This window comes from Hemitrygon akajei, unplaced genomic scaffold (genome assembly GCF_048418815.1).
Source record: "Hemitrygon akajei unplaced genomic scaffold, sHemAka1.3 Scf000076, whole genome shotgun sequence".
In the NCBI taxonomy this organism is placed as follows: Eukaryota; Metazoa; Chordata; class Chondrichthyes; order Myliobatiformes; family Dasyatidae; genus Hemitrygon; species Hemitrygon akajei.
The window spans coordinates 2,867,396-3,155,753 of record NW_027331962.1 but is presented as its reverse complement, the minus strand read 5'-3'; the positions used below and the strand labels follow the sequence as shown (position 1 = coordinate 3,155,753).

Sequence of the window (288,358 nt, the reverse complement as noted above, 5' to 3'; positions counted from 1 at the left end):
GTGTTACCCCTAAACTTTTGCCCTCTAACTCTCAACTCATGTCCTCTTGTTTGAATCTCCCCTACTCTCAATCGAAAAAGCCTATCCCACGTCAACTCTATCTATCCCCCTCATAATTTTAAATACCTCTATCAAGTCCCCCCGCAACCTTCTACGCTCCAGCGAATAAAGACCTAACTTGTTCAACCTTTCCATATAACTTAGAACGTGCGAGTGAGGCAAGGAAAAGAAGGATTATACAGATTAATACGTGGTTGAGAGGGTGGTGCAGGAGGGAGAGTTTCAGGTTTTTAGATAATGGGCTTTGTTCCAGGGAAGGTGGGATCTGTTCCGACGGGACGGTTTACACCTGAACTGGAGCGGTACTAACATTCTTGCAGGAAAGTTTGCTAGTGCTGCTGGGGGGGCGGGGGGGGGGGCGTGTTTAAACTAAATTTGCAGGTGGCAAGGATCCAGAATGTGAGAGAGGATAGCGAGATGAAGAATAAAGGACAGGTCGGGACTACACGGTTCCGAAATATTAAGTGTGTCGCAGAGAAAGGTGAGGTGGAACAAGTGATAAGGAGGACACATGTACAGAGGGTTGGTCTGACGGAACGTGGAGTTAAATGTGCAGAAACAATAAGCAAATTTAGGAAGGACCACAAAATTTAAGGGGCGTATAGCCCGATGGGAGTTCGGGGAGCTGGGTTAAGCACAATAGGCAGCGATTTAAACAGAGAGAGGAGAAATGGGCTAAAAATTCTATATCTGAATGCACGAAGTGTCAGAAATAAGGCGGATGAGCTTGAAGCTCAGGTGCGGATGGGTAACTATGATGTTGTTGGAATAACGGAGACATGGCTGCAGGGAGATCAGAACTGGGAAATTAATGTACAAAGGTATTCGTGCTATCATAGGGACAGAAATGTGGGCAGAGGGGGAGGGGTGGCCCTGTTGGTGAGGAATGAGATTCAGTCCTTTGCAAGGGGGGACATTGGATCAGGAGAAGTAGAGTCTGTGTGGATAGATCTAAGGAACAATAAGGGCAAAAAGACCCTAATGGGTGTTGTCTACAGGGCCCCAAACAGAAGCATTGATATTGGGTGCAAGTTGAATAGGGAGTTAACATTGGCATGTGGCAAAGGTAATGTCGCAGTAGTTATGGGGGATTTCAACATGCAGGTGAACTGGGAGAATCAGGTTGGTGCTGGACCCCAGGATAGGGAGTTTGTAGAGTGCCTACGGGATGCATTCTTGGAACAGCTTGTACGAGAGCCGACCAGGGACAAGGCTATTCTGGATTTAGTGTTGTGTAACGAACAGGATTTGATAAGTGATCTTGAAGTAAAGTAGCCATTAGGAAGTAGTTACCATAATATAATTAGTTTTTATCTGCAATTTGAGAAGGATAAAGGCAGATCGGAGGTGTCAGTGTTGCAGTTGAACAAAGGAGACTATGGAGCCATGGGGGAGGAGCTGGCCAAAGTTAAATGGACGGATATCCTAGCAGAAAAAACAGTGGAACAACAATGGCAGGTATTCTTGGGAATAATGCACAAGGTGCAACATCAGTTCATCCCCCGGAGAAGGAAGGATTCAAAGGGGGGGAAAGGGGCCACAGTGGTTAAGAAAGGAAGTCAGAGATTGCATGGCATTAAAAAAAGAAGTATGACAGAGCTAAGGTGAGTGGGAAGACAGATGATTGGGAAATTTTTAAGAAATAACAGAACTTAACTAAAAAGGCCATACGGGGAGGAAAAATGAGGTACGAACGCAAGCTAGCCAGGAATATAAAGGAGGATAGCAAAAGCATTTTTAGGTATGTGAAGAGAAAGAAGATAGTTAAGGGCAACGTTGGACCCTTGAAGAATGAATTGGGTGAAATTGTTATGGGAATCAGAGAAATGGCAGAAGAGGTTATATCTGTCTTCACTAGGGAAGACACAAGCAATCTCCCAGATGTACGGATGGGCCAATGGCATAGGGTAACAGAGGAAATGAAACAGATTGACATTAGGAAGGAAACGGTGATGAGTAGACTGATGGGACTGAAGGCTAACAAATCCCCAGGTCCAGATGGTCTGCATCCTAGTGTACTAAAGGAGGTGGCTCAGGATTTACCAAGGACAAATCATGCTTGACTAATCTATTGGAGTTCTTTGAGGATGTAACCAGGAAGTAGACAAGGGAGATCCAGTGGATGTAGTGTACCTCGATTTTCAGAAGGCATTTGATAAGGTCACACATAGGTGATTGGTGGGTAAAATCAGAGCTCATGGCATTGGGGGGAAGACATTGACATGGATAGAAAACTGGTTGGCAGATAGAAAGCAAAGGGTAGCGGTGAATGTGTGTTTCTCGGAATGGCAGGTGGTGACTAGTGGGGGTGCCACAGGGCTCGGTATTGGGACCACAGCTGTTTACCATTTACGTTAACGATTTGGATGAAGGCATAGAAAATAACATCAGCAAATTTGCTGATGATACTAAGCTGTGGTGGCAGTGTGACATGTGATGAGGATGTCAGGAGAATTCAGGGTGACTTGGATAGGCTGGTGAGTGGGCAGATACTTGGCAGGTGACGTTTAATGTGAATAAGTGTGAAGTTATCCACTTTGGGTGCAAGAACAGGAAGGCAGATTATTATCTGAACGGTGTAGAAAGGGAGAAATACAAAGAGATATAGGAGTCATTGTTCATCAGTCACTGAAGGTGAATGAGCAAGTGCAGCAGGCAGTGAAGAAGGCTAATGGAATGTTGGCCTTTATTACAAAGGGAATTGAGTACAAGAGCAAGGAAATCCTTTTGCATTTGTACAGGGCCCTGATGAGACCACACCTGGAGTATTGTGTACAGTTTTGGTCTCCAGGGTTATGGAAGGACATCCTGGCTGTAGAGGAAGTGCAGCGTAGATTCACGAGGTTAATTCCTGGGATGTCCGGACTGTCTTACGCAGAGAGGTTAGAGAGACTGGGCTTGTACACGCTGGAATTAAGGAGATTGAGAGGGGATCTGATTGCAACATATAAGATTATTAAGGGATTGGACAAGATAGAGGAAAGAAATATGTTCCAGATGCTGGGAGAGTCCAGTAACAGAGGGCATGGTTTAAGAATAAGGGGTAGGTCATTTAGGACAGCGTTAAGGAAAAACTTCTTCTCCCGGAGAGTTGTGGGGGTTTGGAATGCACTGCCTCAGAAGGCAGTGGAGGCCAATTCTCTGGATGCTTCCAAGAAGGAGCTAGATAGGTATCTTATGGATAGGGGAATCAAGGGATATGGGGACAAGGCAGGAACCGGGTATTGAAAGGAGATGATCAGCCATGATCTCAGAATGGCGGTGCAGGCTTGAACGGCCGAATGGTCTACTTTGCAGCTATTGTCTATTGTCTATTAGGTGCTGAAACCCAGGTAACATTCTAGTAAATCTCCTCTGTACTCTCTCTATTTTGTTGACAACTTTCCTATAATTCGGTGACCAGAACTGTGTACAATACTCCAAATTTGGCCCTCACCAATGCCTTGTACAATTTTAACATTACATCCCAGCTCCTATACTCAATGCTCTGATTTATAAACGCCAGCATACCAAAAGCTTTCATCACCACCTTATCCACATGAGATTCCACCTTCAGGGAGCTATGTACCATTATTCCTAGTTCACTATGGTCTACTGCATTCCTCAATGCCCTACCATTTACCATGTATGTCCTATTTTGATTAGCCCTGCCAAAATGTAGCACCTCACACTTATCAGCATTAAACTCCACCTGCTATCTTTCAGCCCACTCTTCTAACTGGCCTAAATCTCTCTGCAAGTTTTGAAAACCTACTTCATTATCCACAACGCCACCTACCTTAGTATCATCTGCGTACTTAATAATCCAATTCCATCATCCAGATCATTAATGTATATGATAAACAACATTGGACCCAGTACAGATCCCTGAGGCACGCCACTAGTCACCGGCCTCCAACCTGACCAATAGTTATCCACCACTACTCTCTGGCATCTCCTATCCAACCACTGTTGAATCCATTTGACTACTTCAATATTGATACCTAACAATTCAGCCTTCCTAACTAACCTTCTGTGTGGAACTTTGTCAAAGGCCTTACTGAAGTCCATATAGACAACATCTACAGCTGTACCTTCGTCAAATGTGCTAGTAACCTTTTCAAAAAATTCAATAAGATTTGTCAAACATGACCTTCCACGCACAAATCCATGTTGACTGTTCCCAATCAGACACTGTCTATCTAGATAATGATATAATTTACCCACCACTGACGTCAAACTTACAGGCCGATAATTGCTAGGTTTTCTTTTAGAACCCTTTTAAAGGAATGGAACCACATGAGCAATACGCCAATCCTCCGGCACCATCCCTGTTTCTAATGGCGTTTGAGATATTTATGTCAGAGCCCCTGCTATTTCTGTATTAACTTCTCATAATGTCCTTGGGAATATCCTGTCAGGAATCGGAGATTTATCCAATCTTACATTCTTTAAAAGCGCCAGTACTTCTTCTTCTTTAATCATCATAGTTTCCATAAATACCCTACTTGTTTCCCTTACCTTACACGATGCCATATCCTTCTCCTTAGTGAATACCGAAGAAAAGAAATTGTTCAAAATCTCCCCCATCTCTTTTGGCTCCACACATAGCTGTCCACTCTGATTCTCTAAGGGACTAATTTTATCCCTCACTACCCTTTTGCTATTAACATAACGGTCGAAACCCTTTGGACTTATTTTCACCTTACTTGCGAAAGCAACCTCATATCTTCTTTTAGCTTTTCTAATTTCTTTCTTAAGATTCTTTTTACATTCTCTATATTCCTCGAGCACCTCATTTACTCCATGCTGCCTTTTTTATTGTAGATATCTCTCTTTTTCCGATCCAATTCTCCATTATCCCTTGAAATCCATGGCTCTCTCAAACTTTTAAACTTTCCTTTCAACCTAACAGGAACATTAAGATTCTATTCCCTCCAAATTTCACCTTTAAATGACCTCCATTTCTCTATAACATTCTTCCCATAAAACAAATTGTCCCAATTCACTCCTTCTAAATCCTTTCGCATCTCCTCAACGTTACGCTATTTACAATCAAAAATCTCAACCCCAGTTCCAGACCTATCTCCCTCAGAACACCAATAACTACTCTGTGCATTGGAACTTTCTAACATACCATCGTAAGACTGTAACTATTACCACCTGAGCTTGCAGTTGTTTGGGGAACTTTATCTATACACTGTAGGGATGTACTACATACAGAGCTAGAAACAATGACACCTAGTCGGTAATCGTTCCAAGACTAGTTTATTCAAATTTCGCGGCGCTGGCTTTTAATCCCATGTTCCCGCCCTCTCCGTGCGGAAATGACGTCAGAGGTGCATTACCAAAGTCTCTCCCCGCGTACGGGCTATTTGTGAGCCGGTTCGCCTGCGCAGAAAGTGGGTCGCCACATAACCACCCCCCCCCAGAACCGGCGATACACCCCGCCCCAATGTCCACAGTCTGGATCAGCCTCTATCTGCGCCGCGGTGCCTGAACCTTGATCGGCTGCGCCAAGTCCACATGGGCTGATTTGAATCGGTCCACTGTGAAAACCTCCTCTTTCCCCCCAATGTCCAGAACGTACGTGGACCCGTTGTTGTTGATCACCTTGAACGGGCCCTCGTACGGCGGCTGTAGCGGTGCCCGGTGTCCGCCCTTCGTACAAACACAAACTTACAGTTCTGCAGGTCTTTGGGTATGTAGATAGGCATCTGTCCGTGCTGTGAAGTCGGTACGGGGGCCAGGCTGCCAAGGCTTTCGCGTAGTCTGTCCAGGACTGTTGCGGGTTCTTCCTCTTGCCCCCTTGGGGCTGGTATGAAGAGTCCTGGGACGGCCAGGGGTGCGCCGTACACCAACTCGGCCGACGAGGCGTGCAGATCCTCTTTGGGTGCTGTGCGAATTCCAAGCAGGACCCAGGGAAGCTCGTCCACTCAGTTAGGTCCTCTCAGGCGGGCCATGTGACGGTGGAAACGCTCCACTAGTCCGTTCGACTGTGGGTGGTAGGCAGTAGTGTGGTGTAGCTGCGTTCCCAACAGGCTGGCCACAGCCGACCACAGGCTGGAGGTGAACTGGGGGCCTCTGTCGGAGGTATTGTGGGCCGGTACCCCGAAGCGTGCTACCCAGGTTGCAATCAGTGCTCGCCCGCAGGAATCGGCAGAAATGTCGGTGAGCGGGACCGACTCTGGCCACCTCGTGAACCGGTCTACCATCGTTAGGAGGTACCGCGCTCCTCGGGACACTGGTAGGGGGCCCACGATATCCACATGAATGTGGTCGAACCTCCGGCGGGTGGGTTCGAACTGCTGCGGCGGGGCTTTAGTGTACCACTGCACCTTGGCTGTTTGGCACTGCGCGCACGTTCTGGCCCATTCGCTGACCTGCTTGCGAAGTCCGTGCCACGCGAACTTGCTGGAGACCAGCCGGACGGTTGTCCCGATAGATGGGTGCGCCAAACCGTTAATGGAATCGAAAGCCCGCCGCCTCCAGGCTGCCGGGACGATGGGGCGAGGTTGGCCGGTAGCCACGTCGCACAGGAGGGTCCTATCACCTGGGCCTACGTGAAAGTCCTGCAGCTGCAAACCCGAGACTGCGGTCCTGTAGCTGGGCATCTCGTCGGCTGCCTGCTGCGCCTCCGCCAGTGCTGCATAGTCCACCCCCAGGGACAGGGCCTGGACAGCTGGTCTGGAGAGTGCGTCCGCCACGACGTTGTCCTTTCCCGAGACATGCTGGATGTCCGTCGTGTACTCGCAGATGTAGGACAGATGTCGCTGCTGGCGAGCCGACCAGTGATCGGACACCTTCGTGAACGCGAAGGTCAACGGTTTGTGGTCCGTGAATGCGGTGAACGGCCTGCCTTCTAAGAAGTACCTGAAATGCCGGATCGCCAGGTATAGCGACAACAGTTCCCGGTCGAAAGCACTGTACTTGAGTTCGGGTGGTCGTAGGTGCTTGCTGAAAAACGCCACGGGTTGCCAGCGCCCCTCGATGAGCTGCTCCAGCACCCCACCGACTGCTGTGTCGGATGTGTCCACCGTGAGGGCGGTCGGAACGTCCGTTCTGGGGTGCACCAGCATCGCAGCATCTGCCAAGGCTTCCTTGGCTTTAACGAAAGCGGCCACGGCCTCATCGTCCCAAGTAACGTCCTTGCCTTTACCCGACATCAGGGTGTACAAAGGGCGCATGATACGGGCTGCTGAGGGGAGGAAACGGTGGTAGAAGTTCACCATACCAACGAACTCCTGCAGGCCTTTGACTGTGTCGGGCCGGGCAAAGTGGCGGATCGCGTCCACCTTGGCGGGCAGAGGTGTTGCCCCGTCTTTGGTAATCCTGTGGCCCAGGAAGTCGATGGTGTAGAGCCCGAACTGGCATTTGGCCGGGTTGATCGTGAGGCCGAAATCACTCAGGCGGGAGTAGAGCTGGCGGAGTTGGGACAGATGCTCCTGGCGACTACTGCTGGCTATAAGGATGTCGTCCAAACAGATGAACGCAAAGTCCAGGTCGCGTCCCACCGCATCCATTAGCCGCTGGAACGTCTGTGCGGCGCTCTTCAGGCCGAAAGGCATTTGGAGGAATTCGAACAGGCCGAACGGGGTGATGAGTGCTGTTTTGGGGATGTCTTCAGGGTATACCGGGATTTGATGGCATCCCCGGACGAGCTCTACTTTGGTAAAGATTCTTGCCCCGTGCAGGTTTGCTGCGAAGTCCTGTATGTGCAGCACGGGGTAGCGGTCTGGAGTTGTAGCCTCGTTCAGTCTGCGGTAGTCGCCGCATGTGCTTCAACCCCCGGCTGCTTTGGGCACCATGTGCAGGGCGGAGGCCCATGGGCTGTCGATCCTCCGTACGATCCCCAATTCCTCCATCCTCTTGAACTCCTCCTTCGCCAGGCAGAGCTTTTCCGGGGGGAGCCTTCGTGTGCGGGCGTGGAGGAGTGGACCCTGGGTCGGGATATGGTGCTGTACCCCGTGTCTGGTCATGGCTGTCGTGAACTGCGGTGCCAGAATCGATGGAAAGTCCGCCAGGATTCTGGTGAATTCATTGTCCGACAGCCTGATGGAGCCAGGTGTGGGGCCGGCAACTTGGCTTCACTCAGGGAGAATGTCTGGAAAGTCTCGGCATGTACCAGTCTTTTCCATTGCAAGTCGACCAGCAGGCTGTGAGCTCGCAAGATGTCCGCCCCCAGGAGTGGTTGGGCCACGGCCAGTAGCAGCAGCTGGCCCTGGCCCTTGCAGGGTGGGCGACAAAGGCGGGCTTCTGTGCCCCACCGCTGGTGGTAGAAACACCACTGTACACTGTCCTCCTCACTCCCTCCTCTGTGTTGTGTGCATTACCAAAGTCTCTCCCCGCGCGCGGGCTATTTGTTAGCCGGTTCGCCTGCGCAGAAAGTGGGTCGCCACAACACCTGTATATGCATAATACTGTTAACTTTGTATTAAATGGTTAAGTTACTATACTTGGTAGTTACTAATATAATACTGATTGTTAACTGCAAAATCAGATTCCAGGTGTGACCTTTCCTGCAGCAAACACCGACCCTCGTCCAACTGACACCATCCACACCTCGCAGTGATTCCTTTCCACACGCCTCCTCGAACCGCGCCCCCTACCCTTGTCTCCGTCACCGCCTCCCTCCGATTGGATCTCCGTGAGACTGTAGTTCACCGGCCCGCAAACATCCGGAATTATACACACCCCCTCCCACATCCGCACTAGCTGCCCCGCAGCGTTGCCTCCGCCCCCAGCATCCGAAAGAGGGGATGGTTAAAAACAACCAGACGAGCAATCGGATCAAATCGTTTTATTGGTGAAAAGCTTCTGCGTCGAACAGCTGACGGTTCAGGTGGCCTCAGCGAGCTGGAGAGGTGGGTCTGCTGGTATTCCGGGAGCGCGGGACGTGTCGGTGAGTTGGCGTGGGGGGGGGGGGGTGGGGAGGTGGGAGTGTGTCTGGGATCTGTGGACAGGAAGAACCAAACCCAGCATTAAGCAGTGGGTAGCTGAAGGGTGTCCCAACTACCCCGTGTAACGAGCTTTGTAGGGAGTGAGGGAAATATTCCCGAGCGGTGGGCCGCAAGCACAGCGAGGGGTTGGCATCGGTCAGGAAACTCTCATTTCTCAGACCAAGGGTTCCAGCGGATGGCAATTCCTCTAGTTTTCCTGGATCGCCAGCAGAACTGCCGGCTTGTCAATGGGAACGAACACCTCCATGTGGACGAAGTTGGAGGGGACTCCGATATCCATCTGTGGGGAGGGTCACTCGGTTAGTCATGGGAGTCCCGTCCGCTAACCCCTCCTTCCCATTGCCACCTCATTGATCTGCGCTCTCGCCAGCCTTCCCTCCACATCCCCGCCACTTCATCGCTCACTGTTCCCCACCCCGTCTCCTACACCCTTCCTTCCCTAAAACCCTCTCCGACTCCGTCACACGCTCCCTCCCCTACACTCCTCTCTGTCTCCGTCAGCCCCGATCCACTACCCCTTCCCCATCTCCGTCAGCCCTCCCTACCCTACATCCCCCGTCCCTATCACTCCTCCCCACTCTAGACCATTTCCCCGTCTTAATCGCCCCTCCCTCCCCCACACTCCTCCCCGTCTTTGTTAATCCTAACCTCCCTTACCCTCTCCCCGTCTCCGTCAGCTCTTCCCTCCCTTAAACCCCTCCCCGACTCCTTCACACGCTCCCTCCCCTACACTGCTCCCCGTCTCTGACGCACCCCGTCCACATCATTGTCATCCCCTCCCACCTCACTACCCTTCCCGTCTCTGTTAATCATAACTTCACCTACTCTTGTCCCCTCCCACCCCCTCCCGGTCTCCATTCCCCTCCAACCCCCTCCCGTCTCCATTCCCCTCCCAACACCCTCCCTGTCTCCAATCCCCTCCCAACCCCTCCCGGTCTCCATTCCCCTCCCAACCCTGCACCCTTTCCGTCTCTTAATCCTAACCTCACCTACACCGCTCCCCTCCCACTCCTTCCCGGTCTCCATTCCCCTCCCACCCTCTCCCGTCTCCATTCCCCTCCCATCCTCTCCCGTCTCCATTCCCCTCCCACCCGCTCCCGGTTTTCATTCCCCTCCCACCCGCTCCCGGTCTCCATTCCCCTCCCACCCCTTCCCGGTCTCCAATCCCCTCCCACCCACTCCCGTCTCCATTCCCCTCCCACACCTTCCCGGTCACCATTCCCCTCCTACCCCGTCCCGGTCTCCAATCCCCTCCCACCCTCTCCCGTCTCCATGCCCCTCCCACCCTCTCCCGTCTCCATTCCCCTCCCACACCTTCCTGGTCTCCATTCCCCTCCTACCCCGTCCCGGTCTCCAATCCCCTCCCACCCTCTCCCGTCTCCATTCCCCTCCCACACCTTCCCGGTCTCCATTCCCCTCCTACCCCGTCCCGGTCTCCAATCCCCTCCCACCTCCTCCCGTCTCCATTCCCCTCCCACACCTTCCCGGTCTCCATTCCCCTCCCACCCCTTCCCGGTCTCCATTCCCCTCCCACACCTTCCCGGTCTCCAATCCCCTCCCACCCGCTCCCGGTCTCCATTCCCCTCCCACCCGCTCCCGATCTCCATTCCCAATCCACCCTCTCCCGGTCTCCATTCTCCTCCCACCCGCTCCCGGTCCCCATTCTCCTCCCACCCGCTCCCGGTCTCCATTCCCTTCCCACCCCCTCCCGGTCTCCAATCCCCTCCCACCCGCTCCCGGTCTCCATTCCCCTCCCACCCGCTCCCGATCTCCATTCCCAATCCACCCTCTCCCGGTCTCCATTCCCCTCCCACCCGCTCCCGGTCTCCATTCCCCTCCCACCCCCTCCCGGTCCCCATTCACTTCCCACACCCTCCCGGTCTCCATTCCCCTCCCACCCTCTCCCGGTCTCCAATCCCCTCCCATCCCCTCCAGGTCTCCATTCCCCTCCCAACCCTGCACCCTTTCCGTCTCTTAATCCTAACCTCACCTACACCGCTCCCCTCCCACTCCTTCCCGGTCTCCATTCCCCTCCCACCCTCTCCCGTCTCCATTCCCTCCCACCCCGTCCCGGTCTCCAATCCTCTCCCACCCTCTCCCGTCTCCATTCCCCTCCCACACCTTCCCGGTCTCCAATCCCCTCCAACCCTTTCCCGTCTCCATTCCCCTCCCACCCGCTCCCGGTCTCCATTCCCCTCCCACCCCTTCCCGGTCTCCATTCCTCTCCCACCCTCTCCCGTCTCCATTCCCCTCCCACCCCTTCCCGGTCTCCAATCCCCTCCCACCCTCTTGTCTCCATTCCCCTCCCACACCTTCCCGGTCTCCATTCCCCTCCCACCCGCTCCCGGACTCCATTCCCCTCCCACACCTTCCCGGTCTCCATTCCCCTCCCACCCTCTCCCGTCTACATTCCCCTCCCACCCCTTCCCGGTCTCCAATCCCCTCCCACCCCTGCACCCTTCTGGCTTCTGTGTGGAACTCGACCTTGATCAGCAGAAGTGTTCCCAGCATGAACGGTTGGACCTGTTCACGGTAGGTTTCCGCGACGAATATCTGGTCCAAGGCTCGGATGCGACTCTTCGCGTCGGGTTTCAACTGGACAAGGAACAACACAAACTTCTGAATCTCCCGGAGAGGACAGAGCGGGACGAGGAAGGGTGTCCGGAAGCGAGTGGCGGTACCATTTCTTTCTCTCCATCTCTCCGCTTTTCCTCGTTTCGTCTCTCGCCTTTCTCCAACTCGTACCCTTACTCCCCACTCTTCCTCGTCTCTCTCTGACCTCCCACACTCCGTCTCCCTCTTTCCCCTCTCTCCGATTCCCATGCTCTCTCACCCCCTCACCGTCTCCTTCTTCCCCCTCTCTCCGCCTCCCTGCACTTTCAACCCCACTCACTGTCTGCCCCTTCCCGCACTCTCCGCCTTCCCTGCTTTTTCCCCCTTCTTTCTGTGTGCCTCTATTCTCTTGACCCTGGCAGGGCTCTCCCTCTTTCCCCTCTCTCCGATTCCGCTGCTCTCGCAACCCCTCACCGTCTCCTTCTTCCCCCTCTCTCCGCCTCCCTGCTCTCTCAACCCCACTCACTGTCTGCCTCTTCTCGCTTTCTCTTCCTCCCCTGCTTTTTCACCCTTCTTTCTGCGTGCCGCTATTCTCTTGACCCTGGCAGGGCTCTTCCTCTTTCCCGTCGCTCCGTCACTGATCTTTATCGACTTCCCCTGTCCTGTCCTTCGTCTCACTCTCTGTTCCCTCATTCCACATTCCCTGCTTTCTCCCGCTCCCCGTCTCTATCCATCTACCTTCTCTACAATTCCCTTGCTGGTATTTTCACCTTTCATCCTTCTCTCTCTCTCTCTCTCTCTCTCTCTCTCTCTCTCTCTCTCTCTCCTCTCTCTCTCTCTCTCTCTCTCTCTCTCTCTCTCTCTCTCTCTCTCTCTCTCTCTCTCTCTCTCTCTCTCTCTCTCTCAATCTCTCTCTCTCTCTCTCTCTCTCTCTCTCTCTCTCTCTCTCTCTCTCTCTCTCTCTCTCTCTCTCTCTCTCTCTCTCTCGCTGTCTCGCCACTTGTCAGGGCTGCTTTTAAAGATCTGGCCCCGCCCCGACATGTCTCTCCCCCAGCTCAGCTATTCCCCTCCCCGTTCTGCCCTCTCTTGGGCTCTTCCCCTCCTCCTGGGGCATGGAACCTGACTCAGGCAGTGTTCGAAGGTGACCGAGCTACAGGAAAGGTGTACAGAGCATAAAGAACATTCACAAAGATGTTCCTGGGTCTGTATAGAAACATCTAAACATGGAAACATAGAAAACCTACAGCACAATACAGGCCATTCGGCACAAAAAGGTGTGCCCAACATATCAACGCCTTAGAAATTAACAGGCTTATCTATAGCCCTCTGTTTTACTAAGCTCCATGTACCTATCTAGAAGCCTCTTAAAAGACCCTATCGTATCCGCCTCCACCACCGTTGCCGGCAGCCCATTCCACGCACTCACCACTCTCTGAGTAAAAAACTTACCCCTGACATCTCCTCTGTACCTACTCCCCAACACCTTAAACCTGTGTCCTCTCGTCTCATCACCCAGAGAGTGGTGGATCTGTGGAATGCTCTGCCCCAGAAGGCAGTGGAGGCCAATTCTCTGGATGCTTTCAAGAAAGACTTAGATAGAGCTCTTAAAGATGGCAGAGTCAAGGGATATGGGGAGAAGGCAGGAACGGGGTACTGATTGTGGATGATCAGCCATGATCACATTCAATGGCGGTGCCAGCTCGAAGGGCCGAATGGCCTACTCCTACACCTATTGTCTATTGTCTATTGACTGAATGAAGCTGCAAGAGTGGAAAATTTAGTCGGCTCTGTCTTGGGTACTAGCCTACGAAGTACTCAGGACATCTTCAAGGAGTGGTGTCTCAGAAAGGTGGCGTCTATGATTAAGGTACCCAGCACCCAGGACATCCCGCTTTCCTCACTGTTACCGTCAGGTATGAGGTAGGGAGGCCAGAAGGCGATCACTCAGAAATTCAGGAACAGCTTCTTCCATTCTGCCATCCGATTCCGAAATGGACATTGAACCCTTGGGTACTACCTCGCTTTTTAATATATATCATTTCTGTTTCTTAGCACGATTTTTAATCTAATCAATATACGTTAACTGATTATTATTATTATTATTATTATTATTATTATTATTATTATTATTATTATTATTATTATTATTATTATTATTATTATTATTATTATTATTATATTATTATTATTATTATTATATTATTATTATTCTTATTAGTAGTAGTAGTATATTTTTCCTCTTCTTCTAATTCTGTATTATGTATTGCATTGAACTGCTGCTGCTAAGTTAACAAATTTCACCACACGTGATAATAAACCTGATTCTGATTCTGAATCCACTGTGGAATGAGGTTGAAAATCTCACCGCGGACAAATATTGTCCCTGCACTGGAGTTCCCTCCTTTGGCCTCTCAATGTCAATATCATTTCACCCTCTCCTCGGAACAGAAGCCACGATAAAATAGAGAGTGGGCAAAGAACGTTGAACCAAGTGTAACTTACTGCAGTAAACACAGATTCTGTTTACAAACGGAGCAGCCACTTGGAGCGGGGTGGCGACCAGACCTAAAAGGGGGACCGTTAAGTGTCACTGGAGGCTGGGACCTGTGGCTCTGTCTTGTTAAGTCGATATCGTTTCTCTTTCGCAACGAACAAACAGTAAAGGTGAAATTGTATTCGTTCACCACAGGAATAAAATGCAAGTAAACTTCCGGGAATGCGTGACTGAATACGGCGAAATCTCACTTACCGAGGACTTGCAGAGTGACGAACGCTGAGGTGAAGGAGCCGCTAGTTGGAACCATTATCACACGGTATTCCCCACTGTCCGCGCTGTTCACCGACTTCAGCAGAAGCGACCCGTTGGAGGCGAATAACTCAGCCCGAGAAGTGAATTCTTCAGTCACATTCTGATTGTTCCAGAAGGCGATTATTTCATTCTTAACAAACCAGATCCCACTGCTGACCCCGGCCGACGGCCGCACGGAAAAGAACGCATCACCCCCCTCGGGGACATTTAACCGGCTGTGCTCCACGTGGATGGTAAAGTTCTGAGACTGACCTGAGGAAGGGAAAACCGTATCAGGGAAAAGCGACAGAGGTGGATAGACTCGGGACTACACAGATACTCTCACAGAACAATAAGTACCGATATTTAAGCTGTAACTTCTCTCGCAAACTATTTTCTACAGCAACCACCCGCCGCTCTGTCGGTTCTCTGAACACTACCGGTCTGTGAGAGAGAGACCCTCACCCGCAGGAATGAAGAGACAACGAACAAACGCCGAGAAGGACAGCCCCGCCATCGCGAGAGATAGATAGATAGATAGATAGATAGATAGATAGATAGATAGATAGATAGATAGATAGATAGATAGATAGATAGATAGATACTTTATTCATCCCCATGGGGAAATTCAACTTTTTTTCCAATGTCCCATACACTTGTTGTAGCAAAACTAATTACATACAATACTTAACTCAGTAAAAAATATGATATGCATCTAAATCACTATCTCAAAAAGCATTAATAATAGCTTTTAAAAAGTTCTTAAGTCCTGGCGGTTGAATTGTAAAGCCTAATGGCATTGGGGAGTATTGACCTCTTCATCCTGTCTGAGGAGCAACTGACCTATAGAACATCTTCAGCATCTCACTACAGACATTGAATGACGCCAACCTTCTAAGGAAGTACAGTCGACTCTGTGCCTTCCTGCACAGGGCATTTGTGTTGGCAGTCCAGTCTAGCTTCTCGTCTAACTGTACTCCCAGATACTTGTAGGTCTTAACCTGCTCCACACATTCTCCATTAATGATCACTGGCTCCATATGAGCAGCGCTTGTCTCTGGCACACTCGGAGACTGAGCCGCACTTCCTGGTCCCCGGGCCGGATCACTGCAGACCGTCATCGGAAAAGGCGGAGCTGAATGGATCGCCGAGCGAGAACGTGTCGGGGAGAATGAACGAGCCTGAAACACGGAAGATGTAGAAGGCCCTTCAGTCCTCGCTCCTCTTCTTTCCTCCTCCACCAGCTCACGTGACATTTACCTGAAAACTACTTTCCAACCAGATGGGTAGACTGGCTGAGGGGCGCCGCCACGACAATTTTGCACACAAAGACAACACGACGAAGGAGTTGATTGTCGACTTCACGAAAGAGAAATCGGGAGAGCATACACACGTCCACATTGAAGTGGTGCAAATGGCGAGCAGCTTTAAGATCTTTGGCGCGGAACTTGGTGGAAGATCTCCGCTTGGCCTGACATACTGATACATTCACAAAGAAAGGCACATCAGCGGCTGCAGCTTATTAAGAGTGTGAAGAGACTCGGCATGTCAGAAATGACACGGGGTGGTGTACAGCATTAGATTTATATCTAATCATAAATGCTTACTGTAACTCATTCTAATAATAATAATAATACTTCTTTTTCTTCTTATTATTATTATATTATTATTATTATTATTATTAGTAGTAGTAGTAGTAGTATATTTTTCGTCTTCTAATTCTGTATTACGTGTTGCATTGAACCGCTGCTGCTAAGTTAACAATTTCACCACAGGTGCCGGTGATAATAAACCAGATTCTGATTCTGAATCCACTGTGGAATGAGGTTGAAAATCTCACCGCGGACAAATATTCTCTCTGCACTGGAGTTTCGTCCTTTGGCCTCTCAATGTCAATATCATTTCACCGGCTCCTCGGAACAGAAGCCACGATAAAACAGAGAGTGGACAAAGAACGTTGAACCAAGTGAAACTTACTGCAGTAAACACAGATTCTGCTTCAAAATGGAGCAGCACTTGGAGCGGGGTTGCGACCAGACCTAAAAGGGGGACCGTTAAGTGTCACTGGAGGCTGGAACCTGTGGCTCTGTCTTGTTAAGTCGATATCGTTTCTCTTTCGCAACGAACAAACAGTAAAGGTGAAATTGTATTCTTTCACCACAGGAATAAAATGCAAGTAATCTACCGGGAATACGTGACTGAATACGGCGAAATCTCACTTACCGAGGACTTGCAGAGTGACGAACGCTGAGGTCACGGAGCCGCTGGTTGGAACCATTATCACACGGTATTCCCCACTGTCCGCGCTGTTCACCGACTTCAGCAGAAGCGACCCGTTGGAGGCGAATAACTCAGCCCGAGAAGTGAATTCTTCAGTCACGTTCTGATTGTTCCAGAAGGCGATTATTTCATTCTTAACAAACCAGATCCCACTGCTGACCCCGGCCGACGGCCGCACGGAAAAGAACGCATCACCCCCCTCGGGGACATTTAACCGGCTGTGCTCCACGTGAATGGTAAAGTTCTGAGACTGACCTGAGGAAGAGAAAACCGTATCAGGGAAAAGCGACAGAGGCGGATAGACTCGGGACTAGACATATACTTACACAGAACATAAGTACCGATATTTAAGCTGTAACTTCTCTCGTAATCTATTTTCTACAGCAACCACCCGCCGCTCTGTCGGTTCTCTGATCACTACCGGTCTGTGAGAGAGAGACCCTCACCCGCAGGAATGAAGAGACAAAGAACAAACGCCGAGAAAGACAGTCCCGCCATCCTGAAAGAGCAGCGTCTGTCTCAACGGACTCAACCTCTAAATTAACCTTTAGACAATCTTACACAAGGACAGCCAAGTCCCTTTGCACATCATTCTCTTATTGTTGCTTTTTCTCCATTTAAAATATAATCAGTGTTGGACACATGGGCTAATACAGTGATACTGGCGGTAACGTTCAGTCGATGTCCTGCTCACGGTAATCCTAACGTCAGACCTTACTGTCCTGCTTTTCATTAACCACGAACCAGGAAGCATGTTCCCCTCTTGCCGTGCCACTCCGAACTAACTGTGTCATTGTGTTCTACTGAGTCAGCGTCATTCGATGTGATGTTGGGCCTGGATACGGCTTCTGTAAAAATACCACAGATCATGTATCACGTGTAACGTACTGTGCTGAAATGATGGCTCCAAGCAGATATATTCTGCTTAAAAACAAAATACTACAGATGCACAGATCAGAGATAAAACTACACATGATGTCAATATTCTGGTCGCCTCGCTACAGGAAGGATGTGGAAGCCATAGAAAGGGTGCAGAGGAGATTTACAATGTTGTTGCTGGATGAGCGAGCATGCCCTAATGAAAACAGGTTGAGTGAACTCGGCCTTTTCTCCTTGGAGGGACGGAGCATGAGAGGTGACCTGATAGAGCTGTACAAGATGATGAGAGGCACTGATCGTGTGGATAGTCAGAGGCTTTTTCCCAGGGCTGAAATGTTTGCCACAAGAGGAAACAGGTTAGGTGCTGGGGAGTACGTACAGAGGAAATGTCAGGGTAAGTTTTTTACTCAGAGAGTGGTGAGTGCGTGGAATGTGCTGCCGGCAACGGTGGTGGAGGCGGGTACGATAGGGGCTTTAAAGAGACTTTTCGATAGGTACGTGGAGCTTAGGAAAAATGGAGGTTATATGTAAGCCTGGCAATTTCTAAGGCAGTGCCATGTTCGGTACAACCTTGTGGGCCGAAGGGCCTGTATTGTGCTGTAGGTTTTCTATGTTTCTATGTTTCTATACTGTCTTAGACATGTGGGCGGCACTGGGGAGGGGAACATCGTTAAACTTTGAGGTAGATGATTTAGAACTAATCATTTCCAGCTGACTGGAGAAACAGTCCGTTTTCAAAAATAGAGTAAAATACAGCAAAAATGATTACTTGATGGCCTTGAAGACGGAACTGACATCCGGCACGGACAAGTGCGAGCAGCCTGCAAACAGAAACGGCGCTACACAGCCACGCACAACAGTGAGAACTGAACAGTCCGCGAGCAGGTCTGGCAGAGTTCACAGGAGTCCAGGTTCTGCCACCACCGTAAAGGTTGTATTGTATTCTTTCACCACAGGAATAAAATGAAAGTTATAGTCCGAGATCGCATGACTCTGTCTCACTTACCAGTGACACGTAGAGTGACGGTCGCTGAGGTTTGGGAGCCGCTGTTCGGAACCATAGTCAGCTGGTATTCCCCACTGTCCGCGTTGTTCACCGACTTCAGCAGAAGCGACCCGTTGGAGGTGAATAACTCTGCCCGCGATCTGTACCCAGTATCTACAACTTCGTACTGACCGATCCACTGGGCGACTGCAACTCCTTTAAAAATCCAGCTTCCACTGCTGACATTGCCCGACGGCCGGACTGAAAGAAGCGCATCAGCCCCAGCGGTGACATTTATCTGGCTGTGCTCACGATAATAGTAAACTGCTGGGGACTCCACCTGAGAAAGAGAAAATCATATGAGGGAAAAGCGACAGACGCGGATAGACTTGGGAACTGCTCTTAACTCAATCTGTACCGATACCAGGGTTCTGTTCTCATCTCGGTAAAGTCGACAATCATAATCTCATCTTCATTTAGCAAACTACCCGTCGTTCTGTTAATTATATTATCACCAGTGGTTCCAGAGAGTGACCCTCACCCCGCCGTTATGTGGAGACAAAGAACGAGAGCTGCGAAGGCCAGTCCCGACATCCCGAGAGAGCAGCGCCGATCTCTGTTACACTCGGAGACTGAGCCGCGCTTCCATGGTTTGCGGGTCAGATATCTGGATTCTGACGTCACAAGCGGCAGCGCTGATTGGATCCGAGAGTCTGTACTTTGCTCAAATCTACATCAAATCCTGTGTGCTGTTCTACAACGATCTGCTGCTGTGTGGAATCCGATAATGGTCTCAAAGAGAGTTTCTCTCACCCACCGACATGAAGAGAGAGAGAGAGAGTAAAGTGAACGTCATCCACGCGATCCCGAGAGAGCGGCGCCTGTCTCTGTTACATTCGGAGAGTGAGCCTCATTTCCTGGTCTCCATGAGAGATCCCGAGAGCCCGTTATCTGAAGAGCCGGAGCTGACTGGAGCGCAGAGCGAGAAGGCGGAGAATGAACAAACCTAAAACGCTGGAGAAGCAGAAGGCTATTCGGCCCTCGATACTCTAGTTGTCGCCCTCCACCAGATCACGTGGCACTTTCCTCAAAACTACTTCCCTCCGGGATAGGTAGACAGGCTGAGTGCTGTCGCAGCAATAATCTTGCACACAAGGACAGCAAGACCAAGGATGTGACTGTGAACTCCGCGAAGGAGAAGTCGGGAGATCACACACCAGTCCTCATTGAAGGGTCGGCGGTGGTGAGGGTGAGCAGGTTTAAGCTCCTTCTGAGAGAATCTCTGCTTGGCCTCACATAGTTATACATTCACAATGAAAGGCACGTCAGCGGCTGTATTCCATTTAGGTGACAGAAACATAGAAACAGAGAAAGCCTGCAGCACAATAAAGTCCCCTTCGGCCACAAAGCTTGAAGAGATTTGGTATTGGTATGTCACCAAAAACTGAGAAATGTTCGCACATGCAAGGCGGAGAGTATTCACCGTCTGGTGTGCAGGCTGCAATGCACAGCATCAACACAGATTGCAGAGGCTTGTGTACAACAATCACATTCATCACAGGGCAAGCCTCTTCATAATCGAGAAAATCTTCAGAAGTTGGTTCCTTAGAATACCAGGTCCATAATTAAGGGCGATCACCGTCAGGTATATGGTCTTGTCTCATTACCACTATCCGGGATATGCTCTCTTTCTCATGGCAACCATCCGGGATATGCTCTCTTCTCATTACCACCATCCGGATATGCTCTCTTCTGATGACTACCATCCTGGATATATTCTCGTGTCCTTACCACCATCCGGAAGTAGGTACATGAGCCGAAGACTCACGCTCAAAGAGATACCAGTATCTCTGCAATCAGATTTTTTGAGCGATTCATGGACCAATGAAACCGAGCTCATAATTCTTTTATTTATTTGATAGTTCGTTTACTTTATTCATTATTTAATTTACTTACTCGTTTATTCGCTTGTTTACTTACCGAAATACGTTGTAGATTTTATGCATATATTATTAAATAACGTACTGAGGTCGCGTTGCGCCACCTGGTGATTGAGGATCCTCAATTAGAGGATCGGAACGCATATTCAGTGGACATGGAAGAGACACCCAGTTGCGCTCCGAATCCATGGTTTATCATGAAGGAGTCGCCGCTGCTCTGTTCTTATCTGATGCAGCCTATCGGTCTGCCTGGTGGACTGAGAACCTTTGGGCTGGAGAGCGACATTCAGAGTGTGGCAGGTGAGCCGTCTCAGTGAAAGAGAGGACTCAGAAATCCTTTGTGCCCCTTCGAAACAGCAATCTTGCCCTTTGGCCCTGCGCTCTGCTTCCTAATGAATGTACATTGGCCAGGAAGATGCGATGGAACAGTGGTTGTGTTCCCGTAGCTTCATTCTGGCCTGATGCCCCCCTCACCCAGTCCTCCCCTGGTCGACTTCGCTTCGCTGACGAATCCGCTCACTTCCAGGTGCAGTACTTGCATTGCTGGGAGTCATGTGCGATGAGCCGTTAAAGTTTATGTGGAGTTCGCATAACCTCACATTTATCCACATTAAATTGCATCTGCCATGAATTTGCTCCACTCATCTAACCTATCCATGTCACCCTGCATCCTCTTAGCATCCTCCTCACAGCTAACACCGCCGCCCAGCTTCGTGTCATCCGCAAACTTGGAGATGCTGCATTTAATTCCCTCGTCTAAATCATTAGTATATATTGTAAACTAACTGGGGTCCCAGCACTGAGCCTTGAGGTACCCCACTAGTCACTGCCTGCCATTCTGAAAAGGTCCCGTTTACTCCCACTCTTTTCTTCCTGTCTGCCAACTATTCTCTATCCACATCAATGTCATACCCCCAATACCGTGTGCTTTAAGTTTGCACACTATCTCTCCTGTGTATAGGAGTGTATAGGTGTACCTATATCGTTCGTAGTCACTTTGCTCGTGACTCTCCCTCGGGTGAAAACAATTTAATATCACATATAGAGCAGGACAGTGCAGGAGCAGAGACGTCGGTCATCGAAAAAAAGTTGAAGTCACTTGTGACGAACAAGAGAATTCTTCAAAGACGAACATGGACAAATGATAACAAACCCATTCAGGATATTGAAAGGAGGTCTCAGTATTCAGAAAATTCTAATCTGAGCATAACCCTTGTTCACAGAAATGACATAATGTACTATATAACAATTGATTTCAGTAGTGACAGCGCTGCATGTTAACTGTAAGTTTGCAGAGGGTTCATTACATCAAATTGCCTTCAGTATTACTGATTACAGAAACAGCATACCATATCGATTTCCTTTGAAGATGGACCAGACAACTTCATGATTCAGCTTCAGGGTCCACCTGTTACAGATGTCGTTACAAGCCTGAAATTATCTTGTTCTGCCCAGTCAGTTTCCACTGCTGACAATAGATGGCGCAATGGGATTCACCTATGTGCAAACAGGCCAGGACAACCCCACCGAGTCGGTAAAACAACGTTGACTGTAGAAATTATACTTGTCAGATTGAGATCAAAGTAACCATGAAACACAGCGGCTTTTCTGTAAAGATTACAGTACAGGGCAAGTGGAAGTTTCTGTCAATATTCAACTTCCAACCACCGCTTCAACTTCTGAGCATTTTTAATTTTGCAGCTCTATTCTATCTACTTTATTCGTCATATTAAAGAAAAAACTGTTTATCAGGGATAGTGAAGGTGCAGCAGAGTAACAGATATACTAGAGGTCCTTCAGGCTTTTTAATTGTAAGTCAAGTTCCGGGATTTATTTATGTCAAATTTCCGCAGATGTTCATTTAAGTCTACAGCGAATAAAGTCCCATGCTTGCCAAAACATTTTAACTCTTCATTTAAAATAATGGAGAACCGTGCCGGTTTATCTGCCTCTGTCACAGAGGGACATTCTGAGCCCATGCTTGTAAGCAGGATTGCCCATCGCTTCTCTTCACACCGGCAGCTTCATTTGGAATCACCACTGACTGTGAAATGAAGCTCTTGACAGTTTCTGAGAAGCAGATCTCTTTCTCAGAGTTCAGAACTTCGTGCAAGCGCCGACGTGACTTCATGACGTTAAGGAATCGATCCCTTTGTGAATGAATTCAGCCACTGCACAAAATGAACGAACCAATCTTATGCAAACTAAATTAAGTCGGCAGTGAAAAAAAAGAGGCGGACAAAATGAAACGTATCCTCTCCATGATTTCCGTAGAATTATATCCGGGACTCCTTTTTATAAACTCCAACTCGTTTGCCATTCAGGCTAATATGTTGGACAGGATACAAATTGGGTCCACCGAGCCCAGCTGGTGTGATTGGACTGCAGTAGAAAGGAGTGATTCCATTCCTCTTTCAGTTCTATTGGCAGAGCCCGTGTCTCGTGTCAATGTAAACATCAACTCGTACAGTCTCAGAAAAACAACGATACAGTTGTATACACCTGTGACGTTAAGGGCGCAATTCAGATAATTAATGTCTCTGTTTTCAGAAAAAAAAACCTAGTCTGAACATAACCCGTCTTACAGAAATGGCACAGGAAATTATAGACGTGCTGTCAATATTCATTGCAACAGCGACAGTGTGCAGAGATCTACCTGCAAGTTAATTGTAGGTACGCAGGTTGCTCATTACATTAGTTTACATTCAATATTACCGATCACAGAAACAGCATACAATCTCTATTTCTGTTGTAGATGGGCCAGACAACATCAGGATTCAGCTGCAGGGTTCTGTTTTCAAAATACTGTCTCAAGTCTGAAATTAACTTGTTCTGTCCAGTCAGTTCCCAATACTGACTATAGATGGCGCAAGGAGCAAATGACCAGCAGACAGTACAGGATTACACCATCGAGTCCATTTATCAACGTTGCTAAATAAGTGGAAATTATACTTGAAACACAGCAGCCTTTCTGTAAAGATCACTTAAACGTAAACATCCAGTAATTTTATTTTGCAATTTTGTAATTTTCACACTGTGCTCTTCTGTAGACTTCGGTCACGAGAAGTATAAAAAAAAGATATTGTGAATATCAGCAGAGTTGTAGATATCATGGAAGGTCTGGAGTGATTTATTTAGAAGTCAATTTGCCGGAAATTTAATATCTTCATATTAAGCCTACGGCGATGAGTATTTCATGTTTCCCAGAGCATGGAGAACTAAAGAGGCAGGTGGAACTATTAGGTTCAAATTACCGAGAGCCATGTCGACGTATCTGCTTCGGTACCCGAGGGACACCCAACTGTGCCCAGGCCTGTCAGCAGATCGCTCAAAGCCGTTCTTCACAGTAGCTGCTTTCAGTTGACGTCACGACGTAGGTGTCGAGTGAAACTCCTGACGTTTTGAGAAGTAGATGCGTTTCTCAGAATACAGATCCCCGAGCAGTGCAAACCTGATTTCACGAAATTAAGGAAACAACCCCCTTTGTGAATAAAATACAGCCGCTGTACATACTGAACAAACTAATCTTGGAGCCAGTTACCCAGGGTATAAGTCACATAACATTAAGGGGCAGAAAACAGAATCTGATGGAGACAGTGAGCAGTCGGGACAGCATCTGTGAAGGGAAAAACAGAAGTCGATATTGCAATGCAGGACTGGGAGGTGGGGAAACAATAAATTTATTAAATGAACCTCACCGGAGAGAGAGGGAAATGGCGCCGATGGGATTCGTGCAGCAGTTCTGGACAGAGCATCTTCGGCTTGAAATCTTAACTGTTCCTTTTCCACGAGGCTGCTCGACAGCCTGAGTGTACTCCGGGATTTCCTTTTTCTTTTTGATACTTCCAACATCTCCAGCGCTTGCGTTGTTGTCTCCATGTGTGCATCCGACATCAGATGTTCTGGACACTGCAGGTTCAAAACAAGTCTCTGATCTGACAAAACAGGATGAAGCACGTCAAAGGTTGACTGTCGTGAAATGTTTTTTCCATTGTTTTTGGTACAATTGAGTGTTCGTTGAATTGAACTCGGGAAGTGTTGGTCACACAATGCCAGTTTGCTCAGAACCGGCTTTATTTACAACAAAGGATGGAGCCGGTTGCTGCTCGCAGAAAATCAGGCCACAGCAACCTTATTAACCCTTGTAAACGCCCAGAGAGAGATAGAGAGGGCGGAGAGCGGGATTGAACACGGGACTCTGTAGCTGCGCCACAGCAAAAAACGTTTGTCTCTGACCTCTCCGTCAGTGTTTTGTGTCCCCAGTGTCATTTCTCCTCGAATAGGCACAAATTACTGTAAGGACACGCTGTTCAGGCAGCAGCTGTGGAGAGAGAGGCAGTCTGCGTTTCGGGTTTGAGATCCCGAATGAAGGTACCAGGACCCAAACCATCAGCTGGTTCTCCCACACCCAGACGGTAGGCAGTGTTCCACGTGTACTTTAACACACCCAAACTGGTCATTACCTTTCCCCAGCCGCTTTCTGGAACATCTGCAATGTCTCTGATGCTCTTCTGGCTGCTGGGGCCAGTATTTGGGCCCAAGATCTTAAGGCACAAACTAACGGAGATGGGAGTAGACTCTCACATGGTGGATTGGATAGTGGACTACTTGACAGATAGACCTCAGTATGTGCGGTTGGGAGACTGTAGGTCTGACACGGTGGTCAGCAGCACTGGAGCGCCTCAGAAGACTGTGCTCTCTCCAGTCCTGTTCACCCTGTACAACATCAGACTTCCAATATAACTCGGAGTCCTGCCATGTGCAGAAGTTCGCTGATGACACAGCCATAGTAGGGTGTGTCAGGAAAGGACAGGAGGAGAGTATAGGAAACTGATACAGGACCTTGTGATATGGTGCAACTCAAACTACCTGCGTCCTCAATATCACCAAGACCAAGGAGATGGTGGTGGACTTTAGGAGATCTAGGCCTCATATGGAGCCAGTGATCATTAATGGAGAATGTGTGGAGCAGGTTAAGACCTACAAGTATCTGGGAGTACAGTTGGACGAGAAGCTAGACTGGACTGCCCACACAGATGCCTTGTGCAGGAAGGCACAGAGACGACTGTACTTCCTTAGAAGGTTGGCGTCATTCAATGTCTGCAGTGAGATGCTGAAGATGTTCTATAGGTCAGTTGTTGAGAGCGCCCTCTTCTTTGTGGTGGCGTGTTGGGGAGGAGCATTAAGAAGAGGGACGGCCTCACGTCTGAATAAGCTGGTAAGGAAGGCGGGCTCTGTCGTGGGCAAAGTACTGGAGAGTTTAACATCGGTAGCTGAGCGAAGGGCGCTGAGTAGGCTACGGTCAATTATGGAAAACGCTGAACATCCTCTACATAGCACCATCCAGAGACAGAGAAGCAGTTCAGCGACAGGTTACTATCGATGCAATGCTCCTCAGACAGGATGAAGAGGTCAATACTCCCCAATGCCATTAGGCTTTACAATTCAACTGCCAGGACTTAAGAACTTTTTTTTTTAAGCTATTATTAATGCTGTATGAGTTAGTGATTTAGATGCATATCATATTGTTACTGAGTTAAGTATTGTATGTAATTAGTTTTTGCTACAACAAGTGTATGGGACATTGGAAAAAAGTTTGAATTTCCCCCATGGGGATGAATAAAGTATCTATCTATCTATCTATCTATCTATCTATCTATCTATCTATCTATCTATCTATCTATCTATCTATTGATCTGCGGAGGAGAAACTAGATTTGTAAACTGCACGTCAGCTGGATTTGAACAAGAGTCTAGTTACTGCTGAAGACGCGATCACTGGCCTTTCAGTTTGACCCGCTTTCCCTCCCCCAACATTCCTGTGCTGGTTTCTTGTCATTTCTTTTCCAGTCTTGGTGAAGGGCTTTGGACTGCAACACTATCCTTCCATGTATTCTGCAAGACTTGTTGAGTCCCTCGAGCATTGTGTGTGTGTAACTGCTGGGCGTGTGAAAACAACTCTCAGATTATTTTCAGAAACGTGTTCGACAATTTACAAGGAATTCTGAGGAGTCTGAACCCGCATCAGCCAATTGTTGCCACCACACCCGGGTCCCTGACAGTATTCAATCCTTCAGAAGCGACAACATGTTGGAGTCTGTCGCTTCTGCAACATCGGTCACAGTGCACCCATGGGTGGGGCCGATGCCGGACAGCTCCCGAGTACCTCCCGAGATGTGTGTGTGTGTGTGTGTGTGTGTGTGTGTGTGGTGTGTGTGTGTGTGTGTGGGTGTGGGTGTGTGTGTGTGTAGAACTTTCAGCCAATCATTGGTGAAATACCAATACTTCTTAACCTCCCAGTGAAGTAGATCAATCTCTTTGTTCTCATTCTATCAATATGCCCGTCACGGGATGGATCCTCTGAGATGCTGACACCCAAAACCATGAAACTGGTCACCATTCCATTTCTGATCCATCGTTGAGGACTGGTGTGTGTTCCCCCGAAATCCTCTCCCTGAGGCACACACTTAATTCCTTGAATGTATTGACATTCAGTGCTCTGTTGCAAGACGACTCAACCAACCCAACTACATCACAACATTGTGGCTCCTGTTAAGGTTCTGAGATTTGCGCAACATTGTGTCAGGTGATGAACATATAGATGGTGTTTGAGAATACGTACACAACGCTGTAAGAACTCAGCAGGTCAGGCAGCATCCGTGAGAAAAGAGTAGACAGCGTTTCGGGCCGAGACCTCTTTTCTCACGGATGCTGCCTGACCTGCTGAGTTCTTCCAGCGTTGCGTACGTATTCTTTGATCCACAGCATCTGCAGTTGTATATTTGTGTAGATCGTGTTTGATCTGTCTAGCTACAAAAATCTTGATTGTAGAGGAGATTGGAGCAGTCGGCTAAGCCAGCATCCTTTGCTGTACTTGCACTGATGATCAGTGAAGTGGGGATGGTATTTCCAATCCTGACTGACTGTGGCCCGCTGCTGAGGGAATCAAGGACCGAGGTGCCGAGCGCCGCCTAGAGGCTGGAATTGGGATCATGTTGCTGAGTACTGAGGTAATGATGGTGTTCAATTCTGATCTGGTAGCAATCAATAGCTGTGCGTGCTGGGCAGCAGGCTGAGGGTAGCAGACACCAACAGAATCAACAAACTCATTCGTAAGGCCAGTGATGTTGTGGGGGTGGAACTGGACTCTCTGACGGTGGTGTCTGAAAAGAGGATGCTGTCCAAGTTGCATGCCATCTTGGACAACGACTCCCATCCACTCCATAATGTACTGGTTAGGCACAGGATTACATTCAGTCAGAGACTCATTCCCACGAGATGTAACACTGAGCGTCATAGGAACTCATTCCTACCTGTGGCATTCAAACTTACAAATCCTCCCTCGGAGTATCAGACACCCTGAGCCAGTAGGCAGGTCCTGGACTTATTTCCACTTACCATGATTAACTTATTATTTAATTATTATGGTTTTATATTGCTGTATTTCTACACTATTCTTGGTTGGTGCGGCTGTAACGAAACCAATTTCCCTCGGGACCAATAAAGTATCTCTGTCTGTCTGTCTGTCTGTCTCTCTGTCTGTCTGTCCTGTCTGTCTCTCTGTCTGTCTGCCTGTCTGTCTGTCTGTCTGATGTAGGTTGTTGTGCTGTTCATCGAAGACCAGGTGGAGAGCCAGTTACAAATGCAATACCGTTGAACTATTGTGGTGGTCGGTAACTTGCAGCGGGATTCAGATCTTTGCAGAGCCACGAGTTGACTCAGGCGATGACCAGCCTCTTAAAACCCTTTATCTCAGAGTATGTGAGTGCCAATGGGCCACAAAACTCTGTGCAAAGAAACTTCCCCATGCACCTCCTTCAAATCTCACCCTTCCCCCTCTAATATATAACCGCCAATATTTGACAATTCTGCCAATGAGTGAATTATTCTGATTGTCTCCCTTAACTGTACATCCCATAATATTATGAGCCTCAGTCGCAGTGATTCCTGAGTTTCTGTTTTACTGCATAGATTTCTGTCAATAACCGAGGCGCCCATGGACCCTCGGTTGGAAACCCGTGAGCGATATCCGGGCGGCTTCCAACACCCCGGAGAGGATGGCACAGGATTAACCGAACTCTCTTCAACGCACACGGTCCTCTGATCGAGGCAGCATCCTGGTGAACTTTCTCGTCGCCCTCTCCAATGCTCCAGAACGCTCCGGTTCCATACAGTTTTCAAACTCCACCCCCACATCTCGTCATCAATCTGCGTCTGTCCAGTCTGAACTCCGTTTGGGCAACTGCAACTGCAGTTCCAATTGAACCAGAAATTCGGTCAAAACAATCCAGTTCTTCCTCCGTCGATCACTCCCCCCGACCCCCCAGATAATGGTGAAGAAAATACAGACAGTTGTACACATATATGTAAATAATAGCCTACTGCAGAATAGTCCTGGTGAGTCACTGTGTTGCATTCTATAGTCTGTGCACACATCGGCCATTAAATGCCAGTTGGGGAAGAAGTGAACTTGCATGTTGCAATTGCATTCGTTTGCTCTGTAGCAGGGTCTAACACTACAAAGTCGACTAACAATTGATAAGAGAGAAATAGGAAACTGTAATTACTTCCTCATAGTTATTCAGCGTTCAAATGTAACCACACATAATGTCAAAACAACCCAGTTTCGCCTTCATCGATCACTTCCCCCCCCACCCCCCCCAGACCATGGTGAACAAAATACAGACAGTTTACACATATATGTAAACAATAGCTTGTTTTTCCATCATGTCTGGAGCTTGTACTAAGTATAATACTCACACAGCACACAAGACCCTCTCAACCAACTCTCAAGCATTGAATCAGTTCCATGGGAAATTATTAAATATTAAAGCATAGGCCACACACCCATCACCCCAACAGGTTTCCTGCAACTTGGTCTTTTTCCCGATGTACGTATGTATATTACACACACACACACACACACACACACACACACACACACCCACACACACACACTCACACACACACACACACACACACACACACACACACACACACTCACTCACACACTCACACACACCACACACACACACACACACCACACACACACACACACACACACACACACACACACACACCGCGATTGAACCCTGTACTGGGGAGCTGCACAGCAGGGGCCGCACCCACTGTGACCATTCTTGCAGAGGACAGGAGGACTGTAGCCCTGCAATGTCTCGTTCATCTTTCCTGAAGGAATGGGCAGCGAGAAAGAATATTGTCTCTCCGTGGAGTCCAAAAGATTGTCTTGTTGGCAAAAAGTGACGTTTAATCGCTTTGCTCCCTCATTTTCCTTGCTGCCCTTCGCCCTCTGGATGAGGACGGTTGTTAGGTTGGGGGTGAGGTGTTTGGTAGTGGTGTGAATGGTGGGTCCGAATGTTCTCGCAAGAATAGCCCTGGCGAGTAACCGTGCTGCATTCTATAGACAGAGCACACATCGGCCCATTACCTGCTGGTGCTGGAGCAAGGGAAGGTGCATGTTGCAATTGGCATTCGTTTGCTCTGTAGCAGAGTTTAACACCTCACAGTCTGCTAATAATAGGTAAGTCAGAAATACGAAACTGTGGTAATTACCTCCTCATAGGTTCTACAGCAGTTCAATTGAACCAGGAATTCTCTCAAAACAACCCAGTTCCTCCTCCATCGATCACTTCCCCACCAACCCACAGGCTAGTTCATGGTGAAATACATGCTGACTATTTTACAGGTCCATGTTAGTAATAGCTTGTTTATCCATCAGGACTGTCGGTTGTAATACACAGCGTATTGACACCTCACTGGAGCCATTCTCAACAGGCTCTCAAGCATTGAATCATTTTCACAGGGCTGTAGTAATTATTAAAACATAGGACACACACCCATCACCCAGCAAGTTTCCTGCAACTCGGCTTGTTCCCCATGTTTCCAGCAATATATCGAGGTACCGACTAGAGAAGATGCAATATTAGATCTCCCATTGGGAAACGAGTTAGGACAGGTGACGGAAGTGTGTGTAGGGGAACACTTTGGTTCCAGGGATCATAACACCAACAGTTCCAACTTGATCGTGGATAACGATAGATCTGGTCCTCGAGTTGAGGTTGTAAACTGGGATAAGGTCAATTTTGAAGAAATGAGGAAGGATATAAAAAGCGTGGATTTGATAGATAGATAGATACTTTATTCATCCCCATGGGGAAATTCAACATTTTTTCCAATGTCCCATACACTTATTGTAGCAAAACTAATTACATACAATACATAACTCAGTAAAAATATGATATGCATCTAAAATCACCCTCTCAAAACGCATTAATAATAGCTTTTAAAAAGTTCTTAAGTAGTTTACTTAAATACATTGAGTCCTAACCCCGGCACTTTAACCTATGTGCCTTCCTGCACAAGGCATCTGTGTTGGCAGTCCAGTCTAGCTTCTCGTCTAACTGTACTCCCAGATACTTGTAGGTCTTAACCTGCTCCACACATATTAATGATCACTGGCTCCATATGAGGCCTAGATCTCCTAAAGTCCACCACCATCTCCTTGGTCTTGGTGATATTGAAACGCCGGTAGTTTGAGTTGCACCATATCACAAAGTCCTGTATCAGTTTCCTATACTCCTCCTCCTGTCCATTCCTGACACACCCCACTATACAGGTTGTTCTTTGCCAAGGATGTCATTGGTAAGTAAAAGGCCTTGAAAGGAGAAATTTTGAGAGTACAGAGTCTGTATGTTCTTGTCAGGATTAAAAGCAAAGTGAATAAAGATAAGGAACCTTGGTTCTCACGGGATATTGGAACTCTGATAAAGAAGAAGAGAGAGATGTATAACAGGTGTAGGAAACAGGGAGCAAATAAGGTATTGAGGGGCATAAAATGTGCAAAAATAAGAAAGAAATAAGGAGGGTAAAAGAAGTCATGAGGTAGCTTTGGCAGTCAAGGTGAAGGATAATCCAAAGTGCTTTTAACAGATATATTCATAGCAAAAGGATAATAAGGGATAAAACTGGTCTTCTTGAAGAATAGTGTGGTCGGCTATGCATAGAACCAAAATAAACAAAATAATCTTGAATGGTTTTTTTTGCGTCTGTATTTACTAAGGAAACTGGCATGGAGTCAATGGAAATAAGGCAAACAAGTATTGAGGTCATGGAACTTTGGATTCTCTTTGACCTTGACTTCCAAAGCTACCTCATGTCTTACATAGAACATAGAACATAGAACAGTACAGCACATTACAGTCCCTTCGGCCCACAATGTTGTGCCGATCCTTAAACGGTGCCTCCCATATAACCCCCCACCTTAAATTCCACCATATACCTGTCTAGTAGTCTCTTAAACTTCACTAGTGTGTCTGCCTCCACCGCTGACTCAGGCAGTGCATTCCACGTACTAACCACTCTTTGAGTGAATAACCTTTCTCTAATATCCCCAATGAACTTCCCTCCCCTTACCCTAAAGCCATGTCCTCTTGTACTGAGCAGTGGTGCCCTGGGGAAGAGGCGCTGGCTGCCCACTCTATCTATTCCTCTTAATATTTAGCTTACCTCCATCATGTCTCCTCTCATCCGCCATCTCTCCAAATAGTAAAGCCCTTAATCTCTGACCAAAATTCACACTCTTTAAACCAGGCAGCATCCTGGTAAATCTACCCTGTTCACTTTCCAATGCTTCTACATCCTTCCTATAGTGAGGCGACCAGAACTGGACACAGTACTCCAAGTGTGGCTTTACCAGAGATTTTAGAGCTGCGTTTTTTTTTCGCGACTCTTAAACTCTGTCCCTCGACTTATGAAAGCTAACACCCCATAAGCTTTCTTAACTACCCTATCTACCTGTGAGGCAACTTTCAGGGATCTGTGGACATGTACCCCCAGATCCCTTTGCTACTCCACACTACCATTTGTCATGCCATTTACTTTGTACTCTGCCTTGGAGTTTGTCCTTCCAAAGTGTAACAACTCACACTTCTCCGGGTTGAACTCCATCTGCCACTTCTCAGCTCACTTCTGCATCCTATCAATGTCTCTCTGAAACCTTCGACAATCCTCTACACTATCCACAACACCACCAACCAGTCTGTCCTCTGCAAACTTGCCAACCCACCCCTTTACCCTCACATCCAGATCCTTAATAAAAATCACGAGAAGTAGAGTCCCACAACCGATCCTTGTGGGACACCACTAGTCACAACCCTCCAATCCGAATGTACTCCCTCCACCAGGACCCTCTGCCTTCTGCAGTCAAGCCAATTCTGAATCCACATGGCCAAACTTCTCTGGATCCCATGCCTTCTGACTTTCTGAGTAAGCCTACCGTGTGGAACCTTGTCAGATGCCTTACTAAAATCCTTGTAGATCACATCCACTGCACTACCTTCATCTATATGCCTGGTCACCTCCTCAAAGAACACTATCAGGCTTGTTAGGCACGATCTGCCCTTCACAAATCCATGATGACTGCCCCTGATCGGACCATGATTCTCTAAATGTCCATCGATCCTATCTCTAAGAGTCTTTTTCAACAGTATTCCCACCACAGACGTAAGGCTCACAAGTATATAATTACGCGGACAAACCCTACTACCTTTTTGAACAAGGGGACAACAGTCGCCTTTCTCCAAACCTCTGGTACCATTCCCGTGGACAAAGAGGACATAAAAATCCTAGCCAGAGGATCTGCAATCTATTCCCTCGCCTCGTGAAGCAGCCTGGGGATTATTCCGTCAGGCCCCGTGGACTTTTCGTCCTAATGTATTTTAACAACTCCAACACCTCTTCTCCCTTAATATCAACATGCTCCAGATCATCAACCTCACTCATATTGTCCTCATCGTCACCTAGTTCCCTCTCATTGGTGAATACCGAAGGGAAGTATTCATTGAGGACCTCGCTCACTTCCAAAGCCTCCAGGCACATTTTTTCCACTTTTATCTCTGATCGGTCATCCCTTCATTCCTATCATCGTTTTGTTCTTCACATAAATGAAGAATGCCTTGGGTTTTCCTTTACCCTTCACACCAAAGCCTTCCCATGCCCCCTTCTTGCTCTCCTCAGCCCCTTCTTGAGCTATTTTCTTGCTACCCTATATTCCTCAATAGACCCTTCTGATCCTTGCTTCCTAAACCTCATGTATGCTGCCTTCTTTCACTTGACTAGATTTTCCGCCTCACTCTCACCCATGGGTCCTACATCCAACCATTCTTTATCTTTCTCACTGGGACAAATTTATTCCTTATATCCTGCAAGAGATCCCTAAACATGGGTTGAGAGTGTGTTGAGAATAGATTGGGTGAGGTGTCAATAGGCTGTGTACTACGGCCGACAGTCCTAATGGAGAAACAAGCTGTTACTTACATGGATCTGTAAAACTGCCTGTATGTTTTTCACCATGAACTGGCCTGTGGGGGTGGGGAAGTAATGGACGGAGGAGGAACTGTTTTGTTTTTAGAGTATTCCTGTTTCAATGGAACTGCTGAAGAACTGTGACGAAGTAATTACCACAGTTTCCTATTTTCTCTTATCTATTATCAGCAGACTATGCAGTGTCAGACACTGCTAAAGAGCAAACAAATGCTTGTGCAAGTTCCCTTCCTCCACGTAATGGCCGATGTGTGCACAGTGTACAGAATGCAGGTGTGTGTGTGTGTGTGTGTGTGTGTGTGTGTGTGTGTGTGTGTGTGTGTGTGTGTGTGTGTGTGTGTGTGTGTGTGTGTGTGTGTGTGTGTGTGTGTGTGTGTGTGTGTGTGTGTGTGTGTGTGTGTTTATGTCTTTGGCGTAAACGCTCATGGGAAACTTGCTGGGGGATGGGTTGAGTGGACTATAGTTTAATATTTACTCCATTCCCATGGAACTGGTTTAATGCTTGAGAGTGGGTTGAGAGGGTCTTGGATGCGGTGTGAGTATTCTACTTAGTACAAGCTCTAGCGATGATGGAAAAAGAAGCTATTATTTACATCGATGTGTAAAACTGTCTGTATTTTGTTCACCATGATCTGGGGGGTGGGGGAGTGATCGATGGAGGAGGAACTGTATTGTTTTGACTGAATTTCTGGTTCAATTAGAACTGCTGAAGAACTGTGACGAAGTAATTACCACAGTTTCCTATTTTCTCTTATCTATTATCAGCAGACTATGCAGTGTCAGACACTGCTAAAGAGCAAACAAATGCTTGTGCAAGTTCCCTTCCTCCACGTAATGGCCCATGTGTGCACAGTCTATAGAATGGAGGTGTGTGTGTGTGTGTGTGTGTGTGTGTGTGTGTGTGTGTGTGTGTGTGTGTGTGTGTGTGTGTGTGGTGGGGGAATATACATCCGTACATGGGAAACAAGCCGAGTTGCAGGAAACCTGCTGGGTGATGAGTGTGTGGCCTATGTTTTAACATTTAGTACAGCCCTGTGGAACTGATTCAATACTTGAGAGTGTGTTGAGAATGACTTTGGTGAGTTGTCAATTCTCTATGTACTACAGCCGACAGTCCTGATGGAGTAACAAGCTATTACTTACATGGATCTGTAAACCTGTCTGTATGTTCTTCGCCATGAACTGGCCTGTGGGGGCGGGGGGGAGGGGGGGGGGAGTGGTAGAATGCTCGATGGAGGGAGAACTGGGTTGTTTTGACAGTATGTGTGGTTCAATTGAACTGCTGATGAACTATGAGGAAGTAATTACCACAGTTTCCTATTTCTCTCTTGTCTGTTGTTATCAGACTGTGTAGTGTTAGACCCTGCTGCAGAGCAAACGAATGCAATTGCAACGTGCAAGTTCCCTTCCTCCACCACCTGCACGTCATGGCCGATGTGTGCAGAGTCTGCAAAATGCAGCACAGTTACTCGTCAGGACAATTCCATGGGAAACTCCGGAACACCACTCCCACCACTACCAACTACCCCACCCCCCACCCTAACAACCGTCCTCACCCTGAGGGCGAAGGTCAGCAAGGTAAAAGAGGAACAAGACGATTAAAGACTACTTTTGTCCCCAAGATTCCCCGCCACTCGGAAATCAGTCTGAGTTGCCTGCGTCGCGGTGCGGGTCCGATTCTCGGAATGTCCTGCCTGAGACAACTTTGGTACAGCTTTCCCAGACAGCGTATGACAGTTTAAGGAGAGAGCCCAACATAAACCGCTCAGTGAGGGGTTTGTTGAGGGAGGGGTGATAAATTCCTGCCTTGCCAACAACACCCAGACCCATCCCTTAAAATACAAACAATCCGCACCACACTTTGATGTAAACATTCCTCTGGGAATTGTTTTCCTGTGACCATTTCTCGCTGAGATATGTCTCAGAGCAGAGAATAAGCTCGCTGTGTAATCTATCAACACACAATGATATTAGAAAACTCAGCCCACCTCCCTTACCCCCAGAGCCCGAGAAACTCACACCGTGCTGCTAACCATCTCTGCCCCCCACTCAGCCATCTAAATGATAACAACTGGAGCTAGGTGCCTGGATCAAATTTAAAATCAGCACCAAATCCATCAGCACTGACATATGGCCTTCAATCTGTTGTTTTGTGGCGCAGATACAGATGATTGTTTGATGATGAATTTCAAAAAATTACAAAAATAGTGCTCCTCATTTTCACCTGTTGGGAGATGGGTCTGTTCAATCCTGCAAATACTTGGCCTCCACATCCGCCTGTGACAAAAGATTACCCGGTTTTATCAATCTCTGTTTAAAGAAATTCCTCATCTTCCTTTTAAAAGTACGCCCCTCAACCCTGAGGCTGTGTTCTCTGGTCTCAGAGTCTCCCACCACAGGAAACATCCTCTCAACACCCACTCTATCAATTCCTTTCACCGTTCGATCGGTTTCATTGAGGCCACCCCTCAGGCCCAGAGCCATTGAAAGCTCTTCATGTGACATGCCATTCAATTCTGGAATAATTTCTGTGAACCTCCTTGAGCCCTTCTTCAGTTTCAGCACATTGTTGGTCAGTTCAGGGGTTTAAACCTGCTTACAATGCTGCAAGTGAGGCCTCACCCGTGCGTTATAAAGTTACCGAATCACATCCTTGCTTTTACATTCTAGTTCTCATGAAATGAATGCTAACACCTTCCTCATCAAACACTAAACCTGCAAGTCAACCTTTAATGAGTCTTCCCCGAGGACTCCCAAGTCCCTTTGCAACCCTGTTTTTATTGTATTTTCTGTCCATCTGAATCTGGTGAACACTTTCATTTCATCTCCCAAATAGCATGTGGATATAATTCCCAAAACTGCATCACATCTGCCATTTTTGTCCTTTCTCCCAATCTAAGTCCTTCCTTAGCCACTCTGCTTCATTTCCCTCCACCTGTCTTCAAATTGTCTGCAGCTCTACAACAAAGCCATCAATACCATCACCCCGATCATTGACAATACGGTGAAAATGATAGCTCCCGAGAGAGACCCCTGTGGAACACCGCTTGTCACCGGCAGCCACATGATGGTCTAATCTCACATGACGGTCTGCGTGGGCTACGTGCCTGTTCCTATTCACGACTATTTCGTTTTTCTTCCAGCCACGTTGAGCTGTGCGAAACAAAGAGGGTCGAGCGAGCAAGTTTGAACCCAAGTTCAACAACGAAAATTATTTCACTGGGTTACAGTGAAACATCGACACGAGGGAGACTGATGGGAGAACCACATGAAGCGATCAAACTATGGGATCAATCAGCATTCAGCAAATAAGAAGCGACGTCACATTTCGGCGTATAGGAACATTGGAAAAGGGGGCTGAATCAGTGTCTCGGATGGATAAACATTCACTGTGCCAATTCACGCAGCAATCAGCAGACAACTCAAGGTTTCAGCACCGTTCTCTATTTTATTGCATTTATTATTCAGCCATGGAGCGCGGAGTCGTCACTTCGGGCCTTTCAGCGACCGATGACAAACCCGATTAACAGAAGAGATTTACAAGGATGTTGCCTGGATTGGGGAAAATGCCTTATGGGAATAGGTTCCGTGAAATTTGCTTTTTATCCTTGGAGCGACGGAGAGTGAGGGTTGACCTGACAGAGGTGTGTAAGATAATGAGAGGCATTGATCGTGCAAAAGCAAGAGTCTTTTCCCCAGGTCTGAAATGGCGAACACGATGGGCACAGGTTTATTGTGTTAGGAAGTAGGTACAAGGAGATGCCAGGAGTACGTTTCTCACACAGAAAGTGATGGGTGCGTGGCGAGCGAAGGTCGATACAAAGGGACTTTCAAGAGACTCTGAGATTGGTACGTAGAGCTCAGAACCATAGAGGGCTAAGCGGTAGGGTAATTATTGGCACTTTCTGCAGTAGGTGACGTGTTGGGCAGAACGTTGCGGGCTGAAGGACCTGTAATGTTCTGTAGATTTCTATGTGCTATGTTCTGACGCTTACCTCATCACAGGACAACTTACAATGACCAATTAACCTTCCCGGACTTTGGATCATCAGATCTACAGATTTATTACAGATGACGCCGGACCTGATCTCCGAGCTCTGCTATGCTAACGCACCTGAGTTGAATAGGTTTAAGATATTTTGCTATATAGATCACACATTGCAGCACCTACACAACTGACCACGTGGTGAGAATAGAGTACGGACGGGATAGGGATTCGACCAGCGGTCACTTTATGGAAATGCCCAGTCTGGGTTGGCGCGAGAGAACTAAGCTGCTGTGATGGAAACGAGACAAAATCCTCTCTGATGTCTTTGTCGTGAGGCTGGGAAACGCGGAAGAGGTTTAATAGAGACCTGGAGAACGATTATAAAGAAAAAAAAAAAGCCATATTGAACTGGATTTATCCTCGATGATTGTCCTTTCTCTGTTGCAAATCACGTTCCAACCATCGGTTTCCGTTCACCAGTGACGTCAGCTGCGGAAACAATTCACAATTTATGTTGACTACGTCAGCAACCCGAAAGTGCGTCTGCTGGTGAGGGCAAATACGAGTGATGATTTCAGAATCTGTGTCTGACATTGTGACAATGCAACCGCAATTAATATTTCCCTATATCGCTATCGATCCAGGAAAATTGTCCCTTTCAATATCAATATATCGCTGTGCGACGCCGCCTGACTCCAGTCTTGCACCGTTACTTGTCTCTAAACTTCTAATCTCAGGGTGACTATGACATGCGCACAACCATGACCCTGCACGGCCCATTGGCTTGAAATTAGTGAATACCTTTCCTTTACAAGTGACACTATGTGTCGGCAGCCCCAGATTCGGTTCACATACCTGTTCAGATCACTGTAAACAGATTGATACTCCAGGATAAGTCCCTGTTAACGCGAGGAGATCAGCAGGATTAGCAAAAAATATGATCAAAAACATTTTTGTAACAGAGGAGAATTAGCAGAACATTCAAAAGATCCTGCGCATTCTTAGCAATTCGCGTCTGAAAGAAACACGGAGCAGCAAGGCCATGATGAAAGGAGGATCAGAGGCAGAGTTATAGGTCTTCCCATGGTTCATCTTTCAATGAGGTCACCCTGTCATTCTACAAAACTGCAGTCCGCAGAGGACTCAGTCATTAAATTATCCTCAAGCTAACAGGCGTATTAGCTCCTGTCATTTGCTTCCCTTTCTTCAAGAAGAGCGGAGTGATGTTTACAAATTTCCATTCCTCCGAAACAATCCTATAATGGTATGAGTACTAATTCCTCTACTACCACTTCAGCTGCCTATTTCAGACCCCTGACGTGCAGTTACTCTCATCCATTCACCCCAGGTTATTTATCCACCTTCCAGATTGCCTAGCATTTTCTGTTTATTATAGTGGCTGCAACCACTTCCCTGTCCTGGCACTGTCATACTGATGGTGGCCTCAACAGTGAAGGCGAACACGTGATACTTAATGAGTTCCTCCGCCATTTCTGCCTCCCCCCGTTACTGAAACTTCGACATTCTCGCTGTCCAGAGTCTCACTTCAGGTTCTGAAGTGGAAACAATTACTTCCAAAAGGGATTGACGCAAATGATTCCCTTACCGTGTAAGTGGAGTTTTCATCCTGTGCATTGTTCCTTGCACCCTGGAAAGAGAAGATTACGTGTTATTTTTGAGACGTTTATTCAAGTTCACAGCAATTGTATTCTGACTCTCCGCCTATAAACCCCGGGAGTATCAATGTATCACATTAGTTAGTGCTTGGGGCAATATTGCCTCGTTCACCGTTCGATGCACCGCGTGTTTCTGATTCGGTGTGAGTGCAATATATATTGTCTCTGACATCAGGAATGTTTCTGAATGTCATGAAACCATTCGGCAACATTCAGTCACACAGGAGCATGATGAATATTACCTGAGGAGTGATTCGCTTTCAGACCCATTCCTCTTGAGACATAAGTCTGAATCAGAACGTGTAGGTGGCGGACTCGCGGCCTCAGGATGTTTACCGTAAGCTGTTGTTTCTCTTCAACGCTCACAGAGACCGCTCTTGACCACAGACAGAAATGTGCAAACCTGACCATGGATTGTGTGTGTGTGTGTGTGTGTGTGTGTGTGTGTGTGTGTGTGTGTGTGTGTGTGTGTGTGTGTGTGTGTGTGAGAGTGTGTGTGTGTGTGTGTGTGTGTGTGTGTGTGTGTGTGTGTGTGTGTGAGAGTGTGTGTGTGTGTGTGTGTGTGTGTGTGTGTGTGTGTGTGTGTCTGTGTGTGTGTGTGTGTGTGTGTGTGTGTGTGTGTGTGTGTGTGTGTGTGTGTGTGTGTGTGTGTGTGTGAGAGTGTGTGTGTGTGTGTGTGTGTGTGTGTGTGTGTGTGTGTGTGTGTGTGTGTGTCTGTGTGTGTGTGTGTGTGTGTGGAGTTACTCACATTGATCGGACATTTTAAAAGACTCTTTCATGAAATAAATTACAGCAAGGGTAAGATATGATTTTGCATCACTCAGGAGTTATGGATTCTGGGAAATTCTGGGGAAATTCTGCAGGTACTGGAAGCTCACACACAAAATGCCGAAGGGACTCAGAGTGTCCGGCAGCATTAATGGAATTCATTAATCCGTTCACGTTTTGTGCAGAGACACTTGTACTGGGCTGGGAAGAAGGCAGGAAGACGCCTGGACAAAATGGTGGCCAGGGGAATGAGGACTGGCTGGGAGGTGAGGCCTGATGAGTGGGAAAGGGAGAAAGGCTGAAGGAAAAGTAAAACGTAGAAACATAGAAAACTTACAGCACAATACAGGCCCTTCCTCCAACAAAGTTGTGCTGAACATAACCCTACTTTAGAAATTACTAGGCTTAACTATATCCCTCTATTTTACTCAGCTCCATGTACCTATCCAACAGCCTCTTAAAAGACCCTATCGTATCCGCCTCCACCTCCGTTGCCGGCAGCCCATTCCACGCACTCACCACTCTTTGAGTAAAAAGACTTACCCCTGACATCTCCTCTGTACCTACTCCCCAGCACCTTAAACCTGTTTCCCCTCGTGCTTGCCCTGTGAAAAAGCCTCTGACCATCCACACGATCAATGCCTGTCAACATCTTGTACGCCTCTATCAGCTCTCCTTTCATCCTCCTGCTCTCCAAGGAGAAAAGGCCGAGTTCACTCGAACCATTCCCATAAGGCATGCTCCCCAATCCAGGCAACATCCTTGTAAATTTCCTCTGCACACCTTCTATGGCTTCCACGTCCTTCCTGTAGTGAGGTGACCAGAACTGAGCACAGTACTCCAAGTGTCCTTACCAGGGTCCTAAAGAGCTGCAACATTACCTCTCGGCTCCTAAACTGAATCCCACGATCGATGAAGGTCAATGTACCATACGCATTCTTAACCACAGTGATCCAATTGCAGAATCGAGTGTACCACGGGGGAAGGGGAAGAAGGAGGGTCACCGGAGGGAGTTGATGGACAGGTGAGGAGAAGAGGTAAGAGGCCGGAGTGGAAAATAGAAGAAGAGAGAAGTGAACAGAAATACTGGTGGGATCAGGTCGATGTTCATGCCATCAGGTTTGGGTCTACTTTGCGGAATATAATGTGTTGTTTCTCCATTAACGGAAAATAAGATCCGGGATCGATCATCCAGGATCGTGTTAAATGCCCAATCTGTGCCGCAGGGCCCGATGGACGCTACCCATCACATTACTGATGTTCTTATCTTCTCTTTGCAGAGAAATGACTGAGATCACGGACATAATGCAAACATCCAACCTGTTCATCCATTTGGACATTTTCATAATATTCCGATGAGTTTACAGTCTTTGTATCGAAGTTGCCTGAGGAAACAAAACAGATATGGCACAAGGGTGCAGAGCTTCAGGAGGCTTTGTTGAACACAGCAGACGTCAAACCGGCCCAGAAGAAAAAGCCATTGATAGCATGAGCTCCCTTCCCACCAACCGCCGGAACCAGTAATTGAGGGCCGATATTGATCAATATGAAGAGAATTTAAGTTGCATGAACTACCATCCCATTACTTCGCTGATATTGTAATCTTCAGCAGAAGTTTTCAACTAAAATAATTGGAAACCCAACGGCAAATGTCGCATCATCCGTGACCATTCACTCGGATGAAACCTCCAGCTTCAGTGGACTATGAGCTCCCAAATTAAAATCAAATGTTAAGATTCCCCTGGACTCAGTATTAGAACAGTTGAAACGGAGTTCACTCACTTTTCCTTCCGGGATTCCTGCTCTTGCCATATTTAGATTTCGGTGGATATTTGATGCTGAATAAACTGAAACAAAGGACAAGAAAATAATTCGTCAGGAACTTATTTTCCTGCGCTGATGCACCGAATGAGAATGGCCCCTATAATTCCATTCGATTCTCTCCAGATATCCCTTAATAACGTTTTGTTTATCGGATGCCCTGTACCAGTCCAGCTCGATAGCATCGACAGATGGGTTAAGTAGACAAAAATGCTTTGGCCTTTTTGACAGATAATGCTGTTCACACACATATTGCTGAACGCAAACCTCTTTCAGACAAATTTCGGACAGACAACTTCGCCGTGAAGGCGGAATGCTGATTCTGTCCACAGATGGACCCTGATCTCAGCTAAGGTCGTTTCTGCCGAAATTCACATTCAATCATTAAAGGTAGGAACGGAATTCGTAGAGATATGCGTTTACCCGCTAGCTTTTCTTGCGAACAGCCATCCACTGAATCCTCCAACCAGGCCCATGATCAGTAAACCAAATATAATGCCCACGATCGCGCCAGCCCGGAAGGTACAGTTTTCATCTGTTTTTGGTGATGACACAGAAAACAAGCATATATTTTACATGGCGAAAACTCAACTTTATTAAGAAATGATCATTGATCCAGGCTCCGGAAACTTCTGGTCGCTGGTCTCGATATTGAATAAATTTAAATCAATTATTATTTTGTTCTGGTAGGCCATTTAGAAGGAGGAGTGAAGGTAGGGCGTGAGGAGAGCGTGAGAAGGAAATGGTTTGGATCTTTGATCATCGGGTTTACATGAACGAATGAGAGACACATTCACTCACCTTGTGCGCTAACTACACCTTGTAAGATAACTGGTCCTGTTGATTACGCCGTTATTAACCGGACATGTATAACTCCCAACGTCAACCGAGCTCACTGACACAAGGGTGAGTTCCTGCCCTGTCTGCAGGAGATTGTTCCCGTTGTACCATGCATATATACCCCAGGGGACTGACAGAGCAAAGCAAGCTAATGTCAGGTTTGACACAATATTGGACACAACTGGACGCTCCGGTTCAATTCTGAACTTCTCTGATCCATTTATAAAATTAAAAAAAAGTGTTGATTAGAGTAAAATCCTGGTGGATCCGGGATATTATGACCTTCTGTCTTCATTGAAAAGATGAGAGCAAATGTTGTTAAGTGTAATATCTGATACAAATGAACGCGGTTGACTAACTGTGTACTTACAGTAAACTTGCACGTTGGTCTCTCCAGCGCCACTGCTGAATGAGTTGCTGGCGATGCACTTGTACGTCCCTGCGTCGTTTCTGTTAGCTCTGATTATAGTCAGTTTCGCCTTGTCGGGAGATGTGAATATTCTGCCGTTTTCCTGAATGGGTTGGCTATCCTTGAACCATGTCCGTGTCTGAACAGTGCCCGACGCGTGACAGCTGAGTGCGATGGTATCGGGGTCTTCCAGGGGGGTGGGATCACTGGACACCACAGTAACCCCAGTCACTGTCTCTGTAAATACAATTTAAATGCAAATAGATTTACGCGGGGTTTTATCTACATCACGAACATAACATTTGGATGCTGCCAACTCAATATCGCCGGCATTCCCAGTTCTTATCCCTATGTGGTTCGATATCTCGTCGGTATCCAGCTTGAACTAAACGCCGGCACTGAGTTTAAAGTTTTACTGCTGTTACACAAGGGGACGGTGAGCAACCTATTCCCGTTTCAGATGGTCCTCAATGCTTGGACTTTCCCGCAGTGAGAATATACATTATCCATCAAAGCAGACTAAAACAGAACTGCACTTGGCTACAGTTTAATTGTCCCGTGGACCATGTGAAATAAAAAAAAACCCGTGCCCCCTGCTGTTGAAACCAAAAGTAGAGTGACTTTTTATTTAATATGTGGCTAAGGAGTTGGCGGAGGAGGGAGGGCATAGGAATTATGATCATGGGTTCCTCCCGGGAAGTTGCGACCTGCAGAGAAGGGACGGGTTGCTCCTGAACTCGGGAGGGATAAACATTCCTGTGGGAAGGCTTCTTGTTGCTGCTCGATTGGTTCCTAAGTGGAGTTGCATTTGGAAGGGAACCAGATGGACAGAAGGATCCGTGGAGATCTGGCGGAGCCAGATTTCGGCAAGACGTCGGCTCCTCCGGATTGGCTGTTGTGCAACGAGCCGAAATTGATCAGAGAACTTATGGGAAAAAGAATGTTGGGGTCAGTGATCATAATATGATCGACTTCATCCTGAAATGTGAGAAGGAGAAGCTGAAGAGTCAGTGTTACAGTGGGTTAAAAGGAGTTAGAGAAGCACTGGAGAGGGGTTGGCCAGATTTAATTGAAAAATAACACTGGCGGGGGATGACGGCAGAGGAGGAAGAAATATTCTAAAGGAGAGCTGACATAACCGTGGCGAAGAAGAGAAGTCAAAGCCAACATGAAGGTCAAAAAAAGGGTATATAATGGAACAATCATTAATGGGAAGACAGATGATTGGGAGGTTGAATAAAATAACAAATGGCAACTAAAAAGTCGTTTAGAAGGTAGAGGTGAATGCGAACGCACTCCAGCCAATAATATTAATGAAGATCGGCAAAGTATCTCAACGTACATCAAGTGTGAATCGAGAAGCAAGAGTGGATATCGGGCCGTTCAAAAACGATAGTGGATAGGTAGTACTGGGGAACAAGGAACTGGCGGACAAACTGCAACAGCCCTCACCGTGGGACACACTGATGATATGTTGGATGTTTCAGGTATCAGTGGTTATGCAATGTCAGCATTCATTGCAAGGGTACTAGAATATAAAAGGAAGGATGTAATGCTGAAACTTGATAAAGCACCGGTGAGGCCTCACTTGGAGTATTGTGATGCACTTTAGGACCCTTGTCGTTGAGAGAGAATGTGATTAAACTGAAGGGGTTTCCAAGGAAGTTCGCCAAAATGATCCCAGGATTGAACGGCTTTACGGGAGAAGAGGGTTTGATGGCTCTGGGCCTCTACCCACTGGGGTTCAGAAGAATGTGGGGAGACCTCATGGAAACCTATCGAACTGTAAAAGGCCTTGTTGGAGTGGATATGGAAAAGATGATTCTCATGGCGGCAAAGTCTAATCCCTGAAGGCACAACCTGTGCATAGAGTGGTATCCTTTCAGAAACCAAGGCGAAAGTGAATCTATTTCGACAGAGCGTGATGAATCTGCGAATTATGTTCCACAGGCAGCTGTAGAGGGCGTATCGTTATGTACGTTTAAAGCCGAGGATGATAGATTTTCGATTGGTCAGGCCGTGAGGAATATGCGGAAACGGCTGTGATTGGGACTGAGAGGAATATTGGATCAGCCATGATGAAATGGCGGAGCGGACTCCATTGGCCAAATGGTCTAAATCTCCTTCCAATGCTTACGTCCTTCTGGTCTTAACTGCAGCAAGTAAACATTTGTAATTTAATCAAAACAATTACAATTTTCATCTTCATCAATACTCTTATTCATCAATATGCAACGTTGTGGATTGATATTATTAGTATTTGTTCAGGCATTTAGTTGGATTACACGGGCCAGTCTGCACCAACACCATTAATTATAGGACCTTAACAAAGGGAGGAACGGACTACCTACCGAACACAATGATTTGCGTGGTTGAGGCATTGATCCTTTTTGTAACCCTGTTATAGGCCTCACAAGTATACTTTCCCGTGTCTCTCACAGAGATGCTGTCGAGGATGACCTCCTGCCCACTGTGTAGGTGGGCACCATTCAGTTGCCAATTCAATTCAGCATCTGGGCGGGACTCTGTGAAACATGTTAACCTTATGGTGCTTCCGGCAATGTAAAAAGACGAGTGCGGTTGAATGATGATGGATGGACGATCCGGTCCGTCTAAAAGAAACGGACAAAAGGGGTTGCAACAAATCACACAGGAGCTACAACAGAGTTCCTCAGCTGAAGAGGAAGAACAGCCCACCAGCAGAGAAATCGATCCTACACACCGGAGAATGCATTCGTCTGGAAGCCACGCGCGGGAAAGAGGAGAGTCGGGACACAGTGTCAGATTATCCACGTTTTACGAAACTATGAATTGCACAGTTACCTCATATCCCAAAACCCGTCTCTTTCTCCAATCTGGATACAATGCGCGCCAGTCATAAGCGTATCGTTCCGTAAAACTTCCCCAGGTGTGTGTTTTGTGGAAGAGAGTTCAGAAACACGTTCCAGACAAAACACAAAGCGTCGCTCTGCGGGGATAGGTAAGGCAACTTGGAGTGTAGATGCAATAACTCATGTAATCAGGGTTCGGGCCGTATGTCATGTGGGCCCACACTATACTGTCAAGTCACTGACCACGTGTGCAATTATAGGGACACTCCAGTTTACAGCGTGTTATGGTAGGACCCGTTTTCAGTTCCAATATTCTAGGTTTAGTCTCTATCTGTGATGACCGCTGGTTGTGACACCACTGCACATTGTGATTTTCATCCAGATCTAACAGCTGTAACTTCCGTCTTCCACATGTGCACTGAAGCAATGCATCCCCACCTCGTCGTAGCTACGGACATTTGCCAGAAGGGTTGTGGGGCTGATAAGGGCTGTGGGCCTTTTACACTCTGAACTTCCCCTGTCCCTTCCGGTGAACGGAATTATTATCAAACTCCCTAAACGGCCTTACACTGCGCCAGAGATTCAATGATCCATTTGTCTAAAAAGTAATATCTTTGCCCTCACCGTACCAAGTTTGGATCAGCTTCCGTGGTGTTGTGGAAAAAAAAACAGAAACTAGAATTAGAATTTTAAAGAGATAATTTCAATATGAATGAATAGAACTATTGCGCATCCCAGTTTGGCAAAAGAATAAACCAGGGAAGGCAGTGCACCCGTGGCTGACAAGGAAAATTAGGGATAGTATCAAGTCCAAAGAAGAAACATATAAATTAGCAAAAAAAAGGCGGCACCCTGAGTACCGGGAGAAATTCAGAGACCAGCAGAGGCGGACACAGGGCTTAATTAGGAAAGGGAAAAAAGATTATGAGAGAAGGCTGGAAGGGAACATAAAAACTGACTGTAAAAGCTTTTATAGATACGTGAAAAGAAAAAGATTGGTCCGGACAAATGTAGGTCCCTTACAGTCAGAAACAGGTGAATTGATCATAGGGAACAAAGACATGGCAGACCAATTGAATAACTACTTTGGTTCTGTCTTCACAAAGAGGACATAAATCATCTTCCGGAAATAGTAAGGGACCGAGGGTCAAGTGAGATGGAGGAACTGAGGGAAATACATGTTTGTAGGGAAGTGGTGTTAGGCAAATTGAAGGGATTAAAGGCAGATAAATCCCCAGGGCCAGATGGTCTGCATCCCAGAGTGCTTAAGGAAGTAGCCCAAGATAAAGTGGAAGCATTATTGATAATTTTTCAAAACTCCTGAGATTCTGGATTAGTTCCTGAGGATTGGAGGGTGGCTAATATAACCCCACTTTTTAAAAAAGGAAGGAGAGAGAAACCGGGGAATTATAGACATGTTAGTCTGACATCGGTGGTGGGGAAAATGCTAGAGTCGGTTATCAAAGATGTGATAACAGTACATTTGGAAAGAGGTGAAATCATCGGACCAAGTCAGCATGGATTTGTGAAAGGAAAATCATGTCTGACGAATCTTATAGATTTTTTTGAAGGTGTAACTAGTAGAGTGGATAGGGGTGAGCCAGTGGATGTGGTATATTTAGATTTTCGAAAGGCTTTTGACAAGGTCCCACACAGGAGATTACTTAAAGCACACGGTATTGTGGGTATGGTATTTATGTGGATAGAGAATTCGTTGGCAGACAGGAAGCAAAGAGTGGGAGTAAACGGGACCTTTTCAGAATGGCAGGCAGTGACTAGTGGGGTACCGCAAGGCTCAGTGTTGGGACCCCAGTTGTTTACAATGTATATTAATGATTCAGACGAGGGAATTAAATGCAGCATCTCTAAGTTTGCAGATGACACGAAGCGAGGCAGCGGTGTTAGCTGTGACGGGGGTGCTAAGAGGATGCAGGGTGAACTGGATAGGTTAGGTGATTGGCAAATTCACCGCAGATGCAATTTAATGTGGATAACTGTGAGGTTATCCACTTTGGTTGCAAGAACAGGAAAACAGATTATTATCTGAACGGTGGCCGATTAGGAAAAGGGGAGGTGCAACGAGACCTGGGTGTCATTGTACACCAGTCATTGAAGGTGGGCAATCAGGTACAGCAGGCGGTGAAAAAGGCAAATGGTTTGTCGGAATTCATAGCAAAAGGATTTGAGTACAGGAGCAGGGAAGTTCTACTGCAGTTTTACAAGGCCTTGGTGAGACCGCACCTAGAATATTGTGTGCAGTTTTGGTCCCCTCATCTGAGGAAAGACATTCTTGCCATAGAGGGAGTACAGAGAAGGTTCACCAGTTTGATTCCTGGGATGGCAGGACTTTCATATGAAGAAAGACTGGATCGACTAGGCTTATACTCACTGGAATTTAGAAGATTGAGGGGGGATCTTATTGAAACGTATAAAATTCTAAAGGGATCGGACAGGCTAGATGCAGGAAGATTGTTTCCGATGTTGGGGAAGTCCAGAACTAGGGGTCATAGTTTAAGGATAAAGGGGAAGTAGCTGAAGTACTGATTTGAACCGACATACTAGTAGTTTAACAGCCGCCGTAATGTGACTCGGTTTTGAACTTCAAAATTTTAATTTTAATTCCCCAGCGTCCGAGATAGACCTGGATCTGTCTCCTAATTAACTGTTCAGTTGTCCCAGTGTTAGTCGATAGTGTTTAATACCTCAGGAAACGATCACTAATGTATTCACACACTCCCGAACCCCGTATCTTGCAGGAACTGTGATATTATATGTAACTACCGGAGACTCGGGACACTTACAGTTGACACGAAGAGAAAACGGAGAGCTTGTGATTTCGTTAATCACGTTGCTTGCTCTACAGGTGAATCTTCCGTCTGTCCGTAGCACTCCAGAAATAGTGAGTGTGCTGTTATCTTCATTCAGAACAATCCTGCCCCGAGGAATTATCTTGTTATTCTTCTCAAGCCACAGGTAAGAGACATCCGTGCCTGTTGCGGAGCAAGTTAGTCTGACGGTGTCGCTGTACTCAATCAGTCTGGTGGCATTAGATGTAACAATGACATTGGAAACAGGTTCTGTTAAAACAGAGGGGATTGATTAGTGCACGGCACAAGAATAGAATCTGCAGGTTTATGAATTCCGTTACGAATCACAAAATGAAATCAAACATTTATTATTCCATGATAAGTAAACATTAAGAAGTTATTCAACTTGATGGACATGAGGTTTTGAGATGGACGTTACAGGGTTCGGGGAAAATTGCGAAGGTTGGAGGTTGGCTAACTGTGTTCCATTCATCGCGACCAGTGGGAAGTACAAGCCGACACGGTACAGGAACCGTGGTGTACAAAGGCCGTTGTAAACAGAGTCAAGAAGAAAAAAAAGAGGTCAGAAAAGGTTCAAAAACAGGGCAATGATAGAGATCTAGAAACTGTAAGGTAAGCAGGAAAGAGCTTAAGAATAAATTAGGAGCGCCAGAAGTGACCATGAGAAGGCCTTGCCAGACAGGATTAAGGAAAACCCCAAGGCATTCTACAAGTATGTGAAGAGCAAGAGGATAAGACGTGGGAGAATGGGACCAATCAAGTGAGACAGTGCAAAAGGGTGTATGGGACCGGAAGAGGTACTTAATGAAAACTTTGCTCCCGTATTCACTACGGTTAAAGATCTTGGCGATTGTAAGGATGACCTGCAGCGGACTGAAAACCCTTTGCCGATAGATATTAGGCAATAGGACGTATTGGAGGTTTTAGAAATCATTAAGTTGGATAAGTCACCTGGACCGGAAGGGATGCATCCCAGGAAACGGTGGGAGGCGAGGAGGAGATTGCTGAACCTCTAGCGGTGATGTTTGCATCATCAATGAGGACGGGAGAGGTTCCGGAGGATTGGGGAGTTGCTGATGTTGCTCTCGTATTCAAGAAAGGGAGTAGGGATAGCCCAAGGAAATTATAGACCAGTGAGTCTTATCAGCTTGATTGAATTTTTTGAGAATGTGACGAAACACATTGATGAAGGTAGAGCCGTAGATGTAGAATGTATGGATTTTTGAGCAGGGTATTTGATAAGGTAGCCCATGTAAAACTTATATAGAAAGTAAGAAGGCATGGGATCCAAGGTGACATAGCTTTGTGGATACAGAACTGGCTACCCACAGAAGGCAAAAAGTGTTGGTAGGCGGGTCATATTGTGCATAGAGGCCGGTGACCAGTGGCGTGCCCTAGGGATCTGTTCTCGGACCCGTACTCTTCGCGATTTTTATAAATGAACTGGATGAGGAATTAGATGGTTGGGATTGTAAATTTGTTGATGACAGAAAGATTGCGATGTTGTGGATACTATGGAAGACTGTCAAAGTTTACACCAGGACATTGATTGGATGCAAAGCTGGGCTGAGATGTGGCAGATGGAGTTCAACCCAGATAAGTGTGTGGTGTTCAACTTCGGCACTGCCTTGTGGGCCGAATGGCCTTTATTGTGCTGTAGGTTTTCAATGTTTCAATATCTGATAAATCCTTTGGATAGTTCTTTCCCGTAGGCAACGGGGGGAGAGATGTTGGTTGGACAGTGGAGTTTCTCTACAGGGACTTCAGTAAGGCCTTTAACAAGTTTTCATATACAAACAACTGCATCCAGATTTAGGGGGAAGCCACACATATTTAGAGGGAGAGATTTAAAATTGATAAATACCTGTAATGAGCTGGCTGAGGAAGTGGTCGAGGAGGACACAGTTGCTACATTTAGGACAGACATGGATAAACAATAAGACTGAGTAGTTTCGGGTGTTATTGGCGGAGAGGAGTAGCTGAGACCAGCATGGAGTTGCATTGGTGGACATGTACCCGAGCTGGGCTGAAGACATTGGTTCCTTGCTGTTTTAATATATGAGGCAATGCTACTTCAAAAGCTCACATTTGAAAAAAAAATAAAGCCGAGATAATTTAAAAATAAATGGATCCGGTGAAGAAGGAATTAGGAATTAATTCACTTCAGGCAAGGGTCACCTGACAATGTGAAAGGTGATGGGAAATCACTGGTAAGCTCAGAGGAGAATTACTGACAACAGTATGTTATGAATGATGAACAGACCTGATGGACAATGGGGGTACAGAGTTAACCATTCCCCCCCCCCCCCGAGAAACCCGAACTATTACTGTTGCTATGCTGACCATGAGAAAGAGACGAAAAACAGGCAAGGACATTCGCTACAGATAAGACAGGGGCTAGAGACTGTTGACTGCTACTGTATTATGACTTCTGCAAGGGTTATTTATCTTCTACTATTTTGACCATAAAAATTCTTCAGTGGACTGAAGGAGTGGCCTAATTTGATGGACACAGTCATTCAGGAGTGATGGATAGCTGAGTCCCCGTTAGTTGGGATATAAAGACAGATCTGGAGAGACACCCTCCAGACACGCCAGTGGACACTGATTGATTGTTGGGAACCCACAGAAAGGTGGGGGCTTCGGAGATCGAACCAGGAGATCGGTCAGTAAAGCTCACAGGGTAAAAGCAGGCCAGTGGGGACTTGTGTGTGTGTCCACTCATGTCAGAGTGATGAGTTCACCACAGAAGAACGGTCTGGCTGACGACCAGAGTGGTTATAACTGAATGACCACAAAGATACGACGGATTAAGGAAGCAAAAGAAGTTTTGCCTGACTGCAGCTGTTACATCTCGCTCGCTCGCTGTCTCTCTCTCTCGCTCTCCAACGATTACAATACAACAACCATAACTACATCAACACTCATGAACTGAACTGAAATTTATACTTTTCTATGACAATTTATTTACCCCTCGACATCGATAGAGCTTGTTTATTATTGATTATTATTATTCCTACACTATTAGGTTTATTACTGCTAACTTGTTTTATATGTACATTTGCATTATTGATACGGTTTTGCTTATTTTTATTAATAAACACCTTTAACTATAGTAACACCAGACTCCAACGGATTCTTCTTTCTCTGCTGGTTAGACACCCAGTTACGGGGTACGTGACAAATTGGGGGCTCGTCCGGGATTTTATACCTTATAAAGGGGCCAGTGAATCGGGATAAAAGTCCCTTATCTGATCTGGTTGTGAGATTAACCAGACGGGAACCCAGCAGAGATGGACATTGTCAAATTTTTAAAAGACCCGACTGCGGGGGCATTAGATGTTGCCAGGAAGGCTGAATTGGTGAATGTTGCGAAACGATTAGATCACCCAGAGGTGAAATCGTCGATGACAAAGGTGGATATACAGAGAGAAATAGTAATGCATTATGTATCCAAGGGTGTGTTCACACCAGATGTATTGGACCTGTTCCCTGAGAGGAAATCAGCCGAGGGGGAGGTTCAGTTAGAGATCGGAAAAATTAAGGTTGGCTGAGGAAAAGGAGAAGAGGCAGCATGAACTTCGGATAAGGCAGATGGAAGCAGAGAGAGAAGCTGCACGGCGAAGAGAGGAAGAAAGGAGCAGAGAGGAGGAAGAAAAGAAAGAAGAAAGGAGGAGAGAGCTGGAAGAAAGGAAAGCTGAAAGGAGGAGAGAGGAGGAAGAAAGGAGGAGAGACGAGGAAGAAAGGAAAGCTGAAAGGAGGAAAGTGGAAGCTGAAAGGCAGATGGAGGAAAGGGAGAAAGACAGGCAGCATGCGCTGGAAATAGAGAGGTTAAAGGTACAGCAGGGAAGAGACCGGGCGGCAGACCCAGATGAGGGGTTCAAGATTGGTCGGGAGATCCAGTTGGTACCTCCATTCGAGGAGATGGATTCCGATAAGCTCTTCCTCCATTTTGAGAAAGTGGCTGTGAATCAGAACTGGCCTGGGAGAGAATGGGCTGTTCTGGGACAGAGCGTACTTAGGGGGAAGGCTCAGCAAGGGTATTCGGCATTGTCCATGGATGAGTCTAGGAATTATGAGGAAGTAAAAAGGGCTGTACTGAAGAGTTACGAGTTGGTGCCAGAGGCATACCGGCTGAAGTTCCGGAACTTGAGAAAGCCGTGGAACCACACGTATTTAGAGTTTGCCCGTGAGATGCAAATATATTGTGAGCGTTGGTGCGCTCAGAAGGGGTTGTTGGAGATTATGATAAACTGTTACAGTTAGTACTGGTGGATCAATTTAAAAGTTTTATCCCTGAGAGTATGAAGACGTACTTGGATGAGAAGGAGACAGAGAGTTTGTCTGCGACTGCCAAGTTAGCAAACAAGTATACTTTAACCCACAAGTCAAAGATGTCTTCAAATGAGAGTTACCAGACATGCAGTAGGGACGGTAGAGAAAGCCCACCGGCTAAGGCAGAGAATAAGCCGGGAGCTGGTGGAAAAGGTAAGGAGGAGGAAAAGCAGGCTGGCAGAAAGGTTCCTAGATTTACGGGTTATAATTGTGGGAAAGCTGGTCATATCGCATCTAAGTGCTTTGCTCCGGAGGAGGAGACAGGGAAAGGGAAAGCAGCGATCCCGACTGGTTGCATTGATTCGGTCAGCAGATCGATGAGGAAAGCAAAGGTAGATAGAGCACAAGAGGGGCGTGAGAAGTTTATCTCGGAAGGGCCGGTGTCTGTGAAGGAAGGAGAAACCCCAGTTCCCGTGCGGATCTGGAGAGATTCTGGGGATGTGTATTCAGCAGTGAAATTAACAAGTAAGCCAGTGAGTGCTGAGGACCCGCCCATAGATTCCAAGATTTATCCCGCATGCGCAATAACTCGCAGCATGTCTAGAAAGGCGGCTGAGACAGGAGCCAGTTGAAATGAGTCCAGTTTTGATTTGGCGGAGGCGTTTTTACCGACCCTGTACCAAGAGGGGTTAGAGGGTGGTAAAACGGAGGATAGTGGATCTAAGGAGAGTAAAGGAGAGGAGTTAGATTTACCCTTAGTCAGGAGGGAATTTATAGAGGCACAGAGTAAAGATGAGAAACAGATATGGCAGTTAGAAGGTCCAGGGTTGGAAAAGGATGATCTGTCTGGCTTGACAGAGCAGTTTGCAGTTGAAGAATTTAAATGTGTTCCCGATAATGATGAAAGGGCTGACCTAGATGAAAAGGATGCCGCTACCTTGAGGGAGTCTGCTGGGTTAGCAGACCAGGTTGTTTTAACCCGCAAGGTGGAGTTTACTCCGAAGGGCAGTTCCCCAGAGAGTAACTGGGAAGATCAGGGGAACTTAGAATTTGAAAAAGGGACTGGTATTGAAAGCCTGGAAGAGGTAGATGTCCCGTTTGCGTGTGTCCATGGTGTGAAGAGTGTGGATGCACAGGGTACTGAACCTAGTATTGAAACTCAGGAAAAGTATGAGGTATCTGATTTAGTTGAAAAGGAATGCAGTCCTTTTGGGTCAGATGGACTTGGTTCAGTGAAGAAAGGGTTAACCTTGGTACCAGTGGAAAGTGAGAATTCTCAGTTGTTTGTGTTGGAAGGTGTGTTAAAAGTTAATGATGAGATGAAAGCTGGTGATGTGAATATTATTGAAGGAGAAGGGAAAGGTGTTGTTCCTAAATTGAATAAAGAAAATTTAAAGTCTGAATTGGTTTTAGAAGGATTGACAAAAGGGAAGGGACCGTTAACTGAACAATGGCTTGTTAACAATGTGCCTGTGAATCAATTACGGTTTGTTTGGAAATTTAAGGGTAAACAACTTGATGTTATTCAAGTATGTGATTTGGAGAGGCAGAACGTGAACTGTTGTATTGACCAAGAGGGATCATCTGCAGCTGTTAAACAGAAAACAAATAGAATGAAAGACCCTGAAGATAAAATTAATGACTTGCTTAAAATTAACGTATTGTGTGGAAGTTCAGCAAATGGGCTTTGTTTGGTAAACATTTGTGATAAGATAGCTCCTGTGAAAGGAGTCTGTGAAGGCCTATTCCACACTGGTGAGCGAGCTAACCACGTGAGAGTTAAGTGGAAAAGGGACAAAGGTTGACCAAATGCTACTTTGAATAACAGGATCTGGTTTTGAGGGAATTTGACAAAGCATGTGAAAGATAAAAAATACACCATGAAAGATTGACTGTTTGAATGTTAAGTTTAACAGTAAAATAGAGATTAGTATTTGCACAAACTTTTATAATGCACCACAGTATAATCACACATGTATTGGTTCACATTTTGTAATATACACCTAAGCTAAGAACACAACCCCTTTAGTATTTTTTTTGGCTAACATGAAAAATAAAAATAGGAGATTACTAAGTTGGAGTCTGTTGTTACAGGAATTTTATATTAAAATACAACATGTGAAGGGGAGTGATAATGTTATTGTTGTTGTTTATCGAGATGTTAATTTGAACGTGTATCTGTATTGTTCTTGTAGTTAAGACAACTTCTGTATTTTTGTTAAACTCTGTAATTCAGTCATGTGCTTTATTAGTTAATTTTCCCCTGGCGAAAATTCCCAGAAGGATGGGGGTGTTATGAGTGATGAACAGACCTGATGGCCAATGGGGTACAGAGTTGACCACCCCCCCCCGAGAAACACGAACTATTACTGTTGCTATGCTGACCATGAGAAAGAGACGAAAAACAGGCAAGAACATTTGCTACAGATAAGAGAGGGGAGAGAGACTGTTGATTTACTGTATTATGACTTCTGCAAGGGTTTTTTATCTTCTACTATTTTGCCCATAAAAAATCCTCAGTGGATTGAAGGAGTGGCCTTATTTGATGGACAGAGTCATTCAGGAGTGATGGATAGCTGAGTCCCCGTTAGTCGGGATAAAAGACAGATCTGGAGAGACACCCTCCAGACACGCCAGTGGACACTGATTGAGTGTTGGAACCCACAAGAAAGGTGGGGGCTTCGGAGACCGAATCAGGAGATCGGTCAGAAAAGCTCACAGGGTAAAAGCAGGCCGGTGGGGTCTTGTGTGTGTGTCCACTCATGCCAGAGTGACGAGTCCACCACAGAAGAACGGTCTAGCAGAAGGACGGAGAGTTCATAACTGAATGACCACACCGATACGACGGAATAAGAAAGCAAAGGAAGGTTTGCCTGATTGTAGCTGTTACATATCTCTCTCTCTCTCTCTCTCTCTCTCTCTCTCTCTCTCTCTCTCTCTCTCTCTCTCTCTCTCTCTCTCTCTCTCTCTCTCTCTCTCTCTCTCTCTCTCCAAAGATTAAAATACAGCCACCATAACTACATCAGCACTCATGAACTGAACTGAACTTTATAATTTTCTATGACAATTTATTTACCCCTAGACATCGACAGAGCTTGTTTATTATTGATTATTATTATTCCTACACTTTTAGGTTTATTACTGCTAACTTGTTTTATATCTATATCTGCATTATTGATATGGTTTTGCTTATGTTTATTAATAAACACCTTTAGTTTGGTACCACCAGACTCCAATGGATTCTTCTTTCTCTGCTGGTTAGACACCCAGTTACGGGGTACGTGACAAGTTTGTAATATCATCCAGATAAGCTATCGTTACGGAAATGATGCAAAGTTCAGTGTCAGTGTCAATGTAATGGAGCCAATGAAAATTGTTATCTCACACAGCCGAAAAAGTGCAAACTGGGGAACATCATAAAAGCATGAATTGCAAACCAAACAATGGATAATAAAACGGATCTGAATTCCGTAATCAGCACCGGACTCGACATTACCAGATAGAAACACAGAAACATAGAAAACCTGCAGCACAATACAGACACTTCGGTCCACAAAGCTGTGCCGAACATGGCCTGACGTCAGAAATTACCTCGGGTTACCCATAGCCCTCTATTTTACTAAGCTCCATGTACCTGTCCAGGAGTCTCTTAAAAGCCGTATCGTATCGGCCCCGACCATCGGCGCCGGCAGCTCATTCCACGAACTCACCACTCTCCGGGTAAAAAAAGCATACCCCTGACATCTCCTCTGTATCTACTTCCAAGCACCTTAAAACTATGCCCTTTCGTGCTAGACATTTCAGCCCCGGGAAAAAGCCTCTGACTATCCACACGATCAATGCCTCTCATCATCTTGTACAACTCTGTCAGGTCACCTCTCATTCTCCGTCGCTCCGAGGAGAAAAGGCCGAGTTCACTCTACCCATTCTCATAAGGCACGCTCCCCAATCCAGGCAACATCCTAGTAAATCTCCTCTGCACCGTCCCTGTGGTTTCTACATACTTCCTTCAGTGAGCCGACCGGTATTGAGCACAGTACTACAAGTGGGATCTGTCCGAGTTCCTATATGGCTACAACATTACCTCTCGGGTTTTAAACTCAATCCTTATGGTGTCTTAAGCACAGAGGCAACCTGTGCAGCAGCTTTGTGTGTGTTACAGTAATATACTCGAACCCAAGATCCTTCAGAGTCTTACCATTGATGCTATATTCTGCCTTGACATCTGACCTAACGAAATGAACCACCTGACACTTATCTGTGTTGAACTCCATCTGTCACTGCTCAGCTCAGTTTTGCATCCTGTCAACGTCCCGCTGTAACCTGTGACAGCGCTCCACAGTATCCACAAAACCTCCAACCTTCGTGTCGTCAGAAAACTTACCAAACCATCCCTCCACTTCCTCATCCAGATCATTTATAAACATCACGAAGAGTAAGGGTCCCAGAACAGATCCCTGAGGCACTCCACCTGTCACCGACCACCGATGGAGAATAAGACCCGTCTACAACCACTATTTGCCTTCAGTGTGCAAGACAGTTCTGGATCCACAAAGCAATGTCCCCTTGGAGAAGGGGGCAAGGGTTCAGGTTTCTAGATCATTGGGAACTCTTCTGGGGCAGCTGTCAACTGTACAAACAGGACGGGTTGCACTTAAATCCTGGCAGGAAGGTAGGCAAAGGCTATTGGGAGGTGATTTTTATAAATGAGCTGGATGAGAAAGTGGAGGCATGGGTTGGTAAGTTTGCTGTAGACACAATGGTTAGTGTGGAGGTCGGTCTGAGGTTACAGCGGGACATTGATAGGATGCAAAACTAGCCTGAGAAGTGGCAGATGGAGTTCAATCCTTATAAGTGCGAAGTCGTCCATTTTGGTAGGTCAAGTATAATGGCAGAATCTAGTATTAATGGTAAGACTCTTGTCAGTATGGAGGACCATGGGGATCTTGGGGTCCCAGTCCATAGTACGCTCAAAGCAGCTGCGCAGGTTCACTCTGTGGTTAAGAAGGCGGAGGGTGTATTGGCCTTCATCAACCATGGAATTGAATTTTGGAGCCGAGGTAAGGTTGCAGCTACATAGGACCCTGGTCAGACCCCACTTGGAGTGCTGAGCTCAGTTCTGGTTGCCTCACTACAGGAAGGATGTGGAAGCCACAGAAAGGGTGCAGAGGAGATTTACCTGGATTGGGGAGCATCCCTTATAAGAATAGGTTCTAATAGGTTTCAGGCATTCAGTTGAATTGCACGGGCCTGGCCGCACCAACACCGTTAAATATACGACTTCAACAAAGGGAGGTACGGACTACCTACCGAACACATTGATTTGCGTGGTTGAGGCATTGTTCCTTTTTGTCACGCTGTTAGAGGCCTCACAAGTATACTTCCCCGCGTTGCTCACAGAGATGCTGTCGAGGATGACCACCTGCCCACTGTGTAGGTTGGCACCATTCAGTTTCCAATTCAATTCAGCATCTGGGCGGGACTCTGTGAAACATGTTAACCTGAGAGAGCTTCCGGCAACGTGAAAAGAAGAGTCCGGTTGAGTGATGATATATGGACGATCCGGTCCGTCTAAAAGAAACGGACAAAAGGGATTGCAACAAATTACACAGGAAATGCAACAGAGTTCCTCGGCTGAAGAGGAAGAACAGCCCACCACCAGAGAAAGCGCTCCTACACACCGGCGAATTAATTCGTCTGGAAGCCACGCGCGGGAAAGAGGAGAGTCGGAACACTGTGTCAGATTATCCACGGCTTATGAAACTATGAATTGCACAGTTACCTCATATCCCAAAACCCGTCTCCTCCTCCAACCTGAATACAATGCACGCCAGTCATAAGTGTATCGATTTGTACAACTTCCCTATGTGTGTGTTTTGTGGGAAAGAGTTCAGGAAAACTTTCCAAACGAAATACCCAGCGTCTCTCTGCGGGGATAGGTAAGGCAACTCGGAGTGCAGATTGAATAACTCATGTAATCAGGGTTCGGGCCTAATGTCATGTGGGCCCACACTATACTGTCAAGTCACTGACCACGTGTGCAATTATAGGGACACTCCAGTTTACAACGTGTTATGGTGCGACCCGTTTTCAGTTCCAATATTCTAGGTTTAGTCTCTATCAGTGAGGACCGGTGGCTGTAACACCACTGCACATTGTGATTTTCATCCAGATCTAACAGCTGTAACTTCCCGCTTCCACATGTGCACTGAAGGAATGCATTCCCACCTCGTCGTAGCTATGGACATTTGCCAGAAGGGTTGTGGGGCTGATAAGGGCTGTCAGCGTTTTACACTCTGAACTTCCCCTGTCCCTTCCGGTGAACGGAATTATTATCAAAGTCCCTAAACGGCCTGACACAGCGATGTTAGATTCAATGGTCCATTTGTCTAAAAAATAATATCTTTGCCCTCACTGTGCCAAGTCCGGATCAGCTTCCGTTGTGTTGAGAAAAAAAAACACAAACCAGAATAAGAGCTTTGAAGAGATAATTTGGATATGAATGAATAGAACTGAAGTGATACTCACAGCTCAGCAGAGTCAAATCCAAATTTAATGAACATCACAATTGCCTTTGAACTGTGGGCATTGGAATTGTTCAAAATGGATTGTTTCGTGTGAAGACACACGCAGGACAGACCAGGCTATCCTGCACCTTTCTTTCACCTGAAGTACAGAAATAAACCAACATAGTGGTAGTTTAACCGTCGCCGAAAAATGACACGGATTTGAAATCTAAAATTTTAATTTTTATTCCCCAGCTTCTGAGATAGACCCCGGATTCGTCTCCCTGTTCAGTTTTTCCAGTGTTAGTCGATAGTCGTTAACTCAGGTAACGATCACTAATGTATTCATACATACCCGGATCCCCGTATCTCGCAGGAACTGTGATATTATATGTAACTACTGGAGACTCGGGACACTTACAGTTGACATTAAGAGAAAACGGAGAGCTTGTGATTTCGTTAATCATGTTGCTTGCTCTACAGGTGAATCTTCCGTCTGCCCGTAGCACTCCAGAAACAGTGAGTGTGCTGTTATCTTCATTCAGAACAATCCTGCCCCGAGGAATTATCTTGCTATTCTCCTCAAGCCACAGGTAAGAGACGTCCGTGCCTGTTGCGGAGCAGGTTAGTCTGACGGTGTCGCTGTACTCAATCAGTCTGGTGGCATTAGATGTAACAATGACATTGGAAACAGGTTCTGTTAAAACATAAGGGATTGGTTAGTGCACGACACAAGAATAGAATCTGCAGGTTTATGAATTCCGTTACGAATCTGAAAATGAAATCAATCATTTATTATTCCATCATAAGTAAACATTTATAAGTTATTCAATTTGATGGACATGATGTTTTGAGATAAAAGTTACGGGGTTCAGTCAAAAATTTCTAAGGTTGGATGTTGGCTAACTGTGTTCCATTCATCGCGACCAGTGGGAAGTATAAGCATACACGGTACAGGAACCGTGGTGTACAAAGGCCGTTGTAAATAGAGTCAAGAAGAAAAGAGGAGCTTACGAAAGGTTCAAAAAACAGGGCAATGATAGAGATCTAGAAGCCTGTAAGGTAAGCAGGAAGGAGCTTAAGAATGAAATTAGGAGAGCCAGAAGGGGCCATGAGAAGACCTTGCCAGACAGTATTAAGGAAAACACCAAGGCATTCTACAAGTACGTGAAGAGCAAAGGGGTAAGATGTAAGAGAATGTGACCAAACAAGTGAGGCAGTACAAAAGTGTGTATGGGACCGGTAGGGGTGGTAGAAATACTTAATGAAAACTTTGCTTCCATATTCACTACGGTTAAAGATCTTGGCGATTGTAAGGATGATTTGCAGCATGATCGAAAAACGAGCATATAAATATTAGGGAATAGGATGTGCTGGAGATTTTAGAAATCATTAGGTTGGATAAGTCACCTGGACCGGACGGGATGTTTCCCAGGCCACCGTGGAAGGCGAGGGAGGAGATTGCTGAGCCTCTAGCGGTGATGTTGGCATCATTAATGAGGACGGGAGAGGTTCCGGAGGATTGTTGGTGTGCGGATGTTGCTCTTGTATTCAGGAAAAGGAGTAGGGATAGCCCAGGAAATTATAGACCAGTGAGTCTTACTTCAGTGGTTGGTAACTTGATGGAGAAGATCCTGAGAGGCAAGATTTATGAACATTTCGAGAGGCTTAATCTGATTCACAACAGTCAGTATGCCTTTAGAAAAGGCTGCTCATACCTTAGGAGCTTGATTGAAGTCAAAAAAGTATTGGCATACGGGACATATTCTGCAAAGAGTCCGTTAACCAGTGGTGTGTCGTACGGGTCTGTTCCAGGAAACCTACTTTTTGTGATTTTTATAAATGATCTGGATGACAAAGTGGAGGGATGGTTTCCTAAATTTGTTGATGACAGAAAGACTGGGTTGTTGTGGATAGTGTGGAGGGCTGTCAGAGGTTACAGCAGGACATTGATTGGATGCAAAACGAGGCTGAGATGTGAGAGTTCAACCCAGATAAGTGTGTGGTCGTTCATTTAGGTGGGCAGAATATAGATATTAATGGCAAGGATCTTGGTAGTAAGGATGATCAGAGGGACCTTGGGGTCCGAATCCAAAGAACAGTCAAAGCCGCTACGCAGGTTGACTCTGTGGTTGAGAAGGCGTACGGTGCATTGGTCTTCATCAACCGTGGGATTCAGTTTTACAGCTGAATGTACTGTTGCACCTAGAAAGGAACCTAGTGAGACCCCACTCGGAGTATGGCGCTCATTTCTGGTCTCCTCACTACAGGAAGAACGTGGACACCATAGACAGGGTGCAGAGCAGATTTACGAGGATGTTGCCTGGATTGGGGAGCATGACTTAAGAGGATAGTTTGAGTGTACTCGGCCTTTTCTCCTTGGAGCGACGGGGGATGGGTGGTGACCTGATAGAGGTGTACAAGATAATGAGAGGCATTGATCGTGTGGATCGTCAGAGGCCTTTTCCCAGGGATGAAATGGCGAGCACGAAAGGGCACAATCAATCAACATCCTTTGCACTTTTCTTTTCTCAGCAGTGGATCTAGAACGGCTGCAGTCTTACTCGCTCTGCATTGGGACTCGTATCGTCTGAACAATATTGACACTCATCACAGGCTGCATCTCTCCATTCAACACAAACCGCTGCTTTTTACCATGTATGTCAAAGGTTTGGACTGTAGGATTAATGGATTTGTGGCTAAATTTGCCGATGATACAAAGATAGGTGGAGGAGAAATAGCGTTGAGGAAACAGAGTCTTCAGAGAGACTTAGATAGTTTAGTGGAATTGGCAAAGAAGTAGCAAATGAAATACTATGTTGGAAATTGTCTGGTCATGCACTTTGATGAACAAATAAACGGGCAGACCATTATTTAAATGGATGAGAATTCAAAATGCAGAGCTGCAAAGTGGGTGGCGGGCCTTGAGCTGGATACACAAAAGGATAACCTCCAGGTTCAAGTCAAGTCAGGTCAAGTCACTTTTTATTGTCATTTCGACCATAACTGCTGGTACGGTGCACAGTAAAAACGAGACCACATCACCTCTATTTATCCCCCTCATAATTTTAAATACCTCAACCTTCTACTCTCCAAAGAATAAAGACCTAACTTGTTCAATCTTTCCCGGTAACTTAGGTGCTGAAACTCAGGTAACATTCTAGTAAATCTTCTCTGTACTCTCTCTATTTTGTTGACATCTTTCCTATAATTCAGTGACCAGAACTGTACAAAATACTCCAAATTCGGCCTTACCAATGCCTTGTACAATTTTAACATTACATCCCAATTCCTATACTCAGTGTTCTGATTTATAGAGGCCAACATACCAAAAGCTTTCTTCACCACCTTATCCACACGAGATTCCACATTCAGGGAACTATGCACCATTATTCCTTGATCACTCTGTTCTACTGCATTCTTCATGCCCTACCATTTACCATGTTTGTCCTATTTGGATTATTCCTAACAAAATGTAGCACCTCACACTTATCAGCATTAAACTCCATCTGCCATCATTCAGCCCACTGCTCTAACTGGCCTAAATCTCTCTGAAAGCTTTGAAAACCCACTTCATTATCCACAACGCCACCTACCTTAATATCATTTGCATACTTACAAATCCAATTTACCACCCCATCATCCAGATCATTAATTTATATGACAAACAACATTGGACCCAATACAGATCCCTTAGGCCCACCACTAGTCACCGACCTCCAACCTGACAAACAGTTATCCACCACTACTCTCTGCAATCTCCCATCCAGCCACTGTTGAATCCATTTTACTACTTCAATATTAATACCTAATGATCGAACCTTCCTAACTAATCTTCCATGCGGAACCTTGTCAAAGGCCTTACTGAAGTCCATATAGACAACATCCGCTGCTTTACCCTCGTCAACGTTCCCCGTAACCTCTTCAAAAAATTCAATAAGTTGTGTCAAACATGACCTTCCACGGACAAGTCCATGTCGATTGTTCCTAATCAGACCCTGTCTATCCAGATAATTATATATTCCATCTCTAAGAATACTTTCCATTAATTAACCCACCACTGACGTCAAACTGACAGGTCTAGAATTGCTAGGTTAACACTTAGAACCCTTTTTAAGCAATGGAACCACATGAGCAATATGCCAATCCTCCGGCACCATCCCCATTTCTAATGACATTTGAAATATTTCTGTCAGAGCCTCTGCTATTTCTACACTAACTTCCCTCAAGGTCCTAGGGAATATCCTTTCAGGACCCAGAGATTTATCCACTTTTATATTCCTTAAAAGCGCCAGTACTTCCTCCTCTTTAATCGTCATAGTTTCTATAACTTCCCTACATGTTTCCCTTACCTTACACAATTCAGTATCCTTCTCCATAGCGAATACTGAAGAAAATAAATTGTCAAAATCTCCCCCAACTCTTTCGGCTCCACCCATAGCTGTCCACTCTGATTCTCTAAGGGACCAATTTTATCCCTCACTATCCTTTCGTTATTAATATAACTGTAGAAACCCTTCGGATTTATTTTCACCTTACTTGCATAGCAACCTCGTACCTTCTTTCAACTTTTCTAATTTCTTTCTTAAGATTCTTCTTACATTCTTTATATTTCTCGAGCACCTCATTTACTCCATGCTGCCTATATTTATTGTAGATATCTCTCTTTTTCCTAACCGCATTTCCAATATCCCTTAAAAACCATGGCTCTCTCAAACTTTCACCCGTTCCTTTCAACCTATCAGGAACATAAAGATTCTGCACCCTCAAAATTTCACCTTTAATTGACGGCCATTTCTCTATTACATCCGTCACATAAAACAAATTGTCCCAATCCACTGCTTCTAAATCCTTTCACATGTCCTCAAAGTTAACCTTTCTCCAATCAAAAATCTGAACCCTGGGTCCAGTCCTACCCTTCTCCATAATTGTATTGAAACTAATGGCATTGTGATCACTGGACCCGAAGTGCTCCCCAAAACATACCTCCGCCAAGTGACCCATTTCATCCCCTAACAAAAGATCCAAACCTGCCCCTTCTCTAGTTGGTACCTCTATGTATTGCTGGAAAAAAAACTATCAAACACGGTTTGTCAGGAGCTGCAGCTGGATGCACCTTTTGCAGGTGTAGTCATCAGGGACAACAGTGCTCGCCCTGACTTCCAACATATTGCAAACGGAGCACTCAACAGTCCTAACTGCTGCCTCCATTACCTACTCTAAATCTAATTAGATTAATTAAAGGAGTTTACCCGTCCTTACCTCACCTGGAGTGAAGCTCGTACTCAGCCTCTGCTCGCTACTTAAATTATCCCGCTGCCTCACGGGCCGACTTTCACGCGCTTGCGCAGTTGTGCCCCGTTCAGACCTCGCCTCTGCCAGTTCTCGCCGAAGCCTGATTGAGGCAAAGCCGACCCACTCTGCCTCAGTCCACTCCGACGATGGCCAAGCCCACTCTGACTTTATCTCGTCGTTTCATGTTCTCATTATTTATATACTATTTATTTATATTTGTATTTGCACAGACTGTTGTCTGGTCCACTGTCGTGGATTTTTCATTGATCCTTTTATAGTTACTGATTTACTGAGTACGAGTGAGAGTCGATCAGTCCGAATAGTGGGACTGGTCGGGTTCACTACAGGCCAGGTTCTACGTCCACAATCATCGGTCATCGCCGATGCCTGTCCGAGAGGAACTTGAAACTAAATCTAAAGCGGAACTGAGTTGTTCACTCGGTTTAGTTTTTCATTGGGAAAGAATCTGTCATCGAGCAACGAACGGTAAAGGTTATATTGTAGTCTATCAACACAGGAATAAACTGAAAGTTATATTTGGAGATCTCACTTACCAAAGACACGCAGAGTGACGGTCGCTAAGGTTTGGGAGCCATTAGCTGACACCATATTCACACGGTATTCCCCACTGTCCGGCATGTTCACCGACTTCAGCAGAAGCGACCCGTTGGTCGTGAATATCTCAGCTCGGTATGTGTAGCCATCGCCAACAAATACATTCTGGCCGATCCACTGGGCGATTGTTCCCCCATTAAAAGTCCAGTTTCCACTGCTGACATTGCCCCACGGCCGGACTGAAAAGAGCGCATCTCCCCCGACGGTGGCGTTTATCTCGCTGTGCTCAACGAAAATGGTAAACTGCTGAGACTCACCTGAGGACGAGAAAATCGTATGAGGGAGTAGTGACAGACACGGATAGAATCGAGAATCGCACTTAACTCAATCTGTACAGATACCAGGGGTCTCCACACAGCTCAGCAAGTTCGACCCTTATGACCGGATCTTCATGTCTTCAACTACTTGCCATTCTGATGATTATCCGACCATGGCGTTTGGAGAGAGTGACACTCACCCGCCGTTATGTGGAGACAAAGAACGAGAGCTGCGAAGGGCAGTCCCGACATCCCGAGAGAGCAGCGCCGATCTCCGTTACACTCGGAGACTGAGCCGCACTTCCTGGTTTGCGGGTCAGATATCTGGATTCTGACGTCACAAGCGGCAGCGCTGATTGGATCAGAGAGTCTGTACTTTGCTCAAATCTACATCAAATCCTGTGTGCTGTTCTACAACTATCTGCTGCTGTGTTGAATCCGATAATGGTCTCAAAGAGAGTTTCTCTCACCCACCGATTATTATTATTATTATTAATAGTTGTAGTGGTGGTGGTAGTAGTAATAATTTAGACCTGGGATTCTCAAAGCCTGTGTTGTTGGTCACACAAGAAAAAAAATGCACTCTTATAACAAAATAAGTCCAAAAATAACCTTTTAATTATGACTCTAGATATCACAGCTGTCAGATATCACATTGCGAACTCAACTGGGGCTTAATACACACACACACACACACACACATACACACACACATACACACACACACACACACACACACACACACACACACACACACACACACACACACACACACACACACACACACACACACACACACACACACACACACACACACACTAAACTTGGAAATCTTCACCACCTCTCTTCCACACAAGAATTTTAGTCGTATTGCCTTTCCCACTGTTTCTGTTCTCTCATTTAAACTATATGTTCTTTGTAATTAAGCGATGTAGCATTTGAAGTATAAGTTGTCGCTGTAAATGAAGTTATCAGCATTACTGTTGTTGTAATATTATACCACAATAAGATTGACAAATGGACAAAATTAAATTGATGCACTCACCAATTAGCGAGAGAAGTGACAGCGATGGGATGAGGCAATCCTTCTGATGTTGGGCCGGTATTCTGTTGTGGCAATCCTGAGGCTCTGACCGAGATGTGCATTGGAGAGTCTGTTTCTCTCCTGATTCTCGATAGAGTTCATGGAAGAAAACGATGACTCACATATGTACGTGGATGGGAACAGTGTGAGTCGGAGCATTGCAATAGCTGTCGTGTTTTTGAACTGAGCTTGGGGACCCACGTTGATCCAAATGTCACTCAGTCCAAAGTCCTTGTGTTGTGCTTTGAACAAATCAGAAGTTCCCATTTCCAAGAACTCCATCTGAAGAGTTGCCTCATCTATGGAAGGCACCAGCCTTTTGGTCTCTGTAGTCCACCGGCCGTCAGCCGAAACGGAGCACGGCTGTCTCAGGGAGAGGAGGATGTCACCTTAGAGTTTGGGGGAGCTTTCAAATCGTTCCTTGAAGTTTTCTGACAGGCTTGTCACGAAATACCTCATCACTGGGTCCTCCCTCATTTCGTTCCTCTCGCAGAGGTGGAAAGTGCAACTTTCTCCCGTGAGGACCGTAGAGAGCGCGCAGTAGGTCGCGCGCTCCACGGAGGTAGGTCAGGTGTACGGTGTGGGATGAGGTTAAAATAACTTAGAGCAGCGCGCGCCCTATTTACATGTTATGACAGGTGTGTTCACGGAAGTGCCAATGGGCCGGCGCGGTCCAGACATTTGGTTCTCGCGGTATGGACATGGCCCGCGTTCCGCCTATTGGGGTTGTCTGGATTAGGTGATCGAAGGGATTTGGCATTGGTATGTCATCAAAAACGTGGAAGTGTCTGGAACTGCAAGGTGGAGAGTATTCTGACTGTTTCCATCACCGTCTGGTGTGCAGGCTCCAATGACCGGGATCGACAAAGATTGCAGACAGTTGTGTACACAATCACATTCATCACGGTACAAGCCTGGCCATAATCCAGGATATCTTGAAAACGTTGTGCCTCCAGGAGTCCTGGTCCATAATTCAGGACCATCGCCATCGCATTCGGAATATCCAAGCTTCCCATGAGAACCATTCGGAATATGCTCTCTTCCCATTAGTTAGAACCGCCCTATGCTCCCTTCTCATTATTACAATCTGGGATATGCTCCCCTCTCATTACCACCGTCCCAGGTATGCTCTTGACTCATTACCATCATTTGAGATATGCTCTCGTCTGTTTACTACCATCCGCGATATGCTGCTGTCTGATTACGACTATCCGGGATATGCTCTTCTCTCATTGCTACCAACCGGAATGTGCTCTCGTGTCATTGCTACCGTCCGGAATGTGCTCTCGTGTCATTGCTACCATCCGGAAGAAGGTTCATGACACTGAAAACACACGCTCAACGATTTACCTGCAGCCTGTGCAATCGGACCCATGAATGCGCCCTCACAATTCAGCTTTTAATTGTTTGTTTATTTGCTTTTTTCTTATTTTCTTTATATACCCGTTCATTCGGTTGTTTGCGTATTTAAATAATTTGTACATTGATTTTGTACGCCTGGCGTTTATGACAACAGTGATAGCAATTCTCTGAATTGGCCACCCCGATGGAGAAGGACTCTCCATTGTTGGAACGGCCATGGCTGGAGTGGGGAATTGTTAGAGTGGGCCGCCGTTAGTTAAACAGGCGCCGCGAACACGCTTGGACAAACGCAGGCACATGCTCGAAGTAAGCAATGACGTTTCTAGTAAGCAGATTTATTTTCACGGTTATTACATAGCTGGTGCTTTCTTCGGCAGTTTGAACGGGGTATGACTGCGCAAGCGCGTGAAAGTCGGCCTGTGAGGCAGCGGGAGAGTTTAAAAAGCGAGCGTATTAACGGAGCGGGCGACGTAGTGGAGGGCGGCGGAGTAGTGGGAGATAGAATAGGAAGGTTTTGGCTGGACAGGCTACGGCAAGCAGAGGCTGAGGACGAACTTGATCGGTGAGGTAAGGCCGGGTAAGCTCCTTTAATAACTCTAATTAACTTAGGAGTAGTTAATGGAGGCAGCAGTTAGGGCAGCCGAGTGCTCCGTTTGCAGTATGTGGGAAGTCAGGGCGAGCACAATTGTCCCTGATGACTACACCTGTAAAAGGTGCATCCAGCTGCAGCTCCTGACAAACCGTGTTAGGGAACTGGAGCTGGGGTTGGATGAACTTTTGATCATTCGTGAGGCAGAGGCAGAAATAAACAGTAGTTACCGGGAGATAATCACCCCTATAATTCAGGAGGCAGGTAGCTGGGTGACTGTCAGGAGACGGAAGGAAAATAGACTGAATGAGCAGAGCACCCATGCGGCCGTTCCCATCAATAATAAGGATACCGTTTTGGATACTGTTGTTGTTATTAGGGTCAAGTTGCAGTAGTTGCGTCTCTGGTAGCGAGACTGGACCCTCAGCTCGGAAGGCAAGGATGGAAAAGAGGAGAGCAGTAGTGATAGGGGATTCGATAGTTTGGGGGACAGATAAGAGGTTCTGTGGAAGAGATCGAGAATCCAGGATGGTCTGTTGTCTGTCCGGTGCCAGGGTCAGCGATATCTCGGATCGAGTTCTCAGTATTCTCATGAGATAGGGTGAGCAGCCAGATGTCGTGGCTAAGGAGAGCAAGAAGTGGGCATGAGAAGGCCATGGCGAGTAGGGTAAAGGAAAACCCCAAGGCATTTTTCAATTATGTGAAGAACAAAATGTTGACAGGAGTGACGATCGAGCCGATTAGAGATAAAGGTCCTCAATGAATATTTCTCTTCGGTATTCACCAATGAGAGGGAACTTGATGATGGTAAGGACAATATGAGTGAGGTTGATATTCTGGTGTCCCACAAGGATCGATTCTGGGACCTCTACTTTTCGCGATTATTATTAAAGACTTGGATGTGGTGGTAGAAGGGCGGGTTGGCAAGTTTTCAGACGACACAAAGGTTGCTGGTGTTGTAGATAGTGTTGAGGATTGTCGCAGATTGCAGAGAGACATTGATAGGATGCAGAAGTGGGTTGAGAACTGGCAGATACAGTTCAACCCGGAGAAGTGTGAGGTGGTACACTTTGGAAGGACAAACTCCAAGGCAGAGTACATAGTAAACGGCAGAAGACTTGGAAGTGTGGAGGAGCGGAGGGATCAGGGGGTACATGTCCACAGATCCCTGAAAGTTGCCTCACAGGTAGATAGGGTAGGATGTTTAGGAGCATGTTGATATTAAGGGAGAAGAGCTGCTAAAATACATCAGGACAGAAAGTTCTGGGGCCAGACAGAATATTCCCCTGGCTGCTCTGCGAGGCGAGGGAAGCGATTGCTGAGCCTCTGGCTAGGATCTTTATGTCCTTGTTGTCCACAGGAATGGTACCGGAGGATTGGAGGAAGGCGAATGTTGTCCCCTTGTTCAAAAAAGTTAGTAGGGATAGTCCAGGTAATTATCGACCAGTGAGCCTTACATCTGTGGTGGGAAAGCTGTTGGAAAAGATTCTTAGAGATAGGATCTATAGGCATTTAGAGAATCATGGTCTGATCAGGGACAGTCAGCATGGCTTTGTGAAGGGCAGATCGTGCCTTAACAAGCTTGATAGAGTTCTTTGAGGAGGTTACCAGGCATATAGATGTGGGTCGTGTAGTGGATGTGACCGACATGGATTTTAGTAAGGCATTTGACAAGGTTCCACACGGTAGGCTTATTCAGAAAGTCAGAAGGCATGGGATCCAGGGAAGTTTGGCCAGGTGGATTCAGAATTTGCTTGCCTGCAGAAGGCAGAGGGTGGTGGTGGAGGGAGTACATTCGGATTGGAGGGTTTTGACTAGTGGCGTCCCACAAGGATCGGTTGTGGGACCTCTACTTTCCGTGATTTTTATTAAGGTCCTGGATGTAGGGGAGGTAGGGTGGGTTGGCAAGTTTGCAGACGACACAATGATTGGTGGAGTCGTGGATAGTGTAGAGGATTGTCAGAGATTGCAGAGAGACATTGATAGGATGCAGAAGAGGGCTGAGAAGTGACAGATGGAGTTCAGCACGTAGAGGGGTGAGGTGGTACACTTTGGAAGGACAAACTCCAAGGCAGAGTACAAAGTAAATAGCAGGACACTTGGTAGTGTGGAGAAGCGAGGGATATGAGGGTACATGTCCACAGATCCCTGAAAGTGAACCTCACATATAGATAGGGTAGTTAAGAAAACTTATGGGTGTTAGCTTTCATAAGTCGAGGGATAGAGTTTAAGAGTCGCGGGGTAATGATGCAGCTCTGTAAAACTCTAGTTAGGCCACCCTTGGAGTATTGTATCCAGTTCTGGTCGCCTCACTATAGGTTGGATGTGGAAGCATTGGAAAGGGTACAGAGAAGATTCACCAGCGTGCTGCCTGGTTTAGAGAGTATGGATTATGATCAGAGATTTATGGTGCTAGTTATTTGCTCTTTGGAGTGAAGGACGATGAGAGGTGACATGACAGAGTGTTTAAGGAAAAGTTGGGAAATTCAAGGGGGATATTAGAGGAATGTTTTTCACTCAGAGAGAGGTTAGTGCGTGGAACGCAATGCCTGATTCAGTGGTGGAGGCAGATACACTGGTGAAGTTTAAGAGACTGTTAAACAGGTATCTTGAGGAATTTAAGATGCGGGGGTGTTTATATGGGGGGCAAGGTTTAAGGGTCGGCACAACATTGTGGGTCGAAGGGCCTGTAATGTGCTGTAATATTCTATGTTCTATGGTCTATGTTCTATAGAGAAGATACTGAGTTGCTTTGACAGTTGAATTTGAATTGCTGTCAAAAAAGGAGGAAGTGAATTCCACAACTTCCCATTCTGTTTTCTATTATTAGCAGACAGTGTAGTTTTAGACACTGTTACAGAGCAAACGAATGCAATTGCAACATGCACCTTCCCTTGCTCCAGTACCAGCAGGGAATGGCCGATGAGTGCACTGTCTATAGAATGCAGCACAGTTACTCGCCAGGACTATTCTGCGAAAACATTCGGACCACCATTCACACCTCTACCAACTACCCCATCTCGAACTTAACAACCGTGCTCGCCCAGAGGGCGAAGGTCAGCAAGGACAAAAAGGAACAAGGCGATTAAACGTCACGTTTTCCAGCAAGACAACCTTTTGGACTCCACGGAGAGACAATATTCTTTCTCGCTGCCCATTCCCTTCAGGAAAGATGAACGAGGCATGGCAGGGTCATTCTGCAAGAATGGTCACAGTGGTTGCGGCCTCTACTGTGCAGCTCCCCAGTACAGGGTTCAATCGCAGCATTCAGGTGTGTGTGTGTGTGTGTGTGTGTGTGTGTGTGTGTGTGTGTGTGTGTGTGTGTGTGTGTGTGTGTGTGTGTGTGTGTGTGTGTGTGTGTGTGTGTGTGTGTGTGTGTGTGTGTGTGTGTGTGTGTGTGTGTGTGTGTGATATACGTACGCACTCTCGAACATACACTTCACAGAACGTTGCAGCACAGAAACAGGCCTTTTGGCTTTTCCTGGCTGTGCCGTACCGTTTTTCTGCCATGTCCCACAGATCTGCACCCGGCCCATATCCCTCCATACACCTCTCATCCATGTAGCGGTTCCAATTTTTCTTAAATATTAAAAGTGAGCCTGCATTTACCACTTCATCTGGCAGCTCATTCCACACTTCCACCGCTCTCTGTATGATGAAGCTCCACCATCCAATGTTCCCTTTAAACTTTTTCCCTTCACCCTTAACCCACGTCCTCTTGTTTTTGTTTTGTTTTTCTCCCCTAGCCTCAGCGGGGAAAGCCTGATTGCATTCCTTCTATCTATACCCATCATACATTTATATAACTCTATCAAGTCTCCCCTCATTCGTCTACGCTCCAGGGAATAATATCCTAACCTATTCAAGTTTTCTCTGTAACTCAGTTGCTGAAGTCCCGGCAACATTCTTGTAAACCATCTCGGCACTCTGTCAACCTTATTAACATCCTTCCTCCAATCTGGTGACCAACACTGCTCACAGTAGTCCAAACTCGGCCTCATCAATGCCTTATCCAACTTCACAACAACATTCCAACTCTTATACTCAATACTTTGATTAATAAAGGACAATGTACCAAAAGCTTTCTATGCTACTCTATCTACCTGTGACGCCACTTTTAGGGAACTTTGTTTCTGTGTTCCTAGATCCCTCTGTTCTACTGCACTGCTCAGTGCCTTCCCATTTACCTTGGATCTTATACCTTGGGGTTTCCTTCCAAAGTGCAATACCTCTCATCGGCCTGCATTAAACTCAATCTGCCATTTCTCATCCCATTTTTGCAGCTGGTTCAGATCCCTCTGCAAGCGTTCAAAACCTTCCTCACTCTCCACTACACCTCGAGTCTTTGTACCATCAGCAAATCTGCGGATCCAATTTACCACATTATCATGCAGATCATTGATTTGGATAACAAATAACAATGGACCCAGCACTGATATCTGTGGCAGACCACTAGTCACAGGCCTCCACTCAGAGAAGCAGTCCTCCACTACCACTCTCTGGCTTCTCCCATTGAGCCAATGGCTAATGCAATTTACACCCTCACCTTGTGTCCCCAGCGTCTGTGTCTTCCGAACTAACTTCCCATGCGGGACCTTGTCAAAGGCCTTACTGAATTCCACGTAGACAACATCCACTGCCATCCACTTTCCTTCTAACCACCACGAAAAGCTAATAGATTTGTTAAACATGACTTACTACTCACAAGCCGTGTTGACTCTCTGTAATAAGTCGCTGTCTATATGAATACTAATAGATCCTATCTCTTAGTACTCCTTCCAATAGTTTATCCACAACTGACTACAAACCCACCGGCCTAAGATTATCCTTCACCTTGACTGGCTGAGTTACCTCATGTCTTCTTTCAGCCCTCCTGAGTTCTTTCTTAAGTATTTTTGGACTTTTTAAAAAACTCCTCAAATACCTTATTTGCTCCCTGTTTTCTATACATGTTATACATTTCCCTCCTCTTCTCTAACAGAGTTCCAATATTCCTTGAGAACCAAGTTTCCTTATCCTGATTCACTTTGATTTTAATCCTGACAGGAACATACAAACTCTGTACTCTCACAATTTCTCCTTTCAAGGCCTCCTACCTACCAACGACATCCTTGCCAAATAACAACCTGTCCAAATCCACGCTTTTTATATCCTTCCTCATTTCTTCAAAATTGGCCTTTTTCGAGATTACAACCTCAAACCGAGGACCAGGTCTATCGTTATTCATGATCAACTTGAAACTAATGGTGTTATGATCCCTGGAACCGACGTGTTCCTCTACACACACTTGCCTCACCAGTCCTAACTCGTTTCCTAATGGGAGATGTAATATTGCATCCTCTCTAGTCGGTATCTCTATATATTTTTAAAAATTTTTTCCCCTCTTTATTGTTTCAGAATAATTCCTAATTGCCATATCCATTATTATTTTATGATCAGTCAACACATTTTGGATAGCTGAACTTTGACCCATCTGTGATAGTTATGTTTTTGGCCATTACAAGGCATTCCTTTCTGTTTATTTCTCACAAGATTCTAGTTTCACAGCCCAAAATTATTTGGGCTGGAACTGATAACATATCTCCACATATATTTCTCTTTTTTTTATATAGGGAAGTTAGGGGGGAGGTGTTAAGGGGAGGGGGGATGGGATACACACAATTTTTTTCCACTCTTGTAATTACTTAAAAATGCAATTAAATAAAATTTATATTAAAAAAAGCATGAACGTCATGAACTTTGTTGTACTAGACTTTTGGAAAGTTTTAAACAAGTTTTGAGGTTTGCTAAAGTTTGCACAGAGGTATTTCAGCAATAGTTAAATTATTGTGGGTATCTCTATATATTGATGGAAACATGGGAAACAAGCCGAGTTGCAGGAAACTTGCTGGGTGGTTGGTGTGTGCCCTATGTTTTAGTAATTACTACATCCCTGTGAAACTGATTCAATGCTTGAGGGTCTGTTGAGAATGCCCCCCGTGAGGTGTCAATACGCTGTGCAGTACAACCGTCAGTCCTGATGGATAAACAAACCATTACTAACATGGACCTGTAAAACAGTCAGCATGTATTTCACCATGAACTGGCCTGTGGGTGGGCGGGGGTGTGGGGGAGTGATCGATGGAGAAGGAACTGCGTTATTTTGAGAGTATTCATGGTACAATTGAACTTCTGAAGAACCTATGAGGAAGTAATGACCACAGTTTCGTCTTTCTGACTTATCTAATATTAGCAGACTGTGAGGTGTTAAACTCTGCTACAGAACAAACGAATTCAATTGCAACATGCACCTTCCCTTGCTCCAGCACCAGCAGGTAATGGCCGATGTGTGCACTGTCTGTAGAATGCAGCACGGTTACTCGCCAGGGCTATTCTGCGAGAACATTCGGACCACCATTCACACCACTACCAAGTACCCCACCCCCAACTAACAACCCTTCTCGCACAGAGGGCGAAGGTCAGCAAGAAAAATGAGGAACAAGGCGATTAAACGTCACTTTTGCCAGCAAGACAGTCTTTTGGACTGCACGGAGAGACAAGATTCTTTCTCGCTGCCCATTCCCTTCAGGAAAGATGAACGAGACATTGCAGGGTCACTGTCCTCCTGTCCCTCTGCAAGAATGGTCACAGTGGGTGCGGCCTCTGCTGTGCAGCTCCCCAGTACAGGGTTCAATCGCTGTGTGTGTGTGTGTGTGTGTGTGTGTGTGTGTGTGTGTGTGTGTGTGTGTGTGTGTGTGTGTGTGTGTGTGTGTGTGTATGTGTGTGTGTGTGTGTGTGTGTGTGTGTGTGTGTGTGTGTGTGTGTGTGTGTATGTGTGTGTGTGTGTGTGTGTGAGTCTGTGTGTGTAATATAGATACGCACTATACAACATATACATCACAGAACGTTGCTGCATAGAAAAAGGCCTTTTGGCCTTCCTTGGCTCTGCCGTACCATTTCTCTGCCATGTCCCTCTGACCTGCACCCGGCCCATATCCCTCCAAACACCTCTCATCCGTGCAGCTGTTCAAGTTCTTCTTAAATGTTAAATGTGAGCCTACATTTACCACTTCATCTGGCAGCTCATTCCACACTTTCACCACTCTCTGTATGATGAAGCCCCCCCCCCATGTTCATTTCAATCTTTTCCCCCTTCACCCTTAACCCATGTACTCCTGTTTTTTTTCTCCTCTAGCCTCAGTGGAGAAAGCCTGATTGCATTAATTCTATCTATTGCTAAAATTATTTCATATACCTCTATCAAGTCTCCCAAAAATCTTCTCCTCTCCAGGGACTAAAGTCCTAACCGATTCAACCTTTCTTTCTGTTCTGTCGACTATCTTCCTAACTAACCCCTCATACGGGACCCTGTCAAAGGCCTTACTGAAGTCCACGCAGACAACATCTACTGATTTCCTGCATTTGCTTTCCTTCTAACCTCCTGGAAAATTAATAGATTTGTTAAACATGACCAACTATGCACAAAGTCGTGTCGACACGCCCTAATAAGTCCCTGACTATCTGAATACTTATAGATCCTATCTCCTAGTACTCCTTCCAATAATTTATCGACTACTGACTACAAACCTAGCGGTCTATAATTTCCCTTACTAACTTTGGAGCATTTTTAAGCAGCGGTACAAAATGAGCTATCCTCCAATCCTCTGGCAGGTCACCCATAGCTGCCACCATTTTAAATAAATCTGCCAGGACCCCTGCAATTTCAACACTAGGTTCCTTCAAGGTCGGAGGGAAAACCCAATCAGGTCCTGGGAATTTATCTACTCTGATTTGCCGCAAGATAGCAAGCACCTCCTCCTCTTCAATAAGTATAGGTTCCATGACCTCACTACCTGTTTGCCTTATTTTCATTGACTCCATGCCAGTTTCCTTAGTAAATATAGACGCAACAAACCCATTAAAGGTCTCCCCCATTTCTTTTGGTTCCATGCATAGCCGACCACTCTGATCTTCAAGAGCACCAGCCTTATCCCTTACTATCCTTTTCCTCTTAATATATCTGTAGAAGCACTTTGGATTATCATTCACCTTGACTGCCAAAGCTACCTCATGTCTTCTTTTAGCCCTCCTGATTTCTTTCCTAGGTATTATTGCACATTTTATACACATCAAGTACCTTATTTGCTCCGTTTCCCTTTTATGTTATACATCTCTCTCTTCTTCTTTACCAGAGTTTCACTATAGCGAGAGAACCAATGTTCCTTAACCTTAATCATTTTGCTTTTAATCCTGACTGGAACATACAAACTCTGTACTGTCAAAATTTCCCCTTTCAAGGCCTCCTACTTACCAACGACATCCTTGGCAAAGAACAACCTGTCCAAATCCACGTTTTTTATATCCTTCCTCATTTCTTCAAAATTCGCCTTTTTTTTCCAGTTTAGAAGCTCAACCCAAGCATCATGTCTATCGTCACTCATGATCAAGTTGAAACTAATACTGTTATGATCCCTGGAACCAAAGTGTTCCCCTGCAAACATTTCTGTCACCTGACCTAACTTGTTTCCTATTAGGAGATTTAATATTGCATCCTCTCTAGTCGGTACATCTATATATAGATGGAAACATGGGAAACAAGCCGAGTTGCAGGAAACTTGCTGGGTGATGGGTGTGTGTCCTATGTTTTAATAATTACTGCAGCCCCGTGAAAATGATTCAATGCTTGAGAGTCTGTTGAGAATGGCTCCCATGTGGTGTCAATACGCTGTGTATTACAACCAACAGTGCTGATGGATAAACAAGCTATTACAGACTTAGATCTGTGAAACAGTCAGTATGTTTTTCAACATGATCTGGCCTGTGGGGTAGGGGGTGAGTGATCGATGGAGGAGGAACTGGGTTGTTTTGAGAGTATTCCTGGTTCAATTGAACTGCTGAGGAACCTATGAGGAAGTAATGACCACAGTTTCGTCTTTCTGACTTACCTATTATTAGCAGACTGTGAGGTGTTAATCTCTGCTACAGAGCAAACGAATGCAATTGCAACATGCACCTTCCCTTGCTCCAGTACCAGCAGGGAATGGCCGATGTGTGCACTGTCTGTAGAATGCAGCACAGTTGCTCGCCAGGACTATTCTGCGAGAACATTCGGACCACCATTCAGACCACTACCAAATACCTCACCCCCAACTAACAACCGTGTTCGCCCAGAGGGCGAAGGTCAGCAAGGAAAATGAGGAACAAGCCGGTTAAACGTCACTTTTGCCTGCAAGACAATCTTTTGGACTCCACGGAGAGACAATATTCTTTCTCGCTGCCCATTCCCTTCATGAAAGATGAAGGAGACATTGCAGGGTCACAGTCCTCCAGTCCCTCTGCAAGAATGGTCACAGTGGGTGCGGCCTCTGCTGTGCAGCTCCCCAGTACAGGGTTCAATCTCAGTGTGTGTGTGTGTGTGTGTGTGTGTGTGTGTGTGTGTGTGTGTGTGTGTGTGTGTGTGTGTGTGTGTGTGTGTGTGTGTGTGTGTGTGTGTGTGTGTGTGTGTGTGTGTGTGTGTGTGTGTGTGTGTGTAATATACATATCTACCGTAGAACCACACAACATTACAGCACAGAAACAGGCCTTTTGGCCCTTCCTGGCTCTGCCCTACCATTTCTCTGCCATGTCCCACTGACCTGCAACCGGCCCATATTCCTCCAGACACCTCTCACCTCTGTAGCTGTTCAAGTTTTTTCTTAAATGTTAAAAGTGAGACTGCATTTCCCACTTCATCTGGCAGCTCATTCCACACTTCCACCAATCTCTGTATGATGAAGCTCCACCATCCAATGTTCCCTTTAAACTTCTCCCCCGTCACCGTTAACCCATGTCCTCCTGTTTTTGTTTCTCCCCTAGCTTCAGTGGAGAAAGCCTGATTGCATTTCTTCTATCTAACCCCAACATAATCTTATGCCCCTCTATCAAATCACCCCTCATTCTTCTACATTCCAGTGAATATAGACCTATCCTGTTCAACCTTTCACTGTAACTCAGTTTCTCATGTCCCGGCAACATCATTGTAAACCTTCTCTGCACACTTCCAAACTTATTAACATCCTTCAACTAATTTGGAGACCAAAACTGCACACAATACTCCAAATTCGGCCTCACCAATACCGCGTACAACCTCGACATAACATTCCAACTCTTATAATCAATACTCTGATTTATAAAGGCCAATGTAGCAATAGTTCTCTTTTCTAACCTATCTACCTGTTATGCCACCTTTAGGGAATTCTGTATCTGTATTCTTAGATCCCTCTGTTCCACTGCACTCCTCAGTGCCTACCATTTACCTTGTATGTTTCTCCTTGCTTTTTCCTTCCAAAGTGCAATACCTCACACTTGTCTGTATGAATCTCCATCTGCCAGTTTTCAGCCCATTTTTGCAGCTAGTCCAGATCCCTCTGAAAGCATTGAAAACCTTCTACACTGTCCACTTCAACTGCAATTTTTGTATAATCAGAAAATTTGCAGATCCAATTTACCACATTATCATCCAGATCATTGATTTGGATAACATATAACAATGGACCCAGCACTGATCCCTGTGGCACACCACTAGTCACAGGCCTCCACTCAGAGAAGAAGTCCTCCACTACCACTCTCTGGCTTCTCCCATTGAGCCAATGGCTAATGCAATTTACACCCTCACCTTGTGTCCCCAGCGTCTGTGTCTTCCGAACTAACTTCCCATGCGGGACCTTGTCAAAGGCCTTACTGAATTCCACGTAGGCAACATCCACTGCCATCCACTTTCCTTCTAACCACCACGAAAAGCTAATAGATTTGTTAAACATGACTTACTACTCACAAGCCGTGTTGACTCTCTGTAATAAGTCGCTGTCTATATGAATACTAATAGATCCTATCTCTTAGTACTCCTTCCAATAGTTTATCCACAACTGACTACAAACCTACCGGCCTAAGATTATCCTTCACCTTGACTGCCTGAGCTACCTCATGTCTTCTTTCAGCCCTCCTGAGTTCTTTCTTAAGTATTTTTGGACATTTTTTATACTCCTCAAATACCTTATTTGCTCCCTGCTTTCTATAGATGTTATACATTTCCCTCCTCTTCTCTATCAGAGTTCCAATATTCCTTGAGAACCAAGGTTCTTTATCCTGATTCACTTTGATTTTAATCCTGACAGGAACATACAAACTCTGTACTCTCACAATTTCTCCTTTCAAGGCCTCCTACTTACCAACGGCATCCTTGCCAAAGAACAACCTGTCCAAATCCACGCTTTTTATATCCTTCCTCATTTCTTCAAATTTGGCCTTTTTCTAGATTACAACCTCAAACCGAGGACCAGGTCTATCGTTATTCATGATCAAGTTGAAACTAATGGTGTTATGATCCCTGGAACCGTAGTGTTCCACTACACACACTTGCCTCACCTGTCCTAACTCGTTTTCTAATGGGAGATGTAATATTGCAAACTCTCTAGTCGGTATCTCTATATATTGATGGAAACATGGGAAACAAGCCGAGTTGCAGGAAACTTGCTGGGTGATTGGTGTGTGTCCTATGTTTTAGTAATTACTACAGCCCTGTGAAACTGATTCAATGCTTGAGGGTCTGTTGAGAATGCCCCCCGTGAGGTGTCAATACGCTGTGCATTACAACCGACAGTCCTGATGGATAAACAAACCATTACTAACATGGACCTGTAAAACAGTCAGCATGTATTTCACCATGAACTGGCCTGTGGCGTGGTGGGGGAGTGATCGATGGAGAAGGAACTGCGTTATTTTTAGAGTATTCATGGTACAATTGAACTTCTGAAGAACCTATGAGGATGTAATGACCACAGTTTCGTCTTTCTGACTTATCTATTATTAGCAGACTGTGAGGTGTTAAACTCTGCTACAGAGCAAACGAATTCAATTGCAACATGCACCGTCCCTTGCTCCAGTACCAGCAGGTAATGGCCGATGTGTGCACTGTCTGTAGAATGCAGCACGGTTACTCGCCAGGACTATTCTGCGAGAACATTCGGACCACCATTCACACCACTACCAACTACCCCACCCTCCAATTAACAAACCTGCTCGCACAGAGGGCGAAGGTCAGCAAGAAAAATGAGGAACAAGGCGATTAAACGTCACTTTTGCCAGCAAGACAATCTTTTGGACTGCACGGAGAGACAATATTCTTTCTCGCTGCCCATTCCCTTCAGGAAAGATGAACGAGACATTGCAGGGTCACAGTCCTCCTGTCCCTCGGCAAGAATGGTCACGGTGGGTGCGGCCTCTGCTGTGCAGCTCCCCAGTACAGGGTTCAATCGCAGTGTGTGTGTGTGTGTGTGTGTGTGTGTGTGTGTGTGTGTGTGTGTGTGTGTGTGTGTGTGTGTGTGTGTGTGTGTGTGTGTGTGTGTGTGTGTAATATACATACGCACTATACAACATATACATCACAGTACGTTGCTGCATCGAAATAGGCCTTTTGGCCTTTCTTGGCTCTGCCGTACATTTTCTGCCATGTCCCACTGACCTGCACCCGGCCCATATCCCTCCAAACACCTCTCATCCGTGTAGCTGTTCAGGTTCTTCTTAGATGTTAAAAGTGAGCCTGCATTTAACACTTCATCGGGCAGCTCTTTCCACACTTTCACCACACTCTGTATGATGAAGCCCCCCCCCCCATGTCCATTTCAATCTCTTCCCCCTTCACCCTTAACCCATGTCCTCCTGTTTTTTTCTCCTCCAGCCTCAGTGGAGAAAGCTTGATTGCATTAATTCTATCTGTTGCCAAAATTATTTTATATACCTTTATCAAGTCTCCTCACATTCTTCTCCGCTCCAGGGAATAAAGTCCTAACCTATTCAACCTTTCTTCCTGTACTTTCGACTGTATCTTCCTAACTAACCCCCCATGCGGGACCCTGTCAAAGGCCTTACTGAAGTCTACGCAGACAACATCTACTGATTTCCTGCATTTGCTTTCCTTCTAACCTCCTCGAAACATTAATAGATTTGTTAAAAATGACCTGCTACGCACAAAGTTGTGTCGACTCGCCCTAATAGGTCCCAGTCTATCTGAATACTTATAGATCCTATCTCTTAGTACTCCTTCCAATAGATTATCTACTACTGACTACAATCCTACCGGCCTAAGATTACCTTTCACCTTGTCTGCCTGAGCTACCTCACGTCTTCTTTTAGCCCTCCTGAGTTCTTTCTTAGGTATTTTTGGTAATGTTTAAATATTCCTCAACGACCTTCGTTGCTCCCTGTTTTCAATACATGTTATACGTCTCCCTCTTCTTCTCTATCAGAGTTCCAATATCCCGAGAGAACCAAAGTTCCTCATCCTTACTCACTTTGCTTTTAATCCCGACAGGAACATAAAGACTCTGTACTCTCAAAATTTCTCCTTTCAAGACCTCATACTTATGAACGACATCCATGCCAAAGAACAACCTGTCCAAATCCACGTTTTTTATATACTTCCTCATTTCTTCAAAATTGGCTTTTTTCCTGTTTACAACCTCAAACCAAGAGCCAGGTCCATCGTCATCCATGATCAAGTTGAAACTAATGGTGTTATGATCCCTGGAACCAAAGTGTTCCCCTACACACTCTTGCGTCACCTGTCCTAACTCATTTCCTAATTGGAGATCTAATATTGCATCCTTTCTAGTCGGTACCTCTATATACTGATGGAAACATGGGAAACAAACCGAATTGCAGGAAACTTGCTGGGTGATTGGTGTGTGTCCTATGTTTTAGTAATGACTACATCCCTGAGAAACTGATTCAATGCTTGAAAGTCTGTTGAGAATGGCTCCCGTGAGGTGAGTATTAAAACCGTCAGTCCTGAAGGATAAAAAAAACTATTACTAACATGGACCTGCAAAACAGTCAGCATGTATTTCACCATGAACTGGCCTGTGGGGTGATGCGGGAGCGATCGATGGAGAAGGAACTGCGTTATTTTGAGAGTATTCATGGTATAATTGAACTTCTGAAGAACCTATGAGGAAGTAATGACCACAGTTTCGTCTTTCTGACTTACCTATTATTAGCAGACTGTGAGGTGTTAAACTCTGCTACAGAGCAAACGAATGCAATTGCAACATGCACCGTCCCTTGCTCCAGTACCAGCAGGTAATGGCCGATGTGTGCACTGTCTGTAGAATGCAGCACAGTTGCTCGCCAGGGCTATTCTGCGAGAACATTCGGACCACCATTCACACCACTACCAACTACCCCGCCCCCAACTAAAAACCCTGCTCGCACAGAGGGCAAAGGTCAGCAAGAAAAATGAGGAACAAGGCGATTAAACGTCCCTTTTGCCAGCAAGACAGTCTTTTGGACTGCACGGAGAGACAATATTCTTTCTCGCTGCCCATTCCCTTCAGGAAAGATGAACGAGACATTGCTGGATCACAGTCCTCCTGTCTCTCTGCAAGAATGGTCACAGTGAGTGCGGCCTCTGCTGTGCAGCTCCCCAGTACAGGGTTCAATCGCAGTGTGTGTGTGTGTGTGTGTGTGTGTGTGTGTGTGTGTGTGTGTGTGTGCGTGCGTGCGTGCGTGCGTGCGTGCGTGCGTGCGTGCGTGCGTGTGTGTGTGTGTGTGTGTGTGTGTGTGTAATATACATACGCACTATACAACATATACATCACAGAACGTTGCTGCATAGAAAAAGGCCTTTTGGCCTTTCTTGGCTCTGCCGTACCATTTTTCTGCCATGTCCCACTGACCTGCACCCGGCCCATAACCCTCCAAACACCTCTCATCCATGTAGCTGTTCAAGTTCTTCGTAGATGTTAAAAGTGAGCCTACATTTAACACTTCATCGGGCAGCTCATTCCACACTTTCACCACTCTCTGAATGATGAAGCCCCCCCCCCCCATGTTCATTTCAATCTTTTCCCCCTTCACCCTTAACCCATGTACTCCTGTTTTTTTTTTCTCATCCAGCCTCAGTGGAGAAAGCCTGATTGCATTAATTCTATCTTTTGCCAAAATTATTTTATATACCTCTATCAATTCTCCCCACATTCTTCTCCGCTCCAGGGAATAAAGTCCTAACCTATTCAACCTTTCTTCCTGTACTTTCGACTGTATCTTCCTAACTAACCCCCCATGCGGGACCCTGTCCAAGGCCTTACTGAAGTCCACGCAGACAACATCTACTGATTTCCTGCATTTGCTTTCCTTCTAACCTCCTCGAAACATTAATAGATTTGTTAAACATGACCTGCTACGCACAAAGTTGTGTCGACTCGCCCTAATAGGTCCCAGTCTATCTGAATACTTATAGATCCTATCTCTTAGTACTCCTTCCAATAGTTTATCCACTACTGACTACAAACCTACCGGTCTAAGATTGTTCTTCACCTTGACTGCCTGAGCTACCTCATGTCTTCTTTCAGCCCTCCTGAGTTCTTTCTTAAGTATTTTTGGACTTTTTTTTATACTCCTCAAATACCTTATTTGTTCCCTGTTTTCTATACATGTTATACATTTCCCTCCTCTTCTCTATCAGAGTTCCAATATTCCTTGAGAATCAAGGTTCCTTATCTTGATTCACTTTGATTTTAATCCTGACAGGAACATACAAACTCTGTACTCTCACAAATTCTCCTTTCAAGGCCTCCTACGTATCAACGACATCCTTGCCAAAGAACAACCTGTCCAAATCCAGGCTTTTGATATCCTGCCTCATTTCTTCAAAATTGGCCTTTTTCCAGTTTACAAACTCAAACCGAGGACCAGGTATATCGTTATTCATGATCAAGTTGAAACTAATGGTGTTATGATCCCTGGAACCGAAGTGTTCCTCTACACACACTTGCCTCACCTGTCCTAACTCGTTTCCTAATGGGAGATGTAAAATTGCATCTTCTCTAGTCGGTATCTCTATATATTGATGGAAACATGGGAAACAAGCCGAGTTGCAGGAAACTTGCTGGGTGATTGGTGTGTGTCCTATGTTTTAGTAATTACTACATCCCTGAGAAACTGATTCAATGCTTGAGGGTCTGTTGAGAATGCCCCCCGTGAGGTGTCAATACGCTGTGCATTACAACCGTCAGTCCTGATGGATAAACAAACTATTACTAACATTGGCCTGTAAAACAGTCAGCATGTATTTCACCATGAACTGGCCTGTGGCGTGGTGGGGGAGTGATCGATGGAGAAGGAACTGCGTTATTTTGAGAGTATTCATGGTACAATTGAACTTCTGAAGAACCTATGAGGAAGTAATGACCACAGTTTCGTCTTTCTGACTTATCTATTATTAGCAGACTGTGAGGTGTTAAACTCTGCTGCAGAGCAAACGAATGCAATTGCAACATGCACCTTCCCTTGCTCCAGTACCAGCAGGTAATGGCCGATGTGTGCACTGTCTGTAGAATGCAGCACAGTTGCTCGCCAGGGCTATTCTGCGAGAACATTCGGACCACCATTCACACCACTACCAACTACCCCACCCCCAACTACCAACCCTGCTCGCCCCGAGGGCGAAGGTCAGCAAGAAAAATGAGGAACAAGGCGATAAAACGTCACTTTTGCCAGCAAGACAATCTTTTGGACTCCACGGAGAGACAATATTCTTTCTCGCTGCCCATTCCCTTCAGGAAAGATGAACGAGACGTTGCTGGATCACAGTCCTCCTGTCCCTCTGCAAGAATGGTCACAGTGGGTGCGGCCTCTGCTCTGCAGCTCCCCAGTACAGGGTTCAATCGCTGTGTGTGTGTGTGTGTGTGTGTGTGTGTGTGTGTGTGTGTGTGTGTGTGTGTGTGTGTGTGTGTGTGTGTGTGTGTGTAATATACATGAGCACTATGCAACATATACATCACAGAACGTTGCAGCATAGAAAAAGGCCTTTTGGCCTTTCTTGGCTCTGCCGTACCATTTTTCTGCCATGTCCCACTGACCTGCACCCGGCCCATATCCCTCCAAACACCTCTCATCCATGTAGCTGTTCAAGTTCTTCTTAAATGTTAAAAGTGAGCCTACATTTACCACTTCATCTGGCAGCTCATTCCACACTTTCACCACTCTCTGTATGATGAAGCCCCCCCCCCCCCATGTTCATTTCAATCTTTTCCCCCTTCACCCTTAACCCATGTCCTCCTGTTTTTTTCTCCTCTAGCCTCCGTGGAGAAAGCCTGATTGCATTAATTCTATCTGTTGCCAAAATTATTTTATATACCTCTATCAAGTCTCCTCACATTCTTCTCCGCTCCAGGGAATAAAGTCCTAACCTATTCAACCTTTCTTCCTGTACTTTCGACTGTATCTTCCTAACTAACCCCCCATGCGGGACCCTGTCAATGCCTTACTGATGTCCACGCAGACAACATCTACTGATTTCCTGCATTTGCTTTCCTTCTAACCTCCTCGAAACATTAATAGATTTGTTAAACATGACCTGCTACGCACAAAGTTGTGTCGACAGGCCCTAATAGGTCCCAGTCTATCTGAATACTTATAGATCCTATCTCTTAGTACTCCTTCCAATAGATTATCTACGACTGACTACAAACCTACCGGCCTAAGATTACCTTTCACCTTGTCTGCCTGAGCTACCTCAAGTCTTCTTTTAGCCCTCCTGAGTTCTTTCTTATGTATTTTTGGGACTTTATTAATATTCCTCAACTACCTTCGTTGCTCCCTGTTTTCAATACATGTTATACGTCTCCCTCTTCTTCTCTATCAGAGTTCCAATATCCCGAGAGAACCAAAGTTCCTCATCCTTACTCACTTTGCTTTTAATCCCGACAGGAACATAAAGACTCTGTACTCTCAAAATTTCTCCTTTCAAGACCTCATACTTATGAACGACATCCATGCCAAAGAACAACCTGTCCAAATCCACGTTTTTTATATACTTCCTCATTTCTTCAAAATTGGCTTTTTTCCAGTTTACAACCTCAAACCAAGAGCCAGGTCCATCGTCATCCATGATCAAGTTGAAACTAATGGTGTTATGATTCCCTGGAACCAAAGTGTTCACCTACACACTCTTGCGTCACCTGTCCTAACTCATTTCCTAATTGGAGATCTAATATTGCATCCTTTCTAGTCGGTACCTCTATATACTGATGGAAACATGGGAAACAAACCGAGTTGCAGGAAACTTGCTGGGTGATTGGTGTGTGTCCTGTGTTTTAGTAATTACTACATCCCTGAGAAACTGATTCAATGCTTGAAAGTCTGTTGAGAATGGCTCCCGTGAGGTGAGTATTAAAACCGTCAGTCCTGAAGGATAAAAAAAACTATTACTAACATGGACCTGCAAAACAGTCAGCATGTATTTCACCATGAACTGGCCTGTGGGGTGGTGGGGGAGTGATCGATGGAGAAGGAACTGCGTTATTTTGAGAGTATTCATGGTACAATTGAACTTCTGAAGAACCTATGAGGAAGTAATGACCACAGTTTCGTCTTTCTGACTTACCTATTATTAGCAGACTGTGAGGTGTTAAACTCTGTTGCAGAGCAAACGAATGCAATTTCAACATGCACCGTCCCTTGCTCCAGTACCAGCAGGGAATGGCCGATGTGTGCAGTGTCTATAGAATGCAGCACGGTTACTCGCCGGGGCTATTCTGCAAGATCATCCGGACCACTATTCACACTGCTACCCCACACTACCCCACACCCACATTAACAACCGTTCTCGCCCCGAGGGCGATGGTCAGCAAGGAAAATGAGGAACAAAGCGATTAAACGTCACTTTTGCCAGCAGGAAAATCTTTTGGACTCCACGGAGAGACGATAGTCTTTCCCGCTGCCCACTCCCTTCATGAAAGATGAACGAGACATTGCAGGGTCACAGTCCTCCTGACCTTCTCCAGAATGGTCACACTGGGTGCGGCCTCTGCTGTGCAGCTCCCCAGTACAGGGTTCAGTTGCAGGAAACTTGCTGGCTGATGGGTGTGCAGCGTATGTTTTAATATTTAATACATTCCCATGGAACTGATTCAATGCTTGAGAATGGGTTGAGAGGGTCTTGTGTGCGGTGTGAGTATTGTACTTAGTACAAGCTCCAGACATGATGGAAAAACAAGCTATTATTTAAATCGATGTGTAAAACTGCCTGTATTTTGTTCACCATGATCTGGGAGGTGGGGGAGGGGGGAGTGATCGATGAAGGCGAAACTGGGTTGTTTTGACAGTATGTGTGGTTCAATTGAACTGCTGAAGAAGTATGAGGAAGTAATTACCACAGTTTCCTATTTCTCTCTTCTCTATTATTAACAGACTGTGTAGTGTTAGACTCTGCTACAGAGCAAACGAATGCAATTGCAACATGCAAGCTCCCTTCTTCCCCAACTGGCATTTAATGGCCGATGTGTGCACAGACTATAGAATGCAACACAGTGACTCACCAGGACTATTCTACAGTAGCTATTATTTACATATATGTGTACAACTGTCTGTATTTTGTTCACCATGCTCTGGGGGGGGGGGGGGAGTGATCGACGGAGGACGAACTAGTTTGTTTTGACCGAATTTCTGGTTCAATTACAACTGCAGTTGCAGTTAAGAAACAGAGTTCAGACTGGACAGACGCAGACTGATGAAGAGATTTGAGGGGTAGAGTTTGAAAATTGTTTGGAACCGGAGCGTTCTGGAGCATTGGAGAGGGCGCCGAGGAAGTTCACCAGGATGCTGTCTCGATCAGAGGACCGTGTGCGTTGAAGAGAGTTCGGTTAATCCTGTGTTATCCTCTCCGGGGTGTACGAAGCCGCCCGGATATCGGTCACGGGTTCCCAGCCGAGGGTCCATGGGCGCCTCGGTTATTGACAGAGATCTATGCAGTAAAACAGAAACTCAGGAATCGCTGCGACGGAGGTTCATAATATTATGGCATGCACAGTTAAGATAGACAATCAGCATAATTCACCCATTGTAGAATTGCCAAATATCGGGGGTTATATATTAGAAGGAGGAAGGGTGAGATTTGAAGGAGATACATTGGAAGTTTCTTTGCACAGAGTTTTGTGGCCCATTGGCACTCACACACTCTGAGATAAAGGGCTTTAAGAGGCTGGTCATCGCCTGAGTCAACTCGTGGCTCTGCAAAGATCTGAATCCCGCTGCAAGTTACCGACCACCACAATAGTTAAACGGTATTGTACTTGTAACTGGCTCTCCACCTGGTCTTCGATGAACAGCACAGCAACCTACGTCAGACAGACAGACAGACAGACAGACAGACAGACAGACAGACATACTTCATTGATCCCGAGGGAAATTGGGTTTCGTTACAGCCGCACCAACCAAGAATAGTGCAGAAACATAGCAATATAAAACCATAAATAGTTAAATAATAAGTTAGTCATGCCAAGTGGAAATAAGTCCAGGACCAGCCTATTGGCTCAGGGTGTCGGACACTCCGAAGGAGGAGTTGTAAAGTTTGATGACCACAGGCAGGAATGACTTCCTATGACGCTTAGCGTTACATCTCGGTGGAATGAGTCTCTGGCTGAACTCTTGTGCTTAACTAGTACATTGTGGAGTGGATGGGAGTCGTTGTCCAAGATGGCATGCAACTTGGACAGTATCCTCTTTTCAGACACCACCGTCAGAGAGTCCAGTTCCACCCCCACAACATCACTGGCCTTACGAATGAGTTTGTTGATTCTGTTGGTGTCTGCTACCCTCAGCCTGCTGCCCCAGCACACAACAGCTATTGATTGCGACCAGATCAGAATTGAACACAATCATTACCTCAGTACTCAGCAACATGATTCCATGTTTCAACCTCTAGGCGGCGCTCGGCACCTCGGTCCTTGATTACCTCAGCAGTAGGCCACAGTCAGCCAGGATTGGAAATACCATCCCCACTTCACTGATTATCAGTGCAAGTATAGCAAAAGGATGCTGGCTGAGCCGACTGCTCCAACCTCTCTACAATCAGGGACCCGGCTGGGTTGTAACAATTGGGTGATGCGGGTTCAATCTCCCCCGCTATCGTTGTAAATCATCGAACACACTTCTTAAAATGATCTGAGAGTTGTTTTCACACTCCCAGCAATACAATCAGGTTGTCGAGCAGCCTCCGTGGAAAAGGAACGGTTAGGATTTCAAGTCGAAGATGCTCTGTCAGAACTGCTGCACGAGTCCCATCGGCCCCATTTCCCTCTCTCTCCGGTGAAGGTTAATTTAATACTTTATTGTTTCCCCACCTCCCAGTCTTGCATTGCAATGTCGACTTCTGTTTTTCCTTTCACAGATGCTTCCCGACCTGCTCACTGTCTCCATCAGATTCTGTTTCTGCCCCTTAATGTTATGTGACTTATACCCCGGGTAACTGGCTCCAAGATTAGTTCGTTTAATATGTACAACGGCTGTATTTTATTCACAAAGGGGTTGTTTCCTTAACTTCGTGAAATCTGGCTTGCACTGCTCGGGGATCTGTATTCTGAGAAACGCATCGACTTCTCAAAACGTCTGGAGTTTCACTCGACACTACGACGTGACGTCAGCTGAAGCTGCTACTGTGAAGAACGGCTTTGAGCAATCCTGCTGACAGGCCTGGGCACAGTATGTCCCTCGGGTACCGAAGCAGATAAGCCGACATGGCTCTCCGTAATTTTAACCGAATAGTTCTGCCTGCTGTTTGGTTCTCCATGCTCTGGGAAACATAAAATACTCATCGCCGTAGGCTTAAATGAAGATATTAAAATTCCGGCAAATTGACTTCTAAACAAATCACTCCAGACCTTCCATGGTATCTATAACTCTGCTGCATATTCACAATATCTTTTTTTTAATACTTCTCGTGACCGAAGTCTACAGAAGAGCACAGCGTGAAAATTACAAAATTGCAAAATAAAATTACTTGGATGTTTATGTTCAAGTGATCTTTACAGAAAGGCTGCTGTGTTTCCAAGTATAATTTCCTCTTATTTAGCGTCGTTGCTAAATGACTCGATGGTGTAATCCTGTTCTGTCTGCTGGTCATTTGCTCCCTTGCGCCATCTATAGTCAGTATTGGGAACTGACTGGACAGAACAAGTTAATTTCAGACTTGAGACAGTATTTTGAAAACAGAACCCTGCAGCTGAATCCTGATGTTGTCTGGCCCATCTACAACAGAAATAGAGATTGTATGCTCTTTCTGTGATCGGTAATATTGAATGTAAACTAATGTAATGAGCAACCTGCGTACCTACAATTAACTTGCAGGTAGATCTCTGCACTGTTGCTGTTGCAATGAATATTGACAGCACGTCTATAATTTCCTGTGTCATTTCTGTTAAGACGGGTTATGTTCAGACTAGGTTTTTTTTCTGAAAACAGAGACATTAATGTTAGATGTCTTCTAATGATGTTCTTTCTGAATTGCGTCTTAGCGTTACAGGTGTATACAACTGTATCGTTGTTTTTCTGAGACTGGACGAGTTGATGTTTACATTGACACGAGACATGGGCTCTGCCAATAGAACTGAAAGAGGAATGGAATCACTCCTTTCTACTGCAGTCCAATCACATCAGCTGGGCTCGGTAGACCCAATTTGTATCCTGTCCACCATATTAGCCTGAATGGCAAACGAATTGGAGTTTATAAAAAGGAGTTCCCGGATATAATTCTACGGAATCATGGAGAGGATACGTTTCATTTTGTCCGCCTCTTTTTTTTCACTGCCTACTTAACTTAGTTTGCACAAGATTGGTTCGTTCAGTATGTGCAGTGGTTGAATTTCACTCACAAATGGATCGATTCCTTAACGTCGTGAAGTCACGTCGGCGCTGCACGAAGGTCTGAACTCTGAGAAAGAGATCTGCTTCTCAAAACTTCAAGAGCTTCATTTCACAGTCAGCGGCGATTCCAAATGAAGCTGCCGGTGTGAAGAGAAGCGATGGGAAATCCTGCTTACAAACATGGACACAGAATATCCCTCTGTGACAGAGGCAGATAAACCAGCATGGTTCTCCATTATTTTAAATGAAGAGTTAAAATGTTTTGGCAAGCATGGGACATTATTCGCTGTAGACTTAAATGAACATCTGTGGAAATTTGACATAAATAAATCCCGGAACTTGACTTACAATTAAAAAGCCCTGAAGGACCTCTAGTATATCTGTTACTCTGCTCCACCTTCCCTATCCCTGATAAGGTTTTTTCTTTAATATGACGAATAAAGTAGATAGAATAGAGCTGCAAAGTAAAATTGCTCAGAAGTTGAAGCGGTGGTTGGAAGTTGAATATTGACGGAAACTTTCACTTGCCCTGTACTGTAATCTTTACAGAAAAGCCGCTGTGTTTCATGGTTACTTTGATCTCAATCTGACAAGTATAATTTCTACGGTCAACGTTGTTTACCGACTCGGTGGGGTTGTCCTGGCCTGTCTGCACATAGGTTATCCCATTGCGCCATCTATTGTCAGCAGTGGGAACTGACTGGGCAGAACAAGATCATTTCAGGCTTGTAACGATATCTGTAACAGGTGGACCCTGAAGCTGAATCATGATGTTGTCTGGTCCATCATCAAAGGGAATCGATATGGTATGTTGTTTCTGTAATCAGTAATATTGAAGGCAATTTGATGTAATGAGCCATCTGCAAACTTACAGTTAACATGCAGGTAGATCTCAGCGCTGTCACTACTGAAATCATTGTTTATCGTACATTTATATTTTCCTGTGTCATTTCTGTGAACATGGGTTATGTTCAGATTAGAATTTTCTGAATACTGAGACCTCCTTTCATTATCCTGAATGGGTTTGTTATCATTTGTCCATGTTCGTCTTTGAAGAATTCTCTTGTTCGTCACAAGTGACTTCAACTTTTTTTCGATGACCGAAGGCTCTGCTCCTGCACTGTCCTGCTCTATGTGTGACATTAAATTGTTTTCACCCGAGGGAGAGTCACGAGCAAAGTGACGAAATCATCAGATAAATGTTCGGCCTTTGAGAAACCAGCGGTCCATGCGCCAGTAATCAGCAGAGGATCAGAAGTGGAGAGGGTCAGTAACTTTAAATTTCTGGGTACGACTCTCTCCGAGAACCAGTCCTGGAGCCCCCGTATAAATATCATTGCGAGGAAATCACGCCAACACTTTCAAACCTGCAGGAGCCTGCCGAGTTTCGGCATCTCATCAAGTACCTCGGCAAACCGCTGCAGATATGTCGAGTGAAGTGTAATGACGTCCTGCAGTAAGATATCGTCTGGGAAGAAGAGGCACAACTGCACACTGTGATAACTGACGCCGGTGGCAATACAGTGACGGCCGTACTTCCATTGGCAAAGTTGAAAGAGCAACAGCACAGAAAGCAGGCGGCACAGTGTCACCACAAGGGGGCAGTGTCGGAATGCGGAGACGAGGTCAGAATGGGAGCAATGGTCACACGGTCCCTGAGCCGCTCAAACCTTGCAGTCTGATCTCGCACCTCGTCTCCTTCTGTCTCCAGTGTACGGATCAGTCGAGGCATTACAGGATATGCCGAGGAGACAGGTGCATGGGGTTGAGTGAGAACTGGGATAGAACGGCGGAGCAGACTCGATAGGGCTGAGTGGCCTAATTCTGCTCCTATGTCTGATAGTCTTATACTGCGAGTGTCTGACACAGTGAAGATTGACACAAGATACTTATAACATTCGGCCGCGATTTCTCTGCTCTATTACTAACTCGTCAGCATCATCTTCCAGTGGTACAATATCAACTCTTGCCTCTCTTTTACTCTTTATATATCTGAACAACTTTTGATACCTGATATTTTTGGCTCACTTACCTTAATTTTTCATCATGTCTCTCCTGTGTGTGTGTTTTTTTTTGTTGTCTCCTGTTGGTTATGTAAAAGATTTCCAATCCTCTCACTTCCCACTGTTTTCTTGCTATATTACGTGACCCCGCTTTTGCTTTTATCAAAAACAGGAGAGAATCTGTGGATGCTGGAAATCCAAGCAACACAAACACAAAATGCTGGAGTAAGCTAGGAGGCCAGGCAGCATATATGGGAAATAGTAAACAGTCGACGTTTCGGGCCGAGACACTTCATCAGGAAAGGGAACAAAGAAGATGAGACGTCAGAGGAAGAAGTGTGGGGGTTGGAGGGGTGGAAGACGAGGTAGGTGATGGGTGAAACTGGGAGAGGGGGAGCAGTGAAGGAAAAATCTTCTTTGGATTTTATTTCCTTAACGATTCTCGAAGGATCATTGCCAATGCCTCCACATCACTTCAGCCACCTCTTTCAGATCTCTGGGGTGTACACCATCTGGTCCAGGTGACCTATTTACCTTCAGACCATCTCTGTTTCCCAAAGAACCTTCTCCCATGTAACGTAACTTTACACATTCTGACCACTGACATCCGGGACTTCCATATTCCTGCCAGTGTCTTCGAGAGATAAGAGTGATGTACAAGACTTATTCAGTTCATCTGCCATCACCTTGCACCCCCACCCCATTACTACCTGTCCAGCCTCATTTTTCAGTGGTCCGATATCCACTTCAGCCTCTCTTTTACAGTACCTGAAGAAAAATTTGGTATCCTCTTTAATATTGCGGGCTAGCTCATCTATGTATTCCATCTTTTCCTTCTTAATTATTTTGGTTGCATTCTGTTTGTTTTTAAAAGCTTCCCAATTCTCTAACTTCCAAATAACTTTTGCTCTGTGCCCTCTCCTTGGTTTTTACGTTGTCTTTGGTTTCTCTTATCAGCCACGGTTTTGTCACCTTACCTTTAGAATACTATTTGCTCTTTGTGATGTGTATATACCCTGTGCCTTCCGAATTGCTTCCAGAAATTCCAGCCATTGCTATTCTGTTTTCATCCCTGCCTGTGTTCTTTTCAAATCAATTTTGTCCAATTCTTCTCTCTTGCTCTCAAATTCTCAAATTACACATCTGACTTTAATGTCAGGATAACACTAATGTCACCTTCTCTAATGTCAGGGTGAATTTGATCATATTAAGAGCACTTCGCCCGAAGGGTTCCTTGAACTCGTGACCTAATTAATTCATTAATCATTCACCAAAATCTTGCTTTAAAATACAAACTCATAAATGCCCTCCATTACTTCATAAAGGCACCATAAATTCAAGCCTGATCCAGTTTTAGAGTCAAAATATTACAATTTATTTGATAAACTCCAAGTAAATGGCAGGATACTTGGTAGTGTGGAGGAGCAGAGGGATCAGGGGATACATGTCCACAGATCCCTGAAAGTTGCCTCACAGGTAGATAGGGTAGTTGAGAAAGCTTATGGGGTGTTAGCTTTCATAAGTCGAGGGATAGAGTTTAAGAGACGCGATGTAATGATGCAGCTCTATAAAACTCTAGTTAGGCCACACTTGGAGTACTGTGTCCAGTTCTGGTCGCCTCAGTATAGGAAGGATGTGGAAGCATTGGAAAGGGTACAGAGGAGATTTACCAGGATGCTGCCTGGTTTAGAGAGTATGGATTATGATCAGAGATTAAGGGAGCTAGGGCTTTACTCTTTGGAGAGAAGGAGGATGAGAGGAGACATGGTAGGATGTACAAGATATTAAGAGGAATAGACAGAGTGGACAGCCAGCGCCTCAACCCCAGGGCACCACTGCTCAGTACAAGACGATATGGCTTTATGGTAAGGGGAGGGAAGTTCAAGGGGGATATTAGAGGAAGTTTTTCACTCAGAGAGTGGTTGGTGCGTGGAATGCACTGCCTGAGTCAGTGGTGGAGGCAGATACACTAGTGAAGTTTAAGAGACTACTAGACAGGTATATGGAGGAATTTAAGGTGGGAGGCTACATGGGAGGCAGGGTTTGAGGGTCAGCACAACATTGTGGGCCGAAGGGCCTGTAATGTGCTGTACTATTCTATATGTTTTATAATCAATGCATTATTTCAGATAGGACAATCGATAATAACCATTCAGATATAATATTACAGGATAAACAAGCAGGAACAACTCCCCCAATAGATAAAACCATTCCAAACACACATACGTTCCTCAACCAGTGGAGCACCTCACCACAGGCATTGTTTGTGTCATCAGTCAGACAACCGAAAGATTTTCTCTGTCAATCAGCTTCCAAATGTTGCTACTCTGTCATTCGTTGCCACGCCCCGCTGCTGATTCCCTTCTCCTCATCATACGTTCTTACCCCGACCATCGTCCAGAGCCCCAAACTCTGCCCTGTGCAGACCCGCCTCTGGTTTCTGACCCTGCTCCGTTGGACATCCAACGGATGGTTTCACATTCTGCTTTCAGTCTTTCGAGGACAGCGGTGCTTTCAACAACCCTTCAGAAGCAGGGAAAACGACCCATAATCTGGAAATGAGCCGTGAATAAGGAGGGTAACTCCCAAATTCATTCTTCCTCAGCCCAGAGATTTCCGGGGCGAAGAACATCTCAGACAGAACTGCAGTCAGCTCAATTTCTTCAGCCTGCAGAAAATTCAGGGAAACCTCTTCATCCATAGGATGGTGACTGTTTGGAACCCATCACCACAGGGAGAGCGAGAGGGGAACAACAGGGGAGGATTTAAAAGGACTGTCCTGGAACAGAATCACTGGCAGGGGCCAGCCGGCCTGAGTTGACCCTCTACTGTGCACTAGGTGTGTTAAAGATTCACTAAGTACCGGAGACAGAGATTAAAATAGAACTGATTTACTTGTCTCAGATCCAGAATATTAAACCCCAGTCCCATTAAAGGTGAATTTGCAGCAGAAGAAACTCCTCCCATGCCCAGTGACCAGGATGCAGACCTGGGTGTGGTGAGCAGCAGCAATAATTGCAGATTTCATCACCGACAGTCACTCTCGAAATTGCATTCAGCAACGGTGATGGACAAATATCCAGCATGCAGCTCATTGAAACTTTCTCCCCAGTGTGAACCCGGTAGTCTGTCACAAGTATAACAATGTTTAGGTTACGACTGGAGAAAACAGGGATTTGGAGTGCGGGTGTATCCAATGAGAGAAATGTTCCTTCTTCTGAGTCTGGAAGAGAGATTTTCATGTTTTTTTTTTGCTGGGGAGAGATGAGAAGACGCGAATGGAGAGAGTGGGCTCTTTCTTTTTGTTGTCTTTACTAACCCTATAGTCAAAGTAAGAATTATAAATCTCAATTGTTTAATCACATGTTGTGTACTGTTTGTAATTTCAGGGTACTGATTTGTAACAGGGGACACATCACACAGCATCCACCCAAAAGAGATTTCTTAAGTTTGGCCGGGCTGGGGGGGGGGCCAAATTAAGCTATATGAAGCTGCTAGCTGAAGTGAGAGTTACATACGCTAAGATTACTTAGTGAATCACTTCCCACATTCACCGCAGGTGAACGGCCACTCCCCAGTGTGAACTCGCTGATTTGGCCGAGAGAAACTTTTCCCAAAGACTGACCAGTTGATCGGCCTCTACTCGGTGTGAACTCGCTGGTGTCTCTGTAGTTGAGATGACCGAGTGAATCCCTTCCCACAGTCTGAGCAGGTGAACGGCCACTCCCCAGTGTGAACTGACTTGTGTACCAGTAGTTCGTGTGACAGAATGAATCCCTTCCCACAGTCTGAGCACGTGAATGGCCTCTCACCAGTGTGAACTCTCTGATGTCCTTTCAGATTAGATAAGCAAGTGAATCCCTTCCCACAGTCTGAGCAGGTGAACAGCCTCTCTCCAGTGTGAACTCGCTGGTGTACCTTCAGATTAGATGACTGAGTGAATACTTTCCCACAGTCTGAGCAGGTGAACGGCCTCTCTCCAGTGTGAACTCGCTGATGTACCTTCAGTTGGGATGACTGAGAGAATCCCTTCCCACAGTCTGAGCAGGTGAAAGGCCTCTCTCCAGTGTGAACTCGCTGATGTAACTTCAGAATAGATGACTGAGTGAATCCCTTCCCACAGTCTGAGCAGGTGAAAGACCTCTCTCCAGTGTGAACTCGCTGATGTACCTCCAGTTTTGATAACTGAGTGAATCCTTTCCCACAGTCTGAGCAGATGAACGGCCAAACCCCAGTGTGAACTCGGTGATGTACCTTCAGTTGGGATGACAAAGTGTATCCCTTCCCACAGTCTGAGCAAGTGAAAGGCCTCTCCCCAGTGTGAAATTGCTGATGTATCTTCAGTTTATATGAGCAAGTGAATCCTTTCCCACAGTCTGAGCAGGTGTATGGCCTCTCTCCAGTGTGAACTCGCTGATGTACCTTCAGTTGGGATGACTGAGAGAATCCCTTCCCACAGTCTGAGCAGATGAACGGCCAAACCCCAGTGTGAACTCGGTGATGTACCTTCAGTTGGGATGACAAAGTGAATCCCTTCCCACAGTCTGAGCAGGTGAAAGGCCTCTCCCCAGTGTGAAATTGCTGATGTATCTTCAGTTTATATGAGCAAGTGAATCCTTTCCCACAGTCTGAGCAGGTGTATGGCCTCTCTCTAGTGTGAACTCGTTGATGTTTCTTCAGATTAGATGACTGAGTGAATCCCTTCCCACAGTCTGCGCAGGTGAATGGCCGCTCCCCTTTGCGAACTCGCTGGCGAGCCATTAGATCAGATGACCGAGTGAATCCTTCTCCACAAATTCAGCAAATGACCAGCCTCTGCCCAGTGAACTGACTGGTGTGTCCACAGGTGGGAACACCAACTGAATCCCTTCTCACACACAGAACAGGTGAATGGCCTTGTCCCAGTGTAAACTTGCTGATGTCCCTTCAGTTGAAATGTCCAACTGAATCCATTCCCACCGTCTGAGCAGATGAATGGGTTCCCCCCCCCCCCTTGTTTAAAATGACAGGCATGGCAGTCAGTCAGATGATAGAGTGAATCCCTCCCCACAGTCTGAGCAGGAAGGATGATCCAGTGAATCCCTTGCTCCACTTCTTAAATATCTGGACAGAGACAGCAAAACTGGCGTGTTGTGTTCGAGATTCCCGTAGACAAATCCCTTGTCATTTTTAACCTGTAAAAAGACTTACAGAATCAATCAATGGGTGTAGGACAACATTTCAGATGAGATCACTTGAGTTGTCAAGGTGTGATCTGGCAACACACTGTTACAGTGAAGTTCAACCCAAGTTGGAGAGAGAAATCAGCTTCTAACTGGGCACAGTGCTGGTATCTGGAATGACCCTCAAACTCTCTGATGCTCTTCCTGTCTCTATAAGAATGGGGCATTTCTGCCATCTCCAATCTGTGACTTGGCTCAGTTTGACTCTCTCCATTGGTATTATTCCCTGTTCCCACTGAGCTGCATGGTTTCCTGTTCCCACAGTAACTGAAACACTGTCACACAAAAAGCCAGCAATGCATTCCATGCACCCACCATCCTCTGTGTAAAAAAAGTTACCCCTGACATCCCCTCAGTATCAACTTTCAAGTACCTTAAAACTCTGTTCTCTTGTGTTAGCCATTTCAGCCCTGGGAAAATAACCTCTGGCTATGCACACGATCAATGCCCCTCATCATCTGATACAACTAAAAAAGCTCTTAACATAACAAAGGACATTTTACACATTATACGTGATCGAGTTCATCTGCACTCTCACACAACCTATGTAGCAGGCCTGTAACGGGTAATGAAGGATTTTCTCACCAGAGCTTTTGTACATTGTCCATATGTGGTTTGCTTGCTAAACTACGCTTTAAAAAGTCAGATTTCCAAATATCACTCCACTTCTTCCCACTTGCAAATTCTCCAGCAACTTTTGCATCGCCACAATACACACAGGTAACAGCAGTTTCTATATTCGACATAAATATTTCCCCTGAACCCACCTGAGGAATTGAGGATGGAACCTATGTAACCTCTGGCTAAAAGAATAATTGGGACTGAATAGGAATTTTGAACTGAAGTGAACTCCGTTTTCAGCATTTAGTTAAGACAGGCTCATAACCAGTTCTCTGTGGCTTGCAGAGAGACACACTGAGAGCCGATGACATTATACATTGTACTCTCATTAGCTGATAACATTATACACTGTACTCTTGTTTGAGTAAGTGGAGGAGGACTCACTGATAAGGACAGGAATGAACTTCTGTTTGTAATTAAATCAGGGCCTTGCAAGGGGAATAACTGACAAGGACTGGACTGTACATCCATCTGTAACTAAAACCTTGAATTAGTGAATGCTGAATTCTAAGTAATTAAGTTTTGCACCAACAGACTTGGGTGTACCAGTTCAAACAACATATCGCAATTGTAATGTATGGGCTTACTATGTACAGGTATACGGCTGTAACCTGACTAAGTCAGTCCACTTGTTAGATAGTGGCAGTGCTTACATGCCTCCCCTTTGACAACTGGGTCTCAAACTCCTGCAGGAGAATGCGCAATAAACTGTGGTGATGATAAGAAACTGGACTCCCGAGTTTTAATTGGATTCAACTTTTAACATTTGTCACCACGAACACGATCCCAATACAGGGAGTGCCAAGCAGACGGGCTGAGCAAGTGGCTGGACCATTCTGGGGACTGCGGAGAGTGACCGGGTGCCCAGTAGATATTTTAACTTTTGTCACTCTCCGTTAGTTCATTTGGAGGTACGGTCCCTCGCCCAAGGCTGATTGCTTAGCTTGACGGGATCAGGAAAGAATCTGTCGAGAGGCTCGTATAAGGCAAAATTTTGCTAAGTGGGCAGGAGGCGGTACCAGGTAAATTTTACTAAGTGGGCAGGAGGCTTACATGCCAGGTAATTTCATTAATTGAGCAGGAGGTGCCAGCCGGGTAAAGTTACCTGATCGATAATTGAGCAGGAGGCTTTGTGCCGGGTAAATGACAAAGAGAACATGGGTCAATTGCAGTCGATTGAGAGTTTTCCAGACAAGGAAAAAGATTTTCAAATGTTGAGTGCAGCGCTGAATAAGAAATTGGGGAACAAAATGTGGCCACGGACGGGGGAGGGTGCAGGAGCCTGGGATATTACATCATGAGAACAAGCAGTAAATTTGATATGGTAAAAGAACTGTGGAAAGAAGTGGAAATTGTTGAAAAGGGAATGGAAGGAAAAGCAGATATGAAGTGGAACAGTATATTATTAGCAAGTTGGAGGAATAATGCATGTGACAACAGGATAGAGGTATGTAATGCAAAGGTTGGCAGATGCTAAAAGTGAAGTGTGAATGGGTGGATGGATGCCGAAAATGAGAGCAGGAAGAACAACGTAAGCAAACCAAGGCCGGCCCAGATAGGAGAGAAGGGCAGGAACGTCAGACAGACATACTTTATTGACCCCGAGGGAAATTGGGTTTCGTTACATACTGATAGGGAAACAAGGGATCCCAAGCACATGTCTGTCATACCGACCCTGTTTGAGGACAGTGACCGTGATGAGGAGTGGGCACCCACCGTACCTCTCCTACCTTACCAGGGGCCAAGTTCACCCAGTGATCCCAAACCCCAACGGTGGCCACTCGGGTAAAACAGCGGGACGGGGGTGAGGGTCACTTTACCATGTGATCCTGAAAGGGAATACAGAGGTTTATTCCGAGACAGGGAGGGAAGAATCCAATAAAACCCCAGTTAATGGCTCCACAAAGACAATTCCCACCCGAATGCTGCCCAATCCACGAGCAGGAGGAGGGACAGCCCTCAGTGATCCCTGTGTCTGCACCCTGGGAGCCTCAAGAAACGATAATGATCATGAATCAGGTCCCAGATAGAAAAGGAAACCCAGCAGTGTGTCTGCAATACAAAAATGTTTAACGCAACTCCACAAGATTTATTCGGTCTCTGCTGCATGATTCTCTCAGCTGCTGAGGGGAGGAAATGGAAGGCAGAATTGAGATACCAAACCTATCAGGAGTTACAGGCGGGAAAACATAATGAGAATGAACAGACAGACCAGATTATTCAAGCCTTGGAAAGGGCTCTCCAGCAACCTGTAAACATTACTAAAGTGGTTGAATGCAAACCTAACCCTGGGGAATCGGGACCAGACTATTGGGAGTGATTTGTGGCCTGCTATGGCACTTTCGCAGGAGACCAAGCCTTTAATAATGGGAATCTGTCCCCCCAGTTTAATGTCCTACTGTTCTATCGCTTACCAATATAGATAGCCAACAGGATTAAAAATAATATGGATTGGCCTGACAATGACCGAAATGGAATACGTTGAGCTTTGACATATCATTGCGACCCGACTTTCGAATCCCGATCGACCCTGAAGGGAACTAATATTAAAGGAGAATATGTTCAATGGAAAGAAGGATGCGAGCGGGCTATATCTGGGGATCAGAAATGGGAACAGAAGAACAGAAAGCTGCCACGGGACAGGTGGGGAAAACAACCCGTTTAGAAATGGACAAGCAAGGATGCTTCCTACTGTGATTTCCACCCCTCAGGAAGAGCCCAATGTAATATTGCAAATTGCTGGAATTCCAATTCCGTTTATGATTGATATGGGGGCAACCACAACCACTCTCGATCAGGAAACAGTATCAGAAAAGGGATTCCAGCTATCAGACACTACAATCACTGTGTCTGGCTTTGGGGGCATAGGATGTACGTATTCACATAACCAGCCACTGCAGGTGGAATTCCAGGGGAACCAGTGTGAGGTTTCATTCACAGTCACCACCAGTCGGGGGTGTAATCTAGCAGGGAGAGACTTGCTCTGTCTGTTGGAAGTCGAGATCCTCTGCACAGACAATGGTATCACCCTGCAACTAGCGAACAACCGACAGCTTCCCCAATTTCTGCACCCCCCCCCCAGTGGTGGGCACTTAATCCGGACTCCACTGAGTTTGAACCCCTTCTGCCAGCGGCCGACTCTCATGTGACTCTGTACTTTGACCCTACGGGGTGCTCAACTGAGGAAAGCCATATTTACGCAGCCCTCGTGGGACAGAAGTTCCCATTCACGGTGATTGGACAGGTTAAAGGAAGAGAGGGCAGTTCATTACTGTCTGAAGTTCTGGATTTCCTTTGGCGACAGACAGGACTGGTGGTTGCCCATACCAGCATCAGGGTTTGCCCTGGGTTCCCTGCCTACACCCTGACAAAACAAGCCTCCAGCACGAAAGGAGACTGGCAAGATTTCCTGTGGGCCAACTCCGATACTGGAAGGAGTCGGAAGTGAAGACGGGACATCTAGTAAAACTCTCTTTTAATATTGACAAAACCCAAGATGTTGCACCACATCTCTGGGCAATTTCAGGCCATGAAGTCGGCCGCACCAACTGCTCCCCGTCTGGATCACAGTGAAAGAAGGACAGACTCTCTCATCCATTCTGCAATACCCCCTCAAGCCTGAGGCAACTTTTTACGAGGATGGAAGCTCTTTTGTGGATCCAGCAGGAAAACGATATTCTGACTATGCGACAGTGACGGACAGAGAAGTAATTGAGCAGGCCTCTTTTGAAGCAGCTGTCTCCGCCCAGAAGGCTGAGCTGTTTGCTCTGACTCGTGTCTGTATCCCAGCAACAGACAGAAATGGGAACGTTTACACAGACTCCCGTTATGCGTTTGGAATGGTACATGACTACAGGGCTCTCAGGGAACTCGGGGATTCCTGACTTCCTCCGGCCACCCCATTAGTAATGCCACCTTTGTAAACAACTTACTCATCGCTCTACAGCTACCTCAAGTTTCGGCTATTATTAAGTGTGCAGCCCACATCCGCATGTCTAACCTGGTCACTACGGGCAATGCTTTAGCAGATGAGACAGCGAAAAATGCGGCACAATCCTCGGTAGTTGTAGTCCGCTCGGGTTCCCGTCAAGCAATCCTCCATGACTCAAGCAGAACGGGTTTGCCAGACATGCGGGAGGTGCGTACTTTCCAGGGGGACGTCTCTGAGGATGAGCGCAAACTGTGGTCCCAGATGGGATGCCAGAAAGACCCCGACCTAGGTTTTTGGATCACCTAGTGGGACAGGTTTGTGTTCCTACACAGTTTTTACTAACATTGGTCAATTATGTACATAACTGTACACACTTGGAAAAGGAGGGAATGGTTGGTAACCTGTACCCTGCACACCGGGTACGACTCCCTTGACAGGTGAAACTTTTTCGTGTCTACAAGTTGATTTCATTGAATTGCCTCGAGTACATTGCTATAGATACTGCTTAGTTATTATAGACGTGTTTAGTAGATGGGTTGAAGCTTTTCCAACTACCATTAATACTGCTGACTGTTGTGAAGGTATTATTACGGGAAATAATTCCCAGGTACGGCCTGCCAGAGATGCTGAGCTCTGACAATGGCCCACACTTTGTGGTGAAAGCAAACGAAGGGGTACATAACGAACTAGCTATCAAGCAACAATTCCACTGTGTACACCACCCACGGGCCACCGGTATAGTGGAAAGAGCCAATACAACTCTGAAGAGTAAACTGGCCAAACTAACAGCGGAGACTGAACTCACTTGGTTGAAGGTCCGACCATTAGCCCGATTCCACATGAGGGTTACCCCACAGGGGAAAACAGGGTTGTCACCAGCTGAAATCATTTCTGGATGCCCCATGAGGACACCCTGGGAACAAAGTCTCAGGATTAAAGGCTAAATGAATAAGAATAAGGAACCTTGGTTCTCGAGGGAACTCTGATAAAGAAAAAGAGAGATGTATGACATGTATAAGAAACAGGGAGCAAATAAGGTACTAGAGGAGTATAAAAAGAGTAAGAAAATACTTAAGAAAGAAATCAGGAGGGCTAAAAGAAGACTTGAGGTTGCTTTGGCAGTCAGGGTGAAGGATAAACCAAAGAGCTACATCAGGTATGTTAAGAACAAAAGGATAGTAAGGGATAAAATTGGTCCTCTTGAAGATCAGAGTGGTCGGCTATGTATGGAACCGAAAGAAATGGGGGAGATCTTAAACGTTTTTTTTGCGTCTGTAATTACTAAGGAAACTGGCATGGAGTCAATGGAAATAAGGCAAACAAATATTGAGGTCATGGAACCTAGACAGATAGAAGAGGTGGAGGTGCTTGCTATCTTGAGGCGAGTAGATAAATATCCAGGACCTGACAGGGTATTCCCTCAGACCTTGAAGGAGACTAATGTTGAAATTGCAGGGGCCCTGGCAGATATATTTAAATGTCGTTATCTACGGGTGAGGTGCCAGAGATTTGGAGGATAGCTCATGTTGTTCGGTTGTTTAAAGCAGGCTCTAAAAGTAATTCTCGAAATTATAGGCTGGTAAGTTTGATGTCGGTAGTGGGTAAAATATTGGAGGAGTACTAAGAGACAGGATCGACAATTATTTAGATAGACAGGGTCTTATTAGGGAGAGTCAACATGGCTTTGTGTGTGGTAGGTCATGTTTAACAAATATATTAGAGTGTTTTGAGGAGGTTCCAAGGAAAGTGGATGAAAGCAAGGCAGTGGATGTTGTCTACATGGACTTCAGTAAGGCCTTTGACAAAGTCCCGCATGGGAGGTTAGTTAGGAAGATTCAGTCGCTAGGTATAGATGGTAAGGTAGTAAATTGGATTAGACATTGGCTCAATGGGAGAAGCCAGAGATTGGTAGTGGAGGATTGTTTCTCTGAGTGGAGGCCTGTGACTAGTGGTGTGCCACGGGGATCAGTGCTGGGTCCATTGTTATTTGTCATCTATATCAATGATCTGGATAATAATTTGGTAAATTGGATCAGCAAATTTGCTGATGATACAAAGATCGGAGGTATAGTGGACAGTGAGGAAGTTTTTCAAAGCTTGCAAAGGGATCTGGACCAACTAGAAAAATGGGCTGAAAAATGGCAAATGGAGTTTAATACAGACAAGTGTGAGGTACTGCACTTCAGAAGGAAAAACCAATGTAGAACAGATAAGGTAAATGGTGGGGCACTGAGGAGTGCAGTAGAAGAGGGATCTAGGAATACTGATACAAAATTCCCTAAAAGTGGTGTCACGGGTAGATAGGGTAGTAAAGAGAGCTTTTGGTACATTGGCCTTTATGAATCAAAGAATTGAGTATAAGAATTGGACTGTTATGGTGTGGTTGTATAAGGCATTGGTGAGGCTGAATTTGGAGTATCATGTACAGCTCTGGTCACCGAATTACAGGAAGGATATTAATAAGGTTGAAAGAGTGCAGAGAAGGTTTACGAGGATGTTGCCGGGACTTGAGAAACTGAGTTACAGAGAAAGGTTGAATAGTTTAGGACTTTATTCCTTGGAGCGTAGAAGAATGAGCGGAGACTTCATAGAGGTATATAAAATTATGATGGGTATAGATAGAGTGAATGCAAGCAGGCTTTATCCACTGAGGCTAGGGGAGAAAAAAACCAGAGGACACAGGTTAAGGGTGAAGGGCAAAAAGTTTAAAGGGAACATTGAGGGGGGGGGGGGCTTCTTCACAACTGGTTCTGACAGAGGCATAACTGGTTCTTCTGGGCACATTCTGTCTCACTCCCAACTATTCCCTACCTTCCTTTGTGCAGGTACGTAATGTCTAAAGGACCAGTATTTGAGTAAACGAGACTCACCAAACTTTCTCCTGACTGAATCAATGGAAACCCTGAGTCAGATGGGTTCTCTCCAGTTGGTGCTCTCAGTCCTCGGGCTGGTTCACTTGTTGCTGTTCCCTCGTTCTCATTCGTGGCTTCTTTCCAGCTGTGGGCTTTTCTTCCAATAAATCTCTCACTGCAGGTCTAACTTTAACATGAAAGATAATGAAGCACATTAACATTACAAAGGAGGACCAAACATTTCTGCTTAATGTTACTAGGAACAAAACTCAATGAAATTTAAACGTTGAAGGCAAATATAATGATCTCAGTGAACAATCTTTTATTGTCCCTCACATGTCACAAAACGATATGGGATAAGAAGGAGCCATCATTCAGTCATGGTAAGACATAAGACAAAGAGACAGAATTAGATGATTCGATCCATCTGGTCTGCCACGCCACTCAACCAGGGCTGATTTTTATTCCAACACCATATTCCTGCCTTCCTCCTGTAACCCTGAAGCTACTTAGCAATCATGAATATATTAATCTCTGTCATAAATATACCCAAATGGCAGCCTCAATCAGACTCCGTGGCAACAAATTCCATAGATCAGACATATTTTGGCAAAAAAAATTTCTCAACTGAATTTTAACAGGCAGCATCTTTATTCTGAGACTGTGCTGTCAGATCACAGACTCTGTCTAATGGAAACATCCTCTCCATGTCCACTGTATCCAGGCTTTTCAGCATTCGGTAAGTTTACTTAACCATACATCCCTCCACCACCCCCACTGTCCCTCTGAACTCCATCGAGCACAGGTCCAGAACCATCAAATGCTCCTCATACATTAACGCCGATCATTCCTGAGATTATTCATGTACACCTTGTTAGCAACAACTGTACTGAACACATTTCCAGGAATAACAAACTAATTGGTACCAGGATAATTTAACGGGAAACGTTGTGCTTTCTTTACTGTTCTACTATCACATGTGCTGGCGCGTGGCCAAGTGGTTAAGGCATTGGTCTAGTGATCTGAAGGTTGCTAGTTCGAGCCTTGGCAGAGGCTGCGTGTGTGTCCTTGAGCGACGACACCAGTGCCAAGCTGTATGGGTCCTAATGCCCTTCCCTTGGACAACATCGCTGGCGTGGAGAGGGGAGACTTGCAGAGACTCCAACGGAGGCCTACAAACTATCACAGCCATTTTCATTTCCAGGTTAAAACAGGTCCATTTCAGGAAATATAAACCAAGAAATAAAAAGAAACTGGAATTACCAGAAACACTCAGCAGGTAAGGAACAGCTTACAATGCAATTCAATTAATAACATTTCATCAGATTGAGTTCAAACATTTTCAGTTTTTACTGCAGATCTCCAGCACAGCTGCCTGATTTCCACTATGTGACAGTGGGGGGGGGGGGGTGGGGATTTCCAAACACAGTTTGAACACCAGACTCAGGGTCTATTTCTACTGTTGTAAACAGGGAACAGCCCATTTACTCACAGCCTCTCCCTGTGAGGATGAAATGGGAACTCATCCTCTCCTCAGATTGGCAGTCATTGCTTCCAAAGGAACTCCAGAAACAAACATCTGATCCCAGACCAGAAATACTCGATCAACACCTCACAAGCCCAAACAGCTCAATCCCGGGTCCACTTTACCTGGATCAAAAACCATGATCTCCCAAGACCCAACCTCACAGACTCACACAGCTGAATCTGCCACTCACCGACCCTAAGAGTCTCACACATCGTCCCCACATCTCACACTGGGTAGTGCAATCTAAGATTTCACCACAACCAATGTCCAGCTGCTCAAAATTTCTGCTTCATTGCAGGATCTGTATCTTACAGCCCCATCTGTAGAAGCTCAAACCAAAGTTAAAGCCAAAACACCAATAGTTCCATTTGCCTGGAACGCTGATCACAGGATTAGAGCCCAAGCACCAACTCTCCCAGTACTCTTTGCTGCCAGTAAAATGCTGCAGAGTGTCAGCCCGTCACTGTTCATAAACTAGCACCTCCAGACCAATGCACAACAGAACTGGGACCTGATAACCCTCTGACATTCCAACTAACAATAACCGATTCTGGAAATGACTCAGTGAGGCCAAAGGGACAAAAGAACACTTCACAATGAAGACAAGGGTTGGAAGAAAGTTTGCTGATATATAACATTGAGGAGGTAGGATACAAGGCGGACTGAGGATGACCCAGATGGTTGATGCATATCACTGAAACGGTGTGAGGAGACTGGACAAAGGTTGAACAAGATGAGCAGATGGAACCAGGTGGGAGAAGGGATCAAGGACGATCACTGATGGTCCTCCAGCAACACATAGGTACTGAATGAATAGTACATACTATTGTACAAAAGACTCTAAAATGACAGAATTAGCAAAAATAACAAGAACTTTGCCAGATATACTTTGACCCTCACCAAAATTTTTATCAACACAACATAGAATGTTTCCCATCCGGACACTTCACGTTTTGCATGGTAACTACTCTGCCTGTGACTGCGAGGAACTGCAGAGACCTTTGGATCCAGATCAGCACATCACAGAAACCATTCTCCCCCCTAGACTTCCCAGTCCCTCGGTAAAGCAGGCAGTGAAATCAAAGATCCCCACAACCTGGGACGTTCTCCTTTCTCACCCACCCCAGTCCGGGAGAAGACACAACAGCCATAAAGCTCCAGGACAAATGTGAGGGGCCTCAGGAAGCGAGGTGAGTTGGGGGAAGTTAACGGGACTCAGTGGCCAACATCAGATTTCCCAACACAACATGGAGGATGCATGACCACCAATCTGGAGATTGTGAACATCCACAAAGAGATCGTTACATCTGCGGTTAAATGGGAGGGGCAAATGGGATCACGTGACCGGTGGGGTCTAACACCCCAGGCATAGTCTCCAGCTTCCCAGCACTCTGTGGAAATAAACAAACTTGCCCCTCACATCTCCTCTCACCTTAAATGTGTCAGACATTTCAAACCCCAGGTAAAACATAACGTCTGTCCACTCTACCTATTCCTCTCGTAATCTTGTAAACGTCCGTCCAGTCTCACCCCAGCCTGCGCCGCTCTGGAGAAAACAACACAAGTTTGTCCAGCCTCTCGTTATAGCTCATGCCCTCTAATCCAGGCAGGGTTCTGGTAAACCTCTTCTGCGCCCTCTCCAAAGCCCCGACATGCTTTTTGAGTTAGTGATTTAGATGCATATCATATTATTACTGAGTTAAGTATTGTATGTAATGAGTTTTTGCTACAACAAGTGTATGGGACATTGGAAAAAATGTTGAATTTCCCCATGGGGATGAATAAAGTATCTATCTATCTATCTATCCTTCCGAGAATGGGGGCGACCAGAACTGTATGAAACACTCCAGATGAGGGCTAACAAGTTTTACAAAGCTCCAACACAACTTCACGACTTTTGAACTAATTCAACTAATAAAGACAACCACGCCATTTGCCTTCTTAACCACCCGATCAATCTGTGCAGTCTCTTTCAGGGAGCGATGAACTTGGAGTCTAAGATCCCTCTGATCATCGACACTGTTCAGGGTTTTGCATTTAACACTGTACTGTCTCATACATTCAGGGCTGCAGTGCTACCAGAGCTCACCGGAGCGCCGCTCCGACACCTCTGTAAAAAAGTCAAAATAAACAAGCGCGGAATTTAACAGCGGCCGCATATTAAATAGAGGGAATTTTACCGAAGCGGGGGTTGGGAAGAGGGGGTGTTGGCTGGTGGGGAAAAATACCTCTAATAACATTAGGATATTTGATTGTTTTTGGTGAAATCCTGGAGCTGTGACTGTTTTTTATTTAGGTATTTGTGAAATTCCTTCTCGCTCGACCCGTTGTCCTAGGAAGCTGGGAAATACCTGCACAGAAGTGCGAGCATTTTTCCGCTCTTTCCAATGGGTACCATTGGATTCCAGGAGGGAGCTATATTAAGCAAGGAATGAACATAGAAACCCAAGTTTAAAAGTTGAAAACAATGAAAGAAAAATTCACTGCTCGCTCATCTTCTTCCTGATTTTGATCAAATACACAAGCTAATCATCCAAAATCCTCTTCTACACCTGGATAAATTTAGTTTTGTTTTACAAGCTAAATGGAAAAAAAGCATTTCTGGGCTATAAGCTAGTTTTACGTCATTTCAACTATCATTAATAGCGAATCAACCCCTTGGCCTCGCTCCACCAATTGTAGCTGATGGGAAAGAGGCTCTTTTTCTCTTTGTGTTGATAGGAAAAAGAGTAACTTAGTGAGGCAATGAACGAGATGACATGCATTTCCAAAACTCCCAAATGGTTGCTGTCCTCCCCTGTTAACATTTGTCACCTGCAAACTACGATATTTTCTATTTGTATAAATGCGATAATAATTCATGTAAAGATTCAAGCTTCTTTAACTTTTTATATATTTAAAGACTAAACAGAATCTGTAAAGATCGAACCACGTAACACCCGACGTGTGAGAATATTGTGAGTATCGACACTCACAGGTACACTACCCGTTCAACCATTTCTGTGAGAGAAACGGTACGAGGCAGAGTTGCCAACCTACCACCTTTGAGACTAATATTCAGCAATATTCCTGGCTTTAGCAATAGTTCGTCAGACGTTCTTTTTTCATACTTGATTACTTGGTTCCAATTTAGGTGGCTAAAAGTGTAAAAAAAAATGAATTGCTTTATTTCTGTTATTTTTATACCTCTGAGGAACACTGCTAAGCGCTGCGGGCCCTGCCGTCTGCTCCGACTCAGTCGTATTAGTAAGGCTACATCTGTGGTGGTCCGTGGATTACTCGCTAATCCTAAAGTAAATTTTTCTCACTAACAACCCTTTGGCTTCTAAGCAAACAAAGTTATTTTACTTGCTTGATAATTATATTTTATGATAATCAGTTAAGTGCAACCGTGCAATACTTTGTCATATTATTAAGTATTATATGTTTAATTGTACCAGTTATACACTGAAATGTAGTGAGAGGCTGTAATCTTGTTAATGTCTTAGCTATCACTATATTTCTGTGGAGCTCTGGAATTCACATATTTCTTTCATCTTGGTTTACTGCTTGACATTATAAGAAGCCCTATATATGTCACACCCAATTTCTGTACCTGCTCATTACACGAATGGTTCAAGGATGTTGCCCAGTACATGAAATGAGCAGGTAGACAAATTGGGTGTCACACACCAGAGGTGATTGATAACTTCGTGGCCTAAGGTGGAACGAGTCAATTTTACAAAACCGAGCAATTTTCAATTATCTGAAACAGAAATACCGCAAAAGTTATTAATTTCAAACTTTATGCATAATCACTCAAAGAGTTGAACCACGTGCAGGTACCGAGAGTTGTATAACTTTAAGCCTGCTAACTTAGGCCACGAACTTATCAACCCCTTCCCCACCCCCCACCCCCCCCCCCCCGTACAGCTCCGGCACCTAAAAAATTGCCACTGCACCCCTGCTCCAGCCGTCCGGCAGAGCTCGGGCCCGGCCCTTTCCCAATGATGCAACCGGCCCACATTTACACAATTTCGGGCTCAGCCCCGACTCACCTCTGCTCGAATCGGAGAACCGCCAACAGCTAGAGAGCACTGCGCATGCGTATAGCAGACGTTTCTCCGCAGCGCCACCAGTGGCCGGAGGCCCCCACAGCTCCACCTGTGGCCGGAGGTCCGTGCAGCGCCACCAGTCGCTGGAGGTCCATGCAGCGCCACCAGTCTCTGGAGGTCCATGCAGCGCCACTAGTGGCTGGAGGCGGGAGGGACAACGGAGAGGTAAATCACAAACACCACAAAGTCTGCAGATGCTGGAAATTCAGAGCAACACAAACAAAATGCTGGCGGAACTCAGCAGGCCGGGCAGCCTCTATCGAAAAGAGTTTCAGTTGAACCCTCCTTCAGGACTGAGATGCGATGGGAGAAATATCTGAATAAAATCGGGGCGGGTGAGGAAATGTCTCGCTGGAAGGTGATAAGTGAAGCCAGGTTGGTGGGAAAGCTCAAGAGCAGAAGAAAATAGAGTCTAATAGGAGAGGGGAGTGGAGAATAGGAGAAAGATATGGAGCAGTGGACCCAGAGAGAAGTGATACGCAGGTGAGAGGACGTGAAAAGTCAGAGAGGAAGAGAGGGAGTGGGAGGGAGGGGTGTGAGGGAAATTTGTTCACCGGAAGGAGAAATCGATATTCATGCCATCAGGTTGTGGGGGTGGGGGTACATAGACGGAATATGAGGTGCTGATCCTGGACCCTGAAGGTAGCCTCATTTTGGCACAAGAGGAGGCGATGGGTTGACACCTCGGAACGAGAATGGGAATCGCAATGAAAATGTTTGGACACCGGGAACTCCCGCTCGGAGCGGATAGTTCGAAGTTTAATTTATTATAAAGCAGGTATCCATAAACAACTCTGAGTTTTTTTGTTCTTCTCCGGAGCACCACGAAACAAAGAAAGAACGTGAAAGTCGCTCAGGGAGCAAAATCAAACTCCCACCCCACCCCCCGCATAAAACAGAACGTCATCCTGATCATCAACCCCCAAACCCACCCCTCCAGACAAAAGGGAACTATAATATTGATGACCCCCCAAAAACAACCCTACCCCGCATAACTGCGGAGGAGCCCGTGTCACGAGTGTAGAGGCGGCCGCATCGGGAGCAGTGGACACAACAGGCGACCCCGGAAGATTCACAGGTGAAGTGTCGCCTCACCTGGAAGGATGTTTGGACAACGGAGAGAGTTCGGCCGTCCGGCCCTTTCACTGTGACACCCCGAACTCCACATCAAATCCGTCCAAACGAATCTGGGTGAACTTTAATGACCAATAAATATAATGCCTCTCAGCGATCAGCTGTATGAATGATGCCCTGACTCTGAGAGGAAGGGGTATCTATGGTCCACACTGTCAGGGTGTTGAGTTTACCAGGAGACAAAGACTGCAGGGACGAGAGGTTTTCTGTTGACTAATACACTGTGTGGGGACCCCGCTGGCAATTCTGGTGTTGTGACCCGAATCGAGACAAACACCACGCTGCCCACTCCACCAACAACACGGCACAGCCGGACACATAACAGGGGACTTGACATCCCACAACACTGGATTCAGTGATGAAACCCGACATTAATGTTGTTGTCCCACTGAAAGGTCCATTAAATGCCAGCGCTCTCCCAAAGGTGACGTCACACAGCTCCTCCCCCCACACGCCTGACGTCACACACGGGCTCCCGACAACGGGATCTGCCCTCACGTGCGCGGTGTCTTACGTCACCCACGCGCTGCTGCGCTCGAGCTTTATCGGTTGAACGGCTGGGCTAATAATCACGTGACCAGCCCCTCCCGCACCGCTGTCGACAGAGGATTAAGGAGCTGCGCTATTCCCATTGGTGCGGACCGATGTCAATCACTGGTTACAACCAGTCGCGGAGGCGGACAGGCCGAGTGGGCGTAACCCGGCTGAGTCCGTCTCCCGCTCGGAGAAAAGGTCAAAGTAAATGTCCGCTTTCTGATTTATTTCCATTTCCCTCCGAGGGAAGTTGGGGCGTTTGTGAAGCGTCTCCCGCGGCCGGAGTCCGATGTATCGCCGGGAGGTAGGAGGAGACCGCTCGGCCCGTCGGTGTGATGCCGGCTCCCCGGGGAGGGAGGGGGGGATTTTATTGAGAGGGTGAAGATGGTGAGAGAGGGGGCGGACAGGATGTTTGTCCCGGGGGGGACAGGAGGGGCTCATCTGTGGAAATGTCTGAGCCCACGGTGGTGTCGAGCGGAGGGATTCACCACCTTGGGGGGCAAACACCGGCAGACTGTTGCCCTGCAAGCGGGGCAGAGTGACAATTATTTGTGTTTTGTTGGGATTGTACCTGGAATATGGTGTAAAATCCCGATCCCCACACTAACACGGGTTATACAGACCAAAGGACAAACTGCCGGAGGGTCGGGGCAGAGTGACAATTATTTGTGTTTTGTTGGGATTGTACCTGGAATATGGTGTAAAATCCCGATCCCCACACTAACACGGGTTATACAGACCAAAGGACAAACTGCCGGAGGGTCGGGCAGAGTGACAATTATTTGTGTTTTGTTGGGATTGTACCTGGAATATGGTGTAAAATCCCGATCCCCACACTAACACGGGTTATACAGACCAAAGGACAAACTGCCGGAAGGTCGGGCAGGGTGACAATTATTTGTGTTTTGTTGATATTGTACCTGGAATATGTTGTAAAATCCCGATCCCCACACTAACACGGGTTATACAGACCAAAGGACAAACTGCCGGAGGGTAGGGGCAGAGTGACAATTATTTGTGTTTTGTTGTGATTGTACCTGGAATATGTTGTAAAATCCCGATCCCCACACTAACACGGGTTATACAGACCAAAGGACAAACTGCCGGAGGGTCGGGCAGAGTGACAATTATTTGTGTTTTGTTGTGATTGTACCTGGAATATGTTGTAAAATCCCGATCCCCACACTAACACGGGTTATACAGACCAAAGGACAAACTGCCGGAGGGTAGGGGCAGAGTGACAATTATTTGTGTTTTGTTCTGATTGTACCTGGAATATGGTGTAAAATCCCGATCCCCACACTAACACGGGTTACACAGACAAAAGGACAAACTGCCGGAGGGTCGGGGCAGAGTGACAATTATTTGTGTTTTGTTGGGATTGTACCTGGAATATGGTGTAAAATCCCGATCCCCACACTAACACGGGTTATACAGACCAAAGGACAAACTGCCGGACGGTCGGGGCAGAGTGACAATTATTTGTGTTTTGTTGGGATTGTACCTGGAATATGGTGTAAAATCCCGATCCCCACACTAACACGGGTTATACAGACCAAAGGACAAACTGCCGGACGGTCGGGGCAGAGTGACAATTATTTGTGTTTTGTTGGGATTGTACCTGGAATATGGTGTAAAATCCCGATCCCCACACTAACACGGGTTATACAGACCAAAGGACAAACTGCCGGAGGGTCGGGGCAGAGTGACAATTATTTGTGTTTTGTTGGGATTGTACCTGGAATATGGTGTAAAATCCCGATCCCCACACTAACACGGGTTATACAGACCAAAGGACAAACTGCCGGAGGGTCGGGCAGAGTGACAATTATTTGTGTTTTGTTGTGATTGTACCTGGAATATGGTGTAAAATCCCGATCCCCACACTAACACGGGTTATACAGACCAAAGGACAAACTGCCGGAGGGTCGGGGCAGAGTGACAATTATTTGTGTTTTGTTGGGATCGTACCTGGAATATGGTGTAAAATCCCGATCCCCACACTAACACGGGTTATACAGACCAAAGGACAAACTGCCGGAGGGTCGGGGCAGAGTGACAATTATTTGTGTTTTGTTGTGATTGTACCTGGAATATGGTGTAAAATCCCGATCCCCACACTAACACGGGTTACACAGACCAAAGGACAAACTGCCGGAGGGTCCGGGCAGAGTGACAATTATTTGTGTTTTGTTGTGATTGTACCTGGAATATTGTGTAAAATCCCGATCCCCACACTAACACGGGTTATACAGACCAAAGGACAAACTGCCGGAGGGTCGGGGCAGACTGACAATTATTTGTGTTTTGTTGTGATTGTACCTGGAATATTGTGTAAAATCCCGATCCCCACACTAACACGGGTTATACAGACCAAAGGACAAACTGCCGGAGGGTCGGGCAGAGTGACAATTATTTGTGTTTTGTTGTGATTGTACCTGGAATATGGTGTAAAATCCCGATCCCCACACTAACACGGGTTATACAGACCAAAGGACAAACTGCCGGAGGGTCGGGGCAGAGTGACAATTATTTGTGTTTTGTTGGGATTGTACCTGGAATATGGTGTAAAATCCCGATCCCCACACTAACACGGGTTATACAGACCAAAGGACAAACTGCCGGAGGGTCGGGGCAGAGTGACAATTATTTGTGTTTTGTTGGGATTGTACCTGGAATATGGTGTAAAATCCCGATCCCCACACTAACACGGGTTATACAGACCAAAGGACAAACTGCCGGAGGGTCGGGGCAGAGAGACAATTATTTGTGTTTTGTTGTGATTGTACCTGGAATATGGTGTAAAATCCCGATCCCCACACTAACACGGGTTATACAGACCAAAGGACAAACTGCCGGAGGGTCGGGGCAGAGAGACAATTATTTGTGTTTTGTTGTGATTGTACCTGGAATATGGTGTAAAATCCCGATCCCCACACTAACACGGGTTATACAGACCAAAGGACAAACTGCCGGAGGGTCGGGGCAGAGTGACAATTATTTGTGTTTTGTTGGGATTGTACCTGGAATATGGTGTAAAATCCCGATCCCCACACTAACACGGGTTATACAGACCAAAGGACAAACTGCCAGAGGGTCGGTGCAGAGTGACAATTATTTGTGTTTTGTTGGGATTGTACCTGGAATATGGTGTAAAATGCCGATCCCCACACTAACACGGGTTATACAGACCAAAGGACAAACTGCCGGAGGAACTGAGTGGGTCGGGCAGCATCTGTGGAGGGAAATGGACCGTCAACATGTCGGGCCGAGACCCTCCCTCTGGACTGAGAGTGGACGGGAAATAGTCCGAGGAAAGTGGTGAGGGGTGGGGATGGGGCAAGAGCTGGGGAGTGAGAGGTGGATCCAGGTGAGGGGGGAGGTGGGCAGGTGGAAATAGTGACAGGAGTGGGAGGTGAGTGGTTGGGGCCACACGGGGCTGCAGAAGATGGAAATTAATTCCATAGAGGATGAACAAAGAGGGTATTTGTTATAGAGAGTGTGATGAAGATTCACCAGACTGATCCCTGGAGTGGTGGGGTCATCATATGGAGAAAGATCAAATGCGATAACCCTTTCATTTAGAGAATTGGGGACTGAGAGGTGAACACATTGAGATTCACTACATCATTACCGGCTGAACCAGGGATCCCAGTCTCTGAAAAAAGGAGTGGACGGTCCGGGACTGAGATGAGGGGAAATGCCTCCACTCCGAGGGTGTTGAATGTCTGTAAATCCCCACCACAGAGAGCGGTGAAGACTCGGTGATCGTCCCCACGTAAAACAGAGGCCGGCAGATGTGTGGAGACCGAAGGGATGGAGGAAATGAGGATCGGGCAGAAACATGTGGCCGAGATGGGAGAGCAGCTGCCATCTTGTTGAATATTAGAGGGGCTGAATGGCCTCCTCCTGCTGTTTCTCACTTGATGTTTCAGTGTTCCTGTCCAGTGAGGCAGGAGGAATGTGAATAGAAATTAGTGTTTATAAACATAGACTGATTTACATGAAACCTGCACAATTCTGTGTTGGATCTAAAATGTCAGTCGGATCGGAATGGGATTCGAACACGTAACAGTGACCCAGGGAGGTGGAGGGATGGGACGGGAATATACGGAGGGAAAATGTTAAACGTGTACCCTGTGTAAACATGGAATAATGTGGGAGATGCGGTGGGGAGGTCGGGCAGCGTGTGAGGGGCGAGGAGTGGAGTCACCGGGTCACGTGGGAGACCCTCCACCCGTCACGTGATCCCGCGGATCCGCAGCATCTGCAGCACACACAAAATGCTGGTGGAACGCAGCAGGCCAGGCAGCATCTACAGGGAGAAGCTCTGTCGACGTTTCGGGCCGAGACCCTTCGTCAGGACTGACTGAAAGGAAATATAGTAAGAGATTTGAAAGTACGAGGGGAGGGGGAAATGCGAAATGATAGGAGAAGACCAGAGGGGGTGGGGTGAAGCTAAGAGCTATAAGGTGATTGGCAAAAGGGATACAGAGCTGGAGAAGGGAAAGGATCATGGGATGGGAGGCCTCGGGAGAAAGAAAGAGGGAGGGGGCACCAGAGGGAGATGGAGAACGGGTAGAGTGACGGGCAGAAAGAGAGAAAAAAGGAGGAGGGTGGAAAAAAAACCTAAATATATCAGGGATGGGGTAAGAAGGGGAGGAGGGTCATTAACTGAAGTTAGAGAATTCAATGTTCATGCCATCAGGTTGGAGGCTACCCAGCCGGTATATGTTATTGTTCCTCCAACCTGAGTGTGGCTTCATCTTGACAGTAGAGGAGGCCATGGATAGACATATCATAATGGGAATGGGACGTGGAATTAAAATGTGTGGCTTCTGGGAGATCCTGCTTTCCTTGGCAGACCGAGCGTAGGTGTTCAGCGAAATGGTCTCCCAGTCTGCGTCGGGTCTCACCAAAGGCCACACCGGGAGCACCGGACGCATTATACCACACCAGCCGACTCACAGGTGAAGTGTCGCCTCACCTGGAAGGACTTTCTGGGGCCCTGAATGGTGGTGAGGAAGGAAGTGTAAGGGCAGGTGTAGCACTTGTTCTGCTTACAAGGATAAGTGCCAGGAGGGAGATCGGTGGGGAGGGATGGGGGGACAAGGGAGTCGCATAGGGAGCGATCCCTGTGGAAAGCAGAAAGGGAATGTGGAGGGAAAGATGTGCTTGGTAGTGGGATCCCGTCGGAGGTGGCGGAAGTTACGGAGAATTATACGTTGGACCCGGAGGCTGGTGGGGTGGTAGATGAGGACAAGGAGAACCCTATCCCGAGTCGGGGGGTGGGCAGATGGGGTGAGGGCAGATGTGCGGGAAATGGGAGAGATGCGTTTCAGAGCAGAGGTGATGACAGACAGACAGACTTTATTGACCCCGAGGGAAACTGGGTTTCGTTGCAGACGCACCAACAAGAATAGTGAAGAAATATTGCAATATAAAACCATAAATAATCAAATAATAATGTTAATCATGCCCAGTGGAAATAAGTCCAGGGCCCGCCTATTGGCTCAGGGTGTCTGACACTCTGAGCGAGGAGTTGTAAAGTTTGATGGCCACAGGTAGGAATGACTTCCTATGACGCTCAGTGTTACATCTCGGTGGAATGAGTCTCTGGCTGAATGTACTCCTGTGCCTAACCATTACATTATGGAGTGGATGGGAGTCATTGTCCAAGATGGCATGCAACTTGGACAGCATCCTCTTTTCCGACACCACCGTCAGAGCCCCTTTGTTAAAAAAGGAAGACATCTCCTTCGTCCTGGAATGAAAAGCCTCATCCTGAGAGCAGATGCGGTGGAGATGGAGGAATTGTGAGAAGGGGACAGCATTTTTGCAAGAGACAGGGTGGGAAGAATAATAGTCCAGGTAGCTGTGAGAGTCTGTCGGCTTATAGTAGATATCAGTAGATAAGCCGTCTCCAGAGATGAAGACAGAAAGATCAAGAGAGGGGAGGGAGGTGTCGGAAATGGACCAGGTAAATTTGAGGGCAGGGTGAAAGTTAATGAAGTCAACGAGCTCAGCATGCGTGCAGGAGGCTGACTCAATGCAGTCTTCGATGTAGCGAAGGAAAAGAGGGACACGGAAACCCGTATAGACTTGGAACATGGACTGTTCCACATAACCAACAAAAAGGCAGGCATAACTGGGACCCATGTGGGTGCCCATGGCTACCCCCTTGGTTTGGAGGAAGTGGGAGGAGACAAAGTATAAATTATTGAGAGTAAGAACTAATTCCGCTAGACGGAGGAGAGTGGTTGTAGAGGGGAATTGTTTAGGACTGGAATCCAAAAAGAAGCGGAGAGCTTTGAGACCTTCCTGGTCGGGGGTGGAGGTATATAGGGACTGGACGTCCATGGAGAAAATAAGGCGGTGGGGGCGAGGGAACTTAAAATCATTGAAAAAATTCAAAGCGTGAGAAGTGTCACGAACATAGGTGGGAAGGGATTGAGCATGGCGGGGGGGGGGGGATAAGACAGTATCAAGGTATGCAGAAATGAGTTTGGTGGATATATATCCGCCCACTTACCTGGTGACGCGGATGCTCGGTGGGGCAGGAGCAATCTGAGACAATGGGTCCACCTGGACAGGCAGGTTCAAGGTATCCACTACTTCCGGTAGGCTTTTTCTGTACATTGGTGTTTCCATTCTAGGTCTTGATGCAACCAGTCAATATACTCTTCACCTCACATCTATTGGAGTTTTTCAAAGTTTTAGATACCAAATCTTTGCAAACTTCTAAGGAAGTGGAGGCATTTCTTTGTACTTTGTAATGGCACTGCATGCTATGCTGGACCCAGAACAGATCCTCTGAAATGATAACACTAAGGAATTTGAAGTTGCTGACCCTCTTCACCTCTGATCCTCCAATGAGGACAGGCTCTTGGACATCGGTTTCCTCAGCTCCCTGGTCTTGCTGACGTTGAATGAGAGTTGTTGTTGTGGGCACCAGTCAGCTATGTCTAATCTCCCTCCTATATGCTGCTTTGCCCAAGGACAGTGGTGTCATCAGCAAACTTAAATCTGGCATTGAAGCTTTGCTTGGCCTCCCAGTATAAAGTGAGTAGGGCAGGGAACTAATCATACATCCTTGAGGTGCACCAGTGTTGATGGTGATTGCGGAGGAGATGTTGCCAATCTGAACTGACTAGGGTCTGCATGTGAGGAAATTGAGGATTCGATTCAAGTCAAGTCAACTTTTATTGTCATTTCAACCATAACTGCTGGTACAGTGCATAGTAAAAATGAGACAATGTTTTTCAGGGCCATGGTTTACATGACACAGTACAAAAAACTAGACTGAACTACGTAAATAAAAAAAAACACAGAGAAAGCTATACTAGACTACAGACCTACACTGGACTGCATAAAGTGCACAAAAACAGTACTGGCATTACAGTAAATAATAAACAGTTGCACAAGTAGGTGTTGAGGCCTAGGTCTTGAAGCAAATTGATTTGTTTTGAGGGGTTAATAGTATTGAATGCAAAACTGTAGTAAGTGAAGAGCTAATGAAATGACTTCTGCTATGGACCTGTGGTGGTGAAAGGTAAATTAGAATGGATCTAAGTCACTGCTCAGGCAGCGATTGGTATGTTTGGTCACCAACCTCTCAGAACACTTTTTCTGAGTGTTTTCTGGGGTCAAAAAGGACAGGGAGGGAGGGAATTGAAGTTGGGGAGAACACTTCTAATGAGGGAAAATATCATAGCTACATAAAGGGAGAGCGACACGAGGCATCATCTACAGAGTCTGTGTGGGTAACAGAACCAGGAATGGAGCAATCATCCTTTTGCAAGTGTTCCATAGGTCCCCCAGTAGACACTAAGGAGCAGGTTGGTAGGCAAATTTTAGAAAGATATAAAATTAACAGGGAAAAGTCGTGGGAGAAATCAGATTCCCTCATTTTGATTGGCACTTCTGTTGTAAGAGATGTAGGAGGGGCAGAATTTGTTGGGTATGCCCAGGAAAGTGTTGTGATATGTGGACAGGCCAACTAGAGGAGAGGCCATACTGGATCTAGACTAGGCAGTGAACCTGGTCAGGTGACGACTCTCTTGATGGGTGAGGATTTCAGGAGTGATCACAGCTCTATGACCTTTAGCTGGCCTGGGACAAGAATAGGAGCAGACAGTATGGGAAAGTATTTCATGGGGGAGGGTTGATTACAATGGTATTAAGCAGGTACTTGAGAGCATAAATTGAGAACAGATGTTCTCAAGCAAATGTATATTGAAAATCTGAATATTTTTTAGGGAGCACTTGCGTAGGGTTCTAAGGTTTGTCCTTATGAGGCAGGTAAAGGATGATAAGATGAAAGAATCATGGTTGACAAGAGAAATGGAGCATTTAGTCAAGGAAGAAGGAAGAGTACTTGAGGTTTAGAAAACAAAGATCAGCTAAGGTAGCTAAGAGGGAGCTCAAGAAGTGATTTAACAGTGCTAGGAGGGGACTTGAAGGCTTAGGATTAAGGAAAGACTTCAGCTCGAAAGAGGCGTTGGCTCTGGGTAAGCTTCTGTTAAGGTTCCCTTTTTTCCCCTCACTGTACATAGTGTAGTAAATGGCTGTTGTGTGTTCCTGTTAGGTGTTGGAGTCCTGAGAGACTCGATCTCCCAAGGAGCTACTTCTGCATGAAGTGCATCCAGCTGCAGCTCCTTAAAGACCATGCTAGGGATCTGGAAGAGCAGCTGGATGACTTGCTTGTATGGGAGAGTGAGAAGATAATCAATCAGATTTGCAGGGAAGTAGTCATTCCAAAGTTGCAGAAGGCAAGTAGTTGGGTGACTATCAGGAGAAATGGAAAAGTGAATAGGCAGTTAGCGCCGAGCACCCCTGTGGCCATTCCTCTCAATGAGTAACACACTTTGGATACTGTTGTGGGGTATGACCTCCAAGGGGAATGCCACAGAAACCAGACTGCTAGCACTGAGCATAGATCTGTGGTGCAGAAGGGAAAGAGGGAGAAGAGAGGAGTGGTGGTGACATGGGAGAGTGTCAGTAGTCAGGAGAATAGGCAAGGGATTCTCTGAGCGTGAACGGGACACCGTATTGGTACATTGCCTCCCAGGTGCCAGAGTCAGGGATGACTCACATTGCGTCATTTGGAAAGGGAGGGAGAGCAGCCAGATGTCTCGGTATTTATAGGTACCAATGACGTAGGAAGGAAAAGCAAAGAGGTCCTGAAAAGAGAATTTAGAGAGCTAGGTGAAAAGCTGAGAGGCAGGACTTCCAGGGTAGTAATTTCTGAATTGCTGCCTGTGCCACGTGCCAGTGAGCATAGAAACTGGATGATTTGCCAGATAAATTCATGGCTGAGAAGCTGGTTCAGGGGGCAGGGTTAAGATTCTTGGATCATTGGGATCTATTCTGGGGGAGGTATGACCTGTACAAAAGTGACGGGTTGCACCTGGTCATGCACTTTGGTAGAGGAAATAAATGTGCAGAGTGTTTTCTAAATGGGGAGAAAATCCAACCATCTGAGATGCAAAGGGATTTGGGAGTCCTTGTACAGAGCACCCTAAAGGTTAACTTGCAGGTAGTCGGTGGTGAGGAAGGCAAATGCAATGTTTGCATTCATTTCATTAGGTCTAGAACAAGAGCAGGGATGTGATGCTGAAGCTTTATAAGGCACTGGTGAGGCCTTATCTTGAGTAATATGAACAGTTTTGGGCTCATTTAAGAAAAGATGTACTGGCATTAGAGAAGTTCAGAGGAGGTTCACAAAGGTGATTCCAGGAATGAAGGGGTTATTGTACAAGGAACGTTTGATGGCTCTGGGTCTGTACTTGCTGGAATTTAGAAGGGTGGGGGGGGGGGGATCTCATTGAATGTTGAAAGACCTTGACAGAGTAGATGTGGAAAGGATGTTTACAATGATGGAGTCAAGGACAAGAGGACGCAGCCTCAGGATAGCTGGGGATCCATTTAAAACCGAGATTCAGAGAAATTTCTTTAGCCAGAGGGTGGTGAATTTGTGGAACTTATTACCACAAGCAGCTGTGGAGGCCAGGTTGTTGGGTGTACAAGGCATCAAAGGTTACGGGGAGAAGGCTGGGGAGTGGGGTGGAGTAGGGGAGAAATAAAAGGATCAGCCAGGATTGAATGGCGGAGCAGGCTCGATGGGCCATATAGCTTAATTCTACACCCGTGTCTTATGGTAAAACCCCATGTTTTACAAGTATATGAAAAAGAGGATGGCTAGAGTGACGGCAGGACTGATCAGGGAAGAGCGAAGAAACATGCCTGGAGTCAGAGGAGTTGGGGGAGGTCATTAAGTATTTTGCTTCAGTGAGGGGAATCTTGATAAATGTGAAGTCAGTGAGGAACAGTTCAATGTGCTGGAACATATGAAGGTTAAGAAAGAAGATGTCTTGGAACTTTAAAAAAAATAAATATATCAGGGTAGGTAAGTCTCTGGGGCTGGATAGATTGTACCACAAGTTACTATGGGAGTGAAAGAGGAGATTCACATCACTGGCAGTGATCTTTGCATCCTCGGCCACTGGCGTAGTACTAGAAGTTGTACCAGAGGGTGGCAAATGTTTCCTTTTCTTCAGGAAAGGTAATAAGGATTACCCTGGGAATTGCAGACCAGTGAGACTTGCGTCAGTACTGGGCAAACTAATGGGGGGAGGATTCTTAGAGACAGGATTTGTGAGCATTATTAAAGCTATTATTAATGCTTTTTGAGTTAGTGATTTAGATGCATATCATATTATTACTGAGTTAAGTATTGTATGTAATTAGTTTTTGCTACAACAAGTGTATGGGACATTGGAAAAAAAGGTTGAATTTCCCCATGGGGATGAATAAAGTATCTATCTATCTATCTATCTATCATTTGGAGGAGGACAGGCTGATTAGGGATAATCAGCATAGTTTTGAGTGAAGCAGGTTGGAAATCACGAGCTTGATTTACTGCTTTGTGGAAGTTACAAACTGAAGATGGGGCAGTAATTGTGCATATGGATTTCAGTAAGGCATTCAATAAGCTTTCCAATGTTAGGTCAGAAAATCAGTAGGCATGGGATCCAGGGAAGCTTTGCATGTATGCAGAATTAGCTTGCCCATGGAAGACAGAGGATGGTAATACACGGAGTGTATTCTGCCTGGAGGTCTGTGACTAGAGGCCTTCCACAGGGATCTATTCTGGGACCCCAGCTCTTTTGTAATCTTTATAAACAACTTGGATGTCAAAGTTGAAGGGTGGGTTAGTAAGTTTGATAACAAGGGTTGATAATGTTGTAGATGGTGTAGAAGCTCGTCATAAAGTACAATGGGCACTGATAGGATGTACAGATGGGCTGAGAGATGGCAGGTGGAATTGAAGCTGGAATTCATCCTTGCCAAGTGTGAAGTGATACAAAGTTGAATCTGTATTACCAGGATTCTTGACAGCGTAGAGGAAAGAAGGATCTTGTGGTCCGCATCTATAGATCCCTTCAAGTTGCCACACAAGTTGATGAGGTTAATAAGGAGGCATATGGTGTGTTGGCCTTCATCAGCCGGGTGATTTGAGTTCAAGAGCCGTGACGCTGCAGCTCTGTAAAACTATTTAGACTTCACTCGGAGTCTTGTGTTCAGACCCGTCACCTTATCATTAGAAGCATGTGGAAGCCTTAAGGGAGGATGCAGAGGAGATTTACCAGGATGCTGCCTGGATTAGAGCATGTCTAATGAGGAAAGGTTTGGTGAGCTAAGGCTTTTCTGTATGGGGCGAAGGAGGATGAAATGCAATTTGATAGGTGTGTAAGATAAAGGGCATAGATAGTGGACAGCCAGCGCCTTTTTTAATTTAACACGGTGCTCAGTGCACAGAACACACTGCTGAGGATGATGATGGAGGCTGATACATTCAGGACATTTAAGACATTCATGTGCATAGGCACATGGATAAAAGAAAACTGGAGTGCTATGTGAGAAAGAAGGGTTAGATTGATCTTGGATTGGGTTAAAAGGATTGCGTAACATTGCGGCCTGTACTGTGCTGTATTGATCTATGTTCCAATACTTTCAATTCAAGAGGTAACAGTATTTGCTTGAAGGCCTGAAAGAAGAATTAAAAATCTGGTATTTTTTTAAAAATTGTTTATAGCAGAAGCTTCTTTGTTAAGGATAGTTCCTTTCAGAAAGCAGTTTTACAGATAGTCAACAGTTCCTGGTGCCAGCAATGAGTATCCCTTTCTTAGGGAAAAAACATACTCCAATGTGTGCAGATATACTTTTCTCTCCCAGAATGGTAGTGGGATTGATTTACAAGCCATAAGGTTAATGTTCAATTGAATAATTTTCGAGTGCTGTATTGTACGTCTCAATTTGGCACAACTATAATTTTAATGGCAAGAATCAGTAGAAAGAAGGTTGCTGCTTTTTTTTCTTATCTGAGCAATGTGATTTTCTTTACAGGCAGAGACGATGTCAATGGAGGACTTGGTGAAAACGCTTATGGTCGGAAGTCGCTGGGGCAAGAGCTGAGGGTTAACAATGTGACCACTGATGTAAGCAGCATTCAGCGTGGGACTCGTGATTTAGCTACAAAGGAGATGAGGAAATCACAGGGTAAGCTGACTATCCAGATAAACATTAATTTTGCCTAGAAAGGTATTCTGTAAAGCATCCTTAGTGCTGCAGAAATTTAAAGGCTGAAGGGTCTCGACCTGAAGCATCGACTGTCTGTTTCCCTCTATGATGCTAATTGACCCACTGAATTCCTCCAGCATTTTCCGTGTTGCAAGGAGAATTGGAGTTAATGTCCACGTCCTTTGTTAAAACTATGAAACAGAGTAAGCAAGTTAGATTTCAGTAACAGAGGTTAAGAGGATTGAGCAAACAAAATGATAATCTGTTTGAATCAGATCACATCTGGACCAACTGTTACATTCCAAGGACTAGTTTTGTAGAGTGGAACATTGATTCCTTTGTATACAGAAGACTTTCAGGGTGATGTGTTTGACAATGGAAGAGGTGGGTGAGCTACTCAGATGGAAGAGTCTGAACACGTGGATGGTGGAACAAGTCCATTCAGGGGTGATGCGCAATGGCACTTATTTACATAAAGAATAATAGAAGTCATGTCACCAGCCTCATTGAAAGGAATCAAAATTGATACATTTTCTCTAATTCTGTCAAATTGAGTTGGGGATGGCGGGGGGGGGGGGGGTAACACTGGGGTTGAAAGCACAGGGCAGCCATGGATCTGCAGCTTCGTTCCGAGGCCCCGCCCACTTACCCGGTGACGCGATGACGACATCGCGCATGCTCAGTCCGGGAAGGGCGGTGTTGTTTTTCGTTCTTTGTTGAAGCGGGATCGGGAGCGGGTCCTCACCCTCGCCCCTTGGGGCGGGGAGCCGGGGACGGATCATTCTCTGCGGGGCGACACCAAGATTTTCCTTTCGGTGAGTATTGAAGCAGGTCCGGAGCGGGGAGGTCTGATGTTAGGCCGTGAAACCCATTAACATGGACTATTTGACAGATAGACCTCAGTATGTGCGGTTGGGAGACTGTAGGTCTGACACGGTGGTCAGCAGCACAGGAGCGCCGCAGGGAACCGTACTCTCTCCGGTCCTGTTCACCCTGTACACATCAGACTTCCAATATAACTCGGAGTCCTGCCATGTGCAGAAGTTCGCTGATGACACGGCCATCGTGGGGTGTGTCAGGAATGGACAGGAAGAAGAGCATAGGAAACTGATACAGGACTTTGTGATATGGTGCAACTCAAACTACCTGCGTCTCAATATCACCAAGACCAAGGAGATGGTGGTGACTTTAGGAGACCTAGGCCTCATATGGAGCCAGTGATCATTAATGGAGAATGTGTGGAGCAGGTTAAGACCTACAAGTATCTGGGAGTGCAGTTAGACGAGAAGCTAGACTGGACTGCCAACACAGATGCCTTGTGCATGACGGCACAGAGTCGACTGTACTTCCTTAGAAGGTTGGCGTCATTCAATGTTTGTAGTGAGATGCTGAAGATGTTCTATAGGTCAGTTGTGGAGAGCACCCTCTTCTTTGTGGTGGCGTGTTGGGGAGGCAGCATTAAGAAGAGGGACGCCTCACGTCTTAATAAGCTGGTAAGGAAGGCGGGCTCTGTCGTGGGCACAGAACTGGAGAGTATGACATCGGTAGCAGAGCGAAGGGCGCTGAGTAGGCTACGGTCAATCATGGAAAAGCCTGAACATTCTCTGCATAGCACCATCCAGAGACAGAGAAGCAGTTTCAGCGACAGGTTGCTATCGATGCAATGCTCCTCAGACGGGATGAAGAGATCAATACTCCCCAATGCCATTCGGCTTTACAATTCAACCGCCAGGAGTAGGATATGTTAAAGTGCCGGGATTAGGACTCAATGTATTAAGTAAACTACTTAAGAACTTTTTAAAAGCTATTTATTAATGCTTTTTGAGAGGGTGATTTTAGATGCATATCATATGTTTACTGTTAAGTATTTTTATGCAATTAGTTTTGCTACAATAAGTGTATGGGACATTGGAAAAATGTTGAATTTCCCCATGGGGATGAATAAAGTATCTATCTATCTATCTATCTATCTGGTGGAGATGAGATCCTGGGCTCCTAGACTCTGCTTGTCCGACCTCCCTCAGCCTGGAGCTGAGACGCTACTGTGTCAGTGTGAGGAGCTTCGACCCACTGTTGCAGTGCACAGGGTGTGGAGGGCAACAGAAACCTCAAATAAAACTCGAGTCCGACACAAGTCAGGAAGATACAGTGGTTTATTGATTTTTTATGAGAAATATAAATGAAACAATGTGTGAGCTGCTAACATGCGGGAATAAATAATCTGCTCACAGTCACACACAATTAACTGAGCGGCGACAAGGAGTGACCGGTTGAATAATCAGTCCCGTTTCTCACCGTCACTCTGCATCGGGGAACCGATGATTATAAAATCACACTTCAGGGCCGTGTCCGGGATCGCTGCAGATCCAGGGTCACTGCCGAGGGATTTGTCCATTTAACATCATTATATCGGCCAGGCTGCCGAATGCACCGTCCTCAGCAAAGGGGGCAAAAGGATTCTCTCCCGGGATCATCCCCCCACCCCCCCGGGACACCGGTGTCCCAGACTGAGCCCCGGACCGCCGGGCTCTTCCTGTCCGGGTCATTCCCCGGGGTGTCACGTGGGGAGTCTCGAACACGCACATCCGGCGGAAGCTGCCCCGCCGGACTGCAGGCGGAAACACGTCACTGCGGGACTGCTTCCAGCGACGCACACAGCGCGAGGCCCGAGCCGGTTCCGTTAAAACCGTTGGGAATCAGCCCCGGCGCGCGGCCGTTAAAGGTAAGGGCGGGAGTTAAAGGGGAGGGCGGGGAGTCGGCCAAATGTCCCCATCCCGCGGGCGGGGATGTTCACACATTCAGATGTTCACAGATTCACTCTCAGTCCGGGTCTGAATCCCCGCAGAGATCCCAGTTCCTTCTGCCCGGTCTCACTGAACCGATTGGGCGGGGATGTTCACATTCCGATGTTCAGATCTCCACTCTCAGTCCAGGTCTGAGTTCCTCCAGAGATCTCAGTTCGTTCCTCCCGGTCTCACTGAACGGATTCAACCCCAGCCTGAAACAGATGGGAGAATAAAGATGAAATAAACAGATCACACAACAGTGTCAGTAACAGGGGACCGGGGTTAATGTTTCAACAACACTCACAGACAAATATCACCAGAAAACCCGCCGATCCGCTGATATTTTATCACATTGAACATTAACACAAACACTCACCGGATCCACTCCAGACTCGGGAGGGTCAGTATGAGGCGGCGGAGAGCGGGGACAGATCCGTCTGTCAGAGAGTTTAATACCAGGTTCAGCTCCGTCAGTGATGGGTTTGTACTGAGAGCGGAGACGAGATCCTCGGCACCAGAATCTGTGAGACCGACTTCCCTCAGCCTGGAGATGAGAGAGAGTGAGGGTGAAGGGCACAGAGAGACAGGAGACGGTACAAATCCCCAGTGTTTATCAGTAACACAATTACTGATCACATTAATGTTCAGTGTCTGACACCCAGTGACTGTAAACACAATCTCCCACAGTCTGGTACTTACCGCAGTTTCTGTATTTTACACTTCGGGTTCCCCAGAGCCGCAGACACCAGTTTCACTCCTGAATCTCCCAGTTCATTCTCACTCAGGTCCAGCTCCGTCAGTGATGGGTTTGTACTGAGAGCGGAGGCGAGATCCTCGGCACCAGAATCTGTGAGACCGACACTCCACAGCCTGGAGATGAGAGAGAGTGAGGGTGAAGGACACAGAGAGACAGGAGACGGTACAAATCCCCAGTGTTTATCAGTAACACTATTACTGATCACATTAATGTTCAGTGTCAGACACCCAGTGACTGTAAACACAATGTCCCACAGCCTGGAGATGAGAGAGAGTGAGGGTGAAGGACACAGAGAGACAGGAGACGGTACAAATCCCCAGTGTTTATCAGTAACACAATTACTGATTTTTTCCTTCAGCACGACTGCGCAAGTTGGCCAGTGGGAAGAGCGAGAAGAGTTTAAAAGGAAGACAGATTTACAGAGCGAGCGTCAGAGGAGCGGGAGACAGAGTCGAAAGGTTTTGGCTCAACGGGGCTTCGGCGATAAAGGGTCGAGGCGAGGTAGGTTATCTGTTTACAATACAGACAGAGAGTATGTGTGTGAGGCTGGTTTTCTGTGCTCGGTGTCAGATGTGGGAGATCCTGGAGACTCCCAGCCTCCTGGACGGCAACATCTGCACCCGGTGTGTCGAGCTGCAGCTCCTGAGGGACCGAGTTAGGGAACTGGAGATGCAGCTCGATGACCTTCGTCTGGTCAGGGAGAGCGAGGAGGTGATAGAGAGGAGTTACAGGCAGGTGGTCACTCCGGGGCCATGGGAGACTGAAGAAGTGGGTCACAGTCAGGAGAGGGAAGGGCAAGAAGCAGGTACTAGAGAGTACCCCTGTGGCTATTCCCCTTGACGATAAGTACCCCTGTTCAAGTACTGCTGGAGAGGGGTGGGGACAGCCTACCTGGTGGAGGCAACAGTGGCCCTGTGGCTCAGAAGGGCAGGGAAAGGAAGAGGAAGACAGTAGTGATAGGTGACTCTGTTGTTTGAGGGCCAGATAGACGATTCTGTGGACACAGGAAAGAAACGCGGATGGTCGTTTGCCTCCCAGGTGCCAGGGTCCGGGATGTTTCAGAACACGTCCAAGATATCCTGCGGTGGGAGGGAGAACAGCCAGAGGTCGTGGTACATATTGGTACCAGTGACATAGGTAGGAAAAGGGAAGAGGTCCTGAAAACAGAGTACAGGGAGTTAGGGAGGAAGTTGAGAAGCAGGACCGGCAAAGGTAGTAATCTCGGGATTACTGCCTGTGCCACGCGACAGTGAGTACAGGAATAGAATGAGGTGGAGGATGAATGCGTGGCTGAGGGATTGGAGCAGGAGGCAGGGATTCAGATTTCTGGATCACTGGGACCTCCTTTGGAGCAGCTGTGACCTGCACAAAAAGGACGGGTTGCACTTGAACGCCAGGGAAACCGATATCCTGGTTTGCTAAGGCTATCGGGGAGAATTTAAACTAGAATTGCTGGGAGGGGGTGGGAACTGAAATGAAGTGATGGCGGAAAGGGAGGTTGGCTCACAAATAGAGAAAATTTGGAGACAGCGCGAGAGGGAGGATAGGCAGGTGATAGAGAAGGGACGCTCTCAGACCGATGGTTTGAGGTGTGTCTATTTTAATGCAAGGAGTGTTGTGAACAAAGCGGATGAGCTTAGAGCGTGGATCAGTACTTGGAGATATGATGTAGTGGCCATTAGAGAGACTCGGATGGTGCAGGGACAGGAATGTTTATTTCGAGTGCCCGGCTTTAGATGTTTCAGAAAGGACAGGGAGGGAGGCCACAGAGGTGGGGGCATGGCACTGTTGATCAGAGATAGTGTCACGGCTGCAGAAAAGGAGGAAGTCATGGAGGGATTGTCTGTGGAGTCTCTGTGGGTGGAGGTTAGGAACAGGAAGGGGTCAATAACTCGACTGGGTGTGTTTTATAGACCTCCCAACAGTAACAGGGACATCGAGGAGCAGATAGGGAGACAGATTCTGGAAAGAAGTAATAACAACAGGGTTGTTGAAGTGGGAGATTTTAATTTCCCAAATATTAATTGGCATCTCCCTAGAGTGAGGGGTTTTGACGGGGTGGAGTTTGTTAGGTGTGTTCAGGAAGGTTTCCTGACACAATATGTATATAAGCCTACAAGAGGAGAGGCTGTACTTGATCCGGTATTGGGAAATGAACCTGGTCAGGTGTCAGGTCTCTCAGTGGGAGAGAATTTTGGAGACAGTGATCACAATTCTATCTCTTTTACCATAGCATTAGAGGGATAGGAGCAGGCAAGTTAGGGAAACCTCTAATTGGAGTAAGGAGAACTATGAACCTATCAGGCTGGAACTTGTAAGCATAAATTGGAAATTGATGTCCTCGGGGAAACGGACCAAAGAAATGTAGAAAATGTTCAAGGGATATTTGCGTGGGGTTCTGAGTAGATACATTCCAATGAGACATGGAAAGGATGGTAGGGTACAACATTCGTGGTGCACAAAGGCCGTTGTAAATCTAGTGAAGAAGAAAGGAAGAGCTTCAAAAAGGTTCAAAAATTAGGTAATGATATGAATCTGGAAGATTATAAGGCTAGTCTGTCAGCAAGTTTGATATCAGGTTCAGCAGCGTCAGTGATGGGTTTGTACTGAGAGCGGAGACGAGATCCTCGGCACCAGAATCTGTGAGACCGACATCCACCAGACTGGAGATGAGAGAGAGTGAGGGTGAAGGACACAGAGAGACAGGAGACGGTACAAATCCCCAGTGTTTATCAGTAACACAATTACTGATCACATTAATGTTCAGTGTCAGACACCCAGTGACTGTAAACACAATCTCCCACAGTCTGGTACTTACCCCAGTTTCTGTATTTTACACTCCGGGTTCCTCAGAGCCGCAGACACCAGTTTCACTCCTGAATCCCCCAGTTTATTCTCACTCAGGTTCAGCACCGTCAGTGATGGGTTTGTACTGAGAGCGGAGACGAGATCCTCGGCACCAGAATCTGTGAGACCGACTTTGTCCAGCCTGGAGATGAGAGAGAGTGAGGGTGAAGGACACAGAGAGACAGGAGACGGTACAAATCCCCTGTGTTTATCAGTAACACAATTACTGATTTTTTTCTTCAGTATGACTGCGCAAGTCGGCCAGTGAGAACAGCGAGAAGAGTTTAAAAGGAAGACAGATTTACAGAGCGAGCGTCAGAGGAGCGGGAGACAGAGTAGGAAGGCTTTGGCTCAACGGGGCTTCGGCGATAAAGGGTCGAGGCGAGGTAGGTTATCTGTTTACAATACAGGCAGAGAGTATGTGTGTGAGGCTGGTTTTCTGTGCTCGGTGTCAGATGTGGGAGATCCTGGAGACTCCCAGCCTCCCGGACGGCAACATCTGCACCCGGTGTGTCGAGCTGCAGCTCCTTAGGGACCGAGTTAGGGAACTGGAGATGCAGCTCGATGACCTTCGTCTGGTCAGGGAGAGCGAGGAGGTGATAGAGAGGAGTTACAGGCAGGTGGTCACACCGGGGCCACGGGAGACTGAAGAAGTGGGTGACAGTCAGGAGAGGGAAGGGCAAGAAGCAGGTACTAGAGAGTACCCCTGTGGCTATTCCCCTTGACAATAAGTACCCCTGTTCAAGTACTGCTGGAGAGGGGTGGGGACAGCCTACCTGGTGGAGGCAACAGTGGCCCTGTGGCTCAGAAGGGCAGGGAAAGGAAGAGGAAGACAGTAGTGATAGGTGACTCTGTCGTTTGAGGGCCAGACAGACGATTCTGTGGACGCAGGAAAGAAACGCGGATGGTCGTTTGCCTCCCAGGTGCCAGGGTCCGGGATGTTTCAGAACACGTCCAAGATATCCTGCGGTGGGAGGGAGAACAGCCAGAGGTCGTGGTACATATTGGTACCAGTGACATAGGTAGGAAAAGGGAAGAGGTCCTGAAAACAGAGTACAGGGAGTTAGGAAGGAAGTTGAGAAGCAAAGGTAGTAATCTCGGGATTACTGCCTGTGCCACGCGACAGTGAGTACAGGAATAGAATGAGGTGGAGGATGAATGCGTGGCTGAGGGATTGGAGCAGGAGGCAGGGATTCAGATTTCTGGATCACTGGGACCTCCTTTGGAGCAGCTGTGACCTGCACAAAAAGGACGGGTTGCACTTGAACGCCAGGGAAACCGATATCCTGGTTTGCTAAGGCTATTGGGGAGAATTTAAACCAGAATTGCTGGGAGGGGATGGGAACTGAAATGAAGTGATGGCAGAAAGGGAGGTTGGCTCACAAATAGAGAAAATTTGGAGACAGCGCGAGAGGGAGGATAGGCAGGTGATAGAGAAGGGACGCTCTCAGACCGATGGTTTGAGGTGTGTCTATTTTAATGCAAGAAGTGTTGTGAACAAAGCAGATGAGCTTAGAGCGTGGATCAGCACTTGGAGATATGATGTGGTGGCCATTACAGAGACTCGGATGGTGCAGGGACAGGAATGTTTATTTCGAGTGCCCGGCTTTAGATGTTTCAGAAAGGACAGGGAGGGAGGCCACAGAGGTGGGGGCATGGCACTGTTGATCAGAGATAGTGTCACGGCTGCAGAAAAGGAGGACGTCATGGAGGGGTTGTCTACAGTCTCTGTGGGTGGAGGTTAGGAACAGGAAGGGGTCAATAACTCGACTGGGTGTTTTGTATACACCTCCCAACGGTAACAGGGACATCAAGGAGCAGATAGGGAGACAGATTCAGTAACAATAACAGGGTTGTTGAAGTGGGAGATTTTAATTTCCCAAATATTGATTGGCATCTCCCTAGAGTGAAGGGTTTTGACGGGGTGGAGTTTGTTAGGTGTGTTCAGGAAGGTTTCCTGACACAATATGTAGATAAGCCTTCAAGAGAAGAGGCTGTACTTGATCCGGTATTGGGAAATGAACCTGGCCAGGTGTCAGGTCTCTCAGTGGGAGAGCATTTTGGAGACAGTGATCACAATTCTATCTCTTTTACCATAGCATTAGAGAGGAATAGGAACAGGCAAGTTAGGGAAACCTCTAATTGGAGTAAGGAGAACTATGAGCCTATCAGGCTGGAACTTGTAAGCATAAATTGGAAATTGATGACCTCAGGGAAACAGACCAAAGAAATGTAGAAAATGTTCAAGGGATATTTGCGTGGGGTTCTGAGTAGGTACTTTCCAATGAGACATGGAAAGGATGGTAGGTTACAAGATCTGTGGTGCACAAAGGCCGCTGTAAATCTAGTGAAGAAGAAAAGAAGAGCTACCAAAAGGTTCAAAACCTAGGTAATGATATGAATCTGGAAGATTATAAGGCTAGTCTGTCAGCGAGTTTGATATCAGGTCCAGCCACGTCAGTGATGGGTTTGTACTGAGAGCGGAGGCGAGATCCTCGACACCAGAATCTGTGAGACCGACACGGTTCAGCCTGGAGATAGAGAGAGTGAGGGTGAAGGACACAGAGAGACAGGAGACGGTACAAATCCCCAGTGTTTATCAGTAACACAATTACTGATCACATTAATGTTCAGTGTCAGACACCCAGTGACTGTAAACACAATCTCCCACAGTCTGGTACTTACCGCAGTTTCTGTATTTTACACTCCGGGTTCCTCAGAGCCGCAGACACCAGTTTCACTCCTGAATCTCCCAGTTCATTCTCACTCAGGTCCAGCTCCGTCAGTGATGGTTTTGTACTGAGAGCGGAGGCGAGATCCTCGGCACCAGAAACTGTGAGACCGACATTGTCCAGCCTGGAGATGAGAGAGAGTGAGGGTGAAGGACACAGAGAGACAGGAGACGGTACAAATCCCCAGTGTTTATCAGTAACACAATTACTGATTTTTTTCTTCAGGATGACTGCGCAAGTCGGCCAGTGAGAAGAGCGAGAAGAGTTTAAAAGGAAGACAGATTTTCTGACCGAGCGTCAGAGGAGCGGGAGACGGAGTAGGAAGGCTTTGGCTCAACGGGGCTTCGGCGATAAAGGGTCGAGGCGAGGTAGGTTATCTGTTTACAACACAGACGGAGAGTATGTGTGTGAGGCTGGTTTTCTGTGCTCGGTGTCAGATGTGGGAGATCCTGGAGACTCCCAGCCTCCTGGACGACAACATCTGCACCCGGTGTGTCGAGCTGCAGCTCCTTAGGGACCGAGTTAGGGAACTGGAGATGCAGCTCGATGACCTTCGTCTGGTCAGGGAGTGCGAGGAGGTGATAGAGAGGAGTTACAGGCAGGTGGTCACACCGGGGCCATGGGAGACTGAAGAAGTGGGTCACAGTCAGGAGAGGGAAGGGCAAGAAGCAGGTACTAGAGAGTACCCCTGTGGCTATTCCCCTTGACGATAAGTACCCCTGTTCAAGTACTGCTGGAGAGGGGTGGGGACAGCCTACCTGGTGGAGGCAACAGTGGCCCTGTGGCTCAGAAGGGCAGGGAAAGGAAGAGGAAGACAGTAGTGATAGGTGACTCTGTCGTTTGAGGGCCAGACAGACGATTCTGTGGACGCAGGAAAGAAACGCGGATGGTCGTTTGCCTCCCAGGTGCCAGGGTCCGGGATGTTTCAGAACACGTCCAAGATATCCTGCAGTGGGAGGGAGAACAGCCAGAGGTCGTGGTACATATTGGTACCAGTGACATAGGTAGGAAAAGGGAAGAGGTCCTGAAAACAGAGTACAGGGAGTTAGGAGGGAAGTTGAGAAGCAGAACCGGCAAAGGTAGTAATCTCGGGATTACTGCCTGTGCCACGCGACAGTGAGTACAGGAATAGAATGAGGTGGAGGATGAATGCGTGGCTGAGGGATTGGAGCAGGAGGCAGGGATTCAGATTTCTGGATCACTGGGACCTCCTTTGGAGCAGCTGTGACCTGCACAAAAAGGACGGGTTGCACTTGAACGCCAGGGAAACCGATATCCTGGTTTGCTAAGGCTATTGGGGAGAATTTAAACCAGAATTGCTAGGAGGGGGTGGGAACTGAAATGAAGTGATGGCGGAAAGGGAGGTTGGCTCACAAATAGAGAAAATTTGGAGACAGCGCGAGAGGGAGGATAGGCAGGTGATAGAGAAGGGACGCTCTCAGACCGATGGTTTGAGGTGTGTATATTTTAATGCAAGGAGTGTTGTGAACAAAGCGGATGAGCTTAGAGCGTGGATCAGTACTTGGGGATATGATGTGGTGGCCATTACAGAGACTCGGATGGTGCAGGGACAGGAATGTTTATTCCGAGTGCCCGGCTTTAGATGTTTCAGAAAGGACAGGGAGGGAGGCCACAGAGGTGGGGGCATGGCACTGTTGATCAGAGATAGTGTCACGGCTGCAGAAAAGGAGGAAGTCATGGAGGGATTGTCTACAGTCTCTGTGGGTGGAGGTTAGGAACAGGAAGGGGTCAATAACTCGACTGGGTGTTTTGTATAGACCTCCCAACAGGAACAGGGACATCGAGGAGCAGATAGGGAGACAGATACTGGAAAGGAGTAACAATAACAGGGTTGTTGAGGTGGGAGATTTTAATTTCCCAAATATTGATTGGCATCTCCCTAGAGTGAGGGGTTTTGACGGGGTGGAGTTTGTTAGGTGTGTTCAGGAAGGTTTCCTGACACAATATGTATATAAGCCTACAAGAGGAGAGGCTGTACTTGATCTGGTATTGGGAAATGAACCTGGCCAGGTGTCAGGTCTCTCAGTGGGAGAGCATTTTGGAGATAGTGATCACAATTCTATCTCTTTTACCATAGCATTAGAGAGGGATAGGAACAGGCAAGTTAGGGAAACCTTTAATTGTAGTAAGGAGAACTATGAGCATATCAGGCTGGAACTTGTAAGCATAAATTGGAAATTGATGTCCTCAGGGAAACGGACCAAAGAAATGTAGAAAATGTTCAGGGGATATTTGTGTGGGGTTCTGAGTAGATACGTTCCAATGAGACATGGAAAGGATGGTAGGGTACAAGATCCGTGGTGCACAAAGGCCGTTGTAAATCTAGTGAAGAAGAAAAGAAGAGCTTCCAAAAGGTTCAAAACCTAGGTAATGATATGAATCTGGAAGATTATAAGGCTAGTCTGTCAGCGAGTTTGATATCAGGTCCAGCCCCATCAGTGATGGGTTTGTACTGAGAACGGAGACGAGATCCTCGGCACCAGAATCTGTGAGACCGACACCCCACAGCCTGGAGATGAGAGAGAGTGAGGGTGAAGGACACAGAGAGACAGGAGACGGTACAAATCCCCAGTGTTTATCAGTAACACAATTACTGATCACATTAATGTTCAGTGTCAGACACCCAGTGACTGTAAACACAATCTCCCACAGTCTGGTACTTACCACAGTTTCTGTATTTTACACTCCGGGTTCCTCAGAGCCGCAGACACCAGTTTCACTCCTGAATTTCCCAGTTTATTATTGTTCAGTCTAAACAGAAACAGATAGATTGATGAACACAGTGACTAAAACCGTGGGTCTGAGGCAATTTCTCTCACGCGAATATTTCTGCAAACATTAAACCGTTTATTAATTCACTGATCGTAGTTCCCATCACTGTCAATGTCCCTGACTGCCCAGCTCCAATGAATTCACCGAATGTCAGTAATTTCGTCTGTCGGTGTGACCCTGTAGACTCCACATATTCTCTCTCATTCCATGATGGTTAGAAAAGTGTTCCTGACGTGAGACAGTTGGAAAGGGCAGGGGTGAAGGGGAGAAAGTCAAACAGTGAAGAAGATTTGAGAATCGGGGAATGTCGACGGGATATGGAGGAAGAGACATCACCTAAGGTAAAGGATGGAAAGACACAGAAGGAAGCGGATGTGGAAAGCAGATCCCACAAGGGGAAGGGAGATGTGGAAGAGAGATCCCACAGGAGGAAGGGGGATGGGGGAGAGAGATCCCACAGAAGGAAGTGGATGTGCAAGAGAGATCCCACAAGGGGAAGGGAGATGTGGAAGAGAGATCCCACAGGAGGAACGGGGATGGGGAAGAGGGATCCCACAAGAGGAAGGGGGATGGGGGAGAGAGATCCCACAAGAGGAAGGCGGATGGGGGGAGAGAGATCCCACAGGAGGAAGGGGGATGGGGGAGAGAGATACCACAGGAGGAAGGGGGGGGGGGAAGAGATTTCCCATAGGAGGAAGGGGGATGGGGGGGAGAGCTCCCACAGGAGGAAGGGGGATGGGGGAGAGGGATCCCACAGGAGGAAGGGGGAAGGGGGAGCGAGATCCCACAGAAGGAAGTGGATGTGCAAGAGAGATCCCACAAGGGGAAGGGAGATGTGGAAGAGAGATCCCACAGGAGGAAGGGGGATGGGGAAGAGGGATCCCACAAGAGGAAGGGGGATGGGGGAGAGAGATCCCACAAGAGGAAGGGGGATGGGGGGAGAGAGATCCCACAGTAGGAAGGGGGATGGGGTAGTGAGATCCCACAGGAGGAAGGGGGATGGGGGAGAGTGATCCCCCAGGAGGAAGGGGGATGGGGCAGAGAGCTCCCGCAGGAGGAAGGGGGATGGGGGAGAGAGATCCCGCAGGAGGAAGGGGGATGGGGGAGAGAGATCCCGCAAGAGGAAGGGGGATGGGGGAGAGAGATCCCACAGGAGGAAGGGCGATGGGGAGATAGATCCCACAGAACGAAGGGGGATGGGGAAGGGAGTTCCCACTGGAGGATGGGGATGGGGGAGAGAGATCCCACAGGAGGAATGGGGCTGGGGGAGATAGCTCCCGCAGGAGGAAGGGGGATGGCGGAGAGGGATCCCACAGGAGGAAGGGGGATGGGGAAGGGAGTTCCCACTGGAGGATGGAGATGGGGGAGAGAGATCCCACAGGAGGAATGGGGATGGGGGAGAGAGATCCCACAGGAGGAATGGGGATGGGGGAGAGAGATCGCACAGAAGGAGAGAGCTCCCGCAGGAGGAAGGGGGATGGGGGAGAGGGATCCCACAGGAGGAAGGGGGAAGGGGAAGGGAGTTCCCACTGGAGGATGGGGATGGGGGAGAGAGATCCCACAGGAGGAATGGGGATGGGGGGAGAGAGATCGCACAGAAGGAGAGAGCTCCAGCAGGAGGAAGGGGGATGGGGGAGAGTGATCCCACAGGAGGAAGGGGGATGGGGCAGACAGCTCCCGCAGGAGGAAGGGGGATGGGGGAGAGTGATCCCACAGGAGGAAGGGGGATGGGGCAGAGAGCTCCCGCAGGAGGAAGGGGGATGGGGGAGAGTGATCCCACAGGAGGAAGGGTGATGGGGCAGAGAGCTCCCGCAGGAGGAAGGGGGATGGGTCAGAGAGCTCCCGCAGGAGGAAGCGGGATGGGGCAGAGAGCTCCCGCAGGAGGAAGGGGGATGGGGGAGATAGATCCCACAGGAGGAAGGGGGATGGGGGAGAGAGCTCCCGCAGGAGGAAGGGGGATGGGGGAGATGGATCACACAGGAGGAAGGGGGATGGCGGAGACGTATCCCACAGGAGGAAGGGGGATGGGGGAGTGGGATCCCACAGGAGGAAGGGGGATGGGGGAGAGGGATCACACAGGAGGAAGGGGGATGGGGCAGAGAGTTCCCGCAGGAGGAAGGGGGATGTGGAAGAGTGATCCCACAGGAGGAAGGGGGATGGCATAGAGAGATCCCGCAGGAGGAAGGGGAATGGGGGAGAAAGATCCCGCAGGAGGAAGGGGGATGGGGTCGAGAGATCCCTCAGGAGGAAGGGGGATGGGGCAGAGAGCTCCCGCAGGAGGAAGGGGGATGGGGGAGAGAGATCCCACAGGAGGAAGGGGGATGGGGGAGAGAGCTCCCGCAGGAGGAAGAGGGATGTAGGAGAGAGATCCCGCAGGAGGAAGGGGGATGGGGGAGAGAGATACCACAGGAGGAAGGGGGATGGGGGTGAGAGATCCCACAGGAGGAAGGGGGATGGGGGAGAGAGATCCCACAGGAGGAAGGGGGATGGAGAGATAGATCCCACAGAACGAAGGGGGATGGGGAAGGGATTTCCCACTGGAGGATGGGGATGGGGGAGAGAGATCCCACAGTAAGAATGGGGCTGGGGGAGAAAGCTCCCGCAGGAGGAAGGGGGATGGCGGAGAGGGATCCCACAGGAGGAAGGGGGAGTGGGAAGGGAGTTCCCACTGGAGGATGGGGATCGGGGAGAGAGATCCCACAGGAGGAATGGGGATGGGGGAGAGATATCGCACAGAAGGAGAGAGCTCCCGCAGGAGGAAGGGGGATGGGGGAGATAGATCCCACAGGAGGAAGGGGGATGGGGGAGAGGGATCACACAGGAGGAAGGGGGATGGCGAAGACGTATCCCACAGGAGGAAGGGGGATGGGGGAGAGGGATCCCACAGGAGGAAGGGGGATGGGGGAGAGGGATCACACAGGAGGAAGGGGGATGGTGCAGAGAGATCCCGCAGGAGGAAGGGGGATGTGGAAGAGAGATCCCACAGGAGGAAGGGGGATTGGGCAGATAGCTCCCGCAGGAAGTAGGGGGATGGGGGAGAGTGATCCCACAGGAGGAAGGGGGATGGGGCAGAGAGCTCCCGCAGGAGGAAGGGGGATGGGGGAGAGTGATCCCACAGGAGGAAGGGGGATGGGGCAGACAGCTCCCGCAGGAGGAAGGGGGATGGAGGAGATAGATCCTACAGGAGGAAGGGGGATGGGGGAGAGAGCTCCCGCAGGAGGAAGGGGGATGGGGGAGAGGGATCACACAGGAGGAAGGCGGATGGGGGAGAGTGATCCCACAGGAGGAAGGGGGATGGGGCAGAGAGCTCCCGCATGAGGAAGGGGGATGGGGGAGAGTGTTCCCACAGGAGGAAGGGTGATGGGGCAGAGAGCTCCCGCAGGAGGAAGGGGGATGGGGCAGAGAGCTCCCGCAGGAGGAAGGGGGATGGGGCAGAGAGCTCCCGCAGGAGGAAGGGGGATGGGGGAGAGAGATCCCAAAGGAGGAAGGGGGATGGGGGAGAGCGATCACACAGGAGGAAGGGGGATGGCGGAGACGTATCCCACAGGAGGAAGGGGGATGGGGGAGAGGTATCCCACAGGATGAAGGGGGATGGGGGAGAGTGATCACACAGGAGGAAGGGGGATGGGGCAGAGTGATCCCGCAGGAGGAAGGGGGATGTGGAAGAGAGATCCCACAGGAGGAAGGGGGATGGGGGAGAGGGATCCCGCAGGAGGAAGGGGGATGGGGGAGAAAGATCCCGCAGGAGGACGGGGGATGGGGTAGAGAGATCCCACAGGAGGAAGGGGGATGGGGCTGAGAGCTCCCACAGGAGGAAGGGGGATGGGGGAGAGAGATCCCACAGGAGGAAGGGGGATGGGGGAGAGAGCTCCCGCAGGAGGAAGGGTGATGTAGGAGAGAGATCCCGCAGGAGGAAGGGGGATGGGGGAGAGAGATCCCACAGGAGGAAGGGGGATGGGGGAGAGAGATCCCACAGGAGGAAGGGGGATGGGGGAGAGAGATCCCACAGGAGGAAGGGCGATGGGGAGATAGATCCCACAGAACGAAGGGGGATGGGGAAGGGAGTTCCCACTGGAGGATGGGGATGGGGGAGAGAGATCCCACAGGAGGAATGGGGCTGGGGGAGATAGCTCCCGCAGGAGGAAGGGGGATGGCGGAGAGGGATCCCACAGGAGGAAGGGGGAGGGGGAAGGGAGTTCCCACTGGAGGATGGGGATGGGGGAGAGAGATCCCACAGGAGGAATGGGGCTGGGGGAGAGAGATCCCACAGGAGGAAGGGGGATGTGGAAGAGAGATCCCATAGGAGGAAGGGGGATGGGGGAGAGAGATCCCGCAGGAGGAAGCTGGATGGGGCAGACAGCTCCCGCAGGAGGAAGGGGGATGGGCGAGAGAGATCCCGCAGGAGGAAGGGGGATGGGGGAGAAAGATCCCGCAGGAGGAAGGGGGATGGTGTAGAGAGTTCCCACAGGAGGAAGGCGGATGGGGCAGAGAGCTCCGGCAGGATGAAGGGGGATGGGGGAGAGAGATCCCGCAGGATTAAGGGGGATGGGGGAGAGAGATCCCGCAAGAGGAAGGGGGATGGGGGAGAGAGATCCCGCAAGAGGAAGGGGGATGGGGGAGAGAGATCCCACAGGAGGACGGGGGATGGGGGACAGAGATCCCACAGGAGGAAGGGGGATGGGGAGATAGATCCCACTGGAGGATGGGGATGGGGAAGGGAGTTCCCACTGGAGGATGGGGATGGGGGAGAGAGATCCCACAGGAGGAAGGGGGTTGGGGGAGAGAGATCGCGCAGGAGGAAGGGGGATGGGGAAGAGAGATCCCGCAGGAGGAAGGGGGATGGGGGAGAAAGATCCCGCAGGAGGAAGGGGGATGGGGTAGAGAGATCCCTCAGGAGGAAGGGGGATGGGGCAGAGAGCACCCGCAGGAAGAAGGGGGATAGGGGAGAGAGATCCCACAGGAGGAAGGGGGATGGGGGAGAGAGCTCCCGCAGGAGGAAGGTGGATGTAGAAGAGAGATCCCGCAGGAGGAAGGGGGATGGGGGAGAGAGATCCCACAGGAGGAAGGGTGATGGGGAGATAGATCCCACAGAACGAAGGGGGATGGGGAAGGGATTTCCCACTGGAGGATGGGGATGGGGGAGAGAGATCCCACAGTAGGAATGGGGCTGGGGGAGAGAGCTCCCGCAGGAGGAAGGGGGATGGCGGAGAGGGATCCCACAGGAGGAAGGGGGAGGGGGAAGGGAGTTCCCACTGGAGGATGGGGATCGGGGAGAGAGATCCCACAGGAGGAATGGGGATGGCGGAGAGATATTGCACAGAAGGAGAGAGCTCCCGCAGGAGGAAGGGGGATGGGAGAGAGTGATCCCGCAGGAGGAAGGGGGATGGGGGAGATAGATCCCACAGGAGGAAGGGGGATGGGGGAGAGAGCTCCCGCAGGAGGAAGGGGGATGGGGGAGAGGGATCACACAGGAGGAAGGGGGATGGCGGAGACGTATCCCACAGGAGGAAGGGGGATGGGGGAGAGGGATCCCACAGGAGGAAGGGGGATGGGGGAGAGGGATCACACAGGAGGAAGGGGGATGGGGCAGAGAGATCCCGCAGGAGGAAGGGGGATGTGGAAGAGAGATCCCACAGGAGGAAGGGGGATGGGGCAGATAGCTCCCGCAGGAAGAAGGGGGATGGGGGAGAGAGATCCCACAGGAGGAAGGGGGATGGGGGAGAGTGATCCCACAGGAGGAAGGGGGATGGGGGAGAGGGATCACACAGGAGGAAGGGGGATGGGGTAGAGAGATCCCGCAGGAGGAAGGGGGATGGGGCAGAGAGCTCCCGCAGGAGGAAGGGGAATGGGGGAGAGTGTTCCCACAGGAGGAAGAGTGATGGGGCAGAGAGCTCCCGCAGGAGGAAGGGGGATGGGGCAGAGAGCTCCCTCAGGAGGAAGGGGTATGGGGCAGAGAGCTCCCGCAGGAGGAAGGGGGATGGGGGAGATAGATCCCACAGGAGGAAGGGGGATGAGGGAGAGAGCTCCCGCAGGAGGAAGGTGGATGGGGGAGCGGGATCACACAGGAGGAATGGGGATGGCGGAGACGTAACCCACAGGAGGAAGGGGGATGGGGGAGAGGGATCCCACAGGAGGAAGGGGGATGGGGGAGAGGGATCACACAGGAGGAAGGGGGATGGGGCAGAGAGATCCCGCAGGAGGAAGGGGGATGTGGAAGAGAGATCCCACAGGAGGAAGGGGGATGGGGGAGAGGGATCCCGCAGGAGGAAGGGGGATGGGGCAGACAGCTCCCGCAGGAGGAAGGGGGATGGGCGAGAGAGATCCCGCAGGAGGAAGGGGGATGGGGGAGAAAGATCCCGCAGGAGGAAGGGGGATGGGGTAGAGAGATCCCACAGGAGGAAGGGGGATGGGGCTGAGAGCTCCCGCAGGAGGAAGGGGGATGGGGGAGAGAGCTCCCACAGGAGGAAGGGGGATGGGGGAGAGAGCTCCCGCAGGAGGAAGGGGGATGTAGGAGAGAGATCCCGCAGGAGGAAGGGGGATGGGGGAGAGCAATACAACAGGAGGAAGGGGGATGGGGGAGAGAGATCCCACAGGAGGAAGGGGGATGGGGAGATAGATCCCACAGAACGAAGGGGGATGGGGAAGGGAGTTCCCACTGGAGGATGGGGATGGGGGAGAAAGATCCCACAGGAGGAATGGGGCTGGGGGAGATAGCTCCCGCAGGAGGAAGGGGGATGGGGGAAAGAGATCCCACAGGAGGAATGGGGCTGGGGGAGAGAGATCCCACAGGAGGAAGGGGGATGTGGAAGAGAGATCCCATAGGAGGAAGGGGGATGGGGGAGAGAGATCCCGCAGGAGGAAGGGGGATGGGGCAGACAGCTCCCGCAGGAGGAAGGGGGATGGGCGAGAGAGATCCCGCACGAGGAAGGGGGATGGGGGAGAAAGATCCCGCAGGAGGAAGGGGGATGGTGTAGAGAGTTCCCACAGGAGGAAGGGGGATGGGGCAGAGAGCTTCGGCAGGAGGAAGGGGGATGGGGGAGAGAGATCCCGCAGGAGGAAGGGGGATGGCGGAGAGGGATCCCACAGGAGGAAGGGGGAGGGGGAAGGGAGTTCCCACTGGAGGATGGGGATGGGGGAGAGAGATCCCACAGGAGGAATGGGGCTGGGGGAGAGAGATCCCACAGGAGGAAGGGGGATGTGGAAGAGAGATCCCATAGGAGGAAGGGGGATGGGGGAGAGAGATCCCGCAGGAGGAAGCTGGATGGGGCAGACAGCTCCCGCAGGAGGAAGGGGGATGGGCGAGAGAGATCCCGCAGGAGGAAGGGGGATGGGGGAGAAAGATCCCGCAGGAGGAAGGGGGATGGTGTAGAGAGTTCCCACAGGAGGAAGGCGGATGGGGCAGAGAGCTCCGGCAGGATGAAGGGGGATGGGGGAGAGAGATCCCGCAGGATTAAGGGGGATGGGGGAGAGAGATCCCGCAAGAGGAAGGGGGATGGGGGAGAGAGATCCCGCAAGAGGAAGGGGGATGGGGGAGAGAGATCCCACAGGAGGACGGGGGATGGGGGACAGAGATCCCACAGGAGGAAGGGGGATGGGGAGATAGATCCCACTGGAGGATGGGGATGGGGAAGGGAGTTCCCACTGGAGGATGGGGATGGGGGAGAGAGATCCCACAGGAGGAAGGGGGTTGGGGGAGAGAGATCCCGCAGGAGGAAGGGGGATGGGGAAGAGAGATCCCGCAGGAGGAAGGGGGATGGGGGAGAAAGATCCCGCAGGAGGAAGGGGGATGGGGTAGAGAGATCCCTCAGGAGGAAGGGGGATGGGGCAGAGAGCACCCGCAGGAAGAAGGGGGATAGGGGAGAGAGATCCCACAGGAGGAAGGGGGATGGGGGAGAGAGCTCCCGCAGGAGGAAGGTGGATGTAGAAGAGAGATCCCGCAGGAGGAAGGGGGATGGGGGAGAGAGATCCCACAGGAGGAAGGGTGATGGGGAGATAGATCCCACAGAACGAAGGGGGATGGGGAAGGGATTTCCCACTGGAGGATGGGGATGGGGGAGAGAGATCCCACAGTAGGAATGGGGCTGGGGGAGAGAGCTCCCGCAGGAGGAAGGGGGATGGCGGAGAGGGATCCCACAGGAGGAAGGGGGAGGGGGAAGGGAGTTCCCACTGGAGGATGGGGATCGGGGAGAGAGATCCCACAGGAGGAATGGGGATGGCGGAGAGATATTGCACAGAAGGAGAGAGCTCCCGCAGGAGGAAGGGGGATGGGAGAGAGTGATCCCGCAGGAGGAAGGGGGATGGGGGAGATAGATCCCACAGGAGGAAGGGGGATGGGGGAGAGAGCTCCCGCAGGAGGAAGGGGGATGGGGGAGAGGGATCACACAGGAGGAAGGGGGATGGCGGAGACGTATCCCACAGGAGGAAGGGGGATGGGGGAGAGGGATCCCACAGGAGGAAGGGGGATGGGGGAGAGGGATCACACAGGAGGAAGGGGGATGGGGCAGAGAGATCCCGCAGGAGGAAGGGGGATGTGGAAGAGAGATCCCACAGGAGGAAGGGGGATGGGGCAGATAGCTCCCGCAGGAAGAAGGGGGATGGGGGAGAGAGATCCCACAGGAGGAAGGGGGATGGGGGAGAGTGATCCCACAGGAGGAAGGGGGATGGGGGAGAGGGATCACACAGGAGGAAGGGGGATGGGGTAGAGAGATCCCGCAGGAGGAAGGGGGATGTGGAAGAGAGCTCCCGCAGGTGGAAGGGGGATGGGGCAGAGAGCTCCCGCAGGAGGAAGGGGAATGGGGGAGAGTGTTCCCACAGGAGGAAGAGTGATGGGGCAGAGAGCTCCCGCAGGAGGAAGGGGGATGGGGCAGAGAGCTCCCGCAGGAGGAAGGGGTATGGGGCAGAGAGCTCCCGCAGGAGGAAGGGGGATGGGGGAGATAGATCCCACAGGAGGAAGGGGGATGAGGGAGAGAGCTCCCGCAGGAGGAAGGTGGATGGGGGAGCGGGATCACACAGGAGGAATGGGGATGGCGGAGACGTAACCCACAGGAGGAAGGGGGATGGGGGAGAGGGATCCCACAGGAGGAAGGGGGATGGGGGAGAGGGATCACACAGGAGGAAGGGGGATGGGGCAGAGAGATCCCGCAGGAGGAAGGGGGATGTGGAAGAGAGATCCCACAGGAGGAAGGGGGATGGGGGAGAGGGATCCCGCAGGAGGAAGGGGGATGGGGCAGACAGCTCCCGCAGGAGGAAGGGGGATGGGCGAGAGAGATCCCGCAGGAGGAAGGGGGATGGGGGAGAAAGATCCCGCAGGAGGAAGGGGGATGGGGTAGAGAGATCCCACAGGAGGAAGGGGGATGGGGCTGAGAGCTCCCGCAGGAGGAAGGGTGATGGGGGAGAGAGCTCCCACAGGAGGAAGGGGGATGGGGGAGAGAGCTCCCGCAGGAGGAAGGGGGATGTCGGAGAGAGATCCCGCAGGAGGAAGGGGGATGGGGGAGAGCAATCCCACAGGAGGAAGGGGGATGGGGGAGAGAGATCCCACAGGAGGAAGGGGGATGGGCGAGAGAGATCCCACAGGAGGAAGCGGGATGGGGGAGAGAGATCCCACAGGAGGAAGGGGGATGGGGGAGAGAGATCCCACAGGAGGAAGGGCGATGGGGAGATAGATCCCACAGAACGAAGGGGGATGGGGAAGGGAGTTCCCACTGGAGGATGGGGATGGGGGAGGAAGATCCCACAGGAGGAATGGGGCTGGGGGAGATAGCTCCCGCAGGAGGAAGGGGGATGGGGGAAAGAGATCCCACAGGAGGAATGGGGCTGGGGGAGAGAGATCCCACAGGAGGAAGGGGGATGTGGAAGAGAGATCCCATAGGAGGAAGGGGGATGGGGGAGAGAGATCCCGCAGGAGGAAGGGGGATGGGGCAGACAGCTCCCGCAGGAGGAAGGGGGATGGGCGAGAGAGATCCCGCACGAGGAAGGGGGATGGGGGAGAAAGATCCCGCAGGAGGAAGGGGGATGGTGTAGAGAGTTCCCACAGGAGGAAGGGGGATGGGGCAGAGAGCTTCGGCAGGAGGAAGGGGGATGGGGGAGAGAGATCCCGCAGGATGAAGGGGGATGGGGGAGAGAGATCCCGCAAGAGGAACGGGGATGGGGGAGAGAGATCCCACAGGAGGAAGGGGGATGGGGGAGAGAGATCCCACAGGAGGAAGGGGGATGGGGAGATAGATCCCACAGAACGAAGGGGGATGGGGAAGGGAGTTCCCACTGGAGGATGGGGATGGGGGAGAGAGATCCCACAGGAGGAATGGGGATGGGGGAGAGAGATCGCACTGAAGGAGAGAGCTCCAGCAGGAGGAAGGGGGATGGGGGAGAGGGATCCCACAGGAGGAAGGGGGAAGGGGAAGGGAGTTCCCACTGGAGGGTGGGGATGGGGGAGAGAGATCCCACAGGAGGAATGGGGATGGGGGAGAGAGATCGCACAGAAGGAGAGAGCTCCAGCAGGAGGAAGGGGGATTGGGGAGAGTGATCCCACAGGAGGAAGGCGGATGGGGCAGACAGCTCCCGCAGGAGGAAGGGGGATGGGGGAGAGTGATCCCACAGGAGGAAGGGTGATGGGGCAGAGAGCTCCCGCAGGAGGAAGGGGGATGGGGCAGAGAGCTCCCGCAGGAGGAAGGGGGATGGGGCAGAGAGCTCCCGCAGGAGGAAGGGGGATGGGGGAGATAGATCCCACAGGAGGAAGGGGGATGGCGGAGAGGGATCCCACAGGAGGAAGGGGGATGGGGGAGAGGGATCCCACAGGAGGAAGGGGGATGGGGCAAAGAGTTCCCGCAGGAGGAAGGGGGATGTGGAAGAGAGATCCCACAGGAGGAAGGGGGATGGGGGAGAGGGATCCCGCAGGAGGATGGGGGATGGGGCAGACAGATCCCGCAGGAGGAAGGGGGATGGGCGAGAGAGATCCCGCAGGAGGAAGGGGGATCGGGGAGAAAGATCCCGCAGGAGGAAGGGGGATGGGGTAGATAGATCCCTCAGGAGGAAGGGGGATGGGGCAGAGAGCTCCCGCAGGAGGAAGGGGGATGGGGGAGAGAGATCCCACAGGAGGAAGGGGGATGGGGGAGAGAGCTCCCGCAGGAGGAAGGGGATTGTAGGAGAGAGATCCCGCAGGAGGAAGGGGGATGGGGGAGAGAGATCCAACAGGAGGAAGGGGGATGGGGGAGAGAGATCCCACAGGAGGAAGGGGGATGGGGGAGAGAGATCCCACAGGAGGAAGGGGGATGGGGGAGAGAGATCCCACAGGAGGAAGGGGGATGGGAGAGAGAGATCCCACAGGAGGAAGGGGGATGGGGAGATAGAATCCACAGAACGAAGGGGGATGGGGAAGGGATTTCCCACTGGAGGATGGGGATGGGGGAGTGAGATCCCACAGGAGGAATGGGGCTGGGGGAGAGAGCTCCCGCAGGAGGAAGTGGGATGGCGGAGAGGGATCCCACAGGAGGAAGGGGGAGGGGGAAGGGAGTTCCCACTGGAGGATGGGGATCGGGGAGAGAGATCCCACAGGAGGAATGGGGATGGGGGAGAGATATCGCACAGAAGGAGAGAGCTCCCGCAGGAGGAAGGGGGATGGGGGAGAGTGATCCCGCAGGAGGAAGGGGGTGGGGGAGATAGATCCCACAGGAGGAAGGGGGATGGCGGAGAGAGCTCCCGCAGGAGGAAGGGGGATGGGGGAGAGGGATCACACAGGAGGAAGGGGGATGGCGGAGACGTATCCCACAGGAGGAAGGGGGATGGGGGAGAGGGATCCCACAGGAGGAAGGGGGATGGGGAGACAGATCCCACAGAACGAAGGGGGATGGGGAAGGGATTTCCCACTGGAGGATGGGGATGGGGGAGAGAGATCCACAGTAGGAATGGGGCTGGGGGGAGAGAGCTCCCACAGGAGGAAGGGGGATGGCGGAGAGGGATCCCACAGGAGGAAGGGGGAGGGGGAAGGGAGTTCCCACTGGAGGATGGGGATCGGGGAGAGAGATCCCACTGGAGGAATGGGGATGGGGGGAGAGATATCGCACAGAAGGAGAGAGCTCCCGCAGGAGGAAGGGGGATGGGGGAGAGTGATCCCGCAGGAGAGAAGGGGGATGGGGGAAATGGATCCCACAGGAGGAAGGGGGATGGGGGAGAGAGCTCCCGCAGGAGGAAGGGGGATGGGGGAGAGGGATCACACAGGAGGAAGGGGGATGGGGGAGAGGGATCCCACAGGAGGAAGGGGGATGGGGGAGAGGGATCACACAGGAGGAAGGGGGGATGGGGGAGAGAGATCCCGCAGGAGGAAGGGGGATGTGGAAGAGAGATCCCACAGGAGGAAGGGGGATGGGGCAGATAGCTCCCGCAGGAAGAAGGGGGATGGGGGAGAGAGATCCCACAGGAGGAAGGGGGATGGGGGAGAGGGATCACACAGGAGGAAGGGGGATGGGCAGAGAGATCCCGCAGGAGGAAGGGGGATGTGGAAGAGAGCTCCCTCAGGAGGGAAGGGGGATGGGGCAGAGAGCTCCCGCAGGAGGAAGGGGGATGGGGGAGAGTGTTCCCACAGGAGGAAGGGTGATGGGCAGAGTGCTCCCGCAGGAGGAAGGGGGGATGGGCAGAGAGCTCCCGCAGGAGGAAGGGGGATGGGGCAGAGAGCTCCCGCAGGAGTTAGGGGGATGGGGGAGATAGATCCCACAGGAGGAAGGGGGATGGGGGAGAGAGCTCCCGCAGGAGGAAGGGGGATGGGGGAGAGGGATCACACAGGAGGAAGGGGGATGGCGGAGACGTAACCCACAGTAGGAAGGGGGATGGGGGAGAGGGATCCCACAGGAGGAAGGGGGATGGGGGAGAGGGATCACACAGGAGGAAGGGGGATGGGGGCAGAGAGATCCCGCAGGAGGAAGGGGGATGTGGAAGAGAGATCCCAACAGGAGGAAGGGGGATGGGTGAGAGGGATCCCGCAGGAGGAAGGGGGATGGGGCAGACAGCTCCCGCAGGAGGAAGGGGGATGGGCGAGAGAGATCCCGCAGGAGGAAGGGGATGGGGGAGAAAGATCCCGCAGGAGGAAGGGGGATGGGGTAGAGAGATCCCACAGGAGGAAGGGGGATGGTGCTGAGAGCTCCCGCAGGAGGAAGGGGGATGGGGGAGAGAGCTCCCACAGGAGGAAGGGGGATGGGGGAGAGAGCTCCCGCAGGAGGAAGGGGGATGTAGGAGAGAGATCCCGCAGGAGGAAGGGGGATGGGGGAGAGAGATCCCACAGGAGGAAGGGGGATGGGGATACAGATCCCACAGGAGGAATGGGGCTGGGGGAGATAGCTCCCGTAGGAGGAAGGGGGATGGCGGAGAGGGATCACACAGGAGGAAGGGGGGATGGCGGAGACGTAACCCACAGTAGGAAGGGGGAGGGGGAAGGAGTTCCCACTGGAGGATGGGGATGGGGGAGAGAGATCCCACAGGAGGAATGTGGCTGGGGGGGAGAGAGATCCCACAGGAGGAAGGGGGATGTGGGAAGAGAGATCCCATAGGAGGAAGGGGATGGGGGAGAGAGATCCCGCAGGAGGAAGGGGGATGGGGCAGACAGCTCCCGCAGGAGGAAGGGGGATGGGCGAGAGAGATCCCGCACGAGGAAGGGGGATGGGGGAGAAAGATCCCGCAGGAGGAAGGGGGATGGTGTAGAGAGTTCCAACAGGAGGAAGGGGGATGGGGGAGAGAGAACCTGCAGGAGGAAGGGGGATGAGGGAGAGAGATCCCGCAAGAGGAAGTGGGATGGGGGAGAGAGATCCCACAGGAGGAAGGGGGATGGGGGAGAGAGATCCCACAGGAGGAAGGGGGATGGGGAGATAGATCCCACAGAACGAAGGGGGATGGGGAAGGGAGTTCCCACTGGAGGATGGGGATGGGGGAGAGAGATCCCACAGGAGGAATGGGGATGGGTGAGAGAGATCGCACTGAAGGAGAGAGCTCCCGCAGGAGGAAGGGGGATGGGGGAGAGGGATCCCACAGGAGGAAGGGGGAAGGGGAAGGGAGTTCCCACTGGAGGGTGGGGATGGGGGAGAGAGATCCCACAGGAGGAATGGGGATGGGGGAGAGAGATCGCACAGAAGGAGAGAGCTCCAGCAGGAGGAAGGGGGATTGGGGAGAGTGATCCCACAGGAGGAAGGGGGATGGGGCAGACAGCTCCCGCAGGAGGAAGGGGGATGGGGGAGAGTGATCCCACAGGAGGAAGGGTGATGGGGCAGACAGCTCCCGCAGGAGGAAGGGGGATGGGGCAGAGAGCTCCCGCAGGAGGAAGGGAGATGGGGCAGAGAGCTCCCGCAGGAGGAAGGGGGATGGGGGAGATAGATCCCACAGGAGGAAGGGGGATGGGGGACAGAGCTCCCGCAGGAGGAAGCGGGATGGGGGAGAAGGATCACACAGGAGGAAGGGGGATGGCGGAGACGTATCCCACAGGAGGAAGGGGGATGGGGGAGAGGGATCCCACAGGAGGAAGGGGGATGGGGGAGAGGGATCACACAGGAGGAAGGGGGATGGGGCAGAGAGTTCCCGCAGGAGGAAGGGGGATGTGGAAGAGAGATCCCACAGGAGGAAGGGGGATGGTGGAGAGGGATCCCGCAGGAGGAAGGGGGATGGGGCAGACAGCTCCCGCAGGAGGAAGGGGGATGGGCGAGAGAGATCCCGCAGGTGGAAGGGGGATGGGGGAGAAAGATCCCGCAGGAGGAAGCGGGATGGGGTAGAGAGATCCCTCAGGAGGAAGGGGGATGGGGCAGAGAGCTCCCGCAGGAGGAAGGGGGATGGGGGAGAGAGATCCCACAGGAGGAAGGGGGATGGGGGAGTGAGCTCCCGCAGGAGGAAGGGGGATGTAGGAGAGAGAGATCCCAGAGGAGGAAGGGGGATGGGGGAGAGAGATCCCACAGGAGGAAGGGGGATGGGGGAGAGAGATCGCTCAGGAGGAAGGGGGATGGGGAGATAGATCCCACAGGACGAAGGGGGATGGGGAAGGGATTTCCCACTGGAGGATGGGGATGGGGGAGTGAGATCCCACCGGAGGAATGGGGCTGGGGGAGAGATCTCCCGCAGGAGGAAGGGGGGATGGCGGAGAGGGATCCCACAGGAGGAAGGGGGATGGGGGAGAGAGATCCCACAGGAGGAAGGGGGATGGGGGAGAGAGATCCCACAGGAGGAAGGGGGATGGGGGAGAGTGATCCCACAGGAGGAAGGGGGATCGGGGAGAGAGATCCCACAGGAGGAATGGGGATGGTGGAGAGATATCGCACAGAAGGAGAGAGCTCCCGCAGGAGGAAGGGGGATGGGGGAGAGTGATCCCGCAAGAGGAAGGGGGTGGGGGAGATCGATCCCACAGGAGGAAGGGGGATGGGGGAGAGGGATCACACAGGAGGAAGGGGGATGGCGGAGACGTATCCCACAGGAGGAAGGGGGATGGGGCAGAGAGCTCCCGCAGGAGGAAGGGGGATGGGGGAGATAGATCCCACAGGAGGAAGGGGGATGGGGGACAGAGCTCCCGCAGGAGGAAGCGGGATGGGGGAGAGGGATCACACAGGAGGAAGGGGGATGGCGGAGAGGGATCCCACAGGAGGAAGGGGGATGGGGGAGAGGGATCACACATGAGGAAGGGGGATGGGGCAGAGAGTTCCCGCAGGAGGAAGGGGGATTTGGAAGAGAGATCCCACAGGAGGAAGGGGGATGGTGGAGAGGGATCCCGCAGGAGGAAGGGGGATGGGGAAGGGAGTTCCCACTGGAGGGTGGGGATGGGGGAGAGAGATCCCACAGGAGGAATGGGGATGGGGGAGAGAGATCGCACAGAAGGAGAGAGCTCCAGCAGGAGGAAGGGGGATTGGGGAGAGTGATCCCACAGGAGGAAGGCGGATGGGGCAGACAGCTCCCGCAGGAGGAAGGGGGATGGGGGAGAGTGATCCCACAGGAGGAAGGGTGATGGGGCAGAGAGCTCCCGCAGGAGGAAGGGGGATGGGGCAGAGAGCTCCCGCAGGAGGAAGGGGGATGGGGCAGAGAGCTCCCGCAGGAGGAAGGGGGATGGGGGAGATAGATCCCACAGGAGGAAGGGGGATGGCGGAGACGTATCCCACAGGAGGAAGGGGGATGGGGGAGAGGGATCCCACAGGAGGAAGGGGGATGGGGGAGAGGGATCACACAGGAGGAAGGGTGATGGGGCAAAGAGTTCCCGCAGGAGGAAGGGGGATGTGGAAGAGAGATCCCACAGGAGGAAGGGGGTTGGGGGAGAGGGATCCCGCAGGAGGATGGGGGATGGGGCAGACGGATCCCGCAGGAGGAAGGGGAATGGGCGAGAGAGATCCCTCAGGAGGAAGGGGGATGGGGCAGAGAGCTCCCGCAGGAGGAAGGGGGATGGGGGAGAGAGATCCCACAGGAGGAAGGGGGATGGGGGAGAGAGCTCCCGCAGGAGGAAGGGGGATGTAGGAGAGAGATCCCGCAGGAGGAAGGGGGATGGGGGAGAGAGATCCAACAGGAGGAAGGGGGATGGGGGGAGAGAGATCCCACAGGAGGAAGGGGGATGGGGGAGAGAGATCCCACAGGAGGAAGGGGGATGGGGGAGAGAGATCCCACAGGAGGAAGGGGGATGGGAGAGAGAGATCCCACAGGAGGAAGGGGGATGGGGAGATAGAATCCACAGAACGAAGGGGGATGGGGAAGGGATTTCCCACTGGAGGATGGGGATGGGGGAGTGAGATCCCACAGGAGGAATGGGGCTGGGGGAGAGAGCTCCCGCAGGAGGAAGTGGGATGGCGGAGAGGGATCCCATAGGAGGAAGGGGGAGGGGGAAGGGAGTTCCCACTGGAGGATGGGGATCGGGGAGAGAGATCCCACAGGAGGAATGGGGATGGGGGAGAGATATCGCACAGAAGGAGAGAGCTCCCGCAGGAGGAAGGGGGATGGGGGAGAGTGATCCCGCAGGAGGAAGGGGGTGGGGGAGATAGATCCCACAGGAGGAAGGGGGATGGCGGAGAGAGCTCCCGCAGGAGGAAGGGGGATGGGGGAAATGGATCCCACAGGAGGAAGGGGGATGGGGGAGAGAGATCCCGCAGGAGGAAGGGGGATGGGGGAGAGGGATCACACAGGAGGAAGGGGGATGGCGGAGACGTATCCCACAGGAGGAAGGGGGATGGGGGAGAGGGATCCCACAGGAGGAAGGGGGATGGGGGAGAGGGATCACACAGGAGGAAGGGGGATGGGGGAGAGAGATCCCGCAGGAGGAAGGGGGATGTGGAAGAGAGATCCCACAGGAGGAAGGGGGATGGGGCAGATAGCTCCCGCAGGAAGAAGGGGGATGGGGGAGAGAGATCCCACAGGAGGAAGGGGGATGGGGGAGAGGGATCACACAGGAGGAAGGGGGATGGGGCAGAGAGATCCCGCAGGAGGAAGGGGGATGTGGAAGAGAGCTCCCTCAGGAGGAAGGGGGATGGGGCAGAGAGCTCCCGCAGGAGGAAGGGGGATGGGGGAGAGTGTTCCCACAGGAGGAAGGGTGATGGGGCAGAGTGCTCCCGCAGGAGGAAGGGGGATGGGGCAGAGAGCTCCCGCAGGAGTTAGGGGGATGGGGGAGATAGATCCCACAGGAGGAAGGGGGATGGGGGAGAGAGCTCCCGCAGGAGGAAGGGGGATGGGGGAGAGGGATCACACAGGAGGAAGGGGGATGGCGGAGACGTAACCCACAGTAGGAAGGGGGATGGGGGAGAGGGATCCCACAGGAGGAAGGGGGATGGGGGAGAGGGATCACACAGGAGGAAGGGGGATGGGGCAGAGAGATCCCGCAGGAGGAAGGGGGATGTGGAAGAGAGATCCCACAGGAGGAAGGGGGATGGTGGAGAGGGATCCCGCAGGAGGAAGGGGGATGGGGCAGACAGCTCCCGCAGGAGGAAGGGGGGATGGGCGAGAGAGATCCCGCAGGTGGAAGGGGGATGGGGGAGAAAGATCCCGCAGGAGGAAGCGGGATGGGGTAGAGAGATCCCTCAGGAGGAAGGGGGATGGGGCAGAGAGCTCCCGCAGGAGGAAGGGGGATGGGGGGAGAGAGATCCCACAGGAGGAAGGGGGATGGGGGAGTGAGCTCCCGCAGGAGGAAGGGGGATGTAGGAGAGAGAGATCCCAGAGGAGGAAGGGGGATGGGGGAGAGAGATCCCACAGGAGGAAGGGGGATGGGGGAGAGAGATCGCTCAGGAGGAAGGGGGATGGGGAGATAGATCCCACAGGACGAAGGGGGATGGGGAAGGGATTTCCCACTGGAGGATGGGGATGGGGGAGTGAGATCCCACCGGAGGAATGGGGCTGGGGGAGAGATCTCCCGCAGGAGGAAGGGGGATGGCGGAGAGGGATCCCACAGGAGGAAGGGGGATGGGGGAGAGAGATCCCACAGGAGGAAGGGGGATGGGGGAGAGAGATCCCACAGGAGGAAGGGGGATGGGGGAGAGTGATCCCACAGGAGGAAGGGGGATCGGGGAGAGAGATCCCACAGGAGGAATGGGGATGGTGGAGAGATATCGCACAGAAGGAGAGAGCTCCCGCAGGAGGAAGGGGGATGGGGGAGAGTGATCCCGCAAGAGGAAGGGGGTGGGGGAGATCGATCCCACAGGAGGAAGGGGGATGGGGGAGAGGGATCACACAGGAGGAAGGGGGATGGCGGAGACGTATCCCACAGGAGGAAGGGGGATGGGGCAGAGAGCTCCCGCAGGAGGAAGGGGGATGGGGGAGATAGATCCCACAGGAGGAAGGGGGATGGGGGACAGAGCTCCCGCAGGAGGAAGCGGGATGGGGGAGAGGGATCACACAGGAGGAAGGGGGATGGCGGAGAGGGATCCCACAGGAGGAAGGGGGATGGGGGAGAGGGATCACACATGAGGAAGGGGGATGGGGCAGAGAGTTCCCGCAGGAGGAAGGGGGATTTGGAAGAGAGATCCCACAGGAGGAAGGGGGATGGTGGAGAGGGATCCCGCAGGAGGAAGGGGGATGGGGAAGGGAGTTCCCACTGGAGGGTGGGGATGGGGGAGAGAGATCCCACAGGAGGAATGGGGATGGGGGAGAGAGATCGCACAGAAGGAGAGAGCTCCAGCAGGAGGAAGGGGGATTGGGGAGAGTGATCCCACAGGAGGAAGGCGGATGGGGCAGACAGCTCCCGCAGGAGGAAGGGGGATGGGGGAGAGTGATCCCACAGGAGGAAGGGTGATGGGGCAGAGAGCTCCCGCAGGAGGAAGGGGGATGGGGCAGAGAGCTCCCGCAGGAGGAAGGGGGATGGGGCAGAGAGCTCCCGCAGGAGGAAGGGGGATGGGGGAGATAGATCCCACAGGAGGAAGGGGGATGGCGGAGACGTATCCCACAGGAGGAAGGGGGATGGGGGAGAGGGATCCCACAGGAGGAAGGGGGATGGGGGAGAGGGATCACACAGGAGGAAGGGTGATGGGGCAAAGAGTTCCCGCAGGAGGAAGGGGGATGTGGAAGAGAGATCCCACAGGAGGAAGGGGGTTGGGGGAGAGGGATCCCGCAGGAGGATGGGGGATGGGGCAGACGGATCCCGCAGGAGGAAGGGGAATGGGCGAGAGAGATCCCTCAGGAGGAAGGGGGATGGGGCAGAGAGCTCCCGCAGGAGGAAGGGGGATGGGGGAGAGAGATCCCACAGGAGGAAGGGGGATGGGGGAGAGAGCTCCCGCAGGAGGAAGGGGGATGTAGGAGAGAGATCCCGCAGGAGGAAGGGGGATGGGGGAGAGAGATCCAACAGGAGGAAGGGGGATGGGGGAGAGAGATCCCACAGGAGGAAGGGGGATGGGGGAGAGAGATCCCACAGGAGGAAGGGGGATGGGGGAGAGAGATCCCACAGGAGGAAGGGGGATGGGAGAGAGAGATCCCACAGGAGGAAGGGGGATGGGGAGATAGAATCCACAGAACGAAGGGGGATGGGGAAGGGATTTCCCACTGGAGGATGGGGATGGGGGAGTGAGATCCCACAGGAGGAATGGGGCTGGGGGAGAGAGCTCCCGCAGGAGGAAGTGGGATGGCGGAGAGGGATCCCATAGGAGGAAGGGGGAGGGGGAAGGGAGTTCCCACTGGAGGATGGGGATCGGGGAGAGAGATCCCACAGGAGGAATGGGGATGGGGGAGAGATATCGCACAGAAGGAGAGAGCTCCCGCAGGAGGAAGGGGGATGGGGGAGAGTGATCCCGCAGGAGGAAGGGGGTGGGGGAGATAGATCCCACAGGAGGAAGGGGGATGGCGGAGAGAGCTCCCGCAGGAGGAAGGGGGATGGGGGAAATGGATCCCACAGGAGGAAGGGGGATGGGGGAGAGAGATCCCGCAGGAGGAAGGGGGATGGGGGAGAGGGATCACACAGGAGGAAGGGGGATGGCGGAGACGTATCCCACAGGAGGAAGGGGGATGGGGGAGAGGGATCCCACAGGAGGAAGGGGGATGGGGGAGAGGGATCACACAGGAGGAAGGGGGATGGGGGAGAGAGATCCCGCAGGAGGAAGGGGGATGTGGAAGAGAGATCCCACAGGAGGAAGGGGGATGGGGCAGATAGCTCCCGCAGGAAGAAGGGGGATGGGGGAGAGAGATCCCACAGGAGGAAGGGGGATGGGGGAGAGGGATCACACAGGAGGAAGGGGGATGGGGCAGAGAGATCCCGCAGGAGGAAGGGGGATGTGGAAGAGAGCTCCCTCAGGAGGAAGGGGGATGGGGCAGAGAGCTCCCGCAGGAGGAAGGGGGATGGGGGAGAGTGTTCCCACAGGAGGAAGGGTGATGGGGCAGAGTGCTCCCGCAGGAGGAAGGGGGATGGGGCAGAGAGCTCCCGCAGGAGTTAGGGGGATGGGGGAGATAGATCCCACAGGAGGAAGGGGGATGGGGGAGAGAGCTCCCGCAGGAGGAAGGGGGATGGGGGAGAGGGATCACACAGGAGGAAGGGGGATGGCGGAGACGTAACCCACAGTAGGAAGGGGGATGGGGGAGAGGGATCCCACAGGAGGAAGGGGGATGGGGGAGAGGGATCACACAGGAGGAAGGGGGATGGGGCAGAGAGATCCCGCAGGAGGAAGGGGGATGTGGAAGAGAGATCCCACAGGAGGAAGGGGGATGGGGGAGAGGGATCCCGCAGGAGGAAGGGGGATGGGGCAGACAGCTCCCGCAGGAGGAAGGGGGATGGGCGAGAGAGATCCCGCAGGAGGAAGGGGGATGGGGGAGAAAGATCCCGCAGGAGGAAGGGGGATGGGGTAGAGAGATCCCACAGGAGGAAGGGGGATGGTGCTGAGAGCTCCCGCAGGAGGAAGGGGGATGGGGGAGAGAGCTCCCACAGGAGGAAGGGGGATGGGGGAGAGAGCTCCCGCAGGAGGAAGGGGGATGGGGGAGAAAGATCCCGCAGGAGGAAGGGGGATGGGGTAGAGAGATCCCACAGGAGGAAGGGGGATGGTGCTGAGAGCTCCCGCAGGAGGAAGGGGGATGGGGGAGAGAGATCCCACAGGAGGAAGGGGGATGGGGGAGAGAGATCCCACAGGAGGAAGGGCGATGGGGAGATAGATCCCACAGAACGAAGGGGGATGGGGAAGGGAGTTCCCACTGGAGGATGGGGATTGGGGATAGAGATCCCACAGGAGGAATGGGGCTGGGGGAGATAGCTCCCGTAGGAGGAAGGGGGATGGCGGAGAGGGATCCCACAGGAGGAAGGGGGAGGGGGAAGGGAGTTCCCACTGGAGGATGGGGATGGGGGAGAGAGATCCCACAGGAGGAATGGGGATGGTGGAGAGAGATCGCACAGAAGGAGAGAGCTCCAGCAGGAGGAAGGGGGATTGGGGAGAGTGATCCCACAGGAGGAAGGGGGATGGGGCAGACAGCTCCCGCAGGAGGAAGGGGGATGGGGGAGAGTGATCCCACAGGAGGAAGGGTGATGGGGCAGACAGCTCCCGCAGGAGGAAGGGGGATGGGGCAGAGAGCTCCCGCAGGAGGAAGGGGGATGGGGCAGAGAGATCCCGCAGGAGGAAGGGGTATGGGGGAGATAGATCCCACAGGAGGAAGGGGGATGGGGGACAGAGCTCCCGCAGGAGGAAGCGGGATGGGGGAGAGGGATCCCACAGGAGGAAGGGGGATGGGGGAGAGGGATCCCACAGGAGGAAGGGGGATGGGGGAGAGGGATCACACAGGAGGAAGGGGGATGGGGCAGAGAGTTCCCGCAGGAGGAAGGGGGATGTGGAAGAGAGATCCCACAGGAGGAAGGGGGATGGTGGAGAGGGATCCCGCAGGAGGAAGGGGGATGGGGCAGACAGCTCCCGCAGGAGGAAGGGGGATGGGCGAGAGAGATCCCGCAGGTGGAAGGGGGGATGGGGGAGAAAGATCCCGCAGGAGGAAGCGGGATGGGGTAGATAGATCCCTCAGGAGGAAGGGGGATGGGGCAGAGAGCTCCCGCAGGAGGAAGGGGGATGGGGGAGAGAGATCCCACAGGAGGAAGGGGGATGGGGGAGTGAGCTCCCGCAGGAGGAAGGGGGATGTAGGAGAGAGTTCCCAGAGGAGGAAGGGGGATGGGTGAGAGAGATCCCAGAGGAGGAAGGGGGATGGGGGAGAGAGATCCCACAGGAGGAAGGGGGATGGGGGAGAGAGATCGCACAGGAGGAAGGGGGATGGGGAGATAGATCCCACAGGACGAAGGGGGATGGGGAAGGGATTTCCCACTGGAGGATGGGGATGGGGGAGTGAGATCCCACCGGAGGAATGGGGCTGGGGGAGAGATCTCCCGCAGGAGGAAGGGGGATGGCGGAGAGGGATCCCACAGGAGGAAGGGGGAGGGGGAAGGGAGTTCCCACTGGAGGATGGGGATCGGGGAGAGAGATCCCACAGGAGGAATGGGGATGGTGGAGAGATATCGCACAGAAGGAGAGAGCTCCCGCAGGAGGAAGGGGGATGGGGGAGAGTGATCCCGCAGGAGGAAGGGGGTGGGGGAGATCGATCCCACAGGAGGAAGGGGGATGGGGGAGAGGGATCACACAGGAGGAAGGGGGATGGCGGAGACGTATCCCACAGGAGGAAGGGGGATGGGGCAGAGAGCTCCCGCAGGAGGAAGGGGGATGGGGGAGATAGATCCCACAGGAGGAAGGGGGATGGGGGACAGAGCTCCCGCAGGAGGAAGCGGGATGGGGGAGAGTGATCACACAGGAGGAAGGGGGATGGCGGAGACGTATCCCACAGGAGGAAGGGGGATGGGGGAGAGAGATCCCACAGGAGGAAGGGGGATGGGGGAGAGAGATCCCACAGGAGGAAGGGGGATGGGAGAGAGAGATCCCACAGGAGGAAGGGGGATGGGGAGATAGAATCCACAGAACGAAGGGGGATGGGGAAGGGATTTCCCACTGGAGGATGGGGATGGGGGAGTGAGATCCCACAGGAGGAATGGGGCTGGGGGAGAGAGCTCCCGCAGGAGGAAGTGGGATGGCGGAGAGGGATCCCATAGGAGGAAGGGGGAGGGGGAAGGGAGTTCCCACTGGAGGATGGGGATCGGGGAGAGAGATCCCACAGGAGGAATGGGGATGGGGGAGAGATATCGCACAGAAGGAGAGAGCTCCCGCAGGAGGAAGGGGGATGGGGGAGAGTGATCCCGCAGGAGGAAGGGGGTGGGGGAGATAGATCCCACAGGAGGAAGGGGGATGGCGGAGAGAGCTCCCGCAGGAGGAAGGGGGATGGGGGAAATGGATCCCACAGGAGGAAGGGGGATGGGGGAGAGAGATCCCGCAGGAGGAAGGGGGATGGGGGAGAGGGATCACACAGGAGGAAGGGGGATGGCGGAGACGTATCCCACAGGAGGAAGGGGGATGGGGGAGAGGGATCCCACAGGAGGAAGGGGGATGGGGGAGAGGGATCACACAGGAGGAAGGGGGATGGGGGAGAGAGATCCCGCAGGAGGAAGGGGGATGTGGAAGAGAGATCCCACAGGAGGAAGGGGGATGGGGCAGATAGCTCCCGCAGGAAGAAGGGGGATGGGGGAGAGAGATCCCACAGGAGGAAGGGGGATGGGGGAGAGGGATCACACAGGAGGAAGGGGGATGGGGCAGAGAGATCCCGCAGGAGGAAGGGGGATGTGGAAGAGAGCTCCCTCAGGAGGAAGGGGGATGGGGCAGAGAGCTCCCGCAGGAGGAAGGGGGATGGGGGAGAGTGTTCCCACAGGAGGAAGGGTGATGGGGCAGAGTGCTCCCGCAGGAGGAAGGGGGATGGGGCAGAGAGCTCCCGCAGGAGTTAGGGGGATGGGGGAGATAGATCCCACAGGAGGAAGGGGGATGGGGGAGAGAGCTCCCGCAGGAGGAAGGGGGATGGGGGAGAGGGATCACACAGGAGGAAGGGGGATGGCGGAGACGTAACCCACAGTAGGAAGGGGGATGGGGGAGAGGGATCCCACAGGAGGAAGGGGGATGGGGGAGAGGGATCACACAGGAGGAAGGGGGATGGGGCAGAGAGATCCCGCAGGAGGAAGGGGGATGTGGAAGAGAGATCCCACAGGAGGAAGGGGGATGGGGGAGAGGGATCCCGCAGGAGGAAGGGGGATGGGGCAGACAGCTCCCGCAGGAGGAAGGGGGATGGGCGAGAGAGATCCCGCAGGAGGAAGGGGGATGGGGGAGAAAGATCCCGCAGGAGGAAGGGGGATGGGGTAGAGAGATCCCACAGGAGGAAGGGGGATGGTGCTGAGAGCTCCCGCAGGAGGAAGGGGGATGGGGGAGAGAGCTCCCACAGGAGGAAGGGGGATGGGGGAGAGAGCTCCCGCAGGAGGAAGGGGGATGGGGGAGAAAGATCCCGCAGGAGGAAGGGGGATGGGGTAGAGAGATCCCACAGGAGGAAGGGGGATGGTGCTGAGAGCTCCCGCAGGAGGAAGGGGGATGGGGGAGAGAGATCCCACAGGAGGAAGGGGGATGGGGGAGAGAGATCCCACAGGAGGAAGGGCGATGGGGAGATAGATCCCACAGAACGAAGGGGGATGGGGAAGGGAGTTCCCACTGGAGGATGGGGATTGGGGATAGAGATCCCACAGGAGGAATGGGGCTGGGGGAGATAGCTCCCGTAGGAGGAAGGGGGATGGCGGAGAGGGATCCCACAGGAGGAAGGGGGAGGGGGAAGGGAGTTCCCACTGGAGGATGGGGATGGGGGAGAGAGATCCCACAGGAGGAATGGGGATGGTGGAGAGAGATCGCACAGAAGGAGAGAGCTCCAGCAGGAGGAAGGGGGATTGGGGAGAGTGATCCCACAGGAGGAAGGGGGATGGGGCAGACAGCTCCCGCAGGAGGAAGGGGGATGGGGGAGAGTGATCCCACAGGAGGAAGGGTGATGGGGCAGACAGCTCCCGCAGGAGGAAGGGGGATGGGGCAGAGAGCTCCCGCAGGAGGAAGGGGGATGGGGCAGAGAGATCCCGCAGGAGGAAGGGGGATGGGGGAGATAGATCCCACAGGAGGAAGGGGGATGGGGGACAGAGCTCCCGCAGGAGGAAGCGGGATGGGGGAGAGGGATCCCACAGGAGGAAGGGGGATGGGGGAGAGGGATCCCACAGGAGGAAGGGGGATGGGGGAGAGGGATCACACAGGAGGAAGGGGGATGGGGCAGAGAGTTCCCGCAGGAGGAAGGGGGATGTGGAAGAGAGATCCCACAGGAGGAAGGGGGATGGTGGAGAGGGATCCCGCAGGAGGAAGGGGGATGGGGCAGACAGCTCCCGCAGGAGGAAGGGGGATGGGCGAGAGAGATCCCGCAGGTGGAAGGGGGATGGGGGAGAAAGATCCCGCAGGAGGAAGCGGGATGGGGTAGATAGATCCCTCAGGAGGAAGGGGGATGGCGCAGAGAGCTCCCGCAGGAGGAAGGGGGATGGGGGAGAGAGATCCCACAGGAGGAAGGGGGATGGGGGAGTGAGCTCCCGCAGGAGGAAGGGGGATGTAGGAGAGAGTTCCCAGAGGAGGAAGGGGGATGGGTGAGAGAGATCCCAGAGGAGGAAGGGGGATGGGGGAGAGAGATCCCACAGGAGGAAGGGGGATGGGGGAGAGAGATCGCACAGGAGGAAGGGGGATGGGGAGATAGATCCCACAGGACGAAGGGGGATGGGGAAGGGATTTCCCACTGGAGGATGGGGATGGGGGAGTGAGATCCCACCGGAGGAATGGGGCTGGGGGAGAGATCTCCCGCAGGAGGAAGGGGGATGGCGGAGAGGGATCCCACAGGAGGAAGGGGGAGGGGGAAGGGAGTTCCCACTGGAGGATGGGGATCGGGGAGAGAGATCCCACAGGAGGAATGGGGATGGTGGAGAGATATCGCACAGAAGGAGAGAGCTCCCGCAGGAGGAAGGGGGATGGGGGAGAGTGATCCCGCAGGAGGAAGGGGGTGGGGGAGATCGATCCCACAGGAGGAAGGGGGATGGGGGAGAGGGATCACACAGGAGGAAGGGGGATGGCGGAGACGTATCCCACAGGAGGAAGGGGGATGGGGCAGAGAGCTCCCGCAGGAGGAAGGGGGATGGGGGAGATAGATCCCACAGGAGGAAGGGGGGATGGGGGACAGAGCTCCCGCAGGAGGAAGCGGGATGGGGGAGAGGGATCACACAGGAGGAAGGGGGATGGCGGAGACGTATCCCACAGGAGGAAGGGGGATGGGGGAGAAGGATCCCACAGGAGGAAGGGGGATGGGGGAGAGGGATCACACAGGAGGAAGGGGGATGGGGCAGAGAGTTCCCGCAGGAGGAAGGGGGATGTGGAAGAGAGATCCCACAGGAGGAAGGGGGATGGTGGAGAGGGATCCCGCAGGAGGAAGGGGGATGGGGCAGACAGCTCCCGCAGGAGGAAGGGGGATGGGCGAGAGAGATCCCGCAGGAGGAAGGGGGATGGGGGAGAAAGATCCCGCAGGAGGAAGCGGGATGGGGTAGATAGATCCCTCAGGAGGAAGGGGGATGGGGCAGAGAGCTCCCGCAGGAGGAAGGGGGATGGGGGAGAGAGATCCCACAGGAGGAAGGGGGATGGGGGAGTGAGCATCCGCAGGAGGAAGGGGGATGTAGGAGAGAGATCCCGCAGGAGGAAGGGGGATGGGGTAGAGAGATCCCACAGGAGGAAGGGGGATGGGGGAGAGAGATCCCACAGGAGGAAGGGGGATGGGGGAGAGAGATCCCACAGGAGGAAGGGGGATGGGGGAGAGAGATCCCACAGGAGGAACGGGGATGGGGGAGAGAGATCGCACAGGAGGAAGGGGGATGTGGAGATAGATCCCACAGAACGAAGGGGGATGGGGAAGGGATTTCCCACTGGAGGATGGGGATGGGGGAGTGAGATCCCACCGGAGGCATGGGGCTGGGGGAGAGATCTCCCGCAGGAGGAAGGGGGATGGCGGAGAGGGATCCCACAGGAGGAAGGGGGAGGGGGAAGGGAGTTCCCACTGGAGGATGGGGATCGGGGAGAGAGATCCCACAGGAGGAATGGGGATGGTGGAGAGATATCGCACAGAAGGAGAGAGCTCCCGTAGGAGGAAGGGGGATGGGGGAGAGTGATCCCGCAGGAGGAAGGGGGTGGGGGAGATAGATCCCACAGGAGGAAGGGGGATGGGGGAGAGGGATCACACAGGAGGAAGGGGGATGGCGGAGACGTATCCCACAGGAGGAAGGGGGATGGGGGAGAGGGATCCCACAGGAGGAAGGGGGATGGGGGAGAGGGATCACACAGGAGGAAGGGGGATGGGGCAGAGAGATCCCACAGGAGGAAGGGGGATGGGGCAGATAGCTCCCGCAGGAAGAAGGGGGATGGGGGAGAGTGATCCCACAGGAGGAAGGGGGATGGGGCAGAGAGCTCCCGCAGGAGGAAGGGAGATGGGGGAGAGAGCTCCCGCAGGAGGAAGGGGGATGGGGGAGAGGGATCACACAGGAGGAAGGGGGATGGGGGAGAGAGCTCCCGCAGGAGGAAGGGGGATGGGGGAGAGGGATCACACAGGAGGAAGGGGGATGGCGGAGACGTAACCCACAGGAGGAAGGGGGATGGGGGAGAGGGATCCCACAGGAGGAAGGGGGATGGGGGAGAGGGATCACACAGGAGGAAGGGGGATGGGGCAGAGAGATCCCACAGGAGGAAGGGGGATGTGGAAGAGAGATCCCACAGGAGGAAGGGGGATGGTGGAGGGGGATCCCGCAGGAGGAAGGGGGATGAGGCAGACAGCTCCCGCAGGAGGAAGGGGGATGGGCGAGAGAGGTCCCGCAGGAGGAAGGGGGATGGGGGAGAAAGATCGCGCAGGAGGAAGGGGGATGGGGTAGAGAGATCCCACAGGAGGAAGGGGGATGGTGCTGAGAGCTCCCGCAGGAGGAAGGGGGATGGGGGAGAGAGCTCCCACAGGAGGAAGGGGGATGGGGGAGAGAGCTCCCGCAGGAGGAAGGGGGATGTAGGAGAGAGATCCCGCAGGAGGAAGGGTAAATGGGGGAGAGAGATCCCACAGGAGGAAGGGGGATGGGGCAGACAGCTCCCGCAGGAGGAAGGGGGATGGGGGAGAGTGATCCCACAGGAGGAAGGGTGATGGGGCGGACAGCTCCCGCAGGAGGAAGGGGGATGGGGCAGAGAGCTCCCGCAGGAGGAAGGGGGATGGGGCAGAGAGCTCCCGCAGGAGGAAGGGGGATGGGGGAGATAGATCCCACAGGAGGAAGGGGGATGGGGGAGAGAGCTCCCGCAGGAGGAAGCGGGATGGGGGAGAGGGATCACACAGGAGGAAGGGGGATGGCGGAGACGTATCCCACAGGAGGAAGGGGGATGGGGGAGAGAGATCGCACAGGAGGAAGGGGGATGGGGAGATAGATCCCACAGAACGAAGGGGGATGGGGAAGGGATTTCCCACTGGAGGATGGGGATGGGGGAGTGAGATCCCACAGGAGGAATGGGGCTGGGGGAGAAAGCTCCCGCAGGAGGAAGGGGGATGGCGGAGAGGGATCCCACAGGAGGAAGGGGTAGGGGGAAGGGAGTTCCCACTGGAGGATGGGGATCGGGGAGAGAGATCCCACAGGAGGAATGGGGATGGTGGAGAGATATCGCACAGAAGGAGAGAGCTCCCGCAGGAGGAAGGGGGATGGGGGAGATAGATCCCACAGGAGGAATGGGGATGGGGGAGAGGGATCACACAGGAGGAAGGGGGATCGCGGAGACGTATCCCACAGGAGGAAGGGGGATGGGGGAGAGGGATCCCACAGGAGGAAGGGGGATGGGGGAGAGGGATCACACAGGAGGAAGGGGGATGGGGCAGAGAGATCCCACAGGAGGAAGGGGGATGGCGGAGACGTAACCCACAGGAGGAAGGGGGATGGGGGAGAGGGATCACACAGGAGGAAGGGGGATGGCGGAGACGTAACCCACAGGAGGAAGGGGGATGGGGGAGAGGGATCACACAGGAGGAAGGGGGATGGGGCAGAGAGTTCCCGCAGGAGGAAGGGGGATGTGGAAGAGAGATCCCACAGGAGGAAGGGGGATGGTGGAGAGGGATCCCGCAGGAGGAAGGGGGATGGGGCAGACAGCTCCCGCAGGAGGAAGGGGGATGGGCGAGAGAGATCCCGCAGGAGGAAGGGGGATGGGGGAGAAAGATCCCGCAGGAGGAAGCGGGATGGGGTATATAGATCCCTCAGGAGGAAGGGGGATGGGGCAGAGAGCTCCCGCAGGAGGAAGGGGGATGGGGGAGAGAGATCCCACAGGAGGAAGGGGGATGGGGGAGTGAGCTCCCGCAGGAGGAAGGGGGATGTAGGAGAGAGATCCCGCAGGAGGAAGGGGGATGGGGGAGAGAGATCCCACAGGAGGAACAGGGATGGGGGAGAGAGATCGCACAGGAGGAAGGGGGATGGGGAGATAGATCCCACAGAACGAAGGGGGATGGGGAAGGGATTTCCCACTGGAGGATGGGGATGGGGGAGTGAGATCCCACCGGAGGAATGGGGCTGGGGGAGAGATCTCCCGCAGGAGGAAGGGGGATGGCGGAGAGGGATCCCACAGGAGGAAGGGGGAGGGGGAAGGGAGTTCCCACTGGAGGATGGGGATCGGGGAGAGAGATCCCACAGGAGGAATGGGGATGGTGGAGAGATATCGCACAGAAGGAGAGAGCTCCCGCAGGAGGAAGGGGGATGGGGGAGAGGGATCCCACAGGAGGAAGGGGGATGGGGGAGAGGGATCACACAGGAGGAAGGGGGATGGGGCAGAGAGATCCCACAGGAGGAAGGGGGATGGGGCAGATAGCTCCCGCAGGAAGAAGGGGGATGGGGGAGAGTGATCCCACAGGAGGAAGGGGGATGGGGCAGAGAGCTCCCGCAGGAGGAAGGGGGATGGGGGAGAGAGCTCCCGCAGGAGGAAGGGGGATGGGGGAGAGGGATCACACAAGAGGAAGGGGGATGGGGGAGAGAGCTCCCGCAGGAGGAAGGGGGATGGGGGAGAGGGATCACACAGGAGGAAGGGGGATGGGGGAGTGAGCTCCCGCAGGAGGAAGGGGGATGTAGGAGAGAGATCCCGCAGGAGGAAGGGGGATGGGGTAGAGAGATCCCACAGGAGGAAGGGGGATGGGGGAGAGAGATCCCACAGGAGGAAGGGGGATGGGGGAGAGAGATCCCACAGGAGGAAGGGGGATGGGGGAGAGAGATCCCACAGGAGGAACGGGGATGGGGGAGAGAGATCGCACAGGAGGAAGGGGGATGTGGAGATAGATCCCACAGAACGAAGGGGGATGGGGAAGGGATTTCCCACTGGAGGATGGGGATGGGGGAGTGAGATCCCACCGGAGGCATGGGGCTGGGGGAGAGATCTCCCGCAGGAGGAAGGGGGATGGCGGAGAGGGATCCCACAGGAGGAAGGGGGAGGGGGAAGGGAGTTCCCACTGGAGGATGGGGATCGGGGAGAGAGATCCCACAGGAGGAATGGGGATGGTGGAGAGATATCGCACAGAAGGAGAGAGCTCCCGCAGGAGGAAGGGGGATGGGGGAGAGTGATCCCGCAGGAGGAAGGGGGTGGGGGAGATAGATCCCACAGGAGGAAGGGGGATGGGGGAGAGGGATCACACAGGAGGAAGGGGGATGGCGGAGACGTATCCCACAGGAGGAAGGGGGATGGGGGAGAGGGATCCCACAGGAGGAAGGGGGATGGGGGAGAGGGATCACACAGGAGGAAGGGGGATGGGGCAGAGAGATCCCACAGGAGGAAGGGGGATGGGGCAGATAGCTCCCGCAGGAAGAAGGGGGATGGGGGAGAGTGATCCCACAGGAGGAAGGGGGATGGGGCAGAGAGCTCCCGCAGGAGGAAGGGAGATGGGGGAGAGAGCTCCCGCAGGAGGAAGGGGGATGGGGGAGAGGGATCACACAGGAGGAAGGGGGATGGGGGAGAGAGCTCCCGCAGGAGGAAGGGGGATGGGGGAGAGGGATCACACAGGAGGAAGGGGGATGGCGGAGACGTAACCCACAGGAGGAAGGGGGATGGGGGAGAGGGATCCCACAGGAGGAAGGGGGATGGGGGAGAGGGATCACACAGGAGGAAGGGGGATGGGGCAGAGAGATCCCACAGGAGGAAGGGGGATGTGGAAGAGAGATCCCACAGGAGGAAGGGGGATGGTGGAGGGGGATCCCGCAGGAGGAAGGGGGATGAGGCAGACAGCTCCCGCAGGAGGAAGGGGGATGGGCGAGAGAGGTCCCGCAGGAGGAAGGGGGATGGGGGAGAAAGATCGCGCAGGAGGAAGGGGGATGGGGTAGAGAGATCCCACAGGAGGAAGGGGGATGGTGCTGAGAGCTCCCGCAGGAGGAAGGGGGATGGGGGAGAGAGCTCCCACAGGAGGAAGGGGGATGGGGGAGAGAGCTCCCGCAGGAGGAAGGGGGATGTAGGAGAGAGATCCCGCAGGAGGAAGGGTAAATGGGGGAGAGAGATCCCACAGGAGGAAGGGGGATGGGGCAGACAGCTCCCGCAGGAGGAAGGGGGATGGGGGAGAGTGATCCCACAGGAGGAAGGGTGATGGGGCGGACAGCTCCCGCAGGAGGAAGGGGGATGGGGCAGAGAGCTCCCGCAGGAGGAAGGGGGATGGGGCAGAGAGCTCCCGCAGGAGGAAGGGGGATGGGGGAGATAGATCCCACAGGAGGAAGGGGGATGGGGGAGAGAGCTCCCGCAGGAGGAAGCGGGATGGGGGAGAGGGATCACACAGGAGGAAGGGGGATGGCGGAGACGTATCCCACAGGAGGAAGGGGGATGGGGGAGAGAGATCGCACAGGAGGAAGGGGGATGGGGAGATAGATCCCACAGAACGAAGGGGGATGGGGAAGGGATTTCCCACTGGAGGATGGGGATGGGGGAGTGAGATCCCACAGGAGGAATGGGGCTGGGGGAGAAAGCTCCCGCAGGAGGAAGGGGGATGGCGGAGAGGGATCCCACAGGAGGAAGGGGTAGGGGGAAGGGAGTTCCCACTGGAGGATGGGGATCGGGGAGAGAGATCCCACAGGAGGAATGGGGATGGTGGAGAGATATCGCACAGAAGGAGAGAGCTCCCGCAGGAGGAAGGGGGATGGGGGAGATAGATCCCACAGGAGGAATGGGGATGGGGGAGAGGGATCACACAGGAGGAAGGGGGATCGCGGAGACGTATCCCACAGGAGGAAGGGGGATGGGGGAGAGGGATCCCACAGGAGGAAGGGGGATGGGGGAGAGGGATCACACAGGAGGAAGGGGGATGGGGCAGAGAGATCCCACAGGAGGAAGGGGGATGGCGGAGACGTAACCCACAGGAGGAAGGGGGATGGGGGAGAGGGATCACACAGGAGGAAGGGGGATGGCGGAGACGTAACCCACAGGAGGAAGGGGGATGGGGGGAGAGGGATCACACAGGAGGAAGGGGGATGGGGCAGAGAGTTCCCGCAGGAGGAAGGGGGATGTGGAAGAGAGATCCCACAGGAGGAAGGGGGATGGTGGAGAGGGATCCCGCAGGAGGAAGGGGGATGGGGCAGACAGCTCCCGCAGGAGGAAGGGGGATGGGCGAGAGAGATCCCGCAGGAGGAAGGGGGATGGGGGAGAAAGATCCCGCAGGAGGAAGCGGGATGGGGTATATAGATCCCTCAGGAGGAAGGGGGATGGGGCAGAGAGCTCCCGCAGGAGGAAGGGGGATGGGGGAGAGAGATCCCATAGGAGGAAGGGGGATGGGGGAGTGAGCTCCCGCAGGAGGAAGGGGGATGTAGGAGAGAGATCCCGCAGGAGGAAGGGGGATGGGGGAGAGAGATCCCACAGGAGGAACAGGGATGGGGGAGAGAGATCGCACAGGAGGAAGGGGGATGGGGAGATAGATCCCACAGAACGAAGGGGGATGGGGAAGGGATTTCCCACTGGAGGATGGGGATGGGGGAGTGAGATCCCACCGGAGGAATGGGGCTGGGGGAGAGATCTCCCGCAGGAGGAAGGGGGATGGCGGAGAGGGATCCCACAGGAGGAAGGGGGAGGGGGAAGGGAGTTCCCACTGGAGGATGGGGATCGGGGAGAGAGATCCCACAGGAGGAATGGGGATGGTGGAGAGATATCGCACAGAAGGAGAGAGCTCCCGCAGGAGGAAGGGGGATGGGGGAGAGTGATCCCGCAGGAGGAAGGGGGTGGGGGAGATAGATCCCACAGGAGGAAGGGGGATGGGGGAGAGGGATCACACAGGAGGAAGTGGGATGGCGGAGACGTATCCCACAGGAGGAAGGGGGATGGGGGAGAGGGATCCCACAGGAGGAAGGGGGATGGGGGAGAGGGATCACACAGGAGGAAGGGGGATGGGGCAGAGAGATCCCACAGGAGGAAGGGGGATGGGGCAGATAGCTCCCGCAGGAAGAAGGGGGATGGGGGAGAGTGATCCCACAGGAGGAAGGGGGATGGGGCAGACAGCTCCCGCAGGAGGAAGGGAGATGGGGGAGAGAGCTCCCGCAGGAGGAAGGGGGATAGGGGAGAGGGATCACACAGGAGGAAGTGGGATGGGGGAGAGAGCTCCCGCAGGAGGAAGGGGGATGGGGGAGAGGGATCACACAGGAGGAAGGGGGATGGCGGAGACGTAACCCACAGGAGGAAGGGGGATGGGGGAGAGGGATCCCACAGGAGGAAGGGGGATGGGGGAGAGGGATCACACAGGAGGAAGGGGGATGGGGCAGAGAGATCCCACAGGAGGAAGGGGGATGTGAAAGAGAGATCCCACAGGAGGAAGGGGGATGGTGGAGGGGGATCCCGCAGGAGGAAGGGGGGGTGAGGCAGACAGCTCCCGCAGGAGGAAGGGGGATGGGCGAGAGAGGTCCCGCAGGAGGAAGGGGGATGGGGGAAAAAGATCCCGCAGCAGGAAGGGGGATGGGGTAGAGAGATCCCACAGGAGGAAGGGGGATGGTGCTGAGAGCTCCCGCAGGAGGAAGGGGGATGGGGGAGAGAGCTCCCACAGGAGGAAGGGGGATGGGGGAGAGAGCTCCCGCAGGAGGAAGGGGGATGTAGGAGAGAGATCCCGCAGGAGGAAGGGTGAATGGGGGGAGAGAGATCCCACAGGAGGAAGGGGGATGGGGCAGACAGCTCCCGCAGGAGGAAGGGGGATGGGGGAGAGTGATCCCACAGGAGGAAGGGTGATGGGGCAGACAGCTCCCGCAGGAGGAAGGGGGATGGGGCAGAGAGCTCCCGCAGGAGGAAGGGGGATGGGGCAGAGAGCTCCCGCAGGAGGAAGGGGGATGGGGGAGATAGATCCCACAGGAGGAAGGGGGATGGGGGAGAGAGCTCCCGCAGGAGGAAGCGGGATGGGGGAGAGGGATCACACAGGAGAAAGGGGGATGGCGGAGACGTATCCCACAGGAGGAAGGGGGATGGGGGAGAGAGATCGCACAGGAGGAAGGGGGATGTGGAGATAGATCCCACAGAACGAAGGGGGATGGGGAAGGGATTTCCCACTGGAGGATGGGGATGGGGGAGTGAGATCCCACAGGAGGAATGGGGCTGGGGGAGAAAGCTCCCGCAGGAGGAAGGGGGATGGCGGAGAGGGATCCCACAGGAGGAAGGGGTAGGGGGAAGGGAGTTCCCACTGGAGGATGGGGATCGGGGAGAGAGATCCCACAGGAGGAATGGGGATGGTGGAGAGATATCGCACAGAAGGAGAGAGCTCCCGCAGGAGGAAGGGGGATGGGGGAGATAGATCCCACAGGAGGAATGGGGATGGGGGAGAGGGATCACACAGGAGGAAGGGGGATCGCGGAGACGTATCCCACAGGAGGAAGGGGGATGGGGGAGAGGGATCCCATAGGAGGAAGGGGGATGGGGGAGAGGGATCACACAGGAGGAAGGGGGATGGGGCAGAGAGATCCCACAGGAGGAAGGGGGATGGGGCAGATAGCTCCCGCAGGAAGAAGGGGGATGGGGGAGAGTGATCCCACAGGAGGAAGGGGGATGGGGCAGAGAGCTCCCGCAGGAGGAAGGGGGATGGGGGAGAGAGCTCCCGCAGGAGGAAGGGGGATGGGGGAGAGGGATCACACAAGAGGAAGGGGGATGGGGGAGAGAGCTCCCGCAGGAGGAAGGGGGATGGGGGAGAGGGATCACACAGGAGGAAGGGGGATGGCGGAGACGTAACCCACAGGAGGAAGGGGGATGGGGGAGGGGATCACACAGGAGGAAGGGGGATGGGGCAGAGAGATCCCACAGGAGGAAGGGGGATGTGGAAGAGAGATCCCACAGGAGGAAGGGGGATGGGGGAGGGGGATCCCGCAGGAGGAAGGGGGATGGGGCAGACAGCTCCCGCAGGAGGAAGGGGGATGGGCGAGAGAGATCCCACAGGAGGAAGGGGGATGGGCGAGAGAGATCCCGCAGGAGGAAGGGGGATGGGGGAGAAAGATCCCGCAGGAGGAAGGGGGATGGGGGAGATAGATCCCACAGGAGGAAGGGGGATGGGGGAGAGAGCTCCCGCAGGAGGAAGCGGGATGGGGGAGAGGGATCACACAGGAGGAAGGGGGATGGCGGAGACGTATCCCACAGGAGGAAGGGGGATGGGGGAGAGGGATCCCACAGGAGGAAGGGGGATGGGGCAGAGAGTTCCCGCAGGAGGAAGGGGGATGTGGAAGAGAGATCCCACAGGAGGAAGGGGGATGGGGGAGAGGGATCCCGCAGGAGGAAGGGGGATAGGGCAGACAGCTCCCGCAGGAGGAAGGGGGATGGGGGAGAGAGCTCCCGCAGGAGGAAGGGGGATGGGGGAGAGGGATCACACAGGAGGAAGGGGGATGGCGGAGACGTAACCCACAGGAGGAAGGGGGATGGGGGAGAGGGATCACACAGGAGGAAGGGGGATGGGGCAGAGAGATCCCACAGGAGGAATGGGGATGTGGAAGAGAGATCCCACAGGAGGAAGGGGGATGGGGGAGGGGGATCCCGCAGGAGGAAGGGCGATGGGGCAGACAGCTCCCGCAGGAGGAAGGGGGATGGGGGAGAGAGCTCCCGCAGGAGGAAGGGGGATGGGGGAGAGGGATCACACAGGAGGAAGGGGGATGGGGGAGAGAGCTCCCGCAGGAGGAAGGGGGATGGGGGAGAGGGATCACACAGGAGGAAGGGGGATGGCGGAGACGTAACCCACAGGAGGAAGGGGGATGGGGGAGAGGGATCCCACAGGAGGAAGGGGGATGGGGGAGAGGGATCACACAGGAGGAAGGGGGATGGGGCAGAGAGATCCCACAGGAGGAAGGGGGATGTGGAAGAGAGATCCCACAGGAGGAAGGGGGATGGTGGAGGGGGATCCCGCAGGAGGAAGGGGGATGAGGCAGACAGCTCCCGCAGGAGGAAGGGGGATGGGCGAGAGAGGTCCCGCAGGAGGAAGGGGGATGGGGGAAAAAGATCCCGCAGGAGGAAGGGGGATGGGGTAGAGAGATCCCACAGGAGGAAGGGGGATGGTGCTGAGAGCTCCCGCAGGAGGAAGGGGGATGGGGGAGAGAGCTCCCACAGGAGGAAGGGGGATGGGGGAGAGAGCTCCCGCAGGAGGAAGGGGGATGTTAGAGAGAGATCCCGCAGGAGGAAGGGTGAATGGGGGAGAGAGATCCCACAGGAGGAAGGGGGATGGGGCAGACAGCTCCCGCAGGAGGAAGGGGGATGGGGGAGAGTGATCCCACAGGAGGAAGGGTGATGGGGCAGACAGCTCCCGCAGGAGGAAGGGGGATGGGGCAGAGAGCTCCCGCAGGAGGAAGGGGGATGGGGCAGAGAGCTCCCGCAGGAGGAAGGGGGATGGGGGAGATAGATCCCACAGGAGGAAGAGGGATGGGGGAGAGAGCTCCCGCAGGAGGAAGCGGGATGGGGGAGAGGGATCACACAGGAGGAAGGGGGATGGCGGAGACGTATCCCACAGGAGGAAGGGGGATGGGGGAGAGAGATCGCACAGGAGGAAGGGGGATGGGGAGATAGATCCCACAGAACGAAGGGGGATGGGGAAGGGATTTCCCACTGGAGGATGGGGATGGGGGAGTGAGATCCCACAGGAGGAATGGGGCTGGGGGAGAAAGCTCCCGCAGGAGGAAGGGGGATGGCGGAGAGGGATCCCACAGGAGGAAGGGGTAGGGGGAAGGGAGTTCCCACTGGAGGATGGGGATCGGGGAGAGAGATCCCACAGGAGGAATGGGGATGGTGGAGAGATATCGCACAGAAGGAGAGAGCTCCCGCAGGAGGAAGGGGGATGGGGGAGATAGATCCCACAGGAGGAATGGGGATGGGGGAGAGGGATCACACAGGAGGAAGGGGGATCGCGGAGACGTATCCCACAGGAGGAAGGGGGATGGGGGAGAGTGATCCCACAGGAGGAAGGGGGATGGGGGAGAGGGATCACACAGGAGGAAGGGGGATGGGGCAGAGAGATCCCACAGGAGGAAGGGGGATGGGGCAGATAGCTCCCGCAGGAAGAAGGGGGATGGGGGAGAGTGATCCCACAGGAGGAAGGGGGATGGGGCAGAGAGCTCCCGCAGGAGGAAGGGGGATGGGGGAGAGGGATCACACAAGAGGAAGGGGGATGGGGGAGAGAGCTCCCGCAGGAGGAAGGGGGATGGGGGAGAGGGATCACACAGGAGGAAGGGGGATGGCGGAGACGTAACCCACAGGAGGAAGGGGGATGGGGGAGAGGGATCACACAGGAGGAAGGGGGATGGGGCAGAGAGATCCCACAGGAGGAAGGGGGATGGGGAAGAGAGATCCCACAGGAGGAAGGGGGATGGGGGAGGGGGATCCCGCAGGAGGAAGGGGGATGGGGCAGACAGCTCCCGCAGGAGGAAGGGGGATGGGCGAGAGAGATCCCGCAGGAGGAAGTGGGATGGGGGAGAAAGATCCCGCAGGAGGAAGGGGGATGGGGGAGATAGATCCCACAGGAGGAAGGGGGATGGGGGAGAGAGCTCCCGCAGGAGGAAGCGGGATGGGGGAGAGGGATCACACAGGAGGAAGGGGGATGGCGGAGACGTATCCCACAGGAGGAAGGGGGATGGGGGAGAGGGATCCCGCAGGAGGAAGGGGGATGGGGCAGACAGCTCCCGCAGGAGGAAGGGGGATGGGGGAGAGAGCTCCCGCAGGAGGAAGGGGGATGGGGGAGAGGGATCACACAGGAGGAAGGGGGATGGCGGAGACGTAACCCACAGGAGGAAGGGGGATGGGGGAGAGGGATCACACAGGAGGAAGGGGGATGGGGCAGAGAGATCCCACAGGAGGAATGGGGATGTGGAAGAGAGATCCCACAGGAGGAAGGGGAATGGGGGAGGGGGATCTCGCAGGAGGAAGGGCGATGGGGCAGACAGCTCCCGCAGGAGGAAGGGGGATGGGGGAGAGAGCTCCCGCAGGAGGAAGGGGGATGGGGGAGAGGGATCACACAGGAGGAAGGGGGATGGGGGAGAGAGCTCCCGCAGGAGGAAGGGGGATGGGGGAGAGGGATCACACAGGAGGAAGGGGGATGGCGGAGACGTAACCCACAGGAGGAAGGGGGATGGGGGAGAGGGATCCCACAGGAGGAAGGGGGATGGGGGAGAGGGATCACACAGGAGGAAGGGGGATGGGGCAGAGAGATCCCACAGGAGGAAGGGGGATGTGGAAGAGAGATCCCACAGGAGGAAGGGGGATGGTGGAGGGGGATCCCGCAGGAGGAAGGGGGATGAGGCAGACAGCTCCCGCAGGAGGAAGGGGGATGGGCGAGAGAGGTCCCGCAGGAGGAAGGGGGATGGGGGAAAAAGATCCCGCAGGAGGAAGGGGGATGGGGTAGAGAGATCCCACAGGAGGAAGGGGGATGGTGCTGAGAGCTCCCGCAGGAGGAAGGGGGATGGGGGAGAGAGCTCCCACAGGAGGAAGGGGGATGGGGGAGAGAGCTCCCGCAGGAGGAAGGGGGATGTAGGAGAGAGATCCCGCAGGAGGAAGGGTGAATGGGGGAGAGAGATCCCACAGGAGGAAGGGGGATGGGGCAGACAGCTCCCGCAGGAGGAAGGGGGATGGGGGAGAGTGATCCCACAGGAGGAAGGGTGATGGGGCAGAGAGCTCCCGCAGGAGGAAGGGGGATGGGGCAGAGAGCTCCCGCAGGAGGAAGGGGGATGGGGCAGAGAGCTCCCGCAGGAGGAAGGGGGATGGGGGAGATAGATCCCACAGGAGGAAGGGGGATGGGGGAGAGAGCTCCCGCAGGAGGAAGCGGGATGGGGGAGAGGGATCACACAGGAGGAAGGGGGATGGCGGAGACGTATCCCACAGGAGGAAGGGGGATGGGGGAGAGAGATCGCACAGGAGGAAGGGGGATGGGGAGATAGATCCCACAGAACGAAGGGGGATGGGGAAGGGATTTCCCACTGGAGGATGGGGATGGGGGAGTGAGATCCCACAGGAGGAATGGGGCTGGGGGAGAAAGCTCCCGCAGGAGGAACGGGGATGGCGGAGAGGGATCCCACAGGAGGAAGGGGTAGGGGGAAGGGAGTTCCCACTGGAGGATGGGGATCGGGGAGAGAGATCCCACAGGAGGAAGGGGGATGGGGGAGAAAGATCCCGCAGGAGGAAGGGGGATGGGGGAGATAGATCCCACAGGAGGAAGGGGGATGGGGGAGAGAGCTCCCGCAGGAGGAAGCGGGATGGGGGAGAGGGATCACACAGGAGGAAGGGGGATGGCGGAGACGTATCCCACAGGAGGAAGGGGGATGGGGGAGAGGGATCCCACAGGAGGAAGGGGGATGGGGCAGAGAGTTCCCGCAGGAGGAAGGGGGATGTGGAAGAGAGATCCCACAGGAGGAAGGGGGATGGGGGAGAGGGATCCCGCAGGAGGAAGGGGGATGGGGCTGACAGCTCCCGCAGGAGGAAGGGGGATGGGGGAGAGAGCTCCCGCAGGAGGAAGGGGGATGGGGGAGAGGGATCACACAGGAGGAAGGGGGATGGCGGAGACGTAACCCACAGGAGGAAGGGGGATGGGGGAGAGGGATCACACAGGAGGAAGGGGGATGGGGCAGAGAGATCCCACAGGAGGAATGGGGATGTGGAAGAGAGATCCCACAGGAGGAAGGGGGATGGGGGAGGGGGATCCCGCAGGAGGAAGGGCGATGGGGCAGACAGCTCCCGCAGGAGGAAGGGGGATGGGGGAGAGAGCTCCCGCAGGAGGAAGGGGGATGGGGGAGAGGGATCACACAGGAGGAAGGGGGATGGGGGAGAGAGCTCCCGCAGGAGGAAGGGGGATGGGGGAGAGGGATCACACAGGAGGAAGGGGGATGGCGGAGACGTAACCCACAGGAGGAAGGGGGATGGGGGAGATCCCACAGGAGGAAGGGGGATGGGGGAGAGGGATCACATAGGAGGAAGGGGGATGGGGCAGAGAGATCCCACAGGAGGAAGGGGGATGTGGAAGAGAGATCCCACAGGAGGAAGGGGGATGGTGGAGGGGGATCCCGCAGGAGGAAGGGGGATGAGGCAGACAGCTCCCGCAGGAGGAAGGGGGATGGGCGAGAGAGGTCCCGCAGGAGGAAGGGGGATGGGGGAAAAAGATCCCGCAGGAGGAAGGGGGATGGGGTAGAGAGATCCCACAGGAGGAAGGGGGATGGTGCTGAGAGCTCCCGCAGGAGGAAGGGGGATGGGGGAGAGAGCTCCCACAGGAGGAAGGGGGATGGGGGAGAGAGCTCCCGCAGGAGGAAGGGGGATGTAGGAGAGAGATCCCGCAGGGGGAAGGGTGAATGGGGGAGAGAGATCCCTCAGGAGGAAGGGGGATGGGGCAGACAGCTCCCGCAGGAGGAAGCGGGATGGGGGAGAGTGATCCCACAGGAGGAAGGGTGATGGGGCAGACAGCTCCCGCAGGAGGAAGGGGGATGGGGCAGAGAGCTCCCGCAGGAGGAAGGGGGATGGGGCAGAGAGCTCCCGCAGGAGGAAGGGGGATGGGGGAGATAGATCCCACAGGAGGAAGGGGGATGGGGGAGAGAGCTCCCGCAGGAGGAAGCGGGATGGGGGAGAGGGATCACACAGGAGGAAGGGGGATGGCGGAGACGTATCCCACAGGAGGAAGGGGGATGGGGGAGAGAGATCGCACAGGAGGAAGGGGGATGGGGAGATAGATCCCACAGAACGAAGGGGGATGGGGAAGGGATTTCCCACTGGAGGATGGGGATGGGGGAGTGAGATCCCACAGGAGGAATGGGGCCTGGGGAGATAGCTCCCGTAGGAGGAAGGGGGACGGCGGAGAGGGATCCCACAGGAGGAAAGGGTAGGGGGAAGGGAGTTCCCACTGGAGGATGGGGATCGGGGAGAGAGATCCCACAGGAGGAATGGGGATGGTGGAGAGATATCGCACAGAAGGAGAGAGCTCCCGCAGGAGGAAGGGGGATGGGGGAGATAGATCCCACAGGAGGAATGGGGATGGGGGAGAGGGATCACACAGGAGGAAGGGGGATCGCGGAGACGTATCCCACAGGAGGAAGGGGGATGGGGGAGAGGGATCCCACAGGAGGAAGGGGGATGGGGGAGAGGGATCACACAGGAGGAAGGGGGATGGGGCAGAGAGATCCCACAGGAGGAAGGGGGATGGGGCAGATAGCTCCCGCAGGAAGAAGGGGGATGGGGGAGAGTGATCCCACAGGAGGAAGGGGGATGGGGCAGAGAGCTCCCGCAGGAGGAAGGGGGATGGGGGAGAGAGCTCCCGCAGGAGGAAGGGGGATGGGGGAGAGGGATCACACAAGAGGAAGGGGGATGGGGGAGAGAGCTCCCGCAGGAGGAAGGGGGATGGGGGAGAGTGATCCCACAGGAGGAAGGGGGATGGGGGAGATAGATCCCACAGGAGGAAGGTGGATGGGGGAGAGAGCTCCCGCAGGAGGAAGGGGGATGGGGGAGAGGGATCCCGCTGGAGGAAGGGGGATGGGGCAGACAGCTCCCGCAGGAGGAAGGGGGATGGGGGAGAGAGATCCCGCAGGAGGAAGGGGGATGGGGAGATAGATCCCACAGAACGAAGGGGGATGGGGAAGCTAGTTCCCACTGGAGGATGGGGATGGGGGAGAGTGATCCCACAGGAGGAATGGGGCTGGAGGAGAGAGATCGCACAGAAGGAGAGAGCTCCCGCAGGAGGAAGGGGGATGGCGGAGAGTGATCCCACAGGAGGAAGGGGGAGGGGGAAGGGAGTTCCCACTGGAGGATGGGGATCGGGGAGATAGATCCCACAGGAGGAATGGGGATGGGGGAGAGATATCGCACAGAAGGACAGAGCTCCCGCAGGAGGAAGGGGGATGGGGGAGAGTGATCCCGCAGGAGGAAGGGGGATGGGGGAGATAGATCCCACAGGAGGAAGGTGGATGGGGGAGAGAGCTCCCGCAGGAGGAAGGGGGATGGGGGAGAGGGATCACACAGGAGGAAGGGGGATGGGGGAGAGAGCTTCTGCAGGAGAAAGGGGGATGGGGGAGAGTGATCCCACAGGTGGAAGGGGGATGGGGCAGAGAGCTCCCGCCGGAGGAAGGGGGATGTGGGAGAGTGATCCCACAGGAGGAAGGGGGATGGGGCAGAGAGCTTCTGCAGGAGGAAGGGGGATGGGGGAGAGTGATCCCACAGGTGGAAGGGGGATGGGGCAGAGAGCTCCCGCAGGAGGAAGGGGTATGGGGCAGGCAGCTCCCGCAGGAGGAAGGGGGATGGGGGAGAGGGATCACACAGGAGGAAGGGGGATGGCGGAGACGTATCCCACAGGAGGAAGGGGGATGGGGGAGAGAGCTTCTGCAGGAGAAAGGGGGATGGGGGAGAGTGATCCCACAGGTGGAAGGGGGATGGGGCAGAGAGCTCCCGCCGGAGGATGGGGGATGTGGGAGAGTGATCCCACAGGAGGAAGGGGGATGGGGCAGAGAGCTCCCGCAGGAGGAAGGGGGATGGGGGAGATAGATCCCGCCGGAGGATGGGGGATGTGGGAGAGTGATCCCACAGGAGGAAGGGGGATGGGGGAGAGTGATCCCACAGGTGGAAGGGGGATGGGGGAGAGATATCGCACAGAAGGACAAAGCTCCTGCAGAAGTAAGGGGGATGGGGGAGAGTGATCCCGCAGGAGGAAGGGGGATGGGGGAGATAGATCCCACAGAGGAAGGTGGATGGGGGAGAGAGCTCCCGCAGGAGGAAGGGAGATGGGGGAGAGGGATCACACAGGAGGAAGGGGGATGGCGGAGACGTATCCCACAGGAGGAAGGGGGATGGGGGAGAGGGATCCCACAGGAGGAAGGGGGATAGGGGAGAGGGATCACACAGGAGGAAGGGGGATGGGGCAGAGAGATCCCGCAGGAGGAAGGGGGATGGGGGAGAGAGATACCACAGGAGGAATGGGGATGGGGGAGAGAGATCGCACAGAAGGAGAGAGCTCCCGCAGGAGGAAGGGGGATGGGGCAGACAGCTCCCGCAGGAGGAAGGGGGATGGGGGAGAGTGATCCCACAGGAGGAAGGGGGATGGGGCAGAGAGCTTCTGCAGGAGGAAGGGGGATGGGGGAGTGTGATCCCACAGGAGGAAGGGGGATGGGGCAGAGAGCTCCCGCAGGAGGAAGGGGGATGGGGCAGAGAGCTCCCGCCGGAGGAAGGGGGATGTGGGAGAGTGATCCCACAGGAGGAAGGGGGATGGGGCAGAGAGCTTCTGCAGGAGGAAGGGGGATGGGGGAGAGTGATCCCACAGGTGGAAGGGGGATGGGGCAGAGAGCTCCCGCAGGAGGAAGGGGTATGGGGCAGAGAGCTCCCGCAGGAGGAAGGGGGATGGGGGAGAGGGATCACACAGGAGGAAGGGGGATGGCGGAGACGTATCCCACAGGAGGAAGGGGGATGGGGGAGAGAGCTTCTGCAGGAGAAAGGGGGATGGGGGAGAGTGATCCCACAGGTGGAAGGGGGATGGGGCAGAGAGCTCCCGCCGGAGGATGGGGGATGTGGGAGAGTGATCCCACAGGAGGAAGGGGGATGGGGCAGAGAGCTCCCGCAGGAGGAAGGCGGATGGGGGGGATAGATCCCGCCGGAGGATGGGGGATGTGGGAGAGTGATCCCACAGGAGGAAGGGGGATGGGGGAGAGTGATCCCACAGGTGGAAGGGGGATGGGGGAGAGATATCGCACAGAAGGACAAAGCTCCTGCAGAAATAAGGGGGATGGGGGAGAGTGATCCCGCAGGAGGAAGGGGGATGGGGGAGATAGATCCCACAGAGGAAGGTGGATGGGGGAGAGAGCTCCCGCAGGAGGAAGGGAGATGGGGGAGAGGGATCACACAGGAGGAAGGGGGATGGCGGAGACGTATCCCACAGGAGGAAGGGGGATGGGGGAGAGGGATCCCACAGGAGAAAGGGGGATAGGGGAGAGGGATCACACAGGAGGAAGGGGGATGGGGCAGAGAGATCCCGCAGGAGGAAGGGGGATGGGCGAGAGAGATCCCGCAGGAGGAAGGGGGATGGGGGAGAAAGATCCCGCAGGAGGAAGGGGGATGGGGTAGAGAGATCCCACAGGAGGAAGGGGGATGGGGCAGAGAGCTCCCGCAGGAGGAAGGGGGATGGGGGAGAGAGATCCCACAGGAGGAAGGGGGATGGGGGAGAGAGCTCCCGCAAGAGGAAGGGGGATGTAGGAGAGAGAACTGGCAGGAGGAAGGGGGCTGGGGGAGAGAGATCCCACAGGAGGAAGTGGTATGGGGGAGAGAGATCCCACAGGAGGAAGGCGGATGGGGGAGAGAGATCCCACAGGAGGACGGGGGATGGGGAGATAGATCCCACAGAACGAAGGGGGATGGGGAAGAGAGATCCCACAGGAGGATGGGGATGGGGGAGAGAGATACCACAGGAGGAATGGGGATGGGGGAGAGAGATCGCACAGAAGGAGAGAGCTCCCGCAGGAGGAAGGGGGATGGGGCAGACAGCTCCCACAGGAGGAAGGGGGATGGGGGAGAGTGATTCCACAGGAGGAAGGGGGATGGGGGAGAGTGATTCCACAGGAGGAAGGGGGATGGGGCAGAGAGCTTCTGCAGGAGGAAGGGGGATGGGGGAGTGAGATCCCACGGGAGGAAGGGGGATGGGGGAGTGTGATCCCACAGGAGGAAGGGGGATGGGGCAGAGAGCTCCCGCAGGAGGAAGGGGGATGGGGCAGAGAGCTCCCGCTGGAGGAAGGGGGATGTGGGAGAGTGATCCCACAGGAGGAAGGGGGATGGGGCAGAGAGCTTCTGCAGGAGGAATGGGGATGGGGGAGAGTGATCCCACAGGTGGAAGGGGGATGGGGCAGAGAGCTCCCGCAGGGGGAAGGGGTATGGGGCAGAGAGCTCCCGCAGGAGGAAGGGGGATGGGGGAGATAGATCCCACAGGAGGAAGGGGGATGGGGGAGAGAGCTCCCGCAGGAGGAAGGGGGATGGAGGAGAGGGATCCCACAGGAGGAAGGGGGATGCGGGAGAGGGATCACACAGGAGGAAGGGGGATGGCGGAGACGTATCCCACAGGAGGAAGGGGGATGGGGGAGAGGGATCCCACAGGAGGAAGGGGGATGGGGGAGAGGGATCACACAGGAGAAAGGGGGATGGGGGAGACGTATCCCACAGGAGGAAGGGGAATGGGGGAGAGAGATCCCACAGGAGAAAGGTGGATGGGGGAGAGGGATCCCACAGGAGGAAGGGGGATGGTGATAGAGATCCCGCAGGAGGATGGGGATGGGGGAGAGAGATACCACAGGAGGAATGGGGATGGGGGAGAGAGATCGCACAGAAGGAGAGAGCTCCCGCAGGAGGAAGGGGGATGGGGCAGACAGCTCCCGCAGGAGGAAGGGGGATGGGGGAGAGTGATCCCACAGGAGGAAGGGGGATGGGGCAGAGAGCTTCTGCAGGAGGAAGGGGGATGGGGGAGTGTGATCCCACAGGAGGAAGGGGGATGGGGCAGAGAGCTCCCGCAGGAGGAAGGGGGATGGGGCAGAGAGCTCCCGCCGGAGGAAGGGGGATGTGGGAGAGTGATCCCACAGGAGGAAGGGGGATGGGGCAGAGAGCTTCTGCAGGAGGAAGGGGGATGGGGGAGAGTGATCCCACAGGTGGAAGGGGGATGGGGCAGAGAGCTCCCGCAGGAGGAAGGGGTATGGGGCAGAGAGCTCCCGCAGGAGGAAGGGGGATGGGGGAGAGGGATCACACAGGAGGAAGGGGGATGGCGGAGACGTATCCCACAGGAGGAAGGGGGATGGGGGAGAGAGCTTCTGCAGGAGAAAGGGGGATGGGGGAGAGTGATCCCACAGGTGGAAGGGGGATGGGGCAGAGAGCTCCCGCCGGAGGATGGGGGATGTGGGAGAGTGATCCCACAGGAGGAAGGGGGATGGGGCAGAGAGCTTCTGCAGGAGGAAGGGGGATGGGGGAGAGTGATCCCACAGGTGGAAGGGGGATGGGGCAGAGAGCTCCCGCAGGAGGAAGGGGGATGGGGGAGATAGATCCCACAGGAGGAAGGGGGATGGGGGAGAGAGCTCCCGCAGGAGGAAGGGGGATGGAGGAGAGGGATCCCACAGGAGGAAGGGGGATGCGGGAGAGGGATCACACAGGAGGAAGGGGGATGGCGGAGACGTATCCCACAGGAGGAAGGGGGATGGGGGAGAGGGATCCCACAGGAGGAAGGGGGATGGGTGAGAGGGATCACACAGGAGAAAGGGGGATGGGGGAGACGTATCCCACAGGAGGAAGGGGGATGGGGGAGAGAGATCCCACAGGAGAAAGGTGGATGGGGGAGAGGGATCCCACAGGAGGAAGGGGGATGGGGGAGAGTGATCCCGCAGGAGGAAGGGGGATGGGGGAGATAGATCCCACAGGAGGAAGGTGGATGGGGGAGAGAGCTCCCGCAGGAGGAAGGGGGATGGGGGAGAGAGCTCCCGCAGGAGGAAGGGGGATGGGGCAGAGAGCTTCTGCAGGAGAAAGGGGGATGGGGGAGAGTGATCCCACAGGTGGAAGGGGGATGGGGCAGAGAGCTCCCGCAGGAGGAAGGGGGATGGGGTAGAGAGATCCCACAGGAGGAAGGGGGATGGGGCCGAGAGCTCCCGCAGGAGGAAGGGGGATGGGGCAGAGAGCTCCCGCCGGAGGATGGGGGATGTGGGAGAGTGATCCCACAGGAGGAAGGGGGATGGGGGAGAGTGATCCCACAGGTGGAAGGGGGATGGGGCAGAGAGCTCCCGCAGGAGGAAGGGGGATGGGGGAGATAGATCCCACAGGAGGAAGGGGGATGGGGGAGAGAGCTCCCGCAGGAGGAAGGGGGATGGAGGAGAGGGATCCCACAGGAGGAAGGGGGATGCGGGAGAGGGATCACACAGGAGGAAGGGGGATGGCGGAGACGTATCCCACAGGAGGAAGGGGGATGGGGGAGAGGGATCCCACAGGAGGAAGGGGGATAGGGGAGAGGGATCACACAGGAGGAAGGGGGATGGGGCAGAGAGATCCCGCAGGAGGAAGGGGGATGGGCGAGAGAGATCCCGCAGGAGGAAGGGGGATGGGGGAGAAAGATCCCGCAGGAGGAAGGGGGATGGGGTAGAGAGATCCCACAGGAGGAAGGGGGATGGGGCAGAGAGCTCCCGCAGGAGGAAGGGGGATGGGGGAGAGAGATCCCACAGGAGGAAGGGGGATGGGGGAGACGTATCCCACAGGAGGAAGGGGGATGGGGGAGAGAGATCCCACAGGAGAAAGGTGGATGGGGGAGAGGGATCCCACAGGAGGAAGTGGTATGGGGGAGAGAGATCCCACAGGAGGAAGGGGGATGGGGGAGAGAGATCCCACAGGAGGACGGGGGATGGGGAGATAGATCCCACAGAACGAAGGGGGATGGGGAAGAGAGATCCCACAGGAGGATGGGGATGGGGGAGAGAGATACCACAGGAGGAATGGGGATGGGGGAGAGAGATCGCACGGAAGGAGAGAGCTCCCGCAGGAGGAAGGGGGATGGGGCAGACAGCTCCCACAGGAGGAAGGGGGATGGGGGAGAGTGATTCCACAGGAGGAAGGGGGATGGGGGAGAGTGATTCCACAGGAGGAAGGGGGATGGGGCAGAGAGCTTCTGCAGGAGGAAGGGGGATGGGGGCAGTGTGATCCCACAGGAGGAAGGGGGATGGGGCAGAGAGCTCCCGCAGGAGGAAGGGGGATGGGGCAGAGAGCTCCCGCCGGAGGAAGGGGGATGTGGGAGAGTGATCCCACAGGAGGAAGGGGGATGGGGCAGAGAGCTTCTGCAGGAGGAATGGGGATGGGGGAGAGTGATCCCACAGGTGGAAGGGGGATGGGGCAGAGAGCTCCCGCAGGAGGAAGGGGTATGGGGCAGAGAGCTCCCGCAGGAGGAAGGGGGATGGGGGAGATAGATCCCACAGGAGGAAGGGGGTTGGGGGAGAGAGCTCCCGCAGGAGGAAGGGGGATGGAGGAGAGGGATCCCACAGGAGGAAGGGGGATGCGGGAGAGGGATCACACAGGAGGAAGGGGGATGGCGGAGACGTATCCCACAGGAGGAAGGGGGATGGGGGAGAGGGATCCCACAGGAGGAAGGGGGATGGGGGAGAGGGATCACACAGGAGAAAGGGGGATGGGGGAGACGTATCCCACAGGAGGAAGGGGGATGGGGGAGAGAGATCCCACAGGAGAAAGGTGGGTGGGGGAGAGGGATCCCACAGGAGGAAGGGGGATGGTGATAGAGATCCCGCAGGAGGATGGGGATGGGGGAGAGAGATACCACAGGAGGAATGGGGATGGGGGAGAGAGATCGCACAGAAGGAGAGAGCTCCCGCAGGAGGAAGGGGGATGGGGCAGACAGCTCCCGCAGGAGGAAGGGGGATGGGGGAGAGTGATCCCACAGGAGGAAGGGGGATGGGGCAGAGAGCTTCTGCAGGAGGAAGGGGGATGGGGGAGTGTGATCCCACAGGAGGAAGGGGGATGGGGCAGAGAGCTCCCGCAGGAGGAAGGGGGATGGGGCAGAGAGCTCCCGCCGGAGGAAGGGGGATGTGGGAGAGTGATCCCACAGGAGGAAGGGGGATGGGGCAGACAGCTCCCGCAGGAGGAAGGGGGATGGGGGAGAGTGATCCCACAGGAGGAAGGGGGATGGGGCAGAGAGCTTCTGCAGGAGGAAGGGGGATGGGGGAGTGTGATCCCACAGGAGGAAGGGGGATGGGGCAGAGAGCTCCCGCAGGAGGAAGGGGGATGGGGCAGAGAGCTCCCGCCGGAGGAAGGGGGATGTGGGAGAGTGATCCCACAGGAGGAAGGGGGATGGGGCAGAGAGCTTCTGCAGGAGGAAGGGGGATGGGGGAGAGTGATCCCACAGGTGGAAGGGGGATGGGGCAGAGAGCTCCCGCAGGAGGAAGGGGTATGGGGCAGAGAGCTCCCGCAGGAGGAAGGGGGATGGGGGAGAGGGATCACACAGGAGGAAGGGGGATGGCGGAGACGTATCCCACAGGAGGAAGGGGGATGGGGGAGAGGGATCCCACAGGAGGAAGGGGGATGGGGGAGAGGGATCACACAGGAGAAAGGGGGATGGGGGAGACGTATCCCACAGGAGGAAGGGGGATGGGGGAGAGAGATCCCACAGGAGAAATGTGGATGGGGGAGAGGGATCCCACAGGAGGAAGGGGGATGGTGATAGAGATCCCGCAGGAGGAAGGGGGATGGGTGAGAGAGATCCCGCTGGAGGAAGGGGGTTGGGGCAGACAGCTCCCGCAGGAGGAAGGGGGATGGGGGAGAGATATCCCGCTGGAGGAAGGGGGATGGGGCAGACAGCTCCCACAGGAGGAAGGGGGATCGGGGAGAGAGCTCCCGCAGGAGGAAGGGGGAAGGGGCAGAGAGCGTCTGCAGGAGAAAGGGGGATGGGGGAGAGTGATCCCACAGGTGGAAAGGGGATGGGGCAGAGAGCTCCCGCAGGAGGAAGGGGGATGGGGCAGGGAGATCCCACAGGAGGAAGGGGGATGGGGAGATAGATCCCACAGAACGAAGGGGGATGGGGAAGAGAGATCCCACAAGAGGATGGGGATGGGGGAGAGAGATCCCACAGGAGGAATGGGGATGGGGGAGAGATATCGCACAGAAGGAGAGCGCTCCCGCAGGAGGAAGGGGGATGTGGGAGAGTGATCCCACAGGAGGAAGGGGGCTGGAGGAGAGAGATCGCACAGAAGGAGAGAGCTGCCGCAGGAGGAAGGGGGATGGCGGAGAGGGATCCCATAGGAGGAAGGGGGAGGGGGAAGGGAGTTCCCACTGGAGGATGGGGATCGGGGAGATAGATCCCACAGGAGGAATGGGGATGGGGGAGAGATATCGCACAGAAGGACAGAGCTCCCGCAGAAGTAAGGGGGATGGGGGAGAGTGATCCCGCAGGAGGAAGGGGGATGGGGGAGATAGATCCCACAGAGGAAGGTGGATGGGGGAGAGAGCTCCCGCAGGAGGAATGGCGATGGGGGGAGAGGGATCACACAGGAGGAAGGGGGATGGCGGAGACGTATCCCACAGGAGGAAGGGGGATGGGGGAGAGGGATCCCACAGGAGGAAGGGGGATAGGGGAGAGGGATCACACAGGAGGAAGTGGTATGGGGGAGAGAGATCCCACAGGAGGAAGGGGGATGGGGCAGAGAGCTTCTGCAGGAGGAAGGGGGATGGGGGAGTGTGATCCCACAGGAGGAAGGGGGATGGGGCAGAGAGCTCCCGCAGGAGGAAGGGGGATGGGGCAGAGAGCTCCCGCCGGAGGAAGGGGGATGTGGGAGAGTGATCCCACAGGAGGAAGGGGGATGGGGCAGAGAGCTTCTGCAGGAGGAAGGTGGATGGGGGAGAGAGCTCCCGCAGGAGGAAGGGAGATGGGGGAGAGGGATCACACAGGAGGAAGGGGGATGGCGGAGACGTATCCCACAGGAGGAAGGGGGATGGGGGAGAGGGATCCCACAGGAGGAAGGGGGATAGGGGAGAGGGATCACACAGGAGGAAGGGGGATGGGGCAGAGAGATCCCGCAGGAGGAAGGGGGATGGGCGAGAGAGATCCCGCAGGAGGAAGGGGGATGGGGGAGAAAGATCCCGCAGGAGGAAGGGGGATGGGGTAGAGAGATCCCACAGGAGGAAGGGGGATGGGGCAGAGAGCTCCCGCAGGAGGAAGGGGGATGGGGGAGAGAGATCCCACAGGAGGAAGGGGGATGGGGGAGAGAGCTCCCGCAAGAGGAAGGGGGATGTAGGAGAGAGAACTGGCAGGAGGAAGGGGGCTGGGGGAGAGAGATCCCACAGGAGGAAGTGGTATGTGGGAGAGAGATCCCACAGGAGGAAGGCGGATGGGGGAGAGAGATCCCACAGGAGGACGGGGGATGGGGAGATAGATCCCACAGAACGAAGGGGGATGGGGAAGAGAGATCCCACAGGAGGATGGGGATGGGGGAGAGAGATACCACAGGAGGAATGGGGATGGGGGAGAGAGATCGCACAGAAGGAGAGAGCTCCCGCAGGAGGAAGGGGGATGGGGCAGACAGCTCCCGCAGGAGGAAGGGGGATGGGGGAGAGTGATTCCACAGGAGGAAGGGGGATGGGGGAGAGTGATTCCACAGGAGGAAGGGGGATGGGGCAGAGAGCTTCTGCAGGAGGAAGGGGGATGGGGGAGTGTGATCCCACAGGAGGAAGGGGGATGGGGCAGAGAGCTCCCGCCGGAGGAAGGGGGATGTGGGAGAGTGATCCCACAGGAGGAAGGGGGATGGGGCAGAGAGCTTCTGCAGGAGGAATGGGGATGGGGGAGAGTGATCCCACAGGTGGAAGGGGGATGGGGCAGAGAGCTCCCGCAGGAGGAAGGGGTATGGGGCAGAGAGCTCCCGCAGGAGGAAGGGGGATGGGGGAGATAGATCCCACAGGAGGAAGGGGGATGGGGGAGAGAGCTCCCGCAGGAGGAAGGGGGATGGAGGAGAGGGATCCCACAGGAGGAAGGGGGATGCGGGAGAGGGATCACACAGGAGGAAGGGGGATGGCGGAGACGTATCCCACAGGAGGAAGGGGGATGGGGGAGAGAGATCCCACAGGAGGAAGGGGGATGGGGGAGAGGGATCACACAGGAGAAAGGGGGATGGGGAGATAGATCCCACAGAACGAAGGGGGGATGGGGAAGAGAGATCCCACAGGAGGATGGGGATGGGGGAGAGAGATACCACAGGAGGAATGGGGATGGGGGAGAGAGATCGCACGGAAGGAGAGAGCTCCCGCAGGAGGAAGGGGGATGGGGCAGACAGCTCCCACAGGAGGAAGGGGGATGGGGGAGAGTGATTCCACAGGAGGAAGGGGGATGGGGGAGAGTGATTCCACAGGAGGAAGGGGGATGGGGCAGAGAGCTTCTGCAGGAGGAAGGGGGATGGGGGCAGTGTGATCCCACAGGAGGAAGGGGGATGGGGCAGAGAGCTCCCGCAGGAGGAAGGGGGATGGGGCAGAGAGCTCCCGCCGGAGGAAGGGGGATGTGGGAGAGTGATCCCACAGGAGGAAGGGGGATGGGGCAGAGAGCTTCTGCAGGAGGAATGGGGATGGGGGAGAGTGATCCCACAGGTGGAAGGGGGATGGGGCAGAGAGCTCCCGCAGGAGGAAGGGGTATGGGGCAGAGAGCTCCCGCAGGAGGAAGGGGGATGGGGGAGATAGATCCCACAGGAGGAAGGGGGATGGAGGAGAGAGATCCCACAGGAGGAAGGGGGATGCGGGAGAGGGATCACACAGGAGGAAGGGGGATGGCGGAGACGTATCCCACAGGAGGAAGGGGGATGGGGGAGAGGGATCCCACAGGAGGAAGGGGGATGGGGGAGAGGGATCACACAGGAGAAAGGGGGATGGGGGAGACGTATCCCACAGGAGGAAGGGGGATGGGGGAGAGAGATCCCACAGGAGAAAGGTGGATGGGGGAGAGGGATCCCACAGGAGGAAGGGGGATGGTGATAGAGATCCCGCAGGAGGATGGGGATGGGGGAGAGAGATACCACAGGAGAAATGGGGATGGGGGAGAGAGATCGCACAGAAGGAGAGAGCTCCCGCAGGAGGAAGGGGGATGGGGCAGACAGCTCCCGCAGGAGGAAGGGGGATGGGGGAGAGTGATCCCACAGGAGGAAGGGGGATGGGGCAGAGAGCTTCTGCAGGAGGAAGGGGGATGGGGGAGTGTGATCCCACAGGAGGAAGGGGGATGGGGCAGAGAGCTCCCGCAGGAGGAAGGGGGATGGGGCAGAGAGCTCCCGCCGGAGGAAGGGGGATGTGGGAGAGTGATCCCACAGGAGGAAGGGGGATGGGGCAGAGAGCTTCTGCAGGAGGAAGGGGGATGGGGGAGAGTGATCCCACAGGTGGAAGGGGGATGGGGCAGAGAGCTCCCGCAGGAGGAAGGGGTATGGGGCAGAGAGCTCCCGCAGGAGGAAGGGGGATGGGGGAGAGGGATCACACAGGAGGAAGGGGGATGGCGGAGACGTATCCCACAGGAGGAAGGGGGATGGGGGAGAGGGATCCCACAGGAGGAAGGGGGATGGGGGAGAGGGATCACACAGGAGAAAGGGGGATGGGGGAGACGTATCCCACAGGAGGAAGGGGGATGGGGGAGAGAGATCCCACAGGAGAAATGTGGATGGGGGAGAGGGATCCCACAGGAGGAAGGGGGATGGTGATAGAGATCCCGCAGGAGGAAGGGGGGATGGGTGAGAGAGATCCCGCTGGAGGAAGGGGGTTGGGGCAGACAGCTCCCGCAGGAGGAAGGGGGATGGGGGAGAGATATCCCGCTGGAGGAAGGGGGATGGGGCAGACAGCTCCCACAGGAGGAAGGGGGATCGGGGAGAGAGCTCCCGCAGGAGGAAGGGGGAAGGGGCAGAGAGCGTCTGCAGGAGAAAGGGGGATGGGGGAGAGTGATCCCACAGGTGGAAAGGGGATGGGGCAGAGAGCTCCCGCAGGAGGAAGGGGGATGGGGCAGGGAGATCCCACAGGAGGAAGGGGGATGGGGAGATAGATCCCACAGAACGAAGGGGGATGGGGAAGAGAGATCCCACAAGAGGATGGGGATGGGGGAGAGAGATCCCACAGGAGGAATGGGGATGGGGGAGAGATATCGCACAGAAGGAGAGCGCTCCCGCAGGAGGAAGGGGGATGTGGGAGAGTGATCCCACAGGAGGAAGGGGGCTGGAGGAGAGAGATCGCACAGAAGGAGAGAGCTCCCGCAGGAGGAAGGGGGATGGCGGAGAGGGATCCCATAGGAGGAAGGGGGAGGGGGAAGGGAGTTCCCACTGGAGGATGGGGATCGGGGAGATAGATCCCACAGGAGGAATGGGGATGGGGGAGAGATATCGCACAGAAGGACAGAGCTCCCGCAGAAGTAAGGGGGATGGGGGAGAGTGATCCCGCAGGAGGAAGGGGGATGGGGGAGATAGATCCCACAGAGGAAGGTGGATGGGGGAGAGAGCTCCCGCAGGAGGAATGGCGATGGGGGAGAGGGATCACACAGGAGGAAGGGGGATGGCGGAGACGTATCCCACAGGAGGAAGGGGGATGGGGGAGAGGGATCCCACAGGAGGAAGGGGGATAGGGGAGAGGGATCACACAGGAGGAAGTGGTATGGGGGAGAGAGATCCCACAGGAGGAAGGGGGATGGGGCAGAGAGCTTCTGCAGGAGGAAGGGGGATGGGGGAGTGTGATCCCACAGGAGGAAGGGGGATGGGGCAGAGAGCTCCCGCAGGAGGAAGGGGGATGGGGCAGAGAGCTCCCGCCGGAGGAAGGGGGATGTGGGAGAGTGATCCCACAGGAGGAAGGGGGATGGGGCAGAGAGCTTCTGCAGGAGGAAGGTGGATGGGGGAGAGAGCTCCCGCAGGAGGAAGGGAGATGGGGGAGAGGGATCACACAGGAGGAAGGGGGATGGCGGAGACGTATCCCACAGGAGGAAGGGGGATGGGGGAGAGGGATCCCACAGGAGGAAGGGGGATAGGGGAGAGGGATCACACAGGAGGAAGGGGGATGGGGCAGAGAGATCCCGCAGGAGGAAGGGGGATGGGCGAGAGAGATCCCGCAGGAGGAAGGGGGATGGGGGAGAAAGATCCCGCAGGAGGAAGGGGGATGGGGTAGAGAGATCCCACAGGAGGAAGGGGGATGGGGCAGAGAGCTCCCGCAGGAGGAAGGGGGATGGGGGAGAGAGATCCCACAGGAGGAAGGGGGATGGGGGAGAGAGCTCCCGCAAGAGGAAGGGGGATGTAGGAGAGAGAACTGGCAGGAGGAAGGGGGCTGGGGGAGAGAGATCCCACAGGAGGAAGTGGTATGTGGGAGAGAGATCCCACAGGAGGAAGGCGGATGGGGGAGAGAGATCCCACAGGAGGACGGGGGATGGGGAGATAGATCCCACAGAACGAAGGGGGATGGGGAAGAGAGATCCCACAGGAGGATGGGGATGGGGGAGAGAGATACCACAGGAGGAATGGGGATGGGGGAGAGAGATCGCACAGAAGGAGAGAGCTCCCGCAGGAGGAAGGGGGATGGGGCAGACAGCTCCCGCAGGAGGAAGGGGGATGGGGGAGAGTGATTCCACAGGAGGAAGGGGGATGGGGGAGAGTGATTCCACAGGAGGAAGGGGGATGGGGCAGAGAGCTTCTGCAGGAGGAAGGGGGATGGGGGAGTGTGATCCCACAGGAGGAAGGGGGATGGGGCAGAGAGCTCCCGCAGGAGGAAGGGGGATGGGGCAGAGAGCTCCCGCCGGAGGAAGGGGGATGTGGGAGAGTGATCCCACAGGAGGAAGGGGGATGGGGCAGAGAGCTTCTGCAGGAGGAATGGGGATGGGGGAGAGTGATCCCACAGGTGGAAGGGGGATGGGGCAGAGAGCTCCCGCAGGAGGAAGGGGTATGGGGCAGAGAGCTCCCGCAGGAGGAAGGGGGATGGGGGAGATAGATCCCACAGGAGGAAGGGGGATGGGGGAGAGAGCTCCCGCAGGAGGAAGGGGGATGGAGGAGAGGGATCCCACAGGAGGAAGGGGGATGCGGGAGAGGGATCACACAGGAGGAAGGGGGATGGCGGAGACGTATCCCACAGGAGGAAGGGGGATGGGGGAGAGAGATCCCACAGGAGGAAGGGGGATGGGGGAGAGGGATCACACAGGAGAAAGGGGGATGGGGGAGACGTATCCCACAGGAGGAAGGGGGATGGGGGAGAGAGATCCCACAGGAGAAAGGTGGATGGGGGAGAGGGATCCCACAGGAGGAAGGGGGATGGTGATAGAGATCCCGCAGGAGGATGGGGATGGGGGAGAGAGATACCACAGGAGGAATGGGGATGGGGGAGAGAGATCGCACAGAAGGAGAGAGCTCCCGCAGGAGGAAGGGGGATGGGGCAGACAGCTCCCGCAGGAGGAAGGGGGATGGGGGAGAGTGATCCCACAGGAGGAAGGGGGATGGGGCAGAGAGCTTCTGCAGGAGGAAGGGGGATGGGGGGAGTGTGATCCCACAGGAGGAAGGGGGATGGGGCAGAGAGCTCCCGCAGGAGGAAGGGGGATGGGGCAGAGAGCTCCCGCCGGAGGAAGGGGGATGTGGGAGAGTGATCCCACAGGAGGAAGGGGGATGGGGCAGAGAGCTTCTGCAGGAGGAAGGGGGATGGGGGAGAGTGATCCCACAGGTGGAAGGGGGGATGGGGCAGAGAGCTCCCGCAGGAGGAAGGGGTATGGGGCAGAGAGCTCCCGCAGGAGGAAGGGGATGGGGGAGATAGATCCCACAGGAGGAAGGGGGATGGGGGAGAGAGCTCCCGCAGGAGGAAGGGGGATGGAGGAGAGGGATCCCACAGGAGGAAGGGGGATGCGGGAGAGGGATCACACAGGAGGAAGGGGGATGGCGGAGACGTATCCCACAGGAGGAAGGGGGATGGGGGAGAGGGATCCCACAGGAGGAAGGGGGGGGTGGGGGAGAGGGATCACACAGGAGAAAGGGGGATGGGGGAGACGTATCCCACAGGAGGAAGGGGGATGGGGGGGAGAGAGATCCCACAGGAGAAATGTGGATGGGGGGAGAGGGATCCCACAGGAGGAAGGGGGATGGTGATAGAGATCCCGCAGGAGGAAGGGGGATGGGTGAGAGAGATCCCGCTGGAGGAAGGGGGTTGGGGCAGACAGCTCCCGCAGGAGGAAGGGGGGATGGGGGGAGAGATATCCCGCTGGAGGAAGGGGGATGGGGCAGACAGCTCCCACAGGAGGAAGGGGGGATCGGGGAGAGAGCTCCCGCAGGAGGAAGGGGGGGATGGGGCAGAGAGCTTCTGCAGGAGAAAGGGGGATGGGGGAGAGTGATCCCACAGGTGGAAAGGGGATGGGGCAGAGAGCTCCCGCAGGAGGAAGGGGGATGGGGCAGGGAGATCCCACAGGAGGAAGGGGGATGGGGAGATAGATCCCACAGAACGAAGGGGGATGGGGAAGAGAGATCCCACAAGAGGATGGGGGATGGGGGGAGAGAGATCCCACAGGAGGAATGGGGATGGGGGAGAGATATCGCACAGAAGGAGAGCGCTCCCGCAGGAGGAAGGGGGATGTGGGAGAGTGATCCCACAGGAGGAAGGGGGCTGGAGGAGAGAGATCGCACAGAAGGAGAGAGCTGCCGCAGGAGGAAGGGGGATGGCGGAGAGGGATCCCATAGAGGAAGGGGGAGGGGGAAGGGAGTTCCCACTGGAGGATGGGGATCGGGGAGATAGATCCCACAGGAGGAATGGGGATGGGGGAGAGATATCGCACAGAAGGACAGAGCTCCCGCAGAAGTAAGGGGGATGGGGGGAGAGTGATCCCGCAGGAGGAAGGGGGATGGGGGAGATAGATCCCACAGAGGAAGGTGGATGGGGGGAGAGAGAGCTCCCGCAGGAGGAATGGCGATGGGGGAGAGGGATCACACAGGAGGAAGGGGGATGGCGGAGACGTATCCCACAGGAGGAAGGGGGATGGGGGAGAGGGATCCCACAGGAGGAAGGGGGATAGGGGAGAGGGATCACACAGGAGGAAGTGGTATGGGGGAGAGAGATCCCACAGGAGGGAAGGGGGATGGGGGAGAGAGATCCCACAGGAGGAAGGGGGATGGGGAGATAGATCCCACAGAACGAAGGGGGATGGGGAAGAGAGATCCCACAGGAGGATGGGGATGGGGAGGGAGAGAGAGATCGCACAGAAGGAGAGAGCTCCCGCAGGAGGAAGGGGGATGGGGCAGACAGCTCCCGCAGGAGGAAGGGGATGGGGGGAGAGTGATCCCACAGGAGGAAGGGGGATGGGGGAGAGTGATCCCACAGGAGGAAGGGGGATGGGGCAGAGAGCTTCTGCAGGAGGAAGGGGGATGGGGGAGAGTGATCCCACAGGTGGAAGGGGGATGGGGCAGAGAGCTCCCGCAGGAGGAAGGGGTATGGGGCAGAGAGCTCCCGCAGGAGGAAGGGGGATGGGGGAGATAGATCCCACAGGAGGAAGGGGGATGGGGGGAGAAAGATCCCGCAGGAGGAAGGGGGATGGGGTAGAGAGAGATCCCACAGGAGGAAGGGGGATGGGGGAGAGAGCTCCCGCAGGAGGAAGGGGGATGTAGGAGAGAGATCGGCAGGAGGAAGGGGGATGGGGGAGAGAGATCCCACAGGAGGAAGGGGGGATGGGGGGAGAGAGATCCCACAGGAGGAAGGGGGATGGGGGGAGAGAGATCCCACAGGAGGAAGGGGGATGGGGAGATAGATCCAACAGAACGAAGGGGGATGGGGAAGAGAGATCCCCACAGGAGGATGGGGATGGGGGGAGAGAGATACCACAGGAGGAATGGGGATGGGGGAGAGAGATCGCACAGAAGGAGAGAGCTCCCGCAGGAGGAAGGGGGATGGGGGAGAGGGATCCCACAGGAGGAAGGGGGAGGGGGAAGGGAGTTCCCACTGGAGGATGGGGGATGGGGGTGAGATATGGCACAGAAGGAGAGCGCTCCCGCAGGAGGAAGGGGGATGTGGGAGAGTGATCCCACAGGAGGAAGGGGGATGGGGCAGACAGCTCCCGCAGGAGGAAAGGGGGATGGGGGAGAGTGATCCCACAGGAGGAAGGGGGATGGGGCAGAGAGCTTCTGCAGGAGGAAGGGGGATGGGGGAGAGTGATCCCACAGGAGGAAGGGGGATGGGGCAGAGAGCTCCCGCAGGAGGAAGGGGGATGGGGCAGAGAGCTCCCGCCGGAGGAAGGGGGATGTGCGAGAGTGATCCCACAGGAGGAAGGGGGATGGGGCAGAGAGCTTCTGCAGGAGGAAGGGGGATGGGGGAGAGTGATCCCACAGGTGGAAGGGGGATGGGGCAGAGAGCTCCCGCAGGAGGAAGGGGTATGGGGCAGAGAGCTCCCGCAGGAGGAAGGGGGATGGGGGAGATAGATCCCACAGGAGGAAGGGGGATGGGGGAGAGAGCTCCCGCAGGAGGAAGGGGGATGGAGGAGAGGGATCCCACAGGAGGAAGGGGGATGCGGGGAGAGGGATCACACAGGAGGAAGGGGGATGGCGGAGACGTATCCCACAGGAGGAAGGGGGATGGGGGAGAGGGATCCCACAGGAGGAAGGGGGATGGGGGAGAGGGATCACACAGGAGAAAGGGGGATGGGGGAGACGTATCCCACAGGAGGAAGGGGGATGGGGAGAGAGATCCCACAGGAGAAAGGTGGATGGGGGAGAGGGATCCCACAGGAGGAAGGGGGATGGGGATAGAGATCCCGCAGGAGGAAGGGGGATGGGTGAGAGAGATCCCGCTGGAGGAAGGGGGATGGGGGAGAGATATCCCGCTGGAGGAAGGGGGATGGGGCAGACAGCTCCCACAGGAGGAAGGGGGATCGGGGAGAGAGCTCCCGCAGGAGGAAGGGGGATGGGGCAGAGAGCTTCTGCAGGAGAAAGGGGGGATGGGGGAGAGTGATCCCACAGGTGGAAAGGGGATGGGGCAGAGAGCTCCCGCAGGAGGAAGGGGGATGGGGCAGGGAGATCCCACAGGAGGAAGGGGGATGGGGAGATAGATCCCACAGAACGAAGGGGGATGGGGAAGAGAGATCCCACAAGAGGATGGGGATGGGGGAGAGAGATCCCACAGGAGGAATGGGGATGGGGGAGAGATATCGCACAGAAGGAGAGCGCTCCCGCAGGAGGAAGGGGGATGTGGGAGAGTGATCCCACAGGAGGAAGGGGGCTGGAGGAGAGAGATCGCACAGAAGGAGAGAGCTCCCGCAGGAGGAAGGGGGATGGCGGAGAGGGATCCCATAGGAGGAAGGGGGAGGGGGAAGGGAGTTCCCACTGGAGGATGGGGATCGGGGAGATAGATCCCACAGGAGGAATGGGGATGGGGGAGAGATATCGCACAGAAGGACAGAGCTCCCGCAGAAGTAAGGGGGATGGGGGAGAGTGATCCCGCAGGAGGAAGGGGGATGGGGGAGATAGATCCCACAGAGGAAGGTGGATGGGGGAGAGAGCTCCCGCAGGAGGAATGGCGATGGGGGAGAGGGATCACACAGGAGGAAGGGGGATGGCGGAGACGTATCCCACAGGAGGAAGGGGGATGGGGGAGAGGGATCCCACAGGAGGAAGGGGGATAGGGGAGAGGGATCACACAGGAGGAAGTGGTATGGGGAGAGAGATCCCACAGGAGGAAGGGGGATGGGGGAGAGAGATCCCACAGGAGGAAGGGGGATGGGGAGATAGATCCCACAGAACGAAGGGGGATGGGGAAGAGAGATCCCACAGGAGGATGGGGATGGGGGAGAGAGATCGCACAGAAGGAGAGAGCTCCCGCAGGAGGAAGGGGGATGGGGCAGACAGCTCCCGCAGGAGGAAGGGGGATGGGGGAGAGTGATCCCACAGGAGGAAGGGGGATGGGGGAGAGTGATCCCACAGGAGGAAGGGGGATGGGGCAGAGAGCTTCTGCAGGAGGAAGGGGGATGGGGGAGAGTGATCCCACAGGTGGAAGGGGGATGGGGCAGAGAGCTCCCGCAGGAGGAAGGGGTATGGGGCAGAGAGCTCCCGCAGGAGGAAGGGGGATGGGGGAGATAGATCCCACAGGAGGAAGGGGGATGGGGGAGAAAGATCCCGCAGGAGGAAGGGGGATGGGGTAGAGAGATCCCACAGGAGGAAGGGGGATGGGGGAGAGAGCTCCCGCAGGAGGAAGGGGGATGTAGGAGAGAGATCTGGCAGGAGGAAGGGGGATGGGGGAGAGAGATCCCACAGGAGGAAGGGGGATGGGGGAGAGAGATCCCACAGGAGGAAGGGGGATGGGGGAGAGAGATCCCACAGGAGGAAGGGGGATGGGGAGATAGATCCCACAGAACGAAGGGGGATGGGGAAGAGAGATCCCACAGGAGGATGGGGATGGGGGGAGAGAGATACCACAGGAGGAATGGGGATGGGGGAGAGAGATCGCACAGAAGGAGAGAGCTCCCGCAGGAGGAAGGGGGATGGGGGAGAGGGATCCCACAGGAGGAAGGGGGAGGGGGAAGGGAGTTCCCACTGGAGGATGGGGATGGGGGTGAGATATCGCACAGAAGGAGAGCGCTCCCGCAGGAGGAAGGGGGATGTGGGAGAGTGATCCCACAGGAGGAAGGGGGATGGGGCAGACAGCTCCCGCAGGAGGAAGGGGGATGGGGGAGAGTGATCCCACAGGAGGAAGGGGGATGGGGCAGAGAGCTTCTGCAGGAGGAAGGGGGATGGGGGAGAGTGATCCCACAGGAGGAAGGGGGATGGGGCAGAGAGATCCCACAGGAGGAAGGGGGATGGGGGAGAGTGATCCCACAGGAGGAATGGGGATGGGGCAGAGAGCTCCCGCAGGAGGAAGGGGGATGGGGCAGAGAGCTCCCGCCGGAGGAAGGGGGATGTGCGAGAGTGATCCCACAGGAGGAAGGGGGATGGGGCAGAGAGCTTCTGCAGGAGGAAGGGGGATGGGGGAGAGTGATCCCACAGGTGGAAGGGGGATGGGGCAGAGAGCTCCCGCAGGAGGAAGGGGTATGGGGCAGAGAGCTCCCGCAGGAGGAAGGGGGATGGGGGAGATAGATCCCACAGGAGGAAGGGGGATGGGGGAGAGAGCTCCCGCAGGAGGAAGGGGGATGGAGGAGAGGGATCCCACAGGAGGAAGGGGGATGCGGGAGAGGGATCACACAGGAGGAAGGGGGATGGCGGAGACGTATCCCACAGGAGGAAGGGGGATGGGGGAGAGGGATCCCACAGGAGGAAGGGGGATGGGGGAGAGGGATCACACAGGAGAAAGGGGGATGGGGGAGACGTATCCCACAGGAGGAAGGGGGATGGGGAGAGAGATCCCACAGGAGAAAGGTGGATGGGGGAGAGGGATCCCACAGGAGGAAGGGGGATGGGGATAGAGATCCCGCAGGAGGAAGGGGGATGGGTGAGAGAGATCCCGCTGGAGGAAGGGGGATGGGGGAGAGATATCCCGCTGGAGGAAGGGGGATGGGGCAGACAGCTCCCACAGGAGGAAGGGGGATTGGGGAGAGAGCTCCCGCAGGAGGAAGGGGGATGGGGCAGAGAGCTTCTGCAGGAGAAAGGGGGATGGGGGAGAGTGATCCCACAGGTGGAAAGGGGATGGGGCAGAGAGCTCCCGCAGGAGGAAGGTGGATGGGGCAGGGAGATCCCACAGGAGGAAGGGGGATGGGGAGATAGATCCCACAGAACGAAGGGGGATCGGGAAGAGAGATCCCACAAGAGGATGGGGATGGGGGAGAGAGATCCCACAGGAGGAATGGGGATGGGGGAGAGATATCGCACAGAAGGAGAGCGCTCCCGCAGGAGGAAGGGGGATGTGGGAGAGTGATCCCACAGGAGGAAGGGGGCTGGAGGAGAGAGATCGCACAGAAGGAGAGAGCTCCCGCAGGAGGAAGGGGGATGGCGGAGAGGGATCCCATAGGAGGAAGGGGGAGGGGGAAGGGAGTTCCCACTGGAGGATGGGGATCGGGGAGATAGATCCCACAGGAGGAATGGGGATGGGGGAGAGATATCGCACAGAAGGACAGAGCTCCCGCAGAAGTAAGGGGGATGGGGGAGAGTGATCCCGCAGGAGGAAGGGGGATGGGGGAGATAGATCCCACAGAGGAAGGTGGATGGGGGAGAGAGCTCCCGCAGGAGGAATGGCGATGGGGGAGAGGGATCACAGAGGAGGAAGGGGGATGGCGGAGACGTATCCCACAGGAGGAAGGGGGATGGGGGAGAGGGATCCCACAGGAGGAAGGGGGATAGGGGAGAGGGATCACACAGGAGGAAGTGGTATGGGGGAGAGAGATCCCACAGCAGGAAGGGGGATGGGGGAGAGAGATCCCACAGGAGGAAGGGGGATGGGGAGATAGATCCCACAGAACGAAGGGGGATGGGGAAGAGAGATCCCACAGGAGGATGGGGATGGGGGAGAGAGATCGCACAGAAGGAGAGAGCTCCCGCAGGAGGAAGGGGGATGGGGCAGACAGCTCCCGCAGGAGGAAGGGGGATGGGGGAGAGTGATCCCACAGGAGGAAGGGGGATGGGGGAGAGTGATCCCACAGGAGGAAGGGGGATGGGGCAGAGAGCTTCTGCAGGAGGAAGGGGGATGGGGGAGAGTGATCCCACAGGTGGAAGGGGGATGGGGCAGAGAGCTCCCGCAGGAGGAAGGGGTATGGGGCAGAGAGCTCCCGCAGGAGGAAGGGGGATGGGGGAGATAGATCCCACAGGAGGAACGGGGATGGGGGAGAAAGATCCCGCAGGAGGAAGGGGGATGGGGTAGAGAGATCCCACAGGAGGAAGGGGGATGGGGGAGAGAGCTCCCGCAGGAGGAAGGGGGATGTAGGAGAGAGATCTGGCAGGAGGAAGGGGGATGGGGGAGAGAGATCCCACAGGAGGAAGGGGGATGGGGGAGAGAGATCCCACAGGAGGAAGGGGGATGGGGGAGAGAGATCCCACAGGAGGAAGGGGGATGGGGAGATAGATCCCACAGAACGAAGGGGGATGGGGAAGAGAGATCCCACAGGAGGATGGGGATGGGGGAGAGAGATACCACAGGAGGAATGGGGATGGGGGAGAGAGATCGCACAGAAGGAGAGAGCTCCCGCAGGAGGAAGGGGGATGGGGGAGAGGGATCCCACAGGAGGAAGGGGGAGGGGGAAGGGAGTTCCCACTGGAGGATGGGGATGGGGGTGAGATATCGCACAGAAGGAGAGCGCTCCCGCAGGAGGAAGGGGGATGTGGGAGAGTGATCCCACAGGAGGAAGGGGGATGGGGCAGACAGCTCCCGCAGGAGGAAGGGGGATGGGGGAGAGTGATCCCACAGGAGGAAGGGGGATGGGGCAGAGAGCTCCCGCAGGAGGAAGGGGGATGGGGCAGAGAGCTCCCGCCGGAGGAAGGGGGATGTGCGAGAGTGATCCCACAGGAGGAAGGGGGATGGGGCAGAGAACTTCTGCAGGAGGAAGGGGGATGGGGGAGAGTGATCCCACAGGTGGAAGGGGGATGGGGCAGAGAGCTCCCGCAGGAGGAAGGGGTATGGGGCAGAGAGCTCCCGCAGGAGGAAGGGGGATGGGGGAGATAGATCCCACAGGAGGAAGGGGGATGGGGGGAGAGAGCTCCCGCAGGAGGAAGGGGGATGGAGGAGAGGGATCCCACAGGAGGAAGGGGGATGCGGGAGAGGGATCACACAGGAGGAAGGGGGATGGCGGAGACGTATCCCACAGGAGGAAGGGGGATGGGGGAGAGGGATCCCACAGGAGGAAGGGGGATGGGGGAGAGGGATCACACAGGAGAAAGGGGGATGGGGGAGACGTATCCCGCAGGAGGAAGGGGGATGGAGGAGAGGGATCCCACAGGAGGAAGGGGGATGCGGGAGAGGGATCACACAGGAGGAAGGGGGATGGCGGAGACGTATCCCACAGGAGGAAGGGGGATGGGGGAGAGGGATCCCACAGGAGGAAGGGGGATGGGGGAGAGGGATCACACAGGAGAAAGGGGGATGGGGGAGACGTATCCCACAGGAGGAAGGGGGATGGGGAGAGAGATCCCACAGGAGAAAGGTGGATGGGGGAGAGGGATCCCACAGGAGGAAGGGGGATGGGGATAGAGATCCCGCAGGAGGAAGGGGGATGGGTGAGAGAGATCCCGCTGGAGGAAGGGGGATGGGGGAGAGATATCCCGCTGGAGGAAGGGGGATGGGGCAGACAGCTCCCACAGGAGGAAGGGGGATCGGGGAGAGAGCTGCCGCAGGAGGAAGGGGGATGGGGCAGAGAGCTTCTGCAGGAGAAAGGGGGATGGGGGAGAGTGATCCCACAGGTGGAAGGGGGATGGGGCAGAGAGCTCCCGCAGGAGGAAGGGGGATGGGGCAGAGAGCTCCCGCAGGAGGAAGGGGGATGGTGGAGATAGATCCCACAGGAGGAATGGGGATGGGGGAGAGAGCTCCCGCAGGAGGAAGGGGGATGGAGGAGAGGGATCCCACAGGAGGATGGGGATGGGGGAGAGGGATCACACAGGAGGAAGGGGGATGGCGGAGACGTATCCCACAGGAGGAAGCTGGATGGGGGAGAGGGATCCCACAGGAGGAAGGGGGATAGGGGAGAGGGATCACACAGGAGGAAGGGGGATGGGGCAGAGATCCCGCAGGAGGAAGGGGGATGGGCGAGAGAGATCCCGCAGGAGGAAGGGGGATGGGGGAGAAAGATCCCGCAGGAGGAAGGGGGATGGGGTAGAGAGATCCCACAGGAGGAAGGGGGATGGGGCCGAGAGCTCCCGCAGGAGGAAGGGGGATGGGGCAGAGAGCTCCCGCCGGAGGAAGGGGGATGTGGGAGAGTGATCCCACAGGAGGAAGGGGGATGGGGCAGAGAGCTTCTGCAGGAGGAAGGGGGATGGGGGAGATAGATCCCACAGGAGGAAGGGGGATGGGGGAGAGAGCTCCCGCAGGAGGAAGGGGGATGGAGGAGAGGTATCCCACAGGAGGAAGGGGGATGCGGGAGAGGGATCACACAGGAGGAAGGGGGATGGCGGAGACGTATCCCACAGGAGGAAGGGGGATGGGGGAGAGGGATCCCACAGGAGGAAGGGGGATGGGGGAGAGGGATCACACAGGAGAAAGGGGGATGGGGGAGACGTATCCCACAGGAGGAAGGGGGATGGGGGAGAGAGATCCCACAGGAGAAAGGTGGATGGGGGAGAGGGATCCCACAGGAGGAAGGGGGATGGGGATAGAGATCCCGCAGGAGGAAGGGGGATGGGTGAGAGAGATCCCGCTGGAGGAAGGGGGATGGGGCAAACAGCTCCCACAGGAGGAAGGGGGATCGGGGAGAGAGCTCCCGCAGGAGGAAGGGGGATGGGGCAGAGAGATCCCACAGGAGGAAGGGGGATGGGGGAGAGTGATCCCACAGGTGGAAGGGGGATGGGCCAGAGAGCTCCCGCAGGAGGAAGGGGGATGGGGCAGGGAGATCCCACAGGAGGAAGGGGGATGGGGAGATAGATCCCAGAGAACGAAGGGGGATGGGGAAGAGAGATCCCACAAGAGGATGGGGATGGGGGAGAGAGATCCCACAGGAGGAATGGGGATGGGGGAGAGATATCGCACAGAAGGAGAGCGCTCCCGCAGGAGGAAGGGGGATGTGGCAGAGTGATCCCACAGGAGGAAGGGGGCTGGAGGAGAGAGATCGCACAGAAGGAGAGAGCTCCCGCAGGAGGAAGGGGGATGGCGGAGAGGGATCCCATAGGAGGAAGGGGGAGGGGGAAGGGAGTTCCCACTGGAGGATGGGGATCGGGGAGATAGATCCCACAGGAGGAATGGGGATGGGGGAGAGATATCGCACAGAAGGACAGAGCTCCCGCAGAAGTAAGGGGGATGGGGGAGAGTGATCCCGCAGGAGGAAGGGGGATGGGGGAGATAGATCCCACAGAGGAAGGTGGATGGGGGAGAGAGCTCCCGCAGGAGGAAGGGCGATGGGGGAGAGGGATCACACAGGAGGAAGGGGGATGCGGGAGAGGGATCACACAGGAGGAAGGGGGATGGCGGAGACGTATCCCACAGGAGGAAGGGGGATGGGGGAGAGGGATCCCACAGGAGGAAGGGGGATGGGGGAGAGGGATCACACAGGAGAAAGGGGGATGGGGGAGACGTATCCCACAGGAGGAAGGGGGATGGGGAGAGAGATCCCACAGGAGAAAGGTGGATGGGGGAGAGGGATCCCACAGGGGGAAGGGGGATGGGGATAGAGATCCCGCAGGAGGAAGGGGGATGGGTGAGAGAGATCCCGCTGGAGGAAGGGGGATGGGGGAGAGATATCCCGCTGGAGGAAGGGGGATGGGGCAGACAGCTCCCACAGGAGGAAGGGGGATGGGGCAGAGAGCTTCTGCAGGAGAAAGGGGGATGGGGGAGAGTGATCCCACAGGTGGAAGGGGGATGGGGCAGAGAGCTCCCGCAGGAGGAAGGGGGATGGGGCAGAGAGCTCCCGCAGGAGGAAGGGGGATGGTGGAGATAGATCCCACAGGAGGAATGGGGATGGGGGAGAGAGCTCCCGCAGGAGGAAGGGGGATGGAGGAGAGGGATCCCACAGGAGGATGGGGATGGGGGAGAGGGATCACACAGGAGGAAGGGGGATGGCGGAGACGTATCCCACAGGAGGAAGCTGGATGGGGGAGAGGGATCCCACAGGAGGAAGGGGGATAGGGGAGAGGGATCACACAGGAGGAAGGGGGATGGGGCAGAGATCCCGCAGGAGGAAGGGGGATGGGCGAGAGAGATCCCGCAGGAGGAAGGGGGATGGGGGAGAAAGATCCCGCAGGAGGAAGGGGGATGCGGTAGAGAGATCCCACAGGAGGAAGGGGGATGGGGCCGAGAGCTCCCGCAGGAGGAAGGGGGATGGGGCAGAGAGCTCCCGCCGGAGGAAGGGGGATGTGGGAGAGTGATCCCACAGGAGGAAGGGGGATGGGGCAGAGAGCTTCTGCAGGAGGAAGGGGGATGGGGGAGAGTGATCCCACACGTGGAAGGGGGATGGGGCAGAGAGCTCCCGCAGGAGGAAGGGGGATGGGGGAGATAGATCCCACAGGAGGAAGGGGGATGGGGGAGAGAGCTCCCGCAGGAGGAAGGGGGATGGAGGAGAGGGATCCCACAGGAGGAAGGGGGATGCGGGAGAGGGATCACACAGGAGGAAGGGGGATGGCGGAGACGTATCCCACAGGAGGAAGCGGGATGGCGGAGAGGGATCCCATAGGAGGAAGAGGGAGGGGGAAGGGAGTTCCCACTGGAGGATGGGGATCGGGGAGATAGATCCCACAGGAGGAATGGGGATGGGGGAGAGATATCGCACAGAAGGACAGAGCTCCCGCAGAAGTAAGGGGGATGGGGGAGAGTGATCCCGCAGGAGGAAGGGGGATGGGGGAGATAGATCCCACAGAGGAAGGTGGATGGGGGAGAGAGCTCCCGCAGCAGGAAGGGCGATGGGGGAGAGGGATCACACAGGAGGAAGGGGGATGGCGGAGAGAGCTCCCGCAGGAGGAAGGGGGATGGAGGAGAGGGATCCCACAGGAGGAAGGGGGATGCGGGAGAGGGATCACACAGGAGGAAGGGGGATGGCGGAGACGTATCCCACAGGAGGAAGGGGGATGGGGGAGAGGGAACCCACAGGAGGAAGGTGGATGGGGGAGAGGGATCACACAGGAGAAAGGGGGATGGGGGAGACGTATCCCACAGGAGGAAGGGGGATGGGGGTGAGAGATCCCACAGGAGAAAGGTGGATGGGGGAGAGGGATCCCACAGGAGGAAGGGGGATGGGGATAGAGATCCTGCAGGAGGAAGGGGGATGGGTGAGAGAGATCCCGCTGGAGGAAGGGGGATGGGGGAGAGATATCCCGCTGGAGGAAGGGGGATGGGGCAAACAGCTCCCACAGGAGGAAGGGGGATCGGGGAGAGAGCTCCCGCAGGAGGAAGGGGGATGGGGCAGAGAGCTTCTGCAGGAGAAAGGGGGATGGGGGAGAGTGATCCCACAGGTGGAAGGGGGATGGGCCAGAGAGCTCCCGCAGGAGGAAGGGGGATGGGGCAGGGAGATCCCACAGGAGGAAGGGGGATGGGGAGATAGATCCCACAGAACGAAGGGGGATGGGGAAGAGAGATCCCACAAGAGGATGGGGATGGGGGAGAGAGATCCCACAGGAGGAAGGGGGATGGGGGAGGGAGATCCCACAGGAGGAAGGGGGATTGGGGAGAGAGATCCCACAAGAGGATGGGGATGGGGGAGAGAGATCCCACAGGAGGAATGGGGATGGGGGAGAGATATCGCACAGAAGGAGAGAGCTCCCGCAGGTGGAAGGGGGATGTGGGAGAGTGATCCCACAGGAGGAAGGGGGCTGGAGGAGAGAGATCGCACAGAAGGAGAGAGCTCCCGCAGGAGGAAGGGGGATGGCGGAGAGGGATCCCATAGGAGGAAGGGGGAGGGGGAAGGGAGTTCCCACTGGAGGATGGGGATCGGGGAGATAGATCCCACAGGAGGAATGGGGATGGGGGAGAGATATCGCACAGAAGGACAGAGCTCCCGCAGAAGTAAGGGGGATGGGGGAGAGTGATCCCGCAGGAGGAAGGGGGATGGGGGAGATAGATCCCACAGAGGAAGGTGGATGGGGGAGAGAGCTCCCGCAGGAGGAAGGGCGATGGGGGAGAGGGATCACACAGGAGGAAGGGGGATGGCGGAGACGTATCCCACAGGAGGAAGGGGGATGGGGGAGAGGGATCCCACAGGAGGAAGGGGGATGGGGGAGAGGGATCACACAGGAGGAAGGGGGATGGGGCAGAGAGATCCCACAGGAGGAAGGGGGATGGGGGAGAGAGATCCCACAGGAGGAAGGGGGATGGGGGAGGGAGATCCCACAGGAGGAAGGGGGATTGGGGAGAGAGATCCCACAGGAGGAAGGGGGATGAGGTCGAGAGATCCCACAGGAGGAAGGGGGATGGGGGAGAGAGCTCCCGCAGGAGGAAGGGGGATGGGGGAGAATGATCACACAGGAGGAAGGGGGATGGCGGAGACGTATCCCAGAGGAGGAAGGGGGATGGGGGAGAGTGATCCCACAGGAGGAATGGGGATGGGGGAGAGAGATCCCACAGGAGGAATGGGGATGGGGGAGACAGATCGCACAGAAGGAGAGAGCTCCTGAGGAGGAAGGGGGATGGGGGAGAGGGATCCCACAGGAGGAAGGGGGAGGGGGAAGGGAGTTCCCATTGGCGGATGGGGATGGGGGAGAGAGATCCCACAGGAGGAATGGGGATGGGGGAGAGATATCGCACAGAAGGAGAGAGCTCCCGCAGGAGGAAGGGGGATGGGGGAGAGTGATCCCGCAGGAGGAAGGGGGATGGGGGAGATAGATCCCACAGGAGGAAGGGGGATGGGGGAGAGAGCTCCCGCAGGAGGAAGGGGGATGGGGGAGAGGGATCACACAGGAGGAAGGGGGATGGGGCAGAGAGATCCCACAGGAGGAAGGGGGATGGGGGAGAGAGATCCCACAGGAGGAAGGGGGATGGGGGAGAGAGATCCCACAGGAGGAAGGGGGATTGGGGAGAGAGATCCCACAGGAGGAAGGGGGATGAGGGAGAGAGATCCCACAGGAGGAAGGGGGATGGGGGACAGAGATCCCACAGGAGGAAGGGGGATGGAGGAGATAGATCCCACAGGAGGAAGGGGGATGGGGGAGAGAGCTCCCGCAGGAGGAAGGGGGATGGCGGAGACGTATCCCAGAGGAGGAAGGGGGATGGGGGAGAGTGATCCCACAGGAGGAAGGGGGATGGGAGAGAGGGATCACACAGGAGGAAGGGGGATGGGGCAGAGAGATCCTACAGGAGGAATGGGGCTGGGGGAGAGAGATCGCACAGGAGGAAGGTGGATGGGGCAGAGAGCTCCCGCAGGAGGAAGGGGGATGGGGGAGAGAGATCCCACAGGAGGAAGGGGGATGGGGGAGAGAGATCCCACAGGAGGAAGGGGGATTGGGGAGAGAGATCCCACAGGAGGAAGGGGGATGAGGGAGAGAGATCCCACAGGAGGAAGGGGGATGGGGGACAGAGATCCCACAGGAGGAAGGGGGATGGGGAGATAGATCCCACAGGAGGAAGGGGGATGGGGGAGAGAGCTCCCGCAGGAGGAAGGGGGATGGGGGAGAATGATCACACAGGAGGAAGGGGGATGGCGGAGACGTATCCCAGAGGAGGAAGGGGGATGGGGGAGAGTGATCCCACAGGAGGAAGGGGGATGGGAGAGAGGGATCACACAGGAGGAAGGGGGATGGGGCAGAGGGATCCTACAGGAGGAATGGGGCTGGGGGAGAGAGATCGCACAGGAGGAAGGTGGATGGGGCAGAGAGCTCCCGCAGGAGGAAGGGGGATGGGGCAGAGAGCTCCCGCAGGAGGAAGGGGGATGGGGGAGGTAGATCCCACAGGAGGTAGGGGGATGGGGAGATAGATCCCACAGAACGAAGGGGGTTGGGGAAGGGAGTTCCCACTGGAGGATGGGGATGGGGGAGAGAGATCCAACAGGAGGAATGGGGATGGGGGAGACAGATCGCACAGTAGGAGAGAGCTCCTGAGGAGGAAGGGGGATGGGGGAGAGGGATCCCACAGGAGGAAGGGGGAGGGGGAAGGGAGTTCCCATTGGCGGATGGGGATGGGGGAGAGAGATCCCACAGAACGAAGGGGGTTGGGGAAGGGAGTTCCCACTGGAGGATGGGGATGGGGGACAGAGATCCCACAGGAGGAATGGGGATGGGGGAGAGAGATCGCACAGAAGGAGAGAGCTCCCGAGGAGGAAGGGGGATGGGGGAGAGGGATCCCACAGGAGGAAGGGGGAGGGGGAAGGGAGTTCCCATTGGCGGATGGGGATGGGGGAGAGAGATCCCACAGGAGGAATGGGGATGGGGGAGAGATATCGCACAGAAGGAGAGAGCTCCCGCAGGAGGAAGGGGGATGGGGCAGAGAGCTCCCGCAGGAGGAAGGGGGATGGGGGAGAGAGATCCCACAGGAGGAAGGGGGATGGGGATAGAGATCCCGCAGGAGGAAGGGGGATGGGGCAGACAGCTCCCGCAGGAGGAAGGGGGATGGGGGAGAGATATCCCGCTGGAGGAAGGGGGATGGGGGATAGAGGTGCCGCAGGAGGAAGGGGGATGGGGAAGAGAGATCCCACAGGAGGAAGGGGGATGGTGGAGAGAGATGCCGCAGGAGGAAGGGGGATGGGGGAGTGAAGTGCCGCAGGAGGAAGGGGGATGGGTGAGAGATATCCCACAGGAGGAAGGTGGATGGGGGAGAGAGATCCCACAGGAGGAAGGGGGATGGGGGAGGGTGATCCCACAGGAGGAAGGGGGATGGGGCAGAGTGATCCCACAGGAGGAAGGGGGATGGGGCAGAGAGCTCCCGCAGGAGAAAGGGGGATGGGGGGAGAGTGATCCCACAGGAGGAAGGGGGATGGGGCAGACAGCTCCCGCAGGAGGAAGGGGGATGGGGGAGAGTGATGCCACAGGAGGAAGGGGGATGGGGCAGAGAGCTCCCGCAGGAGGAAGGGGGATGGGGGAGAGTGATCCCACAGGAGGAAGGGTGATGGGGCAGAGAGCTCCCGCAGGAGGAAGGGGGATGGGGCAGAGAGCTCCCGCAGGAGGAATGGGGATGGGGCAGAGAGCTTCCGCAGGAGGAAGGGGGTTGGGGGAGATTGATCCCACAGGAGGAAGGGGGATGGGGGAGAGAGCTCCCGCAGGAGGAAGGGGGATGGGGGAGAGGGATCACACAGGAGGAAGGGGGATGGCGGAGACGTATCCCACAGGAGGAAGGGGGATGGGGGAGAGGGATCCCACAGGAGGAAGGGGGATGGGGGAGAGGGATCACACAGGAGGAAGGGGGATGGGGCAGAGAGATCCCGCAGGAGGAAGGGGGATGTGGAAGAGAGATCCCACAGGAGGAAAGGGGATGGGGGAGAGGGATCCCGCAGGAGGAAGGGGGATGGGGGAGAAAGATCCCGCAGGAGGAAGGGGGATGGGGTAGAGAGATCCCACAGGAGGAAGGGGGATGGGGCAGAGAGCTCCCGCAGGAGGAAGGGGGATGGGGGAGAGAGCTCCCGCAGGAGGAAGGGGGATGGGGCAGAGAGATCCCACAGGAGGAAGGGGGATGGGGGAGAGAGATCCCACAGGAGGAAGGGGGATGGGGGAGAGAGATCCCACAGGAGGAAGGGGGATGGGGGAGAGAGATCCCACAGGAGGAAGGGGGATGGGGAGATAGATCCCACAGAACGAAGGGGGATGGGGAAGGGAGTTCCCACTGGAGCTTGGGGATGGGGGAGAGAGATCCCACAGGAGGAATGGGGCTGGGGGAGAGAGCTCCCGCAGGAGGAAGGGGGATGGCGGAGAGGGATCCCACAGGAGGAAGGGGGAGGGGGAAGGGATTCCCACTGGAGGATGGGGATGGGGGAGTGAGATCCCACAGGAGGAATGGGGATGGGGGAGAGATATCGCACAGAAGGAGAGAGCTCCCGCAGGAGTAAGGGGGATGGGGGAAAGTGATCCCGCAGGAGGAATGGGGATGGGGGAGATATATCGCACAGAAGGAGAGAGCTCCCGCAGGAGGAAGGGGGATGGGGGAGATAGATCCCACAGGAGGAAGGGGGATGGGGGAGAGAGCTCCCGCAGCAGGAAGGGGGATGGGGGAGAGGGATCACGCAGGAGGAAGGGGGATGGCGGAGACGTATCCTACAGGAGGAAGGGGGATGGGGGATAGGGATCCCACAGGAGGAAGGGGGATGGGGGAGAGGGATCACACAGGAGGAAGGGGGATAGGGCAGAGAGATCCCGCAGGAGGAAGGGGGATGTGGAAGAAAGATCCCACAGGAGGAAGGGGGATGGGGCAGATAGCTCCCGCAGGAGGAAGGGGGATGGGGGAGAGTGATCCCACAGGAGGAAGGGGGATGGGGCAGAGAGCTTCTGCAGGAGGAAGGGGGATGGGGGAGAGTGATCCCACAGGAGGAAGGGGGATGGGGCAGAGAGCTCCCGCAGGAGGAAGGGGGATGGGGCAGAGAGCTCCCGCAGGAGGAAGGGGGATGGGGGAGAGTGATCCCACAGGAGGAAGGGGGATGGGGCAGAGAGCTTCTGCAGGAGAAAGGGGGATGGGGGAGAGTGATCCCACAGGTGGAAGGGGGATGGGGCAGAGAGCTCCCGCAGGAGGAAGGGGGATGGGGCAGAGAGCTCCCGCAGGAGGAAGGGGGATGGGGGAGATAGATCCCACAGGAGGAATGGGAATGGGGGAGAGAGCTCCCGCAGGAGGAAGGGGGATGGAGGAGAGGGATCCCACAGGAGGATGGGGATGGGGGAGAGGGATCACACAGCAGGAAGGGGGATGGCGGAGACGTATCCCACAGGAGGAATGGGGATGGGGGAGAGGGATCCCACAGGAGGAAGGGGGATGGGGGAGAGATCTCCCGCAGGTGGAAGGGGGATGGGGTAGAGAGATCCCGCCGGAGGAAGGGGAATGGTAGAGAGAGGTGCCGCAGGAGGAAGGGGGATGGGGAAGAGAGATCCCACAGGAGGATGGGGGATGGGGGAGAGATATCCCACAGGAGGAAGGGGGATGGGGGAGAGAGGTGCCGCAGGAGGAAGGGGGATGGGGAAGAGAGATCCCACAGGAGGAAGTGGGATGGGGGAGAGAGGTGCTGCAGGAGGAAGGGGTATGGGGGAGAGAGATGCCGCAGGAGGAAGGGGGATGGGGGGGAGAGGTGCCGCAGGAGGAAGGGGGATGGGTGAGAGAGATCCCACAGGAGGAAGGTGGATGGGGGAGAGTGATCCCGCAGGAGGAAGGGGGATGGGGGAGAGAGCTCCCGCAGGTGGAAGGGGGATGGGGTAGAGAGATCCCGCAGGAGGAAGGGGAATGGTAGAGAGAGGTGCCGCAGGAGGAAGGGGGATGGGGAAGAGAGATCCCACTGGAGGATGGGGGATGGGGGAGAGAGATCCCACAGGAGGAAGGGGGATGGGGGAGAGAGGTGCCGCAGGAGGAAGGGGGATGGGGAAGAGAGATCCCACAGGAGGAAGTGGGATGGGGGAGAGAGGTGCTGCAGGAGGAAGGGGTATGGGGGAGAGAGATGCCGCAGGAGGAAGGGGGATGGGGGGGAGAGGTGCCGCAGGAGGAAGGGGGATGGGTGAGAGAGATCCCACAGGAGGAAGGTGGATGGGGGAGAGAGATCCCACAGGAGGAAGGGGGATGGGGGAGAGAGGTGCCGCAGGAGGAAGGGGGATGGGGGAGAGAGGTGCCGCAGGAGGAAGGGGGATGGGGAAGTGAGATCCGACAGGAGGAAGGGGAATCGGGAAGAGTGATCCCACAAGAGGAAGGGGGATTGGGAACAGAAACCCAACAGCAGGAAGCGTGATGCGGAAGGGAGACACCTCAGTATGAATGTTTATGGGAGAGACAGATCCCACAGGAAGTGGGGTGATGGGAACAGAGGCCCCACAGGTGGATGGTGGATGGAGAAGGGGGATCCCACAGGTGGAATGGGGTTGCGGATGTGAGAGCCCACGGGAGAAAATCGGATGGACGAGCGATCCCAAAGTAGGAAGGAGTATGGGGAAGAGATATCCCACAGGTGGAAGCAGAAAGGGGAACAAAGATCCCACAGGAGGAAGTGGGATGGGCAAGAGAGATCCCACAGGAGGAAGGGGGATAGGGGAGAGAGATCCCACAGGAGGAAGGGGAATGGGAAGAGAGATCCCACAGGAGGAAGGGGGATGGGGAAGAGAGATCCCACAGGAGGAAGGGGAATGCTGAGGAGAGATCCAACAGCAGGAAGGGGGAGTGGGGGCAGAGAGCCCAGAGGATGAATGGGGGATGGGAAAGTGAGATCCCACAGGAGGATTGCTGCCCGTGCTAGTGAGGCTAGAAATAATGCAGCTAAATACGTGGCTGAGGGGATGGTGCATGAGGGAGGGGTTCATGTTTCTGGTCAATTGGCTTTCTTCCAGGGGAGGTGGGACCAGTTCGAATTGGGCAGTTTGCACCTGAACTGGAGGGGGACTAACATCCTTGCCGGTAGGTTAGCAAGTTCTGCTCCGGGGGTTTTAAACAAGGTTGCACGGGGAGGGGGAAGAGTGTTAGAGCAGATAGTGATGTGGAGGAGGATAATGATCATGCGAGGACTGCCTGTATAGACAGATATCAATGGTTTGTACGTGATGGAAATGTTCTCGGGTGCATCTATTTCAATGCAAGGAGTATTGTGTGTAAGGCAGATGAGTTTAGGGTGTGGATTGGCAAATGATGATTTCGACATTATTGCTATTAGTAAGAATTGGTTTGCAGGAGGGAGAGGACTGGCAGCTTCATGTTCCGAGGTTACGTTGTTTCAGACGTGATAGAGGGGGAGGGATGAAAGGGGGAGGAGTGGCAATGCTAGTCAGGGAGAATCTCACAGCTGTGCGTAGACGGGACAGCCCGGAGGGCTCGTCTACAGAGGCCGTATGGGTGGAGCTGAGGAACGGGAAAGGAGTGACCACACGAATAGGGTATTATTATATACGGTCCAATAGTCAGAGAGAATTGGAGGAGCAAATCTCTAGAGAGTTAGCACACCAATGTAAGAAACAGAAAGTTGTAATCGTAGGGGATTTTAACTGCCCACATATTGACCTGGACTCCCACTCTGTGAAAGGGTTAGATGGCGTGGAGTTTGTCGAATGTGTTCAGGAAAGTTTTCTAAATCAATATATTGAGATACCAACGAGAGAGAGTGCAGTACCTGATCTCCTATTAGGGAATCAGACAGGTCAGGTGACAGAAGTATGTGTAAGCGAACATTTTGCGTCCAGTGACCATAATGTCATTAGTTTCAAGATAATTATGGATAAGGATAGGACTGGTCCACCAGTTGAGGTTCTGAATTGGAGAAGGGCCAATTTTGTGGAAATGAGAGAGGATCTGGGAAGAGTGGATTGGGATAAGTTGTTTTCCGGCAATGATGTATTCAGTAAGTGGAGTTACTGAACTGCGCTTACATCCGGAGTTTGCATGTTCCTGCCAGGATTAAAGGCAAAGTTAACAGGGATAGGGAACCTTGGTTTTCAAGGGATATTGGCGATCAGGTTAAGTAGGTGTTTAGCAGGTACAGGCAACTAGGAACAAATAAGATACTTGAAGAGTATAGAGAATGTAAGGGAATACTAAAGAAGGAAATCAGGAAGGCAAAAAGAAGACATGAGGTTGTGTTGGCAGATAATGTGAAGGTAAACCCGAAGGGTTTCTACGAGTATATTAAGAGTAAAAGGATAGTAAAGGACAAAATTGGTCCCCCAGAAGATCAGAGTGGTTGTCTATGTGTGGAGCATCACGAGATGGGGAAGATCTTAAACAGTTTTTTTGCGTCAGTGTTTACTCAGGAAACTGGCATAGCGGATATGGAATTAAAGGAAACAAACAGTAGTGTCATGGAACGCGGCTAGTGAGTGAGTGGGCCAGTGAACGAGTGGAAATTTGAGGCTTTGTCTCGAGAGATTCTGACAGTTTTGGCAGTTGGACTGTGCAAATCAAGACAACCAAAATTTGAATAGCTCAGACTCAGCAGAAAGCAGCTGATTGACCAAGCAGTTTGAAAAGCTCAAACAAATAAATAGAGGGGTAGCTCAAGCTGAGCGGCCAGTGAGTGAGTGGAGATTTGAGGCTTTGAAAGGTCTTTACAATGCCTCCTGAGACGATGATGTGCCTTTCCTGTGAGATGTGGCAGTCTTGGGGGAACTCCCCTCTCCCGCAGAGTCACATCTACCAGAAGTGCTTGCGGCTGGGCGATCTGGAAGACCGTGTGAGGAATCTGGAGCAGCAGCTGGATGACCTTCGACTCATAAGGGAGAATGAGACAGACATAGATGAGAGCTACAGGGAGGTAGTCACACCTAGGCTGCCAGAAGCAGGTCATTGGGTGACAGTCCGAGGGGGGAAAGCGAAGGAGAGCAGACAGTAGGTGCAGAGCACCCCTGCAGCCATTCCCCTGAATAATAAGTATACCGTCCTGGATGCAGTTGGTGAGGACGACCGACCAGGTGTGAGCCACGGTGGCAGGGCCTCTGTCACTGAGTCTGACCCTATGATGCAGAAGGGTGGGACGGAGAGGAGGAGAGCTGTCGTCATTGGAGACTCTATAGTCAGGGGAGCAGACAGGAGATTTTGTGGACGTGAGAAGGAAACCCGCAAGGTTTGTTGCCTCCCGGGTCCCAGGGTCCGGGATGTCTCTGACCGGGTGCATGACATTCTGGTACGAGAGGGAAAGCAACCAGAAGTCGTGATACATGTTGGTACCAATGACAGAGACAGGAAGACTGATGAGGTCCTGGTGTGAGTTTCGGGAACTAAGGCTGAAGAACAGGACCTCAAGGGTGGCGTTCTCAGGATTGCTGCCAGTGCTACGTGATAGTGAAGGTAAGAATAGGAGGAGATGGCAGTTGAATGCGTGGCTGAGGAGTTGGTGCAGTGGGCAGTGTTTTAGATTTTTGGATCATTGGGATCTCTTCTGGGGAAGGTGGGACCTGTACAGATTGGATGGGTTGCACCTGAACTCGAGGGGGAGCAATATCCTTGCTGGTAGGTTTGTTAGCATGGTTCGGGAGGGTTTAAACTAATTTGCAAGGAATGGGACCCAGAGCGACAGAGCAGTGAAAGAAGTGCATGGAGTAAAGCCAGATCTGACACATAGAGAGGCTTTGGGGAAAGACAAGCAGAATAAAGGGTATAAAGGCAGTAAGGTAGAAGGGCTAAAGTGTGTGTACTTCAATGAAAGAAGCATCAGGAACAAAGGTGATGAACTGAGAGCTTGGATACATACATGGAATTATGATGTAGTGGCCATTACGGAGACTTGGCTGGCACCAGGGCAGGAATGGATTCTCAATATTCCTGGATTTCAGTGTTTTAAAAGGGGGGAAAAGGGGAGGAGGGGTGGTATTACTGGTCAGGGATACTATTACAGCTGCAGAAAGTGTGGGTAATGTAGCAGGATCCTCTTTTGAGTCAGTATGGGTGGAAGTCAGGAGCAGGAAGGGAGCAGTTACTCTACCGGGGGTACTCTATAGGCCCCCTGGTAGCAGCAGAGATACCGAGGAGCAGATTGGGAGGCAGATTTTGGAAAGGTGCAAAAATAACAGGGTTGTTATCATGGGTGACTTTAACTTCCCTAATAATGATTGGCACTTGATTAGTTCCAAGGGTTTAGATGGGGCAGAGTTTGTTAAGTGTGTCCAGGATGGATTCCTGTCACAGTATGTTGACTGGCTGACTAGGGGGAATGCCATACTAGATGTAGTACCAGGTAACGAACCGGGTCAGGTCACAGATCTGTCAGTGGGTGAGCATCTGGCGGACAGTGATCACCGCTTCCTGACCTTTAGCATTATCATGGAAAAGGATAGAATCAGAGAGGACAGGAATATTTTTAATTCGGGAAGGGGAAATTATGAGGCTATAAGACTAGAACTTGCGGGTGTGAATTGGGATGATGATTTGCAGGGAAATGTACTATGGACATGTGGTCGATGTTTAAGGATCTCTTGTAGGATGTTAGGGATTAATTTGTCCCGCTGAGGAAGATAACGAATGGCAGGGTGAAGGAACCATGGGTGACAAGTGAAGTGGAAAATCTGGTCAGGTGGAAGAAGGCAGCATACACGAGGTTTAGGAAGCAAGGATCAGATGGGTCTATTGAGGAATATAGGGTAGCAAGAAAGGAGCTTAAGAAGGGGCTGAGAAGAGCAAAAAGGGGGCATGAGAAGGGCTTGGCGAGTAGGGTAAAGGAAAACCCCAAGGCATTCTTCAATTATGTGAGGAACAATAGGATGACAGGAATGATGGTAGGACCGATTAGAGATTAAAGTGGGAAGATGTGCCTGGAGGCTGTGGAAGTGAGCGAGGTCCTCAATGAATACTTCTCTTCGGTATTCACCACTGAGAGGGAACTTGATGACGATGAGGACAATATGAGTGAGGTTGATGTTCTGGAGCATGTTGATATTAAGCTGGAGGAGGTGTTGGAGTTGTTAGGACGGATAAGTCCCCGGGGCCTGTCGGAATAATCCCCAGGCTGCTCCACGAGGCAAGGGAAGAGATTGCTGAACCTCTGGCTAGGATCTTTATGTTCTCGTTGTCCACGGGAGTGGTATGGGAGGATTGGAGGGAGGCGAATGCTGTCCCCTTGTTCAGAAAAGGTAGTAGGTATAGTCCAGGTAATTATAGATCAGTGAGCCTTACATCTGTGGTGGGAAAGCTGTTGGAAATGATTCTTAGAGATCGGATCTATGGGCATTTAGAGTATCATGGTCTGATCAGGGACAGTCAGCATGGCTTTGTGAAGGGCAGATCGTGCCTAACATGCCTGATAGAGTTCTTTGTGGAGGTGACCAGACCTATAGATGAGGGTAGTGCAGTGGATGTGATCTACAAGGATTTTGGTAAGGCATTTGACAAGGTTCCACATGGTAGGCTTATTCAGAAAGTCAGAAGGCATAGGATCCGGGGAAGTTTGGCCAGGTGGATTCAGAATTGGCTTGCCTGCAGAAGGCAGATGGTCATGGTGGAGGTAGAACAATCTGATTGGAGGGTTGTGACTAGTGGTGTCCCGCAAGGATCTGTTCTGGGACCTCTACTTTTTGTGATTTTTATTAACGACCTGGATGTGGAGGTCGAAGGGTGGGTTGGCAAGTTTGCAGACGACACAAAGGTTGGTGGTGTTGTAGATAGTGTAGAGGATTGTCGACGATTGCAGAGAGACATTGATAGGATGCAGAAGTGGGCTGAGAAGTGGCAGATGGAGTTCAACCCGGAGAAGTGTGAGGTGGTACACTTCGGAAGGACAAACTCCAAGGCAGAGTACAAAGTAAATGGCAATTTAGTTGGTAGTGTGGAGGAGCACAGGGATCAGGGGATACATGTCCACAAATCCCTGAAAGTTGCCTCACTGGTAGATAGGGTAGTTAAGAAGGCTTATGGGGTGTTAGCTTTCATAAGTCAAGGGATAGAGTTTAAGAGACGCGATGTAATGATGCAGCTCTGTAAAACTCTAGTTAGGCCACACTTGGGGTACTGCGTCCAGTTCTGGTCACTTCACTATAGGAAGGATGTGGAAGCATTGGAAAGGGTACAGAGGAGATTTACCAGGATTCTGCCTGGTTTAGAGAGTATGGATTATGATCAGAGATGAAGGGAGCTAGGGCTTTACTCTTTGGAAAGAAGGAGGATGAGAGGAGACATGATAGAGGTGTACAAGATATTAACAGGAATAGACAGATTGGACAGCCAGCGCCTCTTCCCCAGGGCAACACTGCTCAGTACAAGAGGACATGGCTTTAAGGTCAGGGGAGGGAAGTTCAAGGGGGATATTAGAGGAAGGTTTTTCACTCAGAGAGTGGTTGGTGCGTGGAATGCACTGCCTGAGTCAGTGGTGGAGGCAGATACACTAGTGAAGTTTAAGAGACTACTCGACAGGCATATGGAGCAATTTAAGTTGGGGGGTTATATGGCAGGCAGGGTTTGAGGGTCGGCACAACATTGTGGGCCGAAGGGACTGTAATGTGCTGTACTATTCTGTGTTTTATGGAACATATAGAGATTAAAGAGGAGGAGGTGCTTACTGCCTTACAGCAAATAAAGGTAAATAAATCCCCCAGGCCTGACATGATACTTTCTCGGACCTTGAGAGAGACTAGTGTAGAAATTGCAGGGTCCTGGCAGAAATATTTAAAATGTCCTTCGCCACAATTGCAGTGCCAGAGGATTGGAGGGTAGCTCATGTTGTTCCGTTGTTTGAAAAAGGCTCCAAAGGTAAACCAGGTAATTACAGGCCAGTGAGCCTGACATTGGTATTAGGTAAATTATTGGAAGGTGTTCTGAGAGATCGGATATACAAGGATTTGGACAACCATGGGCTGATTAGAGATAGTCAGCATGGCTTTGTTCATGGCAGATCGTGTTTAATGAATCCTGTAGTGTTTTTCGAGGAGGCTACGAAGAATGCACATGAAGGAAAGGCTGTGGATGTTGTCTACATGAACTTTAGTAAGGCTTTTGACAAGGTCCCACATGAGAGGTTTGTTCAGAAGGTTCAGACAGTAGGTATCCATGGAGAGGTTGTAGATTGGATTCGAAATTGGCTGTGTGTGAGAAGACAGAGAGTGGTAGTGGATCATTGCTTCTCACACTGGAGGCCTGTGACTAGTGGTGTGTCTCAGGGATCTGTGCTGGGACCATTGTTGTTTGTTGTCTATATCAATGATCTAGATGATAGTGTGATAAATTGGATCAGCAAGTTTGCTGATGGCACTACGATTGGAGGCGTTGTGGACAGCGAGGAAGGCTTTCAAAGCTTGCAGAGGGATCTGGACCAACTGGCAACATGGGCCAGAAAATGGCAGATGGAATTTAATGCAGACAAGTGTGAGGTGTTGCATTTTGGAAGGACAAATCAAGGTAGGGCATACACAGTAAATGGTAGGGCACTGAGGAGTGCGCAGGAAGAAAGGGATCTGGGAGTTCAGATACACAATTCCCTGAAAGTGTTGTCACAGGGAGACAAGGTTGTAAAGAAGGCTTTTGGCATCCTGGCATTCATAAATCAAAGCTGAGTATAGGAGTTGGAATGTTATGGTGAGGTTGTATAAGACATTGGTGAGGCCAAATTTGGAGTATTGTGTGCAGTTCTGGTCACTGAACTATAGGACGGATATCAGTAAGACTGAAAGTGTGCAGAAAAGATCTACGAGGATGTTGCCGGCTCTTCAGGAGTTGAGTCACAAGGAAAGATTGAACAGGTTAGGACTTTATTCCTTGGAGCGCAGAAGAATGAGGGGAGATTTGATAGAAGTTTACACAATTACGAGGGTATAGACAGGGTAGATGCGAATGGGCTCTTTCCACACGGATTAGGAGAGATAAATTACAAAAGGACTTTGCTTCAGGGTGAAAGGGGAAAGGTTTAGGGGGAACGTCCTCACTCAGAGAGTTGTGAGAGTGTGGAACGAGCTGCCATCTGATGTGGAAAATGCAGACACACTCTTAAGTTTTAAGAATATGTCTGATAGATGCATGGCTGGGAGAGGTCTGGAGTGTTATGGACTGGGTGCAGGTCAATGGGACTATCGGAATAAAGTTTTGGCACAGAGCAGAAGGGCCGAATGGCTTGTTTTCTGTGCTGTAGTGTTCTATGATTTTACGATTCTATGAAGGAATATTGGGAGGTCAGTTCCCACAGGAAGAAGTGGAATGGGGAAGAGAGATCCCACAGGAGGAAGGAGGATGGGGTAGAGAGATCTGACGGGAGGAAGGGAAATGGGGAGGAGAGATCCAACAGGAGGAAGAGAGATGGGGATGTGAGATCCCACAGGCGGAAGGCAGATGTGAAAGTGAGATCCCACAGGAGGAAGGGAGATGGGGAAGATAGATCTGGCAGGTTGAAGGGGGTTTGCGAAGAGAGATCCCATAGGCGGATGGGGGCTGGGGAAAAGAGATCTGACAGGAGGAAGGGGGATGGGGAAGAGAGATCCCACAGTAGGAAGGGGGATGGGAAAGAGAGATCTGACAGGATGAAGGGGAATGGGGAGGAGAGATCCCACAGGTGGGAGGGGGATGGGGAAGTGAGATCCCACAGGATGAAGGGGATTTGTGAAGAGAGATCCCATAGGCGGATGGGGGATGGGGAAAAGAGATCTGACAGGAGGAAGGGGAATGGGGTAGAGAGATCCCACAGGAGGAAGGGGGGGTGGGAATGGATACCACTGGAGGGAAGGGAATGGGGAAGGGAGAACCCACAGGAGGAAGTGGAATGAGGAAGAGAGATCCCACCGGAAGAAGGGGCATGGGGAAGAAAGATCCTGCAGGAAGTGGGTGGGGAAAAGACATTTCACTGGAGGATGAGGAAAGGGTAATAGAGAGCCCACAGGAGGAATGGGGATGGCGACGAGATCCCTAAAAATCGAAGGGGGATTGGGATAAAAAGTCCCACAGGAGGATTCCAAGGGTAAACGATAATCCTACAAGACGAGAGGATGCAGAAAATTTTTGTACGTGTGTGTTGGGTCTGAACAGAGACCCAGAGGCGATGTGGCCTCGCTCTCTGTGTATCTGGTAGTGAGCAAAGTCACACACTATCAAGGGCAGGGGAGGACAATCTCACAATGGTATTTCTTTCGTTCTCACTGGGACAGTCTGCTGACGGTCTCTTGTCCCTCACTGGGAAGGGGGTGTGAATCTCTGACCCACCTGCTGCAGTCAGTGTCGGTCTGGGTGTCAGTAACAGTGAGAAGGAACATTGTCAATGGACGTGTCACAGGCAGCAGGAAACACAGCCATTCCTGTGATTTACTACCATTAAACCAATGGTCGTTGTTCACTGATCTGATGAAGTCTCCAACATCCCTTCACAAGGAACCACAGAACCCACCCGTCCTTGGGGAATTACTGACTGATCCCCTGGGCATTTGTCAGTTTTCTTCACAATCTGATTTATCACAGTTTAACCCAAATCTCTTTACATTGAAATGACACAATAGAACTGTTTCACAGTTCCGAGTGAGAGATAAATCAAGTTACCTCAACTCCTGGCACTTGTGCAGCCCGGGTCCCAGCCGCTGGATTCCTTCACACTGAATGCGGCAGTTCTCCAGGTTGAGGTGTTTTATTGTATCACAGAGTCCGATGGCATGAGACAGGACCGCACAGTCAATCGGGGTCAGTGTTATTCCACTGAATGAAAGTGTTTTCACAGATCCCAGTGCGACCTGAGCCAGTCCACGATTCTGAGACTCAAACAGGTAGTGCAATGTGTTCAGGAGGCTCCTTTTACCAGCTTCACTCCCTGTGTTTCCACTCTTGCGTTTAACCTCCTCCTTCACCCAGTCAATCACCCGGCAGGTTGTTTCATGAAGAAATGGACCCAGAAACTCCTCCAGGCCCCGAGCTGTCATTGGGGAGGTGAGACCAGCAACAAAACGGAGAAATACCTCAAATCGCCCATCTGTCATGTTGTGGGCTTCAGTGAGGAATATCAGGATATCCCCAGGATGTGGATTCAAGAATTGTGCGACTGCAGCTACAAATTCTTGGATAGTGAGGTGTGGGAATGTGTACACCACACTCTGGGCAGAATCCTCTCTCTCCAAAAGCTCCATCAGGAACCCGGACAGGAACTGGGAAGGCTGAAGATTGTACTTGATCAAATCTCCATCTGTAAACACAATCTTCTTCTCGGACACTCCTCTGAAGGCCATCTGACCAACCCTGAGTAACACATCACGGGGGTTCTCAATCTCACGGCCGTGGTTTTTCAGGATGTTGTAAATATAGTAGGAGTACAGTTGGGTGATGGTCTTGGGAACTCGCTGTGGGTCCCTGACTCTTTGTGTGAAGAAGGGGCCCAGTGCCAGAGCGAGGATCCAGCAGTAGGAGGGGTTGTAGCTCATGGTGTACAGGATCTCGTTCTCCTTCACGTGTTTGAAAACAGCTTCGGCCACCGTCTGATCTTCAAAATGTCTGATGAAATATTCCTTCCGTTCCTCATCAAGAAATCCCAGGATTTCAGCCCGGACACTGATCTCCGCCTTTTCCAATAAATGTAACGCAGTGGGGCGGGTGGTCACCAGCACTGAACACCCTGGGAGCAGCTTGCCCTGGATTAAACTATACACAATGTCAGACACTTCACACCACCACTCGGGATCTGGGCACTGGTGCTTGGGTTCTGTATCTCTCCGACTGTCCGCAAAATCGATTTTGTGTTTGAATTCATCTAAACCATCGAATATAAACAGTAATCCCTCTGGGTTCTTCCAGACTTCTCTCAGGATATTCCCAAAGTAAGGATACTGATCCAGAATCAGATCCCTCAGGTTTATTCTACAATTAACGGTGTTTAAATCTCGGAATTTGAAACTGAAGACAAACTGGAATTGTTGGTATATTTTCCCCGTGGCCCAGTCATAAACAATCTTTTGTACCATCGTTGTTTTCCCGATCCCCGGGACTCCGGCCACTGCTGCTGAACTCCCAGATTTGGATTTACTCCGGGAAAAGCTGCTCTGGAATAACTGATCAGTACGGATTTTTTCCAGCTGACTGCGGAGTTGTTTCTCTCTATAATCCTCATGGTCTCTGCCTCTTGCCAGCAGCTCATGTTCCACCAGTGTCCGATCTCGAACAGTAGAAATGACCGTGAGCTCAGCGTATCGATCAGCCAGCTGGAAAACCTTCACCTTCTCCGTCATCAGGATCGTGTTCACTCTCAGTGTTTCAGTTTGTGCCCGCAGAGTTTCCTTGTGTTTCTGTTGAACATCTTCCATGGGAACAGAGAACATATTCAAAACGTTAAATGGCTCATCTGACAAAGAACTTTATAACGGTATTTCAGCATTCAGTGTTTGAGATTACATGAATAAATTCAGTGCTTCCATGGATATTAGGACAGAAAGTAAAATTCTGTTCGCAGACACGGAATTGACAGCAATGGATGTCCCTGAAAATGTCCAATCCTCATGTTCTGGTTCTAGTTATTTGTGAAGGTGAACATTCCCCTGATTGCACTTTCTGAGGAAGCTTAAACAAGCATCACTCCCCACTAACATCTTAACTACATTCTACAGAGGCGTGGTTGAGAGTGTGCTGACCTTTTGCATCACAACCTGGGACTCCAGCTGCTGTGCTGCCGACAAAAAGCCTTGCAGAGGGTGGTTAGGGGAGCAGAGAAGGTTATTGGGGTCTCCCTACCTTCTTCCAAGACCTCTTTCAACGTCGATGCCTCCAGAAGACACGGTACATCATTAAAAACCCCTCACACCCTCTCCCTGAACTGTTTGTTCTTCTGCCATCAGGCAAACGTTACAGGAGCATCAAAACTAAAACCACAAGGCTACTGAACAGCTTCCTCCCACAGGCAGTCAGACTGCTAAACAGCTGTTCTATCTGACTCTGCTTTGGACACTTCTAACTTGGACCAGACACTTACAACTTGATTTAAAGTGACATGTGGCTGTTGTGTTTTATTATTTATTGTTGTGTTTATTATTTAGTGTTGCGTTTGTTATGTTATGATTGCACTGCTCCTGGGAAACGCTGTCTCATTCTACCCTGCAGAGCTGATGTACGGTTGGAATGACAATAAAGTTTTTGAATCTTGAATATCCTATTGCAGTCCTGACTGCACTCCCGTTACAACAACATTTCACTATATTTAAAGCATTGTTTGCCTCATTAACAGAGGATGTTAATGTTGATCTGGTGTGGAACTATGGAGAGCAGGACACTGTGCATTTTGGCCAATCTGCACACTGGGGAGCCACAGGTGTCCACTGCTCTTGCATCAAAACAGGAGCAGAATACGCGGGAAATACTCAAGTCGGGCAGCGTCTGGGGAAGAATCACAGTGAAGTTGCGGATCGATAACCCATCGGAATGACAGGAATGAAAATGGGTAGTTTTCAATCGCAGTGATGGAGGATTGGTGGAAAGATGGAATCTCTGTTAATGGAAGAAGCCACACGCGTCTGTCTCAGTGATGTACATCGTGTCTGTGGGAGAGGGTGGTGAAGTCTTGGCAACAGCTACTCATCAGTCTTGCTGTGGGGGTGTGGGGCGCTGTCTAATGAGGCCTCCGTCTGTCAGAGTCGACCATGGATGTCCTGTCCCTGCAAGCCGGGACACTCCGATATGGAGAGGAAGCTTCTGCCTATGTAGCAAGCTTCCTCTCTCCATGCATCTGATGTACACAAAGGAACGACATAGACTGACACAGCTTGGCACCAGAGGTGTTGCAGGAGATGCCAGTCTGCGTTGAACACCATTTAACACTGACTCAGGGACTCCAGCTCCAGGCTTTTCCCATTGGGTTTACTCCCAAACTCTTCCCCATGAGGGGTTACAGTTACAAGGCAGTGGAGTTTTGAGATCAGAGTTTTCTTGTTCCTGGGTGAGCTGCCAATCACAGCCGACAAGCCCCATCTGCCCAAAGCGACTGGTTGTAAGGCACCAGTGACCCGCCTCTGCCCCTTCTCCTGTGGGAAGAAACGCTTCCACCGGGATTAGTGGCTAAACCGCACGTGAAGACCAAGAGCTGGACAGAGGCTACTCGCCACCAGGGAGCATTTAATAGGCCGTGGCAGCTCATACGCACTGTCACCCCCCCTCCCCCCCCGGTTATAACAATCTTAAGCAACCAAGGGGCGCTGTATTATTGACAATGAATCGGTAAATTGGTTTATTATTGTGACATGCACCACTGTAAAATGGAAAACTTTTCTGCATGCGATCCAAATAGATCATTACATCACATCGGTGCAATGAGTTTGTACAAGGAAAAATGGAACAGAATAGTTCAGGGAAACGGTGTTTCAGTTGCCGAGAAAATGCAGTGCGGGCAGACGATAAGGTAGAAGGCCAAAGGATCATTGGGAGGTCAGCGTTGAGTTTTTTTGGGACTATGTTCCTAAACTGTAGAAATCAACACCTTAAACTACAGTACTGTGCAGACGTCTGAGGTGTATATTAGGACTGACACATTTTGTCTTTCATTTTCTAGTTTGCACTTTATCCCGTTGTGATGCGGTTTGAACGGCATCGTCTGGATGAAAGGTGCTTTAGAAATAAGTTATTATTATTATTATTATTATTATTTTCATAGCCTAAACTGGTAAAACTTGAGGTACAGGCATAGCCAAGCATACTCATGTTTCAATTGATAGGAGATTTCAGACTATTCTCGTGGTGTATATTGTTATGGGTTTTCGAAGATTTACACAAGTATCGCCGTGTGGGCCTAATTTATTAATACTATTCTGTAAAGCCTTTAGGATGATAACAGTTATCGATATTACGATTGGGATAAATAATACCCTGTTCGTGTTCCATAGTCTTTCATTTTGCCCTTTCAATTCAACACATTTCTGGTATTTTTTTACTAATTCATTTCTGTAAGTTATGTGTGTTTGGAATGGCTATATATATTTAAAAAGTTGCTTTTGCTTGTTTATCCTGTAAAATTACATCCGAACGCAGATCAAGTATTATCCTATCTGAAATAATGATCGTACGCAGTATGATATGAAGGACTCTAACTCTAAAAGTGGAAGAGGCTTGTACGTTTAGTAAATTATGGTGTTTTTCATTAGTTGTAGTTTAAGCAATGTTTTTGTGAATGTTGTTTGCCATTTTATTGTGCTTGTGCAAGTATTGAGATTCAGTTGAACTACTGCAGGATCTTGTAAAGTCGGATTGTTTGTAGTTTCTCTTATAATTTTCAGCATATATCGTCTTGGATCTATTAGCCGTTTATTCTGTATTATTGATAACTACATGTGTCAACAACCTTGTCCTGTATTGCTACAATGATCCCTTCTGTTTCTGGGAAGAAGTCTCCAACTCTGAGACAGGGGCTCGACGCTTCCTTGTCGACATCTAATCGGCTCAGATCGTGTGGATGTCCTCCGTGGGGAGTCAGACTCTTCCATTGGTTAACGTTTTCTACTATTATGATAGTTTCTTCACTTTTATGGGTTATGCTTTCATTTACGTTCAGTGATGTGTACCCCTTATCGGAGTTGCATATGCATGTCGGAGTGCTGAATCCTGCTTGCGTTATGAAAGTATGTCAATAGAGCTAATTGTGGATTTCAGAAAAGGCAAGCTGAGGGAACACGACACATCAGTCCTCACAGAGGGATATGATGTGGAAAGAGTGAGCAATTCCAAATTCCTGGCTGTCAATATCTCCGAGTATCTAACCTGGACCCAATATATCGATGCAGCTACAAAGAAGGCACAACAGTGGCTATATTTCATCCAGAGTTTCCAGCATCACTCGAATATTTCTACAGGTGTGACTTGCAGAGCATTGTAACTGGCTGCATCACCGTCTGGTTCACGAGGAACGGAGTAAGGCGCACACTCAACGATTCAGGAGCAACTTCTCCTCTGCCATCCAGTTTCTGAATGGACATTGAACCCATCGATAGTGACTCACTAATCTCTTTTTAAATTTCTATTTCTGCACTACTTATTTAGTTTAATATTTCATATAATCACACAGACATGCACAGCTATATATGTTCAACTTCCAGGCCCTGAAGCCACTTCGCTGCTCAGCCAGATCCACCGTCTGACAGGCCACATGTCTCGCATGGATAACTCCAGGTTACCGAAAGCAGTACTCTACAGAGAACTCTCTCAGGGCAAGAGAGATCGTGGTGCCCCGCGCAGGAGGTACAAGGACCAAATTAAGCAGAGGCTCTCTCAGGTAAATATGGAGGTCAACGAGTGGCAGCCGCCGATCCACGGAAAAGCCAGGAATTCTGAGGAACCCAGAAGAGCGACTGCTGAAAAGAAGAGGGGATGCAAGAAGGATCCAACTACCCAAGCGCCTGCATCCCAGCTGTCCCTCTGTCCCAACTGCTCCCGAGTCCACAGATCCAGAATTGGCCCCTACCGTCACCAACAATCGTGTCGTCATCTAGTACCACCACCCCCACTCACAGACACAGACACACACACACACACACACACACACACACACACACACACACACACACACACACACACACACACACACACACACACACACACACACACACACACACCCCCCTATTTGGGAAGAGAACAGGGTTTAGGGTATGTTTCATGATCATTAATGCTTGGTGGAACCCCAGAATCTCCATGCCCTCAAACCCTTTTGTTCCCCAGATCTGGAGTACCTGGTGCTGCTGTGTAAACCTTTCCGGCTGCCAAGGGAGTTCCCGGCTGTTATTATCACAGCTGTGTAATAACAACATCCCCCAGTTGTGTGTTATTGTCACAGAGGGGAGATGAATTCCTTCAGAAATCGGTCAGGACTTCCCAAACCACAAAATTTGCATCAACAGTTCCGTGTGAACAGCACTTGCCGTGTGACCGACTGCTTACATTGCCGGTGATCAGCAGGAGCTCAAGAAATTCAGCTCCGATCTGTGCAAAGTCATCCAGGCAGCGAAACGACAATACAGAGATCGTATTCAGGCACAGCTCTCCACCAACAACACACACAGCTTATGGCAAGCTCTGCACCCCAATGCAGACTTCAGAGCTAAGTGCAGTGGTGCTGCCAACATCGCTGCCTGTCTCCCAGAGGATCTAAGTCTCTTTACGCTCGGTTCGATATCGCCAACACTGAGACCCCGAGGAGAGCCGACAAAGCGACCTGCACATTGGTCATCTCTGAGGCTGAAGTTCGCAGGTGTTTCCAACGAGTGGACAGTCGCAAGCCTGCGGGACCGGACGGCGTCCCAGGGCGGGTACTCAGGATGCGCGCGGCACAACTGGCAGGTGTACTTACGGATATTTTTAATCTCACCCTCTCCCAATGTAGAGTTCCCTCCTGCTTCAAATCATCCACCATTGTTCCTGTACCTGAAACAACTAAGGCAACATGCCTGAACGTCTGGCGTCCTGTCGCACTCACCTCAATAATAAGCAAATGCTTTGAGAGACTGGTCAAGGACTGCATCTGCAGCTTGTTACCACCCACACTGGACCCCCTACAATTCACCTACTGACACAACCGATCAACAGATGACACAATAGCCACTGCTCTGCACACCTCCTTAAACATCTGGAGAAGAGGGGTGCTTATGTGAGAATGATGTTATTAGACTACAGTTCAGCATTCAATACCATCATTCCCTCCAGGCTTGACAAGAAGCTCAGAGACCTCGGCCTTCACCCTGCCTTGTGCAGCTGGGTCCTGGATTTCCTGTCAGATCGCCAGCAGGTGGTAAAAGTGGGCTCCCTCACCTCTGCCCCTCTGACCCTCAACACAGGAGCCCCTCAGGGCTGTGTCCTAAGCTCCCTCCTTTACTCTCTGTATTTCTCCTTTGAAGGTCTCCCACCTACCAATCACATCCTTGCCAGAGAACAACCTGTCCCAATCTACGATTTTTAGATCTCTTCTCATTTCTTCAAATTTGGCCCTTTTCAGGTTTAGAACGTCAACCCGAGGACCAGATCTATCTTTATCCATGATCAAGTTGAAACTAATGACGTTATGATCACTGGAACGAAAGTGTTCCCCTACACATACGTCCGTCACCTGCCCTAACTCATTTCCTAATAGGAGATCTAATATTGCATCCTCCCTAGTTGGTACATCTATATATTGATTTAGAAAACTTTCCTGAACACATTTTACAAACTCTAACCCATCTAGACGTTTAACAGTATGGGAGTCCCAATCAATGTGTGGAAAATTAAAATCCTTTACAATCACAAATTTCTGTCTCCTGCAGTTGTCTGTTATCTCTTTGCAGATTTGCTGCTCCAATTCTCGCTGACTATTGGGTAGTCCATAATACAACCCTATTAATGTGGTCATACCTTCCTGTTTCTCAGCTCCACCCATATGGCCTCAGTAGACAAGCCATCTAATCTGTCCTGCCGAAGCACTGCTGTAATATTTTCCCTGTCTAGCAAAGCCACCACCCACCCTTCATCCCTCTGTCTCTATCACGTCTGAAAGATCGGAACCCTGGAACACTGAGCTGCCAGTCCTGCCCCTCCTGTAGCCAAGGTTCAGTAATGGCTATGATGTCATAATTCCACGTGTCAATCCAGGCCCTCAGCTCGTCTGCCTTTCCCACAATACTCCTCGCTTTGAAATATACACACCTCAGAAGATTATTACCAGCACACACAACCTTGCTATTTGTGACTTTGCATGAACTACCAACATCATTTATTTTTACCCCCGTTCCACTATCTACTCTGGCACTCTGGTTCCCATCTAGTTTAAACCCTCCCCAATAACACTAGCAAACCTCCCTGCAAGTATATTGGAGCCCTTGTAGTTCAGGTGTAACCCGTCTCTCTTGTACAGGTCCCACCTGCCCCGGAAGAGGTCCCGGTGAGCTAGAAATCTGAAACCCTGCACCCTACACCAGTTTCTCAGCCACGTGTTCATCTGCCAGAGCATCGCACTCTTACTCTCACTGGCACGTGGCACAGGCAGCAATCCAGAGATTGCTACCCTCTGTGTCCTGTTTTTCAACTTCCTACCAAGCTCTCTGTACTCACTCTTCAGGACATCCTGACTCTTTCTACCTATGTCATTGGTACCGATGTGTACCACGACATCTGGCTGATCACCCGCCCACCTCAGAATGCTGTGCAGGCGATCAGAGACATCCCTGACCACGGCACCCGGGAGGCAACAAACCATCCGGGAGTCTCTGTCACGACGATAGAATCTCCTGTCTGTACCCCTGACTATGGAATCCCCTATCACTACCGCTCTCCTCTTCCTCCTCCCTCCGTTCTGCACTGCAGAACCAGACTCAGTGCCAGAGATCCGGCTGCCGCAGCTTGTCCCAAGTAAGCCATCCTCCCCCACCCCCACCAACAGTATCCAAATTGGTATACCTATTTTGGAGGGGAATGGCCACAGAAGAACCCTGCATTAACTGCCCTTTCCCCTTCCCTCGCCTGACGGTAACCCAATTACCTGTGCCCTGTTCCTTAGGTGTAACTACCTCCTGGAAGCTACTATCTATAATCTGCTCAGTCTCCCGAATGATCCGCAGGTCATCCAGCTCCTGCTCCAGTTCCGTAATGCGGTCTGTTAGGAGCTGCAGCTGGATGCACTTCTTGCAGGTATCGTTGTCAGGGACACTGGATGTCTCCCTGACTTCCCACATCCCGCAAGAGGAGCATTCCAACATCCTGCCTGGCATATTCTCTAGTCTGAACAAAAAAAAAGAAAAACAGAAAAACAGATGGTTGAGATGGTTGAGGACGTTTGGGATGGGCTCCTAAATGCTAACGATTTTCTATAGGGGCACAATTTTGTGCATCCTGACTGGCTGCATCACTGCCTGGTATGGGAACTGTATTTCTCTCAGTCGCAGGACTCTGCAGAGAGTGGTGCGGACAGCCCAGTGCATCTGTAGGTGTGAACCTCCTACTATTCAGGTCATTTTAGAGATAGGGGGTAAAAAGTGCCCGAAGGATCATTCTGGACCCAAGTATCACCAAGCACAAACTGTTCTAGCTGCTACCATCTGGGAAATGGTACCGCAGCGTGAAAGCCAGGACCAACAGGCTCCGTGACAGCTTCTTCCACCAGGCCATCAGAATGATTAATTCACGCTGATACAATTCTATTTCCACAATTGTATACATAAATACAGACTCACTGCACACACTTTACTGTAATCGTGCTGCTGGCGCAGAAAAACAATTTTCACGACATGTGTCCATGATATTAACCCTGATCCTGAAAATTTTTATCTGGCTGTTGTCTCATTTTTTTTAGATCTGTTATTCATCATCCTCATACTGTCCTCGTTCATATCAATCCAAGTGCGCTCCAGTGCACATGGGGTTTTCCAGAAATTGCTATTTAAGTTCTTATTCTTTTGCATATTTTCCAGATCTGTTTCAGACCAGGATATTTTACCAAAATTATACATCAATATGGGCACAGTGAGTGTTTACTACCTTCGTTATATTTTTACTGTTCAGCTCTGTTTGGCAGATTTTCTTGATCCTTGATGTAAATTCAAAGTTTGTTCAGCCTAGCAGTAAATTCAGATTTTCTTCAGCTTTGAAGTACATTTTGTTGGAAGGTTTTCCTTTATCATACTATTATCTATTTTCTTTGCTTATATACATTTCATATTCTGTTGCATTGCATCCCGATGCTCTGTTTGATATTCTACCGGCTCTATTGCACCTTTCTTTATGTTTAATCACGTTCTGTACTTTCCTAGTCTAAAGTTCATGCTTATATATTTGGAAATTAGTTCCATTATTTGAATTGTTTGTTTCAGCTTTACTGATGCAAGAGCAAATAATTTCAAATCATCAATGTATATCTGTGTCAAGGTATAATTCGTATTTTTTTTCTGCTGAGATACCTGATTTTTATCTGTTTCTGTAAATTATGAGTGGACTTAATGCTAGACAAAACCAAAGTGGGCTGAGTGAGTCGCTCTGGAAAATCCCTCCATTTATTTTGATAGTGGTCGTTGTTCCTCTGTGGTTGTTAATAACCATATAACCATATAACAATCACAGCATGGAAACAGGCCATTCCGACCCTCCTAGTCCATGCCGAACTCTTAATCTCACCTAGTCCCACCTACCCGCACTCAGCCCATAACCCTCCACTCCTTTCCTGTCCATATACCTATCCAATTTTACCTTAAATGACACAACTGAACTGGCCTCTACTACTTCTACAGGAAGCTCATTCCACACAACTATCACTCTCTGAGTAAAGAAATAGCCCCTCGTGTTTCCCTTAAACTTTTGCCCCCTAACTCTCAAATCATGTCCTCTCGTATGAATCTCCCCTACTCTCAATGGAAGCAGCCTATTCACGTCAACTCTATCTATCCCTCTCAACATTTTAAATACCTCGATCAAATCCTCCCTCAACCTTCTACGCTCCAATGAATAGAGACCTAACTTGTTCAACCTTTCTCTGTAACTTAAGTGCTGAAACCCAGGTAACATCCTAGTAAATCGTCTCTGCACTCTCTCTAATTTATTGATATCTTTCCTATAATTCGGTGACCAGAACTGTACACAATATTCCAAATTTGGCCTTACCAATGCCTTGTACAATTTTAACAGTACATCCCAACTTCTGTACTCAATGCTCTGATTTATAAAGGCCAGCGTTCCAAAAGCCTTCTTCACCACCCTATCTACATGAGACTCCACCTTCAGGGAAATATGCACTGTTATTCCTAGATCTCTCTGTTCCACTGCATTCCTCAATGCCCTACCATTTACCCTGTATGTTCTATTTGGATTATTCCTGCCAAAATATAGAACCTCACACTTCTCAGCATTAAACTCCATCTGCCAACGTTCAGCCCATTCTTCTAACCGGCATAAATCTCCCTGCAAGCTTTGAAAACCCACCTCATTATCCACAACACCTCCTACCTTAGTATCATCAGCATACTTACTAATCCAATTTACCACCCCATCATCCAGATCATTTATGTATATTACAAACAACATTGGGCCCAAAACAGATCCCTGAGGCACCCCGCTAGTCACCGGCCTCCATCCCGATAAACAATTATCCACCACTACTCTCTGGCATCTCCCATCTAGCCACTGTTGAATCCATTTTATTACTCCAGCATTAATACCTAAAGAGTATTATTATAGGATGATTATTTTACGCGAATGCTTCATCAGTTGTAGAAATTTCACAAGTATTGTATGAATTTTATATATATTTACAACTTCTCTTAAACACACGAGGAACAGAATCAGATGTTTTTTTTGGATTGACAATGTAACACTGAAAGTTTTCTGCTTTCCACAGGGTTTGAAATAGAGTTAGATAATCTGTTATCTGTTGTTCAAACCCGAATGGTATTCTGTCTGCTCTCCTGTGAGTATATTGTGGTTATCTAAGTTATCTGAGTTTTTATTAGGTACGAGATGTACGATGATATAATTTTAGATATAAAATTGTCTTATTATTATTAAGAGCCAATAATAACATAGTAGGTGACCATTTAGTAGTCTTATAAATGCAGAATAAAGCTGTCATTGAGGCTGGTGGTACAGACCTTCAGCCTTTTATATGTTCTGCCCCATGGGAGTATGACAGAGAGGATGTATGAGTTGGTTTGGGGTTCAGTAGCAAGGCTTTGGGTTGGGTTTGTGTCTTGCCACCTTGATTGAGTTCCTCCAGGAGGTGACAAAGGTGACGGATGAACTTACACATGGATATTGTCTACTTGTATATTGGTAGAGTGTTTGACAAGGTCCCACATGGGAGGTTCATACGGAATATTAACATGCTTGAGAACTGTGGGGAATTGTCCTGACTGCCAGGGACACAAACTGGGAGAAATGTCTTGGCTGGCGGGTGGTGAATCTGTGAAATTATTGTCATAGACGGCTGAGGAAGACACTTCATAGGATATATTTAAAATGCAGGTTGATATGTTCCTGATTAGGAAGAGCGTCGACGTTTACTGGGATAATGGGGTAAAGAGGAATTGAAGAGCAAATTCACTGAGCCGAATGGCTTAATTCTGCTACTAGGTCTTATGGTTTTAGGGAGCATCTGGAGTATTGTGTTCACTTCTGATTGTCCAGCTCTTGGAAGGATAGGAGAGGGTGCAGAACAGGTTCATCAGGATGTTGCCTGGATTCGGTGGCATGTGCTACAAGTAGAGGTTTGATAAACTTGGTTTGTTTATTCTGGAGTTAGAATAGAGATCTGACAGAGGTGTACAAGTTTGAGAGATATGAGTCTGGGTCGACAGCCTGTAATTTGTTTGTTATTTCTTTTCATATGACTGGTGTCTAATACCAGAGGGCATTTGGTTAAGGTGAGATGGGGTAAATTTACAGCAATTGTGGGTAGTTTTTAACAGATTTGTGGGTGCCTGGAATTAACTGTCTGGGTCAACATGGCTTTGTGAAGGGAAGGTCGTGCCTCACGAGCCTAACTGGGTTTTTTGAAGAGGTAACAAAAAGCAGTTGACGGAGGTACGGTAGTAGATGTGGTCTACATGGATTTTAGCAAGGCATTTGACAAGGTCCCTCACGAGAGACTCATCCAGAAAATCATGAGGCACGGGATAAGTGGAACCTTGGCTGTTTGGATAAATAATTGGCTTACAGGAAGAAAGCAGAGGGTAGTAGTGGAAGGAAAGTATTCTGCCTGGAGGTCGGTGACTAGTGGAGTGCCGCAGGGATCTGTCCTGGGACCCCTGCTATTTGTGATTTTTATAAATGACCTGGATGTAGAGGTGGAAGAATGGGTGAGTGAATTCGTGGATGACATGAAGATTGGAGGAGTTGTGGATGGAGCTGTAGGTTGTCGAAGGTTACAAGAGGATATAGACAGGGTGCAGATTTGGGCAGAAAAGTGGAAGATGGGGTTCAATCCGGATAAGTGTGAGGTGACGCATTTTGGAAGGACAAACCAGAATGCTGAGTACAAGTTTAACCGTTGGTTACTTAAGAGTGTGAATGAACAGAGGGACCTTTGGGTTCAAATCCATACATCCCTTAAGGTCACTGCACGGGTTGATAGGATAGTTAAGAACTCCTATGGGAGGCTAGGCTTCATTAATAGGGGGATTGAGTTCAAGACTAGAGAGGCCAAGTTGCAAATCTACAGATCTCTGGTGAGACCGCACTTAGAGTATTGTGTTCAATTTTGGTCACCTCATTATAGGAAGGATGTGGAAGCTATGGAGAGGGTGCAGAAGAGATTTACCAGGATGTTGTCTGCTTTGGAGAACAAGTCATGTGAAGCAAGGTTAGCAGACCTGGGACTTTTCTCTTTGGAGCGTAGAAGGATGAGAGGGCACTTGATAGAGGTCTAAAAAGTTATGAGAGGCATAGATAGGGTGGATTGCTAGAACCTGTTTCCCAGGGCACCAATAGCAAACACTAGAGGGCATATGTACAAAGTTAAGGGAGGGAAATTTAGGGGAGACATCAGGGGTAAGTTTTTTACAAAGGGTTGTGGGTGCCTGGAACAACTTGCCAGGGATGGTGGTGGATGCTAAAACATTAAGGGTATTTAAGAACCTCTTGGACAGGCACATGGATGAAAGTAAAATAGAGGGTCACGGGGTAGTGTGGGTTTAGTACTCTTTTTAAAGGAATACATGGGTCGGCACAACATCCAGGGCGGAAGAGCCTGTCCTGTGCTGTAGTATTCTAGTGTCTAGAGTCTAGTGACTAGGGTCATGTCAGAGGCAACGATGTTATAGATGCTCCTAGTTATACATGAATGTGCAGGAAATGCAAGGAAATGGTAAATAATATAAGAAAGGATACCAAAGTATATATTTTTTCTTTCCCAGATATATAAAGAGTAAAAAAAGGGAGAGGGTCAATATCGGACCACTAGAAACTGCTGTTGTAGTTGCAATAACGGGTGAAAAGGAAATGCCAGACAAACTCTGTGCAAGTCACTGGCAGAATTCCAAAAGGTAAAGATCATCAGCGAACAGAGTTGCGTGTAGTGCTATTACAAAGGAAAAGGGGCTTGGAAGCTGAAAGGTCTGAAGATAGAAAAGTCACCTGGACTGGGTCGTACAGTGTATCAGGAGACTGCCTAGGGTGTGTTGGGATTCCCAGAGCGTGAGGACCTGGAGTGAAGGCTTCATCAGAACCAACAGCTGGATTAATAGAAAAATATATCGTAGAATATTCAGGCTGCAAAGAGAGATTCTTTGAATTGTTACTTGAATCCAGAGTTCAGCGAATGACTAATAGCGAATTTTGATTCCCAGGCTTTGCCAAGTCACAGACTAACACTTGAGATGTGGTTTGAACTGTGCATTTCATCACTCACCTATCAGCTGAGTGGGTAATTCAGATAATCCTTGGCCGATGTTCATGTATTCCTGTGGATCAGGACCTATTTAAGTATTAAAAAAATCCATGGAAACAGAGCTAAGATAATTAAAATAGCTAAAATGTTTATCTCAATGTGCCTTTGTGTTCAGTGGGTGGTTTTAACATACCGTGTTCCTGTATTTCCCTCAGTATTCTGTCCAACTTTGGTAACTCAGTCCTCCACATCAGAAAGGATTCCCACATCGCCCTCCGGGCCCGGGAGCCTTTGCCATTCACCAAACTGAGGAAGAGTCTGGAACTCTCTGCCCGGTTTCCCTTCTCTGTCAGCTCAGTGACTTTCTACAAAAGGAAACAATGGACTTATTGTGGAGCAGACAGACAGACATGGAGAATGTGCAAGAAAGTATCTGTTCATGGCCCCGGTAGCTTCAGAACAGATGCAGTCACTGGGCTGTTGCTTCATCCTCTCTGGGTTCAGTCATTAACAGAGAAACAGTAACTGAAGGAAATTCTAAATCAATAGTGTGTAAGAATAAGGATTTACTGACACCCTGCAGTGGATGCAATGTGATTAATTTCCTCGATTTGTCAATGTGCAGCATTACATCAACAAGATGTGACAACAAGAACGGGAGAGAGGGGGGAGAGAGAGCAAAAACAAATGGATGGCGTGCATCACTGAATCGTGGCTGACAAAAGTTTATAGTTGGGTGCTTAAATCCAAGGATAAATATTGAATCGAAAGGATACGCAGGTATGTGAAAGTGTTGGGTCGAAGCTGCTGTCATTAAAAATGAAAAGTCCTGAGAAAGAGGTGATGTCGGATTAGACGATGTGGATGTTAAGAAACTGCGTAGGTAAAATGACCCTGATGGAAATTATATACAGGCGTGTTAACAGTAGCCAGGATGTGGGCTACAAATTACAACGGGGGAGAGGAGATGCATGGAAAAAGTCAATGCTAAAATTGTCACGGGGAGTTTCAATATCCAGGTAGCTTTGGAAAATCAGGTCGGTGCTGAATCCCAAGTGAGGGAATTTATAGAATGCCCATGAGATGGCTTTTGAGAGAAGCCTATGGTTGAGCCCACTATAGGAAAGGCGGATCTGGATTCTGTGTTGTGTATTGAACCAGATTTGATTAGGGAGCTTCAGCTAAATAAACCCTTAAGAGGCAGTGATCATAAAATAGCAGAACTCAGCCAGCAGGTTGAAAGGGAGAAAGTAAAGTTAGAGGTATCAGTGCTACAGTAGAATAAAGGAATTACCTCGGCATGAGAGAGGAGCTGGGCAATCATAAATTCGAAAATGACTAACAGGGACAATGGCAGAACAGGAATGGCTGAAGTTTCTCGGAGCAATTCAGAAGGTGCAGGACAAATGATCACAAGGATGAAGAATTATTCTAAAGGGAGGATGATCAACCGTGGCTGACGAGGTAGTCAAAGCAGCACAAAAGCAAAGGAGAGGGCACAGAATATTACAAAATATAGTAGAAAGCTGGAGGACTGGGATGTTTTTACAAATCAACAGAAGGCAATTCAAGAACCGTAAATAGAGAAAATATGAAATATGAAGGTAGGCTAGAGAATGATGTAAAATAGCTTACCAAAACGTCCGTCTGATATATGAAGATTGAAAGAGAGGTGAGTGGATATTGGGCCACCGGAAAATGACAGTGGAGCGGTACTGTCAGGGGACAAGGAAATGCCGGAAGATATTGGTTGGCATTTTGCGTCAGTCCTCACTGTAAAAACACTAGAACGTGCCAGATATTTGAGAATGTCCGGTGGCAGAAGTGAGTGTATTTGCAATTATTGAGGAGAAGGCGCTTGGTAAGCTGAAAGTTCTGAAGATAGATGAGTCCAGATCAACTCACCCGATTGCTTCTGAAAGAGGAGGCTGAAGTGATTGTGGAGACATTAGTAATGATCACTCAAGAATCACTAGATTTTGGAATGGTTCCGGAGGACTGATCATTTTAAACTATAGGCCAGTTATTCTGATCAGCGTTTAGGAAGATGTCAGCAGTCGATAACTGAGGATAATGTTTCGGGGTATTCGGACGCACATGATAAGAAAAAGGCCAACATCCATGGAAGGGAATTTTGCCTGACAGAACTATTGGAATTTTTTGAGAGAACAGCATGCTGGGTCGACAACAGAGAGTCAATGCAAGTTGTTTACTTGGACTTCCCGAGGACCTTTGACCAGGTGTCCCACATGACGCCGTTTAACAAGGGCCGACAGTAGGACAAGAAAGACACTGGCATAGATAGAGGATCCACGATTTTCTCCAGACAGATTTGTCTGACTGCCAGGAAGCACAGAATGGGAACAAATAGGGCTTTCTCTGGTCGAATGTTGGTGACCAGTGGTGTTCTGCAGTGGTTGGTTTTGGGACAGTTTCTTTTTCCGTTATGTCAATGATTTGTAGGCTTTATGGCCATTATTGTGGCCGTTACGAAGATATGGGGAGGGAGGGGAAGTCTTGAGGAAGCAGGGAATTCGCGGGAGGACATGGATCTATGAAAAAATGGACACATCAGTGGCAATTGGAATGTAGTATAGTGAGGTACGTGGCCATATACTTTAACAGAAATAATGAAGACGTAGACTATTTTTGAATCTGGGAGAAAATTCAGAAATCGGAGTTGTAAAGAGTCTCTGGAGACCTGGTGCAGGATTCCGTGCAGTTTGAGTCTGTGTTCGGAAAGGCAAATACAATGCTAGCATTCATTTCAAGAGGATCAGAATATAAGAACAAGCACTGGCCAGACCGCACTCGCATATTTTGATCCCCTGATCAGAGAAAATATGAACTAACAGAACCTGTGATATTAAACCAGATTTTGATGGGAATGGTTCCTGGATGCACCTGTACTGGCCGGAGTGTGGGAGGATGAGGGGGAATCTAATTGTAACCTGTGGAATATCGAAAGGCATGGAGAGGACGTGGAGATGTTGTTTCTAAGTGGGTGAGTCTAGAACCAGACGGAACAGCCTCACATTTGAGGGACGTCCATTTGGAACAGAAATGAGGAGATTATTTAACCGAGGAGTAGTGAATCTGCAGAATCCATTGGAACTGACAGCTGTGGAGACCAGGTCATTGGGTATATTTAAAACAGAGGTTGGTACCTTCTTGACTAGTCAGGTCAACAAAGTTCACTGGGAGAAGGCAGGAGAATGGGGTTGAGAGGGATAGTACATCACTCATGATGTAATGGTGGAGCAGTACCGATGGGCCTAATGGCCAATTGTGCTCTGATGCTTTATGGTCTTATGATGTATAAAGACAAAAGAAGATTAAGAAATGTCAGTGCGGCTGTCTTATAATCGAGATGGTTACTGCCTGGCACTCATACCGTAAAATGGTGACCACTTTCTGAATGCAGGCATGGGTTTCCTGATTAACTGAGGAATTACGAATTAATCATTGAATAGTCTTCAAGCAACATACATCTATGATGGAATTAAGGTAACTGAATATGGATGGGCTTAGGACATCGCTCTGAGAAATAAGAGAGGCAGGGTTTAACGGTCAAGCAGCATTTAAGGGTCGGCACAACATTGTGGGCTGAAGGGCCTGTACTGTGCTGTATTATTCTATGTTCTATGTCCTGGATCTGAATGATTGATCTCCTAGAACAGTTACCAGAAGGGAATTGGAAAGCTTTTCCATAACACGAATAATGGACAACAATTATGGAACAAATCAGCATAATTCCCTGATGGTCCACTGCACTGTAAAATAATCCCTCAGTTTCACTGCTACCAGGTCTGAGGAGTTACAGTTGTGAAAGAGATTTAACCAGTAAAGCAGATGTCTCCAGATGATGAATTTATAGATCAGCATCATATTTACAGATTACCTCTTGCCTTTGGATAATGCCTGTGTGACTCATTACAGACAGCGCCAATGAATCCCAAAGAGAACAGAGTCACTCACTTGGTTTACTATGGTTTACTAATACCACTAGGTCAGATCTAGGACATGACAATCACTGTTTGTGAGCTCCAAGGAGAGTGACCTGAAATGGTGTGTCCCTGTCTCTCATTAGTCAGATATTCAGCAAGTTAGCAGTTTTCTTTTGTTTGCCCCCTTCCCTTTCAGGAAATCCTATTGATCTTCTTCCCTTTCAGGACAACTTGTTGATTTTTTGGGATCATGAGATATCAGCTAGATCACCAGATTTATTTTATGTTTTGTGCTTTCTTCTGCCCTTTTAGATCAAACTATTGATGTTTGTGGTCATAAGATATCAGTTTTGTGCGTGATCTTTCACATCTAATCAATCTCAGAGATTTTCGAGGAAGTTACCAGGAAAGTTGATGAAGGCAAGGTTGTGGATATTGTCTACATGGACTTCAGCACGGTATTTGACAAGGTCCCGTATAGGAGGTCAGTCTAGAAGATTCAGTTGCTTAGCATTCAAGATAAAGTAGTAAACTGGATTAGACACTAACTTTTTGGAAAGAATCCGGAGTGTCACTATAGACTGTTGCATTTCTGATTGGCGCCTGTAGCTCGTGCAGTGTCACGGGAATCTGTGCTGTGCCTGTTGTTGTTTGTCATCTATATCAATGATCTGGATGAAATTACGGTTAAGAGCATCAGCAAATTTGCTGATGACTCCAACATTGGGAAGGCGCAGTGGACAAAGAGGAAGATTACAAGAGCTTGCAGTGAGTTCTGGACCAACCGGAGAATGGGTTTAAAAGGGGCCGATGCAATTTAATGCAGACAGGTGCAAGATGTTGCACTTTGGATGGACCAATCAGGGTAGATCTTACACAGCGACCGGTAGAACAAAGTGATTTGGGAATACAGGTGCATAAGCCATTGAAAGTGGCAGCAAATGTTGATAGGCTCTGAAAGAAAGTTTCTCAGCGCATTAACCTTGGTAAATGAAAATATCGTGTACGATATGATGTTGTATAAGACGTCGGAGAGGCCTAATTTGGATACTATGTGCAGTTCTGCACACCTACCTGCAGGACAGATGGAAATAAGTTTGAAAGAGTACAGAAAAAATCATTACAAGGATATTACCTGGACTGGAAGACCTAAGTTATAAGAAAACAGTGAACTGATTAGGACTTTATTCATTGGGACATGAAAGGTTGAGCGGAAATTTGATAGAAGTGTACACAATTACATTGGGATATAGATAGGATAAATGCAAGCAGGCATTTTGTACTGAGGTAAAGAGGTACTACAACAAGAGGTTATCACTAAAGGGTGAAAGGTGAAAAGTTCAAAGGGTACAAAGGTGAAACCGGTTTACTCAGAGGGTGGTGAGAGTGCGAAACTAGCTAGCAGGGCAAGTAATGCAAGTGGTTAAGAGAATTCTGAATAGATGCATGCGTAATGAGCGTATAGAGCGCCATGGCCCGGTGCAGGTCAATGGGAATAAGTAGAGTCTGTAGTCTGGCATGGAATAGATGGGCCAAAAGGCCTGTTTCTGCACTGTACTTTGCTGTGACTATGACAAGTCAGAAACACATTGTTTGGGAACTCTCGGAACCAAGACAAGCTGTGGTTAGCTGGTTTCCCTCCCTCAGGTACCGCAGTGAAGCCGGTTGGCCCAATTGACAGTTTAATACTCATCCTGGATTAATGAGATGAGGTGAAGCTTCCCGACGGTTCAGCCAAGATTTGAAATTAGTTTCAGACCGAATGCCTTTTGGAAGTCCAGATATGCAGCCACTGCTCTTACTTCACACTGATAAATACAGTAGGTGATGCAAGAAAAGGTGATGTTAAACCTGCAGTTCCCAGTGCTCCCCACCTTAAAAACTGAAACCAGATCTGCGGGAGACAAGTCAGAGATCAAAGTCTCCATTCCCAAGTCGATCTCCTAAAACGTGCAGGAGATTAATGTTGATCACTATTCCCTCTGATACCAGCAGATCAGTGACAATACAGGAACTGCACTCACCTCATTTTCTTGTCTGCTGAAATGTCCCTCCTTTGTCAACATCCAACCCAGTCTCTCAACCTTTTCTTCAATTGCTTGTTTGAGTCTGTCTCTGTAGAACTTTGTCAGTTGGTACAGTCGATATTCCTCCCCCTGTGCCAGGAGGTCGGAGATCGTAAACTCTGGCTCTGTGAATATAAAAAGGAAAATGTTGGCTTGAACTCAGATATCCCTCGTCTCCACCGCTCTCACCCAGCTCAACAAAAAACCGTGTCTTGAACCTGCCTACAGATACAAAATTGGATTAATTCTCCATCTCCAACACCATCACACTGAGCACGGAGTCCCCCTACGGCTGTGTGCACAGACCACTGCTGTTCACTCTGCTGACCCACGACTGTGCTGCAACACACAGCAAGAACGACGAGTCAGCTTACAGAGAGGAGGTGCAGCAGCGAACGGACTGGTGCAGAGCCAGCAGCCTGTCTCTGAATGTGAACAAAACAATTTTCTTGGTCCCTTGGTTCATCTAGCGGAGAATCTCAGCTGGTCCCTCAACACCAGCTCCATAGCAAAGAAAGACCAGCAGCGTCTCCACTTTCTGCAAAGGCTGAGGAAAGTCCATCTCCCACCCCCCATCCTCATCATATTCTACAGGGGTTGTATCGAGAGCATCCTGAGCAGCTGCATCACTGCCTGGTTCGGAAATTGCACCATCTCAGATCGCAAGACCCCGCAGCGGATAGTGAGGTCAGCTGAGAAGATCACCGGGGTCTCGCTTCCCGCCATCACGGCCATTTACACCACACGCTGCATCCGTAAAGCCAGCAGCATTATAAAGGATCCATGCACCCCTCGTACAATCTCTTCTCCCTCCTGCCATCTGGGAAAATGCACCGAAGCATTCGGGCTCTCACGACCAGACTATGTAACAGTTTCTTCCCCCGAGCTATCAGACTCCTCAATACCCAGTGCCTGGCCTGACACCTTACTGCCCTATTGTCACGTATATTATTTATTGTAATGTCTGCACTGTTTTGTGCACTTTATGCAGTCCTAGATAGGTGTGTAGTTTAGTGTAGTTGTTGTGTGTTATTTTTCTTTTCCTCTGTTGTTTTTTTACGTAGTTCAGTCTAGTTTTTGTAATGTGTCATGCAACACCATGGTCCTGAAAAACGACTCATTTTTACTATGTACTGTATCAGCAGTTATGGTCGAAATGGCAATAAAAAAGTGACTTGACTTGACTTGAATCTAACACTTGCCTTAAAGCCTACCCAACAATGTTCTAGGCATTACATAATAGAAGGACCACATTTAATATAAACCAGTCCATCCCCCATCCGACCCATTCACCTATTTAAATTTGGATGGGCATAAATGTTGTGACTGTTGGTAATATTCGCTTCCCAGAGATACTCTCTCCATCCTGGCGAATACATTTCCCCTGATACACATCCCGGAAACACTCTCCTCATCTGGACAGCTGCATTTCCTCCAATTCACATCCTGGAAATCCTCAGAGCAGGTAGTACATTTCCTGTAGTGGGGTAACGGCTGCCCAGTGCACCACATGTACCACACCCACACATTTTCCCTCTCCTCTGACCAACCCTCCAACAAGGCCTCACCTTTACCCTCCACCCTGCCGCATTCTGTGAGCACATCACCCTCATATTTCACTCACCCGCTCCTTCTTGGGGACTTGACAGTTCTGTGTTCAATGAGCTTCCGAGTTGACAGACAGTCGCCTCACTTGTGCCGGTTCCAGTGTCCTGATCGGTGTCTCTGACGTCACTGTCTCTGGGCTGACAGACAGTCGCCTCACTTGTGCCGGTTCCAGTGTCCTGATCGGTGTCTCTGACGTCACTGTCTCTGGGCTGACAGGTAGTCGCCTCACTTGTGCTGGTTCCAGGGTCCTGATCGGTGTCTCTGACGCCACTCTCTCTCGGCTGAATTTGCTCTTCCTCCTCTGCGGCCGGACCGCATTCCATTGGGACATCGCTCTCAATCTGACCCTGCTTTGATACCTTGCTTCCCGTGTCCAGATAATCTTCGCTCGATGATCCGCCTAGTAAAAACCTCTTCAGTCGTTTCGCTACTCGTTTCCATTTCCTACCTGAAATAAGTGATGAATTGCAGGTTATACGAGAATGATTTAGATCTGAGCAAAACTGATTCAGACTGCAATGGAGCTGAGACTCAGGCTGACCAGATTTGGAGTGGAACTGTGCTGGGCAATGTGACCCATACACCCTGTCAGGTAACCATCCCGATAAGCCGGTGACAGGACACATTTACTCCCAGTAAAATACAGGATAGGCACAGTAATAATAATCACAGCAGTTGAATGCACGGATGACCACGGGATCATAATGCACCGGTGTCCGGTGATACCGGGAAATATCACTGTGATTATCTTCCACAAGCTAAAATCTCCCTCGGTCACTAACTGTCCAGTAGTCTGTGTCACACAAAGACCAGCAACGGGATTACACATGGTCCAGTCTGCTGGATCATACATTCTCCAGTTGCTTTGTCACACGAGGGGCTGGAGACTGGACAAGGGGACTGGAGTTGCTTTCTCCAGTCGCCTTGGTCACAGACTGACCATTCCCTTGAGACGCACGTCCTCCGGTCCCCTGGGTCGCAGGCTGACCATTCCCTTGCGCTCTATGCTGTCCTCTCCCCTGGTTGCCATCTTATCCCCTACCTGCTGATCTTCATGTAACAACTATGCATGTCATTGGCAAAGTCTTGGTTATAGAGCTTTGTGTGTAGTTGCAGTTGCTAATCTATAGGATGGAGGTGATGAGGCTGGAAAGTGTGAAGTGAAGAATGAACACTACGGTACTGGACTAGGGTGTTGTTTTTTGTGTTATATGGTTGGGCTGGGGCAGTTTGCCCTGGAGCTCAGGAGCTTGAAGGGAAACCTTACACAGACACATACAGTAATCAGGGGTGCAGATAGGGTAGATGGTCACAGTCTTTTTGCCCGGGTAAGGGAGTCTGAGACTCGAGGACAGAGATTTAAAAGGGACCAAAGGGGCATTTTTCCACATGGTTACTGATGGGTATAAATTACATGCATCCAGTGGAGGCCGCAAACACAAATAAAATTACAAAATTGAGACATGTGGGCAGGAAAAAGGGGAGAAGAAGTTTACTCGGGAAATTTGGGAAAACTGCAGGAAAATGGGACACTTAGATCAGCATGAATTATATGGGCCGAAGGACCCGTTTCCAGGCTGGAGCATCGTTTTTATTCCAGCTGGAATCTCAGATTTGAGCACAATCACATTGTCTACGGGTGACAGAGACATTTGGTCATTGGTTATGCCGGGTTTCCCAGCCAAGATGCTGGGAATTTAAATTCAGGTAGAAGATCATATCAAGAGAGAAACATTTAGAAACTCAGGTTCACCATTTCTCCACAGCCCAGACATTCACTGGGGTGTTAAAACTCCGAAGCAGATCACAAATGTATCTACAATGAGCTGCCTCCTGATCCTCAGCCATTCCCAGCACCGGCAATGATCTCCGCTCCGCTACAGAAAACAGATTTCGGTGACACCCCTCCTCCTTTGCGTAGCAGGCAAGAAAAACCAGGGGGGGGGGGGGGGGGAGTTGGTAGCTTTCCTTCCAAAATCCGAAATGCTGTGTTATCATAGAATCTCGGAAATCCCGGAAATGCTCCTATCATCTGGTTCTGAATTTTATAAATGAAAGTTGAGGATGTCTTACATATCAGGGCTTGTCTGGAGGTGAAATGGTCCCTGACCCTGAACATTTACATAAACCACAAGATCGCTGTCACATTCCTGTCTGTGTTTCACTCACGACCACATAATTCAGGAGCCCCTGCTCCTTTCACTCAGCTGAAGCTTTGTATGATGAGCGGAGTGATTCGACCATTACTGGTGTCAGGTCCCTGCGCTGGAATTGTTGGATTGATCAATTACTCAAGGCCGCTTTACCAGTGGGATAAATGACACTGCTTGATGAAACTTTTCTATGCCCTGTTAACACCTGTGCCAGTTTTTTCATCTGAACTATTGCGTACAAACGCGACAAAAGTTTAATTCAAAGATCCCTGTGATCATACCTTTGTCCATTCTGATTCTGACTGACGATTGTTGATTGTCGTCGTCTTGTTTACACTTTGGTCGCTCTGCAGGACAGCTCCACCTGCTGGTGAGGCTCTAAATTTCACAACAAGCAGACAGTGAGTCAGAGAGTACGACTACTTTGCAAATATGACAGTATTTCCATCCCCTGTAGCATTTGGCATGGGGACCAAACATTCCCTATTAGTAACCACTGCCACACCATATCTGTCCACTGATACCTGGCGCATCTACTGACAGAGTCACAGAGCAATAAAATCCAAATTCAGAGCGTTCAGCCCAACGAAACAATGCCAACCACAGTGCCCACTGAGATGGTCACAATTGCCTGTGATGGGGCCATCTCCCTTCTGGCCTCTTCACTCCATCTACACACCCCAACTGCTTTTTGAATTATGCAACTGCACCTGCCTCATCCACTTCCTCTGGCTGTTTCCTCCACATGATCCCCAACATCTGCATGAATCCGCTGCTGATCAGATTGGGTTTGCAATCTCTTTACCAGCCCCTGTCCATTTAGATCCCCTAGATGCTACGATAATCTTCTCTGCGAACAGCAACTACTAATGTTGTGCATTCTTCGAACTTACCAGTCAAGTAATCCTTGTGCAACCGCATCCAAATCATTGCTATAAAATAACGAATATCAAAGGTCCCAAATTGTAGCCTCACGGCACATCGCTAATTGCTCGCCTCCATTGCGAGGAGAAACCTTCAACCAGCACTCTTTGCTTGCTACCTTGAAGCTAATTTAGAATACACCCAATTTATTCACTCCGGACAGCATGGGACCTAATCATCGGGGCCAAGCTGTCATGTGACACCTTGTCAAAGGCTTTGCTGAAGTCCCATGCACAACATCCATGGGAACATAACTTTGAATTTCCACCTCTGCTTAATGTCACGTTCACAGGTTCTGACAATGTAATTAGCAGAAAAGTACTTGATGAGGCCAAGGTATGTCAATGTAAATTATGGGTTGCCGTGTGCTAGTTAGGACTGAATAAAATGCAGTGTTGGGATATTTAGCTTTATAAATGGTCTGTTCTCTGCAGAGGCCTACGCGACGATATATTCGAGGATAAGTATATCACTGCAGATTGCAATAGCCAATGGGATCAAGGGCATGTTGCTGCAGTTCATGGTAATTCCACATTTCTACAATCACTACAACACGACACATTTGGGGCTTCTTATAAAGGGATGACATTGTCAACGCATTTTAAGATGATTATAACGTAACAAGGAAACATCAGAACTAACCAAAAGCTTCTTCAGATGATGCAGGACCTTCAATTGAGCAAACGCTCAGAGAATGTGAATGACTTTAAAGAGCTGGGCTTCTGAAAGCACATTACCAGACCTGGAATGATTGCAAATGGGACTGACAGAGGCGTTCCACCTATTTCGTACCTTCCTTTGTACAGATATGTAATGTTTACAGGACCAGTGTTCGAGTGAATGAGACTCACCAAACTTTCTCCTGACTGAATCAATGAAAACTCTGAGTCAGAGGGTTCTCTTCAGTTGGTACTCTCAGTCCTCGGGCTGGTTCACTTGTCGCTGTTCCCTCGTTCTCATTCGTGGCTTCTTTCCAGCTGTGGGCTTTTCTTCCAATCAATCTCTCACCGCAGATCTAACTTTAACCAGGGAGATAATGAAGCACATTAACAATACAAAGGAGAAAAACATATTTCTGCTCAATTTTTTCAAAAGCGAATCTCACTGAAATCTAAACACTGAAGACAAATAAAAGAATCTCATGGAACAAATCTGTAATTGTCCCTCACAAGTCACAAATCCTGATACGGGATATGAAGGACTCATCATTCAGTCATGATAAGATATCAGAGCAGAATGAAGTGATTCAGTCCATCGAGTCTCCTCCATCATTCAATCATGGTTGATTTTTTTTCCGCCCCAATGCCATATTCCTGCGTCCTCTTATAAATTGCCGGAAACTCGGTACATCAGATTGGATCTGTGGAACAAGACACTGTGGAAGACCCAGTATCAGAACTGGGATTATCCAGGATGATGCGTGATATGCTGAACGCTTAATTGCGCAATTTGGCCCAGATCACATCCTTGCTCATACCTATAATGGGGCAGGTACTACACACAGTGTTCTGAAAAGGTAGTAGAAGTGATTTTCGGAGCATTAATAGTGATCTTTCGAGAAACGAAAACGAAAAGCTCTTAATTTATAGTAAATGGACCTTCTATGTATTCGCTGCTCAACGTTAGTTCTGTATTGTTAAGCACTTGAGCTTCATTGCCTCACAATACGCTCCCATGGACAAGTCGAAATTATTATTAATTTTTCTTGCGTTATTCATTACTATTTCATGGATAACAGAGAGGCTCCCGGTGAAACTGTTTTGTCCACTTTAATGACTTTTAACATCTCCTCTATAACAGGAAGCACGATAATGTACCATATTCAATCGTGATTAATATGCACAGCATGTAACGTGGTTCGGTCTCCAATGTTCCCTCTAATTACTATTTTTGCAGCTACATGGATCAACCATTGCTCTGAGCCGGAAATTTTCACACGGACTGAGAAAAGCACAACATCGTAGATGTGTCCTCTTTTGTAAAATGCAACTATGAATATTTAAGGATGAAGACAAACAAGAGAAAAAAAATTCTTTTGATTTTAATTACTAATTAAAGGATAGGATAAAAATGCAGTACAACAAAGAAAAACTTTCAGGTTTCATAAACGTTTATCCGACAGTGTTTAATTCCATCTGCGCTGCAACGAAGGCTCCGTTCGTGGGAGCATTTTGGTTCCGCAGACTCGCAGTTTAGAGGGAACAGTGACGGGTCTCTCTCTCCAGATTATCCCCACCTTATAACAGTGTTTTGTCCACTGCCTTGACAGCGACAGGCTGTTGTTACAAACATGCAAATCATCAACAATCATGCCCAGATCTCATCCGTGTTCATATTCGAGATGGGTGAGGGTTTGCCTAAATGGGAAATGCACTAAATGGACTCTTTGTTAGGTACAACTCTATACCAGCTCATTAATACGAATCTGTTAATCATCTGCTTGCAACTCAAAGCACAAACACATGCAGATATGGTCAACAGGTTCAGTTGTTATTCAGGCCAAACATCTGAAGAGGAAATAAATGTGATGTAAGTGACGTTGACCGTGGAGTGATGGCTGGTGCCAGACCGGGTGGTCTGAGTGTTACGGAAACTGATCAGCAGCTTGGATTCTCAAGTATAAATCTCTCGGTTTACTGAGAATGGTCCGGAATCAAATCAAAGGAAAATCCGGTGAACAGCGGTTCTAAAGGCCGCGTTAATGAGAGAGCTCAGTGAGATTGGGCAGACTGATTAAATCCGACAGGAAAGCGGCAAGAACTCCAATAACCACGCACTCCGACAGCGGAGTGCAAGAGAGCGTCACTGAGCGCCTAACATAGAATGTGGACGGGGTGCAGCCGCAGTAAACCCCGAGCATTCACTCAGTGTCACATCATTAGGTACAGGGGTACATAAAAACGTACCCCCTGAGTGTAGACTTCCATACTTTTATCAACTGTCAATGAGATTTATTACAGGAATTTTTATCCTAAATATCACTTCTAGATATATAAAGTCTTTGTTAAAAAAACACACAAACAGAATAAAACACACATATTCGTTAATCAGAATCAGAATCAGAATCAGACTTTAATCGCCAAGTACCTATGCACATACAAGGAATTTACATCCGGCAGATGTTGTCTCTCTGCTCATAACAATAATAATGATAAATATAAATGAAAATATAGATTATACATACAGGTAGTGCAATCCAAGTAATTGTTAGCCGACAGTTAACCGGCAGTTAACTGTTCAGCAAAGTGACCGCAGTAGGGAAAAAACTTCTCCAGTGACTATTAGTCTTAGTCTGGAGGGATCTGAAGCGCCTACCTTACGGAAGCAGATCAAACAGTCCGTGCGGAGGATGGGAGGAGTCCTTTATGATGTTCCCCGCCCTCTTCTTCAACCTGGAAGAGTACAGGTCCACAATAGAGGGCAGGGAGGCTCCAATAATGCGCTCGGCAGTCCTCACTGTGCGCTGTAGTCTGGTTCTATCCTGTTTGGTGGCGGCTCCAAACCACACAATGATGGAGGTGTACAGGACAGACTCAATGACTGCAGTGTAGAACTGCAGCAGCAATTCCTGAGGCAGACTGTATTTCCTCAAGAGCCGCAGGAAATACATCCGCTGCTGGGCCTTCTTCAGGATGGAGCTGATGTTCTGCTCCCACTTCAGATCCTGAGAGATGGTGGTTCCCAGGAACCTGAAGTTCTCCACGGTGGACACAGGGCTGCTGAGGACTGTGAGGGGAGACATAGCGGAGGGATGTCTCCTGAAATCCACTATCATCTCCTTTGTCTTGAGCGTGTTCAGCTCCAGATTGTTCCGACTGCACCAGAGCGCCAGTTGGTCCACCTGCTGTTGATATGCAGACTCATCACTATTCTGGATGAGTCCGATGACGGTAGTGGCGTCTGCAAACTTCAAAAGCTTCACATAGGGGTTGGAGGAGGTGCAGTCATTGGTGTAGAGGGAGAACAGCAGTGGAGAGAGGACACACCCCTGGGGGGCGCCGGTGTTGGTGATTCGAATATCCGAGGTGACCTGTCCCATCCTTACCTGCTGACTTCTGTTGGTCAGGAAGCTGTAAATCCAATCGCAGAGGTCAGGTGGCACAGTAAGGTGAGGCAATTTGGAGCAGAGGGTATGAGGGACGATGGTGTTAAACGCCGAACTGAAATCCACAAACAGCATCCGAGCATAGGTCTCAGGACGATCCAGATGTTGCAGGATATAGTGGAGTCACAGGTTGACTGCATCGTCTACTGACCTATTTGCCCAGTAGGCAAACTGCAGGGGATCCAGCAGGCTTCTGGTGAGGGTCTTCAGGTGGTTCAACACCAAACGTTCAAAGGATTTCATGACTACAGATGTCAGTGCGACAGGTCTGTAGTCGTTCAGTCCTGTGATGGTGGGTTTCTTGGGGACCGGGATGATGATAGAGCGCTTGAAGCAAGTCGGAACCTCACTCAGCTCCAGAGATCTGTTAAAGAGCTGAGTGAAGATGGGAGCCAGCTGATCAGCACAGGCTCGTAGACAGGAGGGGGAGACCCCATCTGGGCCTGGAGATTTTCGGGTCTTAAGTCGCTGGAACAGTCGACATACTTCTCCTTCGCTGATTCTAAGCTGTGATCCAGGGGGGCTGGGCAGAGATGGTGGGGAGGTGATTGCAGTGATTGGGGGATGAGTGCCAGTGAGTGATGGTCGAGGGAAGGCAGGAAGAGAGACCGAAGAGGGGGGAGGGACAGGTGTAAGATGGACCCTCTCAAATCTACAGTAAAAGGTATTAAGGTCGTCAGCCAAAGCTTTGTTAACCTCAGCAGGGGGGGGGGGAGGGCGTCTCCTGTAGCCAGTGACCTCCTACAGGCCTCTCCACACCGACAATGAGTCGTTAGCTGAGAAATTATTCCTCAACTATTCGGAGTAGAACCGCTTGGCCACTCTGATTTCTCTGGTCAGTGCATTTCTGGCCAGCCTGTACAGGGCCCTATTCCCACTCCTGTGGGCGTCCTCCTTAGCTTGGCGAAAATGTCTGAGTTTGGGGGTAAACCATGGCTTATTGTTGGCGAAGGTCCGGAAAGTTTTTGTGGGTACACATGCATCCTCACAAAAACTGATGTAGGATGTCACAGTATCTGTCAGTTCATGTATATTGGTGGCTGCAGCTTCAAAGACACCCCAGTCAGTGGTGTCAAAGCAGTCCTGAAGTTGCTGTTTCACCTCACTGGTCCATTTCTTCACTGTCCTCACCACAGGCTTAGCAGATTTAAGTCTCTGCCTATAGGCTGGGATGAGGTAGATCAGACAGTGGTCAGAGAGTCCTAAGGCTGCACGGGGAATAGAACGGTAAGCATTACTTAGGATAGTATAACAGTGGTCCAGAGTGTTACTGTCCCTGGTGGGGCAGTTAACATGTTGTCTGTATTTCGGGAGTTCGTAATTCAGTCTAGCTCTGTTGATCAACAGCGAATCTGTGTGTTCCCGTTCTAAACGCATAATATGATCAGCCAGCCGCCGAACGGCCTCGCTCACGTTGGCCTGAGGTGGAACATAAACACCAACAAGGATAAATGAGGAAAACTCTCGCGGAGAATAGAAAGGCTTACAGTTCAGAACGAGAAACTCCAGGTTCGTGTCGCAGTGTCTGTGAAGAACCTTAACGTCAGTGCACCAGCCTTCATGGATGTAAAAGCAGATTCCACCACCCCTTGATTTCCCCGATAACTCCGTGACGCGGTCCGCTCGCAGCAGCTGGAAGCCGGAGACGTGCAGACCTCCGTCCGGAACGGAATCACTGAGCCACGTTTCAGTGAAACAAAGAGCCGCAGAATTCGCAAAGTCTCTGCTGGTTCTGGTCAGAAGAAGCAGCTCGTCCATCTTATTAGGAAGAGAGCGAACGTTGGCGAGGTGTATCGCTGGGAGCGCGGAGCGGAATCCCCGCAGTCTCAGTTTAACAAGCACACTGGCTCTCTTCCCTCGTTTACGACTCTTCCATAATCGATACAGAACCGCTGCTCCACCGACCAAGATCTCAGAAAAACTATTCGGGTCAGAGTGGAAAGTTGGAAGGTAGTTGTTAATGATCTGCCTGGTGTTCAGGAGCTCATCCCTGCTGAATATGACTGGATCCGCTTGAACAAAAACAATAAAAAGACACAAAAACACACAAAAAGCCAGAGAGCTCGGCACCGAGGCCGCCATCTGCGGCGCCATTTTGAAACATCCACGCAAACATTTTGAATCCACGCAACCCCAAGGACAATATTGAACTGATAGAAACAATAGCATTACTAGGGCGACCAGTGGGCGTAATAAAGCACCATAGCATTTCCCCTATGACCCTGTCCTTACCTGGTGCTGGACTCCTGATTCTGTTTCCAGCGAATCCGAACATCTGAATTTTATGGCCCTAACAGAATGTGAACACACCCTGAGCAATGTTCAGTTGATAACACGCTCATAAACCTGAACTTCAGCCTATTCAGCATGTAACGCCACACCTTGTTCCACAACGCTTGTGTTAAACCACATGAAAGCTTAATTTGCATGAACAAGTCACTCTTACAAGTTGTCTGAACCAGAATTAATACTACAGTGCAAGCGGTGCAGTAATTTCCTCTCTCCAGAATACTTGATCTGCTCTGGAGAGGAATCGCAACCCGCATCCTGGTCCGGCTGGATGGCGTCGTCACTTCAATTTATTGTACAAGTTAGGGTCAGTTTATTGTCAGATTATAAACTCCAGCGACAGCTCAGGGCAAAGATCGCTGTGGGTTTATTGCACAGAGACAGCAGAAGGAAGGGCGCTCTCAACTCTGATGGAATATTATGTATTTGGAATAATGTTCTCTTTTGAACAGGAGACATTCCTTTTCTCCAGATTTTACTGTGACCCCTCTGCCTGGAGCAGACTTCAAGGACATCCTGTTTATAAAGAGCCATCTTTAACAGAGAGAGCAGCTGTCCCGAGATAACCATCTCCCAGAGATAACAACCGGTCAAAGTCAACAGCGAGATAAGGACGCCCTTCTCCTTCAGCTTATTGCTCACTGACGGGAAACAAGTTACCACATCAGAGTAGCAATCATATGGAATCGCTGTCACACTCGACAGCACTACCTATTAGAGGGGTTGGTTGAGGATGCAGTTGGATAGCCTACATTCCTTCTGATCTGAATTCTGGATCCCCGTGGAAATGTTACAATTGCAAATACGAAGGTCATCTTGGTAGGGATTGCCCACAACCCAGATGGGTTAGGAATGGTCAGGATGTAACAAATGCTCCATCACCCCTAGAAGGTCCATTGCATTACCCGCAATGTAATATCCAGGATGCAGATATGAAGGCATGATAGTATCCGGAGTTACCTAGTACGTACGTACACTATGATATTGTCAGGCCTCAGTGACGTTGGTGTGCACCATAAGGTGGGATGGTGTGAATTATCATCATATCCCGATGGCGAATTTGCCTGGCAACCCATTTACTTCACACATACATCCAACAGCATCGCATTTATTTTCCTCGTCAGAGAACGATGGGTACAAACATTAATTTCACTGAGTTTCTTCTCTGTCAGAGTGTGCTGCTGGTATGTTGAATTAGTAACAGGACATTCACCCCCTCAGTCCTGTTCTGTCATTCTCTGTGATCACTGGGGACTGCGATCTCAGTGACACATCCCTGCGACAGTCTGCAACACTTCACTCCCTTGCCTGTCAAGAATCTCTCTGCTGCGGAATTAAACTCACTGAAAATAATCACTGCTTCTCGTTTTCTTTGAGGAAGAGCATTCTAAACACACACAAGTTCCACCACATAGAGTGTGGAATTAGTAACAGGACATTCGCCCCGTCAGTCCTGTTCCGCCATTGTCTATGATCACAGGGGACTGTGATCTCAGTGACACATCCCTGCGACACTCTGCAAAACTTCACTCCCTTGCCTGTCCAGAATCTGTGCATTGCGGAATTTAAAACATTGAAAACACCAAACTCTGCTTCTCATTTCTTTGAAAGCAGTTCCATCTCATAAAAATAACCTCATCTATCTTCACCTGTTTCAGCTTCCCCTGGAACAGCAACTGATAGTATTGATACGGTAGAAAAACTAGAAATACTTGCTTATTGAAACACCATAACACAGCCCAGTACAGTCCCTGTTCTTACCTGGTGCTGGACTCCTGAGTCTGGTTTCAGTGAATCCGAGTGTCTGAATTTTATGTCTCTAACAGTAAGTGAACACACCCTGAGCAATGTTCAGTTGATAACACGCTCATAAACCAGAACTTCAGTCTGTTTAGCATGTAACGCCGCAGCTTGTTCCACAACGCTTGTGTTAAACCACACAAAGACTCACCTTGCTTGAATGAGTCTTTCTAACTTGTGGTCCGAACTAGAATTAATACTTCAGTGCGCGACATTTTACCACCTCCAGAGAGGAATCATAACCCGCATCCTGGTTCCGTTCGGTTGGTGCCGTCGCTTTGAGTTATTGGTCACCTTGGGACCAGTTTATTGTCAGATTATAAACTCCAGCGACAGCTCAGGGCAAAGATCGCTGTGGGTTTATTGCACAGAGTGAGCAGAAGCAAGGGCGCTCTCCACTCTGATGAAATATTATGCATTTGGAATAATGTTCTCTTTTGATCAGCGGACATTCCCTTTCTCCAGATTTAATTGTGCCCCCTTAGCCTGGGCTTGCACTGATTTTAAGTTGGCCCATTTAAAAGCCATCTTTAACAGTTGTCCGCAGTTGTAAACTTCGGGTAATGGGCAATGGGGAGCGGCTGTGGCGAGATTGCTATCTCCCAGAGATAACAACCGGTCAAAGTCGACAGCAAGATATGGATGCCCTTCTCCTTCAGTGTATTTTTCACTTACTGGAAGCAAATTGCAGGATCACAGCGCCATCATTTGCATTTTAGACCATTTCCCGCTGGTGAATTTGCTTGATATCGCATTTACTTTGCACGTACATGAATCGTTTTCAATCAGTGAGCGATGGAAAAACTCGAAACATTAAATTCACGGGTTCTCTTATTTGTCGGAGGTTCTTGCTGGCATATTCAATTAGTAGCAGGATATTCGGCTATTTTTATTTGAAGAAAGAACAAGCAGAGTTTTGAAATCAATGGCTTGTGGTGCCATCATCTTTAATTCAGCGTGTTCGGAGCGGTGGATCACACAGCACGGGAACAGCCTTTGGTGAGTCGTACCTGTTCTGACCATCCACTCACTGTCCACATTGGTCCCATTTATCAGCACTTGGTTCATAGCCGACTGTCTATCGGCAGTTTCAATTTTCATCAGGATTATTCCCTAGATCACGTGTTGAATGACGGATCAATATGAGGTACTAGCCAGTTCTCCCGGAGTTTGCTTGTGGCTAGGCTGGTCACAAGTATATTGGTCAAGGCCCCAGCAATCTCTTCACTCGCCTCTCTCTGTAACGTGGGGTATATCCCAACAGGGCCTGGAGACTTATACTCCTTAATGCATTCTAAGAGACCCAACACTGTCTCCTCCCTTACTTCAAAATGCCTGTGTATACTTGTACTCTCCGCACTGGTCTCCCTATCTTCCTTGTCTTTCTCCTTGGTAAATATTGATGTAAGTTACTCATTAAGGACCTCACACACATTCTCGAGGGCTCTGTTTGATTCGACCTTCCTGACCGTTACATACTTTTCCTTTTCCTGCTTGACTAAATTCATCACTTCTCACGATATTTAAGGTTCTCTGACGCTGCCAATCTTGTCACTCCGTCATACTGGAATATACCCGTCCTATACTCCGTGCAGTAAACACCCTCCACATGTCAGATGTGGACGCCAGTGTTACGAAGGATGAACAGCTCTGATGGGCAGAAGGGTGCAGAGTTGTCCATGCCCCCCCCCCACTTTGGAGAATCACAAACCGTTACTGTTGCTATGCTGCTAATGAGAGAGAGAGATGTAAGAGAAAGCATGCTGGAATTGGAACATCTGCTGCAGATAAGAGAGAGATAAAGCAGGGGAGTGAGACTTGTTGATCCACCATATTGTGACTTCTGAAAGACTTATGGCTTCTGAGAAGGTTGTTTACCTTGTACCATTCTGTTCATTAAAATTCCTCAGTGGACAGCCGGAGTGGGCTGGTTCGATGGACACAGCCATTCAAAATTGATGGACAACTGAGACACTGTGAGTAGGGATAAAAGTGAGGTCTGGGGAGACACCCTTCAGACACACCAGGAGACACACTATTGAGCACTGCTTGAGTGTTGGAATCCACGTGTATGTGTCGGGCATCGGAGTCCGAACAAAGGGATCGATCAGTTTCACTCACGGTGTTATAGCAGGGCCGGTGGGGGATTATGTGTGTGTCCACTCATGCCAGAGTGACGAGTCCACCACAGAAGAACGGTCTAGCTGAAGGACAGAGGGGTCATACTTGAATGGCCATAACACATCGACGGATCAAGAACGTAAAGGAAGGTTTGCCTGCCTGTAGCTGTTACATCTTGCTCTCTCTCTCGCTCTCTCTCTCTCTCTCTCCCTCCAACAATTACAACAGAACGACCAACATCTACCTCAGCACGTATGAACTGAACGGAACTTTATATTCACATATGACAATTCAATTTCCACTGGACATTGATAGAGCTTGTTTATTATTGATTATTATTATACCCACACTTTTAGGTTTAGTATTGCTAACGTGTATTATATATATATTTCGATTATTGATATTGATTTGTGTATTTTACTAATAAACACTGTTTGAAAATGGTACCACCAGACTCCAACGGATACTTCTTTTTCTGCTGGTTAGACACCCAGTTACGGGGTACGTAAAAAATTGGGGGCTCGTCCGGGATTTGATTTCAAAATTTGGGGGTCCAGTGAATTGGGCTATTAGTCCATTATCTGATCTGGTTGCGTGGGTAATCAGACTGGAACCAGCAGAGATGGAAATAGACAAATTTATAAAGAACCCGACTTTGGGGGCATTGGAGAATGCCAGGAAGGTGGGATTTGTGAGTGTTGCGAGACGATTAAATCTCTCGGCGCTGAAATCGGCGATGAGAAATTGGGAGATACAGAGGGCCATAGCCCAGCATTATATATCCAAGGCTGTGTTCGCGCTTGATGCATTGAACCTGTTCCCTGAGAAGAAACCAGTTGATGGGGCGGCTCAGTTAGAGATGGAGAAAATAAGGTTGTAGATGGAGAAGAGGAAGATGGAGTATGAGATCCTGCTAAAGGAGTTGGAGGCGAAAAGGGAGAAAGAAAGAGCTGAGTTGGTTGAGAAGGAGAAGAGGCAGCATGAACTTCAGATGAGGCAGCTGGAAGCAGAGGAGGAAGAAAGGAAGCTGAAAGGAGGATGGAGGAGGAAGAGAAACAACGGTAGTTCGAGAGGGAGAGATGGCAACATGTGGGTAGCGGGGCAGACCGAGCGGAGAAGTTTAATGTTAGTAGGGAGTTTAGGTTAGTACCTCCATTCGAGGAGACGGACGTTGATAGTTACTTCTTGCATTTTGAAATGGTGGCCGTGAATCAGAAGTGGCCCAGAGATCAGTGGGTGGCGTTGTTACAAAGTGTATTAAAAGGAAAGGCTCAACGGGCATATGCGGCATTGTCCATGGAAGAGTCTGAGGATTATGAGGTAGTAAAACAGGGTATCCTTCGGGCCTACGAGTTGGTACCTGAAGCGTATACACAAAAGTTCAGAGATTTAAATAAACTGTGAAATCTGACGTATGCAGAGTTTGCCTATGAGAAGGGTGTGCTCTTGGATCGCTGGTGCGCTGCAGAAAATGTGGAGGAGGATTTCTATCGTTTAAGAGAGTTAATTCTGATTGAAGAATTTAAAGGTTGTGTTTCGGATAATATCCGGACGTATCTGAACGAGAAGACGAATAAATCTATATCGGATTCGCAGATGAATATGCCCTAACCCACAAGACAAAGTTTCCCCCACATAAGAGTTACCAGAAAGGCAGTAGGGACGGTAGGGAAAGTCCACCGGCTAAGGTAGAGAATAAGCCGGGAGCTAGTGGTAAAGGTAAGGAGGAGGACAAGCAGGCTGGCAGGAAGGTTCCTAGCTTGACCTGTTATAATTGTGGAAAGGCTGGTCATATTGCATCTAAGTGCTTTGCTCCGAAGAAGGAGACATTGAGTCGATCAGCAGATCGATGAGGGAGGTCAAGGTGGATAGAGTACGAGAGGGCCGTCAGAAATTTATTTCGGAAGGGACGGTGTCTGTGAAAGAAGGAGAAACCACAGTTCCAGTGAGAATCTGGAGGGATACTGGGGCTGACCAGTCAGTGATCCTAAGTAAGGTGCTAGATTTCGGTCCTGAAACTGGAGAGGTGGTATTAAGAGCCATGGGAAAAGGGACAGATTTAGCAGGTGGTGACATGTGTTCAACAGTGAAGCTGACAAGCAAGCCTGTGAGTGCTGAGGACCCGCCCCTAGATTCTAAGATCTATCCCGCATGCGCAATCACTGGCAGCATGTCGGGAAAGGCGGCTGAGAAAGAAGACAGTTTAAATGAGTCCACTGTTGATTAGGCTGAGACGTTTTTACCGACCCTATACCTAGAGGGGTTAGGGTATGGTAAAGCGGAGAATAGGGAGGTGAAAGAAGATAAAGGAGAGGAGGTAGATTTACCCTTAGCCAAGAGGGAATTTATAGAGGCACAGAGTAAGGATGAGAAACAGATGAGGCAGTTAGAAGGTCCAGGGTTGGACACGGATGATCTGTCTGGCTTGACAGAACTGTTTGAAGAATTTGAAAAATTTTAATGTTTTCCCGATAATGATTTAAGGGCAGTCCTAGATGAAAAGGATGCCATTACCTTGAAGGAGTCTGCTGGGTTAGCGGATGAAGTTGTTTTAACCCGCAGTGTTGAGTTTACTGCGGATGGGAGTTGCCCAGAGAGTAACTGGGAGGATCAGGGGAACTTAGGATTTGAAAAGGGGACTGGTATTGGAAGCCTAGAAGAGGCAGATGTCCCACTTGCTTGTGTTCAGGTTGTTGAAGTACCTGTGGAGTCACAGGATACTGAACCTGGTGTTGAAGCTCAGAAAAAGTCTGAGATATCTGATTTAGTTGAAAAGGAATGCAGTCCTATTGGGTCAGATGGACTTGGTTTAGTGAAGAAAGGGTTAACCTTGGTACCAGTGGGAAGTGAGAATTCTCAGTTGTTTGTATTAAAAGGTGTGTTAAAAGTTAGTGAGGAGATGAAAGCTGGTGATGTGAATATTATTGAAGGAGAAGGGAAAGGTGTTGTTCCTAAATTGAATAAAGAAAATTTAAAGTCTGGATTTGTTTTAGAAGCAGTAACCAGGCTGAAGGAACAATGGCTTGTTAACAAGGTGCCTGTGAATCAATTACAGTTTGTTTTGGAATTTTAAGGTAAACAACTGCCTGATGTTATTCAAGGAGGTGATTTGGTGAGACAGAACCAAAAGTATTGTTTTGACAAAGAGGGATGTTAATCTGAAAACTAATAGAATGAAGGATCCTGAAGATAGAATTAATGACTTGTTCAAAAATAAAGAATTGTGTGGAAGTTCAGAGAAAGGGCTAAGTTTGGAAAACATTGGTGATAAGATAACTCCCATGAAAGGAGTATGTGAAGGCCTATTCCACACTGGTGAGCAAGCTAACCATGTGAGAGTTAAGTGGAAAGGGGCAAAGGTTGACCAGGTGCCATGTTGAATGGCAGGATCTGGTTTTGAGGGAATTTGACAAAGCATGTGAATAATCAAGACAACACCATGGAAGATTGACTGTTGGGTTTGAAAGTAAAATGGAGATTGGTATTTGCACAAACTTCTGTAATGTACCACAGTATAGTTACACATGCATTGGTTCACATTTTGTAGTGTGCACTTGGGCTAGGATCACAGCCCTTTGGTATTTTGTTTTTGCTGACGAAAAGAAAGGAGGTGGGCGGTTGTTGAATTGGAGTCTGATGCTACAGGAATTTGATGTTGAGATACAACATATTAAAGTTGATGCTAAGTTGAATGTATAATTGTATTACCTTTGTAGTTAAGAACACTTCTGTATTTTTGTTAAACTCTGGAATCCTGTAAGACGCTGTATTAGTTAATTTTCAGGTTAGTGAACATTCACAGAATGATGGGGGTGTTACGAAGGATGAACAGCTCTGATGGGCAGAAGGGTGCAGAGTTGCCCATGTCCCCCCCACCTTTGGAGAATCAGGAACAGTTACTGTTGCTATGTTGCTAATGAGAGAGAAAGATGTAAGAGAAAACATGCTGGAATTGGAACATCTGCTGCAGATAAGAGAGAAATAAAGCAGGGAAGTGAGTCTTGTTGATCCACCATATTATGACTTCTGAAAGACTTAAGGCTTCTGAGAGGGTTGTTTATCTTGTACCGTTCTGTTCATTAAAATTCCTCAGTGGACAGCTGGAGTGGGCTGGTTTGATGGACACAGCCATTCAAAATTGATGGAACAACTGAGACCCCGTGAGCAGGGATAAAAGTGAGGTCTGGGGAGACACCCTTCAGACACACTAGGAGACACACTATTGAGCACTGCTTGAGTGTTGGAACCCACCTTAAGGTGTGGAGCATCGGAGACCTAACAAAGGGATCGGTCAGTTTAACTCACAGTGTTATAGCAGGGCGGTGCGGGCTTGTGTGCGAGACCACTCATGCCAGGCTGACGAGTCCACCACAGAAGAACGGTCTAGCTGAAGGACAGAGGGGTCATACCTGGATGGCCACAACACATCGACAGAACAAGAAATTAAAGGAAGGTTTGCCTGCCTGTAGCTGTTACATCCTGCTCGCTCACTCCCTCGCTCTCTCTCTCTCCCTCTCTCTCTCTCTCTCTCTCTCTCTCTCTCTCTCTCTCTCTCTCTCTCTCTCTCTCTCTCTCTCTCTCTCTCTCTCTCTCTCTCTCTCTCTCTCTCTCTCTCCAACAATTACAACACAACGACTAACGTCTACCTCAGCACTTATGAACTGAACTGAACTTCATATTCACAAATGACAATTCATTATCCACTAGACATTGATAGAGCTTGTTTATTAATGATTATTATTATACCCACACTTCTAGGCTTAGTATTGCTAACGTGTATTATCTATATATTTGCATTATTGATATTGATTCGTGTATTTTACTAATAAAAACTGTTTGAAAATAGTACCACCAGACTCCAACGGATACTTCTTTCTCTGCTGGTTTGATACCTCGTTACGGGGTACGTAACAAACTGGGGGCTCGTCCGGGATTTGTGTATTTTATTAGGGGTTTAGTGAATTGGGCTATAAGTCCATTATCTGATCTGGTTGCGTGGGCAACCAGACGGGAACCAGCAGAGATGGAAATAGACAAATTTACCTGACGTTGGGGGCATTGGAGAATGCGAGGAAGGTGGGTTTGGTGAGTGTTGCGAGACGATTAAATCTCTTGGCGGTGAAATCGTCGATGAGAAAGTTGGAGATACAGAGGGCCATAGCCCAGCATTATATATCCAAGTCTGTGTTCGCGCTTGATGCATTGAACCTGTTCCCTGAGAAGAAACCAGTTGATGGGGCGTCTCAGTTAGAGATGGAAAAAATAAGGTTGGAGATGGAGAAGAGGAAAATGGAGTATGAGATCCTGCTAAAGCAGTTGGAGGCGAAAAGGAAGAACGAAAGAGCTGAGTTGGTTGAGAAGGAGAAGCAGAGGCAGCATGAACTTCAGATGAGGCAGCTAGAAGCAGAGGAGGAAGAAAGGAAAGCTGAAAGGAGGAAAGAGGAAGCTGAAAGGCGGATGGAGGAGGAAGAGAAACAACGGCAGTTCGAGAGGGAGAGATGGCAACATGTGTGTAGCGGGGCAGACCGAGTGGAGAAGTTTAATGTTAGTAGGGAGTTTAGGTTAGTACCTCCGTTCGAGGAGACGGACGTTGATAGTTACTTCTTGCATTTTGAAAAGGTGGCCGTGAAGCAGAAGTGGCCCAGAGATCAGTGGGTGGCGTTGTTGCAAAGTGTATTAAAAGGAAAGGCTCAACGGGCATATGCGGCATTGTCCATGGAAGAGTCTGAGGATTATGAGGAAGTGAAACAGGCTATCCTTCGGGCTTACGAGTTAGCACCTGAAGCGTATAGACAAAAGTTCAGAGATTTAAAGAAACTGTGGAATCAGACGTATACAGAGTTTGTCTATGAGAAGGGTGTGCTGTTGGATCGCTGGTGCGCTGCAGAAAGGGTGGAAGAGGATTTCTATCGTTTAAGAGATTTAATTCTGATTGAAGAATTTAAAGGTTGTGTTTCGCATAATATCCGGACGAATCTGAACGAGAAGTCGAATAAGTCTATAACTAGCAGATGAACATGCCCTATCGCACAAGACAAAGTTTCCCCCAAATAAGAGTTTCCAGAAAGGCAGTAGAGACGGTAGAGAAAGTCCACCGGCTAAGGTAGAGAATAAGCTGTGAGCTAGTGGTAAAGGTAAGGAGGAGGACAAGCAAGCTGGCAGGAAGGTTCCTGGCTGGACCTGTTATAATTGTGGAAAGGTTGATCATATCGCATCTAAGTGCTTTGCTCCGAAGAAGGAGACAGGAAAAGGGAAACCAGCAATCCCGACAGGTTGCATTGAGTCGATCAGCAGATCAACGAGGAAGGCAAAGGTAGATAGACTACGAGAGGGCCGTCAGAAATTTATTTCGGAGGGGACAGTGTCTGTGGAAGAAGCAGAAACCCCAGTTCCAGTGAGAATCTGGAGGGATACTGGAGATGACCAGTCATTGATCCTAAATAAGGTGCTAGGTTTCGGTCCTGAAACTGGAGAGGTGGTATTAAGAGGCATAGGAAAAGGGACAGAAGCTGTACCTTTGCACAGGATCATTTTAAAATGTGACCTGGCATCTGGACCTTTTGAAGTAGGGGTGCAGTCAGAATTACCGAGAGACGGCGTGGACGTCCTTCTTGGTAATGATTTAGCAGGTGGTGACGTGTGTTCAGCCGTGAAGCTGAGAAGTAAGCCTGTAAGTGTTGAGGACCCGCCCCTAGATTCTAAGATCTATCCCGCATGCGCAATCACTCGCAGCATGTCGGGAAAGGCGGCTGAGAAAGAAGACAGTTTAAATGAGTCCACTGTTGATTTGACTGAGACGTTTTTACCGACCCTGTATCTACAGGGGTTAGGGGATGGTGAAGCGGAGAACAGGGAGGTGAAAGAAGGTAAAGGAGAGGAGGTAGATTTACCCTTAGCCAAGAGGGAATTTATAGAGGCACAGAGTAAGGATGAGAAACAGATGAGGCAGTTAGAAGGTCCAGGGTTGGACACGGATGATCTGTCTGGCTTGACAGAACTGTTTGAAGAAGTTGAAAAATTTAAATGTGTTCCCGATAATGAGATAAGGGCAGTCCTAGATGAAAAGGATGCCATTACTTTGAAGGAGTCTGCTGGGTTAGCAGATGAAGTTGCTTTAACCCGCAGGGTTGAGTTTACTCCCGATGGGAGTTGCCCAGAAAGTAACTGGGAGGATCAGGGGAACTTAGAATTTGAAAAGGGGACTGGTATTGGAAGCCTAGAAGAGGCAGATGTCCCGTTTGCTTGTCTTCAGGTTGTTGAAGTACCTGTGGAGTCACAGGATACTGAACCTAGAGTTGAAGCTCAGAAAAAGTCTGAGGTGTCTGATTTAGTTGAAAAGGAATGCACTCCTTTTGGATAAGATGGACTTGGTTTACTGAAGAAAGGATTAACGTTGGTACGAGTGGAAAGTGAGAATTCTCTGTTGTTTGTATTAGAAGGTGTGTTAAAAGTTAGTGAGGAGATGAAAGCTGGTGATGTGAATATTATTGAAGGAGAAGGGAAAGGTGTTGTTCCTAAATTGAATAAAGAAAATTTAATGTCTGGATTGGTTTTAGAAGCAGTAACCAGGCTGAAGGAAAAATCGCTTGTTAACAAGGTGCCTGTGAATCAATTACAGTTTGTTTTGGAATTTGAAGGTAAACAACTCGCTGATGTTATTCAAGGATGTGATTTGGAGAGCCAGAACCAAAAGTGCTGTTTTGACAAAGAGGGATCACTTGCAGATGTTCAACTAAAAACTAATAGAATGAAGGGTCCTGAAGATAGAATTAATGACTTGCTTAAAAATAAAGAAGTGTGTGGAAGTTCAGAGAATGGGCTAAATTTGGAAAACATTGGTGATAAGATAAATCCTATGAAAGGAGTATGTGAAGGCCTATTCCACACTGGTGAGCAAGCTAACCATGTGAGAGTTAAGTGGAAAAGGGGTAAAGGATGGCCATGTCTCTGGACCTGATGAAATTTCAGTGGAAATGATACAAGCCCCAGAAGATCTGGGCATGGATATTCATTTTGAAGAGTTTAATGGCATATATGAGTCTGGTGTATTGCCTGATGATCTCTTGAAATCAGTATTTATAATTCTGCCTAAAATTCCTGGAACTATTGACTGCGAAAATTATAGAACAATCAGTCTTATGAGTCACATAATAAAGATTTTTTTGATAATTGTTCTGAGTCGAATTAAAAACAAGTTAAGGCCAGAAACTTCTGAACTGCAATATGGGCTTATGGAGGATAGAGGAACAAGGAACGCAATTCTCATACTACGAATGCTTTCAGAAAGGGCAATTGAGTGTCAAAATGATGTCTTTTTTATTTTTTATTGATTTCACTAAAGCATTCGACAAAGTGTAACATGAAAAACGATTTCAAATTCTCACTTAACTAAACATTGACGGAAGGGACCAGTAACTTATTCAAAATTTATATTGGAATCAAACAGTGGCTGTAAAAATTGATGATAATATAAGCAGTTAGACTAAAATTCAAAGGGGAGTTAGAGATGCGTTACCTCACCGGAATTATTTAATATCTATACTGAAATGATTCTCAGAGAAATAGAAGACCTAGATGGGATAAAAATTGGAGGTGTTTGCATCAACAATATAAGATATGCAGACGATATCCCCCTAATAGCAAGTGCTGCAGAAGACTTACAAATCCTCCTGGACAAATTAGTACAAACAAGTGCAGAATTTGGTCTAACCATCAACGGTAAAAAAAAACACATATATGGAAATATAAAAAGGGCAGGATACTCCCAACTGCCAATTGTCCATCGGTAACCAAGAGATTGAACTAAAGATCGGCTTTAATTACCATGGTAGCTTTATATCACAAGATGCTAGAAGTAAAGTAGAAATAAAAAGAAGAATTGCCATTGCCAAAACCAACGTCCAAAAAATGAATAAAAACACAAAATGCTGGCAGGACTCAGCAGGCCAGACAGCATCTATGGGAGGAGGTAGTGACGACGTTTCGGGCCGAAACCCTTCATCATTCTACCTCCTCCCATAGATGCTGTCTGGTCTGCTGAGTTCTGCCAGCATTTTGTGTTTTTATTTATTTCCAGCATCTGCAGATTCACTCGTGTTTCCAAAAAATGAAAACCATTTTTACCAACAGACACATTTCTATGAAAACAAGGCTTAGGCTACTAAAGTGTTACATCTGGTCAATCTTGCCGTATGTTTCCGAAACATGGACTGTAACACCTGAACTCCAAAAAAACTTAGAAGCAGCAGAAATGTGTGTGTTTCTTTTTAGAAGAATGCTGAAAATATCATACAGAGATAGGGTAACTAATGAGACGGTACTCCAACGTGCACATGCAAAAAGATCTTTAATGAGAACATTAAATGAGAGGAAACTTAAATTCCTGGACCATGTCATCGGAAAGGGAGAAATAGAATGCCTTACATTGCAAGGCCCTATGCCTGGGAAACGCGGAAGAGGAAGACAAAGAAGAAAATATATGGAGACTGTGGAAGAACTAACAGATCTCAGTGTGCGGGATATCATTGACGCTGTGAGGAGTCATCGGATGTGGAGAGCCATGATCGTCCAAGCGTGTAACGCGCAAGGCACATGCAGAAGAAGTATCAATGTCAGTCTCATATGTCCCAGGCACTCCTGTGATTAACGTCACTTTATGGACAGACAATCAATCGTTTTAAACTATCATACTTTATGTCTTGTGTTTTGTTTATTATTGTGGTCTCTATCATTATTTTTTTTCTGTCTTGCTTTGGATCCAGAGTATGAATTATTTTGTTCTCTTTTACACTTGTGTACTAGAATGACATCAAACATTTTTGAATCTTGAATCCTGGGGAAAATGCCACGACCAACCTCATTATTTATATTCTATCTTGATTTCATGAACTTCTACAATGTCACCCTCATTCTCATCTGGACTAAAGATCCAGCTCAGCCAAATGCTTCCTATGACTCGGCCCTCTAGTCCAGGCAACATCTTCAGCAATCTCTTCTGCACCCTCTCCAGCTTGATAATATATTTACTACAGTAGGGTGAACACAACGGTACGTAATACTCTGTGTAGCCATGTACATTCATATACAAATCAATGGCATGAACAGTAAATTACAGAGATCTCAACACTGACACTCACATCCCACTCGTCACAGGCCTCCATTCGTTAGAACCATCTACATTCATCCCCCTGTCCTTCTTGTTCTCTAGCCCGGTGTGAATCCACCTCGCCAGCCCCCTGTGAATCCCACGTGACCGAACCTCCCCGATCAGCTGCCATGCAGGATCTTGTTACAGACTTTACCAAAGTTCAAATGAACAACATCACTGCCCAACTTCACCTAACGCCCTAGTTCATTCTTAAATAATCTCCAAAATACTTGACAGATACGATATCCTATTGGACAGTGTTGACTGTGATTTCCCCATAACCAATGCCCAACCGCCCGGGATTTCTGCTTCACTGCAGACTGAGAAAATTCCGATCCCAGCTGCAGAATTACCAACCTGGACTGTAGCCCGCATACTGCCAATTCCATATCAACAGAGTCACCGGCCCAATATTATCACCCATACAAAGACGCCTTGGTGCCGGCAATTTGCCGTGGAGTTCCTGCCATTTCCAATTCACAAACTAAGGTGGAATTGGAACCTAATGACCCTCTGCCGGGGCCGGTGCTCAGGCTGGTTCCCCGGTCTGTATAGAGGATGCGGATACACTTCAGCCTGACCCCAGCAGCTAAACCGAGCACATTTGATCTCTATGTCATCGTTGTGTGGGATCTTGCACAGCAGAGCGGGCTGCCATGTTTCCTGCAGTGCAGCAGGAACAAAATGTAAAATTATAAAGTAGAAAATGCTGGGAGCTCAGTACATCAGACTACGTCTCTGAAAGGACAAATGGTGGAAGACCCAGTTCCAGAACTGAGACTGTCCAAGATGCTGCCGATCTGCTGAGCGTCTCCAGTATTTTCCCTTCCTTACTTTAAATTTCCTGCAACTGTAGTATTTACTCCCTCTTCATTTTAATGCACAAATAGTAACAGATTGCCACCCTGAACTGTAAATGCCACCCCACCCCAAACAATTTGTTAGTTCTGAGTTCATTCTGACCCTGGTGTAACACATCCCATACAGCCAATGCTCATAGCATCCTTTCCTCCCACTATCACTCTGTTACATTTGCTCCCGAGGCCACTGTCTCTACGCTGAGAGGCGGTGACCACAGAGCGATAAAAAAATGTCCAACTCTTCTTGCAGCTCTGCTGGGCCGTTACCCTGGAAACGGAGGAAGTGGCTCACCGAAAATAACCGAAAAGGGAAATAACAAACTCAACATCGTATGCTGTGAGTATAATTTTGAAAAAGGTTAACACTGCAGCCATTTTGAAATGAAGAATCTAAAACTGTAAAGTCTGCTTTTAACATGCTGTATTCAATAATCCTCTGATAGTTCTGGCTAACAAAAAATGACAATAGTTAGCGATCAATAATATATTAACCTCTGCCGGAAATATATCCAGCGACAGCCCCAATCACCATCTGTTGCAACAAACTCCACAGATCGACCATTCTTTAGCTGGAGAAGTTTCTCTCAGTTTTAAAGGGAAGCTTGATTATTCCGAGGCTGTCCTCTCAGACCCCAGACTCTCCGTCTGATGGAAACAGCCTCCACGTGTCCACTGTCTCCAGGCTGTTCAGTATTCTGTGGGTTTAAATAAGATCCCGCCCACCTCTGTACTTCTGAACTCAATAGAGTACAAGCTCAGAGCCATCAAATGCTTGTCATACGAGCGGTGGTTGATACGTTCGTGGCCCAAGGTAGAAGGAGTCCATTTTAGAAAACCCAGCACGTTTATTTTTCAACATAGTCCCCGCCTACATTTACACGCTTAGTCCAGCGGTCGTGGAGCAAACGGATCCCTTCTTTGCAGAATTCGACAACTTGGACCTCCAGAGTTGGTCGACAGTAAGAGTGATTGAAACGTTCATGGCCTAAGGTAGAAGGAGACGGGTTATACAGCTCTCGTTACATGCACATTCAGATCAACTCTTTGAGTGATTATACACAAAGTTTGAAGTTAATAACTCATCTCCTTCCACCACAGGCCACAGACATCAATCACCCTCGTACAGAAACCCTCTCGTTCCTGAGATTACTCTTGTGAACCACGTGAGCCACAGTTGTACTGAACACATCTGCTTCATTTCCAACGATTGACAGGCAGGAGACAATGAGGGGGGACTTCCAAACACAGTTTGAACACCAAACTCAGGGTCTATTTCTACTGTTGCAAACACGGTACAGCCCGTTTACTCACAGCCTGTCACTGTGAGGGATGGGATGGTAACTCATCCTCTCCTCGGTATAGCAGTCATTTCTTCCAAAGAAACTCCCGAAACAAACATCTGAGCCCAGAACAGAAATACTGGCTCAACACCTCATAAACCTGGGCAGCTTGAACCCCGGGTCCATTGTACTTGGATCTAAAACTGTGATTTCTCAGGACCTAACCTCACAGGGTCACACAGCTGAATCTGCCACTCACCGACCCCCGAATCCTCACACATCGTCCCCGCATCTCACACTGCGTGGTGTAATCAGAAATTTCCCCATAGCCAATGCCCAGCACCCCGAGGCTTTTGATTCAAAAATACGTCATAATGAAGACAACGGCAGAAGAGAGATTGTTGATATATAATCGTTGATGGGATACAGGCTGGACAGATGTTGACCAAGATGGTGTATATATATATCTTTGTGGTGGTGGGATACAGGCTGGACAATGGTTGACCAAGATAGTTACACTTACATCCTTCATATACATGAGTAAAAATCTTTACGTTTCCGTCTAAATATGCAATGTGCAATTTATAGTACTTTATAATAAATAGTATGTTCAACAATAGAACATAAAATACGATTTTGTCAGCATGAATTAATCATTCTCATAGCCTGGTGGAAGAAGCTGTCCCGGATCCTGTTGATGTCCTGGCTTTCATGTTGCGGAAACACGAGGAAATCTGCAGATGCTGGAAATTCAAACAGCACACACAAAATGCTGGTGGAACACAACAGGCCAGACAGCATCTATAGGGAGAAGCACTGTCGACGTTTCGGGCCGAGACCCTTCGTCAGGACTAACTGAAAGGAAAGATAGTAAGAGATTTAAAAGTAGTGAGGGGAGGGGGAACTGCGAAATGATAGGAGAAGACCGGAGGGGGTGGGATGAAGCTAAGAGCTGGAAAGGTGATTGGTGAAAGTGATACCGAGCTGGAGAAGGGAAAGGATCATGGTTTCGGGAGGCCTAGGGAGAAAGAAAGGGGGGAGGGGGCACCAGAGGGAGATGGAGAACAGGCAAACAACTAAATATGTCAGGGATGGGGTAAGAAGGGGAGGAGGGGCATTGACGGAAGTTAGAGAAGTCAATGCTCATGCCATCAGATTGGAGGCTACCCAGCCGGTATATAAGGTGTTGTTCCTCCAACCTGAGTGTGGCGTCATTTTGACAGTAGAGGAGGCCATGGATAGACATATCAGAATGGGAATGGGACGTGGAATTAAAATGTGTGGCCACTGGGAGATCCTGCTTTCTGTGGCAGACCGAGCGCAGGTGTTCAGCGAAATGGTCTCCCAGTCTGCGTCGGGTCTCACCAATATATAAAAGGCCACACCGGGAGCACCGGACGCAGTATACCACACCAGCCGACGCACAGGTGAAGTGTCGCCTCACCTGGAAGGACTATCTGGGGCCCTGAATGGTGGTGAGGGAGGAAGTGTAAGGGCAGGTGTAGCACTTGTTCCGTTTCTAAGGATAAATGCCAGGAGGGAGATCGGCGGGAAGGGATGAGGGTACGAATGGACAAGGGAGTCGCGTAGGGAGCAATCCCTGCGGAAAGCAGAAAGGGAATGTGGAGGGAAAGATGTGCTTGATAGTGCGATCCCGTTGGAGGTGGCGGAAGTTACGAAGAATTATACGTTGGACTTGGAGGCTGGTGGCGTGGTAGGTGAGGACGAGGGGAACCCTATCCCGAGTGGGGTGGCGGGTGGATGGGGTGAGGGCTGATGTGCGGGAAATGGGAGAGATGCGTTTGAGAGCAGAGTTGATGGTGGAAGAAAGGAAACCTTTTTGTTTAAAAAACGAAGACATCTCCTTCGTCCTGGAATGAAAAGCCTCATCTTGAGAGCAGATGCGGCAGAGACGGAGGAATTGCGAGAAGGGGACAGCATTTTTTTAAGAGACAGGGTGGGAAGAATAATAGTCCAGGTAGCTGTGAGAGTCTGTAGGCCTATAGTAGATATCAGCAGATAAGCCGTCTCCAGAGATGGAGACAGAAAGATCAAGAAAGGGGAGGGAGGTGTCGGAAATGGACCAGGTAAATTTGAGGGCAGGGTGAAAGTTGGAGGCAAAGTTAATGAAGTCAACGAGCTCAGCATGCGTGCAGGAGGCAGACCCAATGCAGTCGTCGAAGTAGCGAAGGAAAAGAGAGACACGGAAACCCGTATAGGCTTGGAACATGGACTGTTCCACAAAGCCAACAAAAAGGCAGGCATAACTGGGACCCATGCGGGTGCCCATGGCTACACCCTTGGTTTGGCGAAAGTGGGAGGAGCCAAAGGAGAAACTACACTGGACGTCCATGGTTCCTCCGGCAGTTTGTCCTTTGGTCTGTATAACCCGTGTTAGTGTGGGGATCAGGATTTTACACCATATTCCAGGTACAATCCCAACAAAACACAAATAATTGTCACTCTGCCCCGACCCTCCGGCAGTTTGTCCTTTGGTCTGTATAACCCGTGTTAGTGTGGGGATCGGGATTTTACACCATATTCCAGGTACAATCACAACAAAACACAAATAATTGTCACTCAGCCCGACCCTCCGGCAGTTTGTTCTTTGGTCTGTATAACCCGTGTTAGTATGGAGAGCGGGATTTTACGCCATATTCCAGGTACAATCTCAACAAAACCCAAATAATTGTTACGGTAATTACCACACTTAAACACAAGAAAGCTTGCAAACGCTGGAAATCCAAAGCAATACACGAAAAATGTTGAAGGAATTCAGCACAACAGGCAGTATCCGTGGAAAAGAGTAGACCGTTCGTCATTTTGGGCAAAGAGCCTTCTTCATTACTGATGCGGGAGGGGGAAGATATCTGAATAAAAAGGTAAGTGAGGGTAAGAGGCGAGCTGGAAGGTGATAGGTGGTCAAGGGCTGAGGATGAAAGAATCGGAGAGTTGTCAATAGGAGAAAGGGAAGGAGGGGACCTGGGAACAATAACAGGCTGGTGAGCAGAAATGAACGTTCAGAGTAGGGAATAGAGAAGTTTTTTGGTGTGGGGGGGATTTGTTTACTGGAAGGAGAATTCAATATTCATACAATCAGGTTGGAGGGTACCCAGATGGAATATAAGATGTTGCTCCTCCACCCTGAGGACGGTCTCATCTCGGCACAAGAGGATGCCGTTGATCGAGATCTCTGAATGGGAATCAGAATTAAAATGCAAACACAAGGAAATCTGCAGATGCTGGAAATTCAAACAACACACACAAAATGCTGGGCAGGGCAGCATCTATAAGGAGAAGCACTGTTGACGTTTCGGGCCGAGACCCTTCGTCAGGACTAACTGAAAGGGAAGATAGTAAGATATCCCGTAGTGAAACAGTCCACCATGGACTGTGCCTGCAATTCCTGTGTGATTGGCAAAGCAGGCACAGCATAACCTCACAACCCGGGACAGTCTGACATCCCACTTGGGTAGGAGTTTAACAAAATGGAAAACACTGCAACCAGGCTTAAGGACGGTTTCCATTCTGTTGTTATAAGCAAAATGAACGGTGGCCAGCAAGATAAGGAGGACTTTAACCTCACAATATAACTTGAACCACATGTCTACCTGCCCTGCAATTTCTCTGAAATAATAATGGACAAGCTGGGCCGAAAGTAATTTTTTTAAAAAGGTGCGAAGAGACGTGGGAGTGCTTGTGTAGTTTTCCTGCAGGTTCATTTACAGTCCGAGCCGGCCGTGAAGAAGGCAAATGCGATATTTGCAATCAATATAAAAGGAAGGATGTGCTGTTGAGAATTTATGAAGTCCTGATGAGGCAACACATAGAAACATAGAAAAATAGAAAAGTTACAGCACAATACAGGCCCTTCGGCCCACAAGGCTGTGCCCAACATGTACCTTCGAACGACCTAGGCTTTACCAAAAGTCCTCTATTTTCCTAAGCTCCATGCCCCCCTGCAGGAGTCTCTTAAATAACCGTATCGTTTCCGCGTCCACCACCGCTGCCGGCAGCCCATCCCACGCACTCACCACTCTGTGCAAAAAACTTACCCCTGACATCTCTTCTGTACCCACTTCCAAGCACCTTAAAACTATGTTCTCTCGTTCTAGCCGTTTCAGCCCTAGGGAAAAGCCTCTTACTATTCACACGATCAAGGCCTCTCTTTATCTTGTACACGTCTATCAGGGCACCTCTCGTCCTCCATCGCTCCAAGGAGAAAAGGCCGAGTTCACTCAAGCTATTCTCATAAGGCATGCTCCCCAATCCAAGCATCATCCTTGCAAATCTCCTCTACACCCTTTCTGTGTTTTCCACGTACTTCCATAGTGACGCGATCAGAATTTAGCACAGTACTCCATGTGGGTCAGACCAGGGTCCTATATAGCTGCAACATTAGCTGTCGGCTCCTAAATTCAATTCCACGATTAATGAAGGCCAATACACCGTACGCCTTCCGAACCACAAAGTCAACCTGCGTAGCAGCTTTGAGTGTCCTATGGACTCGGATCCCAAGATCCCGCTGATCTAGCACACTGCCAAGAGTCTTACTATTAATGCTAAATTCTGCCATCATATTTGACCTACTAAAATGAAACACCTCGCACTTATCTGGGTTGAACTCCATCTGCCAGTTCTCAGCCCAGTTTTGCATCCTATCCAAATCCCGTTGTAACCTCTGACAGCCCTCCACACTATCCATAACACACCCAACCTTTGTGTCATCAACACATTTGCTAATCTATCCCTCTAATTCCTCACCAAGGTCATTTATAAAAATCACAAAGAGTAGGTGTCCCAGAACAGATCCCTGAGGCACACCACTGTCACCGGCCTCCATGTAGAATATGACCCGTCTACAACCACTCTTTGCCTCCTGTGGGCAAGCCACTTCTGGATCCACAAAGCAATGTCTCCTTGGATCCCATGCCATCTTACTTTCTCGTTACGCCTTGCATGGGTACCTTATCAAATGTTTTGCTAAAATCCATACATACTACATCTGCGGCTCTATTTTAGTCAATATGTTTAGTCACATCCTCAGAAAAATTCAATCAGGCGCGTAAGGCACAACCTGCTTTTGACAAAGCCATGCTGACTATTCCTAATCATATTTTACCTCTCCAAATGTTCATAAATACTGCCTCTCAGGATCCTCTCCATCAACATGCCAACCACTGAAGTCAGACTCACTAGCTTATAATTTCCCGAGCTATCCTTGAAAAGGGAACAACATCTGTAACCCTACAATCCTCCGGAACCTCTCCCGTCCTCATTGATGATGCAAAGATCATTGCCAGAGGCTCAGCAATCTCCTCCCCCGCTTCCCACAGGAACCTGGGGTACATCCAGTCCGGTCCCGGTGACTTATCCATCTTGATACTTTGTAAAAGTTCCAGCACATCCCCTTTCTTAATATCTACATTCTCAAGCTTTTCCGACCAGTGCGATCACCCTTGCCATCGCCAAGATCATTATACGCGGTGAATACTGAAGAAAAGTATTCATTAAGTACCTCTGCTATCTCGTCCGGTTCCATACACGCATTTCCACTGTCACACTTGATTGGTCCTATTCTCTCAAGTGTTATCCTCTTGTTCTTCACATGCTTGTAGAATGCCCTGGGTCTTTCCTTAATCCTGCCCGTCAAGGCCCTCGAATGGCCCCTCCTGGCTCTTCTAAGTTCCTTCCTGTTAGTCCTCTAATCTTCTCGATGACTAACATTACCTAGCTCTCTGAACCTTCTGTAAGTTTTTGTATGATTTGGCCATATTCACTCGCAAAATAAATTCCTGCTCACCACTTTCTAATAGGGCACCCCTCTATTCTGATGTAGGATCATTTGCTTGTAGACGATCCCACCAGAGGAACCATCATCTCCACATCCACTCTATCAAGTCTTTTCACCATTCGATAGGTTTTAGTAAGGTCACTCCTCATTTTCCTGAATTGCAGTGAATACAGGCTCAGAGCCCTAAAGCTCTGTTCATATGACAAGCCATTCAATCGGCGAATCATTTCCGTGAACAACCTTTGAACCCTCTACAGTTTCAGCACATTCCTTTCGAAGTTAAGAGGCCTAAACCTGCTCAGAACACTCCAAGTGCTTCATAAAGTTTCAACATTACATCCTTGCTTTTATATTCTATTCCTCTTGGGATGAATGCGAACATCACATTTGCCTTCCTCATCACAGACTCAACCTGCAAATTAACCTTTAGGGAATCCTGCACAAGGATCCCCAAGTCCATTGGCACCACAGTTTTCTTTTGTATTTAGAAAATAACTTAAGACTTTCATTTCGTCTACCGAAGTGCACGACTATACACTTCTCCAAACTGTATTCCATTTCTTTGCCCATTTTCCTAATCTGTCAATGTCCTTCTGTAGCCTTTCTAATTCCTCGAAACCTCATGCCCCTCCCCCTATGTTCATACTATCTGCAAACATTGCAACAAAGCCACCGATTCCATTGTCCAGATCATTAACATATGACGTCAAAGAATCGGTCCCAAAACAGACACCTGTGGAGTATCACTAGTCACTGGGAGCAATCCAGAAAATGATTATTTTATTCCCAGGCTTTGCCCCTTTCCAATCAACAACTGCTTTATCCATGTCAGAATATTTCTTGTAATACTATGATCTCGTAGCTTGTTAAACAACCTTATGTGTGGCAGCGTAACAAAGACTTTCTGAAGATCCAAACACACAGCATCAACCGATTCTCCTTTGTCTATCAGCCTTATTATTTCTTCAAAGAACTCCATCAGATTTGTCAGGCATGATTTTCCCTTGAGGAATCACGTCCACTGCGGCCTATTTTATGACGGGTCTCCAAATACCCTGAGACGACATCCTTAATCACCGGCTCCTATACCTTCCTAAACACTGAGGTCAGACAAACGGACAGATGGGTTCTCTTCGTTCCCATTCCTTTCTTGAAGAGTGAAGTAACATTTGCAATTTTCCAGTCTCCTAGAACCATTACAGAAGCTAGTGATCCTTGAAAGAACTTTATTGATGTCTCACCATCTCTTCAGCCCCCACTTTTAAAATTCTGGGGTACACGCCACCTCGTCCAGGTGACATATCTAAATTCAGACCTTTGAGTTTCCCAGGAAACCTCTCTCTAGTTATGTTAACTTCACACATTTAATGCCCCCGACACCTGGAACTTCCAATATACTTCCTCCATGAAGGCTGGTGAAAAATACTTATTCAGTTCGGCCGCCATTCCTTGTCCCCATTTACTACCTCTCCAGTGTCGTTTTCCAGCGTTCCGATATCCCGTCGTGCTTCTCTTTTACACTTTATGTATCTGAAGAAACGTTCAGTAACATCTTTACTATTATAGGTTCGTTTTCTTTGGCAGTTCACCTTTACCTTCTTAATGACTTACTGTTGCCTTTTGTTTTCTGTTTGTTTTTACAACCTGACCAATCCTCCAGCTTCCCACAAATTGCTGCTCTGTTACCATCCCTGCGAGTGATCGTTTCCAATCAATTCTGGCCAATTCCCCTCTCCTGCCTCGGTAATTCCCTGTACACAACTGTAATGCTGGTACTTCTGTAATATTGATACCTCTGTCTTTAGCTTCTCCTTCTGGAGTTTCTATTTGACTCCCACTAGCTGAGAGACAGGGGACAGTGAGAGGGACTTTCCAAACACGGATTGAACACTAAACCCCGGTCCATGCTTACTGCTACAAACACGGAGCAGCCCATTAACTCACAGCGTCTCACTGCGAGGGAAGGAGAGGTAACTCGACCTCTTCTTCGCTTCCAAAGGAACTCCAGAACTAAACAGCTGAGCACGGAACATTAATACTAACTCGTCACTTCATACGCCCGGGCAGCTTGATCGACAGGTCCATTTTATATGGGTCAAAACCTGGACCCGACCTGACGGGGTCCCAAGCCATGCCAAGAGATTCGCAGATCGTCGCACGTCTGACGTAGAATTCCCCGCGACCCATGCCCATCTGTCCGAAACGTTTGCTTCATTGGGGAAAGAGGAACGTCCAGTGCCATCTGTAGTAGCAATAAGCTCAGACGAACGCCAAACACTATATTCCTGGATTCCCCATCCCAGGATTATAACCTTGGCCCAGGACTCTTTGCTGCCGCTGACGTAATTCGGTGTCTCAGCTATTCCCAGGTCACAAACTAAAACTCCTGAACCAACCCATGACGGAATAGTAACCAGTGGAAGCTTTGTCTGGACGGGGATCGGGGTTGAATTCCGGGCCTTGGGTCACGGCGCGGACGCGGATACATTTCAACAGGTAAACTGAAAACACTTGTTGATTATTTTATTGTTGAGTGGAGGAAGCATATTTGCCTTTTCTATCGATGCATAAATATTGACTGATTGCAAGATGTTTGTGACAGCCTAAAATGATTTTCACAAATGCAATCCCAACATTCATTACTCTTCTCTTCATTCCAACACAGGCATCATATATTCCAAACAGTAAATGCTCAAAGCATCCTGGAATCCACACCTGTTTCTGAGGCTACTGTGTCTCCACAGTGATTACAGTGCGATAAAATGTTCAACCCTCCTTGAAGTTCTCCTTGAACCCTACTAACTGAGCAAGAGGCCCACCAGAAGCAAATGAAAAAGGAAGTAACAGTCTGAGCCTCACATGTTTTGAGTTTCCTTATGACCACAATGAATACTGAACACTCAGCAATGTTGTAATGTTGAAAATAAAATACCAGTGTCCAGTAAATCTGCTGTTAGCTCCTTCTCCACAACACTTGCAGCAGTGCTGAGGCTGGTCATTAAATACGGTCAGTCTGCTTCAAAAGTCGGTTATCTGTTATTTACAAAATACATTACACAACACATTGTGGTGATATTCATGAAGTTTCATTCTTTGCTGAGTTAAGCGATTAAAAATTCTGACAAATTTTTGCAGCTTTGAATAACGTAAAAGTACAGTTGACAATACAGGCAACATTCTGACCCTACTACTGGATAGAATGGTGGAGGAGAAGGCTTGTAGAGACATCTCAGTGGTTTGTGAGGTTTTTATCTCTGTTCCAAGACACCTCTCCTGATGAACACGTCTTTATCTGTCCACTCTATGGAGTCATCAGTATTTGCTACGTTTCAATGAGTTTCCCTCTGCTAGCGTGCCCCATCATCCATTTGAGAACGGGCCCAGGGACAGCAAATGCTTCACATACATTAAGCATTTCATTCCAGAAATCGTTATTATAAACAACTACTGTAATGAGCACATTTCCACGAGTAACAAACTATTTGGTGGCAGTATATTTATTTGAGAAAACCTGTTGTTTCCCTACTGCCACATTAGCTGGACAAACGAACTTCTGAAGATCAGCGTGCTTATGTACGCATGGAGCGGAAAAAAATGGGGGAGATCTTCAATGATTTATCTGGGTGTGCATGTACTTGGGAGACAGAAATAGAGACGATAGAAATGAAGAAACGTTCGTCAGGTCATGGATTGTATCCAGTTTACGGAACATGTGCTTGCTCTCTTGAAGTGAGTATAGATGGATAAATCTCCAGGGCCTGACAACATAATCCCTGGAAGCATTTGGGACGCTAGTGTTGAAACTGCGTGAATGCTGGCAGAGACATATAAAATGGTCATAGCTACAGATGATGTGCCAGCCGACCAGAAGAGAGCTAAATTTTCTCATTTGTGTGGGAAAGGTTCGGTAATAGAACATAGAACATAAACAATACAGCACAGTACAGGCTATTCGGCCCACAAATGTTGTGCTAACCCTTAAGCCCTGCCTCCCATATAACCCTTCACCTTAAATTCCTTCATATACCTGTCTAGTAGACTCGTAAACTTCACTAGTGTTTCTGCCTCCACCACTGACTCAGGCAGTGCATTCCACGCACCAACCACTCTGAGTAAAAAAACCTTCCTCTAATATCCACCTTGAATTTTCCTCCCCTTACCTTAAATCCATGTCCTCTTGTATAAGCAGTGGTGGCCTGAGGAAGAGACGCTGGCTGTCCACTCTATCTATTCCTCTTAATATCTTGTATAAGTCTATCATGTCTCCTGTCATCCTCCTTTTCTCCAGAGAGTAAAGCCCTAGCTCCCTTAATCTCTGATCATAATCCATACTCTCTAAACCAGGCAGCATCCTAGAAAATTTCCTCTGTACCCTTTCCAATATTTCCACATCCTTCCTATGCTGAGGCGACCTGAACTGGATACAGTACTCCAAGTGTGGCCTAACCAGAGTTTTATAGAGCTGCATCATTACATCGCGTCTCTTAAACTCTGTCCCTCCACTTATGAAAGCTCACACTCCATAAGCTTTCTTAACTACCCTCTCTACCTGTGAGGCAAATTTCAGGAATCTGTGGACGTGTACCCCCAGATCCCACTGCTCCTCTACACTCCCAAGTATCCTGCCATTTACTTTGTCCTCTGCCTTGGAGTTTGTCCTTCCAAAGTGTACCACCTCACACTTCTCCGGGTTGAACTCCATCTGCCACTTCTCAGCCCAGTTCTGCATCCAATCAATGTCTCTCTGCAATCGTTGACTATCCACAACACCACCAACTTTTGTGTCGTCTGCAAATTTGCCAACTCACCCTTCTACCCCCACATCCAGGTCGTTAATAAAAATCACGAAAAGTAGAGGTCCCAGAACAGATCCTTGTGGGACACCACAAGTCACAACCCTCCAATCCGAATGTACTCCCTCCACCGACACTCTGCTTTCTGAAGGCAAGCCAATTCTGAATCCACCTGGCCAAACTTCCCTGGATCCAATGCCTTCTGACTTTCTGAATAAGCCTACCGTGTGGTACTTTGTCAAATGCCTTACTAAAATCCATGTAGATCGCATCCACTGAACTCCCCTCATCAATATGCCTGGTCATATCCTGAAAGAAAACTCTATCAGGCTTATTTGGCACGATCTGCCCTTCACAAAGCCATGCTGACTGTCCCTGAACAGACCATGATTCTCTAAATGTCCATAGATCCTATCTCTAAGAATCTTTTCCAACAGCTTTCCCACCACAAACGTAAGGTTCACTGGTCTATAATTACCCGGATTATCCGTACTACCTTTTTTGAACAAGCGGACAACATTCACCTCCCTCCAATCCACCGGTAACATTCCCGTGGACAACGAGGACATAAAGATCCTAGCCAGAGGCTCAGCAATCTCTTCCTTCGCCTCGTGGAGCAGCCTGGGGAATATTCCATCAGGCCCTGGGGACTTATCCATCCTAACGTATTTTAACAACTGCAATACCTCCTCTCTCTTAATATCAACATGCTGCAGATCTTCAACGTCACTCATATTGTCCTCACCGTCATCAAGTTCCCTCTCATTGATGAATACTGAAGAGAAGTATTCATTGAGGACTTCGATCATTTCCACAGCCTCCAGGCACATCTTCCCATCTTTATCTCTAATCGGTCCTACCATCATTCCTGTCATACTTTTGTTCTTCACATAATTGAAGAATGCCTTGAGGTTTTCCTTTACCCTACTCGCCAAGACTTTCTCATACCCCCTTCTTGTTCCCCTCAGCGGCTTCTTCAGCTCCTTTCTTGCTACCCTATATTCAATAGACCCATCTGATCCTTGCTTCCTGAACCTCATATATGATGCCTTCTTCCATCTGACTAGATTTTCCACCTCACTTGTCACCCATAGTTCCTTCACCCTACCATTGTTTACCTTCCTCACTGGGACAAATTTATCCCTAACATCCACAAGAGATCCATAAACATCGACCACATGTCCATAGTACATTTCCCTGCAAAAACATCATCCCAATTCACACCCGCAAGTTCTAGCCTTATAGCCTCATAATTTGCTCCTCCCCAATTAAAAATTTTCCTGTCTTCGCTGATTCCATCCTTTTCCATGATAATGTTAAAGGGCGGGGAGCGGCGGTCACTGTCCCCCAGATGCTCACCCACTGAGAGATCTGTGATTGACCCGGTTCGTTACCTAATACCGGATCCAGTATGGCATTCTCCCTAATCGGCCTGTCAACATCCTGTGACAGGAATCCGTCCTGGGCACACTTAACAAACTCTGCCCCAATTAAACCATTGAACTAGTATGGTGCCGATCAATCTTAGGGAAGTTAAAGTCACCCATGATGACAACCCTTTTATTTTTGCACCTTTCCAAAATCTGCCACCCAATCTGCTCCTCGGTATCTCTGTTGCTACCAGGGGGACTATAGAATACTCGAAATAGAGTGACTGTACCCATCCTGTTCCTGACCTACCCGTGCTGGCTCAAAATAGGATTCTGCCACATTGCCCACACTTTCTGTAGCTCTAATAGCATCCCTGACCAGTAATGCTACCCTCCTCCCCTTTTTCCGCCCTCTCTATCCCTTTTAAAACACTGAAATCCAGGAATATTAAGAATCCATTCCTGCCCTGGTGCCAGTCAAGTCTCTGTATTGACCATTACATCATAATTCCATGTATGTATCCAAGCTCTCAGTTCATCACCTTTGTTCCTGATGCTTCTTGCATTGAAGTACACGCACTTTAGCCCTTCTACCTTTACACCCTTTATTCTGCTTATCTTTCCTCAAAGCTTTTTTTATATGTAGATCTGGCTTTACTCCATGCACTATACTTGCAGTTCTCGCATGACTTTTATCCTTCTCAACCTCACTATCTGCTCTAACACTCTGGATCCCCTCCCCCTGTAAATCTAGTATAAACCCCTCGGAACAGCACTAGCCAACCTTCCTGCAAGGATATTAGTCCGCTTCCAGTTTAGGTGCAACCCGTCCCGTCAGAACAGGTCCCACCTTCCCTGGAACAAGGCCCACTTGTCCAGAAACATGAAGCCGTCCCTCCTACACCAAATCCGTAGCCAAGTATTTAGCTGCATTATCTCCCTATTTCTAGCCTCACTAGCACGTGGCACTAGTAGAAATCCTGAGATTACAACCTGTCCTTCAACTTTTCACCTAACTCCCTAAACTGTCTTTGCAGGACCTCGTCCTTCTTCCTATCCATGTTATTGCTCAGCTCATTTTTAATTTTTACAGAGAGAGAGAGAGAGAGAGAGAGAGAGAGAGAGAGAGAGAGAGAGAGAGAGAGAGAGAGAGAGAGAGAGAGAGAGAGAGAGAGAGAGTCAGAGAACTGAAGGAGAGAAAACAAAAAACACAACGATGGCCACCCAGAACGAGAGGCCGTGAGAGATCTGGATCTCACTGCCTTGTCTGAACGGGTGAAAGATGGATCTACTCAGACAGATGGAGCAGTGTCCCGAAGGTGCGATTACCCGGTTTAACCTTCTCTGTCTGCAAGAACACAACAGGTGGAAGGGCCGCTTTCCGTGCCCTGGAATGATGTAAAACAATTGTAGATACCGGCTATCGATCCCGGTGAAGTTTGGACCCGATGCGGGGCTGGGTGAGGAAGGTAAAGTTCCCGGGATAAACTTCAATGGATGAGTGCAGTCTCGGTATCATCACCCCATCACGCTCCTAGGACCAGGGTAAGAGGGGCCGAGCGGTGGCTCATCTCAGTCGGTATGTTGTGAAGGTCCCACAACACAGACCGACCCCTGCAGGTTCTGTCCAGCAAGCGCAGAGAGGCCGCCAGATCGGGGAAGTTAACTGGATGCATTACCTTACATCAGACGTCCACACTCGGGACCAGCCTCAGTACTCACCGATGAGAACTTGTTTTCATGCCCGGACAGTGAACCCTCCACCGGATTCCCGACTCTGGGGGTGATGGTCGTCTCCTAATCCGGATCCTACCGACGATCCGCCGCCGCCGCCGACCCGCTTCAACACAGAACTGAAGGGAAGTCAGAACTGTAATTTATGTCATCAGAGCTCGGGGCGGAGCCTCGGAAACAAGGCAGATCTGCGGTACAATGGGAGCGGGGAAAGAGCTCACGTGACTTACATATATGTACGTCCACGAAATGGGGGAAGTGTTTTGGGGAACTTCCTTTGATTCTGAGAGCAAAATGAGACTGACAGCTCCAGCTCCCGGTAGCGGCCCATCTTCAGACACACTCTGAGCAAATCAGCGAGGACTGCTGGGAGAAGCATGCTCTCATTGGTTGTGGAGTGTCAGTGGGCGGGACGGTGTGCGCCCGGAGCGGTCTGGGGAGAAGGCCGGAGATTGGGAGCTGCACTTCGGGTAAAGGCTGCAATACCGGCCGGGGTCCAGTTGCGCATCTATTTGTCACTCATGGTTACCAACTGCGGTTGAGAACGCTCATTTTCAAAACAGAAAAGCATTAAAAATGAACTAAGGTGCACCCTGGGTCAAAACAGATTGAACAATCTCACTCTAATGAGCATTGAACATGAACTTCTGCGTGAAATAGACATTTCCAGTATCACCAACAAATTTGCTCACGCTGATTATAGAAAATCTAACTTTTAAATTGTACTTTTGTTACTTTTGACATTTGAAATGGATACTTGCATGTAAGTAATACTATTGCTGAAGTGTCAGACATTTGTCGTATTATCTGGCTGTTTAGCAAATGGGAATTTAGGGCCCCTTTATAACATATGCTACAGGCCCTGCTCTAGCTTAATCCGTCCCTGCCACTGCCCCCAGGGTTGTATAAACATAGAAAACCTAAAGCAAAATACAGGCCCTGCGGCCTAAAAGGCTGTGCCGAACATGTCACTACCTTAGAGTTACCTGGGTTTCACTCACAGTCCTCTATATTTCTCAGCTCCATGTAGCCATCTTGGAATTAAAAGATCCTATCGTTTCCGCTTCCACCACCGCGGCCGGCAGCCCATTCCACGCACCTACCGCTCTCTGCGTAAAAAAAAGATTACTGCTGACAACTCCTGTGTACCTACTTCCAAGCACCCTAAAATATGTCCTCTCGTGCTAGCCATTTTAGCCCTGGGGGAAAAGCCTCTGACTATCCACACGATCAGTACCTCTCAATATCTTGTACACCTCTATGAACTCACCTCTCATCCTCCGCTATCCGGACTGTGTACTCAGTCCTCTGCTCTCCAAACTAGTCAAACAGCCACAGCAGCGTCTACTGGAGCACCACGGAGAGTGTCACGTCCGTCAGTGTTGGCAATTCCTCATTGCAGCTCACAAATGCTCCTTTGTAAACTAATCACAAAAGCATGTTTTTACGAGTTTCAATTTATTTAGTCACTTATTTTAATCCGGACTGAATATCGGACGAACTGTTGAAGTTAACCCGCTGACAGCTCAAACATGAACTCAGGTCGGCCCATCGCCATATAGAGCCAGCTCCCCTACTGCAGGAGATCTCGGCCGTTCTGACTGCAACCCCAGACTCACAGTTGGTGGGCGTCAGGAATGTACGTGCACAACTGCCTCGGTGAAAACTGCTATATTTTAGGCATCGGTGATGGGAATTGGAGTCGTGAACCAGAACCTGCTTACTTAGAGAGTTTCTTTGTTCCAGTTTGAGAGAGACCACACTGAAGCTAATGTCCTAAAGATTCCCAATCCATATAAACTCTGCTTGCCTTCAACCATTGAACCATAGAACATTACAGCATAGAAAATGGCCAAACCATTTGTCTGCCCACTCCCACTGACCTGCACCTGGACAATATCCCTCCATACATCTTTCATCCATGTACCTGTCCAAGTTTTTCTTAAAAGTTAAAGTGAGCCCGCATTTACCACTTCACACTTAACCCATGTCCTCTGGTCTTTTACTCCCCTGGCCTCAATGGAAAAAGCCTGCTTGCATTCACTCTATCTGTATCCGTCATAATTTTATACACCTCTATCAAATCTTCCCTCATTCTCCTACACTCCAGGAAATAAAGTCCTAACCTATTCAACCTTTCTCTGTAACTCAGTTTCTCAAGTGCCGGCAACATCCTCGTAAACCTTCTCTGCACTCTTTCAACCTTATTAATATCTTTCCTGTAATTCTGTGACCAAAACTGCACAAAGTACTCTAAATTCGGCCTCACCAATGTCTCATACAACCTCACCATAGCATTCCAACTCTTATTCTCAATACTTTGATTTATAAAGGCCAATGTTCCAAAAGCTCTCTTTACTACCCTATCTACCTGTGACGCCGCTTTTAGGGAATTTTGCACCTGTATTCCTAGATCCCTGTGCTCTACTGCACTCCTCAATGCCCTACCATTTACCTTGTATGTTCTACCTTGGTTTTTCCTTCCAAAGTACAATACCTCACACTTGTCTGTATTACACTACGTCTGCCATTTATCAGCCCATTTTCCAGCTGGTCCAGATCCCTCTGCAAGCTTTGAAAACCTTCTTCAGTGTCCATTACACCTCCAGTATTTGTATCTTCAGCAAAGAAAAGCCAGCTTTGCAATTGTGAATATTTAGAAAAGACAGTCAAGGGTTAAAATTCGGCTCTTTGCAAAAGGGCGCACAGAAGTAAGTTGAGGAAGAAGCAAATAGCTGAGGAGGTTGGCGCATATTGTTTTGTACTTGTGGGGAAGGCGGAACTGTGGGGGGACAGGTGCCGTGAGAAAGCAGAGTCTAAATGAAATTGACATATGTTTATAAGCTCGGCTCTTGGATCTGACCATCTGCAACAGGAAGTTTCACAAGGTCTGACAATGGAGTGTGTTGAACCTTTGGTTGTCCTCTTCTCCAACTCCTGATGTTTTACCGAAGTTACTACAGAGCGCGGTGAAGGAGACTTCGCAACTTCATGAAAGCGGAAGCAGGAGAAACGGAGAAATGAGGCGAGGTAAGTTTGACCTCTAGCTTGGGGAATTTGCAACGGTCTATTATTGAGGAAACAGAACATGCACCTGAGAAATTAAGACTACAGCAGGTCACGCACAAAATGTATTACTGGAAAGGACAGGAGAGAGAGTGTGGAAATTATGGACACAATAAATGTTGGGATATCAGAGGTCATGCAAAACCTGTGGAGGGCAATGAGCCGTCACGGGTCGTGTCGAGACCCTGCAGCGATACTGAACACCACCAGGGCAGTGAGATAGTTTACAAAGTCGGCTGGTGCAAGATCTAGTGTGGGATAAGTGCTCCAGCAGCGAGGCTTTGATGGGCAGTTGCTACGGGCAGAGAGTCGAAATGGTGTTAGAAAATGTATCAGTGAATTCTCCACTGTCATCGCCTGTCATCTTCTGAATGATAAAGAGGGAGATATTTATATAAAGAGTCGAGCGTGGAGGGTGCGATGGGAGCCGACACGTGACAGAGGTGTCCAGTTAAGCGCGGCTGATTGGAAGATGGGAGTGACGTCAGATGTGTAAACATGGAGACCACGGCAGGGGTTGAGAGGTGATGGACAGTGGTATCAAGGGGTGGTGGAATGCAATTTGATAGTAAAACCAGGGTAAACCATGGGACCCCTGGAGGGTGAAAAGGAGAGCAAATGCGCACTTTGAGCGAGAAGACACTGTGGGCGTGTGTGTGTGTAATGCAAGATGGAGTCAGAGGAGTGAGGGTAATTAATT

The 288,358-nt window shown here is 50.7% G+C and overlaps 2 protein-coding genes across 2 annotated transcripts; both read right to left on the bottom strand.

Moving 5' to 3' along the window:
• Positions 1 to 8,852: 8,852 nt before the first annotated feature.
• On the bottom strand, positions 8,853 to 67,946 carry LOC140722388 (uncharacterized). Its single transcript, XM_073037139.1, has 18 exons — positions 67,776 to 67,946; positions 67,088 to 67,320; positions 66,074 to 66,177; positions 65,556 to 65,873; positions 60,128 to 60,403; positions 58,511 to 58,771; positions 48,899 to 49,174; positions 45,618 to 45,878; positions 43,228 to 43,503; positions 42,441 to 42,552; positions 41,979 to 42,043; positions 41,517 to 41,581; positions 39,359 to 39,400; positions 18,506 to 18,824; positions 16,564 to 16,875; positions 14,302 to 14,613; positions 11,484 to 11,594; positions 8,853 to 9,279 (listed from the first exon to the last, which is right to left on the bottom strand). Exons 1-17 carry the CDS (start codon positions 67,944 to 67,946, stop codon positions 11,527 to 11,529), a joined length of 3,471 nt encoding a protein of 1,156 aa, XP_072893240.1. The 3' UTR covers positions 8,853 to 9,279; positions 11,484 to 11,526.
• A 58,230-nt stretch (positions 67,947 to 126,176) lies between these two features.
• LOC140722386 (NACHT, LRR and PYD domains-containing protein 3-like) lies at positions 126,177 to 246,252 on the bottom strand. The gene is made up of 10 exons (XM_073037138.1): positions 246,163 to 246,252; positions 245,239 to 245,359; positions 243,573 to 243,739; positions 237,795 to 237,966; positions 237,623 to 237,688; positions 222,853 to 224,590; positions 137,873 to 137,959; positions 129,551 to 129,721; positions 126,715 to 126,818; positions 126,177 to 126,256 (listed from the first exon to the last, which is right to left on the bottom strand). The coding sequence occupies exons 1-10, from the start codon at positions 246,250 to 246,252 to the stop codon at positions 126,177 to 126,179; spliced, it is 2,796 nt and encodes a 931-aa protein (XP_072893239.1).
• Between the last annotated feature and the right edge of the window lie 42,106 nt (positions 246,253 to 288,358).

What these genes read in the sequence shown, in the direction of transcription:
- LOC140722388 (XM_073037139.1), bottom strand. Translation starts at nt 67,946, where the DNA reads ATGGCGATGGTCCTGAATTATGGACCAGGACTCCTGGAGGCACAACGT. An exon ending in CGTCACTCTGCGTGTCTTTG is followed by an intron (nt 60,404 to 65,555) that starts GTAAGTGAGATC and finishes ATGTTTTAACAG; the next exon opens with AACCTGTTTCCAATGTCATT. An exon ending in GTTTTCTCTTAATGTCAACT is followed by an intron (nt 58,772 to 60,127) that starts GTAAGTGTCCCG and finishes CGTTTCTTTTAG; the next exon opens with ACGGACCGGATCGTCCATAT.
- LOC140722386 (XM_073037138.1), bottom strand. Translation starts at nt 246,252, where the DNA reads ATGGCAACCAGGGGAGAGGACAGCATAGAGCGCAAGGGAATGGTCAGC. An exon ending in ACGTGCGTCTCAAGGGAATG is followed by an intron (nt 245,360 to 246,162) that starts GTCAGTCTGTGA and finishes ACTGTCTGTCAG; the next exon opens with CCCAGAGACAGTGACGTCAG. An exon ending in TGTAAAATACAGAAACTGCG is followed by an intron (nt 126,819 to 129,550) that starts GTAAGTACCAGA and finishes CCCCGCCCCAAG; the next exon opens with GGGCGAGGGTGAGGACCCGC.